This window comes from Salmo salar, chromosome ssa01 (assembly GCF_905237065.1).
Source record: "Salmo salar chromosome ssa01, Ssal_v3.1, whole genome shotgun sequence".
Taxonomy (NCBI): Eukaryota; Metazoa; Chordata; class Actinopteri; order Salmoniformes; family Salmonidae; genus Salmo; species Salmo salar.
Genome location: NC_059442.1, coordinates 129,563,440 through 129,851,797, shown reverse-complemented (window position 1 = coordinate 129,851,797; position 288,358 = coordinate 129,563,440). Strand labels below are relative to the sequence as shown.

The 288,358-nt window shown below is 43.2% G+C and overlaps 7 protein-coding genes and 1 long non-coding RNA gene across 30 annotated transcripts; 5 read left to right on the top strand and 3 right to left on the bottom strand.

The window, feature by feature from the left end:
- Positions 1-7,388: 7,388 nt before the first annotated feature.
- LOC123725109 (uncharacterized) lies at positions 7,389-8,867 on the bottom strand. The gene is made up of 2 exons (XR_006757493.1): positions 8,423-8,867; positions 7,389-8,083 (listed from the first exon to the last, which is right to left on the bottom strand). It is a non-coding gene; the product is annotated as an uncharacterized lncRNA (long non-coding RNA).
- Positions 7,823-30,170, top strand: rilpl1 (Rab interacting lysosomal protein-like 1). Of its 6 annotated transcripts, none has more exons than XM_014127440.2 (10): positions 7,823-8,110; positions 12,531-12,678; positions 18,378-18,496; positions 18,941-19,039; positions 23,303-23,446; positions 24,102-24,269; positions 25,313-25,363; positions 25,448-25,602; positions 25,784-25,891; positions 26,850-30,170. In XM_014127440.2, exons 1-10 carry the CDS (start codon positions 7,823-7,825, stop codon positions 26,980-26,982), a joined length of 1,413 nt encoding a protein of 470 aa, XP_013982915.1. In that variant the 3' UTR covers positions 26,983-30,170. The 6 variants fall into 6 exon arrangements, with proteins under 6 accessions (XP_013982915.1, XP_045544836.1, XP_045544842.1 ...); XM_045688880.1 differs by lacking the exon at positions 26,850-30,170 and adding an exon at positions 26,180-26,834; XM_045688886.1 differs by lacking the exons at positions 25,313-25,363; positions 26,850-30,170 and adding an exon at positions 26,180-26,834.
- A 26,354-nt stretch (positions 30,171-56,524) lies between these two features.
- kmt5aa (lysine methyltransferase 5Aa) lies at positions 56,525-72,506 on the bottom strand. 2 transcript variants are annotated; one of them, XM_014127423.2, is made up of 7 exons: positions 72,210-72,506; positions 71,405-71,555; positions 70,549-70,837; positions 62,809-62,896; positions 59,496-59,555; positions 57,696-57,886; positions 56,525-57,481 (listed from the first exon to the last, which is right to left on the bottom strand). In XM_014127423.2, the coding sequence occupies exons 1-7, from the start codon at positions 72,216-72,218 to the stop codon at positions 57,271-57,273; spliced, it is 999 nt and encodes a 332-aa protein (XP_013982898.1). In that variant the 5' UTR covers positions 72,219-72,506; the 3' UTR covers positions 56,525-57,270. The 2 variants fall into 2 exon arrangements, with proteins under 2 accessions (XP_013982898.1, XP_013982904.1); XM_014127429.2 differs by having other exon boundaries at positions 70,549-70,834.
- Positions 72,507-73,215: 709 nt separating this feature from the next.
- Positions 73,216-102,408, top strand: sbno1 (strawberry notch homolog 1 (Drosophila)). Of its 7 annotated transcripts, XM_014127391.1 has the most exons (34): positions 73,216-73,549; positions 74,672-74,761; positions 75,189-75,305; positions 75,875-75,952; positions 76,238-76,474; positions 76,700-76,826; positions 77,665-77,703; positions 78,035-78,135; positions 79,102-79,198; positions 80,108-80,268; positions 80,395-80,528; positions 80,641-80,731; positions 80,916-81,077; positions 81,278-81,413; positions 81,631-81,736; positions 82,071-82,224; positions 82,313-82,495; positions 82,708-82,805; positions 84,198-84,343; positions 86,846-87,046; positions 87,127-87,312; positions 87,513-87,682; positions 93,585-93,716; positions 94,252-94,387; positions 94,674-94,786; positions 94,910-94,981; positions 95,058-95,157; positions 98,154-98,228; positions 98,308-98,454; positions 98,590-98,684; positions 98,815-98,901; positions 99,684-99,898; positions 100,053-100,246; positions 100,473-102,408. In XM_014127391.1, exons 3-34 carry the CDS (start codon positions 75,189-75,191, stop codon positions 100,613-100,615), a joined length of 4,233 nt encoding a protein of 1,410 aa, XP_013982866.1. In that variant the 5' UTR covers positions 73,216-73,549; positions 74,672-74,761; the 3' UTR covers positions 100,616-102,408. The 7 variants fall into 7 exon arrangements, with proteins under 7 accessions (XP_013982866.1, XP_045544811.1, XP_013982875.1 ...); XM_045688855.1 differs by lacking the exon at positions 74,672-74,761 and having other exon boundaries at positions 80,395-80,519; XM_014127400.1 differs by lacking the exon at positions 74,672-74,761 and having other exon boundaries at positions 86,849-87,046.
- A 1,106-nt stretch (positions 102,409-103,514) lies between these two features.
- On the top strand, positions 103,515-105,697 carry LOC106562472 (cyclin-dependent kinase 2-associated protein 1). Its single transcript, XM_014127373.2, has 4 exons — positions 103,515-103,688; positions 104,282-104,397; positions 104,560-104,686; positions 104,835-105,697. The coding sequence occupies exons 1-4, from the start codon at positions 103,622-103,624 to the stop codon at positions 104,900-104,902; spliced, it is 378 nt and encodes a 125-aa protein (XP_013982848.1). The 5' UTR covers positions 103,515-103,621; the 3' UTR covers positions 104,903-105,697.
- Positions 105,698-108,838: 3,141 nt separating this feature from the next.
- Positions 108,839-144,840, top strand: LOC106562457 (M-phase phosphoprotein 9). Of its 2 annotated transcripts, none has more exons than XM_014127364.2 (23): positions 108,839-108,991; positions 109,696-109,988; positions 110,109-110,256; positions 111,561-111,650; positions 114,174-114,980; positions 115,273-115,345; positions 115,603-115,706; positions 115,882-116,001; positions 122,846-123,324; positions 125,425-125,574; positions 125,655-125,742; positions 125,843-126,058; positions 126,378-126,425; positions 126,546-126,610; positions 128,171-128,272; positions 128,465-128,773; positions 128,890-129,020; positions 129,571-129,894; positions 129,980-130,100; positions 130,292-130,365; positions 136,039-136,244; positions 140,520-140,588; positions 142,994-144,840. In XM_014127364.2, exons 2-23 carry the CDS (start codon positions 109,732-109,734, stop codon positions 143,093-143,095), a joined length of 4,083 nt encoding a protein of 1,360 aa, XP_013982839.2. In that variant the 5' UTR covers positions 108,839-108,991; positions 109,696-109,731; the 3' UTR covers positions 143,096-144,840. The 2 variants fall into 2 exon arrangements, with proteins under 2 accessions (XP_013982839.2, XP_013982831.2); XM_014127356.2 differs by having other exon boundaries at positions 128,890-129,065.
- Positions 144,841-148,873: 4,033 nt separating this feature from the next.
- On the top strand, positions 148,874-212,363 carry LOC106562412 (membrane-associated phosphatidylinositol transfer protein 2). Of its 8 annotated transcripts, XM_045688826.1 has the most exons (29): positions 148,874-149,433; positions 156,305-156,425; positions 174,716-174,928; positions 186,772-186,986; positions 189,262-189,380; positions 190,148-190,381; positions 197,527-197,874; positions 197,991-198,086; positions 198,188-198,298; positions 198,678-198,739; positions 199,238-199,297; positions 199,541-199,631; positions 199,752-199,905; positions 199,976-200,165; positions 200,278-200,397; positions 200,535-200,746; positions 201,039-201,217; positions 202,157-202,327; positions 202,742-202,888; positions 203,506-203,673; positions 203,821-204,072; positions 204,648-204,796; positions 205,009-205,125; positions 205,220-205,336; positions 205,539-205,687; positions 205,832-205,981; positions 206,177-206,360; positions 207,607-207,735; positions 207,964-212,363. In XM_045688826.1, exons 3-29 carry the CDS (start codon positions 174,851-174,853, stop codon positions 208,321-208,323), a joined length of 4,362 nt encoding a protein of 1,453 aa, XP_045544782.1. In that variant the 5' UTR covers positions 148,874-149,433; positions 156,305-156,425; positions 174,716-174,850; the 3' UTR covers positions 208,324-212,363. The 8 variants fall into 8 exon arrangements, with proteins under 8 accessions (XP_045544782.1, XP_045544783.1, XP_045544784.1 ...); XM_045688827.1 differs by lacking the exon at positions 199,238-199,297 and having other exon boundaries at positions 148,875-149,433; XM_045688828.1 differs by lacking the exon at positions 202,742-202,888 and having other exon boundaries at positions 148,875-149,433.
- Positions 212,364-221,805: 9,442 nt separating this feature from the next.
- On the bottom strand, positions 221,806-244,010 carry LOC106562392 (kinesin-like protein KIF2A). Of its 3 annotated transcripts, none has more exons than XM_014127259.2 (20): positions 243,808-244,010; positions 241,383-241,477; positions 240,197-240,325; positions 240,006-240,060; positions 239,167-239,298; positions 238,578-238,678; positions 234,237-234,332; positions 234,054-234,111; positions 233,716-233,878; positions 233,392-233,482; positions 233,172-233,235; positions 232,969-233,060; positions 232,611-232,753; positions 232,107-232,422; positions 229,541-229,608; positions 229,173-229,304; positions 227,387-227,531; positions 226,407-226,508; positions 224,381-224,516; positions 221,806-223,997 (listed from the first exon to the last, which is right to left on the bottom strand). In XM_014127259.2, the coding sequence occupies exons 1-20, from the start codon at positions 243,869-243,871 to the stop codon at positions 223,912-223,914; spliced, it is 2,268 nt and encodes a 755-aa protein (XP_013982734.1). In that variant the 5' UTR covers positions 243,872-244,010; the 3' UTR covers positions 221,806-223,911. The 3 variants fall into 3 exon arrangements, with proteins under 3 accessions (XP_013982734.1, XP_013982739.1, XP_013982747.1); XM_014127264.2 differs by having other exon boundaries at positions 229,203-229,304; XM_014127272.2 differs by lacking the exon at positions 229,173-229,304.
- Positions 244,011-288,358: the final 44,348 nt, after the last annotated feature.

Here is a 288,358-nt window from a genome sequence, read left to right as displayed (position 1 = left end):
AAAACCTAGGAAGAAACCTAGAGAGGAACCAGGCTATGCGGGGTGGCCAGTCCTCTTCTGGCTGTGCCGGGTGGAGATTATAACAGCACATGACCAAGATGTTCAAATGTTCATAAATGACCAGCATGGTCAAATAATAATCATCATAGTAGTTGTCGAGGGTGCAACAAGTCAGTAACACAAGAGTAAGTGTCAGTTGGCTTTTTCATAGCCGATCTTTGAGAGTATCTCTACCGCTCCTCCTGTCTCTAGAGAGTTGAAAACAGCAGGTCTGGGACAGGTAGCACGTCCGGTGAACAGGTCAGGGTTCCATAGCTGCAGGCAGAACAGTTGGAACTGGAGCAGCAGAACGGCCAGGTGAACTGGGGACAGCAAGGAGTCATCAAGCCAGGTAGTCCTGAGGCATGGTCCTAGGGCTCAGGTCCTCCGTGAGAGAGAAAGAAAGAAAAAGAGAAAGAGAGAATTAGAGAGAGCATATTTAAATTCACACAGGACACCGGAAAAGACAAGAGAAATACTCCAGATGTGACAGACTGACCCTAGCCCCCCGACACATAAACTACTGCAGCATACATACTGGAGGCTGAGACAGGAGGGGTCAGGAGACACTGTGGCCCCATCCGATGAAACCCCCGGATCATCGCTATCATCCAAAAGGCGAGGTCAGTACAGGTGCATCAAAGCTGGGACCAAGAGACTGAAAAACAGCTTCTATCTTAAGGCCATCAGACTGTTAAACAGCCATCACTAGCACATTAGAGGCTGCTGCCTATAGGCATAGACTAAGAATCACTGGCGACTTTAAGGAATGGAACACTAGTAACTTTAATAATGTTCACATATCTTGCATTACTCATCTCATGTGTATATACTGTTTTCTATACTATTCTACTGTATCTCATTCACCTAATAATGCTTACATATCTTGCATTACTCATCTCTTATGTATATACTGTTTTCTATACTATTCTACTGTATCTTAGCCTGTTCCGCTCTGACATCGCTCGTCCATATGTATATAGTCTTAATTCATTCCTACTTAGATTTGTGTGTATTGGGTATATGTTGTGTAATTTGTTAGATATTACTTGTTAGATTTACTGCACTGTCAGAGCTAGAAAAACAAGCATTACGCTACACCCGCAACAACAGCTGCTAATCACGTGTATGTGACCAATAGAATTTGATTTGATTTGCCCATTGAAGTTGGTGGCGATGCCGAACTGCAGTCAGGTCAAGACCCCGGTGAGGACGACGAGCATGCAGATGAGCTTTCCTGAGACGTTTCTGACAGTTTGTGCAAAAAAACTTTGGTTGTACAAACCCACAGTCTCATCAGTTGTCCAGGTGGCTGGTCTCTGATGATCCCGCAGGTGAAGAAGCCGGATGTGGAGGTCCTGGGCTGTGGTCTGTGGTTGTGATGCCGGTTGGACTTACTGTGAAGTTCTCTAAAACGATGTTGGAGGCGGCATATGGTAGAGAATTTAACATTAAATTCTCTGGCAACAACTCTGGTGGACATTCCTGCAGTCAGCATGCCAATTGCACACTCCCTCAAAACTTAAGACATCTGTAGCATTGTGTTGTGTGACAAAAATACACATTTTAGAGTGGCCTTTTATTGTCCCTTGGCATGTGCATGTGCCCAGGGACCATGAACGTCAGGACGCCCTCATTGATTTTATTAGTAATTCTCACTCGTATTTCATATTAAGGTCATGCCAAAATGTGTAGAATTGCAGGAATTTAGCTGTAAAACTGCAAATATTTTCTCTATGCCCCATGGCAAAATGAGTAGAAATGCATGACATTTTTTATAAAATTGCAACATTTTCTTTCCACCCCATGGCAAAATGTGTCGTAGAATTGCAAGAAATGTACTTTAAAAGTCTGTCCAGAAGGGGGCCACTCAATTGTTTTGCCACGAGGTGGGTGCTCCCCCCCCCAACCAAATCTCGCTTAGGACCCCCAAAAGGCTAAGGCCAGGCTCTAGCTGGAAGAACCACTTGTGGCCAAGTTCAGCTTCCTGGCTGAGGTCACCAGGTTTTTAGCTAAACTATCCAGTAAATTTCATGATGCTGTTGACCTTAACAAAGGCGCCAGGACCAGTAGAAGCAAAATAGCCCCATAACTTCAAAGATCCTTCACCATATTTTACAGTTGGGATTAGGTATTTTCTGCATTGTTCTTTGAAGGTCGAACACCGCTGGTGTGCGTGGCCAAATACCTTTATTTTCGTGCCATATGACCAGAGCACTGGTTCCAATCCTGTCACGTTCGTCTTCGTCAGAAGATATGTTGAAATCGCTGTCGGACAAAGTGGACCAATATGCTGCGGATTGCGTGCTCATCATCATTTATTTTAAATGTGACCACGAGGAAAAAACAATAAACAAAACTCATGACAGGAACAGTGTAGCAGGCTAAACAAAAGCAGTGCTAACATACAACTACCCACAAGTGACAAACGAAACACACACCTACTTATAGGACTCCCAATCAGAGGCAACTAGAAACACCTCCAATTGAGAGTCCAGCAACCAAATCTGCACATAGAAAACTTAACCTAGAACCTACTCATACTAAAACATACACCACAAAACCCCGGAACACATAAATAACACCAAAAAAAAACACAATACAAAACAAACATACCTCTGCCACGCCCTGACCAAATAATACAAATAATCCTCAATACTGGTCAGGACGTGACAAATCCAAGTGCCAATGCCGTTTAACAAACTCCAGGCAGTGCCATGATCAGATTACATGAAAATAGAGCTCTTTGGCCACACACTAATGGTGGGTTTAGCCTTCAAAAGAACAATGCATATGCAGGAAATACCTACTTCCTACTGTAAAATATGGTGATGGATCTTTGATGTTATGGGGCTATTTTGCTTCCACTGGTCCTGGGGCCCTTGTTAAGGTCAACAGCATATTGAACTTTACCAAGTACCAAGTACCAGGACAAAATTGGCCAAAAACCTGTTTGCCAGGAGGCTGAACCTTGGCCGAAAGTGAATCTTCCAGCAAGACAATAACCCCAAGCAAAGAACAAGAACTCTTTAAACTCCCAATTCAGCACTTTATTGACTACGTTTCGATCCATATAAATATATATATTAGATTCTGTAACTACTACATGTGCCCATCTCATTGATATCAAATTATTAGAGATACGCAAGTTGTTTTTGAAATAGGTCCCTGGTATTATATCTACAGCCATATGGGCAGGTATCCCAGCAGTTTCCAATATAATCTTTTTTACTGTTGCCTAGGTTTTAACTTGGACCCATTTGTATGTATATAATCCTTTATGAGTCATATGTCCCTCTGGGATTAATTATGATTGATTATGCACAAAGGTGAATTGAATTGTTTCCACACCCACCATGCGTCATCTGCGTAATGCTCATGCTAGGTGAAATGTGTATATTTTGGGAAAGTGAGCACTCCGTTTGTTTGTTTGACCTGACAAAGATCAGTTTCGGATCAAAACGTAGTCATTCAATAAAGCAGTGAATTGGGAGCTTAAAGAGTGTGCAGGCCTTCTTGTTCTTTACTAGTATTCTTTATTAGCTCAGCACCTATGTTTTTTTAAGGATGTGCGGGTGACCATAACCTTTTCTAATAGCCCCAAGCACACATCAAATCCACAAAGAAATGGTTAATTGAGCACAAAATCAATATTTTCAATGGCCATCTCAGTCTCCGGACTTGAACCCCATTGAAAACCTGTGGTCTGAATTGAAGAGGCCAGTCCATAAGTGCAGATGAAGGATATGAAGGATCTGGAAAGATTCTGTATGGAGGAATGGTCTAAGAACCCTCCCACTGTCACGTCCTGACCAGCAGATGGAGCTAGTGTTTTAGTTTTGGGGTCAGGACGTGGCATGTTTGTGTTGGTTAAATGTTGGGTGGATGATTGGGACTTCCAATTGAAGGCAGGTGTGTATAGTTGCCTTTGATTGGAAGTCCTATATAGGTGTGTGTGTTTGTCTTTGGGGTTGTGGGGAATTGTTCTGTGCTTAGCCGTGTGCCTAGTCAGACTGTTATTGCCGTGTTATTGGTTTCCTGTGGATGCCTTACTGGAGTCTATTAAAGTATGAGTATTCACAGTCTCGCTGCGCCTTGGTCCTCTTCTCTCCAGTACGACATTTTCAAGGATGAGTACAACTTATTTTATGACAGAATTCCCCAACAACAAAGGACCAAGCAGCGGAAGAAGGCTGGCGAGGTAAGGGAGACCGAGAGGCACCCCCAATATTTTTTTAGGGGGGGGCACAAGGGCTGTTTGACGGGTCGCCACCAGAGCTGCCCGCCAGTCAACAGTCGTCACCAGAGCTGCCCGCCAGTCAACAGTCGTCACCAGAGCTGCCCGCCAGTCAACAGTCGTCACCAGAGCTGCCCGCCAGTCAACAGTCGTCACCAGAGCTGCCCGCCAGTCAACAGTCGTCACCAGAGCTGCCCGCCAGTCAACAGTCGTCAGAGCTGCCCGCCAGTCAACAGTCGTCAGAGCTGCCCGCCAGTCAACAGTCGTCAGAGCTGCCCGCCAGTCAACAGTCGTCAGACTGCCCTGACCTGCCGGAGTGGCCAGACTGCCCTGACCTGCCGGAGTGGCCAGACTGCCCTGACCTGCCCAGCCCGTGGGGCCCTCCTGTCCCCCCGGCCCAGCCCGAGGGGCCCTCCTGTCCCCCCGGCCCAGCCCGAGGGGCCCTCCTGTCCCCCCCGGCCCAGCCCGAGGGGCCCTCCTGTCCCCCCGGCCCAGCACGAGTGGTCCGTCTGCCAGGGTCAGCCCAAGTGGCCCATCTGCCCGGCGCAGCTAGCAGCGCCACCGAAGTGGGCTACGCCGACGGTGGAGCAAGGTCCACGCCCTGCACCTGAGCCACCTCCAGAATAGGTGGGTTGGGGAGGGAGGGTGTAGCACAGTGCCGTCGGTGACGGCAGCCACCCTCCCTTCCCTCCCTTATTGTTTTAGGGTTATTGTTTATGGGTTTTGTGTTGGGGTTTTTTGTTGGTAGGTGCATTCCGGGGTCTGCACCTTGAGGGGGGGGTACTGTCACGTCCTGACCAGCAGATGGAGCTAGTGTTTTAGTTTTGGGGTCAGGACGTGGCATGTTTGTGTTGGTTAAATGTTGGGTGGATGATTGGGACTTCCAATTGAAGGCAGGTGTGTATAGTTGCCTTTGATTGGAAGTCCTATATAGGTCTGTGTGTTTGTCTTTGGGGTTGTGGGGAATTGTTCTGTGCTTAGCCGTGTGCCTAGTCAGACTGTTATTGCCGTGTTATTGTTTTCCTGTGGATGCCTTACTGGAGTCTATTAAAGTATGAGTATTCACAGTCTCGCTGCGCCTTGGTCCTCTTCTCTCCAGTACGACATTTTCAAGGATGAGTACAACTTATTTTATGACACCCACTGTGTTCTCCAATGTCCATAAAACATTTTAGAAAAAGGCTCAGTCGTTATCATCACAAGGCGAGCAGGGGCATCAATTGGGTACGACAGGGTAATATCCTTCGATTATGTAGTGCTTACTTTAGAATGTTGTAGTGTATTGTAGAATACTATAGTAAATACTACAGTATTATGCACAAATAAACACTAGTAAATACTACAGTAATGTATGCAAAAACACTACAGTTTTGTAACTATAGTAATGCTGAAGTATTTAATGTGCATATACTACATCCATTCTCATCCCCCATATCTTAATTTGTGCCACCCAGGAGTGAGAAACCTACATACCAAGTATAGACCATATTTGCTCCCCACAGGTTATAGAAAAAGCAGAAGCACTAAACTACCCATTCACACTCCAGTCCTACCTGCCTACAGGTTATGGGAAATTTGCTCTTTTAGTATTTGTCCAGTAGATTGTCAAATATTATTAAACAAAAACACTATAGTAAATAATACAGTAATATCTGCAAAAATTAACTACAGTAATTGCTATAGTATATACTACACTTTATATAGTATACTAGTCTTTCATATGGGCTGCAGGAAGAGAGGGGCATGCCACCAGACAGAACTTTAGGGCCTCAAACTTCTCCTCCGATGCAACAGTAACAGCGCCCATGTGCATATCTTATAGAGTATGATGAATTCTAGAAATGTTATCTAATCTGATTTTTTACAGTAAAAACCTACAGTATGTGGACACTTGGTATTCCAGTTTACAGAGCAAATAATATCTACACACTAAGTACATGTAGTACTGTACTTCAACAAGTGATATTGCCTCAAGTCATAGTGTTCAAGTATGCACTAATATCAAATGTAGTGGTGAGCTATATCTTCACAAACTGATTTATGACCAAATCAACTAAACTATCCCTAAATGGTAACATTAAAACTGGAAAAGCTCATTGCATTTATTCTATTTAATTTAAAAAAGTTTCACCTACCCAGGTCATTCTGTCTTTCCACTTACCTGAGTATGTTGTTTTTAGGTGTAAGGAAACTCAACCAGACCAGAGACTTTGTGCAACTAAGCTGGCTGCTTTGAGCTTCATGAGGAAAGTAACACTCTGTTCCAGTGTACAGCCATGTCATAACCCCTCCCATTGCACCTTGGTGTTTGTTTCCCTCTCTCCTCTTTTTTCTCATTCCCCTCCTCTCTAATTCCTCCTCCTCCTTCTCCCACATAACTCACACAATTAAAGAAAACAAGCGTTGTTAACCTACTTTTTTGTATGTTTGTCTGTCTGTATTTTATAGTTTTATCTGTGAATTAGGTCTTATAGCCTAATTGAATTGTATGTTTACATATAAAACCAATGTATGTATTTGATTGACTATTACAGATGTAGGATCTTAATTTGATCCAGTTTGCTACAGCAGGAAAATAATGTTGCAGCAACAGGAACTATAAATTGTTATGTAGATTTTAATTAATGGACATTTTTGTAGGGGTTGATAGATTTTTCGTACGGGAAAATCAAGTCTGACATTTTTAAGTGGAAATTACAAACTTCAGGAGCCTTTTTAAACCTCAAATATACTAAACGTTTTAAATGTCCTGTATTGCAGGAAATGTGTCCTGAAATGTGTCCTGCAACAGGGTGATCAAATTAAATTAAAATCCTACATCTGTATGGTTTTGGTTTAAAGATAGTGTTTATATTATATTGTACCCTTTTATTTGACAGTATACTGCAGTTCAGTGTAGGCTTCACACAGTCAATGTTATCCTTTGTATAATAAACACAATCCAGGCATTACACTGATCTGATTTCTAATATTGTGGTTTTAATTAGGATGCCTATGTGATGTCTAGTCCTTTTCCCCTCATTAATTCGGATCATAGACTGTTTAACTGTGGGCTCTTCAATTACCATAGACGTGCACTAAATCTGTCAGAACAATTCATATCACAACTGAATATCTTCTTTTCACACCACTCAGACTGAGAGTCATGTTTTTATTTATTTTTCAAATTCACCCTAGCGGCGACCTCAACCGATTGATATTCCTGACATGCGCATTACAAACTGCAATCTGACCACATAATCGGGAGAGAACGACAGCCCAGGCAGGACCGCAATAGGAAAGCGGGTGATTTTATCAAATTGATCAAAACTCGCTGACAAGATGTCCGACGCGAGTAGAAACCCCCAATCGATACGCATCTGTACTTATTGAAGTGGATACGATACACACAGAACCTGCAGAACAACCAAAAGTAAATACTTTTTCCGAGGGGAGGAAGTTTGTTGTGTCGAAGGAAATATAATAGCCCTGTAAAGCAGGGAGAGACTGCGGAAAACTGCCAGAGCGGGGGACAGTCAGAATACAAACCCACCCACCCAGTCAGCCATGGAAGAGTTTGGGTCAGCGTTGGAGAAGAATGTGGCCGATTTAACGGTTATGGACGTGTATGACATAGCCGCGGTGGTGGGCCAGGAGTTTGAGCGGATCATTGATCAGTATGGATGCGAAGCTCTGTCCAGGCTCATGCCAAAAGTGGTGCGGGTGCTGGAGATCCTGGAGGTGATGGTCAGCAGGAACAGCATCAGCCCGGAGACAGAGGAGTTGAGGCTGGAGCTGGACAAACTACGCCTGGACCGGATGGACCGGCTGGAGAAAGAGAAGAAACATAAGAAGGTCATAATTAGTTTATACATGATAAGATTAATAATATGCCAAGTTGTAACTTAACATAATTGATAACAGTAGGCCAAATAATGTATGGTGAAGATATGACAATAATGGTAACAAACATCGAAAAGTTTAAGAGAAGACAACTATTTGCCATGCCATCATGAAAAGAATGCAATGAGATTATTTTAACAATAACTTTGGAAAGTGTACTAGGCATTTAGAAAATCTAACTGATATGCCCAAATAAAATTGGACTCTGACATGAATGACACTTCATTGACTGAGGATAGGCTATATTGTTACAATTAGGCCTACCTCTTTTGTATCGCTGCTGTCTATACCCGTGCCATGTCGCAGGAAATCACTTAGGATGTTTTGGGGATAGAAATATGCTCTTACAAAATATATAGGGTCACAACACAAGTGTTCACTTGACTAGTGCATTACTGTGCATAGTAGGTCTATAACGTGTTTACATGAAGGCATATCTCTCTACCCTAATCATGTCCCTCTGCGACAGTCAGTGTAGGTGCACTAAAAATAAAAATGTCATTGCTGGTCTCATGACAGTGACATGGTGGGAGTTAAACTGGCCTGTCATTGGTTGACTGAGATGTGTCTCCTGACTCAAATAAAGTGTGTCACGACATAAATGTTACTTAGGCAAGAGAGCCATCTTTATTACGTCAAATCAAATTGTATTTGTCACATGCGCCGAATGCAACAGGTGTAGACCGTACAGTGAAATGCGTACTTACGAGCCCCTAACCAACTATGCAGTTAAAAAAAATACAGATAAGAATAAGAAATAAAAGTAACAAATACTTAAAGAGCAGCAGTAAAATAACAATAGCGAGACTATATACAGGGGGGTACCAGTACAGAGTCAATGTGCGAGGGCACCGGTTAGTTGAGGTAATATGTACATGTAGGTAGAGTTATGGCCCCTGGAAATGCTTAGGATGATATGTTTAACCTCTCTTGGCTAGCGTCCCACCCACGGTTCACACTATTCAACAGCCAGTGAAAAATCAGAGCGCCAAATTCAAAACCACAAAATGTCATAATTCAATGTTCTCAAACAAACAACTATTTTACACCATTTTAAAGATACACGTCTCCTTAATGTAACCACATTGTCCGATTTCAAAAAGACTTTACGGCGAAAGCATAAAGTTATATTATGTTAGGACAGTTCCAACACAAGAAAAACCACTCAGCCATTTTCCTAGCAAGGACAGGCGTCACAAAAACCAGAAAACCAGCTAAAATTATGCACTAACCTTTGACGATCTTCATCAGATTACACTCCAAGGGCATCAGATGACACTCCTAGGACATCACACAATACATGCATTTTTTGTTCGATCAAGTTGATATTTATATCCAAAAACAGCGTTTTACATTGGCGCGTGATGTTCAGAAAATATTTTGCCTCCAATACTGCCGGTGAATCAGCACTACAATTTACAAAAATACTCATCATAAACGTTGATAATATTAAACTGTTATTCAAAGAATTTTAGATAACCATCTCCTTTATGCAACCGCTGTGACAGATTTCAAAAAAGCTCCACGGGGAAAGCACACTTTGCAATAATCTGAGTACTGCGCTCAGAAAAAGACACTAGGCAATACAGATACACGCCATTTTGGAGTCATCTAAAATCATAAATAGCATTATAAATATTCACTTACCTTTGATGATCTTCAGAAGGCACTTCCAGGAATTCCAGGTCCACAATAAATGTTGTTTTGTTCAATAAAGTCCATAATTTATGTCCAAATAACTCCTTGTTGTTTTCGCGTTCAGTAAGCTACTCCAAGTGTAGGAAGCGAGGCCAAAATGTCACGACGAAAAGTCAAAAAAGTTATATTTACGTTCATTCAAACATGTCAAACGTTGTATAGCATCAATCTTTAGGGCCTTTTTAACTTAGAACTTCAATAATATTCCAACCAGACGATTCCAATGTCTTGAAAAACGTTTTGGAACACAGCTACCCCTCACGTGAACACGCGCCAATGAACTCATGTGCTTTCCTGAGTCAACAACTTCCAACTTCCTTTGTTGGCTCTCTGTTCACCATAGATGCCTCAAACAACTTTCTAAAGACTGTTGACATCTAGTGGAAGCCCTAGGAAGTGCAAAATGAACCCTAAGTCACTGTGTGTTAGATAGGCAATCACTTGAAAAAACTACAGCCTCAGATCCTCCACATCCTGGTTGGATTTATTCTCAGGTTTTTGCCTGCCATATGAGTTCTGTTATACTCACAGACATCATTCAAACAGTTTTAGAAACTTCAGAGTGTTTTCTATCCAAATCTACTAATAACATGCATATTCTAGCTCCTGGGCCCGAGTAGTAGGCCGTTTAATTTGGGTACGTTTTTCGTCCGGCCGTGAAAATACTGCCCCCTACCCAAGAGAGGTTTTAAACTTAAACTTCAAATAAATGCTTTGGAAATGTTCAGTAGAAAGTTAAGTAGGCCAGAGAAAGTACACCCCAAAAAAATGAGGGTTCCTTAAGCATTCTTTGGGAAGGGTGATAGTTCTATGTGGAACCATACTGACCCAAATAATCCTTTGAGCCCTTCAATGGTTCTTTGCGGTTCAAAAAAAGGGTTATTTCCTCTTTTATTGATAATTATAATGTAGTGGCTGTGGCTCATTAGAATATTTTGGGTCGTGCGTTGTTCACAGCTCTTTTTGTGCGCGAGAGTGTCATTCCAGTTTATCTAATCTGTTGTGTTACGCGATTGTAGCACATGGGGATGTGTGAAACTAACTAAGCGCTTCAGCACTCGGGGGTCCCCGTCTGTGAGCTTGCGTGGCCTGCGACTTTGCGGCTGAGCTGTTGTTGTGCCTAGACGTTTCCACTTCACAATAACAGCACTTACAGTTGACCAGGGCAGCTCTAGCAGGGCAGAAATTTGATGAACTGACTTGTTGGAAAGGTGGCACCCTATGACTGTGTCACGTTGAAAGTCACTGAGCTCTTCAGTAAGGCCATTCTATTGCCAATGTTTGTCTATGGAGATTGCACTGCTGCGTGTTCGATTTTATACACGTGTCAGCAACGCGTGTGATTGAAATAGCCGAATCCACTAATTTGAATGGGTGTCCACAAACCTCTGTATATATGGTGTATATGTGACCATGGCCAGTGACAGTATCTTGTGAAAGACTCACGTATGGCATTGTGTCAATTAAGAACGGTTGAAAAATAAGTCAGTAGTTCTCAATTCTATCCACAGGGACCGCCAGCCATTCCAGAGCTAGCACACCTGATTCAACTTGTTAATTAACACAATAATAACATCAAAGGCATTTTTACTATTTAACATGGCTATTAAACAAGAATGAAAAACCCTGGATGGTTCTACAAGGATCCTTCGAGATTTAAAAAGATTCTTTATAGAACCATTCTCCATAAAGGTTCTATAAAGAACCATTTATAAGGGTTCTATATAGCCCCAAAAAGGGTTGTAAACATAGCGGAACCCTATATTGGTGCTATAATAGAGGTTTTTTAATGGTTCTTTATAGGACCTTAGGAAAGGGTTCTTTATAGCACCATACAGATTCCATTTAGAACCTTATGAGCATAGTTCTTAATAGAACCTTCAAAGGTTCCATATAGCAGCAAAAAGGGTTCTGCTATGGTTATAAGCCAATTAACCCTTATTTGGAACTACATAGAACCATTTGTTTTTAGTGTGTAGGCTATGCAAACAACAGTAAAGCGGACAGTAAAGCCAGAGTATAATCTATGAGACCAACTATCTTTAAATGTCACGAGGATGAAGACATTCATTGACAGACAGGAGAAAGCCACTGTAAAAGTTCAGGTTGAAAACAAAACGGATGCCTTTTGTATAGCCTACCAATGCACATGTTGTAGGAAAAAAAGGTGCTATCTAGAACCTAAAGGGGTTCTTCGGCTGTCCCTATATAGGATAACCCTTTGAAGAACCCTTTTTGGTTCAGTGGAAAGGGTTCTACATGGAACCCAAATGGTTCTACCTGGAACCAAAAAGGGTTCTCCTATGGGGACAGCCGAAGAACCCTTTTGGAACCCTCTTTTCTAAGAGTGTGATTACTCAAACAAATCATGGCTCAGTGGTATGTCTGTGGCCACATCCTAATATTAGCCCAAATGGCTTCTTTTCCTTGTGTGCTTTCAAACCATTGACCAGAGAGGGCTGAATTGGTTAAAGCAATATGGCGGAAACGCCACACAGGTCAAGCAAGCTGGTGGAAACCCCACATTTTAAGGATGTGTTTGTGGCGGGGCTGTGAGCAAACATGAATGGAGAGGAGAGGAGTCTGTGTTTGGAGTGTGTGCGTGCAGACAAGATGTATGGAGTGTGTGTTTGTTAACTCTGTGTGTTTGTGTGTACCTCGTGCGTGTGCGTAGGAGCTGGAGCTGGTAGAGGATGTATGGAGAGGGGAGGCCCAGGACCTGTTGTCTCAGATCGCTCAGCTTCAGGAAGAGAACAAAACACTCCTTACTAACATGTCCATCAAAGACCCCATGAGTGAAGAGGACCTGCAGAGGCACGAAGGTACTAAACCCTGAATCCTAAACCCTTTACTCTACACCCTACCGTCTAAACCCATACACACACACACAATGACAATATTACTTAATTGCCTCTGAAAGAATGTTGGTTACACATACATATAGACTGTATACACTCTCTCTCTCTCTCGCTCTCTCTTTCTCTCTCTCTCTCTCTTTCTCTCTCTCTCTCTCTCTCTCTGTCGCTTGCTCGCACTCTCTCAACACACACACACACACACACACACACACACACACACACACACACACACACACACACACACACACACACACACACACACACACACACACACACACACACACACACACACACACAAAGGAGGCCTTCTCTGTGTTTGAGGCTGAGCCAGGCTCATCACTGCATGAGTGGCTCTGTCGTGATGTCACAGAGGGGCTACAGTCCCCCTGACACACAGACACACATGAGAATGAGCACAGAGACAGACCACCCTCAGTGTTTCGTACACCTGCTAGACTAGGGAAAGACATTTGACATTTTCTGACTGTTTAGGACTCACATGATTTTTCATTGAGTAATCGAGTACTCCAATAGAAAAAAAATGTCATGTTTAGAACAAAAGGCCTGCACTAGAAAACAAATATTTGCGCATTTATCTATATACCAACAGTGCGAAACAATGTCTCATTTATCATAGCCATTACCGATAACCAATCCTAAATGCTAAATTGCCCCATATACTTACAGTGCCTTCAGAAAGTATTCACACCCCTTGACATTTTGAACATTTTGTTGTTACAGCCTGAATTTAAAATGGATTAAATTGAGATTTTTTTACGTAACTGGCCTACATACAATACCCCATAATGTCAAAGTGGAATGATGTTTTTCCATTTTTTTAAACTAATGAATAAAATGTTTATTACAAATGAAAAGCTGAAATGTCTTGAGTCAATAAGTATTCAAACCCTTTGTTATGGAAAGCCTAAATAAATTCAGGAGTAAAAATGTGCCTCACATGTTACGTATGAAGTTGTATGGGCTCACTCTGTGTGCAATAATAGTGTTTAACATGATTTTTAAATGACTACCTCATCTCTGTACCCCACACATATAATTATCTGTAAGGTCTCTCAGTCGAGCAGTGAATATCAAACACAGATTCAACCACAAAGACCAGTGAGGTTTTCCAATGCCTCGCAATGAAGGGCCTATTGGTAGATGGGTCCCCCCAAAAAACAGACATCCCTTTGAGCATGGTATATTAATTACACTTTGGATGGTGTATCAATACACTCAGTCACTACAAAGTTACAGGCGTCCTTCCTAAATAATTTGCCGGAGAGGAAGGAAACCGCTCGGGGATTTCACCATGAGGCCAATGGTGACTTTAAAAAAGTTACATAGTTTAATAGCTGTGATAGGAGAAAACTGAGGATGGATCAACAATATTGTAGTTACTCCACAATACTTAGCTAATTGACAGAGTGAAAAGAAGGAAGCCTGTACAGAATAAATATATCCCAAAACATGCAGCCTGTTTGCAACAAGGCACTAAAGTAATACTGCAAAAATGTTGTCCTGCATACAAAGTGTTATGTTTGGGGCAAACACAACACATTACTGAGTACCACTCTCCATATTTTCAAGCACAGTGGTGGCTGCATCATGTTATGGGTATGCTTGTAATCGTTAAGGATTGGGGAGTTTTTCAGGATAAAAAAATAAACGGAATGGAGGCAAAAATGCACAGGCAAAAATTCACCTTTCAACAGAACAATAACCTAAAACACAAGGCCAAATCTACACTGAATTTGCTTACCAAGAAGACAGTGAATGTTCCTGAATGGCCGGATTACAGTTTTCACTTAAATATACTTGAAAATCTATGGCAAGATCTGAAAATAGATGTCTAGCAATGATCAAGAACCAGTTTAACAGAGCTTGAAGACATTTGAGAAGAATAATGGGTAAATGTTACACAATTCAGGTGTGGAAAGCTCTTAGAGACTTACCCAGAAAACATCACAGCTGTAATTTCTCACAAAGGTGCATCTACAAAGTATTGACTTGGGTGTGAATACTTATGTAAATTAGATATTTTGGTATTTCATTTTTGATAATATTGGCCAAGATTTCTAAAAACATGTTTTCACTTTGTCATTATGGCACATTGCGTGTAGATGGTTGAGAGAGAAAAATACAATTTGAGTTGCTGTAACAAAACAAAATGTGGAATAAGTCAATGGGTATGAATACTTTCTGAAGGCACTCAGTCAATAAAAAAAAGTACCATTTAAGATGAATTTATTGAACCCGTAATATCAACTGGTTTTATTAGCCTATATTGTGGAACACAGTGGCAGCGTAGCCCAGTGGTGATAGCGTTGGACTAGTAACCGAAAGGTTGCAAGATCGAATCCCCGAGCTGACAAGGTACAAATCTGTCGTTCTGCCCCTGAACAAGGCAGTTAACCCACTGTTCCTAGGCCGTCATTGAAAATAAGAATTTGTTCTTAACTGACTTGCCTAGTTAAATAAAGGTTAAAAAAATAAACAGTCTTTAAAAAAGTAGTAAACTCAGCAGTGGCACTTGCTTGTAGAAGCCTATGACTGTGCACTGTCAAAGCCTTGTTTTGTTAATTTAGCAGACAAGCCACTTATTTCCCAAGCCCTTATCACAGTCAAGACACACCTATTTTATAGTAAAAAAAACATGATGTAATATAACAGAATTAAATATAACAAAATATTTTTCTGAATGAAAAAAAAGTTGCCAGTGCAAATTGCTGATGATTCTGATGTTTTATTGACACATACACCGGATAGGTGCAGTGAAACGTGTTTTACAGGGTCAGCCATAGTGATGAGCATTTCGGGTCTGGAACAGTTATTCTCAAAGAGTGATCATTTGAAAGGGGGCTCAATTTGGTGCGTTGATAAAAAAAATTCAGGGTTACAAAACCAAATCGTACTTTTTTTTCTCTCGATATAGACGTTAGATTTAGTTTATTCTGCCTGTCCACATTGAACACTGCATGGTGATGAATTTAGGCCATGACATCTATTTGGTGAGTAGGCTTAATGATTTTGATAAAAATACGTTATTTTTCTTGATCATATTTTCAGAGTGGAACCTGTCTATGTTTAGGGGGGTTATAGCCTAGGGCCTAGGCTAACCAATTCTAAATGGCACTAGCAGTTTGCAAAGTAGCCTAAGCGGAAAATAGACAGGACGCAATTATTCCAAAACTGAAGCTCGTTGTTGGAACACATATTTCTCTACTTCAATCAAAAACTCAATTTTGAATTTGTAATAAAACTGTTGTCATTTGGCAAGGAATGTAGCTTGTGTATCCCATCAGTTACAGTACCTTCTGAAGGTGTTCACACCCCTTGGCTTTTTTCAAATTTTGTTGTGTTACAACTCTGTATTGTCAAAGTGGAAGGAAAAAAAATAATGAAAAATAAAACACTAATATACTGTATCTTGATTAGATAAGTATTCATCTCCCTGAGTCAATGCATGTTAGAATCACTTTTGTCAGCGATTATAGCTGTGAGTCTTTCTGGGTAAGCCTCGAAGTGCTTTCCACACCTGGATTGTGCAATATTTTCCCTTAATTCTTTTCAAAATTCTTCAAGCTCTGTCAAATTGGTTGTTGATCATTGCTAGACAACCATTTTTCGGTCTTTTCAAGCAGATTTAAGTCAAGACTGTAACCTGGCCACTTAAGAACATTCACTGTCTTCTTGGTAGGCAACTCCTGTGTAGATTTGGCATTGTGTTTTAGGTTGTTGTCTTGCTGAAAGGTTAATTCATCTCCCGGTGTCTGGTGGAAAGCAGACTGAACCAGGTTTTCCTCTAGGATTTTGCCTGTGTTTAGCTCCATTACGTTTCTTTTATTATCCTGAAAAACTCCCCAGTCCTTAACATGATGCAGCCACCACTATGCTTGAAAATATGGAGAGTGGTACTCAGTAATGTGTTGTATTGGATTTGCCCCAGACATAACACTTTGTATTCAGGACAAAAAGTTATTTGCTATGCCACATTTTTTGCAGTATTATTTTAGTGCCTTGTTGCAAACAGGAAGCATGTTTTTGGAATATTTTATTCTGTACAGGATTCCTTCTTTTCACTCTGTCAATTAGGTTAATATTGTGGAGTAACTACGATGTTGTTGATCCATCCTGTTCTCCTATCACAGCCATTAAACTCTGTAACTGTTTTAAAGTCAACAGTGGCCAAATGGTGAAATCCCTGAGTGGTTTCCTTCCTCTCTGGCAACTGAGTTAGGAAGGACACCTGCATCTTTGTAGTGACTTGGTGTATTGATACACCATCCAAATTGTAATTAATAACTTCACCATGCTCAAAAGGATGTTTTTCCCCCATCTACCAATGGGTTCAGTGACCAGTGACCAAACATCTTGATTTAATTCATTTTAAATTCAGGCTGTAACACCACAAAATGTGGAAAAAGTCAAGGAGTGTGAATACTTTCTGAAGGCCCTGTAGAGTTTTATTGGCATTTATTTGTGTAGGCCTCACGGGATTTTGTGTGCACTCTCAGCACGCGTGTGTAGAGAGAGCAGTTGGACACAATTGAGTGAGTAAGACACGGAGGGGATAGGGAATTTAGGGATGTTAGGAAGTCTGTGTGTAGCTGGTGTATAGGAGTCAGGCGCAGGACAGCAGATATGAGTAAATAACCAGATTTTACTCAACATTTAAATAAATGCAATACAAAAACAGAGCCCACAATAACGGACCTTCCTACATAGAAACAATCACTCACAAACAAACATGGGGGAACAGAGGGTTAAATAATGAACAGGTAATTGGGGGATTGAAACCAGGTGTGTAAGTCAAAGACAAAACAAATGGAAAATGAAAAGTGGATCGGCGATGGCTAGAAGGCCGGTGACGTCGACCGCCGAACGCCGCCCGAACAAGGAGAGGGACCGACTTCGGCGGAAGTCGTGACAAGGGAAAAGAACTGTGGGATGCTTGGCTTAGTTTCTTTTTCGTTTTCCCCTACAAATGCGCTAGTACAAATGGAACACTAGAGTCAAAGCAAATTAACGTTGTCTTCAAGACACATTTTTGGGAGGATACATTTCACTTGCCCGTTCGGGCATCCACAAAGCACATTCCACCAAATACTTTTACAGTATTTGAAAAAGTAGATATTTGGTTAAAGATCGAGTTTTGACGTTTGTTCGAGTACTTGAGTCGATTACTCGTCCCCATCCCTATGCTAGACACACACACACACACACAGACACACACTACATAATCACACATCACGCACACATAAGTCCCCACTAAGTCCCCTCTCCACCTGCTCAGTCCTGACTGAGGTTTTAAAGTTTGGCTTCCTCCATTGCTGATATTCAGGGCTGTGCGTCAGCCACAGGTACGCCGTTTCTGTGTCAGAGATATCAAGTACGTATGTGTGCCTGTTTGCTATTTTAAACCTAGCTAGTCGGGCTTACAGACAGGAACTCGGTTGCTGTGCTCATAATCACTTGATTTATTCTCTAGTGCAGTACAAATAATACTAGGTGTACAAATAATACACATACTCACACAGAGTATTCATGTTGTTCTAAGTTGGATCCTTTCTCCTGTGTCTTGGGTGCCAGGTATTTATATTGTTCATCCATACTGAGTTAACCCTCTCTGCTCTGCCATGTTTTCTCTGTTGCGTTGCCAGGTATGTCGGAGCGGGAGCGTCAGGTGATGAAGAAGCTGAAGGAGGTGGTGGACAAGCAGAGAGACGAGATCCGAGCCAAAGACCGCGAGCTCACGCTCAAGAACGAGGACGTTGAGGCAGTAAGGACAGCAGGATGGGTGCTTGCTTGGGGTAGAACATGTCCCTTTGCACAGATCTAAGATCAGCTAACCCTTCCCCAATCCCAACCTTAACCATTAGGTGGTAGAACACAAAACTGACCTTAGATCAGTGTCAAGGGGAGACTGGGTTAGGGGTCAGGGACTGCTTGTAGGCTATGGGGGAATCTGTTTATTTATGAAAGTGTATTGATTTGATGGATCAATGACCTGACCCTCTCTTTTTCTCTGTTTCCCTCTGTCACATCCCCCTGTACTTCTTCCCTCTCTGGGTCCCATGTTCCTATCTATTCCGCCTGTCTCCTAACTCTCTCTCCGACTGACTCTACCACCATCTCTTCTTGTTTCTACCCCCTCTTTACTTCCACCCATCCATCCATCTCCCTCCCTGCATCTCCCTTCCCCTCCATCCCTCAATATCTCTAGCTCCAGCAGCAGCAGTCTCGTCTGATGAAGATCAACCATGACCTGCGCCACAAGATCTCCGTGGTGGAAGCTCAGGGGAAAGCCCTCATCGAGCAGAAGGTTCGGCGCCTTAGGATGTGTAATACATATTTTATTACCCACAGTATTTGAAAAACAAAATAGTTCAGAAGTACTTCAACAATGTATACTGAACAAGAATATAAACGCAACATGCAACAATTTCAACAAGTTCATATAAGGAAATCAGTCAACTGAAATAACGTGCTCGCCCGCGTCAATGAGCGTCTGCGTAGCCAACCGCTAAAATATAACTATATTTTTGACGCTTGACGAGCTGCAAGTCCCGCCTCTCCCATCTCCTCATTGGTGTTTAGGAGCATATACCCACGTGGGTGATTGAAAGATGAACTGAGGGCCACACTCCAGTCCAGTTGGTAGTGGTAATGCACCTTAAAGTTGGTTGCCAACCGCCATATAAAGTCCGAAGAAGAAGAAGACTGAAGGTGGAGAGATTACTAGAAACTAACTTTTACCCTTTTATCTGTGGATTAATTGTCAGAGTAGAGGACCTTGTGCATTTCAGGTAAAATAACAACCCAATGTTTATATCCCAGGACAAATAAGCTAGCAACAGCAAGCTATCTAGCTAAATTGCCTTGAATGTTTCATGTGTTTTCGACCTGTCCCCAAATTAAAATAGTTGGTTCAGAGTTTGTTTTGATATTTCAATCTTTGTGTCCTGATGTGGATGAAGAAAATCCACATGCGAGCAATGGCGAGCAATTGTCCGGTCTAGTCAGCAGGTTAGGCCATAATCTATGGATTTCACATAACTGGGAAGGGGCGGAGCCATGGGTGGGCCTGGGAGAGCATAGGAGCCATCCCCAACCACTGGGGAGCCAGGCCCAGCCAATTAAAATGAGTTTTATCACACCAAAGGGCTTTATTACAGACAGAATACTCCTCAATTTCATCAGCTGTCCAGGTGGCTGGTCTCAGACGATCCCGTAGGTGAAGAAGGCGGAAGTGGAGGGCTGGCGTGGTTACACGTTGTCTGCGGTTGTGAGACCGGTTGGACGTACTGCCAAATTCTCTAAAATGACGTTGGAGGCGACTTATGGTAGAGAAATGAACATTCAGTTCTCTTGCAACAGCTCTGGTGGACATTCCTGCAGTCAGCATGCCAATTGCACGCTCTGTGCATTTTAGAGTGGCCTTTTATTGTCCCCAGCACAAGATGCACCTGTGTAATCAGCTTCTTGATATGTCACACCAGTCAGGTGGATGGATTATCTTGGCAAAGGAGAAATGCTCAGTAACAGGGATATAAACATATTTGTGCACAAAATTTGAGAGAAATAAGCTTTTTGTGCGTATGGAAAATGTCTGGTATCTTTTATTTCAGCTCATTTAACCTCTTGCATCTAGACGTTCCGCCAGCGGAACCCCTAGCCAACAGCCAATGGCATCGCATGGCGCGAAATACAAAACCAACTAAAATACCACAATTAAATTTTCTTAAACAATCAACTATTTTACACCATTTGAAAGATAAGACTCTCGTTAATCTAACCACATTGTCCGATTTCAAAAAGGCTTTACAGCGAAAGCAAAACATTAGATTATGTCAGGAGAGTACCCAGCCAAAAATAGTCACACAGCCATTTTCCAAGCAAGCATATATGTTACAAAAACCCAAACCACAGCTAAATGCAGCACTAACCTTTGATGATCTTCATCAGATGACACTCCTAGGACATTATGTTATACAATACATGCATGTTTTGTTCAATCAAGTTCATATTTATATCAAAAACCAGTTTTTTACATTAGCATGTGATGTTCAGAACTAGCATACCCACCGAAAACTTCCGGTGAATTTACTAAATTACTCATGATAAACGTTGACAAAATACATAACAATTATTTTAAGAATTATAGATACAGAACTCCTTTATGCAATCGCTATGTCCGATTTTAAAATAGCTTTTCGGCGAAAGCACATTTTGCAATATTCTGAGTACATAGCTCGGCCATCAAGGCTAGCTATTCAGACCCGCCAACGTCGGGGCAGCCTAAACTCAGAATTACTATTAGAAAAATTGGATTACCTTTGCTGTTCTTCGTCAGAATGCACTCCCAGGACTTCTACTTCAACAACAAATGTTGTTTTGGTTCCAAATAATCCATAGTTATATCGAAATACCTCTGTTTTGTTCGTGCGTTCAGGTCACTCCAAAGTGTAACGCGCGAGCGCATTTCGTGACAAAAATTATCAAAATATTCCATTACCGTATTTAGAAGCAAGTCAAACGCTGTTTAAAATCTATTTTTATGCTATTTTTCTCGTAAAATAGCGATAATATTCCAACCGGGCAACATTGTATTCATTCAAAGAGTGAAAGAAAGAAAATGGTGAGGTCTCGTGAATGCGCACTGTCCCCAGGCAGTCCACTTACAAACTCTGCTGCTGTACTTTGCCCAGAGACAGGAGACGCGTCATTCCGCTTTCTAAAGGCTTTAGAGAGCCAATGGAAGCCTTAGAAAGTGTCACGTAACAGCAAAGATGCTGTAATTTCGATAGAGATGCAACAGAAGGACTCCAAATATTCAGACACGCCATTTCCTGCCTGGAATCTTCTCAGGTTTTTGCCTGCCATATGAGTTCTGTTATACTCACAGACACCATTCAAACAGTTTTAGAAACTTTAGAGTGTTTTCTATCCAAATCTACTAATTATATGCATATTCTAGTTTCTGGGCGAGAGTAGTAACCAGATTAACCTCTCTAGGGTATGTGGGACGAAATCGTCCCACCTACTCAACAGCCAGTGGAATCCCGTGGCGCGATATTCAAATACCTTAGAAATGCTATTACTTCAATTTCTCAAACATATGACTATTTTACACCATTTTAAAGACAAGACTCTCGTTAATCTAACCACACTGTCCGATTTCAAAAAGGCTTTACAATGAAAGCAAAACATTAGATTATGTCAGCAGAGTACCCAGCCAGAAATAATCAGACACCCATTTTTCAAGCTAGCATATAATGTCACATAAACCCAAACCACAGCTAAATACAGCAGTAACCTTTGATGATCTTCATCAGATGACACTCCTAGGACATTATGTTATACAATACATGCATGTTTTGTTCAATCAAGTTCATATTTATATCAAAAACCAGCTTTTTACATTAGCATGTGACGTTCAGAACTAGCATACCCACCGCAAACTTCCGGTGAATTTACTAAATTACTCACGATAAACGTTCACAAAAAACATAACAGTTATTTTAAGAATTATAGATACAGAACTCCTTTATGCAATCGCTATGTCCGATTTTAAAATAGCTTTTCGGCAAAAGCACATTTTGCAATATTCTGAGTAGATAGCTCGCCATCACGGGCTAGCTATTTTGACACCCACCAAGTTTGGCACTCACCAAACTCAGATTTACTATAAGAAAAATTGGATTACCTTTGCTGTTCTTCGTCAGAATGCACTCCCAGGACTTCTACTTCAATAACAAATGTTGGTTTGGTTCAAAATAATCCATAGTTATGTTCAAATATCCTCTGTTTTGTTCGTGCGTTCAAGACACTATTCGAAGGGTAACGAAGGGTGACGCGCCCGGCGCGTATCGTGACAAAAAAAATCTAAATATTCCATTACCGTACTTCGAAGCATGTCAACTGCTGTTTAAAATCAATTTTTATGCGATTTTTCTCGTAAAAAAGCGATAATATTCCGAACGGGAAACCCTGTTTTCGTTCAAAGACTGAAAATCTAAAATGGACTCTTCACGTGCACGCGCGCACCCGTCTCATTGTTCTCAGATCGACCACTTACCAAATGCGCTACTGTTTTTCAGCCATGGGCTGCAAAGTCATCATTCAACGTTCTGCCGCCTTCTGAGAGTCTATGGGAGCCTCACAAAGTGTCACATTACAGCAGAGATCCTCAGTTTTCAATAAAGAGGGTGTAGAAGGCCAAGAAATGGTCAGAGAGGGCACTTCCTGTACAGAATCTTCTCAGGTTTTTGCCTGCCATATGAGTTCTGTTATACTCACAGACACCATTCAAACAGTTTTAGAAACTTTAGGGTGTTTTCTATCCAAATCAAACAATTATATGCATATTCTAGTTTCTGGGCAGTAGTAATAACCAGATTAAATCGGGTACGTTTTTTATCCGGCCGTGCAAATACTGCCCCCTACCCTAGAGAGGTTAAATCGTGTAAGTTTTTTTTATCCGTCCGTGAAAATACTGCCCCCTATCCACAGTTAACATGGAACCAACGCTTTATATATTGCGTTTATATTTTTGTTCAGTATATTATTATATTTGTATCTTAAGGTGGAACTGGAGGCGGGAGCTCAGGCTCGGGTACAGGAAATGGGAGCACTTCGGCAGGAAGTGACACGTTTAAGGGAGCGCCTGCAAGGAGACACGCCTCAGGGTCTAGAGGAGCCTCCTCCCCAGCCCCCCTCCCCCGCACAGGTAATAACAACACTTGCTCAGGTCAGCAGAACCAGCCAGGCACACTGGCAGCTACACAGTTAAGGCTAACCTGCACAGGTAACTACACAGTTATTACAGTTAGACTTGCCCCCAGCAGTTCTATGTGCTACATTATAACCCTGGCGGCCGATGGCAGATTATTATCTTTTCTTTCCACATCTATGAGAGAATCTTTGCAGCCTGAATCAGTTTATAGCAGTCTGACTGACAGCCTGTAGAGCCGGAGTCTCTGCCTCCTGGGAAAACATGACCTGGCTATCATATGAGGGGTGGGAGGTGGAGGGAAGTGTGGGGGGGGGGGGGGGCAGGACGGAAATAGCCCCCCTCTCTACCCCTCCACAGCCAGCTAGCCAGCCAACCAGCATGCAAGCCAGAGACATGTAGACAGAGACAGAAAGGCAGCCAGACAATTCAGGACAGCTAAAAGTGACCTGGCAATGACCTTTGTAGTCACATGCACACCAAACTGGTTTACTGGTAGCCAAATGAAAAACAGATTTTTCACAGACTTCATACAGAAAGTGGAACACATATCACCCACAGTACTCTGCAGCACCATTTATGTTATCACTTTTCTTTTACAATGACTAACCCTCGATAAAGGTACAATACAAAAAATATCTCCCTCTCACAGCCTGGTAGCCCCTGCTCCTCAGAGGTGGGGGCTCAGGGTGTGGGCTGGCCAGAACCAGACAGACACTACCACCCTGAGCTGATGTTGGGGGGGTACGATCCGGCCCAGCGCCTCCCGTCCCTGGATGACGATGATGAGGATGTAGAGGAAGAGGCAGTGTTGCTATGGGTAACACCATTGTGCTAGCTAGCTAGCCGTTCCCCAGAATGGTGTGTTTGCCGTGACCTCTAACCTTTGCACCACACACTGTCCCCTTAAACAGTGTTCTATTGACGCTGCTATCGCTAGAGCACAGAGTTGAGATGCTGCCTCATTCACCTGTACGCGTGTGGGATTGTGAAGTTTGATTGCATTTCAAGGGCTGTGTTTTTGATTCAGCCAACCTTGAGTCAGTGAACCCTTTTCTCGAACTTTACCACATGGGTGTGTGTTTGAGAGGAAGAGGAAGAGTGAGGTTTTGTGTACGCATACGGTATGTGTAGGAGTATGCGTACAGTCGGCGTGTGTGTCGGAGTGTGTTATAAACGTGCACAGTGTGTATGTGGGAGTGTGTGTGTGTGCTCCTGCCTGCAGTTCTACTACCCCAGTGTGAGCACCCTAACTGTTGATTTTGACGGCACAGAGCATGTGTGAGTTAAGTATCCCTGTGCCAACTATGTCAGACTGTGTGTGTGTGTGTGTGTGTGTGTGTGTGTGTGTGTGTGTGTGTGTGTGTGTGTGTGTGTGTGTGTGTGTGTGTGTGTGTGTGTGTGTGTGTGTGTGTGTGTGTGTGTGTGTGTGTGTGTGTGTGAGAACCAACTGTCCCTTCACCCACTGGGGCAGACCGTACCACTGCAGCTGTCACCTCTAAACATAGACTGCTCTGACACCCCTGTAACAGCACATGGACTAGTCCCTGCAACACACGTAATAGCAGAGTATGTCGTTTGCACCAACAGAACCTCGGATCACAAGCTCAGCCTGTAACGATTATAGCATGACTGTCCTTAGTGCCTCTTTTTTCACACGTCATTTGCTACAGAGTGGCTTAAGACTGTTTTCTGCATGACTGACCTCTGTTGGTTGCATGCAGTGAGCTAGTCTGAAGTATCTCAATTTGAGGTGCACTTCTGGCTGTAGGGAATGAAGGAAGGAAGGAGAGAAGGGTGCATTTCTTAAGTATTGGAACAGGGCCCAGTGTCTGACCTACAGTTCTCTTCCTGTGCCATTAGGAGGCGATGTGTGATGAGGACACACCTGCTCTGTTCCAACACTTTACCAAGGTATCCCTCCTTCCTGCCTGTCCTCTATTCCTTCCTTTCCTTTCTTCCTTCGTCCCATGGTGTAATGTGGCTGTACCTCACTAGGAGGCGCTATGTGATGAGGAGGGGGGAGGCCTGGACCAGAAGGATCCCAACAGGCCTCGGTTCACACTGCAGGAGCTGAGAGACGTTCTGCACGAGAGAAACGAGCTCAAGGCCAAAGTGTTCATGCTGCAGGAGGAGATCGCCTACTACAAAAGGCAGCCCTATTTATTTTCACCATACAAACAGAACATGTTTTTAAAAAAAAACATAATCAATCAGATGAGATTAACACAAGTTGTCAGGTTAAACTTAAGAAGTTAAAAGTTAACAATATTGGAGTCAACAATATTGACAATGATGATGGTGGAGGGATGACTGTTCTTCCTCTCTCTCCAGTGAAGAGGCAGAGGATGAGACCGGCCCCCCTACTCCTTCCCCTTCTCCCGAACAACTGAGGGCACGGCCCCGACCCAACGCACAGCCCGAGTCAGGAATCAAACGCCTGTACGTACCACACACCCACCGATACGCTGGATTCTGATCTACACCAAACTGGGTGTGGTTTAGAGTATCCACCAGCTGGCAACACACCAGTAACGTCTCTCACAGCGGAAGGAAATAAATCAAATGGGCTGTGTTTGATGTGGTCCCTCTCTTCCCTCTCCCTCTCTCTCTATCTCCGCTTGTCTTTCTGTGAATGTGTCTGTGTTTATGTGCGTGTGTGGGTGTATGTGTGTCTATACCTCTGTGTGTGTGTGTGCGTACCTCTGTGTGTGTACCTCTGTGTGACAGGATCTTCACAGCCATAATGCCGATGGTGGCAGCTGGGTTGATTTCAGATGACCCCACTTTACAGCCAATCAGACATCTCATATCCCTTGTACGACCCCCCGTCATTGGTTGGCCTCTGTGTCACTCACTGTCTTAGCTAACACCTTCTTCCCCCTGTATGTCGTATTGGTGGGGCCAGGAGTTATTCCTGACTTTGTGATCTGACCAGTAAAAACTCTGGGCCCTGGTTATCGCACCTGCATGGACCCTCTCATCCGCTGTAGATGTTTGTATTCTGATTGGCTGACTGTGGGGCTATCTAAATCACTGTCCAGTGGAAAGATGGTAGATCATTAGTATCAGCCAGTCAGAATAGGGTGTGTATTCACTTCCTGTCCCGTTTTTGATTCACTAACAGATTTTTTATAACTATTGCTTTTCCTCTGCTCCTGTTGCTTTGTGCATATAACTCTAACCATGATGCACTTTGTCTCATCTCAGAACTCCCTGTGTAGAAATGCATCTCAGTTCTCTGTATTTTAACAGTTATAACCACAGAACTCTAAAGTCATGAGAGACTAAAGAATATGTCTGGAGGACACAGGGCAACAATGACACTGGGTAGTGAAGTCCACTTTTTTGTCTCTCTTTTCTCTGTACTTTTCCATCCTCGCTTCCTCTCCTCTCTCAGGTTTAGCTTCTTCTCTCGCGACAAGAGGCGGAACTCCCAGCGGAATGCACAGTTTGAAGACAGCTTCAGCTCGTGGGCGGGAAAGGATGAGGTGTACACCGAACAGGCCCAGGAGGCTTTGCAGCACATATAGGGCACGTTCCTCTGACCAGGCGTTGTTGACGCCTGCCAGATCTTACAACGCATGGATAGGTATTTTAAGTATCAGCTAATCACATCACATGTTATAGCAATCTGTCAGGCGATGAAATAGTCAATGACATGGCATGCAACCATTAGTTGATGTGTGCAACGTCTTAGCAGGAGAACGTGACCGTAGTGGTTGGACAGCGCTTTATGATGAGGTCACTCAGAACCATCTCACTGTAATGCCACCATGTGAGCTGCAGCAGCACTTAAGGGACAGTTTGGAATTTACTGGGGTGGGGAGTTGGTCCAAAGTAGGGGAGGCTTGTCAAACGTATTTTTTTGCATTGGGGAGGGTTGTGTGATTATTTTATTGGGAACAGGGGATGGTAGTGTATTTCTTCCCTGGTTTACATTCCCCATTTTGCAGGTTTTACTATATAATGTATTCCATATAGTCACATTTCCTCATCTGCTTGCGTGCACCTCCCCTATCAAGGTGTTTTGGTACTTCCCTTATGTACTACACTTTTCTGCATGATTACTATACAGTCAACTCTTCCTGCCCTCTATACATAGTGACAATAGTGGTAGGTGGATCTGCAATAAGTTAACTAGCAATCATACCACATAGAAAATCATTCAAATCTGCACCTATTTTCAATATAAATCCACAAGAACATAAACGAATAGCTGATAGGCAGTAGAGAGCCTAAGGTGCATCATTGCGCAGGAAAGAACAGTCAAGACATGATACATGCGGCTCAAAAAGCTCTCCTATTCATCTTGTTTAGGCCAAACACATTTTATCTACTATAACTGATACCCCTCTTCACAGTTCTAAAAATAGTAAAACATTTAATAAAATAGTGATTCATTTAGTTAATATGAATCGATTATTTTAATGGATTGTTTTTTACTAACTGAACGATGAACGATGAAAGGTTGCAAGTTCGAATCCCCAAGCTGACAAGGTAAAAATCTGTCGTTCTGCCCCAGAACGGGCAGTTGACCCACTGTTCCTAGGCTGCCATTGAAAATAAGAATTTGTTCTTAACTGACTTGCCTAGTTAAATAAATGTAAAAAATAAAATAAAAATGTGCTTCGCCAGGTCGCAGTTGTAAATCATAACTTGTTCTCAACTGGCCTACCTGATTAAATAAAGGTGAAATAAAAATTGTACAGTGGTAGTTGGGGTTAAATTGTGGTGAATCGAATCATGGGAATCAAAATAATCATTTGAGAATCGCAAATAGTAAAAGGAAACAATTTAGCTGTAGCCTTCCTTTCGAATTGTGTCGATGCAAAACTCTTTGTTGATACTTTAAGTTGATTTGGACATTCAATTTATGGGACGTTGCAACTCAATAGATGCTAGTAGTCAGCCTGAATTACACACTTCTAATGGGAAGACTATAAAATCCGCGGTGCATGCTGAAACCGTCATATACAACGTTTCCCCCCCAAAACCTTCCAATTAAATGTTGACTGCAAAGTAGGCCTACCTGGCAGAATGATATCATGAAGATTGGTATCAATCGGGTGTATGTTTGTTTTGCATACTCTGCCATCACATGTGCAGTACAGAAACCTGACAGGAACACTTCTATCCTAACACAAATGTACTGTGAGTAAAATTTAGCTGGGACATGCTTTCAATGGTGTTCTCCAACACCTGAAACCAATATTTTGGATTAGGGGGGTACCCTGACTGGGACTCAAACCCTGGTCCCTGTGACTGGCATTCCAAAACCATTATACTGTCACAATCCTCGCTATATGAGCCATGATACGATTTGGGTTAAACCTATTGGCACGATGTGACCGGGTTTCACTTCCTTGGCCTGCTGTTTGCTACATTGGTGTCAAAATTGGGAATACAAAGAGGCTAAAATCTCTTGGTGAGGCCGCTAGGTCTTGTACAAAGTATTTTTTGTATTTATTAAAAGGGGTACAACTTTTATTTTATTTTTTATTATGAATATATTTTTATTCGCTGTCTTGCATCAAATAAATCCATTATTCAGTTAATTACATTTGTATGGCCTTGGGGACAATACATGATCCTACCAAGACTAGCCTACAACACCACAATGCAATGATTATAAGGTCTACAAAGGCACAGTACAGGACAGTCTGACTGTATTTTTACTTCTGATACCGATGCGCTGTCTGTTGCCGATCATCATCCTCCCAGCAGGCCAGCATTATGATCGGCTATTCCTCGAACCTAACGCTTCAATATAGGCTAAATATTTGTAATTTAAGTTTAAAAATATATTACCTTTTACATTTGGCATAACCACAACCAGTCAACAATGTTTTAATCTGATTAGTTTACTTCAAAAGTCTCCTGTAGGCTACCTGCGCATGTTCATCCACTCCACTAATTCCAGCATCCAAACTGCAACGGACATTCGATCTGTTACAAAACACCAAAACGTTTCATGACATTCGGAGATTGTCAAGCCAAGCGATCGACACTGAGTAGGAAGGGATGTATTTTCAGTTTGTCGAGATTTACATACTCTATTTGATTTTGGTGTTGAAAACGCAAACCATGATGAAACGCTCAAAGTCGGCAATCGGTATGCAGTTATTTGTTGCTTATTGGTTGTGTCTGGTGAATTGGCAAAGAAACGTGTTAGTCTAACATTTGTTGCATATATTTGATATAATTAGAAATATGGCATCAAAATGTTGAAAATCTGATTTCCCCCTAGCTGATCATTGTCTGCAGCCGGCTCTGATCGCAGTGTAATGAGTCAGGCAAGAAGAGTGAGCTTGTGAACCCTCAGCCTTCTGGCCCGTAGCCCTGCGTGGCATCGACTGTGCCACAAAACATGCTGAAGTGGTCAAGTCGATATCCATGTTTATAAACACAAGGTTGCTACAGCTATTGTTATTTATTGTGGTAATCATTCTTTTTGAGTACATTTTCGGGGGGGGCACATTTTGAACTGTCCCTAAAAGCATCGTAATGGTCAGCTTACTTCACAGTACAGCACATCAGCTCCAAGTCACAGAGTAATTCAATCATTCACCCAGCATCTAGAATAGTGTATCCTAACCTACTTTGTCAGTGAACTCCTTGCCTTGCCTTGGCGCTGTGGTTAGTGTGCAGTAGCGCTGCATGGGTAAAATCACTGCAGAAGCCAAGACAGATTATTCCCCCCCCCCCCCCCATATTACAACCTATGCGTTGTGATAATTGCGTTGTTTGATCTATAACCTTCGTTCATGTGCCTTGCGACTGTGATACAGTGCCTTGCGAAAGTATTCGGCCCCCTTGAACTTTTCGACCTTTTGCCACATTTCAGGCTTCAAACATAAAGATATAAAACTGTAATTTTTTGTGAAGAATCAACAACAAGTGGGACACAATCATGAAGTGGAACGAAATTTATTGGATATTTCAAACTTTTTTAACAAATAAAAAACTGAAAAATTGGGCGTGCTAAATTATTCAGCCCCCTTAAGTTAATACTTTGTAGCGCCACCTTTTGCTGCGATTACAGCTGTAAGTCGCTTGGGGTATGTCTCTATCAGTTTTGCACATCGAGAGACTGACATTTTTGCCCATTCCTCCTTGCAAAACAGCTCGAGCTCAGTGAGGTTGGATGGAGAGCGTTTGTGAACAGCAGTTTTCAGTTCTTTCCACAGATTCTCGATTGGATTCAGGTCTGGACTTTGACTTGGCCATTCTAACACCTGGATATGTTTATTTGTGAACCATTCCATTGTAGATTTTGCTTTATGTTTTGGATCATTGTCTTGTTGGAAGACAAATCTCCGTCCCAGTCTCAGGTCTTTTGCAGACTCCATCAGGTTTTCTTCCAGAATGGTCCTGTATTTGGCTCCATCCATCTTCCCATAAATTTTAACCATCTTCCCTGCCCCTGCTGAAGAAAAGCAGGGCCAAACCATGATGCTGCCACCCCCATGTTTGACAGTGGGGATGGTGTGTTCAGGGTGATGAGCTGTGTTGCTTTTACACCAAACATAACGTTTTGCATTGTTGCCAAAAAGTTCGATTTTGGTTTCATCTGACCAGAGCACCTTCTTCCACATGTTTGGTGTGTCTCCCAGGTGGCTAGTGGAAAACTTTAAACGACACTTTTTATGGATATCTTTAAGAAATGGCTTTCTTCTTGCCACTCTTACATAAAGGCCAGATTTGTGCAGTATACAACTGATTGTTGTCCTATGGACAGAGTCTCCCACCTCAGCTGTAGATCTCTGCAGTTCATCCAGAGTGATCATGGGCCTCTTGGCTGCATCTCTGATCAGTCTTCTCCTTGTATGAGCTGAAAGTTTAGAGGGACGGCCGGGTCTTCGTAGATTTGCAGTGGTCTGATACTCCTTCCATTTCAATATTATCGCTTGCACAGTGCTCCTTGGGATGTTTAAAGCTTGGGAAATCTTTTTGTATCCAAATCCGGCTTTAAACTTCTCCACAACAGTATCTCGGACCTGCCTGGTGTGTTCCTTGTTCTTCATGATGCTCTCTGCGCTTTAAACGGACCTCTGAGACTATCACAGAGCAGGTGCATTTATACGGAGACTTGATTACACACAGGTGGATTCTATTTATCATCATTAGTCATTTAGGTCAACATTGGATCATTCAGAGATCCTCACTGAACTTCTGGAGAGAGTTTGCTGCACTGAAAGTAAAGGGGCTGAATAATTTTGCACGGCCAATTTTGCAGTTTTTTATTTGTTAAAAAAGTTTGAAATATCCAATAAATTTCGTTCCACTTCATAATTGTGTCTCACTTGTTGTTGATTCTTCACAAAAAAATTACAGTTTTATATCTTTATGTTTGAAGCCTGAAATGTGGCAAAAGGTCGAAAAGTTCAAGGGGGCCGAATACTTTCGCAAGGCACTGTATATAGGCCTAAAGGCCGAGACAATAAGAAGACACATTGGCAGAATAAATTCAACCACACCTTTGTTTCATCACAAAACCGGAGAGCAACCTCTGTCCGGTGAAGTCCACAAAGCACATTGCACATAACAAACCGTTACATGACCTACAGCATGGTCAAGCAAGTTAATGTTTTCCGACAGTTTCGGACCACTAAACAACTATTGATTTAGAACCACGGAGAGTTACCGCAAGTCGCAAAGAAAACAGGAGCTGCCTCCACTATTCCAGCAACATTACTGTGCCTGCTGCAGTATAGTGTGATTTTATGACATTGCTGCTTCTAAGTGACAGGACAGAGAGAGTTGAGGGTGAAGAGGATTCCGTTTGACTTCTGAAAAAAAGAAAACCTCCCTAAAGCCTTTATTTATCAAAAAGTGAAACCCAGGAGAATTGACAGATGCACAGAGCGGTTCCCTTTGTGTTAGAACTGACAGAGACACAGTAGGTGTAAGAGAGAGACATAGTCAGGCTTGGTAGGCTTGTGGAAAGTACATAAAGTATGGTTGACAGGTGAGAGGAGAGCGAGATGGAGGAACCACGTGAGAAACAACAGAAAGAGAGTCACGAGTCACAGGTTTTAGAGAGGGAGGAGGAGAGTTATGTCCAGTAAAGAAACCGAATACGGACCCAAATGTAGCAGACGCTGATTAATCTTCATACTCCCTTGACCTTGAGCTAGACCAGTCATGTCCTCAGAGGCAGCTAGGGGGCGCTTTGGCTAGGCCCCTCACCAGCACTGGCTAAAAGGTGTGTGAACATGCAGTATGTGGTTGCTTTTTTTATTTAACAGATTGGCATTGTACATAAAATAATACGTGTTACTGGGTGTTGAGTTGGGATTTTTTTAATTGCACATCTGGAACATCCTGCCTATTCCTTGACTGCATGATCAAACTAGATGGTTGGTAACTCTATTCTCAATACAACTATTTTGCTTCCCCAACAACATGCTCTGCCAAATACATACGGTTGTTAGAAATTTGGGAAGCCTTTTTAGAATAAAATGCCCAAGTTAGAGGTTTTATATTTTTTTTAATGGTGAATTAAGCACATAAAGTTATGGTTTTACAATGTCTTATGGAAAGAGTATTTTTGTTTTGAATTAATTTAACCAGATGCTACTTGCTGCTGCTTTTTGGTTTTCCGGCATTTTATGGTGCCTTCAGGACTAGCCAAGTGGTGTACATATGAAGCAAAAGTAAACTGTGTTTGATATATAAAATTTGAATGGGCGCCATGTTGGAACCAAATGTGACAAGACAAGACAAACAACACTCAATTTAGATGCAAATTACAATGTTGTTGTGGAATATTTGGTTCAAACATGGAGAATAGTTTGCCGAACTCTGTGCTATGGCTGCAAGATGGTTTGTGAGAAGCAAAATGGTCAGTGTGGACGAGGGAGCTTTTGGATCCTGAGGAGTAGTTCTGACTCCGGCAATCAGACATGATGCTTCAGCCTGACTATGAGAACATTGATACTATTCTTATGACTGAAGAACTGTTAAATAATTTATTTTAGAATGCAAGAGACAAAATGAAGGTGCAAAAATAGGGCAATGCTTATTGTGACAAAAAGGATTAATAGTCAAGAGAAATTATATCTTGTCTGCTGGTGGCAACATCTACAACATAATTTACACATAAAGGGAAATAAATAATACAGTATTGTTATCTGAACATGGGCAGATGTGTCATCATATACCAACTTCATGGACCCCCTTCACACCTGGTGGTAGATTTCTATTGTAAGGACTTCAGATATGATGAATGTCTCATTGTTTTGATACAGCTTGTTGCCTTTTATTCAAATATGCCCTGTCAATAAACATTGTGATCCCCAGAATGTTTCATGTCAACTTTCTTCAGAAACGCACAGTCTCAAAACACTCTTTCTAAAAAAATAATTCAAAAACCTTTATTCATTGCATCAATGCTAACCAGTATTTTACAAAATGTGCAGTACCAGTGTCAGGGATTTCGTCGTCGTCATACAATATGGCAAAATCATCGTCGGAAAAGGAGGACCAATATGCAGCAGGACTGGTTTTGTTCATTTTGAACATTTATTAACTCAAAATGATTACCAAAAACAACAAAACAAACTCACGATATACTGACAGTCTTCTCAGGCTCATACATGCTAGACAAAGAACAATCTCCCACAAATGACAAACACAAACACACCCTAATATATGGGACTCTCAATCAAAGGCAAAGAGAAAACACCTGCCTTCAATTGAGAGTCCCAACCCCAATTAATCAACCATAGAAACACACTCACTAGACTCCACATAGAAATACATAAACCAAAAACCCGGAAATACTAAATCAAACGCCCTTTTTCCAAAACACCACCCCGAACCACATAAAACAAATACCCTCTGCCACGTCCTGACCAAACTACAATGACAATTAACCCTTATACTGGCCAGGACGTGACAGTACCCCCCCCTAAAGGTGCTAACCCCGGAAGCACCTCAAGAAAAACAAAAACCCCAAACAACAAAAATCCCCCTAAACTAAAGGGAGGGAAGGGAGGGTGGCTGCCTTGTGCTACACCCCCCCTCCCCAACCCACCTATGCAGGTGGTGGTTCAGGCTCCGGCCTATTGTCCTCCAGAGTGCCGACCCCGATCAGCCTCGGACCGTAGGCAGACTCCCCTTGCTCTGGATCCTGGGCAGACCTCCTCCTCTCCACCCTGTATACACTCATTAATTGAACCGTTAATCATTTTAAATTCTGGATTGTCAGGCTTACTGACGGGCGGCTCTGGCGACTCCTGACTGACGGGCGGCTCTGGCGACTCCTGACTGACGGGCGGCTCTGGCGACTCCTGACTGACGGGCGGCTCTGGCGACTCCTGACTGACGGGCGGCTCCTGACTGACGGGCGGCTCTGGCGACGTCGGACTGGGATGACGCACTTGAAGCCTGGTGCGTGGTGCTGGATGTACCAGACTGGGAACACGCACCTCCAGGCTAGTGCGGGGAGCGGGAACAGGACGAGTCGGACTGGGCTGACTCACTTCCGGGTCCGCACGAGAGACAGGAACTGGAAACACCGGGCTATGGAGGCGCACAGGCGGTCTTGATCTTACCTCCTGCACAACCCGTCCTGGCTGGATGGAACTAGTAACCCTGTACGAGCGGGGTGCTCGTAAAGGGCGGACTGGGCTGTGCAGGGGCCTGATGGTTGCCGTGCGTAGAGCGGGAGTTGGGTAGCCTGGTCCTAGGAGGCGTACCGGCGACCAGATGCGCTGCGCAGGCATCCTCCTACCAGGCTGGATGCCCACTCTAGCACGGCACCTGCGAGGGGCTGGAATAATGCGCACCGGACTGTGCGTGCGTATGGGTGAGATGTTTCGCTGAAGAGCGCACTATGGCGCCCTCCACCTCATACGCTCCTCCATATAACCACGGGTAGCTGGCTTCTGGCTCTTCCTTGGCCTAGCCAAACTACCCGTGTGCCCCCACCCAAAAAATGATTGGGGGTGCCTCTCGTGCTTCAACGCCAGTCGTGTTCCTCGGAAACGTTCCCGGTCCTTACCAGCCATTCTCCATGGGCCCTCTCCGGCCATAACTTGCTCCCATGTCCATCTCTCCCATTTGTCCAATTCAAAATCCCTCTGCTCCTTCCTCTGCTGCTTGGTCCTGGTTTGGTGGGAGATTCTGTCAGGGATTTCGTCGTCGTCAGACGATATGGCGAAATCATCGTCGGAAAAGGAGGACCAATATGCAGCAGGACTGGTTTTGTTCATTTTGAACATTTATTAACTCAAAATGATTACCAAAAACAACAACACAAACTCACGATATACTGACAGTCTTCTCACGCTCATACATGCTAGACAAAGAACAATCTCCCACAAATGACAAACACACCCTAATATATGGGACTCTCAATCAAAGGCAAAGAGAAAACACCTGCCTTCAATTGAGAATCCCAACCCCAATTAATCAACCATAGAAACACACTCACTAGACTCCACATAGAAATACATAAACCATAAACCAAAAACCCGGAAATACTAAATCAAACGCCCTTTTTCCAAAACACCACCCCGAACCACATAAAACAAATACCCTCTGCCACGTCCTGACCAAACTACAATGACAATTAACCCTTATACTGGCCAGGACGTGACAACCAGTTAAAAGTTTGGACACACTCATTCAAGGGTTTTTCTTTATTTTAATATTTACTACATTGTAGAATAATAGTGAAGACATCACAACTATGAAATAACACATGGAATCTTGTAGTAACCAAAAAAGTGTTAAACAAATCTAAATATATTTAAAATGTGAGATTCTTTAAAGTAGCCACACTTTGCCTTAATGACAGCTTTGAACAGTCTTGGAAATCTCTCAACCAGCTTCATGAGGTAGTCACCTGGAAAGCATTTAAATGAACAGGTGTGCCTTGTTAAAAGTTAATTTGTGGAATTTATTTCCTTCTTAATGCGTTTGAGCCAATCAGTTGTGTTGTGACAAGGTAGGGGTGGTATACAGCAGATAGCCCTATTTGGTAAAATACCAAGTCCATATTATGGAAAGAACAGCTCAAATAAGCAAAGAGAAACGACAGTCCATCATTACTTTAAGACATGAAGGGCAGTCAATCCGGAAAATGTAAAGAACTTTGAATGTTTCTTCAAGTGCAGTTGCAAAAATCATCAAGCGCTATGATGGCCATCAGCGAAGTGGAGGTGTTGTTTCCTACCTTCACCACCTGGAGGCGACCCGTCAGGAAGTCCAGGACCCAGTTGCACAGGTCGAGGTTGAGACCCAGGGCCCCAAACTTAATGATGAGCTTGAGGGTACTATGGTGTTGAATGCTGAGCTATAGTCAATGAACAGCATTCTTACATAAGTATTCTTGTCCAGATGGGATAGGGCAGTCTGCAGTGCGATGGCGATTGCATCATCTGTGGATCTATTGGGGCGGTAAGCAAGTTGAAGTGGGTCTAGGGTGGCATGTAAGGAAGAGGTGATATGATCCTTGACCAGCCTCTCAAAGCACTTCATGATGACAGAAGTGAGTGCTATGGGGTGATAGTCATTTAGTTCAGTTACCTTTGCTTTCTTGGGTACAGGAACAATGGTGGAAGCAATTGGGGACAGCAGACTGGGATAGGGAGAGATTTAATATGTCCGTAAACACTCCAGTCAGCTGGTCTGCGCATGCTCTGAGGATGTGGCTAGGGATGCTGTCTGGGCTGGCAGCCTTGCGAGAGTTAACACGCTTTAATGTCTTACTCACGTTGGCCATGGAGGAGAGCCCACAGTCCTTGGTAGCGGGTTGTGTCGGTGGCCCTGTGTTATCCTCAAAGTGGACGAAGAAGGTATTTAGCTTGTCCGGAAGCAAGATGTGGGGGTCCATGACGTGACTGGCTTTCCCTTTGTAGTCCGTGATTGTCTGTAGACCCTGCCACATACGTCTCCTGTCTGAGCCGTTGAATTGCTACTCCACTTTGTCTCTGTACTGACGTTTTGCCTGTTTGATTGCCTTACGGAGGGAATAACTACACTGTTTGTATTCGGTCATATTCCCAGTCAACTTGCCATGGTTAAATACAGTGATTATTCTCAGAGGCTACCCGGAACATATCCCAGTTCGCGTGATCAATACAATCTTGAAGCATGGATTCCGATTGGTCAGACCAGCGTTGAACAGGTCTTAGCACGGGTACTTCCTTTTTTCAGGTCTCTCCAGATATGCTCGATCGGGTTCAAGTCTGGGCTCTGGCTGGGCCACTCAAGGACATTCAGAGACTTGTCCTGAAGCCACTCCTGCGTTGTCTTGGCTGCGTGCTTATGGTTGTTGCCTGTTGGAAGGTGAACCTTCGCCCCAGTCTGAGGTCCTGAGCGCTCTGGAGCACGTTTTCATCAAGGATCTCTCGGGACTTTGCTCCATTCAACTTTGCCTCGATCCTGACCAGTCTCCCAGTCCCTGCTGCTGAAAAACATCCCCCACAGCATGATGCTGACACCACCATGCTTCACCGTAAGGAGGGTGCCAGGTTTCCTCCAGATGTGACAATTGGTATTCAGACTAAAGAGGTCAATCTTGGTTTCATCAGACCAGAGAGTCCTTTAGGTTCCTTTTGGAAAACTCCAAGTGGGCTGTCATGTGCCTTTTACCGAGGAGTGTCTTCCGTCTGGCCACTCTACCACAAAGGCCTGATTGGTGGAGTGCTGCAGAGATGGTTGTCTTTCCGGAAGGTTCTCCCATCTCCACAGAGGAACTCTGGAGCGCTGTCAGAGTGACAATCGGGTTCTTGGTCACCTCCCTGAGCAAGGCCCTTCTCCCCCGATTGCCCTGTTTGGCCAGGTAGCAAGCTCTCAATTTCAAGTCTCATAGCAAAGGGTCTGAATACTTATGTAAATAAGGTATTTCTGTTTTTTATTTTTAATACAATTTCAAAAAAAATCTCACTTTGTCAGTATTGGGTATTGTGTTTAGATTGATCAGGAAAAATGTTTTTAATCCATTTTAGAAAAAGGCTGTAACGTAACAAAATGTGGAAAAAGTCAAGGGGTCTGCATACTTTCTCAATGCACTGTATGTGGAGGCAGTGAAAATAGCAGAAGGAGTGAGTAGAGAGGAGATGGTAGTGGATGCCATGCAGAAGGATCCTGACCCATTAATAGTGAAAAAGGTGGACTTTGTTGCGTTTATAGCACAAGTGATAAATTGCACTAGTCAAACTAATAAAAAATCGAACAGATGATCAGGTCTATATAATTATCAAACATACATTAGTCATGGCAAGGAAACACAGACTTTAAGTATTACAATTCTCCTTAAGTAATACAATTGTAGGCAGAAGTTGATACAAAGTACAGGATATGATAGCTCTCCCCAGGTTCTGCAACGTGTCTAAGACATCCTGTCACTCATATAGCCTCCCCAGTCCTCCTTGCGTGACTTTCCTTGGCAACAACATTTCAATAAATGTAACCTCCCCCTGACAGCAGCAACCATCTTGTCAGCAATTAAAAGCTCAGAAGTGGGTTTAACTGAAACTTGAGCTTTCATCACAAGTATAGGGTATAAGGTTAACGATTCTAAGCATCTTCTGACAGTAGGCTGTTTTCATCAGGCCTGCGGCAACCTTGTGTTCTAAGAAAACCAGTCGTATTCTCAGAACCTCAGGTAGCCACGGTGGGGCCCGGACAGGAAGTGTATGAGCGTAGGCGTTTTCGCCTTCTGATAGTGTCTGAACACTCAAAACAGGTGTTAACACACACACAGAGGTCTCCTAAAGAGGAGACCTTACAGTTTATCATAACCCAATTTATTAACCCTTTAAAAGGTATGAGGCATTGGTTTAACCCCTTCAACATCATTGTGGATCTCCAGGACTTTACAGCCAACATTTTACAGGGAGTACTGAATGAAGAGTATTATTTACCTCAAATCTGAAATCCACAACAGAAGCTAGCCAGAGGTTAGCCAGAGGTTGGCCAGTTCACTGGCTAACGTTGGAGTTAAGCTAGCCATGGTTGGCGGTCATCAGCTATCCCTTAGCTAGAAAAGCTATCGCCAGTTTTGTACAGCGCGATTCAGACCAGAGCATACCGGACCTATTTTCTATCCATATCCCCAGATTTCTACCGCAGGCTCTGGACATTTACACCTGGATTTTGCAGCTAGCTAGCTGCTACCCGAGTGACTATTGGCTAACGTCGGTCCCGGCGCTAACATCAATTATTCCGGAGCTAGCCAGCTGAAGAGTTCCATCAGCCTCTCCTGGGCTACAATCACCTATCCGGACCCGTTTTACTGCCGATGTGGAGCCCCATCGGGCCTTCACGACTGGACTACCAATGTTATCTGCCCGAGGGAGATGTCCAACTGGCCCCTCCGTCGCGACGTAACCTGAACACCCATCTGCGGCCCGCTAATCGTTAGCTGTCTTATCGGCTTCTATCTGAATAGGTCTATCGGACAATTTTCTTGGGCCACTATAACTATAACTATTTTGCCAATTGGACTGGTCCCCCCTACCACACGGAACCCCACTAATCTACAGACAGAAACGCACAAGGTGGCTAAAAACAGACCTCCCTCCATCTTCTGCCAGCTTGCTACCTATGGCCCAGCTTAGCTGTCTGAATCCCACGGGACCCTTATGATCACTCGGCTAAGCATGCCTCTCCTTAATGTCAATATGCCTTGTCCATTGCTGTTCTGGTTAGTTTTTATTGGCTTATTTCACTGTAGAGCCTCTAGCCCTGCTCATTATACCTTATCCAAACTTTCAGTTCCACCACCCACACATGCTATGGCATCTTCTGGTTTCAATGATGTTTCTAGAGACAATATCTCTCTCATCATCACTCAATGCCTAGGTTTACCTCCACTGTATTCACATCCTACCATACCTTTGTCTGTACGTTATACCGTGAAGCTATTTTATCGCCCTCAGAAACCTGCTCCTTTTACTCTCTATTCTGGGCGTCATAGACGACCAATTCTCATAGCTTTTAGCCGTACCCTTATCCTACCCCTCCTCTGTTCCTCTGGTGATGTAGAGGTGAATCCAGGCCCTGCAGTGCCGAGCTCCACTCCTATTCCCCAGGCGCTCTCTTTTGATGACTTCTGTAACCGTAATAGCCTTGGTTTCATGCATGTTAACATTAGAAGCCTTCTCCCTAAGTTTGTTTTATTCACTGCTTTAGCACACTCTGCCAACCCGGATGTCCTAGCCGTGCATGAATCCTGGCTTAGGAAGTCCACCAAAAGCTCTGAAATCTTCATCCCTAACTACAACATTTTCAGACAAGATAGAATGGCCAAAGGGGGCGGTGTTGCAATCTACTGCAGAGATAGCCTGCAGAGTTCTGTCCTACTATCCAGGTCTGTACCCAAACAATTTGAACTTCTACTTTTAAAAATCCATCTCTCTAAAAACAAGTCTCTCACCGTTGCCGCCTGCTATAGACCACCCTCTGCCCCCAGCTGTGCACTGGACACCATATGTGAACTGATTGCCCCCATCTATCTTCAGAGCTCGTGCTGCTAGGTGACCTAAACTGGGACATGCTTACCACCCCAGCCATCCTACAATCTAAGCTTGATGCCCTCAATCTCACACAAATTATCAATGAACCTACCAGGTACCACCCTAAAGCCTTAAACACGGGCACCCTCATAGATATCATCCTAACCAACTTGCCCTCTAAATACACCTCTGCTGTTTTCAACCAAGATCTCAGCGATCACTGCCTCATTGCCTGCATCCGTAATGGGTCACCGGTCAAACGACCTCCTCTCATCACTGTCAAACTCTCCCTGAAACATTTCAGCCAGCAAGCCTTTCTAATCGACCTGGCCTGTGTATCCTGGAAGAATATTGACCTCATCCCGTCAGTAGAGGATGCCTGGTTATTTTTTTTAAATGCCTTCTCACCATCTTAAATAAGCATGCCCCATTCAAGAAATTTACAACCAGGAACAGATATAGCCCTTGGTTCTCTCCAGACCTGACTGCCCTTAACCAACACAAAAACATCCTGTGGCGTTCTGCATTAGCATCGAACAGCCCCTGTGATATGCAACTTTTCAGGGAAGTTAGAAACCAATATACACAGGCAGTTAGAAAAGCCAACGCTAGCTTTTTCAAGCAGAAATTTGCTTCCTGCAACACAAACTCAAAAAAGTTCTGGGACACTGTAAAGTCCATGGAGAATAAGAACACCTCCTCCCAGCTACCCACTGCACTGAGGATAGGAAACTCTGTCACCTCCGATAAATCCACTATAATTGAGAATTTCAATAAGCATTTTTCTATGGCTGGCCATGCTTTCCACCTGGCTACCCCTACCGCGGTCAACAGCACTGCACCCCCCACAGCTACTTGCCCAAGCCTTCCCCATTTCTCCTTCTCCCAAATCCAGTCAGCTGATGTTCTGAAAGAGCTGCAAAATCTGGAAAGCAGCTGCTGTCATCCCCCTCTTCAAAGGAGGGGACACTCTTGACCCAAACTGCTACAGACCTATATCTATCCTACCCTACCTTTCTAAGGTCTTCGAAAGCCAAGTCAACAAACAGATTACCGACCATTTCGAATCCCACCGCACCTTCTCCGCTATGCAATCTGGTTTCAGAGCTGGTCATGGGTGCACCTCAGCCACGCTCAAGGTCCTAAACGATATCGTAATCGCCATCGATAAGAAACAATACTGTGCTGCCATATTCATTGACCTGGCCAAGGCTTTCGACTCTGTCAATCACCACATCCTCATCGGCAGACTCAATAGCCTTGGTTTCTCAAATGATTGTCTCGCCTGGTTCACCAACTACTTCTCTGATAGAGTTCAATGTGTCAAATCGGATGGCCTGTTGTCCGGGCCTCTGGTAGTCTCTATGGGGGTGCCACAGGGTTCAATTCTTGGGCCTACTCTTTTCTCTGTATACATCAATGATGTCGCTCTTGCTGCTGGTGAGTCTCTGATCCACCTCTACACAGACGACACCATTCTGTATACTTCTGGACCTTCTTTGGACACTGTGTTAACAACCCTCCAGACGAGCTTCAATGCCATACAACTCTCCTTCCGTGGCCTCCAACTGCTCTTAAATACTAGTAAAACTAAATGCATGCTCTTCAACCGATCGCTGCCCGTACCTGCCTGCTCGTCCAGCATCACTACTCTGGACGGTTCTGACTTAGAATATGTGGACAACTACAAATACTTAGGTGTCTGGTTAGACTGTAAGCTCTCCTTCCAGACTCACATCAAACATCTCCAATCCAAAGTTAAATCTAGAATTGGCTTCCTATTTCGCAACAAAGCATCCTTCACTCATGCTGCCAAACATACCCTCGTAAAACTGACCATCCTACCGATCCTCGACTTTGGCGATGTCATTTACAAAATAGCCTCCAATACCCTACTCAATAAACTGGATGCAGTCTATCACAGTGCCATCCGTTTTGTCACCAAAGCCCCATATACTACCCACCACTGCGACCTGTACGCTCTCGTTGGCTGGTCCTCGATTCATACTCGTCGCCAAACCCACTGGCTCCAGGTCATTTACAAGACCCTGCTAGGTAAAGTCCCCCTTTATCTCAGCTCACTGGTCACCATAGCAGCACCCACTGTAGCACGCGCTCCAGCAGGTATATCTCTCTGGTCACCCCCAAAGCCAATTCCTCCTTTGGCCGTCTCTCCTTCCAGTTCTCTGCTGCCAATGACTGGAACGAACTACAATAATCTCTGAAACTGGAAACACTTATCTCCCTCACTAGCTTTAAGCACCAGCTGTCAGAGCAGCTCACAGATCACTGCACCTGTACATAGCCCATCTATAATTTAGCCCAAACAACTACCCCTGCACCCCATTATTTCTATTTCTACTTTGCACTTTCTTCCACTACAAATCTACCATTCCAGTGTTTTACTTGCTATATTGTATTTACTTTGCCACCATGGTCATTTTTTGCCTTTACCTCCCTTATTGCACCTCATTTGCTCGCATTGTATATAGACTTATTTTTCTACTCTATTATTGACTGTATGTTTGTTTTACTCCATATGTAACTCTGTGTTGCTGTATGTGTCGAACTGCTTTGCTTTATCTTGGCCAGGTCGCAATTGTAAATGAGAACTTGTTCTCAACTTGCCTATCTGGTTAAATAAAGGTAAAATACATAAATAAAATTAAATTAAAAGAGGTTCCACCTCCCAGGTTCCCGAACCCATGGAGAGGATAGTACATTTGTTGTTTTTGTTTGAAATTCAAGGTAGTAGTGTGAAGTTGGTTAGTGTTCTTGTTTTTGGTAATTAGTATGAATTTGTTCATCCAAAACATAATTTGTTTTTCTGGGTATTTTTTACTACCCGTATAGTAGGTGATGGCAATACATACATACTCTCCATTACTCTTTTTTTTGTATCGGTATTAGCACAGTATACATGATCCCAAATCTAGCTCCAAGACAGCGGCAATTTGGAAAAACTAAAAAGTAGATTGTTCTGATTTACTGGCACATTAAACCATGTTGCGTGCCGTAGTTTAAAGAACTCTGTTGGTAGTGCTAAAAACAATGACGTGATATCATAATTCTTCTATCTTACAGTAATGCACCTTCACCATTATTATTATTGTTTTTTCATTTTTTTAAACCGGTGTGCGTGTGCTTGGTTATGTAATCCGATAAATATTGTGGCATACAGCAGGTCAGACACCAGAGGAGACTCGTCGAGGCCTGGTGACAGACGGAGTCTACATCACGAGGCGATGGCTCCCTCTGCTGGACGTGCCCGGTCTCGACGGGCTCTCCGGCCAGGACTAATTGGGGCTGATTGTGGTTTGTGAGTAATCAAGGGGCTGATTGCTCACGAACTGGACGAGTCCCATAAAGTTGCCAGAAGGGCAGCACACTGGGAAAGGACTGGGGGAAGAGAGGTTACTCCTGTTAAGTTGTGCTCAGTCCCAGGGATAACGGAGGGAGCTCGGTTTTGTTCCCCACAGGATACAGCAAGACCCGGAGGCCAGAAGACGGTATCCCGGAGGAGACCTATTCTTTTCTTTTTGTTTGTTATTTAAATTAACATCCTTGAAACCGAGCTAATCCAACTCTGTCCGTGTCTGATCTGTGTAAACGTCTTGACCAAACCCCCTGGTCTGCCACAATATGTATTTTGAATTTAGAATCCAACTTCTGTATAATCCAAACTATGGCTAAAGCCCACTTTGCTCTGTCGGGGAAACGAAATATTTGTATATTTCTCCAGTGCCCTTAACAAAATAACTAGATTTTTGTTGATATTCCCTCCCCTTTAACAATTTGTATCTGCTGATGTGTACCTTTTCCAGGTTTAGCCATAGCCCACACTATTTAATTTATTTTGAACCTTTATTTAACTAGGCAAGTCAGTTATGAACAAATTCTTATTTTCAATGGCAGCCTAGGAACAGTGGGTCAACTGCCTTGTTCAGGGGTAGAATGACAGATTTTGACCTTGTCAGCTTGGGGATTCAACCTTTCAGTTACTAGTCCAATGCTCTAACCACTAGGCTACCTGCCGCCCCATAGTACAACAAGGGACTTTTATCAGGGCCCCATGGAAGTCCAAAGTAATAGATAGCGAACTGACCATCACAGTGTCTTTGACCTGACATGATATAAAGAGGTATGGGATTTATTTCATACTCCTGTCCAGAGGCTGTCAACCTGCCTGTCTGAGTCACCACTTTGTGGTACATAATGAAGAGAAGCAAGATGACAAAGCAGTCGTCAAAGAAGCCTAGCAGGCCGAACAGGGCCTTAAGCATGAAGTCCAGCGGAGAGGCCAGGTAGACCAGACACAAATATGGTTACAGGACATCCAGAAGTTGGCATCTCATGGAGAACATCTCCCTGAAGGCGTGGCACAGCAGCGTGGGGACGTCCAGCAGTCGATCCACGAGAGATCTGGGCTGGCCTGAGAACCACCGGTTGTAGTTGTTGAGATCCTGCAAGATGAGTATCGGCTCAGCCTGCCTATCCTGGACCTGCTGCAGTGAGGCGTGGTCTTGGAAGAGCAGGAAAAGCAATGAGTTTCCTGCTCTGACTGAATCTGAGGGCCGCATTATATACTGAATCAAGTGCTCTCAGGGTAGTGGTTGAGGCCTGCATATATATAACATCACAAAAATTTAAAACCGCCAGTAATGTACATCGTACCAGCTCCTTCCTGGCCTCCAGAGAAAAACAAGCCTTATGCCGGTAATAAAAACCTATTCTCAGCTTGAGCTTCTTTATCAAGCTCTCCACATGCACAGTGAAACTCAGCTTGTCATCAACCCACACACCCAAATATTTGTACACTTTGACTTGCTCTATAGTATGTCCAGCCAATATAGCAATGACATGATTAGTAACATGCCTGGCATTTGAAAAGATCATGCATTTTGTTTTACCTGAATTCAGAACCAGCTTTAAATCATACAGATTCTATTGTATGATGTTAAATGCTCTTTGGGTATTTTCAAAAGCTAAAGATAAACTACTACCACTTGAATAAAGAACAGTAACATCTGCATAAAAATGAACATCCGCTATTTCAATATGATCCCCAATGTTGTTGATATACAAATTGAACAACAGTGGGCCCAAAATAGAACCTTGCGGAACACCTGAGCACAACTCTTTGGACTCAGATTTACAACAACCCGCCATTACACATTGTGTACGATTTGATAGGTAATTTATAAACCAATCTAGAGCATAACCAGAAAATTCCACAACATTTTAACTTTTGCACTAACACAGCATGGTTCCCGGTGTCAAATGCCTTCGACAAATCAATAAAGACAGACATACAAAGTAACTTCTTGTCAAGAGCACAGTGGATGTCATTTAAAACCTTCAATGTTGCTAAAACAATGCTGGGGCCAGACCTAAAACCTGATTGCATTCCATTTAAGATGTTGTTTTCTTGGAGGTAGGCCTTCAGCTCCCTACTAACTAAGGACTCCAGTACCTAAGACAGTACAGACAATTTTGATATGGGTCGATAGTTGTCAAGTAGTAGTCCACATCCCTACGTTGGTTTTCATCTATTACACCCATTCGTATTCTGTACTACATATCCATTGGTATTATGATAGTGTGGGTGAGATAGAGAGATTGTAAATCAAAGAACCCGTCCACAGTCATGCAAAAATGGGCTGCAGAATCCTGGATGGGGGTTGTCCGAGTAGAATCCCTTTAGGTGCCCGTTATCCCAGTCCCCGCATAACCCGCGGTAGACAAAAATAAGCACCAGTTTACTGAATGTAAGTCTTCCCGCTTCAGTTTAATAACATTGCACCTAATAGAGATTTATTTAATATCAGTTGAATTAAATATTTTGTGTGTAATATTATTTAAATCTTGTGTTGAAACTGTGCAGGTTAGAAGACAGCAGCTTCCCCCCTGATCCATTTCTGGGTTGATAAGTAAAGCAGAATAATGAACAACATTACATTTCATAATGGTGGGAGCAAATTTGTCAGACAAATATAACCATTTCCATGCCAGTGGTGGTGTAACAAACCACTAAAATAACAGCCTTGTAGTACATAGGCTACAACAATGCCTTCAATTCTCTCTTCATACAGGCTACTAGTAAAACAAATTATAGAAGAGGTATACATATTCATGTAACAAAAACCAATAGACTAGTTACCATAGGAGCTACAAATAGTTAGGGCGAATTGGGCAGGCTAGTGCTGAGCTAGTTAGCGGTTAGCATTCGACAGTCAAATACAAACGTCATATAATATAACTTGTTAAAATACATATAATAATTGGCATGTCTCATATGTACACATGAAAATACAAATAATGTGAGCCTTAATTTGTGCAATAAAACCATTAGGAGCTAAAAACATGTATGATAAAAATAGAAATCATTCCAGACACCATTTTGTCTCACAGGCTTAAATGCAAAGCAAGCCAGAAGCTAGCCTGGATTTACAGTACCACAGTTTGAGTCATAATACCCATAAAACCTAGCGGTCAAACAGGGAAATGGTCCCAATAGTTTTTCCACCATTCATTTTTCCCATAGGGGATTTTAGGAACACTTAAAATAAGGGCTGTGTTTCGTTTAGGCTTACCCTGGCGTGATGTTTTGATAACCGTGTAAATCTCTCTTGGACAAGGTGACTTTTATCAATATAATTTGCCTGTATTTACCCCCCAAAAATGAAATGCTAATTAGCTGCTAATGTGGCTATCATAAATAACTACAAATGCCATGATGATCTGGACGAGACTCGAGGCAACTGTAAGAATCTCTGGATTAACTATCTAATGTTAGCTAAACATAGTAATTAATAAATTGGCAAAATTTCTTTAAATGGACAATTCTGTGAACTGCCTTTTGCAAGTTTTAAATTGACACAATACCTGTTAGGTGTCAGCTAGAGATGACGTGCAGGAGCTTGCAGGGATTTGTAGTTTTGGTCTACTTCGATGCTAATTAACATTTTCGAATCTGAGAGTGAGTGGAGCCAAATATATTGATAAAAGTCACTTTGTCCGAGAGAGATTTACATGGTTATCAAAACCTCACTCCAGGGTAAGCCTACATGAAAGACAGGACTTATTTTAAGTGTTTCTAATATCCCCTATGGGAAAAACGATTGGAACAATTTCCCTGTTTGACCGCTAGGTTTCATGGGTATTATGACACCACCATTGTGGGGCTCTATTCAGTACGTTTTTAGATCTGTTATATACTCTGAGAACTTCTGCAATACTGAATGATTATGCGAAATACAAGTAAGACATAGCGCATCTTATCAATTATCTAACCAAACTTTACCTCTGATTATGTCAGAGCACTAGATCTGTTTTTTTCCTGGAGTCAGGTAGTGTATGTGCTTAACACAAAGACTTTCAAAGGCTCTGAAACAGATATGGCGTTTTTTTTCTTCTTTGAGTTTTATTGGCAGACTACAATTAATAAGATGTATTTGCGCCACCTACTCTACGGGGTACTTTGCGGGACTAAAATGAGAAGAAAGAAGGGGCGTTGTCAGGGAACGCCCCATTGACACTTGCCAAATTCAGACCCTTTTTGCCAGGCAAGCAGAAGGGTGCAGTGGAGAATTTGGTGTGATGGCAAAGACCAATCTAGTCAACCCTTTTTTTAATCACTTGCTCCACCTGTGATCCTTTTAGATTCCAGAGATGGAGTCCAGTGATGTCAGAAGGACCATTGGGGGTCCATTAAGTCTCATCTTCTTTCTCTGTACTTTTCTCCTGTCATCCCTCTCTCTCGTCAAATCAACAACAACAATATTAGAATTTAACAGTAAATATTGGACTCAAAAAAGTTTAAAACAGATAAATACATTTCAAATGTTATATTATCAGCTATGTACAGTGTTATAGCAATTTTCTAATTCTTTGTGGGTCTGTGTGATCTGTGGGAAATATGCATCTATAATGTGGTCATACATTTGGCAGGAGATTAGGAAGTGCAGCTCAGATTCCACCTCATTTTGTGGGCAGTGGGCACATATCCTGTCTTCTCTCGAGAGCCAGGTCTGCTTATGGCGGCCTCTCTCTATAGCAAGGTTACGCTCACTGAGTCTGTACATTGTCAAGGATTTTCTTAATTTTGGGTAAGTCACAGTGGTCAGGTATTCTGCCACTGTCTACTCTCTGTTTAGGGACAGATGGCATTCCAATTTTCTATATTTATTGGTTGATTATTTGTAGTGTGTCAAATAGTTTTCTTTTGCTTTCGCATAATTTGGTTTGGTCTAATTGTGTTGCTGTCCTGGGTGGTGTCTGTTTGTGTTAGTTAACAGAGCCCCTGAACCAGCATCTCTCTGTATGTGAGGGCTGTATGGTGGAATGTGTAGGCATCGCTTACTTTTAGGTTGTCGACGCAGGCCTCCTAATTGTCCCTAGAATTTCTAAGCAAACAGCTGGAAGCAGGGCTTTCTCCTATAGAGCTCAATTTTTATGGAATGGTCTGCCTACCCATGTGAGAGACGCAGACTCGGTCTCAACCTTTAAGTCTTTATTGAAGACTCATCTTTTCAGTAGGTCCTATGACTGAGTGTAGTCTGCCCCAGGAGTGTGAAGGTGAACGGAAAGGCACTGGAGCAACGAACCGCCCTTGCTGTCTCTGCCTGGCCGGTTCCCCTCTCTCCACTGGGATTCTCTGCCTCTAACCCTATTACAGGGGCTGAGTCACTGGCTTACGGGTGCTCTTCCATGCCGTCCCTAGGAGGGGTGTGTCACTTGAGTGGGTTGAGTCACTGATGTGTTCTGACATTTGATTTGGGTTGTGCCGTGGCGGAGATCTTTGTGGGCTATACTCGGCCTTGTCTCAGGATGGTAAGTTGGTGGTTGAAGATATCCCTCTAGTGGTGTGGGGGCTGTGCTTTGGCAAAGTGGGTGGGGTTATATCCTGCCTGTTTGGCCCTGTCCGGGGGTATCATCAGATGGAGCCACAGTGTCTCCTGACCCTTCCTGTCTCAGCCTCCAGTATTTATGCTGCAGTAGTTTATGTGTTGGGGGGCTAGGGTCAGTCTGTTATATCTGGAGTATTTCTCCTGTCTTATCCGGTGTCCTGTGTGAATTTAAGTATGCTCTCTCTAATTCTCTCTTTCTTTCTTTCTCTCTCTCGGAGGACCTGAGCCCTAGGACCATGCCTCAGGACTACCTGGCATGATGACTCCTTGTTGTCCCCAATTCACCTGGCCGTGCTGCTGCTCCAGTTTCAACTGTTCTGCCTGCGGCTATGGAACCCTGACCTGTTCACTGTGATTACTATTATTTGACCATGCTGGTCATTTATGAACATTTAAACATCGTGGCCATGTTATGTTATAATCTCCACCCAGCACAGCTAGAAGAGGACTGGCCATCCCTCATAGCCTGGTTCGTCTCTAGGTTTCTTCCTAGGTTTTGGCCTTTCTAGGGAGTTTTTCCTAGCCACCGTGCTTCTACACCTGCATTGCTTGCTGTTTGGGGTTTTAGGCTGGGTTTCTGTACAGCACTTTGATATATCAGCTGGTGTAAGAAGGGCTATATAAATACATTTGATTTTATTTGATTGTAGAATTTAACAGCTTTTTTCTGGACTTTGATAACTAGTGGGTATAGTCTTAAGTCTGCTCTGCATGCATTGTTTGGGGTTTTGCGTTGTACACTAAGTATTATTTTGCAGAATTCTGCATGCAGAGTCTCAATTGGGTGTTTTTCCCATTTTGTGTATTCTTGTTTGGTGAGTGGAACCCATACCTCACAACCATAGAGGGCAATGGGTTCTATAACCGATTGAAGTACTTTTAGCCAGATCCCATTTGGGATGTTGAGCTTTATGTTCCTTTTGATGGCATAGAAGGCCCTTCTTGCCATGTCTCTTAGATCGTTCACAGCCTTGTGGGAGTTACCTGTGGTGTTGATGTTTAGGCCGAGGTAGGTATAGTTATTTGTGTGCTTTAGGGCAACGGTGTCTAGATATCATTTTATTTGGTGTCCTGGCTACTGGACATTTTTTGGAACACCATTATTTTTTGTCTTACTGAGATTCACTGTCAGGGCCCAAGTCTGACAGAATCTGTGTAGAAGAGTGCTAGGTGCTGCTGTTGGTCCTCCTTGGTTGGGGACAGAAGCACCAGATCATCTGCAAACAGTAGACATTTGATTTCCGAGTCCAGTAGGGTGAGGTCAGGTGATGCAGACTGTTCTAGTGCCCTCGCCAAGTCATTTATAAATATATTGAAGAGGGTGGGGCTCAAGCTGCATCTCTCTCTCTCATTGGAATTTGTGGTCTGTATGTTTTCATTTAGCATACCATCAACACCACAGGCATTTTTGGGTTGGAGGGTTTGTATTTTGTCCTGTAGTTCATTGAACGTAATTGGAGAATCTAGTGGGTTCTGGTAATCGTCAATAGCTGATTCTAATATTTGTAGTTAATCATGTATGTGTTTTAGCTGTTTGTTCTTTGTTATAGAGCCGAAAAGATTTGAGAAGTGGTTTATCCATACATCTTCATTTTGAATAGGTACAGTTGAAGTCGGAAGTTTACATACACCTTAGACAAATACATTTGAACTGTTTTTCACAATTCCTGACATTTAATCCTAGTAAAAATTCCCTGTGTTAGGTCAGTTAGGATCACCACTTTATTTTAAGAATGTGAAATGTCAGAATAATAGTAGAGAGAATGACTTATTTCAGCTTTTATTTCTTTCATCACATTTCCAATGGGTCAGAAGTTTACATACGCTCAATTAGTGTTTGGTAGCATTGCCTTTAAATTGTTAAACTTGGGTCAAACATTTCAGATATCCTTCCACAAGCTTCCCACAATAACTTGGGTGAATTTTGGCCCATTCCTCCTGACAGAGCTGGTGTAACTGAGTCAGGTTTGTAGGCCTCCTTGCTCGCACACGCTTTTCAGTTCTGCCCACAAATGATCTATAGGATTGAGGTCAGGGCTTTGTGATGGCCACTCCAATACCTTGACTTTGTTGTCCTTAAGCCATTTTGCCACAAGTTTGGAAGTATGCTTGGGGTCATTGTCCATTTGGAAGACCCATTTGTGACAAAGCTTTAACTTCCTGTCTGATGTCTTGAGATGTTGCTTCAATATTTCCACATAATTTTCCTGCCTCATGGTGCCATCTATTTTGTGAAGCGCACCAGTCCCTCCTCCAGCAAAGCACCCCCACAACATGATGCTGCCACCCCCGTGCTTCCCGGTTGGGATGGTGTTCTTCGGCTTGCAAGCCTCCCTCTTTTTCCTCACAACATAACGATGGTCATTATGGCCAAATAGTTATATTTTTGTTTCATCAGACCAGAGGACATTTCTCCAAAAAGTACAATCTTTGTCTCCATGTGCAGTTGCAAACCGTAGTCTGGCTTTTTTGGGGCGGTTTTGGAGCAGTGGCTTCTTCCTTGCTGAGCGGCCTTTCAGGTTATGTCGATATAGGACTCGTTTTACTGTAGATACTTTTATACCTGTTTCCTCCAGCATCTTCACAAGGTCGTTTGCTGTTGTTCTGGGATTGATTTGCACTTTTCGCACCAAAGTACGTTCATCTCTAGGAGACAGAACGCGTCTCCTTCCTGAGCGGTATGACGGCTGCGTGATCCCATGGTGTTTATACTTGCACACTGTTGTTTTAACAGATGAACATGGTACCTTCAGGCGTTTGGAAATTGCTCCCAGGGATGAACCAGACTGTTTTTTGTTATTTCTCCTTTATTTAACCAGGTAGGCCAGTTGAGAACAAGTTCTCATTTACAACTGCGACCTGGCCAAGATAAAGCAAAGCAGTGCAACACAAACAACAACACAGAGTTACACATGGAATAAACAAACGTACAGTCAATAACACAATAGAAAAGTCTATATACAGTGTGTGCAAATTAAGTAAGATTACGGAGGTAAGGCAATAAATAGGCCGTAGTGGCGAAATAATTACAATTTAGCAAATGAACACTGGAGTGATAGATGTGCAGAAGATGAATGTGCAAGTAGAGATACTGGGGTGAAAAGGAGAAAAATCTTTAAAATAACAATATGGGGATGAGGTAGTTGGATGGGCTATTTACAGATGGGCTATGTACAGGTGCAATGATCTGTAAGCTGCTCTGGTAGCTGATGCTTAAAGACTTGTGGAGGTCTACAATTTTTTTCTGAGGTCTTAGCTGATTTCTTTTGATTTTCCCATGATGTCAAGCAAAGAGGCACTGAGTTTGAAGGTAGGCCTTGAAATACATCCACAGGTACACCTCCAATTGACTCAAATTATGTCAATTAGCCTATCAGAAGCTTCTAAAGCCATGACATCATTTTCTGGAATTTTCCAAGCTGTTTAAAGGCACAGTCAACTTAGTGTATGTAAACTTCTGACCCACTGGAATTGTGATACAGTGAATTATAAGTGAAATCATCTGTCTGTAAACAATTGTTGGAAAAATGACTTGTATCATGCACAAAGTAGATGTCCTAACCGACTAGCCAAAACTATAGTTTGTTAACAAGAAATGTGTGGAGTGGTTAAAAAACGAGTTTTAATGACTCTTACCTAAGTGTATGTAAACTTCCAACTTCAACTGTAGCTATTTGTGTTGTTGTTTGTTTTCGTGTGTTCTAATTTTCCCAGAAGTGGTTAGATTCTATGGATTCTTCAATTACATTGAGCTGATTTCTGACGTGCTGTTCTTTTTTCTTATTGTATTTCTGTATTGTTCCACCATAGTGAACACTAAAGTTTTCTGGGTCTCTGTGTTTTTGGTTGGATATGTTTCTCAATTTCTTTCTTAGGGTTTTGCATTCTTTATCAAACCATGTCATTGTTGTTCATTTGTTTAGGTTGCCTGCTTGACATTTCTAGGATTTGGCAGGGAAGTTGAAAGGTCAAATATAAAGCTTACACCTTCGCTATTGCAGTGAAATGTTTTGTCCAGGAAGTTGTCTAAAAGGGATTGGATTTGTTGTTGGTATGTTTCTAAACTACTTTCCTATAGCATTTCTATAGCATTTCTTAATATTATGCAGTTGTTCAGCTTTGATTCCTCATGATTGAGTATTGCTCTGTTCAAGTAGGCTGTGATTTTGCTGTGATCTAATAGGGGTGTCAGTGGGCTGACTGTGAACACTCTGAGAGACTCTGAGTTGAGGTTTGTGATAATGTAATCTACAGTACTACTGCCAAGGGATGAGCTGTAGGTGTATCTACAGTAGGAGTCCCCTCGAAGCCTTGCAAGAGATGTGACCCATTTTTGTTGGTTGTTTTGTCGTAGTTGTGCCTAAGGGGGCATATTTGGAAGGGAATGTGTTCACCTCCAGGTAGATGTTTTCCCCCTGTGAGCTGAGAATGTCGGGTTCTTGTCCAGTTCTGGCGCTCTCTCACAGCTCAAGGACCTCTCTCTGTATAGCGCTCCTCCCTCTCTCCTCCTTCTCTCTCCCACCCAATTCCTGGTTCATGGTTTCAGGAAGGTTGATGGGTTTGCGGAAGAGTCTGTCCTTCTCACTGAACTGCAGCTAGCCCTAGTCACTCTGTCCCTCACCAGGCGCAGCCGGCGAATGTCTCCGTATTTGGAGAACACTTAATTCAGCTTGTCCTCCGTTGTTTGAGGGTTCAAGCAGGCCATGAACAGAGCAGGTCCCACACCAAGGCTTTGTTGGGTTTGTAGCGGGAGACCAAGACCCTCCAGACGGCCTGGTCATGCGACTCTACGTCGGTGCCATCGATGCTGCCCACCTTGCGAGGGTGACGGTCGTAGACTTTTGCCACTGGACTCAGAAACAGTGTCAGTAAAAAAAATAATTAAGAAAACAGCTCATAAATAAAGTTCACAGAATGTAATCATGTATCTGACAATTTATATTTGTTAGAGATACATATTATTTTGAGGTGGGCCATGGTCATTACTCACGAGTCATTGCTGCAAGCAAAAATGATGGATGTACTAACAAGATACTTGTCTCTCCGTCCTAACATTGGGAGTCATCCACAAAGCGTCACGCTGAAAGTGGCGATTTTAGGATGTAAATCTTGGTGGGGCAAACTGAATTTTTTGGGGTTGTTATGCCAAAAAACAACACTAAACAATACATTAATTGCACTATAACGGTGACAAACGGTGCCCACAAACTGTTAGGGCCTACATAAAACTGTCCCAACAGCAGTCCCAACATCTTACCACTGCTACACCTGGCTATCAGCGGAGCCTTGTCTGGCAGCGAAACAGTTCATTCAGCCTCATTTACTGCCTTTTAAAAATACATAGCTGATATGGCTGACTTGCTTAAACAAATGTGTTTTCTACTGACAATTGAGATGTACAAACTATGGTATAAGGGGACGACGAGCGGACAAGAGGCGATCCGTAATTTCTATTAAGACATTCATGAGAAAGCTAGGACGGATGTAGCACTTACAATATTCAATGATTACGTTTCTCTAAAACAGGCTATAGGCTACATGTGCACCATCAAGTCAGAACAGTAGGCTAAATTATGAGGGGAAAAGGGACCAAATTATTAGGGTGAGGCACATGGGCTACTAACAGCTTACTACACAACATACACTTAGTATTGCTTTCTTAGCTACAGTATACATATCTCCCTGGCATATTACATAATTTATGCCGCAGCATACAATATATTTTTGGAGTCATCTTGTTGTGCTGTGCTCACTTGAACAGGAAGGTGGTGCGGCGGTCCTTTGTGGGCTAATATTGTCATCAAACTTTGTCATCAAGGTCTGGAATTCTCTGGATTTATGGTGCTTTCAATACAACTGGGAACAAGTTCCTGATTTACTATTCCGAGTTGGATGACCGTTCAAAAGTATTTTCCCAGTCAGAGCTATGTTTTCCAGAGTTTCCAGTTGTCTTGAACTCACTAGAGTCAGATTCACCCGTTCCGAGTTTCCAGTTGTTTTGAGCGTGGCAGAAGTCATGCTGGATTGACAGCATGGCCAATGTTGAATGTTTACCCTTTTAAGCTTGGAAAAGAGACCCTTCAACTCAGACATGGGACCACACACCCACTCCACTGAATAAGTAGGCTAGTGATTGCTTTGCAATGCACTGATTCCTTCCAAACAACTCATTGTTGAATTTGCGAATTCCAACTTGTGTAATGTTTATGTCCAATGGCCGATGAGCACCGATACGTTTTATCTATAATTTATCTTCATATGACAAGGATTAAAAAGGATTTGCCAGTAGATTGTTGACTTGATTCATGATGACGACTGCTAGCTAAGATTTTGAAAGTACGATGTCATGATCAGTCTAATTAAAGCTACTGTTGATAGAACGTGATTTGACGTTGTCTTATCCGTGGCCAATGACCTTTCTTGGATGGGCACTTTTAATGTAACTATGTTTTTAGTGATGAAAAACAGCCTGCGTGGGAAATGTTTAATTTAGAACGTTCCGTTTGGAAATGCGTCTCACTAAGCCAACCTCATGCAATCAACATATTAAATATTAGAGGGGATCTGATGCCCTCTGAACAGTAGTTATACAAATCATCAATCCATTATCCTCAAATTCAGCTTTGTGATCAGCAAGGTGTTTTAAATGCAAAGAGAAGAGTCCGAAGTCATGACAAAAGCAAGCCGGGGTATAATTTGCATAAAACCTGTTTATTCAATGATGCCTCCACCCCAGCATACATATTTAAATACTTCCTCATGGAGCATTTGTTTGTGGACATTGACAGCTTTGTGTGTTAGAGGTACAGATTTGTTCAAGTTCATAAAACAACTCTACATAACATAGCATAAAGTTGACATTTCAAATAAAGTGTGAGTTTCAATGGTTGGAATCCTATTCCAGTTTTTGGAACCTTTTAAAGACGGCTCGTAAGTTTGCATCTAATAGTTCTGCTTTCTGCATCAACCAGAAAGGGTTCTGGTACCATAAATATAATTATTGCTTAGCAACTAACTACCATACAACCAATTAAGAAAAACTTTGTATAAAAATGCAGAACACTGAACTACAACCTGCATGCCGTGGAAGCACTGGTCTACCGGTAATACAAAATATACAAAAAGAAATGTGCTGGAAAAAACTAGCATGTTTCCTATAGACTGATAAATATATTAAAAGTATTGATGTCGCCAGACATTTAGAAGGTGTACCTCAATCTAAATGTGTGTTTAAGTCACTGTAACCTAACCCACCCTCCTCAAAAACTCCCTCCCCACTAAGTACACAAACTACCCCCTCCCTTTCAGAAAAAAAAAAAAAAATGATGTGATGACACATTCTGTTGCTAAGGCAATTTTTACATTTAAAAAACGATCTATTAAGAAACCAAGGTGTTGTTAGCGCTTTCCCTTTTCTTTGAGCTGGATCATGTCTCCATCAATGTTTGAGCCAGGGGTGGGCTGCGATGGAAGCTTTGCTGCGGTCGCCATAGTCGTAGAGCAGCTCCTCGCCCTCATCGACGTCTCGCGATGCCACCAGGATGAGGTGAGGCATCCCGTTGATGTCATGGAGTTTGGTTTGACAGTTGCCGTTCTTACTGTGGTTGATCAGACGGCCCATGCGCCCCGTTTCTTTCGTGGCGTCCACACTAGAGGAAGAAGCAGTTGAGAAAAAAAAAAAAAAAGGAAAAAAACCCCCACTGATATTAGGTTAATCTAACAGTTTTATGGTTGAAAAGTTATTACATCATGAAACTTAAACAAATACTGCATTAGTGAGCAGCCAACAGTGAGAACGCTGAAATAGTTTTGCGGCTATACCAGAGATGCCACACACGTAAAAGAGATAGTGGTTTGACATACCAGTATGTTTTGCAGAGATACTGAAAGTAGTACATGTAGCAGCCGGTAGCAGGGTTAAGAGCGTACTCGGCCTCCCTCGTTTTGGCGTCAGTGATCTGCAGCAGGTCGCCATGGTACTCCACTACATACTGGCCCTTATCGAAACACTGGGTGGCAAACACTCCTCGACCCTTCCCCTCTATATGCTGCACCTGTACCATTTGGGGAATAAATATACAGCGCGTTCAGAAAGTATTCATACCCCTTAACTTTCCATATTTTGTTACGTTAGACGTATTCTAAAATGGATTTAATTGTTCCCCCCCTCAATCTACACACAATAGCCCATAATGACGAAGCAAAAACAGGTTTTTAAATTTACATAGGTATTCATACCCTTTACTCAGTACTTTGTTGAAGCACCTTCGGCAGCAATTACAGCCTAGAGTCTTCTTGGGTATGACGCTACAAGCTTGGCACACCTGTATTTGGGGAGTTTCTCCCATTCTTCTCTGCAGATCCTCTGTCAGGTTGGATGGGGAGTGTCACCGCACAGCTATTTTCAGGTCTCACCAGAGATGTTTTGATCGGGTTCAAGTCTAAGCTCTGGCTGGGCAACTCAAGGACAGTGAGACCACTCCTGCATTGTCTTTGCTGTGTGCTTAGGGTCGTTGTCTTGCTGGAAGGTGAACCGTTGCCCCAGTCTGAGGTCCTGAGCGCCCTGGAGCAGGTTTTAATCAAGGATCTCTTTGTACTTTGTTCCGTTGATCTTTCCCTCAATCCTGACTAGTCTCCTAGTTCCTGCCACTGAAAAACCTCCCCACAGCATGATGCTGCCACCACGCTTCACCGTAGGGATGGTGCCAGCTTTCCTCCAGACGTGACGTTTGGCATTCAGGCCAAAAAGCTCAATCTTGGTTTCGTCAGACCAGAGAATCTTGTTTCTCATGGTCTGTGAGTTCTTTATGTGCCTTTTGGCAAACTCCAAGAGGGCTGTCATGTGCCTTTTACTAAGGAGTGGCTTCCATCTGGCCACTCTACTATAAAGGCCTGATTGGTGGAGTGCTGCAGAGATGGTTGTCCTTCTGGAAGGTTCTCCCATCTCCACAGAGGAACTCTTGAGCTCTGTCAGAGTGCCCATCAAGTTCTTGATCACCTCCCTGACCAAGGCCCTTCTCCCCCGATTGCAGACATTTTCTGGTACCCTTCCCCAGATCTGTGCCGACACAATCTTGTCTCGGAGCTCTATGGACAATTCCTTCGACCTCATGGCTTGGCTTTTGCTCTGACATGCACTGTCAACTGTGGGACCTTAGAGACAGGTTTGTGCCTTTCCTAATCATGTCCAATCAATTGAATTTACCACAGGTGGACTGTGGTAAATCAAGTTGTAGAAACAACAAGGATGATCAATGGAAACAGGATGCACTCGAGCTCAATTTAGAGTCTCATAGCAAAGGGTCTGAATACTTTTTAATACATCTGCAATTTATTTAATACAAAAACACTTTTCGCTTTGTCATTATGTGGCATTGTGTGTAGATTGAGGCAAAACAATGATTTAATCAATTTTAGAATAAGGCTGTAACATAAACATTCGGAAAAGATGAAGGGGTCTGAATACTTTCCAAATGCACTGTATTTTCACTCATGGAATACAATATAGTCTATTGAAATAATAAAATGAACTTAGAACTTAATTTTCCTCTGAAAATTGTGCGAGATGCATTTCATGATATGTCAGTATGAACATAGCAACAAGGTTTTCAAATACACGGCCTTCCAGTCAGATTGGCTAAGCGCTGTGATCAATGTGTGTACCTCCATTCCTTCCTCGATCCCATTTATGATCAGATCATCGATGTGTTTCTTTTGTTCACACTGTAAGAGAATCCAAGCATAGAGGACATGTAATAAGAAATAAAAAATTTGGCTCCACATATTTGAAGGAACACAAGTCCTTATTCACAGTTGCTAATGGCATTATAGCTAATCTCACATGTTATGAACCCTTGTCCTTTCTAAATAAAAAGTTACACTGCAAAGTTACTAGTGCTTGGAGGTTGGTTCAGTTTCGGACATATATAAAAAATAAATTAAAAAAATCACAGTTTGATTTCCGTTCGATAATATTTTTGAAAACCTTAAATGCATTATGAAATGACATTAAAACAATTTGTGTTTTCTTAAATGGAAATTCCAAAGCCAAAAATAATGAACACTGTCAGGTCCACATTGGGTAAACAGTTATTTCCCCTTTTTCTATTGATATGAAATAATACAATATTTCAGTCATGTATATGACTTAGTATTTATTTGATGACCATAATTTTTCATTCCTTAAAGTCATCTAATCTAATCTCTGCTCAGGCAATAGCAGTCAGCCAGACTGTATTGGGGCAATTCCACCAATTTTTCACTTAAAATGTATGGCCAAACTTAAACCATTGATTTAAAAAGTTTAACAAAATCATACAACTATGCACAAGGACTACTTTTAACAATTTACACTGAACATTTTACAAAAACACATTTACTAGAAGAACTGTGCAGATGCAAAGTTTGGTAAGAGAATTTAGGTCATCTCTCCCTCAGTTTAAAACAATTAAATATCTGCTCCAAATTAAGATTCAAAGATGTCTACAGAAATAATGGGGTGTCAGCTATGACATGACGCCGCAACTTTGAAATACATATATTTTGGTTATTTAACTGCATTAAGTGAAGTGGATTTACACCCGGTAACATAATTTCATCATAGGTCCCTGATCTGTACTACACAGAAATGCATAATCACCAAACACCAATTTTGGTTGGTCCAGACCAAATCTGAACCAATCATAGACGTCCATGTTTCACAAGTTTGGACAACAAAGTACAACATAGTAGAGCTAAGTACAGTTCAGTCAATTAGAGTATAGTTCAGTACAGTATAATGTACTCAACTCGTGTGCACTGTACTCTACTTTTCTGAACACTGAACTACTTTACTGTACTAGAGCTGGGCCATATGAACAAAAATCCATAAATTGAAGAAAAATAAATGTACAATGATAAATCGATAACTTCCGATAAAAAAAAATTCCCGGGGAGGTGCTAGAGCTGGGGGATATGGACAAAAAGTCAGTGATAAATGTAACTATTTTGCTCAATAACAACAAAACTACTTTACATTAGTGGCAGGGCTCTAGACAATTATTTCCAGTACCAAGTAAGACAGATGGTAGCCTATGATAAATGCATTATGAAATGACATTAAAATTATGAGCTTTTTAATGGGAAATTCCAAAGCCCAAAACAATGAACACTTGTCAGGTCCACATTGGGTAAACAGTTATTTCCCCTTTTTCTATTGATATGAAATAATAAAATATGGACATGCCTTATGTTGATTCCTGCTATGGAAGTGTCTGCCTGTCGGCTGCTGACTCAGTCCCTCTCCCCACTGCACTCGGAGGAGGGAGCGATGCGTTCTGAGAAGCACCGTTGCTTAAAATACTATTTTGGCGAAAAGACAGTTTTCAAAGCAACTACTGTTCTAGTTACACAGAGTCACAGCTTTCTGTGAGTGTATATAATGTATTTCTCACCACTTAATATGGAGTTCATGGCACCACTTTACAACTGGAGTAGGCTATGTAGTATGGTTTTGAAGTGCCTGCGGAGCCAAGTGGAGCGTGCCATTTTCACTTAATAGGTTTACATCTAGTGGCCTAGCACTGGACCGTTTTTGTAGGACGTTAGATTACATTACATTTACTGGCTATCTATCAACAATATCATATTCAGAGTTAGCAATCAAGCTAAGTGTTTTGAGTTCCTACTTCCTCAAGTGGTAAATAATATAGCTTAAATGCCAATATGCACAATATATATATCACACACAGCAAATGCATGATTGTATTTTGATGTGTAACCTATCCAAATACAATGAGATTTATTTTGGGCTCTGAAGAGAATTTGTGCATATTGGCATTTAAGCTAAAAGTCTTTTCGCCGCAATAGTATTTTAAGCAACGGTGCTTCTCAGAACACGTCGCTCCCTCCTCCGAGTGCAGTGGGGAGAGGGATTGAGTCAGCAGCCGACAGGCAGACACTTCCATAGCAGGAATCAACATAAGGCATAGGCCATTAATGTTGACCAAATTATGGTTTTAGAACAAATCTACAGGAACGTTGTGTAGCAAAATCACTAACGTAAGCAAAATGCTTCGGTAAGAGGAAGGCAATGTCAGTGTCTGTCATTTATGGTTTATCGTCCCAGCTCTATATTAGAACTTGTCAGAAATGTCCATATCAACTAGCCCATGTCAGCTAATGTTTTTATTATTTTAAAAAAATAATGTTTTTTAGCCTATAGATATTGTTGTAATTTGTCACTCAAATATCACATTAATAGACAGACATGGAAAAAAGTACAGAATTGCAGGAAATAAGCTTTAAAAAACTGTGAATAGTTTGTTATGAACAGTGCTTGAGCCCATAGAAATATACATGGCGCGTGCATGGGATAATGCAGGAAGCAGGCCCCCCCGAATGAAAAGGTTTGGGAACCCCTGCTCTACAGTACTGGCCAAACTTGTGAAACAGACCTCTATGATTGGTTCAGATTTGGTCCAGCCTTATTGCAAACAAAAAACGTTCAGCAATTTTGGCACAGTCACTCACTACCCAAACCAGACGCAACTGGTTTCAAGTGGCGCCATCTAGTGCAGGGTCCCCCCCCCCCAGGTGCACATTTTGGCTTTTGCCCTAGCACAGCTGAATCAAACAATCAAAGCTTGATGAGTTGGTTATTTGAACCAGCTTGTGTAGCGCTAGGGCAAAAACCAAAACGTGCACCCAGGGGGGGTCCCAGGACCGAGTTTGGGAAACCCTGATCTACTGGATGAACTGGGAATCAGACAGGGGATATGAACTGGGAATCAGACAGGGGATATACACTGGGTAAACCGAACATTAGGAACACCTTCCTAATATTGAGTTGCACCCATTCCACACATGGCCCTCATTTCACACTAGATCTGTTTCTCTCAATAATCTGCACAGTACACCACTAAATCTTTGATATATAACAGCATGGAAGTGGTCAATGCTTTAATATTACAAGGTAATAAATGCACTTTGCTCTCACCTTCAACTCTGCTTTGCTTTTCCTGGAGCTTCTCCTTATGGGATAGTAGTCTGTTACTTTGCGGTTTTGGGAATTCCTGCTCTCTGCTCTGTTAAGGAAATGTATGAACAAGCATTAACAAACAACTTTTTACATATATGGGCACATATGAGCCATGTTCTTATTAAAGTGAAAAACAAGTACAAAGTGTCCAACAGAAACAGACATTGCAGCCCTTTGTGGTACACACACACACACGTGTGTGTGCGCGCGCTTGTTTGATGCTTTAAGCACACAAATGACTTGAGAGGGATCCAGAAAACAAGACCGCTTAACAAGGAGGAGAAAAATAAAAAATAATGTTCCTGACCCTCTTCCTCCCCGCTGCTGCTGGCCTTGGCAGAGTTGGCTGTTACGCTCCTGAAGTTGCCGGTAGGTAATAGGCTACACCAGGGGTTCGGCAACCTTTTCCATTTGGAGTGCCAATTTATCTTACTATTTCTACCAATCTGCGTGCCAGTTATGATTTTCATATGGACATTTGTGGAACAAAGTCATATTTCAAAATCAAAATTCTAAAAGTAACTTGTATTGCCATCTATGTAAAAACAACCTACATAAAGCCAACAAATAAAAACCACTGCAGCCTGTAGGTAGAAAATAACATGATCAAAATAAATATCCTATAAATCGCATTGGCAAAACACGGCCTGTCTGCAAGGAACTTTAAAAACATTGTATTAACTAAACTCAGCAACAACAAAAAAATGTTAAAAAGCCCTTTTTCAGGACCCTGTCTTTCAAAGAGATTTGGATTTTTACGAATTAACGTCACAGATCTTCATTGTAAAGGGTTTAAACACTGTTTCCCCATGCTTGTTCAATGAACCATAAACAATCAATCAATGAACATGCACCTGTGGAACGGTCGTTAAGACACTAACAGCTTACAGACTGTAGGCGTTTAAGGTCACAGTTATGAAAACTTAGGACACTAAAGAGGCCTTTCTACTGACTCTGAAAAAAACAAAAGATGCCCAGGGTCCCTGTTCATCTGTGTAACCGTGCCTTAGGCATGCTGCAAGGAGGCATGAGGACTGCAGATGTGGCCAGGGTAATAAATTGCAATGTCCGTACTGTGAGACACCCAAGACAGAGCTACAGGGAGACAGGACGGAGAGCTGTTCGTCCTCGCAGTGGTAGACCACGTGTAACAACACCTGCACAGGATCAGTACATCTGAACATCACACCTGTGGGACAGGTACAGGATGGCAACAACAACTGCACGAGTTATACCAGGAACGCACAATCCCTACACCAGTGCTCAGACTGTCCGCAATAGGCTGAGAGAGGCTGGACTGAAGGCTTGTAGGCCTGTGTAAGGCAGGTCCTCACCAGACATCACCGGCAACAACGTCGCCTAATGGCACAAACCCGCCGTCGCTGGACCAGACAGGACTGGCAACAAGTGCTCTTCACTGACGAGACGTGGTTTTGTATCACCAGGGGTGATGGTCGGATTCACGTTTATCGTCAAAGGAATGAGCGTTACACCGAGGCCTGTACTCTGGAACGGGATCGATTTGTTGGTGGAGGGTCCGTCATGGTCTGGGGCGGAGTGTCACAGCATCATCGGACTGAGCTTGTTGTCATTGCATGCAATCTCAACGCTGTGCTTTACAGGGAAGACATCCTCCTCCCTCGTGTGGTATGCTTGCTGCAGGCTCATCCTGACATGACAATGCCACCAGCCATAGTGCTAGTTCTGTGCATGATTTCCTGCAAGACAGGAATGTCAGTGTTCTGTCATGGCCAGCGAAGAGCCCGGATCTCAATCCCATTGAGCACATCTGGGACCTGTTGGATCGGAGGGTGAGGGCTAGGGCCATTCCCCCCAGAAATGTCCGGGAACTTGCAGGTGAAAATAAAGAAAAGCCGCACACTCTAAGAGCTCAGATGCAAAAATTTAATCACCAACGTTTCGACAGCAAAGCTGTCTTCATCAGGGTATCATCAAACACTGCGAGATGAGTCATTTCTATAGTGTCAAGAGACACACAGGTGTTTGTAATCATGGCCAAGTATGGCCTAATATCATTGGTTAACTGCCCAGCCAAACTGAGCAATCGGGAGAGAAGGGTCTTGGTTAGGGAGTTGACCAAGAACCCGATGGTCACTCTGACAGAGCTCCAGAGTTCCTCTGTGGAGATGGGAGAACCTTCCAGAAGGATAACAATCTACAATCTCTGCAGCACTCCACCAATCAGGCCTTTATGGTAGAGTGGCCAGACGGAAGCCACTCCTCAGTAAAAATGCACATGACAGCCCGCTTGGAGTTTGCCAAAAGGCACCTAAACACTCTCAGACTATGAGAAACAACATTCTCTGGTCTGATGAAACCAAGATTGAACTCTTTGGCCAGAATGCGAAGCGTCACGTATGGAGGAAACCTGACACCATCCCTACAGTGAAGCATGGTGGTGGCAGAATCATGCTGTGGAGATGTTTTTCAAAGATGAACGGAGCAAAGTTCAGAGAGATCCTTGATGGAAGCCTGCTCTAGAGCGCTCAGGACCTCAGACTGGTGCGAAGATCCACCTTCCAACAGGACAACGACCCTAAGCACACAGCCAAGACAACGCAGGAGTGGCTTCGGGACAAGTCTCTGAATGTCCTTTAGATGGCCCAGCCAGGGCCCGGACTTGAACCAGATCGAACATCTTTGGAGAGACCTGAAAATAGCTGTACAGCAACCCTCCCCATCCAACCTGACAGAGCTTGAGAGGATCTGCAGAGAGGAATGAGAGAAACTCCCAAAATACAGATGTGGCAAGGTTGTAGCGTCATACCCAAGAAGACTCTAGGCTGTAATCGCTGACAAAGGTGCTTTAACAAAGTACTGAGTAAAGGGTCAACATACTTATGTAAAAATATATATTTTTTAAATAAATTAGCATAAATTTTCATTATGGGGTATTGTGTGTAGATTGAGGGGGAAGAAAAACAATTTTAAAACATTTTAGAATAAGGCTGTAACCTAACAAAATGTGACTGCTTTACAAAAAATAAATAAATCTTAGGTTGTTGGTCGACCAAACAGGGTCAGCTCTAATAAATAAAAATAAAAAAACACACACACACAAATCTTGACAAACCATTTCTGTATGGAACTAGCTTTGTGCACAGGGGCATTGTCATGCTGAAACAGGAAAGGGCCTTCCACAAACTGTTGCCACAAAGTTGGAAGCACAGACTCGCCTAGAATGTCATTGCATGCTGTAGTGTTTAGATTTCCCTTCGCTGGAACTAAGGTGCCTAGCCCGACCATGAAAAACAGATGATTTTTATGCACTACGCCCTTCAGCACTCGACGGTCCTGCTCTGTGAGCTTGTGTGCCCTACCACTTTGTGACTGAGCAGTTGTTGCTCCTAGACATTTCCACTTCACAATAGTACAACAGTTGACCGAGGCAGCTCTAACGGGGCAAAGATTTGACCAACTGACTTCTTGGAAAGGTGGCATCCTATGACAGTGCCACGTTGAAAGTCACTGAGCTCTTCAGTAAAGCATTCTACTACCAAGGTTTTTCTATGGAGATTGCATGGCGGTGTGCTCAATTTTACACACCTGTCAGCAACGGGTGTGGCTGAAAGAGCCGAATCCACTAATCTGAAGGAGTGTCCACATACTTGTGTGTGTGTGTGTGTGAGAGATTCCTAAAACCAAATCAAAACTGTGTAGAACTGATAATGGACCTACATTCATACAGTTTTTTGACTATCCAGCTCGCTAATAAATTACAAATGAAAGCTAGACAGCCAGGGAGCATAGAATTTATTTCTTTTTTTAAACGATGGATAGAGGACAATGTTTTTGCACATTTTGACAGTGAGGAAATATAATACATCTTCCGAGCAGCCCTCCGGGCCTCGTTGAAGACCGACTGTGGCCCCTGGGGCAAAATGCGTTTGTCACCCGTTTTAGACAGTAAGGCCTCTAGTCCATCGGTATCTGAATGCTACCCTGTTTCTCCTTCAGCAAATCTCCAACTGTTGCCAACAGTGCCATGTATTCATGGAAGCCAAGGGAAGCCAGGCTTCCCCCCCAAAAAAGATTAAATAAAATATTTTGTGTTTCATATTTTCCTTCAATTCACAAGAGGCTGAATGCCTCTCACCAGAAAGCATCCGAGCGAGCGAAACAGCACCGCTCTGTCTGTTTAGGCCATCTGATGCTTTCTGGTCAAAAAGAGTATGACATTGTTGCCGCCCGTAGCGTTGAATGCAAAGGAAGCCAGCGAGCATGACATCCCTTCATAAAAAAATATTTAAAAGTATATAATAATAGCCAATCAGAGATGAGCTAAACTGAGCAAGCAAACAAAAAAGAAGAAAAAAAACGACATAAAAAGTAGTATCAAGTGGAGCCACTTTGGATTTGGCGTCACTCCTATCAAATCACATTGAGAGCATACGTCACTTACAGAAACAACTTGCATTAATGCATCTCGTTGTGTTGTTGTCCTCCGGTGGCTAACTAGCAAAAATTGTCCCTTTCCTAAATTAGCCGTGGATGGAGATAGCGATTTGGACTTGTGGCTCTACTTGATTCTCCATACTGGCCAATGATAATAATGGCGATTCTGATCCAACCATTAACTCATATCTTGTTCCCCTGGCTAGGGCTGTTGCGGTGACCGTATTACTGCCACACCAGAGGCCATGAAGGCAGTCAAATCCCAAATAACTGTTTAGTCACAGGCTTCTCCAAGCTTGAATGGCCATTAACAGCCTACCAAACTTGCTAACTGCCTGGTACTCAGCACTCCATTGTCTTGCTAATCACTCTGACAATGCAAATGTATTTGAAAATATAATCAAACACTTCATGAGGGCCCATGAGCTCATGTTGCGCAACATTTCTATATACTATGCAATTGCGGGAGAAAACAGAGTGATTGTCTTTTTGTTAGTGGCAAGGATCCCATCAGCTTTATAAGGTAGGCCTACTATATTTATTTCACAACTTCACTAATATTAAGCAGCAGGAGTATAGCCTACCTGGCTGGTATGAAAATAAAACACGGGGAAAAGCGTCCTCCATTCGCTATTTAAGTGCATAGATTACATGTATTCTTTCCCACTGCCCTTGTTTCGATACAGGTGCATGATAATGGTCCATTTTAAATCAAACAAATGTCACACATATTATTTAGACAAGATTAAATCAAGAATTGTCTGATGGGTAACAATATTAGCCTATCACTTGTGAATGACATATTATCACTTGTGAATCATGCCCAGCATAAGAAACAATGCCTTTTTTGAATCATAGAAACACACATTAGGTAGCCTAGCCCATAGGCCTATATGTTTTAATAAGGTTTGTATCACAACTAAAGTGGACAAATAACTTCTTAAAATGAAGTACATTAATCCGCTTTACAAGGGGTGCCAACTGGCATATATAACTGGCATATATAAGCAGTGCATTAGTTTCAAGTTTGGGGAAGATAATATTCACCATAAAAATGCACCTTTATAATAAAATAATTATATGGATAATTGTATTTGCGGTAACTTTTGATAATGGTGTGTCCCGCTAACGGAACATTCGCGCTTATAGCCTACTACCATGGGCACATTGCTGGGCTTATAATGGAAGAAAGAGCCTAATAGTTTCTCAACATTTTAAGGTAAACGTACTGATCTGTTGCGACAGCCACATTGCATTAAAAAAAAGTGTTTTTGATGCTAGTGGTTGTATTAATGTGGGATCTATAGCATCCCACAACTGTCCCAGACTATGTTTGGAATATTTATTTCTCACACAGAATAGGTCGACTTTTGTACTATGGGGGATAGTAGATTGACATAGGCTAGTGCTTTTGCTGTTCGTTAAGCCTACTCATTTTGTTGGCTGACAAAAAAGTAAAATGTGGACAGTTCTTCCAATATCTTCAATATGCACCTCGGAATTGGATAAGGACGCACATAGTTGCGTCCTCGACGTGTCTGACTTGTAGCCTGTGAGAAAGACCCGATCACGTGACGGAGAGCCATGTGAGTAAGAGGCGCTTCGGATTGCGCTGCACACTCAAGGAGAAGGGCACAACGCAGCACTCCGGGCCGCAAAAGGCATGGATTTTTTTAGGGTGCATTATGGCCACAAAAGGGGTATGCCACCGTGAAATTCATTATCAACTGCTTGTCAAATTGTGAATGAGAGACTGATGGTGTGTACAGCCTCCGCAAAAAAAAAAGCAGAGCTCAAGCCTTTCAAGAGACTTTTTTCAAATCATCATTAGAGTCTCATCATGCAGCCTTACAATGTATTAAACATCAAAACATATAGCCCAACTTCTGTAAAAACAACTGAATTTACATTAATAACTCAAAACTAACCATATATGAGTAACTATTTATTTGTTAACTGCTCACATAATAGCCGCATGTGCGCACTCCCTCAAATCGTTTGGAGAAAATATTTAATTCAGCTTTGTTTAATTCATATTATAAAATAATGCCATGGAATTTTATGCAAATCTTGTCTGCTAAATGAACTAGTGTAGCCCACAGCCATTTGGCATAGCCAGGTGAGGGCAACTCAAGAGTATGCTATTATTTTCTTCTGAAATAAACAAATAATACATTTTTTTCATATCATGCTTCTTCGGACCTGTCTAAAGTAAATAATGTTTATTGTGATGTGTAGGACATATTACATGGATTTATTAGACGTTTAAATTGGCTTGTAGACTATGTGTGGAAGCCAGAAGATGCTAATGTTGTGTTTATGTTAATTAACTGTCAACTACCGTGAGACCGACAGTTATTTGCTTGACAATCACCGGCTGATGAAATTTTGTGACCGCCACAGCCCTACCCCTGGCCTGAGAGGATAGAAGTTCAATATGTAGCTAGATGTAGAAGGCTAATGTTAACTAGCTAACGTTGCCCATGAAAGGAAGTTAGGCTAGCGAGCAAGCATTTTAGCCAGGTTACCTACGACAACAAAAAATGTAATTGTGTAATGTATGACAGAGTGATAGACCGTTTCGTCAACATGAAAGAGGATGGCATTGGAGTGAGTCAAAATGTTTTTTTCTACTTGCACGAACGTGCACGCACACAGAAATCAGAAGCACGGACAGCCACATCATAAAATTTTACGTTGATTAGACTAAATTGTTTTTGCTATCTTTTAGTTGTCACTGTATTGGACTAAGCATAGGTGAATTGATGTTGAAATGGTGCTGGAATAGTGGAGGCGGCTCCGGTTTTCTTTGCGACTTGCGGTAACTCTCCTTGGTTCTAAGTCAATAGCTGTTTAGTGGTCCGAAAATGTCGGAAACATTAACTTGCTTGACCATGTAACTGTTTGTTACATGCAATATGCTTTGTGGACTTCAGACAGAGGTTGCTCTCTGGTTTTGTGATGAAACAAAAGGGGAAAGAAATTGGCGTCATATGAAGCTGTATCGCTTACTCTGTAATGAGTAGTATTTTGATTGAAATAACAATTCTCACAAAAAGCCAACACTCCCTCAAGTTCAGTTCACTCCTAATATGTGCACATGGGAGACGCAAACTCTGCAGTTCACCAATCCCAATTATAATACACCCTTTTTACATAATTATTCACATGCTCCAGTTTAGTGCATGCATTTGACAGTCCCAAGCTATTGTGACAAGTGTTTTTTAGCTATGAAAATACCCGACAAAATGTGATTTTGTGTGACATCCAGAGAGAGCTTACATTCTTAGTGCTGACTTCTTCCCTTTGGCCTTGCGTCGGATGTCCCTCCTCTGGTTAGCGAGGTGAGCAGCGGTGTTGTTGGCGAGTAGGGTGTGGGTGATGTTACTGGGGGCAGGAGGGGAGGAGACATCAGCTGGGGAACGGAGGCAGGAGACTGGGGAGAAGTGGAGAAGCTGCTGGGAGGACTGGTGCTGGTTCTCATCTGTCCTGCAGGGCCACTGGCTGTGGCTCTCTTCCATGTCTGCCAGCTTCAGGACGCATGTCGCCTCAGAGTTCAGTCTCCTGGCTGCTGGGTGGGGCAAGCAAAGAGGAAGTCAGATGAGGATATAACAGCGTTCATGTCAATGGCTTCATCTCGTTCAGATTGCTTTTGTACATTTCATGTAAAATGGGCTATCAAAAACGTAGGAAACAAGAAGAAGTAACTTTAGACTATTGAGATGCCACAGACTAAACCAACAGCTCCTCCTTAGATGTGATGTGAATATATTATTTTTGAATGAGTAGAAGTGATGGACCATGATGAAGCCAACCTCATCATGCAGCCATGTTTTAGGTTTCAAGTAAAACACACATTTTACTCAGTATTCACTAAGCCATATAATGTCTATACACATTGATCTAGGCCAGGTATGGGCAACTGGCGGCATGCAATGACTAATCATGGTCAAGTTACCACCTACAGGGCCCCATTGATTTTGTTAGTCACTCTCACTCAGATATCATATTAAAAACTGCAAACATTTCTCTCCACCCGATGGCAAAATGTGTAGACTTGCAGGAAAGAGGAGCCAAATAGAAAGAACAGGACATGCACTGTAGTAGTTCAATGAATAGGCTACTGTACACTACATACCATCCCCTTGCCTTGGTGTTTCATTCTGTATAGAGCAGCATCCAGCGTACTTTCCCTCCTGAATGAGTTTGATGGTCATCTCATCATGGACAGGTGATTTGGACTTGCTGTGGCCCAGGAGAGTGATGGAGTGGCTGTTTAGTACCATGTCCTGTCAAAGGAAGAGGTGGAAACCATCAATCATTTGTTGTTGCTGTGTGTGTGGAGACGTCAACAATGTAAATAACATAACGTTGAAATTCATTTTCCACAAGGAAATGTCGAGGACATTCGACCATAACAACTGTTGAGTAATGTCTGGCAGTCACCTGACCTGATCTTATGAAAAAGAGGAGACCTGTGTCAATACACTAGCAGTGACGCCAGCCAGCAACATAATTTGGCTAACTATGACAAAACACACCTGCACAACATACGGGCCTCCTAGTTGTTAGCTCAATCGCTTCACTCATCACATTATTTGTGACAAACATGTTGTTTTCGATAACATGCAAACGTGGCTGTATATTTGAGTTACAAATGCCTCGCCCACTAAAAGCGACTAACTTTTTATTTCGACCGTTCGCTTATTCAGCCGATAGGAGTAGCTAGCTGGAGTAGAGAGAATAACGTATAGTTAGCTAGCTAGCTAACCATGCTAGCTAACATCATGCAACAATGTTGGACATTGATCAAATAACGTTAAACAAATACCTAACTAGCATAGAAATAACAGTATACTCCCATCTATTGTCCTAAATGAATGTAACCTATTTTTTGTAAAATAACAAAGTACACATTTGACGAATTGTTACAGCCAACTTACCCCGTTCATTTCTGGATTTTTTTTTTTTTTTTGTATTTATGCGAAAAGGGCTTCGGGTCCACTCTTCTGTTGCAGTAAAACAATATCCAGAAGCCGTGTCTCCACGTATGTCCCCAGCGTCATACAACAGTCATCCCACCTCTCCTCTGCCTTCGTACACTCTCCTCCGTCTCCACAAAGGTCACTTTTGTATGTTTTCCTTTCAAATTCTTCAGCCCAGGCAGTTTCCACAGTTCCTCCCCTCCGCCATGTTTTAATGTAACTCATTCAAGGGAGAGAGCCATGTAACATTTAAAGGGACGGTAGTTCTAAGGGAGAGCCAGCAGGCGGCGCTGTCTAACATTGTTTTGGGGAGTTAATCAACATGAATCATTATCATCATCCTCATTAAAGAATTACCTTGTGAAAATTAGTATTTTACAGAATCTAAGTAAACAACACATTGAAAAACTCTATCTCTGTACTTTGGTATTGGTGTGTCATGTTTTGTTTGTGGCTGTTTTATATTTTGTCAAACTTTTCATACTGCCTTTTTATCAAGACCTCATGATTTAGCAAAAATGTATGTCTTCCTCATAGTTTCTCTGTATTCTTCTTACAATATTTTTGACACTGCACGGTATAACATTGAATAGTTGTGTAAAATGTTATATATTTTATGTTTATTATTGATGCTATTAAGAGCATGGAGTAATGCAGCCGGAGAGGTCACCATCTGAGTGGTCCTTCTCAAGGTTTCTACTTTCCAGGGAGATTTTCCTTGCCTCTGTGCTGCTGCTTGCTTTTTGGGTCTCTATGATCTAGACTGGGTTACTATTGATTGATTGATTTATGCAATATATAAACATGCAGCACAAAGGATTAGACCTTAACGCCGTCATAATTTGAAATCATGACACACAGACCTCCAATAACGTAGCAAATGTTTTACCTTGACCTTACCAAAATGGGGGTTCCCAATGACATATTTTGCATAATAAGGAAACGTCGACTGGACGTCACTTCCTTCAAAGACTTCACGCGGTCACGTGACGAGGGTTTAGCACTCTGTTTCTGGAATCTGTAAGGTTTAAAATTATGCTTGAAATGCCAACATTCTTTTCTTTATCGATTGCTGATCGCCAACGGACGCCCTGCGACCACTTGGATATCATTTTTTATCGACGGAGTGGTAGGAATTCGCGCCTGAAAATTCCAGCTCTCGGGCTAAACGTCACGTGACCAATACGCGACTCTGGTCCTTTGGTAAAGATGGCGAAAGGTGGTTAGAAAACAGCGGAGCGAAGAGGGTAACAGCCCCTGTAATCGCCGCGATAAACTGAACACCCGTTGACTGCCAAGTGAGTGTTGTTGCCTGGCACAAATATTTGTAAATGGTTGGTGATTTCCCCAGGATCACGGTGAAGTGTTTATAGTGAGGCTGTGACATGTTGTTTTCGTGAAATTGTATTTTATTGTCCTCTTCCCATTGCAACTAACGCGGCAACGTTTAACGTTAGCTGTTAGCTAACGGCGTGACAGAGCATAACACCAACACGGCTTAGTACGCTATTAGCTAACTAGCTAGATAACTTAAAGCTAACTACAGTATCGTTAGCTAAATACCTTTTGTAACATTAACTATTACTGTCGATATAATTACCTTACTATGGGTAATAATGCTAGTTAGCTAATGTGTTATTTGGGCTGTCTTTTAGTACATTATTTTCCTAGTGCAGTCAAATTCATAACGGGCAGTAGGGGTTAGTTGCAGTAACGTTATAATGTAGTAGCTAATGGCATAGCTACATAGTTAAGTTATCCAGTAAGCTAACTAGCTTAAATGCCAAGGTGAATGGGACTTGTTTACGCCACTGTCGCGTGCATAGAAAGGTTGTTTTTTAACACAAATAACAGTTGAATATCGATGTTCATTGATTCCATAGTTAATAACTTGATTTATCAAATCAGTGGACAGCTCAGGTGGTCAGGTGAGTTTCAAGTAGCTAACGTTAGCTAGCTAATATACTGCAGTGCTATTGACTTTAGAGGGTGTGTGGTTTCCTAGCTATGTATGTGTACAAGCCACACGAATCTTTTAAATGTCTTAGCCTGATCTAACTAGCAAGCATCTATAAAACATGTTAGATTTGACATTAGCTAGCTACTGTTAAATAGTCTTGCGAACGACGTCACTCCAGGAAATTGAGACTACGGAGTAGGGAGCAAGTCAAGTGCAAACACGTGCCAGGGTCCGGGTCACATTGTAACCAGACAAGTTCTCAATATCACACAGCTGGATGTACACCTTGTATTGTGTGTAACTGCTGAATATTCTTGCAGTCTACCTTGACCGATTTGTTTTAAGAGTTGGGACCCACTGTCGAACATTTCTAAACATCCTTGACGCTTCCTGGCCGGTGCCACATGCCAGTCAACATTCTGTTGCCGTCATCTGCTCATTTTTTTTGAATTACTAACAGCAGCAGCAGCAACCAACATCATACTTTATTAGTGCACAGCTGAGTGAAGATATCTGGTCTGATGGTTGGATGAACTGTTAGATTACCAAGGTAAACAGTCACTCAGTGGTCACATGTCTGCCACATGGTGCTGTGCATTAGAAGGTTCTAATGTATGTTTGAAAAATATCTGTTGCTACTTATTTTACATGAAAGCAGTTGATTCAAAACTCATAACAATTTTTTTTTCTTTTCATAGTGTACTTTTTTATTATCTTTGAGCTCTTATGCTTGTATTTGTTGGTGTGAAATTGTGTGCTCTATCACAGGGTGTGTTAGACAGCTTACTGTGAAATAAAAGCTGTCAGACAGCCCACTGTCTGTACGACATAACAGACCAAGTAGTGTTGAAAAATACAGTTAACTACAGACAAACAATTTTGGTTAGATCACTAACAGTGGATTGTGACGTGTTGCCAACAATTGTCTGTTTTCCTATTCGGCTCCTGCTGATGTCACTTACCAATTTGTTTTGCAGATGATGGATCCTGGACAGGATTTGCTCTTGGCAGCCCTGAGCGAGAGCGGAATCTGCCCTAACGACCTGTTTGACTTTGACCCTCAGGATGCTGCTCTTCCCTCTCCCACCCCACAGGTAAGTGAAACACAGGGAGGCATCTTCCCAATAGTCCAATGTGGCTTCGAGCACTTCTGCATCATTTGAATTTAATGAATGGAAAAGCATTTAACTAATATAGTTATCTCAGTAGTTTAGTGACCTCCCAGTATCTCAGTAGTGGCATTCTCTCCTCTGATCTGCATAAATACATAACTAAAGGACAGCCTGGGCAGGGCTCTACAGTGCGACCGTTTTACTTGTGTATGTGCCTAAATAGTTTGCTGTGCCACCTGGAATTTTAAGTTAGGAGCACCTAGGAAAAAAATCGCCCAGATCATTTTTGCAATGATTACCTCACTGTACCGCAGCCCCTGAGTGCCATGGAGAATACACTGAGTGCTGATTCATGTCTGTCACACTTGCACCATTACTACAAAGAAAATGGCCTGTAATCTCAAATATATTTCTTGGTGCACCTTCATTTTTCAACTTAGGCACACACATGCTCCTTGTGCAAATTTTTTTTTTTTAAAGTCAGCCTCGGTGCTGCTGCTTCAGATGTGTAGTGTTCTCTGGTGCTGATGTGAGTTTTGTTTCTCCTCCAGTCCATCTCCATCAGTGCCCTGGGTGTTGGCTCAGGGATGGAGGCAATGGCTCCACCCACACCTGCAGTCTCAATCAGGGTAGGAACTCTGTTCAACAAAATATGGGTTACAGTGTGCTTTTACCAAGAAACCTAGTCAATCAACCGTTTGAAAATGTTTTCTCCTGTTTGTCTCCACTTAAAAAGGACACAGAATATTTGTGCTACGTCTACACATTTCGTAAAAAACATATGCTTTGTGTTAAACTACTTTACCCAGTTGTATAATGAATGAATGGAATATCTAGCGTGTTGTACTGCAGTATAATTTCTGTGTGGTAACATCTCAACCTCTCCTCCCTGTCCCTCCTCACTGGTCCACCAGCACAAGCCTCAGCCCTCAACCACCACATTTGTCTTAAATCAACTGAATCAGTTGCCATCACTGGGAACAATTGTTGTGACCAAGCCCTCAACTGGAGGCACGGCCAGACACACCATCACAGTCACTAAGGTGGTCCATACAGCTCCGTCAGCCCTGCGGGGATCATCTTCCACACTTACCTACTCCACTGCTCTCCCCTCCCCTGTCTCCACAGTGGTTCCTTCCAACAGAGAGCAGGTCAGTGGAGGAAACACTTTTACCCTGGGAATGGCATTGGGAACAAAACTGCAGCTGAAAATATGAAATAAACAAGTGTGTGTGCACGCTCTGATTTTAGTAGGTGTCACGAGGGCTAAGATGCCTTTCAGTTCCTATGCTGCCATCTGCAAAATAGCAACAAAAGAGGGGAAACTTGAGTTAGAGCCTTCCTTGTAATAACATGTATATTTCCTTCTGTGTCAGATTCAGCTGAAGGACCTGTTGAGGACCGGCAGCACCATGAAGAGCAGTAGTCTGGTGGAACTCATGAGGCTCAAGCCACCGCCAGACATCGCCCAGCCGGTCGCCACGGCAACAGCCACAGGCACCAGTGAGTCACGGTACTCATGGAACCCTGGCTGGGTTCCAATGACTCCAAAATGGTTTCTTTTCTTTTCCCACTCGTCTTTTGGTGTCTGCGAGAACATGAACACTTGATGTCACTACCATTTGTCTCTCACCTATTCTGTACCATTTTCTAAGATCAGAAGTGACCCTGTGGATGGAAACACTGCTCATATTTACAGGTGCAGATCTTGGATTAGAGGCCAGAGCCATATATATGGAGAGTTAGGCCAGGTTTTAGAACAGTCGCCATGTTAGCGCCCATATGGAACTTTATTCTTGAAATGTTGGCGACGTAACAATACGAGAGACGCTCCGACATTTCACTGTGAAATGACCGGCTTTAAACAAAGCAAAACGGAGCAGCGAATTTCATCAGTTTTTACTGATTAGCATTCGGGATAATGTGTGTCTAAGTCTTTACTGTATATTGGTGTCAGCTAACTGCATATCTGCTTTCACTGGACATTTTCATAGGTTTTAAAACTATATCAGATGCGAACAGCACTACTCATAAGCATTCATTTTATTACTCAGCAATGGCCATGGAGGGAGAAGTGGCACTCTCGGAACGTTCTACCGCATTGGCCGAAGACATTTTCAGGCCATGTTATTTTGAGCCCCAGGGTGCAATCCATTCACGCCTTTCCTATCCGTATCAGTTTTTGTCAAATTGTTGCTCTTTAAGTTTGGAAAGCGCTGATCAGGATATAACCCATTTCAAAACCCTTCCCTGTACAGATGATTAACTTCACTCACAGGATCATTAATGTGTACCAAACATGTCCATGCTCAATCAGTGTTCAATGCTTTCATCCTCGCAGATATTATACTGGTCTCGACAAAGATGATCCACAAACCAGGTATGGACAGGATCAAGATCAGGTATCATCTGATTCTAGTGTTATCGTGTAACAGCGTCGAAGAGGGTTGTTATAAACGGGTCCAGTTTTCACACCTTCAAAGCACTTTCAACCACTTGATTTCAGTTGTATGTGGTTGGTTTAGACTTCTATAGTGTATGTGAAACTGAAAGCAAGCGAAACTGAAAGCAAGAAGTGACCTTGCGCAAGGGCAGTTCAAGTGAATCATGCCTACGTGTCTGAAAGTCTTTGTTTCCAATGGACGTGGTCAGTAGACGTGTCTGTACTTCCACTAATGATTTCTGTATTCTTTCTGTACCTCTTCTCACAGCGGAACTGAACAACGGGATAAAGAAGGAGGTGTCAAGTAAAGATGTCGCTCGGTTCTGGGTGAACGACGACATGAAAGTGCGGAGCTTCTCACCTACACTAGTGAGTGGTGTCGTCCAATCGCTGACTCTTAACCAAAAAGGCGAAAGCCGTGGCAGTCCTAGTAAAACCCGTTCCCCCTGTTCAATGACAGACACTCTAGTAGTCTCAAGAAGTTTTCACACACACAGTTCTGAGCATTAGTTTGAATCAGAGTTCAATTATTTGTTAAATTTTAAAAAAAAAAATAAAAAATTGTTCGAGTTGGTTTCACATTGCCAAATGTCTAACAAGCTAAAATGCCTCAACAAAACCATGTGTTCATACTAGTCATTTGTTTGTTGGAGATAAATGCTCACGTTAAATCCGTTTATGATTGTCAATAAGTCTAACTTGCGCGTCCCCAAACGTCATTACTTTCGCTTTGGTCTTCCAACAACATGTGGGAGGAAACAATGCAATAGCCGCTATAACTGCGATATGAATAGGCTATCTTCAGTAGCCTATATGCCGGTATAAACCCCCGTCTCCCCCAGACGCGCTCATAAATTCCCTGCTACTGACAGAATGTTTCAGAGATATCAAGTTATGGTATTGCGTGCGTTTCATCAAATGCTCGCAGTCAAACAACCAATAATAGTTCTCTGGTTCTTTTCCTGTGTTTGGTCCGGACTGCGTTCTCACCTGCAGAGAACTGTACCATGGTACTAATGGAATTGGACCAAGACCACCCTTTTTGAGTGAACCACTGTGCTCTGTTTAGTTTGCTCACGACTGCGGGTATTGTTAATACCAGTCCAAACTAAGGTGGAAAAAGCAACGGAGTTTGGGGGGGGTGAGTAAAAAAGCTCCAAACCAATTTGGTGTGGAAGCCCCCTTATCGATAAACGGCAACAACACAATGATTCCCTAATAATTACTATTTTCTTTAGGATTCAACAGAGCCTTCTGAGAATTTAATTCAATAGCCTGCTGAGTTTCTGAAATGCTTCAGACAGCTTAGTAACGAGTGATTATGTCTTTGTGTAGAAACTCCCAGGAATGAAGGAGGAGGAGGAGGCTGAGGAAGAGGAGGATGAAGAGTTGGGTCATGCTGAGACATACGCTGAGTACATGCCCATGAAATGTAAGCTTAACTATTTAGTTTCCTTTCACGTTTACTGAAGCAGTTAAGCCTTGTTTGAAGGGACTCAAACCAAATTTTTGGGGGGGCATATCCGTTTTTGAATCTGATATTTTTCCTGTAGCCTGAACAGCCAAAAATTGTATGGAATCCGATATTTCAAGCCACCTTCGTAGGTGGTTTAAAATCGGAGACAAATCTGATTCCTGTCCATGGAACTTGTCTGAATGGTGAAATTTGATTTGCCCTCACGTGATTTTTAGTCTGTTATTTGGCATATCTTGTAGTTTGGTAGCTACTCTGAATGTTTGACAAGTATACGTGGTGGCTAATTAACTTAATTGTTTACCAGAAAATTAGTGAATGTGCTAAGGAACTAAACGGCTAGCTAGCTTAGGTGACTGTTGTGGCTAGCCAAAAATAATCTTGTTTATCCTTTGAGGCTGTAAGTGTTCTTACGCTATGATTTCAAAGATTCAGCGCAAATCGGAGACTTCCATCGTTGTCACCTTAGCTTGCTATACAACAACTTCTGATGGATTGAGGGAGCATGAGCACCACCAATCAGCCTACGCCTCTGCACACAGACCCGCCATTACCATGGCAACTAGCATAGCCAGGTCAAAAAACATTACTACAGTCTGAGCAAGCACACATCCGATTTGGTCACTTGCTGTTTGGACAGTCAGTATTCCAAAATGGATTTTAAAAACAAACCTGATTTTGAGCTTTGAATCCTGAAGTGTGGGTGAGGCTTAATATTTATCATACTCAAATAATATTGACTGATGAAAGATGGGTGGAGCCCATGCAGAGATGCACACTGAGTGTTTGCTTTGAGGGAGCAGAAGGCTTAATGGAAAACAAAGATTTGATTGGTCAGTTGGCTGATTTGTTGATTGATGGTTCCAGTGCGGATTGGGCTGCGTCACCCAGACCCAGTGGTGGAGACCAGCTCCCTGTCCAGTGTGAAGCCTCCAAACGTTTGGTACAGAATGTCCATACCAGAGGAGACTGTCGACCGCGGCTGGCTGTCTGCCCTGCAGCTGGAGGCCATCACATACGCTGCCCAGGTAAAGAGCCTACACATTTACGCCACTGCTCACTTGGCCAGATAAAGACCCTACTACAGCTTAGCACTGCTTTATGTACTAGTGTAGATGAGCATTCACAAACCGAAATGTTTCTTGTCTCCATAGCAACATGAGACATTCCTCCCTAACGGCGACCGAGCGTCCTATCTGATAGGAGACGGGGCCGGAGTGGGCAAGGGCCGGACCATCGCTGGGATCATCTACGAGAACTACCTCCTCGGCAGAAAGAGGTCACTCTGGTAAAACTATAACTAGGGTTACCTGATACATCCCATCAATGAAACAAGACACACGTATTACACATACCTATTCACACACACTAATTTCATGAACGCTATTCCATCTTCACAGGTTCAGTGTTTCTAATGACCTGAAGTATGATGCGGAGAGGGATCTGAAAGACATAGGAGCCAAGAACATTCAGGTCCATTCACTAAACAAGGTAAGAGGTTGCCCGCTGGGTGCAGATGTACTTCTCCACGCTTTTTTTTGTCCATGGTAATAAATTGAAGAGGATCCTTCACACTGGATATGCTTTTCATACCTGCCTTCCAAAAGGACGTGTTCACATGCATGTAAAGGTGTTGTCGCGTCACTCAAAACCCATCCTATTTTGTCTGTCCCAGTTTAAGTATGGTAAGATCTCGTCCAAACACAATGGCAGTGTGAAGAAGGGGGTGATCTTCGCTACGTACTCCTCTCTGATCGGAGAGAGCCAGTCTGGAGGGAAGTACAAGACCCGCTTCAAACAGCTGCTCCACTGGTGTGGAGAGGACTTTGACGGAGTCGTATCCTTTCACTGACCAACAGATGACTACTGTAAAAACAAATCATAAAAAACATAATTGCCCTTAACACAACTTGTCCAAATGTATACTGAGTATGTAATCTGTAACTGCCCTTAAAGTAGGAGTTGTAGTAACTGGTAGATGGAAATGTCAGTAGTTTAGTGACGATAACACCTTTCCTTAACCCAAGCCCCTTTTAGATTGTGTATGACGAGTGTCACAAAGCCAAAAATGTCTGTCCCATCGGGTCATCCAAACCCACCAAGACGGGACTGGCGGTCCTGGAGCTGCAGAACAAACTGCCCAAGGCACGGGTGGTGTACGCTAGCGCCACTGGTAAGATACTAACCACCTAGAGAGGAGGCGGCTGGCGTTTTCATGCTTCAAATGATGAGCAGAGTCATTATTCTAGCTGAACCATCTGTGTAGCTCCTATATGTGCTATATAGAGAAGATGGTGGGAAATATAGTACAAGATATGATAACCTAAATGTACAGAAGTGTTCTCCATCTGTGTGTGGTCTTTTATCATTATTTGATAAAACATTTTCAGGTGCGTCTGAGCCCCGTAACATGGCCTACATGAACCGTCTGGGAATCTGGGGAGAGGGGACACCTTTCAGAGAGTTCAGCAACTTTATCCAGGCTGTGGAACGCAGGTGAGGGAGACACACTAGTAACTCGTCATAGTGGTGCAGAGTATTTGTGGTTTAAAAACGGCCACAGAATGGAGGCAGCAAGGGATCTTGAAGTTATGACTCTTGGCAGATGGAATCTGTAGAGGCAGAATGTCTTCAACCCTTAAACTGATACAAAACATGAATATGCAGATCAATCTGTGTTTTGTAGAAAAACTTCTCCTGCTGAAGTCTTGTTATACCTCCCCTTGTCTATGTCTATCGATATGGTGTCTAGCGTATCACAAATGACTTTCCTTGAAGAAATATCTATTCCAAATAAACCTTTTCCTCCCTTGCATTCCATTTTCCTCAGAGGTGTTGGTGCCATGGAGATAGTTGCCATGGATATGAAGCTGAGGGGGATGTACATTGCCAGGCAGCTGAGCTTCACAGGCGTCACGTTCAAGATTGAGGAGGTTCCCTTGACAACCCACTACATCAAGATGTACAACAAGTCTGTACGCCTGGTAAGGAGCCTTGACCTAATCCTAACCTTAACCATTTTCCCTGGGGTCTTTTCAGAAACAGAAACTCTGTTTTAACCCTGTCTTTCAGTGGGTGGCTGCGCGGGAGAAGTTCCAGGCGGCTGCTAACCTGATGGAGGCAGAGCAGCGGATGAAGAAGTCCATGTGGGGTCAGTTCTGGTCGGCCCACCAGAGGTTCTTCAAGTACCTCTGCATCGCCTCCAAGGTCCGCAGGGTGGTGCAGCTTGCCAGGGAGGAGGTCAAAAACGGAAAGGTGGGTGGGATGTTTCAGAAGATAAAAAGACGGGATTGTGTCTTTACAGGATTTTTTTTTTTACATCAGATTTCAGAAGTTTAGGAATACTGCCACATGCATATTGGTTTTAGTGTATTGTGGTTTGTTTGAGAGGAGGTGACTGGTGTTCTCCCGTATGTTTTCCTGTGAACCCAGACTGTGTGACTAGAGGCCTGTGTCTCTCTCTGTAGTGTGTCGTGATTGGTCTTCAGTCGACAGGAGAGGCCAGAACACTGGAGGCCCTGGAGGAAGGAGGAGGAGAGCTGAACGACTTTGTTTCCACCGCAAAGTAAGTTTTCACCCAGGCAGGGAGTCCGCTGGTCCTTAACGTCTTAAATTAATTCATTTGATTTAAACTCTTTTAGAAGTATTTTTCTGCGCAAGGAGAGGACTGCAGTGTTTCCGTTAAAGAATCATTAAATAATACTGGAGGCATGCTTTCAAGATGATAGTAAGCTATCCAAATGTGTGCTTGTGTGTGCCATTATACATTCCCTGAACATGTTAGATGTAATAGCTAACTTCTTTCATGTCTTACTTTGCACTGGAAAAGGTCAGTCTAGAGCCCTCCAACTTAGCTACCTTTTTGAAGTATAGCTGTTTGATACCTGATTCACTGAATGAAGGAATATTATTTCTTTTTTACTTTTTGGTTGTAAGCTAACGTAATAATCTTATCGCGTAATACCGCCAAGAGAGCTACAGGCTGTGTACCTACTTTTGTTCCAAATCCACTCCAACACACCAGATTCTACAAATCAACTGCTCATGACCTTGTTAAGCTGACTCGGTGTGTTTGAGCAGTGCTGGATCAAAAGCCTGCACACCCAGTGGCCTAGCCCTCCAGATGGAGACTTAACCCCGTTTTACACAGTAAAATTGGGGTATGTTTGACTTCAAGGCATTATTCCCCCCCCAAGTGGTATCATTATAGCTGGAATTGATAGCTGGTTGTATGATTTCCTAGCAGCAACATTAAGTCACCAGCAGTCGATAATTATACAAATGTCTATTCTGAAAACGCTTACCTGTAACTGTTTGCTCAACTGCGGTGCTGAAATTCATAGTTTTAAATAAACTTTTATCGAATACAACCACAGACCTTTTCCTTATTTGTGATGCTCACTCAGCACGAATGCGCTTGTGTCAATTGAATCTCAGATTACATAGTACGCCGCTACGTCTCCAGTTGAGCAACACAAATGAGGGAGAAGTCGGTTGTATTCAATAAAATGTCATCACCCCACGGAAGGAGCGCAGTTGTACAGGACAAAGAGCTACATGAAAGCGTTTTTGGAATTGACATTTTTGCAAGTATCGACTGGCGCCTCAATGTTGCAAGCAAATTGCGCGACTAGTAATCAATACTCAACTCTGACTAATATATGAGAACGGCGTTGACCGCTCCTCAGCTAGTTTCTGGTGTGGAATATTATTGTGTGTGGTGCGTGCTGACTTCAACATTTTATTAAATTGCAGTCCAAGTTAAACTTCATGGAGCCTGCAGATGCCCTGTATGAAGAGAACATATTGAGAAACAACTTGGAATCTATTAGGACATTATATTTAACATGGATTGTGATACTTTTGTCTTATTGGGGCTAGTATTGTACAGCTGTAATGCTAGCTAGCTGTATGCTAGTACTATCTTTAACAAGCTGTTTGCCTTCTCCCCTCCCAGAGGTGTTCTGCAGTCCTTGATAGAGAAGCACTTCCCTGCTCCAGACAGACAAAAGCTGTTCAGTCTGCTGGGCATCGACCTGTCGGCCAAGAAGACGCCATCGCCCAGCGAGGCCGCCGCAGAGCAAAAGGGCAAGAAGAGGAAAGGTACTTGAGGTTCAGGCAGTAGGGTTGTAAATGATTCACCGATACTCATTGGTCCTGGTTTCAAATGTTTAAGAAATGAGTGCATTGGTCCGCGGGACCGGAAATCGATTCAAACGTTACGAATCGCAGGTTCACAAAATTTGTACCATGCCTTCAGAAAGTATTCATACCCCTTGACTTAATCCACATTTTGTTACAGCCTGAATTCAAAATGCCTTCTTACCCATCTATTCACAATAGGCCATAATGACTAAGTGAAAACATGTTTTTAGAATTTTTTGCAGATGTATTAAATACCGAAATAACTAATTTAGGTAAGTATACACACCCCCTTGAGTCAATACTTTGTAGAAGCACCTTTGGCAGTTATTACAGCTGTGTGTCTTTCTGGGTAAGTTTAAGAGCTTTCCTCACCTGGTTTGTACAGCATTTGCCCATTTTTATTACTTTCAAAATTCTTCAAGCTCTGTCAAATTGGTTGTTGATCATAGCTAGACAATCATTTTCAGGTCTTGCTGTAGATTTAAGTATCTCGGCCGCTCAGGAACTTTTAGGTTATTGTCCTGCTGAAAGGTGAAATCATCGCCCAGTGTCTGGTGGAAAGCAGACTGAACCAGGTTTTCCTCTATGATTTTTGCCTGTGTTTAGCTCCATTTTGTAAAAAAAAAATGTATCCTGGAAAAGCTCCCCAGTCACTAATGATTACAAGCATACCCATAACATGATTCAGCCACCACTGAATCTGTTTGAATTCACTGCTCGACTGAGGGACCTTAAAGATAATTGTATGTGTGGGGTACAGAGAAGGTCATTCAAAAATCCTGTTCAACACTATTAATGCAGACACTGAGTCCATGTGACTTGTGAAGCACATTTTTACTCCTGAACTTATTTAGGCTTGCCATAATAAAGGGGTTGAATACTTATTGACTCAAGACATTTCAGCTTTACATTTTTTTATGAGTAAACGATTCTAAAAACGTGATTCCGCTTTGACGTTATGGGGTTTTCTGTGTAGGCCAGTGACGACAAAATCTAAATGTAAACTAATTTAAATTCCGTCTAACAAAACTAAATGTGGAAATAGTCGAGGGGTGTGAATACTTTCTGAAGGCACTGGAATTAGGTCGACAGTCATTGATCAACAAGTCATTTTGCATGCCGAACAACCCCAGTAGCCTTGTCAAACTGCGCAGTTGTGCGCTGTCCAACGAGAGGTAGGCGTATTCCTGAGCTGGCACATCTGCGTGTCACCTTCAGCATTCAAATGTTTGTAAAATGGCTTGCGCAATATAAGGCTTTGGTTGTCACTCAACTAATAATGTAATTTGCTAGGTTATTTTTATGAAATGCGCTGTTGAAAAATGCGTTTTACCGGAGTAAAAGTAGCCTAGTCAACTCATCTGGCTATAGGTAGGTTACATGCTGATCAGGGCTTACATTAGACTTAATTTCAATTGTTCCAAGTTCATCAACAATAGTTTTGGAAGTTTTGTTTGAAACAATCATTGTATATGGTCATTTTTAGATATACAGGGTATAGTTGATAATGTCATGACGAGGACAGCAATCACTTTTGCTGCCCGCATTGCATGGTTGACACGGGAGAAGAGAAGCTCATTTGGAGTGTTTTCAGTACAAAAGTGTGTGTGGGGTGGTAGATGCCCAGTTTCCCTTATGGCTCAGCTCAGATGCCAACATACATCATTTACACTCAGAAGTCAGCTCAGACGAATCAATCCAGCTCAGAGGCACAGCTCATGAGCTCCATCAGCAGCAGATTTTAATTTCATGTTTTTATGTAATAAATGTTAGTGTATAGCACCGTATTGCATCAGTTTCCTTCCTCTAATCAAACTAAATGTATTGTAGGCCGTCTATCTAGATGCGTATCGAATCGTCTTGAAAAGGGAAGATGCCCATCCCTAGCAGGTGATGGATCTGATGGGACAGCGAAGAGTTTGCTCTTAGTTTTTGTTCAGTTGGTTACTTCAGCAACAACATCTCTACTTGCCTATCCGGTGTTCTTTTTACATTCTTTCTTTTGTATTTTTTTTTAACCCTTTCTCCCCCATTTCGTGATATCCAATTGGTAGTTAGTCTTGTCCCATACGGACTCGGGAGAGGCAAAGGTCGAGAGCCATGCATCCACCAAAACTTGACCCGGCCAAGCCGCACTGCTTTTTGACACACTGCTCGCTTAACCCGGAAGCTAACCACACCAATGTGTCGGAGGAAACACAGTACAGCTGGCGACCGAAGTCAGTGTGCATGTGCCCGGCTGTCACAAGGACTGAACCCGGATCTGTAGTGACGCCTCTAGCACTGCGATGCAGTGCCTTCGACCGCTGCGCAACTCGGGAGGCCTGCCTATATTTTTGTGTGAACCTGTGACTCATCCTAGGTGTTTTATGTAATATTCCGGCTTACTGTTCCACATATGAGACGTGAATCTTTAAAAAGGCCTTATTGTGGGAGACTAAGTGTTTTGGCTGTTTACAGCAGGTGCTGAGATAAAGAAACCTGAGAAGCGGAAGAGAAAGTCTGGTGGTCTGTCGGGGAGTAGCTCTGACGACAGCGAATCGGAGGAGTCTGATAAGGATGATGCGGAGAGTGACGACAGCTTCAAGTCGGTCAGCTCTGGAGAAGATGATGATGACTTCAACCCCTTCAAGGATGATTCCAGTGAGGATGAGGAGGATGGTGAGCGAGGGAGATTGATAATGATATTTAAGACGTTTGATTACTACCGAAAATTGTCTTATACTTTCTTCCTCTTTTAGACCCCTGGCTGTCTGGAAAGAGGAAAGAGGTGAAGAAAGGCAAGGAGAAGATGAATAAAAAGAAGAAAAAGAAGAAGAGCATTGACCCAGACTCTATCCACAGTGCCTTGTTAGCCTCTGGTCTGGGCTCCATCAGGCCTGCTTTCACCACCCCCATAGTCAAGACCTCCAGCACACCTGCCATAGGTGAGTTAGTAGCAACAACGCACCTGCCATAGGTGAGTGTCGTGTCGAACTGCTGTGCAAATCCCCTTTTGCCATCTATGTATTTTCTAAAGCATGAGTTAGGGTTGTATAACCAGTCAAGATTAGCTTATATATATATATATATTTATTTATTTATTTATTTATTTACCTTCTCTCCCTCCCTCTAATCCCTCCATCAGCCAAGGTAGAGGCAGATGACAGCTGTATGACCAGTCAGGATGCTGTGGAAGATGCTCAGCAGATGAAGAGAGATCTGTTGGACCAGCTGGAAAAGCTGGCTCAGGATCTACCCCCCAACACTCTGGATGAACTCATAGACGAGCTGGGAGGACCGGACAATGTGGCTGAGGTAACGGGTTAACCTTTTAGATGTGATGGCAAAATGTAGATTTCCGCCTAAATAGACATACCCAAAAGTAACTGCTATTCGTGTGTAATTACATGATTCTGACATGAAAAACTTGGTATATATGGAAGGAAGACATCTGGGAGATTATTAGGAAATGATCAGAAGATGGGAGTTACATAGTTCACAAGATCAAGCACACACAAAATAACTTATTTCATAATTCATTGAAACGTTTTAAGTGAATTATTGATGACTAGAGCTGGATACATATCAGATGGCTTCCGCAACATGTGAACAATGGCAGGAAAAACAAATGGGATCGATAAACCTAACTAGAAATGGACAGTTGTTTTATTAAGTCAGGTGTGGTCATGGGACATTTCCAAGTGTCCCTAAACCTCTCCAAAGTGGCATATGTCTGTAAATTATATCATTCCAGTGCTATTACATATTTGCAATCCTTAATTTGTTCAGTATAAACACAATTTCTACCGTATGAACCTCATTCAAACGTGGTGGTGTTTTGAGGTATCCAGGGTACATTCAAGTGTCCTTTCAACCTCTCCAAAGTGTCAATGTGGTAACTGCACTGTTATTGCACACTGGATGTGCCTAAATGTTATTGTTCACTATAAAAAAATGTCATTTCAACAACACCAACTCCTCTAAAACATTGGTCGTGTCAGGGGGAATATTATGCGTTTTTTTTTATTTATTTTTTACCTCAAGTGCCTGAACGTTTAGCCTAGGCACATCCAATGTATTGGTCTCACATACAAATGAACTGTTTACAAAAACAATATAAAAAAAACAGATGCACAATACCAGTCAAAAGTACTCATTCAAGGGTTTTTCTTTATTTGTCCTATTTTCTACATTGTAGAATAATAGTGAAGACATCAAAAATATGAAATCACACACATGTAATTATGTGTTAAACAAATCAAAATATATTTCAGTTTCTTCAAAGTAGCCAGCCTTTGCCTTCATGACAGCTTTGCACACTCTTGTGGTAAAAAAAACGTCTTAACCCACTTCGTGGTCTTGTAGGCTACTACCAGGTCCTCTATCAGATAGGTCGACACCCCCCATGCTGGCATTGTAGTCCTTCACAGGAATAGGGATATTTGTCCTCACCTGTGCCCCATTGGCAATTTTCACCCTCCTTGAGACATGGTCGTTATTGAATGCCTTATGCTGTGTGGGGAGCATGGTTACTTCCCTAGTGTCCTTCCATTTCACAAAAAGCAGTTTGTTAGTCTTGATTCAACGTATGGTCCCTCTCTCCGATGTCTTTGTCATGTTGTTTACCTTGGGAAATCGATTCTGTTAGGGGCTTGTGGCAGCATTCATCCTATTTCCTTTTAAGAGGTCTATGAAAAGTGGATGTAGAACCATCAGACAGGGTGATTGACGTGGCAGTGGGGAGTGAAGACCTTGACCGGCGGGGGGTGCTTGCTGGGCACGGGGGGCTCCCAAACGTCGTCATCCAGATCCTCTGCATCCTCCACTCTGTGGTGAATACAATAATGGGATGTATTGTTGTAAGACACACAGAATTACAGTTGACTAAATTTACAAAACGACTACGTTAAACTAAAACGCCAAGTGACTCACATAGGTGTGAAGCACACACACACACACACACGATGCAAGCAGTAACATTTTGAAGACCAAGGCAGAGGTGATAACCACAAATGGCCATGAGTTAAGTGGCCTCTCAAGTTACAAGGATTAAAGTTAGAACAGTGAACTAATATGAAAAATATATCATCCCAAAGTAGTCTAACGTTAAAATGTCTTGTTACATAGGCCTATGTAAACTAAATCCAAAGCTATAAAAAGTCTTAAAGTGGATCCAGTATGCTAAAGAGATGAAATCTGTTTACAATGTAGCGTGCTCGGTGCGTCTGGTCTCTGAGCCAGGTAACAATAGTTTGCATTGCGTGTAAAAGGTTCTAGGCCTTGCTTTGTCCCACCCAGGTCAACGGCATATCCCTGGAAAGTTTATCATTGGCTACAAGACTGTCAAGGTGCCATAATAGCCAATCCCCTGTAATGGATGCCTACAGCGCGTAAGCAGGCGACGTCATATTTTTGATGCGCAAAGATAGTCACTCGATCAAATCAAATTTATTTATATAGCCCTTCGTACATCAGCTGATATCTCAAAGTGCTGTACAGAAACCCAGCCTAAAACCCCAAACAGCAAGCAATGCATGTGAAAGAAGCACGGTGGCTAGGAAAAACTCCCTAGAAAGGCCAAAAACCTAGGAAGAAACCTAGAGAGGAACCAGGCTATGAAGGGTGGCCAGTCCTCTTCTGGCTGTGCCGGGGGGATATTATAACAGAACATGGTCAAGATGTTAAAATGTTCATAAATAATTATAATAATCATAGTAGTTGTCGAGGGTGCAACAAGCACGTCCGGTGAACAGGTCAGGGTTCCATAGCCGCAGGCAGAACAGTTGAAACTGGAGCAGCAGCATGGCCAGGTGGACTGGGGACAGCAAGGAGTCATCATGCCAGGTAGTCCTGAGGCATGGTCCTAGGGCTCAGGTCCTCTGAGAGAAAGAATGAGAATTAGAGAGAGCATATTTAAATTCACACAGGACACCGGATAAGACAAGAGAAATACTCCAGATGTAACAGACTGACCCTAGCCCCCCGACACATAAACTACTGCAGCATAAATACTGGAGGCTGAGACAGGAGGGATCAGAAGACACTGTGGCCCCATCCGATGATACCCCCGGACAGGGCCAAACAGGCAGGATATAACCCCACCCACTTTGCCAAAGCACAGCCCCCACACCACTAGAGGGATATCTCCAACCACCAACTTACCGTCCTAAGACAAGGCCGAGTATAGCCCACAACGATCTCCGCCATGGCACAACCCAAGGGGGGGGCGCCAACCCAGACAGGAAGACCACGTCAGTGACTCAACCCACTCAAGTGACGCACCCCTCCCATGGACGGCATAGAAGAACACCAGTAAGCCAGTGACTCAGCCCCTGTAAAAGGGTTAGAGGCAGAGAATCCCAGTGGAAAGAGGGGAACCGGCAAGGCAGAGACAGCAAGGGCGGTTCGTTGCTCCAGCCTTTCCGTTCACCTTCACACTCCTGGGCCAGACTATACTTAATCATAGGACCTACTGAAGAGATATGTCTTCAGTAAAGACTTAAAGGTTGAGACTGAGTCTGCGTCTCTCACATTGGTAGGCAGACCATTCCATAAAAATGGAGCTCTATAGGAGAAAGCCCTACCTCCAGCCGTTTGCTTAGAAATTCTAGGGACAATTAGGAGGCCTGCGTCTTGTGACCGTAGCGTACGTGTAGGTATGTACGGCAGGACCAAATCGGAAAGATAGGTAGGAGCAAGCCCATGTAATGCTTTGTAGGTTAGCAGTAAAACCTTGAAATCAGCCCTTGCCTTAACAGGAAGCCAGTGTACGGAGGTTAGCACTGGAGTAATATGATCACATTTTTTGGTTCTAGTCAGGATTCTAGCAGCCGTATTTAGCACTAACTGAAGTTTATTTAGTGCTTTATCCGGGTAGCCGGAAAGGAGAGCATTGCAGTAGTCCAGCCTAGAAGTAACAAAAGCATGGATTAATTTTTCTGCGTCATTTTTGGACAGAAAGTTTCTGATTTTTGCAATGTTACGTAGATGGGAAAAAGCTGTCCTTGAAACAGTCTTGATATGTTCTTCAAAAGAGAGATCAGGGTCCAGAGTAACGCCGAGGTCCTTCACAGTTTTATTTGAGACGACTGTACAACCATCCAGATTAATTGTCAGATTCAACAGAAGATCTCTTTGTTTCTTGGGACCTAGAACAAGCATCTCTGTTTTGTCTGAGTTTAAAAGTAGAAAGTTTGCAGCCATCCACTTTATGTCTGAAACACAGGCTTCTAGCGAGGGCAGTTTTGGGGCTTCACCATGTTTCAGCTCAAAAGACGAAAAAGTCTTTTTTTTATTATTATTATTTTTTTAATTGAAATTTGCTATCATAAATGTTAGCAACACCTCCGCCTTTGCCGGATGCACGGGGGGTATGGTCACTAGTGTAACCAGGGGGTGAGGCCTCATTTAACACAGTAAATTCATCAGGCTTAAGCCATGTTTCAGTCAGGCCAATCACATCAAGATTATGATCAGTGATTAGTTCATTGACTATAACTGCCTTGGAAGTGAGGGATCTAACATTAAGTAACCCAATTTTGAGATGTGAGGTATCACAATCTCTTTCAATAATGGCAGGAATGGAGGAGGTCTTTATACTAGTGAGATTGCTAAAGCGAGCACCGCCATCTTTAATTTTGCCCAACCTAGATCGAGACACAGACACGGTCTCAATGGGGAAAGCTGAGCTGACTATGCTAGTGGCAGACTCCACTAAGCTGGCAGGCTGGCTATTTCATTGTGGAGGTAGAGGAGTTAGAGCCCTGTCTATGTTCGTAGATAGGATGAGATCACCCCTCCAGCTAGGATGGAGTCCGTCACTCCTCAACAGGCCAGGCTTGGTCCTGTTTGTGGGTGAGTCCCAGAAAGAGGGCCAATTATCTACAAATTCTATCTTTTGGGAGGGGCAGAACACAGTTTTCATCCAGCGATTGAGTTGTGAGACTCTGCTGTAGAGCTCATCACTCCCCCTAACTGGGAGGGGGCCAGAGACAATTACTCGATGCCGACACATCTTTCTCGCTGATTTACACGCTGAAGCTATGTTGCGCTTGGTGACCTCTGACTGTTCCATCCTAACATCATTGGTGCCGACATGGATAACAATATCTCTATACTCTCTACACTCGCCAGTTTTAGCTTTAGCCAGCACCATCTTTAGATTAGCCTTAACGTCGGTAGCCCTGCCCCGTGGTGAACAGTGTATGATCGCTGGATGATTCGTTTTAAGTCTAATACTGCGGGTAATGGAGTCGCCAATGACTAGGGTTTTCAATTTGTCAGAGCTAATGGTGGGAGCCTTCGGCGTCTCAGACCCCACAACGGGAGGAGCAGAGACCAGAGAAGTTTCGGCCTCCGACTCGCTTAATGGGGAGAACCGGTTTAAAGTTTCTGTCGGCAGAATAAGCGACACCGGTTGAGCATTCCTACAGCGTTTCCCACCAAAAGCCATGAGAAAAGTGGTCCGGCTGCGGGGACCGTGCGAGGGGGTTTATACTAACGTTACTATCTGTACTTACTGGTGGCACAGACGCTGTTTCATCCTTTCCTACACTGAAATTACCCTTGCCTAACGATTGCGTCTGAAGCTGGGCTTGCAGCACAGCTATCCTTGCCGTAAGGCGATCGTTCTCCTGTATATTATAAGTACAAAGACTGCAATTAGAAGGCATCATGTTAATGTTACTTAGCTTCGGCTGTTTGAAGTCCTGACGAACCATGTCCAGATAAAACCTCCGGGGTGAAAAAGTTGAATGAAAAAAACGTGATGTAGTCAGGTAGCAAAGTAAGATCGGCAACAAAACGCACAGCAGCACGTAAACAAGTCTGCAAGTTGTTGCCATTAAGTTCTACATCATCAGATGACATTGGCAATAGGCTAGTAAGGATTAATTTGATACCCCCCATGTAGCTATAGCTCCAACACAGACCAAATGGAAGCTTACCTTGTAAGATGTTTGGTGTAAATGTTGTGTAAAATAGAAATGTTGACGCTTGGGGCTGGTGATGAATAACAGTAGGTCACAGGCAGGCAAATAATATATCCTCAAGATCTGAGTCCCAGCATTTGGTGTGTCAGCGTGTTCCGTGTTTATTTTGTTTATGCTTCACAACGCTAACCGGAATGTAGGTAGCAACATTTGGACCTTTTTCAATGTCTTTACGTCTCTTTTTATCCTTTTTGTTTTGTTCACACATTTTCTCTGCTGTATTCCAGATGACGGGCCGTAAAGGTCGGGTGGTCAGTAACGACGACGGCAGCATCTCTTACGAGTCCCGCTCTGAATTGGATGTTCCTGTGGAGATCCTCAACCTCACAGAGAAACAGAGGTTCATGGACGGAGAGAAAGTAAGGGAGGACTGGGAGATAAATAGGAGAAACAAATGTTTTATTGTCACACACCGTGTAGGTGCAGTGAAATGTGGTGTTTTACAGGGTCAGCAATAGTAGTATGGTGCCCCTGTAGCAAATTAGGGTTATTTTCCTTGCTCAAGGGCACATTGGCAGATTTTATTTTTTTAACCTTGTCTGCTCTGGGGTTTTTTTAACCATTGACCTTTCAATTACTGGTGAACAATCTGTCTGTGCCCTTGGGCAAGGCACTTAACCCTAATTTACTCCAGGGATGCTGTACTACTATGAGAGGTAGAGCCCCGAGCCAACTGCTCTATATGCTAGGCTACCTGAGAGAAGGACATGGGAGGAGGGAAAAGTAATACACCATGATTCTGTCTTAGGCGAGGGGTACAAGCACAATGACTTGAGAAATGTAGGTTGTGGCGCGGTCTCCTTCTTTGAGTCACAAATTATAGCATCAGTTGAATATATTGGTCACAAACCATAGCACAGAACTATTCCTAACCTTGTTCTCCTCCCTCTCCAGAACATAGCCATCATCTCGGAGGCAGCTAGCTCCGGTATCTCCCTGCAGGCTGACCGGCGGGTGAAGAACCAGAGGAGGAGGGTCCACATGACCCTGGAGCTGCCCTGGAGCGCAGACAGAGCCATACAGCAGTTTGGTGAGAAATTTCTCTCTGGCTGTGGTTTCATTACTCCCATACAATCTCACGCACTGAGACTTTTGTAAAAAATGCTATAGAAATCAAATCTGTCTTCACTCTAGTCTTGTGGGATTTACTTGTCTCTCAATAATGTGGCTCATTGTACTTAATTTACCTGGCATATCTCTGGGGGTTTCCACTCTGTTACAATGGGAATAGTAGGTATGAGGTATTTTAGAATAATGAAATGTGTGTTCTGCGTAATGCTACCATTGTCTGACATCTCGTTCCATCTCTCTCTCAGGGAGGACCCACAGGTCTAACCAGGTGACGGCTCCAGAGTACGTGTTCCTCATCTCTGAGCTGGCTGGGGAACAGAGGTTTGCCTCCATTGTGGCCAAGAGACTGGAGAGCCTGGTAAGAACCTGTCCTGTCAGTGGTTCAATTGAGCTGACCAGTTGAAAATATGGATATTATCCCCCATGTTTGAGTTCTTGAAGTTTGGCTGCTGATGCTACATGTGATCTGTGTATTCCACAGGGTGCCCTCACGCATGGAGACAGAAGAGCAACAGAGACAAGAGATCTCAGCAGGTTCAACTTCGACAACAAAGTAAGTAGATACACCACATAGGAACACGCTGTGTGTGTGTGGGGTTCAGTTTCTAACTTTCTGCTCCACTCCACAGTATGGCAGAAATGCACTGGAGATCGTGATGAAGTCTATTGTCAACCTGGACTCTCCGTTAGTGAATCCTCCTTCGGACTTCGAAGGGGATTTCTACAAAGGTGTGTCTGGACAGATCTTGTAATACAGTCATAGGATTTATGTCCGGGCAATTCCTTGGTAACAGAATGATGCTAAGACTCAGATGTTAACTTTAAAATGTATACCAAACAAAACCCAATAATTGCCATGTTAAACAAGGCAACAGTAACAATGCTGTCCCCCACTAATGATCCAGCCTTGGGGCAATCAGAATAATTTTGTAATTAAAGGCTCTCTATGGCAAGACGCATCATTCACCCAAGTTTTAGTCAAAATCAGGCCAGTGTTGTCCGAGATTGCGTGGGTTAGCTAGACTCATATCCCTGAGCATGTGTGCCAAATTTCATCACTCTGAGTCACAGATCAGGAGACATAAACATGTGCCCGTTATAGTGCCACTCTGGTCGATATGAATGTTCTTGCATATGTAGTCTTGACAGTGTTTGCAACATGTTTACCAAGTTTTGTTACAATACGAATATCCTTGACTGTTTTATATGCATTTATTTGCCAGAACACGCCCACGTGAATGTTTATTGGACAATAGCTACCTAGTCTGGAAAATATTGCTTTGAGACGAGCAATGGACATTAGACCAGTGTAAATCTGGCCTTTGGTCTGATAAGTCCAAATTTGAGATTTTTGGTTCTAGCCGCCATGTCTTTGTGAGACCCAGAGAAGGTGAACGGATGATCTCCGCATGTGTGTTTCCAACCGTGAAGCATGGAGGAGGTATGATGCTGTGGAGGTGCTATGCTGGTGACACAGATTTATTTAGAATTCAAGGCACACTTAACCAGTATGGCTACCGCAGCGATATGCCCTCCCTTCTGGTTTGCGCTTCCATATTCCATGTGTTATTTCAAAGTTTTGATGTCTTTATTATTCTACAGTGTAGAAAATAGTAAAGATAAGGAGAAACCCTTGAATGAGTAGGTGTGTCCAAACTTTTGACTGGTACTGTAATTTGGCCGTGATGGCGGGTGGGGATACATGTGCATTTGATAGATTGGTGCAGGGCGCAGTGATCAAAGTTGATACATTTGTATAATTTCATCACCTGGTATAACCAATCGCATAGGCCAGTCTGAGTATGCTTTGCAAGTTTGCTGTCACGCAGCCTGAGTGACCGAGAAGAAAAATGGAGCACAGGTTCGCGACAGACATGCAAGCATGTCTGTAGAAGAAATATGACCCATATTACCGCACCTACCTTTTTTGTTCTTCCTATGTGATTTCGCCTGCATTTTATATCGCGGGCAGTTTTTAACTAATCCCAGGTCATGAATTATTGGTTTGATATACAATTCAGTCATGTTGGCTAGCTAGCAAGCAACCAGCTAACTTGACAATATGTCTAGGCAAATTTGATTTGCACAGGAATAAAGGAAAAGGGTCTGCAAGTCATGAGATGTATTCCAAAGGTAGGATTAGTGTAGGCCTAATGTAAGCCTAAACTATACTGACCAAAAAATATAAATGCACCATGTAAAGTGTTTTTTCATTAACTGAATTAAAAGATCCCAATTTTGTTTAGTGAAGATTTTTCCTTTGCAAAAATAATCCATCCAAGAAGCTGATTAAACAGTATAGTCATTACACAGGTGTACCTGTGTTGGACAATAAAAAGCCACTCTAAAATGTGCGGTTTTGACACACAACGCAATGCTACAGAGGTCTCCAGTTTTGAGAGAACGTACAATTGGCAGGAATGTCCACCGGAGCTGTTGCCAGATAATTTATTGCTAATTTCTCTACCATCAGCCGCTTCCAACGTTGTTTTAGAGAAATTGGCAGTGCGTCCAACCGGCCTCACAACTGTAGACCACGTGTAACCACACCAGCCCAGGAGCTCCACATCTGGCTTCTTCACCTGCTGGATTTTCTGAGACCAGCCACCCAGACAGATGATGAAACTGTCAGTTTGCACAACTGAAATAATTTATGCAAAAACTGTCAAACCAAATCAGGGAAGCTCATCTGCGTGCTCGTCTGACTGCAGTTTGGCGTCGTAACCGACTTCAGAGGGAAAATGCTCACCTTCTCCAGTTTGTGCTCTTTAAGGATGAGTCCCGGTTTCAACTATTCCAGTCAGATGGCAGACAGCATGTACTGCGTCGTATGGGCGAGTGGTTTGCTGACGTCAACGTTGTGAACTGAGAGGTCCACTGCCACCATGGGGCAAGGCATAAGCTACAGATAATGAACACAATTGCATTTTATTGATGGCAATTTGAATGCACGGAGATACCATGACGAGATCCTGAGGCCCATTGTCGTGCCGTTGCAATCACCATGTTGCCACATAATGCACGGCCCCATATCGTAAAGGATCTGAACACAATTCCTGGAAGCTGGAAATGTCCCAGTTCTTCCATGGCCTGCATACTCACCAAATATGTCACCCGTTGAGCATGTTTTGGATGCTCTGGATCAATGTCTACGACTGCATGTTCCAGTTCCCACCAATATCCAGCAACTTGGCACAGCTATTGAAGTGGGACATTCCATAGGACACAATCAACACCCTAATCAACTATGTGAAGGAAATGTCGTGTTGCATGAGGCAAATGGTCACACCAGGTACTGACTGATTTTTCTGATCCACGCCACTACTTTTATGTATCTGTGAGCAACAGATGCATATCTGTGTCCGGGGGATCGCGATACTACTCGGTATCGTGATACTTGGCCTGGTATCATATCAATAGTAAAATGTTGGCATCGTAACAACACTACTTAAAGTACATTTCTTTTTGTAAGTTTTTCAGTGGAAATTGTTGAAGGTAAGTCCTTGATGCTGAGTCTCGGCATCATTCTGTTATTGTGGAATTGCCCATCCATATTTTGAGCCAGGGGAAATTGCATCCTCCTGCTTGATACTGGGGATTCTTTCATAGTGTCTATTATTCACACTTGAATGATTCAGCCCAAAAACTGAGTTAACCTATCTGGTGCGTGGCTGTGGTCTTACTTTCATCTGACGTGATCTTGTCTTCATCCTGTTCTCTGGCAGAGATCCGTCATGGGTTGATTGGAGTGGGTCTGATCAATGTGGAGGACCAATCAGGGATTCTGTCTCTGGACAAAGGTGAGACTGGCTCGAACTTTAAGGAAGTCTAAGAGTGTACGGTTCTTGCTGTACATAACACTTCCTCTCTCCTTCCCAGACTACAACAACATAGGGAAGTTCCTGAACCGTATCCTAGGGATGGCAGTGCAGGAGCAGAACGCTCTGTTCCAGTACTTCTCTGACACTCTGGCAGCTGTCATACAGAACGCCAAGAAGAACGGACGCTACGACATGGGCATCCTGGGTAAGACTGGAGAGGAACTTTTTTTTCTTCTGTTAAATCAGATTAATGACAACTACTGGGAATGAGGGACTATACTGGGAATGAAACCTGCAGTATTATACAACTGATTAGAACGGGGTTTATCTTGTCTTGTAGACCTGGGTTCTGGGGATGAGAAGGTAAAGAAGATGGAAGCCAAGAAGTTCCTGACCCCAGGCTACTCCACCTCAGGACATGTGGAGCTCTACACGGTACGACTGATTGTTGTTTTTCCCACTAGGCGACAACAGAAACTGGTTTAACCTGGAATTCTTATCTTACATCTCCAATGGACTGGTAGCCATTTTCCATGTTGTAAATACTGTCTCTGTTGTCTGTCAGGTGAGTGTGGAGAGAGGCATGTCCTGGGAGGATGCCACCCACGCCTGGGCCGAGCAGAGTGGACCAGACGATGGCTTCTATGTACAGGTACCAAAAGACCAACAAGATGTTTTCCTGTCTTCTCAACTGAGTTTGGCAAACTCTACATCGGGGATCATCAACTAGATTCAGCCACGGGAAGATTTCTCTTTTTATTAAACTGCTGGTCAGGTGGCCGGAACATAATTCGAAACTTGTAGGGCTTCCTGAGTGTCGCAGCAGTCTAAGGCACTGCATCGCAGTGTTGCGGCATCACCACAGCCTGGGGTCCGATCCCACACAACCGGCCGTGACCGGGAGTCCCATAGGGCGGTGCACAATTGTCCCAGCGTCGTCTGTCCGGTTTAGGCGAGGGTTTGGCCGGGGGGGGGCTTTACTTGGCTCATTGTGCTCTAGCGACTCCTTGTGGCGTGCCGAGCGCCTGCAGGCTGACATCGGTAGTCAGATGAACTGTGTTTACTCCAGCACATTGGTGCAGCTGGCTTTTGTGTTAAGTGAGCCGGTGTTAAGAAGCGCAGCTTGGCAGGTCATGTTTCGGAGGACGCATGACTTGACCTTCACCTTTAGCGAGCATGTTGGGGAGTTGCAGCAATGAGACAAGATTGTAATCACGAAATTGGAGAGAAAAAAGGGGGTAAGAATTATAAAAAATAAATACAAATTGTAGACTGCGAATTGGACGCAAGAACTCCAAACGTATAATATTTGACTAAAACAATCATTTCAAACCTTGCTTACGTTTGTATATCTTTTGTGCCATAAAATGTATCTAAGAACATTGTAAAACAAAAAAACTTGTTGTAACACTGCTGTATTTTGCTGATTCCTAGATAAGGAACAACAAGAAGACGGCCATCTTGGTGCAGGAGGTGAACAGCAAGAAGAGGCTGTTCCTGGTCTATAGACCTAACACGGGAAAACAGCTTAAACTGGAAGCCTACGCTGACATCAAGAAGAAGTGTAAAAAGGTGTTGTCAGATGATGCCAAACAGCACTGGATCGACCAGTACAAGTCTTCAGCTGAGATCTGCGCTCATGCTTACTGGTAGGTGCTGTTTCTCCTATGACTGAAGTTGTAGTGGTGGGTTTGGCGGAGTCATCAAGTTCACTATCCGGTCTTAAGCTTTACTAGTATAGTTGTATGAACTAGTCAGGAAAAGGTGAAGCGTGTGTTTATAAACCCTGTCTCTTCCCTCTAGGCGTGGTAACTGTAAGAAGGCGTCAGTGGGTCTGCAGTGTGAGGTGGGTCTGCGCTGCAGGACGTACTATGTGCTGTGTGGCTCTGTGCTCAGCGTGTGGACCAAGGTGGAGGGGGTCCTGGCCTCTGTCAGCGGAACCAATGTCAAGATGCAAATCGTCCGCCTCAGGACAGAGGACGGGCAGAGGATCGTGGGTAAGTTGATGCTGGAAGTCTTTGAAGAGTTTTGGGCAAAATATTTTCTTTTACTCTTTTGAAAATGTTCCCTTTAATGTATTTTACCGGAGGAGCAAAGTAGAAGCTGCTCCCTCTCCTCCCCAACAAGTGACATTTTAAATAAACAGTTGTTAAAATGAGGTTGGACTACGTGGACGCTAGCAAATGTGGTTATTTCCTATTTCTTTCCGTCTCTTGTTTCCAGGCCTGATCATTCCAGCGAACTGCGTCTCTCCTCTGACCAACATCCTGTCGTCATCTGACCAGTCACAGCAACTGGCTGTTCAGCAGCAGCAGAAGTGGCAGCAGCTGCACCCTCAGAGCCTCAGCCATGTACACAACACATAGCATGGGTTCATCACCCAGTCTGACCTGATGGGCTCCGACCCCATCTCTGCCTCTAAGCCCTGGGTTCTTGACCCGACCTGATGGGATACGACCATATTTCTATCTGGATCTCCACCTCCGCACTGTGGCACGACAGCAGCAGCACCACCCCCACCCTTCTCCCTAGCTCCTTCTTCGTTCCTCCTGAGGAACCTGAGGTGCTGCGAGCGCTGAGTTGTGGTTCTCCCTGTAGCTTAACCGCGGTGGCAGTGTTAAGATTTCAGGGTTTATGTCCAAAGAAGAGACTGTCTCGCTCGAGGAGTTGGCTTGACTACTATTATTCCTCTGAGATTCAGAGCTGAAGATTTAGAAGAGGCTGTGGTGATAAAGGGGGGAGAGGACGCATGTCAGTGGAGAAGAGAGGCATAATTATAACGCCTGACTGTTTTTCTGTTTTCTTTCCTCCCCCTCTAAGCTCTGTGTAAACGTGCCCTGTGCTTTCTGTCGGTGACTTGTTCCTACCACTGCCTTCTGTACTGAAAGCTGGGGTGGGCGTCATCTAGGTTTTTGTTTTCTACTGGTGACAGGTCAGTGCTCAGGGGTTCGTTAAGCTTTAGTGACCCTTTTTTTGGTTTTTCAAGCAAACTGATATTTTCTAATCTGTTTACCTGAGATGCATGACTACACACACAAACCAACTGCTTTCTTGCCTCATTTTAGTAATTACTCTCATGACTCAAGTCTCAGGCATGACAACTACTCTCATCGTCGCTGAATCATAAAATGCCACCCTATTCCCTAGATAGCGCACTACCTGTACGTTGTGCACCATATAGCTAATAGGGTGTAATTTCATTGACTAACAAAAGTGTATCAAACATGGGTGTATCCCGTAAACCTGCAGTTGTTTTTACAACTTGACTATTAAGAACTGTGACCGTGCATGGTATAAAATACCTGTTTTATTTTCCTACATTAATTCCTCTGCATTCAAAAGATTTTCGGGAACGGGTTGTTTTAATATGTGGCATCAGATTCAACATCTTGTACTATCAAACTCTACGGCAAACTACAGCAGATAACAATCCTGGAGTGGTATTATACAACTGTACTTGGAAGGTCATAGATCTTGTTTGTCGATACAAGCTGTTTAATACTGCTACAGTAAAAGTTAGTATTCAACAAAGTTTGCTGAATTCCAAACCGACCACTTGCTTCTACCTCCTGTATGTGCTGGTGTGGATTGGATAGGTGTATCCAATGTGGTAACGATAGCACCTTGGAGGGTGAGGTGGATCTCATTAGCATATTCACTCATATCTATCTGATCCTTTAGATATCCATGAAGTACCTAGGGGTCAGCAGCATTGGGTTTTTGGGGTTGGGCACTTGTTCCCTCACTGATTCTGAACAGGAACCTAACCTCCATTCTCCCCCAGTCAGCAACATTACTGCTTGGCCTCTAGTAATTTTACATCTGATTTCAGTTTTCCATCACTTGAGACATGATGCACAGGGGGGGCTGAAGACTTTCTAAAAGCTTTTCTTGGTTTAGAGTGCTGTAAGAAGTTATGATGGTCAGCCTGTTGAGTTTAGGATACTCCTTTTGGTATACCAATGTGTATATTGTCATATCTGGAAATAAGACGTTTTTTGCTTAAATAGTCGTTTGTTAAACACTTGGACAGTGTTTCATCCTTGCACGAGTTGCACTTCGGACTGATTTGTACAAATAATCTGTATTAAATGATTTAACTGAGTGCAAGATTTCTACCTCTTGCATATGACCAATAAATCCAAGGAGAAAGTTTGAATCCAGTTTCACTTTTTATTTTTTATTCCTGATATTTGTATATACTTATTGTTCAACGTTTTATTATGTGCTGTATGTACTCTGTAGTCATAACAGGATTTAGACCTATTAATGAAAGAAGCATATTATAAATGCCTAAGACATGTTTGTTAAAGCATCATCACTCTGTGCCAATGATGTCCCCCCACTACTTTTCTTTTTTGTATTTAGAGCTCAGGCCATCACTTGGGGGTCTGTACTTTCCCACAACTTCCTATGGATAATGATGCTGAACGTTATGATTGGGGCATAGAACGTGGCCGCTGCCGGTCCACCAATGGTCAAGCGACTGACCGTGTCATCTCGAATTGGAGAGGAGTTACATCGTATCAGCACGGGCCAAATAACAGCTTGGTCAAAAGGACCAGAGGAAGTGCAGAAGAGGGGCTTCCAGTGCACATGCCTTGTAGTGGAGATTTCTGCTGTTAATAATTAGAGCAGAGGGACATTCTGGGAGGGGAGAGTGTGAACAATGGATGCATTCCCCAGACAAAGAGGGGTTGTCTTAAATGTAGTTTGTTTTCTGTTTCATATCCTCTTCCGTTCTGCTGTGGTGGTCTACTACCAATAAGTGTTGCCGAGCAAAAGCAATACTGTTGCATGAGTCACCATCCGAGGAACCGTTTAACTGGCTGGGTCTATATAGGCTAGTCTTTACACACACTAGTATCACATGTTGTAGGAGCTTTTATAGGCAAATTATATTGTTTTAAACTTTTGACTATTTGGTATTTCGGAGTAATGGAATTGAGACGAATTAATAAATGTTCAAGAAGTTCATGAAATAGTTGCATGGTCCATTACGCTTGAAATTCGACTAAAATTAAAGTTCCACGTGGTCCAGAGATATGGCAACAAAGTTCCTCATGTGTGCTGTGGAGCAGTAGGATTTACCGTGTATTTCAATAAAAGGAGGAAGGGGGGGAAAAAATCTGAATTATTACTTAATGTAATTTTAAATATAAAATGTAGGAATATTTTAAAATGTACTGAAATCTGTTTGAAGCATTTTAGGTCAGATTATCCCGAATTGACTATTGTGGTGATAGAATATGTGCATTGTGGGTGTCAATATAAAGTGACGGCCATATTTGCCGGGTGCCGTTGCTGTAAACAAAAAGTGAGAGACAGACGCTTCACCGAATTTCGGGTCAAATTTATTTCTTTAATTTACTATGTCTCTGGGAATGTCTTACAAACCCAATGTCCACCAGCACATTCCAGGAACTTCCGGGAACCAGGGTAAGGGAAAAATATCGGTAAAAATCCAACCATCCAACCGTTAAATCGAGTGTTAAAATCGGGGTTTCGGAGAATACCTGCAGAAAGACTGTAGTTTTTGTCCAGTTATATATATAGGGTCAGATCCTGAGAGCTAGGCTAATTCATATCCGCCATTATTACTAATGTAAAAAAAGCCCCATCCTCATATGCATCGGCTAAACAAGGGCAGAGGTGTGAAATTCCTTATGTTTCGAAAAAATAATCCCCGTTCTGTGTCCTATTCTGTCCTGGAGGGTATCGTTACATTGTGACAAAAATGTATCACTTTGGCTTCTTAAGTCAGCCCTTTTCCGCTTCCTCCATGATATTCTCTCGCGGAGCTGTTGATTGATCTGCTAGGGTATTCTTTTATGACCCTTCGAGGACATCTAGTGTTTGACAACGCTTATTGCATTGAGAAGAACATGCCCACAACAACTGTGGGCATTGTTGGCGACGTGAACATGCAATATGTAAAATTTGTATTAACTTATTTTCCTCCTGTTTTATACTATCTGTTAACTGTAATATCATATTTGACCCTAGATGTGTTTGTATTTGTCTCCCAACAGTTGGAAACATCAAAGGAAACATCCAGTCTCCGTCTGCAGCCAACTTGGCCACTTTGCAGTCCTACAGGCCGCTGGTGAATGACGTTTACGCACCGCCCTCCTTGGGCTTCTCACAGGTACAGGAATTCACAGACTGAAAGAACGACAGACAGACACCAACATTGCGTCTGCTACTTCTACAATGCAGGAAATAAAGTTGCCATGTTATTAGAAATGAATTGTTACATCATATGTATCTCCTTTGGTAAAGTGTCTCTCTCCTATCCATGTGTGTGCAGGGATCCAGTGGCAGCCAGGTGCCCCAGAGTAAGTATTCAGAGCTGCTGGCCATCATCGAGGAGCTGGGGAAGGAGATCCGGCCCACCTACGCCGGCAGCAAGAGCGCAATGGAGAGACTAAAACGAGGTAATGTGGAAACCTCTGTACTAATACAATACTTCTATTGTGTGTTGAAACAAACTGCATATTCTAGACTATACAATAGTCCTCTTCCTAACTTGGTTAGAGAGTTATCAGTCAGACTGTTCATTTTGGTGTGTCCTCTTCCCCAAAGGTATCATCCATGCCAGGGGACTGGTGCGGGAGTGCTTGGCAGAGACTGAGAGAAATGCCAGGTCCTAGCTACAGAAATATTACCCTCTCCTGCAGAAGAACCAACACCCAACACTCTCACTCACCATGTAAAAGACTGCTGCATGGCACATCCTCTAAAAATAGGAATACAAATAAAAAACAAGGGATGGTTAAAAAGGTCAAGAAAATGCTTCTGAAAGGTTAAGATTTGAGAAAGGGAGGGAGAGGGGACACCAGAATAGAAATCAGAATGAGAAGGATTTGGTTTTTCTTCATGCCCCATTTTGGGGTCACAGTTTCCTGTCTTCATATTTATAACAAACAGTGATTTTTGCATGCAAATGTACAGGTCAACCATGGCCTTTATTTAATTGTAGACATTGCATGGCTTGTACAGGGTTAGACTAGGAGATTAACTCTTTTTGATAGACTTTGGTCTGAATTCCAGATCCTTTTAACACATGGGTGAGCAAGTGAAGGACATAAAAGTGCCAAATACGTTGGTTTATTCATGTTGAGTTTCTTTTTTGATATTAATGATAAATGCTCTTACTTATGTAGGAGTTAAGAACATGCCGTAAACTCACTCCACAGCTAGCTGGAATTGTCGCCGATGGAGCCATCCAAGGTGTACCTTTTTGTATGGCTCAATAATCGGTTTGCACGTTTACAAGGAGGGCGGTCACGTGCGTTGAGAAGCAGAAGGATCACTGGTTCTAGCCCAGTATGGGGCAGTCGGACAGTGGAGGAAGCTAAACTGTTAGCAGCACACTGACCTCTGTTACACTTGCATCTTTGTATGTATTTATTACTCAGTGTAATAAAATGTATTTTCAATACAAATGTCATTGTTTTGAAATGAATGTGAAAAACTGTTAAAATAATCCAAGTGGTCTCATAATCCATATTTTTCTCCTGAGAGGTAAGGTTCTATGTCCCCAGTTGAATAGATTAGAAGGTCAATATTGAGATAGTACACTGACTGTGTACTAATGTTAAAGCTTGTCTTGTTTGAAAAGAGGGAATATGATGGAGATATCTGGGCAATAGTAGCACAGCAGACCCACTGATTTCATCTTATCTACAGTGATTCATTCCTTGAACGTTGCGTAATCCCTACAGCAAGACTAAAACAAGCACTATTTGAAGTGGTGACGAACAAATACATGATGTAGTCTAGGATAATGGGTCCGAGAGACATTTTAGTATTTACCATAAATACGGGATTTAACTAGGTAAGACAGATTCAGTAGCTATCAATGTTGCAATCGCAGACTGGGTTGGGGAGTAACTGATATTTTATTTTTTTACTAACTAATCAGTTACGTTACCAGCAAAAATATTGTAATCACATGAGATACTTTTGAAAAACTAGATGATTACTTATTGGATTACTTTTCAATTCAGAAATGTTTGTGGGAAAAAAAATACATTGACACCTTTCTGTTTTCTCAATGACATTCAATTTATCATTGAAAAAAGGCAAAGTTTAAGTTTGTTTCATCTAAGCAATTTTATGACCACAAGTCAGAGACCACTATGATGACACACCAAATGCGTTTGATGGAACCTTTTTGTCTTCTAATGCCTCTTTAAAAATATTTTTTTCTTGTGTTATATATCATATTGTACAACAGCTGATGAAACTAACACCGTAAAAGTGTGAAAATTGATCAGTGTTATTTCCTGATAATACAGGGAAATACAATCTACACAGGACCTTGTAATCAGCCGGTTTGCATGGGCGGGAGTTTCAGCTTTCCATGGTGACCTCACCATGTTGCTTAATTGACAAATAACAAAGAGAGTTACAAACCTAAACCAATAACAACTTGTTTTCTGTTTTTCCCTCCCTACTCAGACCACTCTCAGACAGTCTCAACAAAATTGTTGCTTGAGATTTTTTTTTTGCTTATCAAGTTATTTTTGTCCATTTTAATGAAAATCTATTACAGTTATGTACTTAATTGTTACCCAGAAATTTATATAAAAATAGCTGCAATGGGCCTTTTGGCATGTGCAGACCAGCTGGCTGGGGTGTTTACGGACATACTCAATCTCTCGCTATCCCAGTCTGCTGTCCCCACTTGCTTTAAGATGTCTACCATTGGTCCTGTACCCAAGCAAGCTAAGGTATCGGAACTAAATGACTATCGCCCCGTAGCACTCACCTCTGTCATCATAAAGTGCTTTGAGAGGGTAGTCAAGGACCATATTACCTCCACCTTGCCTAACACCAAATACCCAATACAATTTGCATACCTTACCAACAGATCCACGGATGACACAATCGCTGTTGCACTGCACACCGCCCTATCACACCTGGACAAGAGGAATACCTATGTGAGAATGCTTGCTCCCTGTGCAACTGGGTCCTAGATTTCCTGAAGGCCAAACCCAGGTGGTGAGAGTAGGAAACAACACATCCATCACACTGACCCTCAACAAGGGGGTGACCCAGGGGTGTATGATCAGCCCTCTCCTGTGCTCCTTGTTCACCCATGAATGCGTGGCTACGCACGACACCATCTCGATTTTCAAGTTTGCTGATGACAGCCTGTTTACCAACAATGATAAGACAGCCTACTGGGAGGAGGTTATAACCCTGGCGTACTGGTGCCAGGAAAATAACCTCTCACTCAACCTAAAAAAACGCAAAGGAGTTGATCGTGGACAACATGGGACAGAAGAGGGAGCACACCCCCATCCACATCAACAGGCACAGTGGAGAAGGTCAAAAGCTTAAAGTTCCTTGGCGTACATATCACTGATGACCTGAAATGGTCCCACCACACAGACAGTGTGGTGAAGAAGGCACAACAGCACCACTTCAACCTCGGGTGGCTGAAGAAATTTGGCAAGGCCCCGAACCACTGTCTGTTCACTCTGCTACCATCTAGCAGACAGAGACCGTACAGGTGCATCAGAGCTGGGACAGAGAGACAGAAACAGTTTCTAATCTCCAGGCATTCAGAGTGTTGAACAGCCATCACTAGCTGGCTACTTGCCAGTTCCTCTGCCCTGTAACATCTTGGAACAATGTCAAAGTAACTAGTGGAGATGTGAAACAGTTGTTTATACTTTGGCTAAAACCTATCTTTATATTCGTTTATTTAGCTATACAAGCAAGTTAAAACCGCACACCTCTGAGAGCAATCTATCTAGACCAACTGACAGCTAATTATGCAAGCTAGCTAAATCAAGGGGAGGGGAAACAACAGTACATAAACAGCCTATGCGGTGACGTTCAATGACTTACATATAGGGCATTATTCTGAACGTGCGGCGTACGTGTCATGTAAAAATCTTCCCAGCGTAAAATAGTTCCCAATCGTTATGATTGTGACGCCATGTTGGAGATTTTCCTCACGACAAGAAAATGTTCCAATAATTGCACGGGCTTCTCTTTATGTGGATGTCTCTCTCTCTCACACCCTCCCTGCTGTGTATGTATATACTGTATTCTCGAAATAGCTAATATAGCTACTACTGTAAATACTATTTTCTTTCCAAATGATATACTGTATGTACACACCACGTATTTATATTCGGACATATGCTCACTCATATCTTCATTGGATTGTTAAATGGACTCGTTATCTCATTTGTAGATTATTTGTGTATTCGTATTGTGTTTATGTGATATTCTACTGCACTGTTGGATCTAGTAACATACCGATTTCACTAGTTTGGATAATCCAAAAATCACGTTACGGATTAACATTTGGAGTAACTGTAACTGTAACGGATCACATTTAGAAAGTAACCTACCCAAACCTGATTGCAGATAACAATTTAGCAATCGCATATTTGTTAGGTTGTAACAACAATTTTGTCTCCCGCGTGTTAAATTGAATTGCTCTACCCCTGCAGCGAATGAATCATTTCCTACAAGTTCTACCAATCATGTACAGTGCACTGTGCATCACAGCAAATCATAAGGGCTGAATGAGAGAGACAGCCAATCAGATAAGTCGTTTTCGATTTCATTCGGCCAATTAGACATTGCGTAATGTTTTGACGTTGAACGTTATGCTGCAGCACCGCTAGCTAGCTAGCGTTAGCTGCAGTAGACTAGTTAGCTGGCTAGTATTGTTGAAGGTAAAATATGGGTGAAGTTACGTTACAAGTTAACTGGTAAGTTAAAGCGAGCTTTATTAAAAATCTTATTAATCTACTTTACATATTAACTATGAATCGAGTGTGTGCTTATTGAGCCTGACGAAGGCGCTAGTTTCAATCATTTTCAATCGTAAACGTTGATGCTTGCAAACCTGTCAGTTAGCATGGTTAACCAACGATAACTAGCTAGCCAGCAGGATACAGCCAGCGAACAACTGGGCAGTTAATCAATAGCTAGATTAATACTGTACTAGCAAGCAGAAGGAGACTAGCTACGATATCCAGGTAGTTATATTTAGCTTGTAATGTAGCTAGATACGTCTGCTTGACGATCTCATATGTTTACTGCTGGTTAATGCCCCTGTCAGATATATCTTGCAAGGCTTCTACTCTAATCTTATCCAGTAAGTGTATGCAAGTTACTATTTGAATGAAACTGCCCCAGTTAAAAGTGAAAGTTTGATTACGGTCACCATCACCAAAGGGCCTAGCCACCTGCTTTTATTTCATCTCACACCACAGTCCTGGTCAATGTCTGTACTCTGGAGTTTAAAGGGACTGTTCACCCTGAAAAATGTGTTTGTCATACGTAACTTCAGACCTTTCCCCTCGATCTCCTGCAAGTATTAACCCCACCCCACCCCAATCAGCCTGTAGATTAAGGGAGAGCTGTCTCCCTCATTCCACTCATTGATTGTCCCCCTCTATCTCCTTTGTAGGTATCAGACTCTCCCCCAGGTTGCGGGCCCATAAGCATGTCCACAGATGACAGTATCTCTGAAGATGTGTCCAGCCTGGGGGCCCTGAGCCACTGCCATGCCGGGGAAGGGGGCAAGGAAAGCGAGTCCTCAGAGGGCACCTCAGCAGCCTCTGGCCTGGGGCTGGGACTTGGACTTGGGTTGGGGCTGTCCGGGACGGAGGAACTCAATGCCAACTCCAAGACTGCAGGGGAAACTGTAGATGGGAGAGCTGAAGACATCACACCAGCATGCAGCCTCCCCCATAAGATCAGGTGTGTGGAGACTGTGGACTCTGACTGGAGGTGGCAGTGTAGTAGGAGGTTTTGAAATAAGTGCGCTAGATTGAGTATTCCAACCTAGTCCCTTTTCCTGACTCCTACTGTGTTCCCCAGGAGCCTGTGTCTGAGTACGGAGGAGGCCTTTGGGCCTGGCAAGAGTCTCCCCTTCATCAACCCCTCCTCCCTGGAGACCCTCAGAGCCCTGGTCCAAGAGATCCAGAGTAGTGGAGAGACTGACCCGGAGATGTGGAAGGACTGCGAGGTAGGAAAGTGTCTGTGCTCTTTTGTAACTGCAAGGGTAGGATGGACAACAGACAAACCGATATATAGGATACCATGTATTTAGTGTGGAAGGACTGCCAAGTAGTAATGCAGCCACTGATAGAGAAATGTCTGTGGCAGTTAGTATGTCAGCGACATGTGATTGTGTGTGTTCTCTAAACTTCTCCTTGCAAAGGGTGATACTGGGATTAGCTGGTGTGGTCATTATTCTCCTGCAGCACGTTGGGCAGCCGGCAGTCTCATCCCTCCTCTGTCGCTTCTGCTGTCCCTGTGGATCCTAGCTGACAGCACACACACACTTGGTCCCTAGACTGCACACGTCACACAACTGCAGCTGATCTCTTCAGACAGGACATGATTTGTGGGGAATAGACAACTGTGATGCTGGCAGCAGTGCCACCTCATCTCACACAGAAGAAAACACACCGGAGAGAGAGTACTGTATTCCCCAGCTTTAAATACTGTGATCTAGAGCTGGGCGATATGGGCAAAAATCCATATTGTGATAAATTGCCTGAACTGATCTGATAACAATAAATCGAACGATAAGTTTATAACATTAATGTGCCCCACTTTGTTTAGTTTTATTACCCTGTAAACTACTACTTCTAGTTTGATTGTTGTAGCCATCAATTGTCCCATGAACAATCACCAATATTAACAAACTTATTTCAAACTTCACATTTCACTTATATAGGCTACTGTCGTAATGAACAAGGTCAGCAAATTGCCTGCGTCCCAGCTCTACAGGGATCTTTCCCAATTGTCTTAATGAGCTCCTGCCCTCTCCTCTCATACATCTTTCCTGATCTGAAAACACAGGCTCGATTACTTTTGAGATGCAACCCATACCCAAGTCTGTCATTGTGCCCAGAAAAGATTAACATTTAACCAATGTTTGAAAATGTGCAAATAACCGAGTCTCTAAAAGGGAATCGGTGAGTATCTTATGGACTGTAATATCAGGTGTATACCCCCTCCCCTGCCACCTCACCTCCCTGGGTGCATGGCATAGTACAACTAATTCACTTTTCTCACATCATCACTGGAGCACAGCTGCTTCCGGATGCACCCCCCCCCCCCACACGCACACAGACCCCTTCTGCGAGCCTAACTCACAGCTGTCACACTTCTTCCCTCCAATCAGAACATTTGACTATTTGCCATATTCATATTCACACTGGAAATGTGCCCATAACTTTAAGAGGAAATCTTTTCCGATGCTTTCTGGATGGTACTGTACAGACCTAATGTTGAAGATGTGTACGTGCCTTTGTTCAACAGGGTCGATGGCTGCATCTGTTCCAGCTAGTAGAGAAACAGTACCAAGAGCAGATCCTGGCTCAGCAAGAACAGTACCAGTGCCAAATACAGGTTTGTACTACTATTTGAGTGTGTGTGATTTTCACAGAAGATGGCACCGACAGGTATGGCAGCTCTACTTCTAGCTCCTAAGAAACTTTGCAGTATTTTGTTTTTTTGTGTGTTATTTCTTACATTATTAGCACAGATTTTTGTTGTTGTTATTACATACAGCCCGGAAATAACTTTTGTATATCAGAGCGGTGGTAACTCGCCAACATTACGACCAGGAATACGACTTTCTCGAATTGGGTCCTTTGTTCGTACCCCCCAGGGCAATTTAACTTATTCCAGAGGCTGCTCCAAAACACCGCCGGCGGAGAAGAGGTATTCGGAGTGGACTTCTAATCCAACTCAGGAGGTGTGCACACCATCCACCACTTCTGAGTATATTACTTGCTAATGTTCAGTCTCTGGACAATAAAGTAGATGAGCTCAGGGCAAGGATCTCCTTCCAGAGAGACATCAGGCATTGTAACATACTCTGGCTGTCTCGGAATATACTGTCCCCATCCATGCAGCCAGCTGGGTTCTCAGTACATCGCGCAGACGGGAATAAAGAACTCTCTGGGAAGAAGAAAGGCGGGGGTGTATGTTTCACGATTAACTGCTCATGGTGTGATTGTGATAACATACAGAAACTCAAGTCCTTTTGTTCAGCTGACCTAGAATACCTCACAATCAAATGCCGACTGTATTATCTCCAAAGAGAATTCTCTTCAGTTATAGTCACAGCCGAGTATATTCCCCCTCAAGCTGATACCATGACGACCCTCAGAATTACACTGGACTTTATGCAAACTGGAAACCACAAATTTGAGGAAAGTGCAACCATAGTTTTACCAACACATGGACTGTAGTACTCGCTCTGGAAAAACATTGGACCACTGCTACTCAACTTTTCGAAATGCTTACAAGACCCTCCCCCGCAAAACGTCAGTACAGAAACAAAGGAGTCACAATTCAACGGCTCAGACACGAGACATATGTGGCAGGGTCTACAGACAATCACGGACTACAAAGGGAAAACCAGCCATGTTGCGGACACTGACGTCTTGCTTCCAGACAAGCTAAACACCTTCGCCCGCTTTGAGTATAACACAGTGCCACCAACGCAGCCCGCTACCAAGGACTGTGGGCATTCCTTCTCTGTGGCCGACGTGAGTAAGACATTTAAGCGTGTTAACCCTCGCAAGGCTGCTGGCCCAGATGGCATCCCTAGGCGCGTCCTTCGAGCATGCGCAGAACAGCTGGCTGGAGTGTTTACGGACATACTCAATCTCTTGCTATCCCAGTCTGCTGTCCCCACTTGCTTCAAGATGTCCACCATTGGTCCTGTACCCAAGAAGGCAAAGGTGACTGAACTAAATGACTATCACCCCGTAGCACTCACTTCTGTCATCATGAAGTGCTTTGAGAGGCTAGTTAAGGATAATTTAACCTCTACCTTACCTGACATCCTAGACGACTTTAATTTGCTTACCGCCCCAATAGATCCACAGACGATGCAATCGCCATCGCACTGCACACTGCCCTATCCCATCTGGACAAGAGGAATACCAGTGTAAAAATGCTGTTCATTGACTATAGCTGAGCATTCAACACCATAGTACCCTCCAAGATCATCATTAAGCTTGCAGCCCTGGGTCTGAACCCCACCCTGTGCAACTGGGTCCTGGACTTCCTGACGGGCCACAGACAGTGTGGCCAGTCAGGAGGCTGAAGAAATTTGTCTTGGCCCCTAAAACCCTCCATTTTTACAGATGCACAATTGAGAGCATCCTGTCGGGCTGTATCACCGCCTGGAACGGCAACTGCACCGCCCGCAACCGCAGGGCTCTTCAGAGGGTGGTGCGGTCTCTCCAACGCATCACCGGAGGCAAACTACCTGCCCTCCAGCACACGATGACACAGGAAGGCCAAAAATATCATCAAGGACATCAACCACCCGAGCCACGACCTGTTTACCCGGCTATCATCAAGAAGGCGAGGTCAATACAGATGCATCAAAGCTGGGACCGAGAAACTGAAAAACAGCTTCTATCTCATGGCCATCAGACTGTTAAATAACCATCACTAGCCGGCTTCCACCCGGTTACGCAACACTGCGACTTGGAGGCTGCTGCCCTGTATATATAGACTTGGAATCGCTGGCCACTTTAATAATGGAACACTTGTCACTTCAATGTTTACCTACTGCTTTACTCATCTTCTATTTATATACTGTATTCTATTCTACTGTATTTTAGTCAATGCCACTCCGACATTGCTCAATCTAATATTTATGTATTTCTGAATTCCATTCGTTTACTTTTAGATTGTTGTGAATTGTTAGATACTACTGCACTGTTGGAGCTAGGAACACAAGCATTTCGCTACACCTGCAATAACATCCGCTAAATATGTGTATGTGACCAATAGAATTTGATTTGACTATTGCCAAATACAGCTCTGAACTTTACGTGGCCTGTTCTACAATCCATGAAGAAGCATGTTCTGATGCCTGTTTACACTGTGGTTATTTTCCTCCTCCAGCTGATTCAGGATGAGATCAAAGCCTTGGTTCAGCTCCAGAACCGCCAGACCAGCACACAGACCCACAACAATTACCCATATACCCCTACTGCTACCACCAACACACAGACACATCACGATTACCTGTCTACTGTCACACAGACACACCCAGACTACTCCTCTTCTCCTGCTGTTGCCACCATCCACCCCTCACCCTCCACGGACCTTCCCAATGGGAACTTGCCTCTCTCTGCTCCCCCCACCTCCCTCTCTGTCCCCCAACCCGTTCTGAGCTCCACCTTCCCTCTACCCACATCCCCTCGGCCAGGGCCGGTCACCCCAAGAGAGAGGTGGGCTGAGGGAGCAGGGACGGTGCTGAGCAGTGGGTATGGGACCCTGTCGGCCTGGGGGTCAGGGCTCGAGGGGACAAAGACTCCGGGGGGAGTAGAAGATAGAGGCCGGGGGAAAGAGGAGCCTGGTTGGTCCCTTCACCTCCAGGACTACACAGAGACCATTCTGATTGGCCAGGAGAGTCAGCAGAGGAGTGCCTCGGCCAATGAGGTGGCTCCTAGAGACAATCCTAGTTCACCTGAGCAGCAGAGAACCTCCAGCCAACCGCTGACCTCCTGGGCTCAAAGACAGAGACGCAGCAAACCCAAGAAGAGCACGGCGGGGCAGGCCCAACCTCCCCTGGCTTCCCCCCAACCCCTCCAGGCCCCATTCCTGGGCCAGAGTGGCCCTCAGACCTCTTCCTCCCAGGAGCAGCAGCCCAGCCCCAGGCAGAGCCCTAGAGACAGCCCCCTGGAGAACACTGACCTCCAGGACCAGGTACACCGAACTCCATCCGACGCACCCGGTTCCGTTTGAGTTTATAGTAGCTGGATAAAATGATGTAAAACTATTTGGATTACTAGGGTCAGTATAATGCGCTGGCATTTTGTTATATCACCTTGTGTTTTGTCTGTGTGTCACTGTGTCTGCCCTGCTTTATATGCGTCACAGTCAGTTGAAACAGGATTCCTTGTGGGGAAGCATTTTGAAAAGGAAAGAGTAAAAGACTGGAGTTAGCTTTGGGTCTCATTCTCTCTCCTATGTTCATCTCGCTTCTCTCTGTTTTCAGCATGGGTCGGCTGCTACCTTCACCAACTCCTTCCCTCTGAGGAGAAGTGACAGCCTCATGTCTGAGGCCTCAGGTAACCACACACACACACACACACACACACACACACACACACACACAGAGGCCTCTTTGTATCCGCTCTAAACATTGGCCTACATGCTGCGCGGTCTTGTCACCTTGTTGAATAACACTGTTGCCTTTGCTTGAGCAGCAGTTCTGAAATGCCGTCAAAGCAATAATGCTAAGTGCTTGTACTAACGTAGTTATAAAGCAGTATAGTATTAAGGTTGTTTATAATGTAGTGATATGTGTCTGCTTCTTGCCCTTCAGGTCTGACGTACTGGCGCCTGGATGAGAGTGAGCTCTACCGCCCCCTACCTGACAGCTTCGACAGTGGAGCCTACCTCCTGCTGCAGGAGGCCTCTATCAGTCTGGTAGGTGAAGGACAAAAGGACAAGTGTTTGTTTTCATTGTGCTGAAAAAAGTTAGTCTCTTCTGCATTAGGGAAATCCCACACATTTTCAGACCTCAATCCCAAGTAAATAAAAACAAATGACACCACCTCCCACCATTGTATTAGTTTGTTGTGCGTCTCTCTGTCTCTCGCAGACCTCTCCAGAGGACCAGAAGTTGTCTCTCAGAGAGATCTACCACAGCAAGCAGAGAACTACTGAGTCTAAACACACCGACTGGGACCGCTCTCTCACCTGCAGCCCCACGTCACCACAGGTATAACACACACACACACACACACACACACACACACACACACACACACACACACACACACACACACACACACACACACACACACACACACACACACTAAGGTTGGGCGGTATCCAGATGTTCATATAGTTTCTGTACCATACCAGGGTATACTGTATTACCGGAAGTTTACACAAGGGGTGCTATAAAAAAAAGAATTGAGCTATCTTCTTGGTTACAGCAGAGACATTCAAGCCCCTCATGGATCAAGATCCGTGTTGCCTAAATGGTTTTGTGCTTCCAATTAAAAAAGGAAAAAAATGTATGTGTGGGTGTGTATCTCACAGGAGGTTGGTGGCACCTTAATTGGGGAGAATGGGCTTGTGGTAATGGCTGGAGCGGAATCAGTGGAATGGTATAAAATACATCAAACACATGGTTTCCAGGTGTTTGCCATTCCATTTGCTCCATTCCGGCCATTATTATTATGAGCCATTCTCCACTGATAGATAGATATATCTATCTAACACACACACACAAAATTATGTGGACACCCCGTTTAAATCAGCAACACCCGTTGCTGACAGGTATAAGATCAAATACACTGCCATGCAATCTCCATAGACAAATGTTGGCAGTAGAATGGCCTCTCTGAACAGAAATATAAACGAAACATGAAACAATTTCTAAGATTTTGCTTAGTTACAGTTCATATAAGGAAATCAGTCAATTTAAATAAGTTCATTAGGCCCTATTCTATGGATTTTACATGACTGGGCAGGGGCGTAGCCATGGGTGGTCGTAGACTCACCCACTTGGGAGCCAGACCCACGCAATAGAGATGAAGGCCCAGCCATTGAGAATTAGTTTTTCCCCACAAAAGGGCTTTATTACAGACAGAAATACTCCTCAGCACCCCTCCCCTCAGACGAGCCCTCAGGTGAAGAAGCCGGATGTGAGCTGGCGTGGTTACACGTATGGCCGGTTGGACATACTGCCAAATTCTTTAAAACAGTGTTTTTATGGTACATCAATGAACATTGAATTCTCTGGCAACAGCTGTGGTGGACATTCCTGCAGTCATCATGAATAATTGCATGCTCCCTCAAAACTTGAGACATCTGTGACAAAACTGCACATTTTAGTGGCCTTTTATTGTCCCCAGCACAAGGTGCACCTGTGTAATGATCGTGCTGTTTAATCAGCTTCTTGGTATGCCACACCTGTCAGGTGTGACATACATGTTGTGTTTATATTTTTGGTGTGTGTGTGTGGATACACATACATTTATATACATACCGTTGAAGTCGGAAGTTTACTGACACCTTAGCCAAATACATTTAAACTCAGCTTTTTACAATTCCTGACATTTAATCCAAGTAAAAATTCCCTGTCTTAGGTCAGTTAGGATCACCACTTTATTTTAAGAATGTGAAATGTCAGAATAATAGTAGAGAGAATGATTTATTTCAGCTTTTATTTCTTTCATCACATTCCCAGTGGGTCAGAAGTTTACATACACTCAATTAGTATTTGGTAGCATTGCCTTTAAATTGTTTAACATGGGTCAAACGTTTCGGGTAGCCTTCCACAAGCTTCCCACAATAAGTTGGGTGAATTTTGGCCCATTCCTCCTGACAGAGCTGGCGTAACTGAGTCAGGTTTGTAAGCCTCCTTGCTCGCGCACGCTTTTTCAGTTTTTCAAATTTTCTATGGGATTGAGGTCAAGGCTTTGTAATGGCCACTCCAATACCTTGACTTTGTTGTCCTTAAGCCATTTTGCCACAACTTTGGAAGTATGCTTGGGGTCATTGTCCATTTGGAAGACCCATTTGCAACCAAGCTTTAACTTCCTGACTGATGTCTTCAGATGTTGCTTCAATATATCCACATAATTCTTACTTCCTCACGATGCCATCTATTTTGTGAAGTGCACCAGTCCCTCCTGCAGCAAAGCACCCCCACAACATGATGCTGCCACCTCCGTGCTTCACGGTTGGGATGGTGTTCTTCGGCTTGCAAGCCTCCCCCTTTTTCCTCCAAACATAACGATGGTCATTATGTCCAAACAGTTCTATTTTTGTTTTATCAGACCAGAGGACATTTCTCCAAAAAGTACGATCTTTATCCCCATGTGCAGTTGCAAACTGCTGAGTGGCCTTTCAGGTTATGTCGATATAGGACACGTTTTATTATGGATATAGATCATTTTGTACCTGTTTCCTCCAGCATCTTCACAAGGACCTTAGTTGTTGTTCTGGGATTGATTTGCACTTTTCGCACCAAAGTACGTTCATCTCTAGGAGACAGAAAGCGTCTCCTTCCTGAGCGGTTTGATGGCTGCCTGGTCCCATGGTGTTTATACTTGCGTACTATTGTTTGTACAGATGAACATGGTACCTTCAGGCGTTTGGAAATTGCTCCCAAGGATAAACCAGACTTGTGGAGGACTACAATTGTTTTTCTGAGGTCTTGGCTGATTTCTTTTGATTTTGTCATGATGTCAAGCAAAGAGGCACTGAGTTTGAAGGTGGGCCTTGAAATACATCCACAGGTACACCTCCAATTGACTCAAATGATGTCAATTAGCCTATCAGAAGCTTCTAAAGCCATGACATTATTTTCTGGAATTTTCCAAGCTGTTTAAAGGCACAGTCAACTTAGTATATGTAAACTTCTGACCCACTGGAATTGTGATTAAGTGAAATAATCTGTCTGTAAACAATTGTTGGAAAACTTACTTGTCATGCACACAGTAGATGTCCTAATCGACTTGCCAAAACTATAGTTTGTTAACAAGAAATTTGTGGAGTGGTTGAAAAACGAGTTCTAAAGGTTTATGTTTGTCTCCTTATGATCAGGTAACTATATCCAATGCAAAAAACATCTACATTTTAAATGGTATTAATTTTATATATGGCTGCACATTTTGGGGAATTTTCAGAGGTGGGAACTTTCCGTGGGAATATATGGGAATTAACGGAAATATATGCAAATTCAAATTAATACCATTTAAATGTAGGTGTTTTTTGCATTGGATATATTTACCTTATCATATGGAGACAGAAACATAAACCTTTTACCTTATCATAAGTAGACATAGTTGCAAATGATTACGTCCTTCCAATAGAAATAAAAAAATAATTATTTATTTACCAATTTAACACTAATTAAATGAGTTGACTCTTCACATGGGATGGTTTCACTGAACAGCAAAAAGGGAATATTGAATGATCCCCAATGATCCATCGCATCTCCCAAAAACTTTTTCAACATGCATCTGTTAAATGACAGTCTAGAAACTAAAGCTTTGGTTGTCTTCCTCAGGCTTCCATGTCTTCTCCCTGGACCTCCTCAATGTCCACCTCTTGAACATCAGACTCTGAGACCTCATCTTCACTGTCACTTTCCAACCTTGTTGAGGATGGCTCGTTGTCAGGCTCAAAAAGCCTCAAATTTGCCCGGGGTGGCTACCAATTTTTCAACCCTTGTATTGGTCACCCTGTTGTGTGCTTTGGTGTGTGTGTGTTCCCAAACAAGGATCAGTTGCGCTCTGAGGCGGCTGATGTTGGTGGGATTTGGAGGATGATGGAGGCAACATTGGAAAGAGCCTCAGATCCACAAAGTTCTTTCCACCAGGTGGCTGATGAGATATGTTGGCACGACTGCCATCTCCATCCTAAAGCCCTTGCTTGGAAGTGTACTTCGCCAGACTGCCAAGAACCTTGCCCTCATCCAGGCCAAAGTGGTGAGACATGATAGTGATGACACCATAGGCCTTGTTGATCTCTGCACCAGACAGGATGCTCTTGCCAGCATACTTGGGGTCCAACATGTACGCTGCGGTGTGTATGTGTTTCAGGCAGAAGTCTTCAGAACTGCAGTTTCCTCTGCTTGAAGAAATGATGAAGTGGGCAGGGCAGTACAGATTTCTTCTCTTACTTATGTAAGCAGTCTGAACATCAGACAGGATGGCATTGTCTCCCTCAATCCGTGCAATGGCTACTGCTATAGGTTTTGGGCTGCTTACCACTCTCTCCCTAAATACATCATCCAGGAGGATCCACTTGATGGGGTTGTCCATATCGGCAGACTGTGATATGGCCATTTCTTGGAGAGACTCCTTCCCCTCCCCAACGGGTCTTGCTGGGCAGCTACAATGTGGTGTTCTTATTCTTCTCACTTTGCTTGATCAGGTAGATGCTGCTATAACTTGATGACCCTTCACATACGTAACCATTTCCTTGTCTCTCTTGTAGAGTGTATCCATTGTTTTCAGTGCCATGAAGTCCTTGAGGACCTCCACTTCAGACCAAGCAGCCTTCATGTCTGTCACCAGTGCAAATACCTTCTGTGGTCCAAGGTCATTGATGACTGCCTTCAGCTCATCTGCAATGTAGAGACTGGTGTGTCTGTTGTCCCTTGTGTCTGTGCTCTTGTAGAATACTGGTTGAGGGGTGGAGATGTAGTTAATTATTCCTTGCACATGAACATTCAACCACCCATCAGAGATGATTGCAATACAGTCTGCTTTCTCTATGATTTGCGTGACCTTCACTAGAACTCTGTTGAACTCTGGTTGGAGGGGTGTATGCTGGGTGAAGAACATTCAGAAATCTCTTCTAATACACATTGCCTGTGGGCATCAGAGGTGAACCAGTTGCATACACAGCTCGAGCAAGACATTCATCAGCATTTCTCTGGCTACGTTCCTCCATTGAGTCAAAAAAACTTCTGATTCCAGGAGGACCATGAGCTGTTGCTATCGATAAGGTGTCTGATGCATCATTTTTACCTCAAATAGAATTAGAGGGACTTTTGTCAGAGGTTGCTTGTTGTGAGCTCTGAGGGAACTTTATGGACTTGGCCAGATGATTCTGCGTCTTTGTTGCATTCTTCACACATGATTTGGCACAGTATTTGCAAATGTACACAGCTTTTCCTTCTACATTAGCTGCAGTTAAATGACTCCACACATCAGATAGTGCCCGTGGCATTTTCCTGTAAAGATTATAAAAAAATTCGTAAAAAAAAACATACAATTCCATGTACAGATAAATAGTTAAGCAGTTAGATTAAACATCTCCTTTGTGAGATAAATGGTTTAAAGTGAAACCATTTATGGACACAGGTGAATTAACACTCCTCAGCTTGCTTGAGCCTGTTAACTAAAACCCACATGGTAGCAAAAACGAACTAGCAGAAATTGTTAACAAGTTAGAAATGATTTAAACACACTTTGCTGTAGGCCACTATTTACTAGTTAACAAAAAAACATGTATGTCATATAACATATATTCACCTCACCCAGTATTGTAATCAAAACTAACCAGAAAGCATGTAGTCCTTGGCTCAGACAGTGTAGTAGTGTGGGCTCAATAGCATTTAATTTAGTGTGCAAGATCTTGAGAATCAGCTGTGCATGTGATGGAAGAATGCACTGTGCATGTAGAGGGTTGCAATTCCATTGAATTGGGGATAGTTTAACCAAAATATGCCACAAGACCTAGAATTGCCTTATGTGTATCCCTCAAAAAAGGTTCACTGTTATAAGCTAACTTTTTTAAATGAATTTAAGCAAAATTCCAGGACTTCCCATGGACAATTTCCGGAAAAATTCTACATTTCACAGTGGGTGCGAGACACTGTGGCTTGTAGGCCTCCAGGTCTCACACCCACTGTGAAATTTGGTGGAGGATCGGTGATGATCTGGGGGTGCTTCAGCAAGGCTGGAATCGGGCAGATTTGTCTTTGTGCAGGACGCATGAATCAAGCCACGTACAAGGTTGTCCTGGAAGAACACTTGTTTTCTTCTGCTCTGACAATGTTCCCCAACTCTGAGGATTATTTTTTCCAGCAGGACAATGCTCCATGCCACACAGCCAGGTCAATCAAGGTGTGGATGGAGGACCACCAGATCAAGACCCTGTCATGGCCAGCCCAATCTCCAGACCTGAACCCCATTGAAAACCTTTGGAATGTGATCAAGAGGAAGATGGATGGTCACAAGCAAAGCCGAGCTGATTGGATTTTAAGCAAAGCCGAGCTGCTTAATGGATGGCCATCAAACAAAGCCGAGCTGCTTGAATTTCTGCGCCAGGAGTGGCATAAAGACACCCAACATCAATGTGAAAGACTGGTGGAGAGCATGCCAAGACGCATGAAAGCTGTGATATTAAAATCAGGGTTATTCCACCAAATATTGATTTCTGAACTCTTCCTAAGTTAAAACATTAGTATTGTGTTGTTTAAAAATGGATATGAACTTATTTTATTTGCATTATTCGAGGTCTGCATCTTTTTTGTTATTTTGACCAGTTGTCATTTTCTGCAAAGAAATGCTCTAAATGACAATATTTTTATTTGGAATTTGGGAGAAATGTTGTGAGTAGTTTATAGAATAAAACAAAAATGTTCATTTTTACCCAAACACATACCTATAAATAGTAAAACCAGAGAAACTGATCATTTTGCAATGGTCACTTACATTTTTTCCAGAGTTGTATAATTGTTTTTTTGTTTCACAAAACAATTTAGTTAACAGGGCTCTTGATCCAGGAGTAGATTTGAATGTCTCTTCTGTACCCAAGAAGCTTGATCTTGACATCTAGCAAGTTAGCAAACCAAATTCATAGCTGGAGCCCTGAGCTGGATATCATTTATTTGACATATCTTACTTTTCTTATAGTTATACTTAACTTGCGGTTATAAGCAGTGGCGTAGCACGCGCCCTGGCAGCCCCAACGAGGCGGGGGTGTCCCCAACCCACAGTATTGAAAATCATACTATCGGTATTTCAAAATACCCCGGTATACAATATCGCCTAACACACAGACACCTACTCTAACCCTTCTCTTTGTTCTAGGTGTTAACTCTAGGTCCCACTATTCAGCTCCGTCAATCAGATCGAACCTCCGGCTTCACCTCGCCCTCCCACTTCAGCAGCCCCTCCTACCCCACCCAGCCGCAGCTCTACCCCCACGTTGACACCCCCGTCAGCCCAGACAGCATGGCCGAGGGCAGTGCCAACCCCGGGGACACAGACTGCGCCTCCAACGCCTCCAGCCTCTCCGCCGTCGCACCTACCCTAGCCAGAGGGGCCTCTGCTCGGATAAAACCGGCCCCGTCGCCCCCCTCTACCTCCAAGCCCTTGATGCTCCCCAGCAGCCAGCAACGCAAGGCCTTAGTCACTCAGGCCAGCGAGGAGGAGGGGAGTCACACACACACCAGCACCCTGAAGCAACTGGCTGTGTCTGGGAGGCAGACGCACTCACACACACTCTCCCGGAGCAGCCCTCGTATGGAGAAAGCGGCGTCACTGGAAGACCCTGTGATTGTCTCTCTGTGAGTGGCCAGAGGGCTGGTTATGTTTTTATATATTGGGTCACACAGGGGTGTCATGCAGTCCACAAATCTGAGGGGCACAAAGTCCCTGAGGATAGCTGGGAGGTCGACAAGTTGCATTTTTCATACACTTGAAACAATTTTTGTTCTGCAATCTAAAGCCATAATTATACTTAATTCTTCGTAAGAAAAAATGTTTATTTTTCTGCATATCTAAGCATACTTCTTGAACTGTGTGTATCCTGACTGGTGGTTATTTGTTATGACTAAAATCTGGGTAAAAGATTGAAAGGAATGTGAGTCTTATTCAGTACATTTAGTAATTGCTCACTTTTCTAAAGTCTACCAACCTTTCCAGCAGGCATGCTAGCTAAGATAGTTAGACAAGCTAGCTACTCTAACTTGATTGCCTGAAATGGCCTCTTGGCAGCTAGTGATGAGATTGGGAACCTATCTGGGCTAGTTAACCTCTCTGGGAAATGTGGGATGCTAGCGTCCGTCGTTAATCCAGCCACATTGTCCGATTTCAAAAAGGCTTTACGGCGAAAGCATAGCATTAGATTATGTTAGGACAGCGCAGAGACAAGAAAAACCACACAGCCATTTTCCAAGCAAGGAGAGGCTTCACAAAAACCAGAAATACAGCTCAAATGAATCACTAACTTTTGATCTTCATCAGATGGCACTCATAGGACTTCATGTTACACAATACATGTATGTTTTGCTCGATAAAGTTCATATTTATATCCAAAAACCCCATTTTACATTGGCGTGTAATGTTCAGAAATGTTTTGCCTCCCAAAACTTCCGGTGAATGAGCACATCAATTTACAGAAATACTCATCATAAAGGTTGATAAAATATTAAACTGTTATTCAAAGAATTATAGATACACTTCTCCTTAATGCAACCGCTGTGTCAGATTTCAAAATAACTTTACAGCGAAAGCACACTTTGCAATAATCTGATTACAGCGCTCAGAGTAGAAACCAAACCCGCCATTTTGTGGAGTCAACAAAACTCAGAAATAACATTATAAATATTCACTTACCTTTGATCTTCGTCGGAATGCACTCCCAGGAATCCCAGTTCCCCAATAAATGTTCATTTGTTTCGATAAAGTCCATATATATGTCCAAATACCTCATTTTTGTTTGCGCGTTTGTTAGAGTACTCCAAATGCACTGTGCTCGCGCAGTTAAGTTCAGACAGAAAGTCGAAAAAGTTATATTACAGACGATGTATAGAATGTCAAACGATGTATAGAATCAATCTTTAGGATGTTTTTATCATTAATATTCCAACTGGACGATTCCTTTGTCTTCAAAAAAGAAAAGGAACACAGCTAACTCTCACGGGAGCGCTCGCCACTGAGCTCATGTCATTTTCTCACTCATCTACTTCCAGGAGCTCTTATTCTCTCCCCATTCACAGTAGAAGCATGAAACAACGTTCTAAAGACTGTTGACATCTAGTGGAAGCCTTAGGAAGTGCAAAATGAACTCTAAGTCACTGTATACTGGATAGGGAATCACTTGAAAAACTACAAACCTCAGATTTCCACACTTCCTGGTTGGATTTCTCTCAGGTTTTTGCCTGCCATATGAGTTCTGTTACACTCTCAGACATCATTCAAACAGTTTTAGAAACTTCAGAGTGTTTCCTATCCAAATCTACTAATGATATGCATATCCTACCTTCTGGGCCCGAGTAGCAGGCAGTTTAATTTGGGCACGTCATTCATCTGAATTTCCGAATACTGCCCCTGTCACTGAAAAGTTAAAGCCAACTTCATAAAAGTGCTATATATTACAGTATTACTGTAAACCATTGTAGACCACTGTAGTATTACAGAGAATCAACAAATTAAACCCTTTTTTTCCCTCCCTTTTTTTCTGGGCAAATCAGAGGGGGCACGTGCGCCCTATGGGCATGACGCCTCTGGGGCCACACTAATATTATTTAGGGCATATATCAGAGGAACTAGTAGTAGAATAACTAAGTTAATTGATACATACTGAGTACTACTAATCTCCTTTCTCCTCCAATTCACATCTTCCTCCTCTTTTCCCTTCTTTCTATTCTCCCCTCTTTCTCCAGGCTGAGAGAGAAGCTGAGGGAGAAACATTCTCGTCATGTAGCTGATCTGAAGGCTTACTACGAGGCAGAGATCAAAGTCCTCCGGGACAAACTGGACCTGAGAGACTTGCCTCACGACCTGGAGCAGAGCAACCACACACTCAGACAGAGGTAGTGGTGGAGAGTGTGGGTGGGTGTGTTTGGGGGAAGGCTGGTGTGTGTGATCTAAGTTGTGGTTGTTGTATTACCAGGTGTGCTCAGCTAGAGCGAGCTCTGTCTGAAGCCAGCAGCCGTATCCAGGAGCTGGAGAACAAGAACACCATCCTGGAGAAACAACTGGTAGGAAACTGTTATACCCTTAGGGGGTGTGTGTGTGTGTGTGTGTGTGTGTGTGTGTGTGTGTGTGTGTGTGTGTGACAAGCTCTGCTGCCTTTTCCAGGCTGACTGGCCAGAGCGCTACGATACAGCCTGCTCCACGGCAACGTCCCTGCAGCAGCGATTGGACGAAAGCAGGCAGTCAGGCAGGGAGAAGGATTCCTCGGCCGGCCGCCTAAGGACCCGGGTCCGACAGCTAGAGGAGGCCTTGGAGAACGCCTGCAGAGAAACACAAGAGAAGGAGGCCAGGAGGGAGAGGGAGTACAAGATGCTGCAGGACGTGAGTTCTGACATTATACCAGACTAGCTAAGTAAACCAACTGAAATCTCTGGTCTCTGACCTGGGAAAGACTACTTTCTAGGTGTTGTAGTTTGGGAGATGTCCTGCAGAACATCTGGAGAACTGTACCTCTACGTCTCTTATTTGAGCAGCTCTTTCAGTACCCGCTGATGTGTGCAAGGGACCTTGTAATAAGCTATTTGGCTGTAGCTCAAAGGTTTAATAGACACACTCGTGTGTGTGTGTGTGTGTGTGTGTGTGTGTGTGTGTGTGTGTGTGGTCATGATGACTCAGGGGTTGTGTGTTTTTGTCTCCCTAGCTTCTGGGAGAGTATGACTCTCTGAAGAAAGACCACGAGGGGGTTAAGGTAACGGAACTATTCTATTAGTATAATCTATTCTCCTTTTCGGTGTTATTCCACCTCAAGAATAACAGGTGACAAGTTGTACTGGTACTAATATTCTAACCTTTTGTTCTCTATCAACAGGACAAACTGGTGTCTACAGAGAACAAGCTGTTTGATGCCAACGAGCAGGTTTCTGAACTAAAAAGGTAACATCGAGCATCTAAGACCTGAAAACCAACATCTACAAGATAGATATTCTAGATAAATCATGACCAGACCTGGGTTAAAAAATAGCCCTATTTGAGTATTTTCAAATAACGTGGTCGAAAGTCTAGTTCTATTTGAAGGTATTTTCAAATACAAGCGTCTGTGTATTTGAGTATTTTCAAATGGATGCCAATACTTTCCAAGTGTATTTCCAAATACATTCCAATATTCAACTACTTGTATTTTCAAAGAGAAAATATCAAAATATTTACTTCGAAATGTCTTTGTCATGATCAGACCTGGGTTCAAAAACGATTTGGGGTATTTCAATTACTTTCAGAGTTAATGTAATTTGTCCATATCGGACATCAGTTGTTGAGTGTTTTTGACACCTCCAGTGTTACCAGAGTGACCACATTTTTTGGGGGGCGATTTATATTTAGAATTGTCACACAAGACAAAAAAAACAACATCCACAAACGGGACAGACACAACAAACAAGGTCAACACCACACAAGGAGCTCCGGCCCATGATAAATAAAAGAAAGGAAAATACAATTGAATGTACAGATTTGGTCAAGCCTCCAACCCATCTCCCACCAACAGCCCGTTGCCATCCTCTCAAACAGCAAAGACGGTCAAAAGGAGAAGCGGGAGGAGAAGAAAGGCCGTATCCACAATACGCATCATAGTAGAAAATGTGTCGTAAGTGCTGAGAATAGAGACTTCACTCCTACTCTCATGGGTCAAAATAAAAGCTATGCATGAAGCCTCTTTAGTCTTAAGTTCCAGTTCCACCTAGTCGACAGATATTTAGGAGAGCTCGTGAGCTGTCTTAACCTGTTAAGTTACCGGCAAGGGTTTTGACAATAGAGAAATGCAGTGAGTCAGTGGTTCCCATGCCACAAGCAATTGCTTTGGAGTTGTTAAAGTGTGTTGATATTTCTATACGATCAATCCATAAATAATCTAGACCAGCATGCAATAGTATCTCTTGCGCTTTTCAAAATTATTTCACATGTAGCCTATTTTATGCCCAAATACTTAGAACCACATGGCTAATAAATAAACATGTTTTTCTTTTGATTATTGAATTAGCTACAGTGCCTTCAGAAAGTATTCGTACCCCTTGACTTAATTCCACATTTTGTTGTTTCAGCCTGAGATCTAAAAGGATTTCATATATTTTTTTTGCACAGCCATCTACAGACAATAGCCCTGTGTGACCGTTTTAAAATGATCCTAAAACCTCTGAGCTGGAAGTTTTTGTTGTCGTCTTAAAACAGGTTTTAACATGATTCCTAGGACCATTTCTCTGATGTTTTGTGGATACGGGCTAAGAGTGACAGATTGAAGAATCCCTTTTGACTGAGAGAAGAGTTATTCTCTTCTCTTGGTGTGACTATCTATTTTGGCAAGCAAAGAATAGATGTATCGTGTGCCAGCTTTTCTTTCTTTGTCAGTGTGTTTTGTCCCAGCACCGGTGGAGATACTGTATTTGACATGTGTCTATCACCCACACACTCTTCCCTGTATCTCTCTGTGGCCCTCCTCCTCAGGGTGATCTGTAAGCTGGAGAGCCAGGTGAATCAGCTAGAGCATGAGAACCAGGCCAGGAGTCGCCAGGCTGTCCACAACCACACACAGCCTTCTGGAGCTGGGTAAGGTCTCCTCTCCTCCACGTATGCATACATGTTGTGCTTCCATTAGGTCCCAAAGCAGGTCTGACTCTAGCTGGTATAATTTTTTTAACCCTCTCCTGTCTCTGTCTGACTCTAGCTGTTGTTACTGTTGTTAACCCTCTCCTGTCTGTCTGTCTGACTCTAGCTGTTGTTACTGTTGTCCCTCTCCAGTCTGTACCACCATCCAGACCTGTTGCTTTCGCCCAGCAAACACCCTTGGCAACCAGAATCCACCTATAGAATTTCTCCTTGCCCTCAAACCGACCAATCACACAGCACCAGGAAGTCTCCCTGTCCTCAAACTGACCAATCGCAGAGTTACAGGATGTCCCCTTGCCCTCAAACCGACCAATCACACAGCACCAGGAAGTCTCCCTGTCCTCAAACTGACCAATCGCAGGGTTACAGGATGTCTCCATGCCCTCAAACTGACCAATCAGGCAGCTCGGGCCACTTTACAGACCACACTGGCAGCAGGAGGTATGGTTGCCGTGTTAATTTTGGAATATCTCCTTTTAATCCCCTTTCCCCTTGATTTAACCCTGATTTAAAAATCGGACCAGTTTAACTCACCTGTGTCCTGTTTTGTCCTGTAGGTGTTTGTCCCCTCCAGAGCGTGAGCAGGACCGGGGTGAGGTCGTGAGGGAGGCTCGGGGGCCTCTGACCCCACTGATGAGGGCCCTGATAGAGCTGGATGAGACCAGAACCACTGAGGACCGGGCCCCCTGTAAGACCAGCCACAGTACCACTGACTCACTCTCACTGGCCTCCAGTAAGACACACTCCTCATCCCACAGTAGGCCCTCCGCTCACTCACTAACTCATTCTCTTCACTCCGTCCTCAGCACGGTGCTAGAACAGTGTAGCATAGCTCAGTCATTTGCTCCAGTCACAAAGTTGGAGGTTGTATTTTCCCCTCAGCCTTTTGGATATGTGTTTTTTAGTTAATCTGAAACCAGCATTTTAAGATTTTCTGTCTCGTGAAAATTGAGTGATTTTTTTTTTTTGCAAACTAACATGATCTTGTCAGTTCTAAGAAAGTTCTCTAAAGTCTACTCTGGTCTTTTGACCGTACCGGTCTTTCAATGAGGTTCACTCTGAATGCATGTGTATCTGTCAATACGTTTACTCATGTTAGTCTGTTTTTGAGCTATATACTTTAACTTATGAGATGATGCTGTGCTGTGGTGGTGTTTGTTGAGATGCAAGACAGATTTCCCCGAAAGGGACACGATTATCATTAACTAGTTGTCTCTATGTATCTGTCTGTGTTGCAGGGCTGGGCAGCCGGAGGCCCACTGTTGGCTTCGTAGAGAGAAACCACAGAGAGCCACCAACACAGGACAGGGGCAAAGCTATGGAGGACAGGGGCGGGACTGGTCATGAGAGTGGTGCGGCCGGATCTGAAAGAGGCATGGTCTGTCTGAATGGAGGCAGGGATGGACCTCCCCAGGGTGTGGCTTCTCCTGGAAGGGCTGCGTCTGGGACATTCAGGGGAGTGTGTCTGCTGAGAGCCCAGAGAAGTCTGTCTCCAGAAGGCCACAGGTCCTCCTCTCTGCCACCCCGCGCCCAGAGGGCCACCTTCCCCCCTACCACACCCAGTGCGTCATGTCATTTTCACTGCTATTTCCTTGTGTAGTTCATTGTGTAGGGTTATTGAACTCATCTACGGTTCTGTTGTTCTAGCTAAGAGAGAGACCCTGATGACGCCTCAGTCGGCTAAATCCAGCCCCAAACGCTGCCCTACAGAGAACTACTCCACTGCCTTTGGCAACCCACCACCACGACAACAGCGGCTACACAACAGGTACGGGTTAAGTACCCCTGGACGACAGGACCGGTCCTTAGCCGAATCTGTGCACCCTTGATTTGTTTTCATCCTGTTCATTACAGGTGTGTCTTCTCCAGCTATTGTGTCTTATTATTCCTGGCGCATTTTCCCTACCGTGTTTGATATGTTTTAGCCTCGGAGTTCAGGTTTGTGATTGTCCGTTTCAGGTTTGATGTGGCATCGGACCAGAGACGCCACTCCTTCCACAACTCCAGCCCCAGGAAGAGACTGTTTTCAGAAGGTAACAGTAACAACATTGTTTACACCACTGACACCTGGTTAGTGTGTTCAGTGGAATACGGTGACTTGCGAAAGTATTCACCCCCTCTTGGCATTTTTCCTATTTTGTTGCTTTACAACCTGGAATTAAAATAGATTTTTTGGGGGGAATTTGTATCATTTGATTTACACAACATGCCTACCACTTTGAAGATGCAAAATTATATTTTTTGTGAAACAAACAAGAAATAACTTGAGCGTGCATAACTATTCACCCCCCAAAGGCAATACTTTGTAGAGCCACCTTTTGCAGCAATTACTGCTGCAAGTCTCTTGGGGTACGTCTCTATAAGCTTGGCACATCATTTTTTCTATATATATATATATATATGTGTGTGTGTGTGTATATGTGTAATAATGACAATTACAACAATACCGAATTAACACTTATTTCAACTTAATATAATACATAAATAATAATCAATTTAGTCTCAAATAAATAATGAAACATGCTGAATTTGGTTAAAATAATGCAAAAACACAGTGTTGGAGAAGAAAGTAAAAGTGCAATATGTGCCATTTAAAAAAAGCTAACGTTTAAGTTCCTTGCTCAGAACATGAGAACATATGGTGGTTCCTTTTAACATGAGTCTTCAATATTCCCAGGTAAGTTTTAGGTTGTAGTTATTATAGGAATTATAGGACTATTTCTCTCTCTTCCATTTGTGTTTCATATACCTTTGACTATTGGATCTTCTTATAGGCACTTTAGTATTGCCAGCCTAATCTCAGGAGTTGATAGGCTTGAAGTCATAAACAGCGCTGTGCGTCCCAGCATTGCTAAGAGCTGCTGTTTGAATGAATGCTTATGAGCCTGTTGCTGCCTACCACCGCTCAGTCAGACTGCTCTATCAAATCATAGACTTAATTATAATATAATAAACACACAGAAATACGAGCCTTAGGTCATTAACATGGTCAAATCCGGAAATTATCATTTCGAAAACAAAACGTTTATTCTTTCAGTGAAATACGGGACCGTTCCGTATTTTATCAAACGGGTGGCATCCATAAGTCTAAATATTGCTGTTACATTGCACAACCTTCAATGTTATGTCATAATTATGTAAAATTCTGGCAAATTAATTATGGTCTTTGTTAGGAAGAAATGGTCTTCACACAGTTCGCAACGAGCCAGGCGGCCCAAACTGCTGCATATAATCTGACTCTGCTTGCATAGAACGCAAGAGAAGTGACACAATTTCCCTAGTTAAAATTGCCTGCTGACATGAATTTCTTTTAACTAAATATGCAGGTTTAAAAATATATACTTGTGTATTGATTTTAAGAAAGGAATTGATGTTTATGGTTAGGTACATTGGTGCAACGACAGTGCTTTTTTTCGCGAATGCGCTTGTTAAATAATCACCCGTTTGGTAAAGTAGGCTGTGATTTGATGATAAATTAACAGGCACCGCATTTAATTATTTGCAATGCAGGACAAGCTAGTTAACTTGTTATGGATAGGGGGCACTATTTTCACGGCCGGATAAAAAACGTACCCGATTTAATCTGGTTATTACTCCTGCCCAGAAACTAGAATATGCATATAATTAGTAGCTTTGGATAGAAAACACTCCAAAGTTTCTAAAACTGTTTGAATGGTGTCTGTGAGTATAACAGAACTCAAATGGCAGGCCAAAACCTGAGAAGATTCTGTACAGGAAGTACCCTGTCTGACCATTTCTTGGCCTTCTTTGTCATCTCTATCCAAAACAAAGGATCTCTGCTGTAACGTGACATTTTCTAAGGCTCCCATAGGCTCTCAGAAGGCGCCAGAACGTTGAATGATGACTTTGCAGCCCATGGCTGAAAAACGGTATCGCATTTGGATAGTGGTCGATCTGAGAACAATGAGACGGGCGTGCACGTGAAGAGTGCATTTTAGATTATCAGTCTTTGAACGAAAACAACGACTCCCGGTCGGAATATTATCGCTATTTTACGAGAAAAATCGCATAAAAATTTATTTTTAAACAGCGTTTGACATGCTTCGAAGTACGGTAATGGAATATTTTGAATTTTTTTGTCACGATACGCGTCTGCCTTCGTTACCCTTCGGATAGTGTCTTGAACGCACGAACAAAACGCTGCTATTTGGATATAACTATGGATTATTTGGAACCAAACCAACATTTGTTGTTGAAGTAGAAGTCCTGGGAGTGCATTCTGACGAAGAATAGCAAAGGTAATCCAATTTTTCTTATAGTAAATCTGAGTTTCGTGAGTACCAAATTTGGTGGGTGTCAAAATAGCTAGCCCGTGATGGCGAGCTATCTACTCAGAATATTGCAAAATGTGCTTTCACCGAAAAGCTATTTTAAAATCGGACACCGCGATTGCATAAAAGAGTTCTGTATCTATAATTCTTTAAATAATTGTTATGTTTTTTGAACGTTTATCGTGAGTAATTTAGTAAATTCACCAGAAGTGTTCGGTGGGAATGCTAGTTCTGAACGTCACATGCTAATGTAAAAAGCTGTTTTTTTTATATAAATATGAACTTAATTGAACAAAACATGCATGTATTGTATAACATAATGTCCTAGGAGTGTCATCTGATGATCATCAAAGGTTAGTGCTGCATTTAGCTGTGGTTTTGGTTTTTGTGACATTATATGCTAGCTTGAAAAATGGGTGTCTGATTATTTCTGGCTGGGTACTCTCCTGACATAATCTAATGTTTTGCTTTCGTTGTAAAGCCTTTTTGAAATCGGACAGTGTGGTTAGATAAAGGAGAGTCTTTAAAATGCTGTAAAATAGTCATATGTTTGAAAAATTGAAGTTTTCGGATTTTCGAGGAGTTTGTATTTCGCGCCACGCCCAATCATTGGATATTGGAGCGGTGTTCCGCTAGCAGAACGTCTAGATGTGAGAGGTTAAACTAGTAATATCATCAACCATGTGCAGTTAACTAGTGATTATGTAAAGATTGATTGTTTTTTATAAGGTAAGTTTAATGCTAGCTCGCAACTTACCTTGGCTCCTTGCTGCACTGGCGTAACAGGTGGTCAGCCTGCCATGCAGTCTCCTCGTGGAGTGCAATGTAATCGGCCATAATCGGCATCCAAAAATGCCAATTACCGATTGTTATGAAAACTTGAAATCGGCCCTAATTAATCGGTCAACCTCTAATTTAAATGTTTCCCCTTAAACCACTCAAATGTTGCTTTAGCAGTATGCTTAGGCTCATTGTCCTGCTGGAAGGTGAACCTCCATCCCAGTCTCAAATCTCTGGAAGACTGAAACAGGTTTCCCTCAAGAATTTCCCTGTATTTAGCGCCATCCATCATTTCTTCAATTTTGACCAGTTTCCAGTCCCTGCCGATGGAAAAACATCCTCACAGCATGATGCTGCCACCACCATGCTTCACTTTGGGGATGGTTTTCTCGGGGTGATGAGAGGTGTTGGGTTTGCACCAGACATAGCGTTTTCCTTGATGGCCAAAAAGCTCAATTCTAGTCTCATCTGACCAAAGTAGCTTCTTCCATATGTTTGGGGAGTCTCCCACATGCCTTTTAGCGAACACCAAATGTGTTTGCTTATTTTTATCTTTAACCTGTTGAGGACAGACGTTCCGCTAGCGGAACCCCTAGCCAATGGCATTGCACGGCGCGAAATACAAAACCAACTAAAATACCACAATTCAATTTTCTCAAACAATCAACTATTTTACACCATTTTAAAGATAAGACTTTCGTTAATCTAACCACATTGTCCGATTTCAAAAAGGTTTTACAGCGAAAGCAACACATTAGATTATGTTAGGAGAGTACATAGACACAAATAATCACACAGCCATTTTCCAAGCAAGCATATATGTCACATAAACCCAAACCACAGCTAAATGCAGCACTAACCTTTGATCTTCATCAGATGACACTCCTAGGACATTATGTTATACAATACATGCATGTTTTGTTCAATCAAGTTCATATTTATATCAAAAACCAGCTTTTTACATTAGCATGTGATGTTCAGAACTAGCATACCCACCAAAAACTTCCGGTGAATTTACTAAATTACTCATGATAAACGTTGACAAAATACATAACAATTATTTTAAGAATTATAGATACAGAACTCCTTTACGCAATCGCGGTGTCAGATTTTAAAATAGCTTTTCAGCGAAAGCACATTTTGCAATATTCTGAGTACATAGCTCGGCCATCACGGCTAGCTATTTTGACACCCACCAAGTTTGGGGCTCACTAAACTCAGAATTACTATTAGAAAAATTGGATTACCTTTGCTGTTCTTCGTCAGAATGCACTCCCAGGACTTCTACTTCAACAACAAATGTTGTTTTGGTTCCAAATAATCCATAGTTATATTCAAATAGCTCCGTTTTGTTCGTGCGCTCAGGTCACTATCCGAAGGGTGACGCGCGAGCCCATTTCGTGAAAAAAAATAATATATATATTCCATTACCGTACTTAGAAGCATGTCAAACGCTGTTTAAAATCAATTTTTATGCTATTTTTCTCGTAAAATAGCGATAATATTCCAACCGGGCAACGTTGTATTCATTCAAAGGCTGAAAGAAAATAATGGAGTAGTCTCGTGAACGCGCATCTCAGTCTCACTGTCCCCAGGCTGACCACTTACAAATTCGGCTGCTGTTCTTTGCCCAGAGACAGCAGACACCCCATTCCACTTTCTGGCGGCTTTAGAGAGCCAATGGAAGCCTTAGAAAATGTCACGTTACAGCACAGATGCTGTATTTTTAATAGAGATGCAACAGAAGGACAACAAATTGTCAGACACTGCACTTCCTGTATGGAATCTTCTCAGGTTTTGGCCTGCCATATGAGTTCTGTTATACTCACAGACACCATTCAAACAGTTTTAGAAACTTTAGAGTGTTTTCTATCCAAATCTACTAATTATATGCATATTCTAGTTTCTGGGCAGGAGTAATAACCAGATTAAATCGGGTACGTTTTTTATCCGGCCGTGAAAATACTCCTTGCCTGGTCTGTGAGTTTTGGTGGGCGGCCCTCTCTTGGCAGGTTTGTTGTGGTGCCATATTCTTTCCATTTTTTAAATAATGGATTTAATGGTGCTCCGTGGGATGTTCAAAGTTTCAGATATTTTTTTATAACCCAACATTGATCTGTACTTCTCCACAACTTTGTCCCTGACCTGTTTGGAGAGCTCCTTGGTCTTCATAGTTCCGCTTGCTTGGTGGTGCCTCTTGCTTAGTGGTGTTGCAGACTCTGGGGCCTTTCAGAACAGGCGTTTCTCTGCTGAGATCATGTGACAGATCATGTGACACTTAGATTGCACATAGGTGGACTTAATTAGTTAAATAATGTGACTTCTGAAGGTAATTGGTTGCACCAGATCTTATTTAAGGGCTTCATAGCAAAGGGGGTGAATACATATGCACGCACCATTTTTAAGATTTTTTTTTGTTGTCATTTTTTGAAACAAGTTATTTTTTTGAATTTCACTTCACTAATTTGGACTATTTTGTGTATGTCCATTTACATGAAATCCAAATAAAAATACATTTAAATTAGAGGTTGTAATGCAACAAAATAGGAAAAATGCCAAGGGAGTGAATACTTTTGCAAGGCACTGTAGTTCCCTGACACTACTACCCTCTTTCTCTCTCTCTCTCTCCTCCAGCCACCCAGCGGTCATCTGGTGGTTCAGTTGAGTCATCGGGCAGTGTTGAGCCCCAGGAGGGGGTGTGTGGGCTGGGCTGGGAGGAGCAGGGGGCTGGGGGGTCAGGCTCAGACCTCCAGGACCCCGGGACAGACCTACAGACCAGTCTCCACTCCCTGGCCGACGCTGAGAGGCTGTTTGACGAGCTCACTATGGAGAAACAACAGGTGAGACAGACTGTTACAAGGCTCTTGTTATTAATCTCGACCCTCACAATTAGAGGTCGACCGATTATGATTTTTCAACACCGATCACGATTATTGGAGGACCAAAAAAGCCGATACCGATTAATCTTCCTATTTATTTTTTTTATTTTTTTTTATTTCTTCTTCTTCGTCTTCATCTTCTTCTTCTTCTTCTTAATTTATTTGTAATAATGACAATTACAACAATACTGAATGAACACTTATTTTAACTTAATATAATACATCAATAAAATCAATTTAGCCTCAAATAAATAATGAAACATGTTCAATTTGATTTAAATAATGCAAAAACAAAGTGTTGGAGAAGAAAGTAAAAGTGCAATATGTGCCATGTAAGAAAGCTAACGTTCAAGTTCCTTGCTCAGAACATGAGAACATATGAAAGCTGGTGGTTCCTTTTAACATGAGTCTTCAATATTCCCAGGTAAGATGTTTTAGGTTGTAGTTATTATAGGAATTATAGGACTATTTCTCTCTATACGATTTGTATTTCATATACCTTTGACTATTGGATCTTCTTATAGGCACTTTAGTATTGCCAGTGTAACAGTATAGCTTCCGTCCCTCTCCTCGCTCCTACCTGGGCTTGAACTAGGAACACATCGACAACAGCCACCCTCGAAGCAGCGTTACCCATGTAGAGGAAGGGAAAAAACGACTCCAAGTCTCAGAGCGAGTGACGTTTGAAACGCTATTAGCGCGCACCCAGCTAACTAGCTAGCCATTTCACATGGGTTACACCAGCCTAATCTTGGGAGTTGATAGGCTTGAAGTCATAAACAGCGCAATGCATTGCGAAGGGCTGCTTTGAATGCTATTTTGAATGAATGCTTACGAGCCTGCTGCTGCCTACCATCGCTCAGTCAGACTGCTCGATCAAATCATAGACTTAATTATAACATAATAACACACAGAAACATGAGCCTTAGGTCATTAATATGGTCGAATCCGGAAACTATCATCTCGAAAACAAAACGTTATTCCTGTTACATTGCACACCCTTCAGTGTTATGTCATAATTACGTAAAAAATTGACAAATTACCCAAAGTGTTGCATATACCCTGACTGCGTGCAATGAACGCAAAATGACACAATTTCACCTGGTTAATATTGCCTGCTAACCTGGATTTCATTTAGCTAAATATGCAGGTTTAAAAAATATATACTTCTGTGTATTGATTTTAAGAAAGGCATTGATGTTTATGGTTAGGTACAGTCGTGCAACGATTGTGCTTTTTTCGCAAATGCGCTTTTCTTAAATCATCCCCCGTTTGGCGAAGTCGGCTGTCTTTGTTAGGAAGAAATAGTATTCACACAGTTCGCAACGAGCCAGGCGGCCCAAACTGCTGCATATACTGACTCTGTTTGCAAGAGAAGTGACACATTTTCCCTAGTTAAAAGAAATTCATGTTAGCAGGCAATATTAACTAAATATGCAGGTTGGCTCAGTTGGTAGAGCATGGTGTTTGCAACGCCAGGGTTGTGGGTTCGATTCCCACGGGGGACCAGTATGGGGGGGGAAAAGTATGAAATGTATGCATTCACTACTGTAAGTCGCTCTGGATAAGAGCGTCTGCTAAATGACTAAAATGTAAAATGTAAAAATATATACTTGTGTATTGATTTTAAGAAAGGCATTGATGTTTATGGTTGGAGCAACGTGTACCTAAGCGATTATATGCAACGCAGGACAGGCTAGATAAACTAGTAATATCATCAACCATGTGTAGTTAACTAGTGATTATGATTGATTGTTTTTTATAAGATAAGTTTAATGCTAGCAAGCAACTTACCTTAGCTTCTTACTGCATTCGAGTAACCTCGTGGAGTGCAATGTAAAGCAGGTGGTTAGAGCGTTGGACTAGTTAACCGTAAGGTTGCAAGATTGAATCCCTGAGCTGACAAGGTAAAAATCTGTCTTTCTGCCCCTGAACAAGGCAGTTAATTCACCGTTCCTAGGCCGTCATTGAAAATGAGAATGTGCTCTTAACCGACTTACCTAGTTAAATAAAGGTCTAACAAAACAAAAAAATCTGCCAAATCGGCGTCCAAAAATAACGATTTCCGATTGTTATGAAAACTTGAAATCGGCCCTAATTAATCCGCCATTCCGATTAATCAGTCGACCTCTACTCACAATAGACTATGACCGGGACATGCCGCTCACTAGCGATGTACAATATCAACAAGACCAAGCACAAAATGCCTTTTACCCATAAACCCCTAGCCCTACCCAGAGACATCTGTAAAGATTGCATGACCATAAGCAATGTAATGGAATTGGTCTACCAGAGCACCCTGTGGGTGTAGCGAAATGATTGTGTTCCTAGCTCCAACAGTGCAATTATATCTAACAATTCACACAAATCTAAAAGTACAACTATGGAATTAAGAAATATATAATATTAGGACAATCAATGTCGGAGTCCAGAGTATAAATATAGTGCATTCGGAAAGTATTCAGACCCCTTGACGACTTCCACATTTTGTTATGTTACAGCCTTATTGTAAAATGTATTAAATAGTTTTTTCCCCTCATCGATATACACACAACACCTCATAAAGACAAAGCAACAACAGGTTTTTAGAAATGGTTGCGAGTTTATATAAATAAATAAAAAATGATTGCACATTTAAATAAGTATTCAGACCCTTTACTCAGTACTTTGTTGGAACACCTTTGGCAGCGATTAGAGCCTTCTTGGAATGAGTAGGTGTGTCCAAACTTTTGACTGGTACTGTGTGTGTGTGTGTGTGTGTGTGTGTGTGTGTGTGTGTGTGTGTGTGTGTGTGTGTGTGTGTGTGTGTGTGTGTGTGTGTGTGTGATGGGATGTATCAAGAGTTTGTGGATAGAATATTTAGTATATCTGTAGGATAGAATAGTATATATACAGCAATAGTTGAATAGGATTGCTTTGCCTAGAATACGGTATGTACAAATTAAATGAGTAGGAGGCTGGCTAGTGATGGCTATTTAACAGTCTGATGGCCTTGAGATTGAAAAACAGCTTGGTCTCAGCTTTGATGCACCTGTACTGACCTCGCCTTTTGGATGATAGCAGGGTGAACAGGCCGTGGCTCGGGTGGTTGATGTCCTGGATGATATTTTGGTCTTTCCTGTGACATCGGGTGCTGTAGATATCCTGGAGGGCAGGCAGTGTACCCTTTGTGATGTGTTGTGCAGACCGCACACCCTCTGGAGAGCCCTGCGGTTGCGTGCGGTGCAGTTGCCGTACCACCAGGCGGTGATACAGGGTGCATCTGTAAAAGTTTGTGAGGGTCTTAGGGGCCAAGCCAAATTTATTCAGCCTCCTGTTGTGGGTGGACCATTTCAGATTGTCTGTGATGTGTACACCGAGGAACTTGAAGCTTTTCACCTTCTCCACTTCTCCACAAGCTCCCCGTTGATGTGGATGAGGGTATGCTCCCTCTGCTGTCTCCTGAAGTCCACGATCAGCTCCTGGGTTTTGTTGAGCTTGAGTGCAAGGTTATTTTCCTGGCACCACTCCGCCTGGGCCCTCACCTCCTCCCTGTAGGCTGTCTCGTCATTGTTGGTGATCAGGCCTACCACTGTTGTGACGTCTGCAAACTTGATGATTGAGTTGGAGGCATGCGTGCGTGGCGACGAGGTCATGGGTGAACAGGGAGTACAGGAGGGGGCTGAGCACGCACCCTTGTGGGGCCCCTGTGTTGAGAATCAGCATAGTGGAGGTGTTGTTTCCTACCTTCACCACCTGGGGGTGGCCCATCAGGAAGTCCAGGACCCTGTTGCACCTGGTGTTGAAGGCTGAGCTGTAGTCGATGATGTAGTTCTATTTTATTGATGGCATATATCTATCAATGACAGAGGCAGTCCTTTGACATCACACCTCACTAATCTCTATTGGATCTGTTCTACAGTATTACCTGGCTTTATGATTTTACAGCCACTACTCTCTCAATGATGTCTATTTATAGCTGGGTTCATATATCCCCCCTTCTTTCCTGTCCTACTCTGTCCTTTCCAGCCCTGTCCTGCCTCTCCTGCTCTGTTATGACTGAGGGGTGCTAATTCCTTTCTCCGGCCCTTTACCCTTCAGCAGCCTTAAGTATACTCCCGCCTCTGCCTAGGGCAACACACACCGCAGCATGGCCTGCCTGCTTGGTTCATCTGATTTAATCTGAGTGCTGTGAAATTGTTGGTCAGTTTATATATTTATTTATGTAATTAATTCATTTGGGTGTGTTTTGTGCAGATTGAGTCAGCGTTGAGCCGGATGCCTGGATCTGGTGGGAGGGTGAGCCTGCAGACCAGGTTAGATGAGGTAAGGTCACAGTCACACGCACCAAACCATGCAAGACCTCATTACATATTAGTGAGGCGTGATTGGGTCTAAATTAGGGCACTGCTGTGAAACATTTGGCCGATATCCGATATGCCCCAAAAAAAAACGATACAGATATTTAAACATTTTGCGGCCTTTTAAGCATTCTAGTACAGTTAAATAGTTGAAACACTGACAAAAAAGTTATTTTGTTGGCATTTTTCATATGTCCCCATTACCAGTAAAACATAATCAACCTATTTATTTTACTTACTTGCTGTGCTGTTTTGTTGTTCATTTGTTCAGTCTCAACCAGGATTTCATCATACATGTCAAGCAGTGAAGTTTCAGCTGTGTCTGTCCGTGGCCTCTTCTGTCGTGGGTCCTCTTCCTCGGTGCGCACTGTCACTGTGTCCGTTTCCATCTTGTTCAGCTGTGTCTGTAACATTTCACGTAAACCCTGTTTCTTGTCTGCATCGAAGTAGCGGTCCTTGTACCTAGCATCGAGCATGGTGGCGACACAGTAAAGAAGCTCAGAGAATGCCACCGACTAGCTTGTTGACAGCCTCTAGTAGAGTACTTTTCCAACTTAACTGCCGACACAGACCGTAGGGTTTTGTTGAGCAGGCGTTTCAATGCCATGACGGAGGGTATCACGTCTGCTGCAGACACAGTTGATGAGCTTATTTCTCCAATCAGTTGTTAGAATGGCGCTAGGAGTGTGTTCATGTTTCCTAGATGTTCTCAAATGCCATTGAAATGGCAGCAGCGGTATGAGAACCAGCACATTCTTGACCATGCAATACGGCTTTCCTCACTACGAAATCCTCGTCGACCCACCGTTCTGTCAGACTCAGCATGCTCATGGGGCTGACATCGCTGCTCCAAATGTCAGTCGTGAAGCTAATAGCAGTAGCTCATCAATGTGCGTTTCAACAATACTGTGTAACTCCGGTAGGGCAACATCTGAAAAATAGCGCCTACTTGGTAGTGTATACCGGGGCTCAAGGTGCTCGGCGAAAGCCAACATCATCCATGACAGAGAACGGTTGATTGTCAAGGGCAATGAATTCCATTATCTTGCCGTTAATGGATTTCGCCTTTTGAGTTGTCTCGCTGAAATTTTCTTACACTTTCAAATGACTGCTCGACTTGAACTTGTTTAGTTGTTGGAAGTGCGCGCTTAGTATTTTTCTGCTTTTGTTCTGTGTAGCGCTGTATTTTTCGTGGCGTAATCTACCTACAGTTGAAGTCGGAAGTTTACATACACTTAGGTTGGAGTCATTAAAACTCGTTTTTCAACCGCTCCACAAATTTCTTGTTAACAAACTATAGTTTTGGCAAGTTGGTTAGGACATCTACTTTGTGCATGACACAAGTAATTTTTCCAACAATTGTTTACAGACACTAAGTTGACTGTGCCTTTAAACAGCTTGGAAAATTCCAGAAAATGATGTCATGGCTTTAGAAGCTTCTGATAGGCTAATTGACATAATTTGAGTCAATTGGAGGTGTACCTGTGGATGTATTTCAAGGCCTACCTTCAAACTCAGTGCCTCTTTGCTTGACATCATGGGAAAATCAGAAGAAATCAGCCAAGACCTCCGAAAAAAAATTGTAGACCTCCACAAGTCTGGTTCATCCTTGGGAGCAATTTCCAAATGCCTGAAGGTACCACGTTCATCTGTACAAACAATAGTACGCAAGTATAGACACCGTGGGACCAGGCAGCCGTCATACCGCTCAGGAAGGAGACGTGTTCTGTCTCCTAGAGATTAACGTACTTTGGTGCGAAAAGTGCAAATCAATCCCGGAACAACAGCAAAGGACCTTGTGAAGATGCTGGAGGAAACCGGTACAAAATGATCTATATCCACAGTAAAACGAGTCCTATATCGACATAACCTGAAAAGCAGCTCAGCATGGAAGAAGCCACTGCTCCAAAACCGCCATAAAAAAAGCCAGACTACAGTTTGCAACGGCACATGGGGACAAAGATCGTACTTTTTGGAGTAATGTCCTCTGGTCTGATAAAACAAAAATAGAACTGAGTTTAAATGTATTTGGCTAAGGTAAACTTCTGACTTCAACTGTATGTTATATAGGTACGCACGTCAGCTTTGACATCGGTTTTGCACATTGGCGTTAAACTAGACATCAAGCCGATGCCGATGTTGGCATTTTTGGCTAATATCGGCCGATTCCGGTATGCTTACTGGTAGATTGTGCATCCCTAGACTAAATAATCATTTTGTTGTCATGAACGTGTTTGTTTGATGAAATGGACTCGTGTGAGGTAATTAAATAGTATAGATGGGATATTACTTTAAAACAAAGATCTTTGTGTACAGTATGTGTGAATGTTTATGCTATTCCAGCTAAATTACTGTTCCCCTACTCCCCAGGTGGCCTTAGAGAAACGTCTAGAGAGCGTAAACCGTGACCTGGGTTCCATCCGCATGACCCTGAAGAGGTTCCACGTTCTACGCTCCTCTGCCAACATATAGCAATGTTTTTATTAGATGACGTCATAGGTAGGGTCTAGGGCTTTTCCTGGTCAGAATGCATGGTCAGGAAAAACTCCTGTTCCTAGTTATAGATGAATAAATATCACCGTTTTCTGTGATGTAGTTGGATAAAGAACCCTGATTGTTCTCTCTTAACTCGCAGGTTGGCATTTATTGAGATGACTCATGTACTCGAGCAGCTCTGCAGTGGTCACACCTAGCTGGCACAGCCACAATGTCATAAAATATGATTTAAAACCTTAACCATACTGCTAACCCTAATGCCTAATGTTAAAGGGACATTTCAACATTTTTCAACTTCGTATTCATCATCTGCACTACCCCAACATCAACATATGTGAAATGTATGCGTTTCAATGTTTTGTAGTAAAAAATATAGAGGAAGAAAAGTGTTTCCGATGACATCGGTGTGCATCGTGGGATTTTAACCAATTGTGAGTAGGCTTTGCCTACCAATTGTCTACTAATTGGTTGATGATGTCATTGGAAACACGTTTCTTCCTCTAGCTTTTTTAATACAAAACATAGAAATGTGCCATTTTCACATATGTTGATGTTGGGGTGGTGCTGGAGATGATGATTATGAAATTGAATTTTTTTTAAATGTTCTTTTTAAATTAAGACCAAAAAGCTAATTTTTGTTTTTATACAGCCAATTTTGACTTTGCAGCTGGCCCATCTAGCGGAAACCGTTCAGTTCTGCCTCCGGGGCAAAACTCATGACAATAAAGGTCAACCTGCTCTTAACTCTGTATCACAGATCACTTGTACATGACCCACAGTCTTTTTTACACATATAACTCTGGGATATTTTTCTATATGTTTGGAAGAGCTCACAATTTTGCGGAGTATATTTTTAGAAATGCACAGATTTGTAAAGTCGTTTACTTTTTTAGACGTTATAAAAAGAGATAATATATGCTTTACTTGCTATATTCAGGTAAATTATGTCAAATTATTTGTTTTGTTTTTTTGTTTTGTTTTTCAACTTTTATTAGATTTTTTATCAGCCATCTATGAATCAATATAAATATGAATGGCAGAACATCCTAATATCCAGCAGAGTCATTTACCCATCTGGAATGTACCACTGCCATCTCAGTCTAGGTCTACATTTTTATGCATCGTTTTGATATGTTTTTATTCCTCGTACACTGCATAAAATTGTATTTATTACATTTAATTGTTGTGTTCATTACAATGTTTATTCCTGGTGCATTAAAAATATAATAATCTTGATAGCCTACAACGTTCAATAAAAATAAAAAAAAGTTTGCCCGAGCCATTGTTTTTCCCAGTTCCATCATTACTTGAAAATCTTTTACAAAAACCTTGTATTTTAGCAAATTTGAAGTTGCTTGCCTTTTTCCATTTTTATATATTTTATCTCCTTTGAACATTATTTTGTGTTAATTCTGTTGTGAAGGGAAGGATTCCATCAGTACCTAACCCCCCTCTCTTCCAGGTATACTATGGACCTCCTGCAAAAATTGAAACCAGCACACATTTGAAATATTACACACAAGTACACTGCTCCACAAATGGACATTGCTTGAAGCAATGTCTTATTGTAATGCATGGAATTTATACAGTATTTGCACTGTTTCAGTTTTTTTGGCCATGTAGTGTTTTTTTGCAGTTGGCAATGAATGACTTGACATGAACTTCACTGGAACTAAAATGTACTGTTGTTCTTTCAATAAATAATGCTTACATTATTACAACACCTGGGTCTCTGTGGGTTATCAAGACTATATACAGTGCATTCAGAAAGTATTCAGACCCCTTGACTTTTTCCACATTTTGTTACATTGCAGCCTTATTCTAAAATGGATTAAATACTTTTCTTCTCCCCTAATCAATCTACACACATTAACCCATAATGACAAAATAAAAACAGGTTCGTAGCTCTCTGGAGCAGGTTTTCATCAAGGATCTCTGTACTTTGCTCCGATCATCTTTCCCTCGATCCTGACTAGTCTCCCAGTCCCTGCTGCTGTAAAACATCCCCATAGCATGATGCTGCCACCATGCTTCACCGTAGGGATGGTGCCAGGTTTCCTCCAGACGTGTGTGAGGGAAAGATAATGTATTTACCTAATTTATTTGATATTAATGGTTAACAATTCATATTTAACTACCAGTAAGACATTTCTGTCCTACTAATGTCTGTGTTTTTATGGTCTCCGCTATAGATCCCTGCAGCTAATCTTGGCGTATTGGCACCAGAGATGGCATGAGCTGACAAATGAGTTAGACTGCATTACATAGACAATAATGTGTTTTACTAGGGATAGCTTAGGAGTAGAACAATCCCTCATTGTCTCAAAATCATCTTTGCATCTGGAAACTAAACCAGGATGGGGTTATGACAACCCTATGCAGATACAGTGGCAGTTCTAGACCATTTCAACTGGGGGGGGCCAAGCTGGGGCCAGTTGTACTGTTAGAGGGGCCAGTTACATTAGACGTTATTGTCATATCGTTTTCTTCACTGCATTGCAGGCATTAGCAGGCAAAAGACCATGTTCCGCGTTGCCACTGTCTAATAACGGATGTAAAAAAAGAACGATCGCAAAGACTTTATGTAAAAATTATTTCATACTCCACATTTAGGGGGGCCACAAGGGGGTCCAAAATTGTTGTCACAGGGGCACTGCCCCCCCCCGAACCACTAGTGTGCAGTTAACGACCGGATTAACCTAGAGTGGCTTTTGATGCCCCAATTTTTAGTGTCAGCTATATATAGTACTTTGTATTTGTGTAAAGATTGGGTTACTCGGTCCAACACCCAAGGGTGTGGGGTCGACCAGCCTCATTATTGCAATAATTAATCGATATTGAATAAAGATGATTGTTTGAAGAAATGACAGTCTCTCACTTGATTAGAATATTCCACGACACGAGACGCTTGGCATTCAGGCCAAAGAGTTCAATCTTGGTTTCATCAGACCAGAGACTCTTGTCTGGGCCACCTTCGGCACTATTACTTATGGCTAGGATGGGGGATTGCGCTCAGGCCAATTCCGGTGTGAGTTATCTGGCCCAAATGTATTACTTGAGGATCTGGCAGATGATTGAACGGGCTGCTTTATATAATTAACATTATTTTTACATATTTTCTCATTGTTTCTGTGATCAAAAAATACAATTAACATTTAAATTACATTCTTTAAGAGTCCTGTTTAAGTAGTATTTTAATTTTAGTATTTTGATACTTTGTGCAAGGCAATTGATAAGCATTAAAAACTGAATAGAGCCTCCCGAGTGGCGCAGCGGTCTAAGGAAGGATTTCATCAGTACCTAACCTCCAGATGCTGGTTCGAGACCCAGGCTGGCCGCGACCGGGAGACCCATGAGGCGACGCACATGGGTTAGTGGAGGGAGAGACCCATGGGCGTTGTCCGAGTTAGTGGAGGGTTTGGCCCGGCCGGGATGTACTTGTCCCATCGCGACTCCTGTGGCAGGCCAGGCGCATGCAAGCTGACACGGTCACCAGGTGTACGGTGTTTCCTCCGACACAAATATTTTTTTTGTGGATGGGTATAATTTGTATGTGTAATAGTAATATTTAAAATGACTAAAGCTGGTAATTTTGTATACATTTATAAAAATTTGCACCGAGCCGCTTCTGGGGGGATTCTGGTAAAAATCCGGCAAAGTCGGTGGAATTCCGGTAGACGGAAACGGCCCGATGTACTTGGGCTGATTCTGGGCAGTCATTCATTTTGATTCCGGGTCGAGTCTGACACCCGATTCCAGGCCGATTCAATCAGTTCCAGCTCCCCGGAAGAGGGCTGCTTCTGGGCCGATTCCTCATTGCTAGCTGGGTGGCCACTGCCATAAAGGCCTGACTGATGGAGTGCTGCAGAGATGGTTGTCCTTCTGGAAGGTTCTCCCATCTCCGCAGAGGAACTCTGGAGCTCTGTCAGAGTGACCATCGGGTTCTTGGTCACCTCCCTGACCAAGGCCCTTCTCCCCCGATTGCTCAGTTTGGCTGGGCGGCCAGCTCTAGGAAGAGTCTTGGTGGTTCCAAACTTCTTCCCTTGAAGAATGATGAAGGCCACTGTGTTCTTGGGGACCTTCAATGCTGCAGATATTTTTTGGTACCCTTCCCTAGATCTGTGCCTCGACACAATCCTGTCTCAGGAACTCTACGAGCAATTCCTGCGACCTCATGGCTTGGTATTTTCTCTGACATGCACTGTCAACTATGGGACCTTATATAGACAGGTGTGTGCCTTTCCAAATGATGTCCAATCAATTGAATTTACCACAGATGGACTCCAATCAAGTTGTAGAAACATCTCAAGGATGATCAATGGAGGCTGTTATAGCAGAAAAGGGGGACCAACTCCATATTAATGCCCATAATTTTGTAATGAGATGTTCGACGAGCAAGTGTCCACATACTTTTGGTCATGTAGTGTATAATGTTATCAATTTTAGAATACGGCTGTAATGTAACAAAATGTGGAAAAGGGGAAGGGGTCTGAATACTTTCCAAATGCACTGTATATGCATATCTACCTCAATTACCTCGTACCCCTGCACATCGACTAGGTACTGGTACCCCGTGTATATAGCCAAATTATCGTTACTCATTTTGTATGTATTCCTAGTCTTAGTCTTTAATTTTTATATTATTTATAATTTTTTCTCTCTCTGCATTGTTGGGAAGGGCCGTAAGTAGTTAGTCTAGATGACTGATAGGTGGTGCTGTGTTGTAGCCACCAAGCCTCCCTCACAGGTGGAAGCTATATAAATGTTTTTTTAATAGTGTCTACATTCCTTTCTGCTACGTTTACTCTATTACAGACACCTTTATGCATACTTTTCAATTATATTATGTGAGCTAAACATACAAATATAAAAATATTAAAAACATTTCCCCTAAAGTATAGTTTTTTTTAGAAATTATTAATGTTGCTGTCCCCACTACAACAACAACAATTGTTGCAATTTTGTCCTTGAAACATTTCATTGAAATACTGTAGAATTCCATTAATTCCTATGGCGGACTGATCCTACTGGGGAGTGCCAATATGTCCTACCGGTGGCCTTAAAGCCTCTCAATTACCAATACATAGGAAGAGGAAGATAGAGGCCTAACTCAACGGAAAATCTGTCTCCCTCCAGCAGGTGTTTATTTTTTGGCGCCCACCAAGCAAGGAGTTTTTGTATGGAGGTCAATGAGTCTAATTTGGTCAAAAAAAATAAAAAATGATTGGCTTATTTAGAAGTTTCGTAATGTTTAAGTTGTTAAGAGTGTACTGATATAAGTAGGAAAAGTGACATCCCGGCAACTTTGATAAAAACACTTTATACCGGAGTTTTCTCGAAATGGCTATGCATAGCCTATTCATAGCATGAGGCTAGTAGCATAGCATCGCACCCTATTGAACACAGGCGCCTGACGTCAACAACCTTCCATCTAATTTTTAAATAATGAGATGCATCCACCAAAGAAAGGATAGGGGGGAGCTAGACATCCCACTGTGTCGCTTTGTGGACAACGACTCCCATTGTTAGGGCGGAGAGACATGTATTTTGTCAGTATATCCATCATCTTTGATTATACACATAATTGCACACTGTACGTAGTAGAGGCACAGTCCAGGTCTGCGATTACAGTATATAGCCACTGTGGGGCGCTTTCTGTCTAGCCTACTACAGGACAGATATGAAGTCAGTGGCATATGATGTGGATGGGCAAGGAACATGACCTGTAGCCTACGACCACAACTGGTCATTTGTTACGTACATTTCCAGAAGGAGAATGTTTCGAGTCCGATGTGTTAGCTGTCATTGAAAAGCAGAGAGAGACAGAATGAACATTCGCTGTCAGCTTTATTCTCAAAGGGGAAACAGCAGGTGCACATCCAAATAAGTGGAATGTCATGAAAGCATCGCGATGTCCGTTGAAGAATGTAGTTTGGTAATCTGTCTTTAATCGCGGCATTAAGACTAGAATGGCCGGACAAATAGGCAATGTCAACCCGAACATGATGCAGATAGGTCTTGGGGATAGATAATTGTGTTCCTCTTTTCGGTGCGAGTCGTGATCAGGCAAGACAGTGAACCGACAGGACACTCGATGAATTGACAGCACTGCCCGCTATTGGAGGAAAAGACATGGATAGATGCAGAATTATTTGCACATTTGCTGGGGTAGCCTTTCATTTGATGTAGGTGTCATTGGTTATAGTAAAGCCATTTCTTAGCCAATAGGCCGTGTTGCGTGTATTTTGACAAATTCCAGGAAATCCAACAGCGGGTTGGGAGAATTGCAGTAACGAATTTTTATCATATTGCAGGTGAGTGTTCTTATAATCTTGATTTGGTGTTTGGTTGCGTACAGCCGCTCGATCAGTAAGGCATAGCATGGTGAGGATGAAAAATGGCCAGGTAGCGACAGATGTTGCTAGGAAACCGGTTTACATTTTACCTTCACTGGCTGGGTGCTGACATTTGACTTGAAACAATAGCAAAAAGTGTAGGAGGCGCGTCCATTAGGCTACTTAAAAGTACATTGAATTGAATACTCAAATTATATAATTGCTCCTGTCTACAGAATTCATTAAATTACTACACCAGAGAGCATGATTTTAAACTTTGAAATAATAATTCGATATTAAACTGATTATGGCAGTAGGCCGGTTATGACATTAGTCATGTAAGCACTTCACTCTGTTTATCATAATCTTCACTCTGTAAGGTCATAATCGAAGTAAGCGTACGACGATTTTCTGAGCAATCTTTCCCCTTAATCAGAGTTATAGGGTCATGGCTAGCAGGGATCCAGCTTTTGTCAGAATTGACATTTCGTAGCAGGTTTAGGATAATTTACACAGCAGGTTAGGAGACTTAGGTTAAAGTTAAGTTTTAATGTCATATGCACAAGTAGGCCTACATTGAAATGTGTTTCTTGCAAGCTCTAAACCTAACAATGCAGTAATCAATATCAATGTAGTACTAAAAATAACATAAGGTAGAACAATAACAAACAATAAATAAGAACATGAGAAGTAAGTAAGCATACTATATACAGGGTCAGTTTCAATACCATATTTACAATGTGCAAGGGATACACAGCCATGCAATCTCCATAGACAAGCATTGGCAGTATAATGGCCTTACTGAAGAGCTCAGTGACTTTCAACGTGGCACCGTCATAGGATGCCACCTTTTCAACAAGTCAGTTTGTCAAATGTCTGCCCTGCTAGAGCTGCCCATGTCAACTGTTATTGTGAAGTGGAAACGTCTAGAAGCAACAACAGCTCAACTGCGAAGTGGAGGCCACACAAACTCACAGAACGGGACCGCCGAGTGCTGAAGCGCGTAGCGTTCGTCTGTCCACTCACAACCGAGTTCCAAACTGCCTCTGGAAGCAACGTCAGCATAATAACTGTTCGTCGGGAGCTTCATGAAATGGGTTTCCATGGTCGAGTAGCCGCAGACAAACCTAAGATCACCATGCGCAATGCCAAGCGTCGGCTGGACTGGTGTAAAGCTTGCCGCCATTGGACTCTGGAGTGATGAATCACACTTCACCATCTGGAAGTCTGATGGACGAATCTGGGTTTGGCAGATGCCAGGAGAACGCTACCTCCCCCAATACATAGTGCCAACTGTAAAGGTTGGTGGAGGAGGAATAATAGTCTGGGGCTGTTTTTCATGGTTCAGGCTAGGCCCCTTAGTTCCAGTGAAGGGAAATCTTAACGCTATGGCATACAATGACATTCTAGACGATTTTGTGCTTCCAACGTTTTGGGGGGAAGGCCCTTTCCTATTTCAGCATGACAATACCCCCGTGCACAAAGCGAACATACAGAAATGGTTTGTCGAGATCGGTGTGGAAGAACTTGACTGGCCTAAACAGAGCCCTGACCTCAACCCCATCAAACACCTTTGGGATGAATTGGAACACTGACTGCGAGCCAGGCCTAATCGCCCAACATCAGTGGCCGACCTCACTAATGCTCTTGTGGCTGAATGGAAGCAAGTCCCCGCAGCAATGTTCCAACATCTAGTGGAAAGCCTACCCAGAAGAGTGGAGGCTGTTACAGCAGCAAAGGGGGGGACCAACCCCATATTAATGCCCATCATTTTGGAATGAGATGTTTGACGAGCAAGTGTCCACATACTTTTGGTAATGTAGTGTATGTGAGTGTGTGTGCATATGTGTAGCGTCAGTATAAATGTGTGTATATGTTGTGTGTGTGAGTAAATTAAGTGTATTGGAGTGTCTGTGTGTGTGAGTGTGTAGAGTCCTGTGATTGTGCATAGAGACTGCAAAAATAAAATACAAGGGTCGACTCGGATAGTCCGTGTAGCCATTTTGTTAGCTATTTAGCAGTCATGGTTTGGGGATAGAAGCTGTTCAGGAGCCTGTTGGTGTCAGACTTGATGCACCGGTACCACTTGCCGTGCGGAAACAGAGAACATTCTATGGCTGGGTGGCTGGAGTCTTTAACGGGTTTAGGTGTCTTCCTTCCACACTGCCTGATAGGAACAGGGTTAGAGTTAGCTATAATGAAGAAAAAAATATATGAACACTGAATGTACAAAACATTAGGAGCACCTGCTCTTTCCATGACAAAGACTGACCACGTGAAAGCTATGATCCCTTATTAATGTCACCTGTTAAATCCACTTCAATCAGTGTAGATGAAGGGGAGGAGACAGGTTAAAGAAGGATTTTTAAGCCTTGAGACAGTTGAGACATGGATTGTGTATGCCATTCAGAGGGGGAATGAGCAAGACAAAAGATTTAAGTGCCTTTTTGGTAGTAAGGTAGTAGGTGCCAGGCGCACCGGTTTGAGTGTGTCAAGAACTGCAACGCTGCTGGGTTTTTCACGCTCACAGTTTCCCGTGTCTGTCAAGAATGGTCTACCATCCAAAGGACATCCAGCCAACTTGACACAACTTTGTAAAGCATTGGAGTCTCAAAGGGCCAGCATCCCTGTGGAACGCTTTCGACACCTAGAGTCCATGCCCTGACGAATTGAGGCTGTTCTGGGGGCAAAAGGGGATGTAAGTCAATATTAGGAAGGTGTTCCTAATGTTTTGTACACTCAGTGTATATCAACAGAGATGGGTGGTATTTCTCTCACATGTATTTGAAATACAGTGAACTCCAAAAGTGTTGGGACAGTGACACATTTTTTGTTGTTTTGGCTCTGTACTCCAACACTGGATGTAAAATTATACAATAACTATGAGGTTAAAGTGCAGAATGTCAGCTTTAATTTGATGGTGTTTTCACCCATGTCGGGTTTACATGCTTTGCAAGAAGAACAATTTCCCTAATAATCTTTTTTACATGGACGCATATCAAATCAATTTACGTGATGGGACTCTGATAAATGCAGAAAATCGCCAATCAAAATAAATCCTCTACCATGTTAGTTTTGTGAAGCATATTTGATTCTGAGTTCGGACATATACAGTTTGTATGTGAAAACTAAAAATGGGAGCCACTGCGGCCCCTGATGATGAGTTCAGATTTTTGCCCGTCCCTGGCCTAGCTGATTGTTGAGGGGAGGAATGTCAGTGAAACATCTAAAATAGTCCTGGGCCTATCGCAATATTCCAAAATACAATCGCGGGAACAACACAAAGGAGAAAAGACAAAGAAAAAACTCTAATCTGTCTTTAGTTATCAAAACTCTCAACTCAACAGTAGGCTAGTCCTATAGCCTATCTTATTGGCACTAGCGGAGATTATCGCCCATATCCCTGTCTTTATCATTGGGTAAGTCAGTGACAGTGTCCTGAGAGAGCCCGCTTCCCGCAACTATCCAGACTAACTTGCTGCAGCCTGGTAGAATCGACGACCCTGTGAGGGCCCTAGGGGACCCCATCCCAAAAACGGTGACCACGCCGTTTGGGGTGGAAGAGCTGCCAGCCACTTGTGCACGCTCTCTGTTTAACAGTTGTTGCATTTTTCTTGGAGAAGTGGTATGACTTACACCTTGATCTCACCGACAGTATTAATGCGCAAAATGTCACGCAGTGTCATCTGGATATGGGCGCAACAAAAGTTCAGCATTCACCTTCTGCTACCATTTCTATCAAGTCATCAGTTTTCTGTCAAGTCATCAGCATTCAGTTTGACGCATACTTTCGATAAATCCAACATATGCACCACACAGAACGCACTGCAACTGCCTCTGCAACGCAGTGCTGGAAGGCAAACGCAGCGCTCCATTTGAAGTGAATGGACTTCTGGTGTACCAAAATGCAATGACGCTGTCGCTGTGATCAAGGCGTAAGCTGATTGTTCCTTCCTACTCTGTTTTCAATGGTCCAATGCTCTTTGCATTATTTTTTGGGGGGACAGAGAGAAGGTTAATCGTTGTTAAGGTCCTTTAGCCGTTTTTCTCGGGCTGCCAAGGCCCAGATAGTGATATAGTTTATCTTTCACTGTTATGTCATCTCTAAAGGGGGGGAGTCTCCTTCTCAGTGCGTACTCCCTTAGTTTCGGGAACTCAGAGGGTTGCTGATGTTGGGACCACCCTGGCTTTGAAGAGCATGTTTTGCATAATGCGAGTTGGCCGTATCCCCACATCTGAGATATTGAAAGCAAATAATTGAAAGAGAATTTGCATAAACTTGGCTCTCTGATATTATGAGTGATATATCTGGTTCCCCTGCTCGCAAGAGCGTGAGGAATATATATCTGGTTCCCCTGCTCGCAAGAGCGTGAGGAAGTGAACCATGCTTGAGAATAACCAGAGGGCGGGAGAGTGGCTCATTTTAAGGAAGGTGAGGGTCTCCCCTAATTTGCCACTCTACCTGTCTGTCTCCGACAGACGCTTTTGATGGCTAATTCCGAGAGTAGGCGATCCTTAGCGAATCCCCCGCATATGATATATCTGACTCATAATATCAGAGAACAGAGGTTAGGCAATTAACCTTAAGATTTCCATTGGCGAAGCAGTTTCTACATATCTTCATACTAAAGCAACTTTGATAACACTCACGGTCAGCTATAACAAGGTATTCTGTTAGAGGCTAACTGTATGTGCATGCCTGTGCAGTAATAGTTTTCTTAGCAGGGCAGCTTAATTGCTTTATCCTCAGTCTCTGTAGAATAAACAGTGCATTTCTCCAAAAAAGGCATGACAATGTATTATTTCTCTTTTGGTGTGGTCACTGCTTTCAATGAGGAACTGAATGTACACCATAGAGATAGTTAGAGGATGCAACATTGTATCTGTCCCATTATGGTGTTTGCTTGGGCAGCGCCCAATTACTTCTATGAGTTGGTAAACAAACTGAAAGGGTGCATACTGCCACCTGGAGTGTGTTGTTTGAACGGGTATAAAGCCAAGGTTGATGATTTACTGCCACCTGCAGTTATGGAAGGTTTGCTCAAGAGTATAATTCATTAACTGATCCCTCCTGATGACCTAGATGGAATTATGTGATCCTTCCTTAACTCATATGAAGTCCCATCCAGTTGACTACTTCAAAATGTTGAAAATCATCAACGGCGCTGCCCATTCTGAAGCAGGCTTTTGGGCACTAAAGTCCTCTATCTATCTCTATGATATACACACATCACAGCAGGACCAGATACAGAAAAAGAACACTTTGGAATAGTGTTCTTTTTCTGTCTCTCACCATATGACCAAAGACATCACTACATCACTGAGGGACACACTGAGCTTTTTCTGCAGAGACAGTTGCATTGACAAGCAAGACTCAGCCCGTACTCTTCACAGACCGGTGCAGCATAACCAATCAGAGCTGCAGTAGGCCTATATGCAAGTAGAACATTGCCATATATGGATCTAAGCTGTTTACTTTCAACTGGACTGTGCTTACAGCAGTGGTCATGAGTAGATGTGATTGTTTTGAGATCAAAGAAAGAGCTGCATGTAGCCACTTGTGCACATTTTGTTCATATCCTTTGTTAGTTGGTGAGTTATTCGCCCAGTTATAGATCATTTGTAGTCAGCAATGGGGGAGTGATTGCTTCCTACAAGAGCACAAAACGTGTACATTTCTAGACATCTTTGAAAAGCTAGTCAGGTAAAGAGTATATATTTTTTTTGTCTTAAAGGGGCAGTGTTGTATTTTGAAACATGCTTGAATAAGTTAAGTAGCCAATAGGCAGAGAGGGTAGTATAATTTGTCTGACTATCTGTAATAATGGTATGGGAATAATAATGCATTTTATTTTGTAAAGTTTCTTGCATCAAACGACACAAACATGTTTAGTCACCTTGTCTGAAGGAAATGTGGATAAACAGGTTAATTAATGCATGTTTATTTTCAAAAGTCTGATGGAATGTAGGCCTACATTATGATCAAATGGCCACAGTAGCCTACTTGGCCACTGTTAAAACTGTAACTTAAAGTGGGTACAGCCTCAGTGTTCACAGTGAACATCGATGGAAGTTGCACAGAATTTGCGCTCAGCAGACCTGAAATTTACTCAGTGCCCCCAAACATTTGAGGGAACATTGATCAGGGGCCTGGTTCCTCTGGGAGTTTAATGGGGCACTCCGCAGTTGAGTCAATAATAGTCAATGCGCCCCCCCCCCCCCCCCCCTGTAAAGATGGGGCAGGAGAAATCTAACCACTCTCAAAATCACAGACAGAGCTATGGGTACAAGGGCTGACCATCCATGATATCAAAATGATAGGCATTTGTAAGTTATATTCTTCAAGAATCAGTGGGTACACATCATGAATCTATCAATCGAAAAATGAATGTAGCAACTGCAGATTTCCCCTTTAAGGTAATTACTCTATAGACAGTGGGGAGCAGCCGTCCCATAGGAGAACACTGCCTGTTTCAGCCCTGAGGGGTGTGTGTTAATTTGTATCTTGGGCTCAAGGGAACCTGGCGCCTCGCCGCTCCAGTCCCCTCTACACCCCGCTTCACCTAACACACCTAATTACAATTAACCCAGGCCTATTTCAATACATAGAAATGACTTCCTGCTCTATGAAATGGCCCTTATTCCTTCCTCTCTCAGACAGAATGACTGGCATTATGTATGAGGAGTCTGGATGAACAGGGAGCTCTGCTGTGTGTGATAATCAAGGCAGAATAATTAGGTTTGTATTATGAATACTGTTAGGAAGCAGCCAGCGCAGAAACAATGAGTCATACTATTGATTGCCGCCTTTCTTCTCCCCCTCCCTCTTGCCATCCCCTCTTTCGATAAGGCTGTGGACTCCATCAGCAGCAGCAGCAGGAGCTCCACTGCTGCAACAAGACCAGAGGGAGAGAGAGAGAAGCTGTCACAGGATGCCATGTCATCCCCACCAAGAGGCTATTTATAGCAGGGTAAACACAGGGATTCCAGACCATTGAACATGGCTTCCCAGCCAATGAATGACTATTCCATTCAGCTTGTCTGGTTCTAAGTCACACTCATTAGTTTGTGTTATTACAGAGCTGTGGCAGCCGCTCTCTACTGGAGCCATCAAAATCTAGATTTTTTTATGGGCAAGATTTTTTTTATTGCATAGTCAACCAAAAGTATTTTTATTGTATAGTCGAGCCATCAATGAAACAATGGCAGCACAAGTTACAGAGACACGAGTGGGGTGTGTTTGTGGGAGGGTGGATGTGTGTGTGTGAATGTCTTATGATATGATGCAGGGCTGCCCTTTCGTAACTAGGTTTCATATAACGGTGTACTTACTCAATAGTCATTGGTTCCCTATTTACAGTACCCCATGAGTGTTTGTATGTGAGTAACATACATTTGTGGCTTAACACTGTGAAAATACACCCTTTCCTCTTAGTCAAAGCACATCATTGTCCTACCAAGTGCCACAAAGATACCTATTTGCTAATCAGACCCTCTGTATTTCTCTCTCCATATATCCCCCCACACACACACACAAATGTCTTTCTTTTAGGCTCTCATTTCCTGAAGCAAAATGGGTTAGAATGGGGGGAAAAGTACATGACAGAAGCTTTAATAGTTTTGTCATCAGGAGAGACTATGTAAAAAAAACAAAAAAACATTCTACTCTGGCAACTGCTATTCCTGGGAACTATTTTGGAGAAGATAAAATAAATGGTGTTATTACTGAAATACGCCTGTCTTTTACGTCACAACCAGCTTACTGGCTTACCACATTGCTTATCTCCATAATGCCTCGTTTTCAGTAAGATGGCATTGGCAACATCCTGAAACTGTTTTACCACCGCATGCGCCACCAAAATTGACGTCCTTTTTTATGTCTAGGGGAAACTTCACGTCAGCGTTTTTTAAAAAGGTATTATTTATTTATTATGAATCCCCATTAGCTGCTACCACATGTCTACAACACTAAATCCATGTGTACGTGTGTGTATGTTATCATGTAGTCATGACTCTATGTAGTACTGTGCACCTCCCATAGTCTGTTCTGGACTTGGGGACTGTGAAGAGACCTCTGGTGGCATGTCTTGTGGGGTATGCATGGGCGTCTGAGCTGTGTGCTAGTCGTTTAAACAGACAGCTCAGTGCTTTCAACATGTCAATACTTCTCACAAATACAAGTATGGATGAAGTCAATCTCTCCTCTACTTTGAGCCAGGAGAGATTGACATGCATATTATTAATATCTGCTCTCTGTGTATATCCAAGGGTCAGCCGTGCTGTCCTGTTCTGAGCCAATTTTCCTCAGTCCCACTTTGTGGCACCTGACCACAGGACTAAACAGTAGTCCAGGTGTGACAAAACTAGGGCCTGTAGGACCTGCCTTGTTGATGGTGCTGTTATGAAGGTAGAGCAGCGCTTTATAATGGACAGACTTCTCCCCCATCTTAGCTACTGTTGTATCAACATGTTTTGACCATGACAGTTTACAATCCAGAGTTACTCCAAGCAATTTAGTCACCTCAACTTGCTCAATTTCCACATTATTTATTACAAGATTTAGTTGAGGTCCCAAATACAATGCTTTTAGTTTTTGAAATATTTAGGACTAACTTATTCCTTGCCACCCATTCTGAAACTAACTGCAGCTCTTTGTTAAGTGTTGCAGTCATTTCAGTTGCTGTAGTAGCTGACGTGTATAGTGTTGAGTCATCCACATACATAGACACACATAGGCTTTACTGAAAGCCAGTGGCATGTCGTTAGTAAAGATTGAAAAATGTAAGGGTCCAAGAGCTGCTCTGGGGAATTCCTGATTCCACCTGGATTATGTTGGAGAGGCTTCCATTGAAGAACACCCTCTGTGTTCTGTTAGACAGGTGACTCTTTATCCACAATGTAGCAGGGGGTGTAAAGCCATAACGCATACGTTTTTCCAACAGCAGACTATGATTGATAATGCCGCACTGAAGTCTAACAAAACAGCTCCCTTTTTATCATAAATTTCTCAAAGCCAATCATCAGTGATTTGTGTAAGTGCTGTGCTTGTTGAATGTCCTTCCCTATAAGCATGCTGAAAGTCTGTTGTTAATTTGTTTACTGTAAAATAGCATTGTATCTCGTCAAACACAATTTTTTCCAAAAGTTAACTAATGGTTGGTAACAGGCTGATTGGTCGGCTATTTGAGCCAGTAAAGGGGATTTTACTATTCTTAGGTAGTGGAATGACTTTTGCTTCCCTCCAGGCCTGAGAGCACACACTTTCTATTAGGCTTAAATTTAAGATATGGCAAACAGGAGTGGCAATATCATCCGCTATTATCCTCAGTAACTTTCCATCCAAGTTGTCAGACCCCGGTGGCTTGTCATCGTTGATAGACAACAAAACATTTTTCACCTCTTCCACACTCACTTTACGGAATTCAAAATTACAATTCTTGTTCAGAATTTGGTCAGATATACTTGGATGTGTAGTGTCAGTGTTTGTTGATGGCATGTCATGCCTACATTTTCTAATCTTACCAATTAAAAAATCATTCAAGTATTTGGTAATATCCTCCGGGTTTGTAATGAATGAGCCATCTGATTCAATGAATGATGGAGCTGAGTTTGCCTTTTTTCCCAACATTTAATTGAAGGTGCTCCAAAGCATTTTACTGTCATTCTTTGTCATTTATCTTTGTTTCATAGTGTAGTTTCTTCTTCTTTTTGTTCGGTTTAGTCACATGATTTCTCAATGTACAGTGTGTTTGCCAGTCGGTTGTGCAGCCAGATTTATTTGCCATTCCCTTTGCCTCATCCCTCTCAACCCTACAATTTTTCAATTTCGCATCAATCCACAGGGATTTAAGTTTTTACAGTCATGTTCTTAATGGGTGCATGCTTATTAGTAACTGAGATGAGCAATTTCGTAAATGTGTCAAGTGCAACATCTATTTGCTCCTCATTACACACCATGGACCAACAAATATTCTTTACATCAACAACATAGGAATCATTACAAAACTTATTGTATGACCACTACTATTATATATATATATATATATATATATATATATATATGTATGTATGTGTGTGTATGCGTGTGTGTGTGTATGCGTGTGTGTGTGTGTATATACTGCTCAAAAAAATTAAGGGAACACTAAAATAACACATCCTAGATCTGAATGAATGAAATAATCTTATTAAATACTTTTTTCTTTACATAGTTGAATGTGCTGACAACAAAATCACACAAAAATAATCAATGGAAATCCAATTTATCAACCCATGGAGGTCTGGATTTGGAGTGACACTCAAAATTAAAGTGGAAAACCACACTACAGGCTGATCCAACTTTGATATAATGTCCTTAAAACAAGTCAAAATGAGGCTCAGTAGTGTGTGTGGCCTCCACGTGCCTGTATGACCTCCCTACAACGCCTGGGCATGCTCCTGATGAGGTGGCGGATGGTCTCCTGAGGGATCTCCTCCCAGACCTGGACTAAAGCATCTGCCAACTCCTGGACAGTCTGTGGTGCAACGTGGCGTTGGTGGATGGAGCGAGACATGATGTCCCAGATGTGCTCAATTGGATTCAGGTCTGGGGAACGGGCGGGCCAGTCCATAGCATCAATGCCTTCCTCTTGCAGGAACTGCTGACACACTACAGCCACATGAGGTCTAGCATTGTTTGCATTAGGAGGAACCCAGGGCCAACCGCACCAGCATCACAAGGGGTCTGAGGATCTCATCTCGGTACCTAATGGCAGTCAGGCTACCTCTGGCGAGCACATGGAGGGCTGTGCGGCCCCCCAAAGAAATGCCACCCCACACCATGACTGACCCACCGCCAAACCGGTCATGCTGGAGGATGTTGCAGGCAGCAGAACGTTCTCCACGGCATCTCCAGACTCTCACGTCTGCCACATGTGCTCATTGTGAACCTGCTTCATCTGTGAAGAGCACAGGGCGCCAGTGGCGAATTTGCCAATCTTGGTGTTCTCTGGCAAATGCCAAACGTCCTGCACGGTGTTGGGCTGTCGGCACAACCCCCACCTGTGGACGTCGGGCCCTCATACCACCCTCATGGAGTCTGTTTCTGACCGTTTGAGCAGACACATGCACATTTGTGGCCTGCTGGAGGTCATTTTGCAGGGCTCTGGCAGTGCTTCTCCTGCTCCTCCTTGCACAAAGGCGGAGGTAGCGGTCCTGCTGCTGGGTTGTTGCCCTCCTACGGCCTCCTCCACGTCTCCTGATGTACTGGCCTGTCTCCTGGTAGCGCCTCCATGCTCTGGACACTACGCTGACAGACACAGCAAACCTTCTTGCCACAGCTCGCATTGATGTGCCATCCTGGATGAGCTGCACTACCTGAGCCACTTGTGTGGGTTGTAGACTCCGTCTCATGCTACCACTAGAGTGAAAGCACCGCCAGCATTCAAAAGTGACCAAAACATCAGCCAGGAAGCATAAGAACTGAGAAGTGATCACTACCTGCCGAACCACTCCTTTTATTGGGCGTGTCTTGCTAATTGCCTATAATTTCCACCTGTTGTCTATTCCATTTGCACAACAGCATGTGAAATTTATTGTCAATCAGTGTTGCTTCCTAAGTGGACAGTTTGATTTCACAGAAGTGTGATTGACTTGGAGTTACATTGTTGTTTAAGTGTTCCCTTTATTTTTTTGAGCCGTGTATGTTAGGCCCAGTCTTTGGAACTTAGGTTTTCCTAGATATGGCTACTATATTCACTACATTTACTGGATACTGCTTTCAAGCACATTTCTGCAGCATTAGTAAAGATGTGATGAATACATGTTGATGATTTCATTCCTGTGCTGTTTGTAACTACCCTGGTAGGTTGACTGATAAGCTTTTTCTTGAGTTGGCAGCTTATGAAAGCCAGTCAATATTTAGATCACCCAGAAAATATACCTCTCTGTTGATATCACATATACATTATCAAGCATTTCACACATGTTATCGAGATACTGACTATTAGCACTTGGTGGCTATAGCAGCTTCCCACAAGAATGGGCTTTAGGTGAGGCAGATGAACCTGTAGCCATATGACTTCAATAGTATTTAACATGAGATCATCTCTAATCTTTACAGGAATGTGGTACTGAATATAAACTGCAACACCTCCACCCTGGCATTTCTGTATTTTCTGTAAATGTTATAACCTTGTATTGGTACCACTGTATCATCAAAGGTATTCTCTACATTATTTTCAGAGATAGTCAGATAATGGATGTCATCTGTTACTAGAAAGTAATTAATTTCATGAACCTTGTTTCTTAAGCTACATATGTTAACATAGGCTATTTTTAGCACTTTTCTGGGATGCTTGCTTGTTTTCATTGCTTTACTGGGAAGATTAGCAGAAGTAGATATTCTCATGTTATTTATGTTAGTGCAGGGTGGGCTGCACACAGTGGACTTCCTACTAGGGCACCCCACCTAAGTGCTAACAGCATAAATGTGGTTCATAGACACATGATTGCTGCATACATAGCTGTAGCATCAGCAGAGGCATTCGGGGCAGTCAGAGGGACATAAATTAGGTTACTTACATTGTGTCTACCAATGGCCCTGGTATAATGTAAATTTGCTAAAGCATTATGATGACTCGGCAACACAATGGTAGGGATTAACTAAGCTGGGCTTGGGTCATTGATAAGTCATTGTCTCAATGCAGCCTTATAAGGCTGTGAAATGATCCAGGAACCCAAATGATTTGGGTGGATCCCATCCTCCTTATAAAAAGTGTTTTGTTTCCAAAAGGTATCGTAATTGTCAACAAAAGTTACACCCATTGAGCGTTTCTGTAGTCAGGAGCATGATGTTTCTGTGTGTCAATCATTTTTTATTTCATTTTTTTACCCCTTTTTCTCCCCAATTTCGTGGTATCCAATTGGTAGTTACAGTCTTGTCTCATCGTTGCAACTCCTGTACGGACACAGGAGAGGTGAAGGTTGAGAGCCGTGTGTCCTACAAAACACAACCCAACCAAGCCGCACTGCTTCTTGACACAATGCCTACTTAACCCAGAAGTCAGCCGCACCAATGTGTCGGAGGAAACACCGTACACCTGGCGACCATGTCAGCGTGCACTGTGCCCGGCCCGCCACAGGAGTCGCTAGTGCGTGATGGGACAAGGACATCCCTGCCGGCCAAACCCTCCCCTAACCCAGACGACGCTGGGCCAATTGTGCTCCGCCCCATGGGTCTCCTGTTGCGGCCGGCTGCAACAGAGCCTGGACTCGAACCCAGAATCTCTAGTGGCACAGCTAGCACTGCCATGCAGTGCCTTAGACCACTGCGCCACTCAGGAGGCCCTGTATGTCAATCATGCAGCCATTTTGGAGTACTGAATGATGTGTCTGTGATAATACAATGCTGTTACTGGCTTACATATCATTGTGAGGGTATGACTAAGGAACCCTTTGTGTTTTTCTGATGTTTGCCTGGCCTCCATTTTGCAGGTTATGGGAGTGTAACATTAACTGTAGGTCGCATCTAAAGCCCTCGTTCTCATTACCTACCTGTGTGTGTTGCCTAACTTCTGTTGAGCACTCACTCTAATTACCAATCTCTTCACTTTGTTCAAACCCAGCCAGGCGTGTCACACCCTCATCAAACATTCACGCACACACGCACTGCATGCACACACACATTTTATGTACTTCTATCCTCATGGGCACCTAAAATTAATTTCCATTCAAAATCTTATTTTCCCTAACACTAACCCTTACCATAACATTAACCACTAATCCTAAACCTAACCACTAACCCCTTACCTTAATTGTAACCCTAACCCCTAAGCTTAAAATAGCCTTTGTCCTCATGGGGATGTGTGAAATGTCCCCAGGTGGGCGAATTTTCCTTCTTTTACTACCCTTGTGGGGACTTTGGTGGATTTTAGGTCCCCACAAGAGCCAACCCCCCCTCCCCCTGCACGCACGTCCACACACACGCACACACACACACATATGTTTTACTATCCTTGTGGGGACCAACACATTTATTCCCAATCAAAATCCTATTTCCCCTAGGCCAACCCTTAACCTTAATTCTAAACCTAATCTCTAAGCCTAAAATAGCCTCCTGGTCCTAACAAGGATAGTGAAACCAAACCACACGCACACCTGCACACATATGTACAGCCTCCTATCGTACACTCTTCTACCGGATACCCAGTTGAAGCGTCCGTCCGTTAGTTAAAAGTTAGTCCAGGGTATCATCTTCCCCTGTCCTCTCCCTTTGTGTGTGTGTGACGATGTGTGTGTGTGTGTGTGTGTGGGTGTGAAGATGTGTAGGCTTATGTGTGGCGGTATTTGTAGCTGTGTGTGTGAAGATGTGTAGGCCTATGTGTGGTGGTGTGTGTGTGTGTGACCGCGCACAGGCTACACTCTCCCCCTGTCTGTTGTTATTAATGGTCGCTTTAATAGGATACGGGCCGATGGTCTTAGTAGAAGCTTCATCAGCCACGCACACACACACACACACACACACACATCCACACATACGCTACGGCCAGGCCAGGTTGTATATTACCCAGACTCAGAGCATTGGACCCTGGCCAGACAGTAATGCTAATAGAGTGTGTGTGTGTGTGTGTTGCTCTCCCTCCCTGTGGTTGATTCATCTCTCTCTGCCTTCATCTCGCTCTATTTTTCTATCACTCTTTCTCTCTCCATTTCTTTTTCTCACATATACACACTCTCTCCACCCTCTTTCTCTCTCCTCTACCACTTCTCTTTCTCTCTTTCTCTCATGACAACTTGGTTACCAGAGAACCAGTATGGCATCTAAGACGGTGTGAGGGGGTTGCTCAGTACAGTTCAGCTAGCATGAATACACCACGTACTTTCTTTCTCCACTTTCTACCATACAAACACAACAGTAATTTACCTCGGATGTTTCTAGTGTTTGTGCTTATTAAAGTTCCTTAAATGGCCGTGGGTTTAAAAACTGTCAGAAACACACAGCAGTTCCGAAATTCAGAAGAAAGTGAGAGGTCTCTGAATGCCCTTATATGATAGACAGGAGAAACTGGCTAACGTCAGGACTGTAAGCCATGTACTAGTTCTCTTTGGTGGCTTGACACAACACCTAGTCTAACTCTGTTAAAAGGTTGAATGTTTACAAGTCTGTCTGGTGGGGCTACATACAGACTAAGTCATTTGGTCCAGAATTGATTGCATCATTTTCTTGTCTTCATTTTGGGATTATAGAATATACACTGCTCAAAAAAATAAAGGGAACACTTAAACAACACAATGTAACTCCAAGTCAATCACACTTCTGTGAAATCAAACTGTCCACTTAGGAAGCAACACTGATTGACAATAAATTTCACGTGCTGTTGTGCAAATGGAATAGACAACAGGTGGAAATTATAGGCAAAGACACCCCCAATAAAGGAGTGGTTCTGCAGGTGGGGACCACAGACCACTTCTCAGTTCCTATGCTTCCTGGCTGATGTTTTGGTCACTTTTGAATGCTGGCGGTGCTTTCACTCTAGTGGTAGCATGAGACGGAGTCTACAACCCACACAAGTGGCTCAGGTAGTGCAGCTCATCCAGGATGGCACATCAATGCGAGCTGTGGCAAGAAGGTTTGCTGTGTCTGTCAGCGTAGTGTCCAGAGCATGGAGGCGCTACCAGGAGACAGGCCAGTACATCAGGAGACGTGGAGGAGGCCGTAGGAGGGCAACAACCCAGCAGCAGGACCGCTACCTCCGCCTTTGTGCAAGGAGGAGCAGGAGAAGCACTGCCAGAGCCCTGCAAAATGACCTCCAGCAGGCCACAAATGTGCATGTGTCTGCTCAAACGGTCAGAAACAGACTCCATGAGGGTGGTATGAGGGCCCGACGTCCACAGGTGGGGGTTGTGCCGACAGCCCAACACCGTGCAGGACGTTTGGCATTTGCCAGAGAACACCAAGATTGGCAAATTCGCCACTGTGCTCTTCACAGATGAAAGCAGGTTCACACTGAGCACGTGACAGAGTCTGGAGACGCCGTGGAGAACGTTCTGCTGCCTGCAACATCCTCCAGCATGACCGGTTTGGCGGTGGGTCAGTCATGGTGTGGGGTGGCATTTCTTTGGGGGGCCGCACAGCCCTCCATGTGCTCGCCAGAGGTAGCCTGACTGCCATTAGGTACCGAGATGAGATCCTCAGACCCCTTGTGAGACCATATGCTGGTGCGTTTGGCCCTGGGTTCCTCCTAATGCAAGACAATGCTAGACCTCATGTGGCTGGAGTGTGTCATCAGTTCCTGCAAGAGGAAGGCATTGATGCTATGGACTGGCCCGCCCGTTCCCCAGACCTGAATCCAATTGAGCACATCTGGGACATCATGTCTTGCTCCATCCACCAACGCCACGTTGCACCACAGACTGTCCAGGAGTTGGAGGATGCTTTAGTCCAGATCTGGGAGGAGATCCCTCAGGAGACCATCCGCCACCTCATCAGGAGCATGCCCAGGCGTTGTAGGGAGGTCATACAGGCACGTGGAGGCCACACGCACTACTGAGCCTCATTTTGACTTGTTTTAAGGACATTACATCAAAGTTGGATCAGCCTGTAGTGTGGTTTTCCACTTTAATTTTGAGTGTGACTCCAAATCCAGACCTCCATGGGTTGATAAATTGGATTTCCATTGATTATTTTTGTGTGATTTTGTTGTCAGCACATTCAACTATGTAAAGAAAAAAGTATTTAATAAGATTATTTCATTCATTCAGATCTAGGATGTGTTGTTTAAGTGTTCCCTTTATTTTTTTGAGCAGTATATATATACAACACAGACAGAGATCTTGTGGCAGTCTCTTCACACCCCCACACTATGGGTTTTAGGCTAGGTTTCTGTATAGCGCTTTCTGACATCAGTTGATATAAAAAGGGCTTTATAAATACATTTGATTGATTGACTCTCTCCCACCAGCTCCAAATATTTGCATTTAGTTTCCATAAACGATTTCAGAAGCAAAGGCGTGACGAGCCAGAGGGGAGTTCAATAGAGAGAAGGGTGTTGATGAAATCACCAATCTTTGATGATGAAAGCATATTTCCCAGTAAAGGTGATAGACCAGACTAGAGTGGCAGCCTGGCGGGAGATGAGAAAGTCCATGATCATGGCTGATATGTTTGACTGGCCATCAATGTGCCTACTGACACAGTCTGTTCTACTACAACACTATCACAACACACTTTGTGTGTGTGTGTGTGTTTCTGTGTGTTTGTGTTTGCACAATACCTACCACTTCCCCCATAGCCACCAAGAAATAGAAGCTTTTCCAATCCCGCTCCAGCAGCGGAGGTGATATGAAATAAACTGCGTCAGGGTGGGAAATCGAATGCCTTAGTTTTCACTAAATTCTCTCTCTCTCCCCACCAGAGACCCAAATGGAGCGTTTTTAATAGCTCTGAGCAATAGCAGGCAGGGAGAGAGAGGGGGATGATGGGAGGCAAACGGATGGTTGGATGAACAGTGAGCGTCTGACGATTATCTCAGCTCCCCTCCTTCCAGAGAGCGAGTGATTTATTGCCTCATTCAAATAAACGGTGGAGAGGAAGGGAGAGAGTGGAGGAGAGAGCGCGGAGGAGAGAGATCAGACGCATCAGAGCATGTCGCGTCACAACTGAACCCCCTCCTCCTCCTGAGCTAAAAATAGACTGCCTTCACTCATCGTCTATTCCAACCCCTCCTCACACATACAGTTACACACACTCACACACACACACCGCACGCCAGGGGCACGTTCCTTCTCATTCACCTCCCTGTGTCTCCCCACCCCACCCCCTCTGATATAGTGACGTTGGGCTTGTATGATGATGACATCAGAGCTATGTGGGTCCAGGCTCATTACTCAGGCAAGGCAGAGAGGAAAAGGTAGAATTCCTAGAGGAAAGAGGTGGAGTTGTATGCCGAATTGGGATCCATTTCTTGGTTGTCTGTGCGTGAGAAGGAAATGGTAAATTAAGGTGTTCTATTTTATTCTAGTTGGACTGTTTTTATTTGGACTCCTCTCTCTACTAAACAGAGAAGGAAGGAAGCTCTCTATACTATATGTCTATAGCCTCAACATAGGTGTTGCAAAACTGAGAAAGAGGAAGGTGTCTTTAGCATCTGGGCAGAGCTCATACCAGATTTTGTCAAAAGAGAATGAGATCATGTAGATGTGAAATGTGTCAGAACTACTCTTTGTGCCTTTTTAGGTTTCTGTGTTTTGAAACTAACTGTGTACAAGAGAACCGCAGCTCACTGTCTACTAGTTCACTTGTCAACTGTCTTCTTCCTGGCATGTTTTCAACGGCGGCAGCTGACTAAGGTGCCTGAGTAAGTAGATTACATTGTAGTTATTGGTATGTGTCTACTATCTGTTTACTCAGACATAATGGTTGTATCATTATCCACAGATTCCTTTATTGAGAACATTTAAACCTTTGCCTTGTCAACAAGCGGATGGTGGTGACATTGCATTGGGAGAGTAGTGCAGAGTGATACATAGGTATGTCACAAGGTGACAAAGACAGGCCTAGAACATCACAGCCTCTGTGATCTGGACCAGAGCTCTGGATATTACAGTAGACTGTCCAAGCTGGCTGGCTGATTGGGTTAACCAGCCTTTGCCGATGGCTGGATAGACTGTGGTTGTGTGTGCTGGGTGGAGACCTGTCAGCAAGGGGGGAGAGAGAGACTGTGAGAGAGAGAGACTGTGAGAGACTGTGACTACGGTTGGCTGCTGCTATGAATGCGAAATCACTTCTCCAATCTCTAATGTCCTCCTTCCTTTCTAGCCAGGTTGCCAGATCTGGTTGTGATTTACCCCACTCATCCATCAGGCCCTCCTTGACATGTCATGTCAGGCAAGTAACAGATGGACGCATTCAAACTTGATAGATTGACACGTGTGAATTCTAGCATTTATAATAATCTATACGCATTTGAAGCATTATATTAAACAATTATACAATAAATGTTATTTGATTTAACCTTTATTTAACTAGGCAAGTCAGTTAAGAACAAATTCTTATTTTCAATGACGGCCTACTAAGGCCTATGAGCATTTACAATATCTAGGGTAAGATGGGTAATGTGAAAAGTAATGCACGGTTCAGAGATTTGGTAGTCAAAGTGAAAGACACGTGGTGATTCAACGCAGGCTCATTCAAATTATGCAATACAACACCAGGCCAGGGAGGCAGAATATTCCAGGTATGTGGTTTATGACACACAGCATGTGTGAAGTCATTTTCCTCTGGATCCACTGATCACTGGACCACTGATCCACTTAGGCTACAGTATGTTTGCATGCCTTTACCCTATTCAAAACTGACCTCGGTTTTTTGAGATGCTGGACAGTGTACCTCTGTTTTTGAGGAATTCATACTCTGTGTTGTGTGAGTATGAAAAGGAAAGGACTTGAATCTGTTTAGATCAGCTAATGCCTAGTCCTATGAATACCATTACCAAGTGACAAGAGATAGCAGGAGACATATGGAGAGCAGGCGAGAGGTAGACATGCACAAGGGAAGAGAAGATGAATGAGGAAGAGCGATGTTGATCGGAGAGAGAGAGAGAGAGAGAGAGAGAGAGGATCGATTGTGAGAGGAAAAGAGAGATGGGAGAGACAGGAAGAAGTGTAAGTGTGCGCGAGAGTTTGAGGAATGAAGGAGTGCAGTCGCACTGAATAACCAGTGGGCCATCCCTCAGACTCGATGCATCATAACAACACTGACCAATCACATCACAGCCTCATGCATCTCCATGGTAACTGGGCTTCCTAGCTCCAGAGGAGGTGGAGACGGGGAGGAAATAAAAAATAAATAGAAAAGTGTGGAAGGGGAAAAGAGGAAGAGAGAGAGGGAGCGAATCGATGTCTTCTGTTTTTTTCCCCCTCTGATGTCTGGTTTCACACCAAGCGCTCCTGTCCTGCTGCGTTAGCCACATCACAGCTGACGAGACCACAGACCAACACAACAACAGCAGAGACAATAACAATAACAACAACGTAGGTTAACCAGACTAAGGCCAGTCGGGGATGGTGATACTGTAGGGACGTCAGTGTGTCAGGCTGTTTGGCTGATGAGGCTGAGTGCGGGAGATGAGATGGCCCTTCAGTCACTGTTGATTGGATCTGTTGGTTATGACAAGCTGTCGAGCTGTCTTCCTGCTTCTTCTAAAAGGTAAAACGTATTGTTTTGAGACCGCTCTTCTGTATCCGTATTAGACCTGTTTTTGTTTTGGTGTGTGTCAATGTCTGTGTGTGTTCTTGTATGTCAGATGCAGACTGAGGAAAGGACTGGAGGAGACGATGCCACTCTAGACTGTTGATACATGCAGCCCTGGAGTATAGCTGGTTTAGGGGGAAACAAGTGGAGTGTGTCGCGTACTAGTCGTAGTGCGTTGCCATACACCGTATTATCACATTCATTCTTCATGCTAGAACCTCGACTTGTGAGACTGTAGGTGGAGGCTGGACGTCTGCTTTAGGTTAGCTACTGTACGTTTTAGCTGAGCCTGATTTGTGTTGAGCCTGAATGTGTGTACTGTGTGCTGCCGGAGTTGTGTTGTTGTTGTTGGTGATCCTGCCACTGAAGCCTGTATTGATCACATGCTGTTAAACATTGATAAAAGTCTGGTATGTCTATCTGGCTGGCTGGCTTCAGGGGCAGCAGCGATGCGTTTCAGTGGAATGGAGGCTTGTGATGTGGTGGGAGCCATCACTGATCTCTACTGTACTGTATACCCTCCTTCTGTTTTTTTAAATTATTATTAGGGGTTCACACAAGTTTACATTTTTTTGGCTTGCTACAGGCTGTCATCCATGCTAGATCAAACAATACACAAAGTTAGGCTGGATTCCCTTTTCAAAAATGTTTTTTTTAAGGCAATTTGCAATGGGTTTTCAATGGGCATAATGGAAACAGTAATAGATTTTTTTGTCAAATATCCTGAAATTCTCAACAAAACCTGGGTGGAATAGCAAATATAAACACGTAGACTATAGAATGGAGGAATGAATAGTTACTTTTGATAAAGTTATAATGCTTTAAAACATGTAAATATACAGAATGGATAAAAAAATTGTACGGGAGTTGCAGTGATGAGACAAGACTGTAATTACCAATTGGATACCACAAAATTGGGGAGAAAACTGGCAGCTTCATTAAACAGTACCCGCAAAATACCAGTCTCAACAGTGAAGAGGAGGACTCCAGGATGGTGGCCTTCCAGGTAGAGTTCCTCTGTCCATTGTCTGTGTTCTTTTGCCCATGTTAATATTTTATTTTTATTGGCCAGTCTGAGATATGGCTTTTTCTTTGCAACTCTGTTTAGAAGGCCAGCATCCCAGAGTCGCCTCTTCACTGTTGACATTGAGACTGGTGTTTTGCGGGTACTATTTAATGAAGCTGACAGTTGAGGACTTGTGAGGCGTCTGTTTCTCAAACTAGACACTCTAATGTACTTGTCCTTTTGCTCAGTTGTGCACCGGGGCCTCCCACTCCTCTTTCTATTCTGGTTAGAGCCACTTTGTTCTGTGACGGGAGTAGTACACAGCGTTGTACGAGATTTTCAGTTTCTTGGCAATTTCTCGCATGGAATATGCAAACAAGAACAGAACAAAACAAGAATAGACTGACGAGTTTCAGAAGAAAGGTCTTTGTTTCTGGCCATTTTAAGCCTGTAATCGAACCCACAAATGCTGATGCTCCCAATATTCAACTAGTCTAAAGAATGCCAGTTTTATTGCTTCTTTAATCAGAACAGCAGTTTTCAGCTGTGATAAAATAAGTGCAAAAAGGTTTTCTAATGATCAATTATCAATTAGCCTTTTAAAATGATAAACTTGGATTAGCTAACACAACGTGCCATTGGAACTCAGGAGTGATGGTTGCTGATAATGGGCCTCTGTACACCTATGTAATATTCCATAAAAAATCTGCTGTTTCCATCTACAATAGTCATTTACAACATTAGCAATGTCAACACTGTATTTCTGATCAATTTGATATTCATTTCATGGACGAAAAATGTGCTTTTCTTTCAAAAACAAGGACATTTCTAAGTGACCCCAAACTTTTGAACAGTAGTGTATATACTGTATAAACTCAGCAAAAAAAGAAACGTCCTCTCACTGTCAACTGCATTTATTTTCAGCAAACTTAACATGTGTAAATATTTGTATGAACATAAGATTCAACAACTGAGACATAAACTGAACAAGTTCCACAGACATGTGACAAATGGAATAATGTGTCCCTGAACTAAGTGGGGGTCAAAATCAAAAGTAACAGTCAGTATCTGGTGTGGCCACCAGCTGCATTAAGTACTGCAGTGCATCTCCTCCTCATGGACTGCACCAGATTTGCCAGTTCTTGCTGTGAGATGTTACCCCACTCTTCCACCAAGGCACCTGCAAGTTCCCAGACATTACTGGGGGGAATGGCCCTAGCCCTCACCCTCTGATCCAACAGGTCCCAGACGTGGTCAATGGGATTGAGATCCAGGCTCTTCGCTGGCCATGGCAGAACACTGATGTCTTCCCTATAACGCACAGCGTTGAGATGGCCTGCAATGACAACAAGCTCAGTCCGATGATGCTGTGACACACCACCCCAGACCATGACGGACCCTCCACCTCCAAATCGATCCCGTTCCAGAGTACAGGCCTCGGTGTAACGCTCATTCCTTCGACGATAAACGCAAATCCGACCATCACCCCTGGTGAGACAAAACCACGACTCGTCAGCGAAGAGCACTTTTTGCCAGTCTTGTCTGGTCCAGCGATGGTGGGTTTGTGCCCATAGGTGACGTTGTTGCCGGTGATGTCTGGTGAGGACCTGTTGTTTATGGTTCATTGAACAAGCATGGGAAACAGTGTTTAAACCCTTTACAATGAAGATCTGTGAAGTTATTTGGGTCCTGAAAAAGGGGCGTTTCTTTTTTTACACACACACTCAAGGTATATACAGTATATAGTTTATTATGGTAGTATGATTCTGCGACCGACAGTACTGCCATCCTAGCAAGGTTCCACAGGACAGAATAATAGACCCATAGCCTTGTAAAATGGTGTTTTGACATCACAAGAGTCATTCTAATATATAATATTAAACACATTGACTAAGTAAAATAGGTATGAGATGTCCAGTACATTGAGCTGATATGGTTTGCCCCAGTGTGAAAACCAAACTCCCAGTGAGTCCCCTAGGATAAGGTTTTAGTTTTCAGACTGGGCAGCACTGCTACAATCTCAGCTGGACCCAGCAGTGGACATCCCCCAAAGTAATCACCATTCTGGAGCTCAGCCACCTCAGACCCCATAGGGAGAGGATATGACAGACGGACGCTGAGGAGAAAAGCATTAGGCTACCTCACCAGCTGACAATAAAATCCCTCCTGCATTGGTTGGCATGAAGGATGGAATGGAATTGGCCCGGAACAGACCCCAAAACAATATATACACACACACACACACACACACACACACACACACACACACACACACACACACACACACACACCCACACAGAGACATACACATCGGCACACACACACGCAGGGACACACGCGAGTGCGCAAACACACACACACACACACTGGCTGTGGTATAAGATGTATGGGAAGTGGCCTGCTCACTGCCAAGGCAGACCCTAGCAGTTTTTAATGTGTTTGTGTCCAGCCTAAGTGCTCCAGCATATTACTGAAGACTGAATACAATACATCACAGCTTGGCTTGTCCTGTCTCTGGTCCAGCAAAACAATACCTATAGTGCAAATACAATACCCTACCGCAGTGCAAATACAATACATTCAGTATTTTCAGTGCTCTCATATAGAGGAGATGGTGAAACTTAAAAGAGACACTTGGTTATAATATGACTAATACTTTTCTGCTGTGGTCAGATTTCGTGTGTGTGTGTGTGCGCTACATGTTTTTATCAAATTAAACCTCCGTTAGAACAGCAGCTCACATTAATGTGGTTAACTATAATGGGAATCATTTGAAGCCAATGACGTTAGTGCGGAATGGTTTCAAGCCAATGACATGTAGCAATCTTGGGGAGGGGGAATCCTGTTAAGCCAATGACGTAGATTGTTGCATTATTTGGGCAGCAATAACTTTAAGCCATTGACATACTGTATCACATTGTTAGTGTCCAGTATGCTCTAACCCTGTTAATCTCTCTCTCTCTCTCTCTCTCTCTCTCTCTCTCTCTCTCTCTCTCTGTGTTTGTCTCTCTCTCTCTCTGTCTGCCTCTGCGTCCCCTCTGGCTTCCCTGTGACACTCCACTAGCCTCTGTCTCTATCAATCTATTAATCTGTCGGGCTGGAGTGATTATGCCACCTCTCTCTCTCTCTCCCTCCCTCCCACACATGCTCTCCCCCTCGAGCAGCCTTCCAACCCCTCTCTCCCATCTCTACTTTCCACACTCAACCCCCCCCCCCTCTCTTTCTCACTCTACCCTTTTCCCCTCTCTCCCTCCCTCTTATTCCCTCCCTCCATTCTCTCTCTCCTATTAGACAGAGTTGTGTAACGAAGTGTGGTGCTGTGTGTTTAATCTGCCTTACACTAAGCCACCTCAGTCATGTGACTCCCTTAACTCGTCCCTCTGTGTGTGTTGCCATGCTGCTTGTCTCTTGGGAGGCTTGAGCAGACCTCTACTGAAGGAAACGTTGTTTATATTTTGTTTTGTCATTACTTGGACATTAATTGGATGTTGATGCTTGATGCCTGGGACTTGCCGATTGTGGAATTACATTGTTAGCAAACTGCTTTTACTGCACCTCTACAGTGAATAGGGACATTGACTTTTGGGAATAACTTTTGGCATTTAGTTTGGACGTTACTGGGAAGTGGCTGAAACATTGGATATACTTGGATATAATGTGGACTTATAAAAATATTAATATTTGATTACTAGGTAAATGTTTTGATATATCTGGTTCATGGCTGAATGGTGACTGAGGACATATAACACACACACACACACACACACACACACACACACACACACACACACACACACACACACACGGAGAGGAAGTGTTGTCTTGATTGGATTGAGGATTTATATGTGATTATGTCTTTCAGTGTCAAGTATTCTCTTCTTACCCTTGCGCGTGTGTGTGTGTGTTTGTGTGTGTGTCATAACACAGACATCTTCTGAGACTACTGATAGTTCTCACCACATAGACTTGACCAAATCAAGTATTACAATGTTTCCTCTCACCCAGTGTAACTCTTTTCCCTCCTACAGGTCTGAACCATGATGCTTTCCATCGTGGCTGTTTGATGCTGCTGCTGCTTGGGTAGAGCGGCTCGTTGAGACGACTCTCCGCCCCCCCCTCCAAGCCCCCTCCAAGCCCCCTGTTACCCCCACCCACCAGCCACCATGTTGATCAAGGAGTACCGGATCCCCATGCCCATGAGCGTGGAGGAGTACCGCATCGCCCAGCTCTACATGATCCAGGTGGGTGGTTACTGGCTAGCATAGAAAATACAACACACAGATTACATATACAGTTGAAGTCGGAAGTTTACATACACCTTAGCCAAATACATTTACACTTCGTTTTTCACAATTCCTGACATTAAATCCTAGTAAATATTATCTTTCTTAGGTCAGTTAGGATCACCACTTTATTTTAAGAATGTGAAATAATAGTAGAGAGTGATTTATTTTAGCTTTTATTTCTTTCATCATATTCCCAATGGGTCAGAAGTTTACATACACTCAATTAGTATGTGGTAGCATTGCCTTTAAATTGTTTAACTTGGGCCAAATGTTTCGGGTAGCCTTCCACAAGCTTCCCACAATAAGTTGGGTAAATTTTGGCCCATTCCTCCTGACATAGCTGGTGTAACTGAGTCAGGTTTGTAGGCCTCCTTGCTCGCACACGCTTTTTCAGTTCTGCCAACAAATTTACTATGGGTTTGAGGTCAGGGCGTTGTGATGGCCACTCCAATACCTTGACTTTGTTGTCCTTAAGCCATTTTGCCACAACTTTGGAAGTATACTTGGGGTCATTGTCCATTTGGAAGACCCATTTGCGACCAAGCTTTAACTTCCTGACTGATGTCTTGAGATGTTGCTTCAATATATCCACATAATTTTCCTTGCTCATGACGCCATCTATTTTGTGAAGTGCACCAGTCCCTCCTGCAGCAAAGCACCCCCACAACATGATGCTGCCACCCCCGTGCTTCACTTTTTTTTCGGAGGTCTTGGCTGATTTCTTTTGATTTTCCCATGATGTCAAGGAAAGAGGCACTGAGTTTGAAGGTAGGCCTTGAAATACATCCACAAGTACACCTCCAATTGACTCAAATTATGTCAATTAGCCTATCAGAAGCTTCTAAAGCCATGATGTAATTTTCTGGAATTGTCCAAGCTGTTTAAAGGCACAGTCAACTTAGTGTATGTAAACTTCTGACCCACTGGAATTGTGATACAGTAAATTATAAGTGCAATAATCTGTCTGTAAACAATTGTTGGAAAAATAATTTGTCATGCACAAAGTAGATGTCCTAACCGACTTGCCAAAACTATAGTTTGTTAACAAGAAATGTGTGGAGTGGTTGAAAAACAAGTTCTAATGACTCCAACCTAAGTGTATGTAAACTTCCGACTTCAACTGTATCATGTAGCATAGCATTGCATGGCTAACATGCATCAGTCAGGATACAATACCTAGCATAGCATGGCTAACATACTGCATGCAGAATACAACATATAGCACATCACGTAGCATTTACGGAATATAACATCGTCCTAAAACAGTGGTCTAGGTCAGAGAGTCATCAGATTGTTGCTGTGACCCTGAAGCCCTACTGACCCTAGATCAGGTGTTAGGTGGTGAGGTGAGCTGTGTGTGCTGGTGTGTTCTTGCTTGCGCATGTTTGTATGTGTAACATGCTGTCTGTTTGTGTTTATGGTTTAGGTCACCAGTTTAATGTGAGCTTTCTAAGGCCAGCTGGCTCACCATATGCTTGTCTCCAATGTTTGCGCACTGTCTCTCTTCTCTCTCTAGAGGAGGAAAATATTAGCACGTTGGTTTCGGGGATACGAACCCACGGTACAGTAGCTACTTTCGAAGAGCAGATCTTTCCTAGGACAGTGGCAGCCAACCAGTGATGTGACTTCAGGCCATTATCCTAGAGGATTATGGGTGATTAGGTCACCTGGTGACCCCTGACGGAATACAGTCTGCTAGACCAACACTTGATGAAGCTCCATGTGCTGCCTGGTTTAATGTTAATGTAAACATTGTAAACCTTACCCACAAACATATCTCTCCTCTGGGGCAGCGTCACAGCTGAGCGGTTGGTAACCATGGTAACCAGTGACATCAGCAGCAGCGTGGCAGTGGCTGCCGTCATTTGTTTGCAATGAGAATAAAAGACAGAGAGAGGGAAGGTGATTGGGGGAAGCAGATAGAGAAAGGGGGGACGGAAGGGAAACGGAAAGAGGGAGACTTACAGAGGAACGGGCAGAGACTGATGGAAAGAGACAAAAAGAGAAAGAGAGAGGCAGAGAAAGGCATTGAAATGGAGAAAGAAAAGTCAAAATTATGCAGCCAGTGTTTCCATGGCAATGTTACACTGCTGATTTTGCAGTGGTGGAAAAAGTACCCAATTGTCATACTTGAGTAAATGTAAAGATACCTTAATAGAAAATGACTTAAGTGAAAGTCACCCAATAAAATCCTACTTGAGAAAAAGTAAAAAAGATTTGGTTTTAAATAGACTTATTTACCAAAAGTAAATGTAATTGCTCAAATATACTTAAGTATCAAAAGTAAAAGTGTAAATAATTTCAAATTCCTTATATTAAGCAAACCAGACGGCACCATTTTCTTGTTTTTTAAATTTACGGATAGCCAAGGGATGCTCCAACACTCAGACATCATTTAGAAACTAAGCATGTCTTTAGTGAGTCAGCCAGAACAGAGGCAGTAGGGATGACCAGAGATGTTCTCTTGATAAATGTGTGAATTAGAATGTTTTCCTGTCCTGCTAAGCATTCAAAATGTAACGAGTACTTTTGGTTGTCAGGGAAAATGTATGGAGTAAAAAGTACATACTTTTCTTTAGGAATGTAGTAAAGTAAATAATATAAATAGTAAAGATACTCCAAAAAACTACTTAAGTAGTACTTTCAAGTACGTATCTCCTCGGTTGGTGTGTGTGTGTGTGTGTGTGTGGTTGTGTTGTGTATGTATGTGTGTGTGCCAAATTAGAGACTAAACACAGGGAGAAAAGAGGACAACAGACAGTAGGATGGAGAGCCACCTCATGTTGGTCCTATTCAGTATGTCCATGTGAAGACTGGAGAGCTGCAATGTGGACTGTGCTTCATATGCTGTATATAATTGGTACTTATTGATACATTACTGTCACTTATTGGTCACATACTAGGCCGACACACACCTGCTATCCTTGGGCTGAAGTAATAATTTGTCTGCCCGGAAGAGACTGACTCTGCAGTGTAGACCTTGAGGACCTGTTTCATGCTAACTTTGTGTGTGCGTTTGTGTCTCTTTTTGCTAACCTTGCGGTATCATATAAAATATTCAGCGGTAACTGGGGCCCAGCAGAAATCAGACCTCAGCAAAGCCAAGACATTACTATTCCTGTGGTACTCTCGGTCTCTGCTGCCCTCTCAGCTTCCAGCCCAGCACAGCATGCCACCATTACTTACTCACACTCATTTCTCTCCATATTTCTCTCTATCTTTCCCGGGCTGACCCTCCCTGTCCCTCCATGCAGGTCTTCAGGCTCAGATACTGTAACCAAGGAACTCTCTTTTGGCTCCCAGGACATTTTCCTTTTTCTTTTTGATGCTTTTAAAAAATATATTTTAATTATTTTTAAACTTTTTATCTATTTGTCCTTGGTGTCTGGGCTTTACTGTTCCTCTCAGCACAAAACTTTCAATCTTCAGGCAGATTCCTGGAAACACTCTTTTCACACATTTCTGTCCATTACATTGTTTTTCTCACGTTCAACCCTTCTCTGTCCTTCACTCTTGCCAGCACCATGTCATAGACGGAAGTACTTTGGGCACCTCACCTCCTTTTCTCCCTCTGCACTGCTGTCAATGTCAAACCACTGGACAAGTGAAAGCAGATTCCTAGTAGGCTTCCTAACATGGAGCTTTTTCCCCACCTATGTCACGTTTTGAAAGAGGAGATGAGGAAAGGAACAGACCTGGGTTCAAATACATGCATATTTAATGAATTGTTATTTAAATACAAATGTTCTGTTCATTTGAGTATTTTTTTAACATTTTACATTTTAGTTATTTAGAAGACACTCCCCACTGGGCACACCACGTCATTTCAACGTGGACATTTTGTTAATATTTGGTTGAGACGTTGATCAATGAGATTTCAACCTTTACTCACCCACTCAAAAAGACAGAAGTTTGTTGAATTCCTAATGGGTTATCGCTATGCTTTCAACCATCTAAAACTACAACCAAATTCCAATGGGACTACAATGTCAAATATTTATGCAACAACTTAATGTGTGATCACTGTGCTTCATCTAACAGCAAAACCAAATTAATCGGATTGCAGTTGAGATTACATGCATTCAAAGTACAGTGATCAATGCTGTTCAAGAGTGTGCACACATTTTTATGGCAATTGTGAAGATCTCCACAGACCTTCGACCTTTGCATGCTATTTTGAACATGCACACTTTTCTATGATTACTTAAAAAGGCCTTTATAGTTACATCGGGCTAACATCAAAATGTGGCCATGGATGTGTTGTATTTGTTTATTAACGATCCCAATTAGATGCTGCCAAGGCAGCAGTTACTCATCCCTGGGTTCCAAACACATAAAACAAAAGATAAAACAGTATATCATATAATATTGTTACACCACTACATATCTACAATACAAAATGAATGATACCACTATACAACAATATTACAATGTACGTGTATGTAGATTGCGTGTGCTAGCGACAGTCTGCGTATGTGTGTGTGTGTATGTGTGTGTGTGTGTCTCTTCACAGTCCCCTCTGTTCCATAAGGTGTATTTTTATCTGTTTTTTTTCTAATCTGATTCTACTGCTTGCATTAGTTACCTGATGTGGAATATAGTTCCATGTAGTTATGGCTCTATGTAGTACTGTGTGCCTCCCATAGTCTGTTCTGGACTTGGGGATTGTGAAGAGACCTCTGGCCGCATGTCTTGTGGGGTATGCATGGGGTGTCCGTGCTGTGTGCGAGTAGTTTAAACAGACAGCTCGGTGCATTCAGCTTGTCAACACTTCTTACAAAAACAAGTAGTGATGAAGTCAATCGCTTCTCCACTTTGAGCCATGAGAGATTGACATGCATATCATTAATGTTAGCTCTCCGTCTACATTTAAGGGCCAGCTGTGCTGCCCTTTTCTGAGCCAATTGTAATTTTCTCTTTGTAGCCCCTGACCACACGACTGAACAGTAGTCCAGGTTTGACAAAACTAGGGCCCGTAGGACCAGACTTGTTGATAGTGCTGTTGAGAAGGCAGAGCAGCGTTTTATTATGGACAGACTTCTCCCCATCTTAGCTACTCTTATATCGACATGTTTTGACCATGACAGTTTACAATCTAGGGTTACTCTAAACGGTTTACTAAGGGTTGGTAACAGGCTGATTGGTCGGCTATTTGAGCCAGTAAAGGGGGCTTTACTATTCTTAGGTAGCGGAATGACATTTTCTTCCCTCCAGGCCTGAGAGCACACACTTTCTAGTTGGCTTAAATTTAAGATATGGCAAATAGGAGTGGCAAAATCATCTGCTATTATTCTCAGTAATTTTCCAGCCAAGTTGTCAGACCCTGGTGGCTTGTCATTGTTGATCGACAACAATAATTATTTCACCTCTTCCACACTCACTTTACAGAATTCAAAATTACAATGCTTGTCTTTCATTATTTGATAAGTTATACTTGGATGTGCAGTGTCAGCGTTTGTTGCTGGCATGTCATGCCTAAGTTCTTGCCAATTAAAAAAATCATTAGAGTAATTGGCAATATCAGTGGCTTTTGTGATCATGAGCCATCTGAGTCAGTGAATGATGGTGCTGAGTTTGCCTTTTTGCACAAAATGCAATTTAAGGTGCTCTAGAGCTTTTTTATTGCAATTCTTCATATAATTTATCTATGTTTCATAGTATAGTTTGTTCTTTTTATTCAGTTTAGTCACATGATTTTTCAATTTGCAGTACATTTGCCAATCGGTTGTGCAGCTAGACTTATTTGCCATTCCTTTTGCCTCATCCCTCTCAATCATACAATTTTTCAATTTCTCGTCAATCCACTGGGATTTAACATTTTTACAGTCATTTTCATAATTGGTGCATGCTTATTAGTAACTGGAATAAGCAATTTCATAAGTGTGTCAAGTGCAGCATCTGGTTGCTCCTCATTACACACCACAGAACAACAAATATTATTTACATCAACAACATAGGAATCATTACAAAAGTTATTGTATGACCTCTTATACACCATATCAGACCCAGCCTTTGGAACTTTTGTTTTCCTAGATATATTATGATCACTGCATCCGATGGATTGGGACACTGCTTTCAAGCTCATTTCTGCAGCATTAGTGAAGATGTGACCAATACGTGTTGATGATTTCATTCCTGTGCTGTTTGTAACTACCCTGGTAGATTGACTGATAAGTGGGCAGCTTGATGAAAGCCAGTCAATATTTAAATCACCCAGAAAATATACCTTTGTTGATATCACATATACATTATCAAGCATTTCAGACATGTTATTGAGACACTGACTGTTAGCACTTGGTGGCTATAGCAGCTTCCCACAAGAATGGGCTTTAGGTGAGGCAGATGAACCTGTAGCCATATTACTTCAAAGGTATTTAACATGAGATCCTCTCTAATCTTTACAGGAATGTGGTTCTGAATATGAACAGCAACACCTCCACCACTGGCATTTCTGTATTTTCTGTAAATGTTCTAACCTTGTATTGCTACCATTGTATCATCTAAGGTATTATCTAAGTGAGTTTCAGAGATAGTCAGAATAAAAATGTCATCTGTTTATAACTAGCAAGTTATTCATTTCATGAACCTTGTTTCTTGAGCTACATATTTTACTGTGGGCTATTTTTAGCACTTTTCTGGGATGCTTGCTTGATTTCATTGATTTACTGGGAAGCTTAGCAGAAGTAGACATGCTCATGTTATTTATGTTAGTGCAGGGTGAGCTGCACACAGTGGACTTCCTACTAGGGCACACCACCTCAGTGCTAACAGCATAACGCTGGTCTGTAGGCATGTGATTACTGCATACAATAGCGGTAAGATCAGCAGAGGCATTCAGGGTAGAGGGACATAAATTAGGTTACTTACATTGTGTCTTCCAACGCCCCTGAGATAATGTACGTTTTCTGAAGCATTATGACAACTCAGTGACACAATGGTAGGGATTAACTGAGCTGGGCTTGGGTCATTGATAAGTCATTGTCTCAATGCAGCCTTATAATGCTGTGAAATGATCCAGGAACCTAAATTATTCGGGTGGATCCCATCCTCCTTATAAAAAGTGTTTTGTTTCCAAAAGGTATTGGAATTGTCAACAAATGTTACACCCATTGAACTGCAATAATCACTTAGCCAGTTGTGAAGAGAGAGAGTCCTGCTAAAAGCGTTCAATGCCACGATTCAGAGAGGGCACAGGGCCAGATATGATGGGTCTTTTATTAGTGTCTAGCAGGGAATCAATCAATCAGCTCTTTAAAATCCAGTTTCAACTGTTCAGAGCTGCCTTCATAATGTCATTAAAACCCACATGGACTACAATAGAATCGATTTCCCCTGGCGTAGTACATTCAGGAGCAAGTTAGTAATGTCATTTACTCAAGCCCCGGGATAGGACATTGTTTTTGCACCAGGAACAGTCACATGTCTTAATATGGAGCTGCCCAAAATCACGGGTGGCGAGAAATGTTACTAATTTTAAAGTTCAATAAATAGTGTTACATTAGTTTGTAAGAGCCTTAACTTTAGGCTATTTATTGTATCACAAAAGTATTATTGAATTGTGTTTGGTTGACAACGAAACCAAATAACATTTTAAAGGATGTCTAATTCTTAGATAGTTTCATCTGACCCACTGGCTTAATCCTATTCTTTCATTTTTATTTTTGGTTTAGTTGGAGACGTGAAACCAACATAGAATTTGTAACTTGTTGACCTGTTAATAAGCTATTTACTGTATTGCTAAAGTGATATTGAATTGTGTTTGGTTGTCAATGCAACCAAATATTAACATATAAAGTGCTTTTAAAGATTGATTTGATTCGATTTTGGATTGAGATGGAGATGTGAATCCAAAATATCAATGATTAATTTGTGTAGAGAATTAGTGTAGAGAATCAGTGTACCATCTAAACTGCTGTGAAATATCTTTTTCATAACCAAAAATATTGTATTTTCAGCTGTTTGAAGCTGTTGTACAAAACCGAAAGTAAAAGATGCAAAAACGAAATTTAAGAACGGGAAGAAATAATGCACATGGAACAGCTCTACCACTTCCCTCTACTTGCTTTCAATGAGAATTACAGATCTATAACTGACATTTCTATGTGAATTTGGTCGGGTTGGCCAAAAAGTTACATATTGCAGCTTTAAATGCACTTTAAATAAAGATTGATTTGATTTAGTACTATTCTTTAACTTAGATTTTTGGTTGAGATGGCGACATGAATGGGAGACCAAAAGAATAGCTGTAGATAGATCAACTCTCCAGTAGGAGGTGCTGCACAGCCTATAGTTTTTTTCTGATAGTGGATATAACATTGAAGATCTAACGTTGTTTCTATGTTGAAAATGGATTACAATGATGACATTATCCTGTGGTTGAAATTTCACCCTCAAAAACAATACTTTAAAAAAAAATCCATTGTATCCAATCCAATGTATTTTCCAGGTAGTTTCCACGTCACAATACAACGACATATTAAGTTGAAACCACATTGATTCAACCAGTTTGTTCCCAGTGGGTCTCATCCAAAGCTACTTACATTTAGTGCACATAATGTGGACAAATCAGCAACTTTGATTTGAAGTATTTGAAAGTATTTCCAAATAACTCCCTATAAAAAGCTGAAACTATTTTCAAAAAATACTTATTTCCAAATACATTATTTCAAATACCCACAGCAACAAACTAGCCTTGCATGTCACCCTCTCTCGACCTTACATGAATGGTTCGCTATCCGTGCAGCGAACCATTCATGTAATCTTGACAGATCAGGGTGGTATGTGAGGCTAGGACCAGACCTGGGTATTTAAATATTTGTATTTGAAACTACACTTGTCTGTGTATTTGAGTATTTTCCAATACATGCCAAGACTTTCCAAGTCTATTTCCAAATACATTTCAATATTCAACTAGTTGTATTTTTTATTTTAAAAGTTTTTATTTTTTTTATTTGGCATTTTTTATGATTATACAGATTGTAGTGGCTTCCTTTCCTCTTTACCATAGCCACTGCCCTAGCCTGAAAGCGGGGTTGTTTCGTACGCATACAGTCCACACTCAAGGTTTCCAAATGGCCAAACATTCAATGAGATCCAGGGATATGGTGCAACCAAAAGGTTTATTCTTCTTTGATCTAACAAAAATATTATTCTCCAATCAACTTAAAGCAGTGGAAAATACATAATATGACCTGTTTGTATGTCTGTATGGTCAAAAAACTATACTGCTCCCGCATCTAGCAAGGACTCCTCCTCCTGGAGCTCTGTATGTTCTGTCTTTTATACAAATATGTCCAAATCGGCTATAACACAGATAAGGTAGGTAGAGGGCAGAACACACACGGATCCCCTACCAAATCAAACCCAACCCCCCCATGCTCTAACAGAGCCCCACCCCAAAACCAGACTTAAAGCAGACATGATATACAATGAGTAATATAATCCAATACTAAAAGAAATACAAAGGTATAAGACAAAAAGTTTTGAAAAAGTCAACTTGTTGTATTTTAAAATAAAAAATATTCTTACTTTGAAATGTCTTTGAAAGTAATTGAAATACCCTAAATAGTATTTGAATTTCTATAGAGGAAATCACTTTACACCATTGAGATGAACCTTACTTAGACACTCTCTTACTTCCTTTCTTTCTCTAACTGACGCCTTCTGTTCTGCCCTCAAGGCAACCATCCTCAGCCACAGATATCTCCCTCTCTCTCTCTATATATATATATATATATCTGTCCCCCTCTCTCTCCCTTTCAGCTGTGGAGGAACACGATTGATGATTGGCAGCTCAACCATGGACACTGTGCATGCATGTGTGTGTGTGTGTGTGTGTGTGTGTGTGTGTGTGTGTGTGTGTGTGTGTGTGTCAGGGCTGGCGTGATGTGACCTGTCAGCGCTGTAATGAAGTGCTGGTCTGCTCCCGCAGTGTGAGCAGACATAGCCACGTGCCTGTGTGTGTGCGTGCGTGCCTGATCCAGCATTAGATATCTCCCTTGGGGCTGTCTCAAAACTAATGTCACATTTCCTTATTAGAGTCTTTGCACCAAAGCAATGTTTCCAGACCCTGGTCTTCCAGTACCCTCAACAGTACACATTTTTGGTGTAGCCCTGGACAAACGTACCACATTCAACTCATTGAGGACTTGATGATTAGTTGATTAGTTGTGCTTGTCCAGGGTTACAATAAAATGTGTACTGTTGGGGGTACTTGAGGACCAGGGTTGGGAACCACTGCTACATAGTACACTAACTGAGTCCCTAACCAGACACTCTCTGAGCTTCCACTCATATTATGGAGAGTTTCCACTCATATTAAGCAGCTAATACTCCATTCCCTGTGGTAGCGGCCTTCAGAGGGGTGGGGAGGGTAATGTAAGACCCTCAGTTCTGCTCCTATATTAGATTACATACTAAATGACTGCAATTTCCGAGCTGTTCCAACGCCTCTTATGACCTTCACTCCTCACCGCTCCCTAAAACCCCATCTCATATCTACAGAAGGCGAGAGAGGGTTGCGTCCCAAATGGCATCCTATGCCCTATATCGAGCACTACTTCTGACCAGGGCGCATAGAGCTCCATTTAGGAAACAGCCATAGTGAGGCCTAGAGGCTAAGTTGGAATAATGGGAATTCTGCTGGTGTGATGGGTGACCTAGCTTCTGTTGGATTAACCAGACCCTATGAGATCAATCTGCTACAGTTTCCCAGGTTGACTGCCCTATTATGCCCTGTTAGGTCTGATGCTTCTTCAGACCTGGCTCTGGCCCAAATGGCACCCTATTCCCTATTTAGTGCACTACTTTTGACTAGGGTCCATCAAAAGTAGTGCACTATAGGGAATAGGGTGCCATTTCAGACACAAACTTGTGGCCCCAGAGACAGTATCTAAGTCAGAGTGGTGCGTTATTGTGTACCTCCCCACATGAGTAGAATAATACACTGGCTAACTTACAGGGTCTGCCATCTGTCTCCTAGTCTACCAGTGCCAGGGTAGACAGTACACTCTTAGAAAAAAGGGTGCTATCTAGAACCTAAAATGGTTCTTCAGCTGTCCCCATAGGAGGACCCTTTGAAGAACCCTTTTTGGTTCCATGTAGGACCATTTTCCACAGAGGGTGTAGGAGTGCCTTAGGAATTGAGAGGAGCAATCTCTTCACACACATAAGCAGACAGATGCATGCACACACACACACACACACACACACACACACACACACACACACACACACACACACACACACACACACACACACACTGGTAGCAGCTGAGACATGTACCAGTGCTAGCCGGGAGGGGAAGAGAAAGTTGCATGATAGTCAATATGCAGCGTATTGATTACTGCAGCAACTGACTAGAACTCCCTCCCTCATTCATTCTGTCTCTGTCTCTCTTTCTCTCTCCTCTCTCTCCTCTCCATCTGACTCTATTTATCTCTCTGTCTCTGTCTTTCTCTCTCTTACTCGCTTTCTCTATCGCTCTCTCCTCTTCCTCCTCTATGAGGAAAGATGAAAGCTAATACACCACCAGACTGCCAGGAGAGAGAGCAGGAGGGAGGAAGGAAAAAGGGACTGGAGAAAGGAGGAGTGACAGGGAGAGGTTTTATTTGGGGGAGGGGAATATTTTGACGTGGCAGCCATTTTTCTCCTAACTCACCACTTTGGTCATCATTATGATTAAAATATATTCAGCTTTGAGCCGAGGATGAAGTGTGTGTGTGTGCATGTGTGTATGCATGTGTGTATGCATGTGTGTACGCTGCAACCAGTTCCACTGAAAAGCACTCCTCTTGCAGAAGAAGAGCCGAGAGGAGAGTTGTGGTGAGGGCAGTGGGGTGGAGATCCTAGAGAACAAGCCGTATGAGGATGGTCCAGGCGGGTCGGGACAGTACACACACAAGGTGTACCACATCGGGAAACACATCCCCTCATGGTTCTGCTCCATCCTGCCTCAGGCTGCTCTACGCGTGGAAGAGGAGTCCTGGAACGCCTACCCATACACACGCACACGGTGAGAGACAACACACACATACAGATGTAGGATCTTAATTTGAGCCAGTTTGCTACAGCAAGAAAATAATCCTGCAACAACAGGAAATGTGAATTATTCTGTTGATTATAACTGATGGGCATTTTTGTAAGGGGTTGATACAGAATCCTGTTTCGACCTCAAATACACTACAAGTTTTACATTTCCTGCATTGAAGGAAAGTTCTCCTGCAACAGGGTGATCAAATTAAGATCATACACCTGTATGTAGTATGTACACACACCTTACCCATACACACGCACACGATGAGAGGGAACACACACATGTATAGTATGCACACACACCCTACAGTCTTTGGAACCAAAAAGGGTTCTTCAAAGGGTTCTCGTATGTACACATGTACAGTATGTACAGTGGCAAGAAAAAGTATGTGAACCCTTCGGAATTACCTGGATTTCTGCATAAATTGGTCATCAAATTCAATCTGATCTTCATCTAAGTCACAACAATAGACGAAGATGGTGTGCTTATTAAACTAATAACACACAAATTATTGTATTTTTGTTGTCTACATTGAATACATCATATAAACATTCACCGTGTAGGTTGGAAAAAGTATGTGAACCCCTAGGCTAATGACTTCTCCAAAAGCTAATTGGAGTCAGGAGTCGGCTAACCTGGAGTCCAATCAATGAGACGAGATTGGAGATGTTGGTTAGAGCTGCCTTGCCCTATAAAAAACACTAACAAAATTTGAGTTTGCTATTCACAAGAAGCATGCCTCGAACAAAATAAATCTCAGAACACTGAATTGTTGACTTGCATAAAGCTGGAAAGGGTTACAAAAGTATTTCTGAAAGCCTTGATGTTCATCAGTCCACGGTAAGACAAATTGTCTATAAATGGAGAAAGTTCAGCACTTGTTGCTACTCTCTCTAGGAGTGGCCATCCTGCAAAGATGACTGCAAGAGCACAGCGCAGAATGCTCAATGAGGTTAAGAAGAATCCTAGAGTGTCAGCTAAAGACTTACAGAAATCTCTGGAACATGCTAACGTCTCTGTTGACGAGTCTACGATACGTAAAACACTAAACAAGAATGGTGTTCATAAGAGGACACCACGGAAGAAGCCACTGCTGTCTAAAAGAAACATTGTTGCACGTCTGAAGTTTGCAAAAGAGCACCTGGATGTTCTACAGCGCTACTGGCAAAATATTCTGTGGACAGATGAAACTACAGTTGAGTTGTTTGGAAGGAACACACAACACTATGTGTGGAGAAAGGCATAGCACACCAACATCAAAACCTCATCCCAACTGTAAAGTATGGTGGAGGGAGCATCATAGTTTGGGGCTGCTTTGCTGCCTCAGGGCCTGGACAGCTTGTATCATCGACGGAAAAATGAATTCCCATGTTTATCAAGACATTTTGCAGGAGAATGTTAGGCTATCTGTCCTCCAATTGAAGCTCAACAAAAGTTGGGTGATGCAACAGGACAAAGACCCAAAACACAGAAGTAAATCAACAACAGAATGGCTTCAACAGAAGAAAATACACCTTCTGGAGTGGCCCAGTCATAGTCCTGACCTCAACCCAATTGAGATGCTGTGGCATGACCTCAAGAGAGCAGCTCACACCAGACATCCCAAGAATATTGCTGAACTGAAACAGTATTGTAAAGAGGAATGGTCCAAAATTCCTCCTGACCGTTGTGCTGGTCTGATCCGCAACTACAGAAAACGTTTGGTTGAGGTTATTGCTGCCAAAGGACCAGTTATTAAATCCAGGGGTTCACATACTTTTTCCACCCTGCACTGTGAATGTTTACACGGTGTGTTCAATAAAGACATGAAAACCTATAATTGTTTGTGTGTTATTAGTTTAAACATACTGTGTTTTGTTGTGACCTAGATGAAGATCAAATTTTATGACCAATTTATGCAGAAATCCAGGTATATCCAAAGGGTTCACATACTTTTTCTTGCCACTATATGTACACACACTTACATCATTACACACATAAATGTGTGTCCCTGAGGCCCGGAGTTGTGCATCTCTACCCTAGACCCCCTACCTTACACGCCTACACAAAGACAAGATGTAAAAGAGACATTCTCCTAAAGCCTCCTTCCCTCTTTCCACATCATGCATCCCACTCTCTCTCTCTCTCTCTCTCTCTCTCTCTCTCTCTCTCTCTCTCTCTCTCTCTCTCTCTCTCTCTCTCTCTCTCTCTCTCTCTCTCTCTCTCTCTCTCTCTCTCTCTCTCTCTCTCTCTCTCTCTCTCTCTCTCTCTCCAGGTATACCTGTCCATTCGTAGAGAAGTTCTCCATAGACATTGAGACGTATTATAAACCTGACACAGGGACCCAAGAGTGCTTCAATCTGTCATCAGCAGAAAAAAGAACAAGGACTATAGGTATAGTATACACACACACACAAACAAGCCTACATGCCTTCTCAAGCCTACTGTTCTCAGTCTGTCTGTCTGGTCTTCATGGATTTCAGAGAGCAGTCAGCAATTCGCTGTTTCACACACACTGTGGTCTTTAAGATGCAGACAGCGTGTGTTCCGCCTTATGCTGCTGCTAGTGTGTGTGAGTGTGAGCTGCTGGCTGGCTTAATACTGCAGCACCACTCCCACAGTGCAGTGTGTGATAGGTGTGTTGTCTGGCCCAGACTGACTCTGCGGGGGATGATTACATAACCACACACACACACACACACATACACACACACACACACACACACACACACACACACACACACACACACACACACACACACACACACACACACACGTACACAAAGTAACGTGTATGGGGATAGTAGATCAGTGTTTATTGTTGCTCTTTGTGTGCTGCAGCACATCTCTCTGACACAGACGCTCAAGCACGCAAGCGCACACAACACAGACACACACACACACACACACACACACACACACACACACACGTAGCAACACACTCAGGTCGTAGAGCAGAGCAGTGGAGACCTCTAGTGGCTTCTAGCCAGCAGTACTGTTGTTCCTCCTTTTCTCAGTTCTATTCTGGTTCCCTCTGCCCTCATTCACTCCAAAATTAGACATAGTCAAGGAATGTCAATAAGTAATCATCTCATCATTTACTACATGGCTCATTTTGGTCTGTGTACATTTTGGTCTGTGTGTTTGTGTTCTTCCTCCAGACCCCATTGACATTGTGAAGGACTACATTGCACCCCATGAGTACCTGGTTGAGGAGGACCCTAAGCTGTACTTATCAGAGAAAACCAAGCGAGGACCACTGACTGACGACTGGATCGAGCTCATCAACCAGAACCCGACCCAGAACACGGTCATGTGTGCCTACAAGCTCTGCAAGGTGGAGTTCAGATACTGGGGCATGCAGTCCAAGATAGAACGCTTCATTCACGATGTTGGTAGGTACTTGTGTGTGTGTGTGTGTGTGTGTGTGTGTGCGCACATAGGCGCCTGAGCAATGGCACAAACAGAGCAGCTGTACCGCTACTTTCAAAATAGGGGTGTAAACGTACTTTTTTGCCAGAAAGTTATCACAATCCATTCGGGTAATTTGTCATTTTCAATAATTAGTGATGTTTTGAGATAGTCTGTATTAAAATAAATGTGTCAATTTCTATATAATATAATAATGAACAGATTGCATTAAGCACCCCCTCCCCTGTCGCCTCAAGGTGAATGGTTTTGACCACTCAAAAGTTTTGTTTTGCTCCTGCACGCCACTGTGTTGGTTCAGTGCAGTTAGAAAGCACTAGTTGTTTTGCTCCTGCACGCCACTGTGTTGTAAAAAGTCTGCCTGTAGAAAGCACTAGTTGTTGCTCTGCACGCAGGGTCAGTGCAGTTAGAAAGCACTAGTTGTTTTGCTCCTGCACGCCACTGTGTTGGTTCTGTGCAGTTAGAAAACACTAGTTGCACCACTGGTGTTTAAAAATGATAGACACCTGCAAAATAACATTGTTTATCTATTTTGCAGTGGTATAAAGTACTTAAGTAAAAATACTACTTTAGTCGTTTTTGGGGGTATCTGTACTTTACTTTACTATTTATATTTTTGACTACTTTTACTTCATTACATTCCGTTACAATATTTTCAATTTTTTACTCCATACATTTTCCTTCACACCCAAAAGTACTCGTTACATTTTCAATTCTTAGCAGGACAGGAAATTAGTCAAATTCACGCTCTTATCAACAGAACATCCCTGGTCATCCCTATTGCTTCTGATCTGATGGACTCACTAAACACATGCTTTGTTTGTAAATGATGTATCAGTGTTGGAGTGTGCCCCTGGCATTCCTTTATATATATATATATATATATATATATATATATATATATGCAGGTTGTGCTGGCCTTGGTGGGCTAGCTCAAATTGCGTTTCCACTGCCTCCAGAAATTAGATATGTCATGTTGCTAGGTGGCCAATATTTTACTGCACCTGGTTTCGCTAATGTTGCTTGATAGATTGCTAGCAAAATTATTTAATTCACCCTTACCATGGTGCAACTAACATTACCCCATACTCTGCCAGTTCCAGCCAGACTCAGTGCCATGTATTTAGCTTGCTAACGTTAGCTAGCTAGCTTAAATACTACCTTGCTTGCCATGGAATTGGCTATTAGTTGGCTAGCTAATCAAGCAAACCAGACGACAGGTTTGATATTATGTAGCTAGCTAGCTTTCAATATGACCTGGCCAGCTAAAATGACTGCTAGCTCATGTTAGCTAGCTTGTTTCAACACTGATTTGCTAGCTAATGTTAGGTAGATAACAGTCAGCCCTCGAATGCTTTCATGAAAGTTTATTGTGTAGTGCAAACATTTATGATGGATCCAGCTATGGTGGAAAACTGCATGGCCGGTAGCTCACGGGCTGTCAATGAGTAGCTCACAAGTATACTGAGAAATAATCAGTAGGCCTATATTACATCATTTAATCTGTGACATATTTTTTCTCCCCAAGCTGTTTACAGGCATTTAACATCATTTTTGTTATCTATTTTCCAAACATCAATCGGTTAAATCACATTGTTAAAATGTTTTCATTCAGTCCATTATTTGTGACAAAAAGAAAAGGAAAACTTAATGTGCAATTTAACAATGTTTTTACTTAACCTAACAAGTACAACATTCTAATTATTATTGGCAATATTATTCCTCCCATTTTCCTCATTGTCATGTTATCCCGGCCACATTCTTAACAGTTTGGCCTGTTAATCGATCACTGTGGCTGGGATTGTCAGGGAAGGCGGTGGGATGTTTATGAGTCACTGCATTGGTCAAGTTTCAGACCTGGAGAGAAGTGTGGGTGGGGAAGGAAGGGAGAGAAAATAAGAGAAAATATGAGAAAAAGACAGAGAGTAGGAATGAGAATGAGAGAAAGATGGTGCGGACCGAGAGGGCTGCCTCGCTTCTAGTTCTTAGGAAACTTTGCAGTATTTAGTTTTTTTATGTATTTGTCAACAAAACAAAGGAGATGATCTCGGACTTCAGGAAACAGCAGAGGGAGCACCCCCCCTATCCACATCGACAAGACCGCAATGGAGAAGGTGGAACGTTTCAAGTTCCGCGGTGTACACATCACTGATAAACTGAAATGGTCCACCCACATAGACAGTGTGGTGAAGAAGGTGCAACAACGCCTCTTCAACCTCACGAGGCTGAAGAAATTTGGCTTGTCACCTAAAACCCTCACAAACTTTTACAGATGCACAATTGAGAGCATCCTGTCGGGATGTATCACCGGTTGGTACGGCAACTGCACTGGCCACAACCACAGGGTAGTGCGGTCTACCCAACGCATCACCGGGGGCAAACTACCTGCCCTCCAAGACACCCAGATCACCCAATGTCACAGGAAGGCCAAAAAGATCATCAAGGACGACAACCACCTGAGCCACTGCCTGTTTACCCCGCTATCATCCAAAAGGCGAGTTCAGGACAGGTGCATCAAAGCTGGGACCGAGAGACTGAAAAACAGCTTCTCTCTCAAGGCCATCCGACTGTTAAATAGCCATCACTAGCACAGAGAGGCTGCTGCCTTTATACACAGACGTGAAATCACTGGCCACTTTAATAAATGGAACACTAGTCACTTTAATAATGTAACTTTAATAATGTTTACATATCATGCATTACTTATCTCATATGTATATACTGTATTCTACTGTACAGTATCTTAGTCTATGCCGCTCTGACATTGCTCATCCGTATATTTATATATTCTTAATTCTATTCCTTTACTTAGATTTGTGTGTGTTGGGTATATGTTGTGAAATTGTTAGATATTACTTGTTAGATATAACTGCACTGTCGGAGCTAGAAGTACAAGCATTTCGCTACACCTGCAAGAACATCTGCTAAACACATGTATGTGACCAATAAAATTTGATTTGATTTAGTGAATGAGAGAGTGAGTGACAGTTGGAGGGAGAGGTATAGAGAACCATGGTGGTAATAAAGGAAGAATGATGAAAAGAAAAACAGAGAAGGAGTGAGAGAGAAGATAAGAAAGGCAGCAGGATTAATTTCCTGCCAGTGTTCTTCTGTCAGCTCATCAGTCTGCATCATGACAGTGATTTACTACTGCTTAAGGAGTCAGCATGCTTCAGTTCGACGTTCTGCTGGCGACTAGCCACACCAGCCAAACCCGGCTAGCCGAACCGAAGGAGTGTGCTTGCATTCTCCTTTAAAAGCCCTTCGCTTGAAAAATGCAAAAAAATATTTAAATAGTACTATTTGTCCAATTTATAAATGCGTAGCCAGTATTTCCTCCAAAATAGTCAGAATTGATCTAAGATAACTCAAGAAATCTGTCATTATATATACACTACTGTTCAAAAGTTTGGGGTCATTTTTAAATGGCCTTGTTTTTGAAAGAAAAGCCAATTTTTATTTTTTTTGTCCATTTTTAAAATATCATCAAATTGATCAGAGTAGACATTGTTAATGTTGTAAATGACTATTGTAGCTGGAAACAGCAAATTTTTTAAATGGAATATCTACGTAGGCGTACAGAGGCCCATTATCAGCAACCATCACTCCTGTGTTCCAATGGCACGTTGTTAGCTAATCCAAGTTTATCATTTTAAAAGGCTAATTGATCATTAGAAAACCCTTTTGTAATTATGTTAGCACAGCTGAAAACTGTTCTGATTAAAGAAGCAATAAAACTGGCCATCTTTAGACTAGTTGAGTATCTGCAGCATCAGCATTTGTGAGTTTGATTACAGGCCATAAACAAAGACCTTTCTTCTGAAACACGTCAGTCTATTCTTGTTCTGAGAATGAAGGCTATTCCATGCGAGAACTTGCCAAGAAACTGAAGATCTCGTACAACACTGTGTACTACTCCCTTCACAGAATAGAGCAAACTGGCTCTAACCAGAATAGAAAGAGGAGTGGGAGGGCCCGGTGCACAACTGAGCAAGAGGACAAGTACATTAGAGTGTCTAGTTTGAGAAACAGACGCCTCACAAGTCCTCAACTGGCTGCTTCATTAAATAGTACCCACAAAACACCAGTCTCAACGTCAACAGTGAAGAGGCAACTCAGGAATGCTGGCCTTCTAGACAGAGTTGCAAAGAAAAAGCCATATCTCAGACTGGCCAATAAAAAGAAAAGATTAAGATGGGCAAAAGAACACTGCCTAGAAGGCCAGCATCCCGGAGTCTCCTCTTCACTGTTGACGTTGAGACTGGTGTTTTGTGGGTCAATTTGATGTTATTTTAATGGACAAGACATTTGCTGTCTTTCAAAAACAAGGACATTTCTAAGTGACCCCCAAACTTTTGAACAGTAGTGTATATATATATATATATATATATATATAAATGAAATCACATTTACATAAGTATTCAGACCTTTTACTCAGTACTTTGTTGAAGCACCTTTGGCAGCGATTACAGCCTTGAGTCTTGGGTATGACGCTACAAGCTTGGCACACCTGCATTTGTGGAGTTTCTCCCATTTATCTCTGCAGATCCTCTCAAACTCTGTCAGGTTGGATGGGTAGCGTTGCCGCACAGCCATTTTCAGGTCTCTCCAGAGATGTTCGATTGGGTTTGTCAAAAAGCCAGTCCTGCGTTGTCTTGGCTGTGTGCTTAGGGTTGTTGTCCTGTTGGAAGGTGAACCTTTACCCCAGTCTGAGGTCCTGATCACTCTGGAGCAGGATTTTATCATGGACCTCTCTGTACTTTGCTCCGTTCATCTTTCCCTCGATCCTGACTAGTCTACCAGTCCCTGCCTCTGAAAAACATCCCAACAGCATGATGCTGCCACCACCATGTTTCACCGTAGGGATGGTGCCAGGTTTCCTCCAGATGTGACGCTTGGCATTCAGGCCAAAGTGTTCAATCTTAGTTTCATCAGACCAGAGAATCTTGTTTCTCATGATCTGAGAGTCCTTTAGGTGCCTTTTGGCAAACTCCAAGCGGGCTGTCATGTGCCTTTTACTGAGGAGTGACTTCCGTCTGGCCACTCTACGATAAAGGCCTGATTGGTGGAGTGCTGCAGAGATGGTTGTCCTTCTGGAAGGTTCTGTCATCTCCACAGAGGAACTCTGGAGCTCTGTCAAAGTGACCATCGGGTTCTTCGTCACCTGCCTGAACAAGGCCCTTCTCCCCCGATAACCCATCCGTAACCGCCCGACTATATGTGATAAAATGAAAATCTGAGGCCAGCACCAACCCTAACCCGCAAATATAGAAAATGTGCTGTACAGTTACGTTTTTTTCCCTCTTCAACGTTTATTGAACAATTATGTTTTTCTTCCACATTTATTCAAATCAAATCAAATTGTATTTGTCACATGCATCGAATACAACAGGTGTGGAATGGTCCGTGAAATGCTTACTTACGAGCCCTTTCTCAACAAGTTAAAAAGTAAATGGTAACACGAAGTAACAATATCAAAACTATATATTAGGAGTACCGGTACTGAGTAATTGTGCAGGGGTACGAGGTAGTTGAGGAAATTGAGGTAAAATGTACATGTAGGTAGGGGTAAAAGGGACTAGGCAATCATGATCGATAATAAGCAGAGTAACAGCAGCGTATGTGAAGAGTGTTAAAGTGTGTCCGTGTGTGTGTGTGGTGTCAATATGCATGTGTTTTGTGTGTGTCAGTGTATGTAGTGTTTGTGTGTGTTGGAGTGTCAGTGTACTATGTGTGAGGTTGTGGGTAGAGTCCAGTGAGTGTGTGTGTATAGAGCTGGTGCTAGAGAGTCAGTGCAAATAAAAGGGGGTATTAGCAAATATTCAGGGTAGCCATTTGATTAACTGTTCAGCAGTCTTATGACTTGGGGGTAGAAGCTGTTCAGGAGCCTTTTGGTCCCAGACTTGGCGCTCCGGTACCACTTGCCGTGTGGCAGCAGAGAGAACAGTCTATGACTTGGGTGGCTGGAGTCTTTGACAATTTTTAGGGCCTTCCGCTGACACCGCCTGGTATAGAGGTCCTGGATGGCAGGGAGATCGGCCCCAGTGATGTACTGGGCCGTACGCATTACGGTCTGTAGCCAAGCAGTTGTGAGAAAAAACAGTCAAGATGCTCTCAATGGTGCAGCTGTATAACTTTTTGAGAATCTTTTCAGATCTTTTCAGCCTCTTGAGGTGTTTTTGTGCCATCTTCACTACTGTCTTGGTGTGCTTGGGCCATGATGGGTCCCTAGTGATGTGGACACCGAGGAACTTGAAGCTCTCTACCCGCTCCACTACAGCCCCGTCAATGTGAATGGGGACGTGCTCGTCCCTCCGTTTCCTGCAGTCCACGATCAGCTCCTTATCTCATTTGAATATTTAGGCCTATTGAACAGGAGCCTCATGTTTTTCTGAAACAACACATTTCAAACAATAGTTAAAGTCAAACAATAAATCACACCTTCCGCATGCTTTTATGAAAAGGCCTATGCACTAATGACCGATTTAAAAAAAAAAAAAAAAATAATGAAATTAAAAAACTCAATGTAGCCTATAAATATGAATTGCACAGTAATTATTATAGATTTTTTGGTATGCATTTTTTTTCTCTTTATTCACCACCCACCCGCTGTTCATCCACATAATATTTAATGAACCTAAACCTGCCCGCTCCACAGATATAACCGCAGGAACTGCAGGTTATGAGTCAACCCGCGCATCACTAACACACACTGACCTACTGCTGTTTGTTCATATACACTCTCTTAATTTATACACACAGCTCATTTAATCCTCTTGTGTTACGGCTGAGTTGAATGTTGAATCACCTGCTAGGTGTGTGTGTGTGTGTGTGTGTGTGTGTGTGTGTGTGCGTGCGTGTTGTACCTGTGTTCCTAGTATGTGTGTGTTGTGTGTGTGCGACTGCTCTGTGTTATTGCTGCTGTGTGGTGCTTGTTCAGTACATTATGACTGACAGGTGCATTAGTTTATTTTTAATGAATGTATGCACGATTGATGGGTATTGAGAGAAAGGAAAATAATTATATTGATTGGAATTGAGAGCGAGATCGCTGTGATAATGTTATTAATCTCCTGCTCTTCCCTCCCCTCCTCCTCCTCCTCCTCCCCAGGCCTGCGTAAGGTGATGGTGCGTGCCCACCGGCAGGCGTGGTGCTGGCAAGATGAGTGGTACGGTCTGACCATAGAGGACATCAGACAGCTGGAGCTAGAGACCCAGCTAGCCCTGGCCAGGACGATGGCCCAGTACAGTCTCAGTGACACCGAGGAGGGGGCGGAAGTCACCAACGGGACCCCTGCCACCCCCGGCCAGGACCAGGAGGGAGTGAAGGCCCTGGGGGAGGGGGGAGAGGTGGAGGGAGGACGGACAGGGCTGGGAGATGCGTTACAGACGCGTGGAGAGCTCACCAAGCAGTGGTCGACTTCGTCCAAGTCGTCTAATAGATCCTCGAAGAGAGGAGGTGAGTGGAGCGATGCATCGCTCTGTTCAATAATTACCAAGTCCCCAAGTTTCAAATCAACCCAGAGCATGAGAGAATAGTGCCCTCACTCTATTTCCTATTTCCTGTCCACACAGGAAGCCCCGTCCACCAGAACATCTCAGAGTGGCGGATGCAGAGTATCGCTCGTGACTCCGAGGACAGCACGGACGACGAGTTCTTTGACGCTCACGGTTGGCTATGACATTTTATTACAGACTGCTATTACCGTTACTACATCAGCTGTTACTGGGGTTCCATGACTGTTATTACATGTTATTACAACATTCCTCAGAGGACTTCTCTGGGGATGAGGAGATGCTGTTACATGTCAAGGAGATGACCAAGTGGAGTTCCAACGACCTAATGGACAAGATGGAGACTACAGAGATGGACGAGGGCCAGGGTAGGACAACACACACACACACCTCGTTAAGGCATATGTATATGTAGTAATGTATGCGTGTAAGTCTGTAATGTCTATGTTCATGTTTTTAAGTGTATGTCAATTGTAAAGTATTTTTGTCTATAATATCTTTTTTGTTATGTGTCGGACCCCAGGAAGATTAGCTGTCGCTTCTGGCGTTCGGCTAATGGGGATCCCAGTCAAATCTAAATCAAACATACACTGTGCACACACACAAGCTCCGTTCGTCATTAAGATGTCAGATCTTCATGTCCAATATCGTCCTTCAGGAAGTTAATTTGTTTAATGAAAAATAATTGTGTGTGTATGTGTGTATGTGTGTATGTGTGTGTGTGTTTGTGTGTGTGTGTGTTTACAGAGAGCCTGTATCAGTCGGGTGAAGAGTATGCCGCGACCAGTAGTGACGAGAGACTCCTTGAGGTATGCTTCCAATGTAACACCTCCTCATCTAGACCCCAGGAAGAGTAGTTGCTGCTTCTGCAAAAGCTAATGGGGATCCAAATCAACAAATAGCGGTATGAAGAATGTATGAGAGTAGCCTAGTAAACAACATTGAGTTCTCACTGAGGATTACTAACTATAGCTTCATCATTTCTTAACAACATTTCTTAACAATATATTAAACAGCAATGTTTGCAGTCAAACCGGTACTGTAACAGTTGGCTTTATTGATGTTGTGTGTCAGTTTGAGAATGCTTTGATCCCATCTGGTCCTAATGACAGCCAGAGGGGGAGGGAGAACATAGCAGAGTAAAGTCTATCGGGGATAGTAGATCACACGTAAATACCATATCGGTGTTTGTTGTTGCTCTTTGTGTGCAGCAGCACGTCTCTCTGACACACACACACACACACACACACACACACACACACACACACACAGGCAGCATCTCAGTGTGTTATTCTCTATGTGTCCAGCGTCACGTCTCTAGTAAACGGAGACGTCGCTCCACTGTCAGGTCCCGCAGACGACCAGCTGTAAGTCTGACCCCCTATCCCCAGCCCCACAGTGCACTGTGGTTCAGAGGTGATGTTGTAGCCTTTAGTAGGGTGTTGTGTTACTGTAGGCTGTGAAAAGATGTTGTTTCAGTTCTGATAGAACTCCAATTGGAATTGTCTCTTTTTCTATTCTACTTCATTTCCATGATTTCACCCCTTCACAGTCACTGTGTATTGGTAACTAGTCAACGTCCGCCCACTCTCCTCCTCTTTCTCCCGTAGGATGGGTCGTCTCAGCAGTGTCTGGCGCCCTCAAAGATCCACGTTCTCCTCCTGGTGCTTCACGGGGGTAACATCCTAGACACTGGAGCAGGTATACAATATCCCAACACAAACTGTTACAGTAAACACTTACAGTCATCTCACTTTGTTTGTTCTTGGAAAGACAATGTCACAATATATTGTATGGCTATTTACTCATAATTACTCCCAGGTGAGCCAAATAGTAAGCAGGCGGACGTTAACACTCTGACCGGAGCGTTTGAGACAGTGATGAGGGTCCATTACCCAGCAGCCCTAGGACGCATCGCCATCCGCATGGTCCCTTGCCCCGCGATTTGTGCCGACGCCTTTTCCCTGGTGTCCAAGTGAGTACACACACATGCGCACGCACACATACACACACACATACTCTAACCCTCTATCTCTCCTGACCAGTCTCAGTCCTTATAGTTATGATGAGGGCTGCCTCTCCAACAGTCAGGACCACATCCCTCTAGCTGCACTGCCTCTATTGGCCACCTCCGCTCCCCAGTACCAGGATGCCGTGGCTACCGTCATCCAACGAGCCAATCAGGTGTATGGGGACTTCTTAAGGTCCTTGGAAGGGACATCCTTCTCCGGACAGGTCAGTGCAGAGGACAGGAGTCAAAGTTTCGAGGTCACGGATGTTTCTGACAGCTATTGCGGATTATTTTCTACATGTTGAACTTAAAGGCGTGCGTTCTCTCTTCCTGTAGGTGTGTGTGATCGGGGACTGTGTAGGTGGTATCCTAGGGTTTGATGCTCTGTGCAGCAGTAACGTCACTGTCTCAGAGAGCCAGAACAGCAGCAGACGAGGCAGCACTGTCAGCGCACAGGTACCTTCCTCTAGTCCTTTACATTGCACCCGAATTCCCTCCTTTATCTGTGCTGTAAATCGGACTGCTACTAACTATCTGTGCCCCCCTCCCCCCCTGTCTCTCTCCTGCCCCCGCCTTGCCCTCCATCTCTCCAGGACACAGACCTCCTCTCCCCAGGCATCATAATAAACAGTGTCTCGCCGTCCTCTCCGTCTCTGGAGGGCAGTCGCCATCTTAGTCGCAGTAACATCGACATCCCTCGCAGCTCAGGGCCTGACGACCCCAAGACAATGCTGCCACGCAAACGCAGCGACTCCTCCACCTACGAACTAGACACCATCAAACAGCACCAGGCCTTCCTGTCCAGGTCAGAGACAGACAGACAGACAGACAGACAGACAGACAGACAGACAGACAGACAGACAGACAGACAGACAGACAGACAGACAGACAGACAGACAGACAGACAGACAGACAGACAGACAGACAGAGTATATGACCGTCACACACAGTATAATGACCGTCATTTTTATCAAATGTTCACTTTGCCCATGTAACTTTTTTAATGTTTACACCTGTTGGCTGACTCTTCCCCCTCTTTTGTCACCTCCTTTCTCTCTCTCCATCTCTACTCCCTCCCTCTCCCTCGGTTTCTCCAGTCTCCACAGCAGTGTGTTGAGAACAGACCCGGGTTCAAGGCGTTCCAGCAGCAGTACCATGCTAGAGGGAGGGGGGGCACTAGGGAGGCTGGACTTCGAGGTGGCGGACTTCTTCCTCTTTGGTTCTCCTCTGGGGCTGGTGCTGGCGCTGAGGAAGACTGTTGTGCCGTCTATAGATGGTGAGGAACACCTTCATCAGAGGTTGATATCAGTAGCCAGTAGACTATACTAGACTATACTGTAGACTATAGGCTATATTCCGACTGCACCCAACAGTCTTTGCCATGCATGGAGTTGGCCTTTTAAGGAGTTGGTCTTTTAAGGAGTTGGTCTTTTAAGGAGTTGGCCTTTTAAGGAGTTGGCCTTTTAAGGAGTTGGCCTTTTAAGGAGTTGGCCTTTTAAGGAGTTGGCCTTTTAAGGAGTTGGCCTTTTAAGGAGTTGGCTAAAGCAGAAATAGACTATAAGCAAAGTTGCCACTTTTCAGAATTGTATTTACTGTATGTGTACAGAAAGTCTCACATTTAGTGAGAAGCTGTAAACTAAGTTACTTGGCATCTGTGCGGTGACAGTGTCTTTTCCTGCAGCTGTGGGGGTCAGGCTCTGCCAGGATATCCCTTAGTGAGTTAACATCATAGTTCAGAGGTTAGAAGTCATGTTTTAGATCTCTGTCGCCAGAAGTCCATTGGCTGTGACATTCAAGGGATGACATTCAAGACACATGTTCCCAAAGTAAACTAAGAACTAAGATGATGAGACAGGAGATAAATAGGAGGTTTAAAAAAAAGAGCTGAGAGGCAGCAGAGGAAACAGAGGGTTGTGACATGGAGTCTTCAGGGGTTCCATGGAGTTCTAGAGAGTTCCAGAGACGTGTTCGTCAGCAGTTGTCTGTGTCACTTCTGGACCCTTGAGACCAGAGGCTTTGATGGAAGTTGTTCATAGTATCCTCCATAGTTTGGTCCAATGGGTTTCAATATGTGAGCTTTGGAAGGAACTCCGATTAGCTGTTCCTGTATGTAAATAACCGTGTTCTCTTTTCCTCTCTTGTCCTCTTTCTCTGTCTCTCTGTCTCTCTCTCTCTCTGTCTCTCTCTCTCTCTCTGTCTCTCTCTCTCTCTCCAGTCTCAGCGTTGCGTCCAGCTTGTCAGCAGGTGTATAACCTATTTCATCCAGCGGACCCCTCTGCCTCCCGCCTGGAGCCCCTCCTAGAGAAGAGGTTTCACCAGCTGCCCCCCTTCTGTGTCCCCCGTTACCAACGCTTCCCTCTGGGGGACGGGCACTCGGCTCTGCTGGGTGAGGCTAGATACACATGCACGCCCACAAACTATTCCTTTATGTCTCCGGGATATCTCTCCTCCACAAGGAAGCACTCAATTCGCTGTGTGCTTTGTCCACATGTCCATATGCTCTCATAGTGCGATACCTGTGTGCAGGTATTATCAGGTATAATGTACTATGGGTTACGTCTGTCCGTCTTAGCAGTTACAACGTGCTGTTCTGTTGTATGTCACTTAGTCCATGTCTGTTCTGTAGTTACGTCCGTTTATTTCTGCCTCTCTGTCTCCCCCTGTGTCTCTCCTGCCTCCTCCCTTCCTATCTCTCTCCCCCACATGTTCCTCCCCCCTCTCCACATCTCTCCGTCTTCACCCTCCCCACCTCTCCCCCCCCTTCCCATCTCTCTCCCCCCCTGTTCTCCCCCCCCCCCAGTGGAGACGATGCAGAGTAACTCCCAGCTCCTGTTGGAGTCAGTACCCCTGTCAGTACCCCTGCGTTACCAGGAGGGGGGCGTCAGTGAGACCTCCATCCCCGTCCCTGTACTCAACTGGCCCCAACAGGCCTCACAGCTCAACGACAGTGTGTGCCCTTTCTCTGTCTCTGTCTGTCTGTCTGTCTGCTGCCCTGTCCGGTCTCTGTCTGTCTGCCCTGTCCGCTCTCTGTCTGTCTGTCTGCTGCCCTGCCCTTTCTCTGTCTCTGTCTGTCTGTCTGTCTGCTGCCCTGTCCGGTCTCTGTCTGTCTGCCCTGTCCGCTCTCTGTCTGTCTGTCTGCTGCCCTGCCCTTTCTCTGTCTGTCTGTCTGCTGCCCTTTCTCTGTCTCTGTCTGTCTGCTGCCCTTTCTCTGTCTCTGTCTGTCTGCTGCCTTGTCCGCTCTCTGTCTGTCTGCTGCCCTGTCCGCTCTCTGTTTGTCTGTCTGTCTCACTTTCTCTGTCTCTGTCTGTCTGTCTGCTGCCTTGTCCGCTCTCTGTCTGTCTCACTTTCTCTGTCTCTGCTGGCCTGTCCACTCTCTGTTTGTCTGTCTGTCTCACTGTCTCTCTCTCTGCATTTCATTTGTATTTGTAAAAAAGTTTTATACAAATACAATTAAATTGATTGATTGTTTGATCAATCCACTTTTCTCTCCCTCCTCCCTCTCTCTCTCTCTCTCTCTCTCTGTCACACACACATTTTCTCTCCCGTGTCTCCCTCCCTCCATAGCTGACGTGCTCCACTCCCACTGTGGTGTGTTTGTGGACAGCCAGTACCCGTCCTCCCCACTGACCGGACCCCCCCACCCCAGGGGCCTCCGTAGGTCCAGCGAGGCCAGCATCGCCAGCCAGGTGTCAGGCATGGCTGACTCATACACCGCCTCTAACATCGCCAACAGTCAGTACTGGACTTTATACTGTTTGATTTATCTGTCTTTTTTTGCATTTAACAGCAGTGTCTGTGGCTCAGGGAGATGACAACATAAATTCTCTGACATTTTTCACACACTGTTTTGTCGTTCTTCAACCCTTGATTCCTCCGTAGCCACTAAATGCCAAAGCAGCCCGTCTAAGAAGCTGGGTCTCCTTTCCCAGCTAGCGCTTCCTAAACTCCCCTCGAGAAGCCCCTCTCCGCGGGCCAGGAAGAAGATCCGACCCCTCCTCTCTCTCGGACGCACCGACTCAGACCAGGGTGACAATGACGTCACCGCCTCTGATGTCTCAGACTTGCCATCTGACATCACCGATATGAACTCTGACTCCTCGTCGCCAGACACGCTGATGGACGTAGAGCAAGGTAGTCTGGGTACTGTGGTTTGAATCCTGTGTGCCCCCCCCCCCCCAGGACTACTCCCATCTGTGTGCCTTGTCGTTGGTCTCCTTCAAGCTACAGCTGAACCACTGCAGTACTACAGCTTCTCTCCCTTCTCTTCTCCTCTACAGCTTGTACCCTATATGTACTGCAGTGCTTCCCAAACAGGAGTTATGCCAATGTCCTCAATCAGGGACCCAGTCTTTAGCCGGGATTGAAAAGAGGGACCACCATTTGGGAATCACTGATCTTGTGTATATTACCCTCTCCCTCCTCAAATCAAAACTGTCCCTCTGCTCCAGTTCAATCTGCCTCTGAAACCCCATTCTACTCCAGTGTGGACCTGTGACTTTCCGTCTGTACTATAGAGCCTCTCTCCTGGACTGTACATCTCTGGATGAGCACACTTCCCTCTACTGTGGAACCCCTTTTTGTCTGGAACTGTCATTGACCAGAAATACACATCGACGTCTTTCACAACCCTGTCGTCTTTTCCCTACTGTGATTGTGTCAGACTTCTCTCTCTCTTTCTGTCTCTCTCTCTCGCTCCCTCTCTTCAGTTGCTTCTCGGTGGTGGGGCAGTAAGCGGATGGACTTTGCCCTGTACTGTCCTGATGCCCTCACAGCCTTCCCCACTGTAGCCCTGCCTCACCTCTTCCATGCGTCGTACTGGGAGTCCACTGACGTCGTCTCCTTCCTACTCAGACAGGTATGACTGCTTATGAATGCCATGTGAATGCTTATGAATGTTCATAGACCTCTTCCACACATCATATTGGAAGTACACTCACAATGCCTCCTTCCTACTCAGAGAGGTAAGACCATATGAATATTAGTAGCCGAATATAAAGGCATAGCGTCCTATCGGGCTGGTGAATGCTATATGAATGCCCATGTAATCACTACTGTCTGTTCCTCCAGGTGATGAGGCATGAGAACTCGAGTATTCTGGAGCTGGACGGTAAAGAGGTGACCGAGTTCAAGCCCTCTAAACCCAGAGAGAAGTGGATCCGCAAGAGGACCCACGTCAAGATCAGGGTGAGGACAGACCACTTCCTAACCACCTTTTTAGGCTTTCTGTCGGCAAGTTGCAGAAGTACTGACCGCGGTAAACGTCTGTGTGTGTCTGTAGAACGTGACGGCCAACCACCGCGTCAACGATGCTGTGTTCTCTGAGGACGGAACGCAGCTGGTGATGGGACGCTTCATGTATGGCCCTCTGGACATGGTCACCCTCACTGGAGAGAAGGTAAAGCCGTACTCATTGACGCCAACTTGTCTTGTGGAACAGACTTCAGTTCTGCAACTGAGAGATACTTGCATGCAACTCAATATTTGAGCATAATGTATTGTTTGTCAATGGAACACATGGGCAAGTCAGTAATTAACTTATGTAATATACCGACGTGTTCTGATACTGTTATCTGTAACCTCCTCTTGTTGTCCCCCAGATTGACATCCACATCATGACCCAGCCCCCCTCAGGAGAGTGGGTGTACTTTGACACCGAGCTGACCAATAGCAGCGGACGTATCTCTTATGTCATTCCAGAGAGCAAAAGGCTGGGCATTGGAGTTTATCCTGTCAAACTGGTCGTCAGGTAGGTTATGGGTTGAAACCCTTCTAAATATCTGATTTGATTGTTTTCGGGGTGTTTTTGAGTATGAGAACAAGTGTTGAATTATGTGTTCCCCTTTGCCACACATTCTCCCTCCCCTCCCCCCGTTTCTCCTCCCTCTCTCAGGGGTGACCATACATTTGCGGACAGCTACCTGACGGTGTTGCCGCGGGGAACGGACTTTGTAGTGTTCAGTATCGACGGCTCGTTTGCTGCCAGCGTGTCCATCATGGGCAGCGACCCCAAGGTCAGGGCTGGAGCTGTGGACGTGGTCAGGTAGGAACATGATGGGTCTTATTCTATCTTGATTTGTATTTGATGTACTGTTATGTTCCTGACCAGGAGTCACACTAGCTAATGTGCCATACAAGTTGTGAATCAGCAAATGAATAGCTTAATAGGTAGATAATACACCAGACTCTTTGGGGTGTCACCTGTTCACCCACAGCCTGTTCTAACTCTTCCCTTCAGACACTGGCAGGACCTGGGCTATCTGATAGTGTATGTGACGGGTCGTCCAGACATGCAGAAGCAGCGTGTGGTGGCCTGGCTGTCTCAACATAACTTCCCTCATGGAATAGTGTCCTTCTGTGATGGCCTGGTCCACGACCCCCTCAGACACAAGGCCAATTTCCTCAAGGCCCTCATCTGTGAGGTAAGAGGGGGGTAGAGATGAGGGTGTAGGGGTTAGGGTATGGCTTGGGTTGTGGTAGGGTAAGTGTGTAGTTCGGGGTGGGTTGGGGTAAGGGGACTTAGGGTTTTTAAGTTAGGTTTCCACTGTCAAAATACACTACATTGCTCGTTGAACATCTCATTCTAAAATCATGGGCATTAAAATTGAGTTGTACCCCTCTTTTCTGCTATAACAGCCTCCACTGTTCTGGGAAGGTTTTCCACTAGATGTTGGAACATTTCTGCGGAACTTGCTTCCATTCAGCCAGAAGAGCATTAGTGAGGTCGGGCACTGATGTTGGGCACTTAGGCCTGGCTTGCAGTCAGCGTTCCAAATTCATCCCAAGGGTGTTTCGATGGGGTTGAAGTCAGGGCTCTGTGCAGGCCAGTCAAGTTCTTCCACACCGATCTCGACAAACCATTTCTGGATGGACCTCGCTTCGTGCATGGGGGCATTCCCAAACTGTTGCCACAAAGTTGGAAGCACAGAATCGTCTAGAATGTCATTGTATGCTGTAGCGTTAAGATTTCCCTTCACTGGAACTAAGGAGCCTGAACCATGAAAAACAGCCCCAGACCATTATTCCTCCTCCACCAAACTTTACAGTTGGCACTATGCATTGGGGCAGGTAGCGTTCTCCTGGCATCCGCCAAACCCAGATTCGTCTGTCGGACTTCCAGATGTTGAAGTGTGATTCATCACTCCAGAGAACGCATTTCCACTGCTCCAGAGTCTAATGGTGGCGAGCTTTACACCACTCCAACCGAAGCTTGGCATTGCGCATGGTGATCTTAGGCTTGTGTGCGGCTGCTTAGCCATGGAACCCCATTTCATGAAGCTCCCGGCGAACACTTCTTGTGCTGACGTTGCTTCCAGAGGCAGTTCAGATCTCGGTAATGAGTGTTGCAACCGAGGACAGACTATTTGTACGCGCTACGCATTTGTACAAGTTGTGACCTACCACTTCGCGGCCGAGCCATTGTTGCTCCTGGACGTTTCCACTTCACAATAACAGCACTGACAGTTGACCGGTGCAGCAGGGCAGAAATTTGACAAACTGACATGTTGGAAAGGTGCCATCCTATGACGGTGCCACGTTGAGTCACTGAGGGGTGTCCGCATACTTTTGTGTGTGTGTGTGTGTGTATATGTGTATATATATATATATATGTGTGTGTGTAACAACAATAATGTTTCTAACAGTCCATTCCTCTGTGTGTGTGTGCAGGCCCATATGAAGATATTTGCAGCGTACGGCTCTACTAAGGATATCACAGTGTACTCCTCCTTAGGCCTGCCCCCGTCACACATCTACATAGTGGGAAGGCCCACCAAGAAGATGTCCAGCCAGTGTCAGGTACCAAACTAGCTGGTAGAAAGTGCACTGTCGCCAACAAAAAGTTATCAATTAAAGTGTTGAAATGCTTAACTTCCAACTTGAACTCGTAAATAGATAGAATGTGCAAATGTGTTCCTATAGATGGATAGTTTAGTAGATGAGGGGATGAGCTGATGTCGTCTCCATTCCTACTCCCTCTCTTTTTCCTCTTTCTCCCTCTCTCGATCTCTCCCTCCTCTTTGTCAGTTCATCCCAGACGGCTATGCGTCCCATCTGTCCCAGCTGGAGTACAGTCAGAGGTCTCGTCCTGCCAAGACCGCCAGCGCCCGTATTGTTCTCCGTAAGGGAAGCTTCGGACTGGGCGCCGCCGGGGGGGACTACCTCCGCAAGCGCAACCACATCCTGCGCTCCATCAACTCAACCGGGGGGGCGGGCTCTAGCTCCCCTGGCCAACCAGGGCGCACGGAACGCACGCTGAGCCAATGCGAGGTGGAGAGGGAGAGAGCAGGAGCGGGGACCCAGAGGAGTATGAGTATAGCAGCTGGGTGTTGGGGCCGCACCGGAAGCACCAAGGAGGGGTCAGGAGGATTACTCAGCCCAAAATAGGACTCACCAGACTGGGCTACAGGGGGGAGGGGCCCTGCCTGGCTCTACCTGGAGCACTATGATCTTTGGACTGGCCCTGAGAGAAAGAAGGAAGAAGTATGTTTAAGAGAGAGTTAGAGAAAGGAAAGGATGGGATGAAAGAAGGATAAGGTTTACTGAGGGGCGGAAAGTGAGAGGGAGGAGGTGAAAGGAGAGGGAGGGAAAAGGGCAAAGAGGGTGAACAAGAGGAAGAAGCAGGGTCTCTTGGGAAATAGATATGAAAGGAATAGAGAGAAGAAAAGATTGGATGAGTGAAAAGTAAAGCCAGAAAGATGGGAGGTGCTCTGACTTTGCTGTAAAGAATCAAATGACATTTCTACTGTAGCATTAGAGTCTCACAGTCAAGACTTTTATATAACCTACCTTGGCCACTAAAAGAAAATAACTGGAAAATAAAACAAATTCAAACTAAAAACAAACGATCGTAAGCCTTAATCGTCACCCCCTGAGGGCCTGGAGTGCCTACCCTTGTCGGAGTAATGGTTGAATGTACTCTCTCTACCTAGAGGACAATGGGAATTCACACACATACAAACACCCCAGCTCAGGCCAGGACATTGGAGCCACAAAAATAAGACTCAAATGGTGATCTGGAGGTCAGGGGGGTCAGTCTGTAGCCATGGCAACAAGTCAACAACTTCATCTGTTTTTATCCCTCTATCCGCTGAGATACACCTCTTTCCTTCCTTCCCTCTAACACCGCTGTGTCTGGCAATAAGAAACGAGTCCCCTCACACTGCCAAGAGAAGCACCACTACCCTATAGAAAGAGAGAGGGAAGAGGAGAAGCAAGAGGAAGAGGGGTGGAAGGAAAGAGGGTGGATACAGAGAGAGATGCAAGACAAAAGGGAGGGGAAAGGTTATGGATGAGATGTACAATTTCCTCTAGTCTATTCCTGGGCCATTTCTCTACTTTTATCAGTGTGGTACTACACAGTGATTTCTACCGTTGACCTTAGCTCGGCTCCAGTCCTTTTCACTCCGTAACAGAGTAGCTACTGTACTGTACCACGTCTTTCAGTATGGCCTGTGGGCCATCCCAGGCCTTAAACCCCAATGACACATTTATAAAGTCAGACTGAAGGATCCCAGGACTGAGCTAGACAAGGCTTGTCATAGCAGTAGACATTAGTGACACTTTTTAAACGCTGAACAAACAGAACACAGCAGCAATCCCTTTACCAGACCATCTGCTTGCAATACCTCTGAGCCACCAGTAGGGGAGCAGTGTCTTTCGCTGTTTTCCAAAAGCATGATGCTGTTGGTATTCATTCAGTTCATCCTGCTGCGCCTCTTAGCTATCAACCTTTGTCATTACACACCATTCAGTGACACTCCAGTGGACTTCCCTATGATGCTCAGAGCTCTTTCCTCCTTGAGGGATGTGATGAATGCTATTCATTGGACATTGCTACATTTCAGCCTGGATACTGAAAGTGATCTAGGCTTTTCACAGTGATTTAAGCTTTTCAGCGAACCCTCACTATTCAAAGGATTTTCAGGATTTCTAACAAACAGACGAGAACAGGCGATGAGGTCACAGGAAGAAGGGTTGTAACGTTCTGAGAGCAGACAGGATGGCCAGACCTCATCAGAGGCAGGAAGACATGCTTTGATTCCATTTTATTTCAGAGTTCCCCTATCCTGTTTTTTTTTTTAAAGCTGGTTTTTACCTAATAATAACCACCCTCTGATACCAAGTTGTTTCCAATTGTGATTCATTATCTGAAGTACCAGAGAATATACAATGTTATTACTTAGCAAATACCAGCTGGTATCGGACTATAAAATAAAGGGTTACTAATGCTTTCACTAAAGCTATGGCAACCTGTACAGAGAATTTTAGATGAACACCTAAATCTCATACTACCTGTTATCTAATACCTGGCACCTACTGTATGGTTAGGTATTATCATTGTCTTCAATTATATCCCCATTACTAATCACCCAAAGCCAACAATCTCTCTCTCTAGTGGCTGTAGTATCTCAACCTGTTCAACCTCGTTGTTGTTTTTTGCACTAGTTTATGTTGGAGAATCGTGTTACCGTCTAATGTCGCTACATATTGTTACCTTTTTGTAGTGCATGACATAAAAACGATTCATTATTGCAGGGTATATGTGCTGCAGTAGTACGCACACTCGTGTACATTTATTCAATGTCAGGATTACTGAATAATGTAAAATAACGTGCCAAAAAACGAAACAGTTGTTGGTTGTGGGAAGCTAATGTACCAGGCTGTATCCCACCGTTTCTTTGTATTGTGAGAAGAGTCGGGGCTTGCATTGGCAGCATGATGGCGTGGCTTTAGCTGAAAAGGCATGTGTTCTATACTGTATTTTAACAATGTCAATCAGATTACATCTGATTTGTAGATCTTTTTGAATCCAATATATTGTCCACATCTAAGGGGACATAATGGCTAGCTGTATAGGATGTGGTTATGGTTGTACTTTTACTTATAACTTGAGAGCTTGGAAGCTCTAGCATATTGTTTTGATTCTAGGGACATGCTACTATTGCCAACTTGTATTTATTGCAACCTGTTATGACACCACTCAAGCGCAGTAGCATAAGTGATGATTGTTAGTTAAAGCAATAGTTCACTTCAAAATCTACTTTTTTTTTTTTGTCAGACATTGATCAGACCTATTAAAAAAAAGGTTGTAACTTCAAGTCTCTGTCCCACACCATAGGTTGTGTAGATCCAACTACATAAGGTCACTTTTGAGGTTTGACCAAGTCGTACAAACTTTGATCTTTCGGTGAACTACGACTTTAATCAAGGATGTAGACTAGAGCTGTAGGTGACTGGCTGGAAGGCACTAGGGGAGGTTTTGGATACTGCCATACTGTTTCCCCTCTGGCCTGTGGTCTGGTGATGATGAGCTGATCATCCTCCTGCTACAGGCTTGGAAAGCCCAGACTGTACATGATCCATGGATATGTCTGTCTGTCTGTCAGTGTAGATACTGTAAAAATTATACTGTATATGTAGGAATATAATGGTTGAGAAGTATTTATTTCCGTAACATGAGTTTAATTTCTATTATGGATCTTTCAGGTGAACAATATTTGAATATGTAGCGTTTTGTTTATGATGAGGACCAACAGTCAGTGGAAGGTGTGTATTTTCTTTGCCAATATTATTGTTTCAGTCGCAGAGTAGCATAACCACAAGGCACAGACAGAGACAATCTATCTAACATGCACGAGTATAGACAACATTAACAACATCCACTATCCCACCCCTTCACACTTCTGCTGTCCCTTTACAAAGGTTAACTGTTAAAGGTTCAATTATTTTATAGTGAAAACAAAACTATTTTTCAAACCGGAGCATTTTACAAAGCCTTGACAAAATACTGTATTGCTTCCTATCTTCTGTGAAGGCAGATTTTTCCCCCCTTCAGAATGAAGAAATGTTTGATTGTGAATATGTCAAGTGAATTCCATCTATTTTACCTGTAATATGTGGTGTTCAAAATAATTCAGACTGGGTTAGCCATCAATATTGTATACAGTAGTTATATATCAATTATGTTAACCACTAACCCTTATAGTATGTCTTGAAATTGAAATGTATTTGAGAATATTAGAATTATTGCCACTTTAGTAGCAGTCTTGCATGTACTGTACTATTAGATGCCAGTTTTACACAGAACATGTTTTCTACTTTATGGGGCCACGTGTGTGTGACTGAAGAGTTATTATAGTTCAATGCCTTGTAGATATGTAAAGGATAAATAATCAACAATGGGCTATGCTTTCTATGGAAAATATTAAAGATGTTTCCAGAGAACGCATAGAGCACCGAGTTGATTATCCTTTTTATACCATGGCTATAATTGCAACACATTTGGCACTAAGAATGTGTTCATTTGTTTACTAGATAGCTACAACAGTTGCCTTGGTAAACAAACAGACTTGCTAGTTTAGCTAACCAAACCCTAGACCAATCCATCAGTCCTAGCTTGCTATTATGAAAATGTAATTAAACAATGCCAATAATGTTTTCAATTCGACTTTTGCTTTCAAAAGCAGCTCAAACATAGAGCATGTAAGAATGAACTATAGCCATTGAATTCTACCGTGCAGATATGCCCTGTGTTATAGGGAAATAATGCACGCTCTAGAATGCCCTTCAAGCCAATCAGAAACAAGTATTCAACAACGCCATTGATAAGTCCCAGTCGGTATTAAATAGTATTACATTCTTGTTGTCTGCTTGTTTAAGTCAATTACAAAACTACATTTGAGAAAAGTACAACATGCCTATAGATTGCTTTTCAACATCGCCTGCTCCCGAGCCTTCTCTACTTAGAAATACGTAAAATTGTAAGGCTTCCCTCATGCGCCTTTTCATGACGGTGCTAGGAGGCGATGACTGAGTGCTAGCTAGCTACCGACCGGAACATTAAGCTAGCCAAGACCAACAACATAAACAAACGGAAAACATTTAGTATAGTCCGTTTGTAACTCCACTCACTACTTATAGCTGTATAGTCCGTTTGTTTGTGTTGTTGGTCTTGGCTAGCTTAATGTTCCAGTCGGTATCTAACTAGCTAGCACACTACTCGTGTGGCTGTTAGCGCTGTTATGAAAAGGGGCATGAGGGAAGCCCTACAATATTACACTTTTCTAAGTAGTGAAAATACATGGGAGCATTCAATGTTGAAAAGTAATCTTTAGGCATGCTGTACTTTTCTTAAATGTAGTTTTGTAATTGACTAAAACAAGCAGACAAAGACATAATTGTGTTTGAAAAAGGTCAAGTTTTTGCTGTGAGCCAATGGCGTTACCAAAGTGATGGTTGGATTGTTTTCCCCTAGGCGGACGGCGACGTTCTATCTAATACCGACTAGGAGTATAAACAGGTATAACGAGAACTATATAACAATGTGTTCAGTCGGTTCTATGCTAACGTTCCATTCCTTGTCATGACAACCATTTTTTATGTTTGAAATGGCATGGATGTGGCAACGAGTGTAATGCACAAACAGACTACATTTCAGGCTGACAATGTGTACCCACGGTGTAATTAACACTGTACCTGCTTATGTAGCTGCCATGTAAATACATAGATTTCTGAACATTTTGTTAATATACTGTAAAGTGGGACCAATATATTTAGCTACATACAGTATACATAAAATGTATGTCATTTACTCAAGCATTAGTAATATAAAATGTACACAAGCTTTACTTGATTATTTCCATGAACATATTGGGAATGTTTTGTATTAGTACAATGCAGTTATGATTATCATAGCACTGTAAATATACATATACAGCGCATTTGGGAAGTACTTTTTCCACATTTTGTTACGTTACAGCCTTGTTCTAAAAAGGATCTAAAATCAATCTACACACAATAGAAATTGTTGCAAATGTATTAAAAATAAACTGAAATATAAAATGTACAAAAGTATTCAGACCCTTTACTCAGTACTTTGTTGAAACACCTTTCAGAGCGATAACAGCTCGAGTCTTCATTGGGTATGAAGCTTTGCACACCTGTATTTGCGGAGTTTCTCCCATTCTTCGCTGGAGATCCTCTTAAGCTCTGTCAGGTTGGATGGGGAGCGTCACTGCACAGCTATTTTCAGGTCTCTCCAGAGATGTTTGATCGGGTTCAAGTCTGGGCTCTGGCTGGGCCACTGAAGGACATCAGAGACTTGTCCCGAAGCCACTCCTGCGTTGACTTGGCTGTGTGGTTAGGGTCGTTGTCTGAGGTCCTGAGCGCTCTGGAGTAGGTTTTAATCAAAGATCTCTCTGTACTTTGCTCCGTTCATCTTTCCCTCGATCCTGACTAGTTTCCCAGTCCCTGCCGCTGAAAAACATCCCCACAGCATCGGGTTCTTGGTCACCTCCCTGACCAAGGCCCTTCTCCCCCGATTGCTCAGTTTGCTTGGGCAGCCAGCTCTAGGAAGAGTCTTGGTGCTTCCAAAATTCTTCCATTTAAGAATGATGGAGGCCACTGTGTTCTTGGGGACTTTCAATGCTGCAGAAACTGTTTGGTACCCTTCCCCTCGACCCAATCCTGTCTCGGACAATTCGTTTGACCTCATGCCATAGTTTTTGCTCTGACATGCACTTTCAATTGTGGGACCTTATATAAACAGGTGTGTGCCTTTCAAAATAATGTCCAATCAATTGAATTTACCACAGTTGGACTCCAAGTTGTAGAAATATCTCAAGGGTGATCAATGGAAACAGGATGCACCTGAGCTCAATTTCAAGTCTCATAGCAAAGGTATTTCTGTTTGTTATTTTTCATAAATTTGCTAAAAATTCTAAAAACCTGTTTTCGCTTTCTGATTATGGGGTATTCTGTGTAGATTGAGGATTTTTTTTTATTTAATCAATTTTTGGCTGTAACGTAACAAAATGTGAAAGAAGTCAAGGGGTCTGAATACTTTCCAAATGCACTGTGTGTGTGTGTGTGTGTATGTATGTGTATATACATATATATATATATATATATATATATATATATATATATATATATATATATATATATATATATATATATATATATATATATATATATATATATATATATATGGTAACATATATTGTTCGAGGTGGCAATAATTTAAGTACATTTTGAGTATATGCAGTTTATTTGACATAAGTGCATAATCATAGAATGAATATTTGAATTTGAAGGCATGTACATAAATTAAATAGTGTTCTGTACCTCTTACAATCTCACCCATTTCCCTTTGTAGTTTGTAGCAGGTCTGGATTTCAAATAGGCATTATTAAAGAAGTCTGTAGGAAGTATACTTATGTAATTGATGTGGCACCCTTATTCAAAACACCACCAACATCAGAATTGCTTCTTTGGGTGGTTTTGATACCAAGTTTAGTTTTCAAAACAAAGAGTGGGTACAATGTTTAGATATGTATGAACAGTTCCTTTTGACTTTTTCAAAATGTTATTGTGTTACAAAGTGGTATTAAAATTGATTTAAATGTCATTTTTCTGTCAACGATCTACACAAAATACTCTAATGTCAAAGTGAGAGAGAAATTCAAACTTGTAAAAAAGAAAAACAGTAATATATCTCAATTAGATAAGTATTCAACCCCGAGTCAATACATGTTTGAATCACCTTTGGCAGTGATTACAGTCATGCTGGTTAAGTCTCTAAGAGATTTACACACCTGGATTGTGCAACATTTTCCTTTATTCTTTAAGCACTGTCAAATTGGTTGTTGATCGTTGCTCGACCACCATTTTCAGGTCTTGCCATAAGATTTAAGTCCAACTGTAACTCAGCCGCTCAGGAACATTCACTGTCTTCTTGGTAAGCAACTCGAGTGTAGATTTGGCCTTGTGTTTTAGGTTATTGTCTTACTGAAAGGTGAATTCATTTCCCCGTGTCTGTTGGAAAGCAGACTGAACCAGGTTTTCCTCTAGGATTTTGCCGGTGCTTAGCTCCATTCCATACATTTTTTTAATCCTGAAAAACTTCCCAGTCCTTAATGATTACAAGCATAACCATAACATGATGCAGTCCCCACTATGCTTGAAAATATGGAGAGTGGTACTCCATATGTGTTGTATTGGATTTTCCCTAAACATAACACTTTGTATTCAGGACAAAAAGTGAATTGCTTTGCTACATTTTTTGCTTTATTACTTTAGTGCTTTGTTGCAAACAGGATGCATGTTTTGGATTATTCTGTACAGGCTTCTTTCTTTTCACTCTGTCAATTAGGTAAGTATTGTAGAGTAGCTACAATGTTGTTGATTCATCCTCAGTTGTCTCTTATCATAGCCGTTAAACTCTAACTTTTTCAAAGTCACCATTGGCCCCCTGAGCGGTTTCCTTTCTCTCCGGCAACTGAGTTAGGAAGGACACCTGTATCTTTGTAGTGACTGGGTGTATTGATACACCATCCAAAGTATTGTTAATAACTTTACCATGCTCAATGTCGGTTTATTTTTCTCCCATCTTCCAATAGGTGCCTTTCTTTGAGAGACATTGGAAAACCTCCCTGGTCTTTGTGGTTGAACCTGTGTTTGAAATTCACTGCTTGACTTTACAGATAATTGAATGTGTGAGGTACAGAGATGAGGTAGTCATTCAACAATCATGTTAAAGACTATTATTGCACACAGGGTGACTTGTTAAGCAAATGTTTACTCCTGAACTTATTTAGGTTTGCCATAGCAAAGGTTTTGAATACTTATTGACTCAAGACATTTCAGCTTTCAATTTTTTATGAATTTGTAAAAGATTTGAATAACATCATTCCACTTTCACATCATGGGGTATTGTGTGCAGGCCAGTGCCAAAACATCTCAATTTAATCAATTTTAAATTCAGGTTGTAACACAACAAAATGTGGAAAAAGTCAAAGGGTGTGAATACTTTCTGAAGGCACTGTAGTTCCTTCACTATTCAATCTCTCTCTCTCTTTCTGGTTCATAGGTCATTTTACCCTTCCTGGGTGAGAGCTCAATGTATTATTGTCTGTACTGTGGAATAAATACAATTGGACAATAACATATCTGCACTTGTACTTTGTGTTTTCAATACATTTTAAATTACATAGCAATAGTAGATTATATGATGAAATTGGGTGAAATTGAATGGGATTATTGTCACGTCCTGACCAGTAAAAGGGGTCATTTGTCATTGTAGCATGGTCAGGGCGTGGCAGGGGGGTGTTGTTTTTGTGTGTTTTGGGGTTGGTTTGTTTCATGGGGATTTGTTCTAGTTTTCATTTTCTATGTTCCCATTCTATGTGTGGCCGAGTATGGTTTCCAATCAGAGGCAGGTGTCTTTCGTTGTCTCTGAGTGGAAGCCATACTTAGGCAGCCTGTTTTTAACTTTGGGTTTGTGGGCGGTTGTTTTCCGTATAGTCTGTGCACCTTACGGAACTGTTTTGTCGTATTGTTTATTTTTGGTTAAGTGTTCACGTTAAATAAAGAAGATGAGCACTTTACACTCTGCGCCTTGATCCAATCCTTCCGACAGTTGTGACAGAACCACCCACCACAGAAGGACCAAGCAGCGTGGTAAAAGGCAGCAGAGGTATCTGGAGTCCTGGACCTGGGAGGAAATCCTGGACGGGAAAGGACCCTGGAGGCAACCTGGAGAGTATCGCCGCCCGCCGGAGGAGATGGAGGCAGCGTGGGAGGAACGGCTGGAACGTCAGGAGGAGGCTGAGAGGCAGCCCCCCAAAAAATGTTGGGGGGGGGCATACGGGTAGTTTGGCTAAGTCAGGGGGAGCCCTGACCTAACTTCCCGGGCGTACAGGAGAGAGCCGTGGAGCCAATCATGGAGTCACGCACGGAGCTTGACGCAAGATTCCGGAAGGAGGTACTGGCGGAGAGGGCACGACTGAGCAGGCGTGCAGAGGGGCGAGCGATGCATTACGGGGTGATGCGCACTCTCGCCCATCCGCATACACAGTCCGGAGCGATCCGTAAGGGCTCCGCAGCGTTGCCGGGCTAGAGTTGCCTGCTCAGCGCATCTGGCCGCCAGTGCGTCTCCTCGGCCCATTTTATCCTGCGCCTGCTCTACGCACGGCAGCCCTCATTCCCCAGCACAGCCCAGTTCTCCCTGTGCCAGCGCTCCGCCCGTACCGGGCTACAGTGACCATCCAGCCAGGACGGGTTGTGCGGGCCGTGCGCTCCAGACCTCCAGTGCATCTCCAAGACCCTGTGTACGTCCTGTTCCTCCTGTTCCTGCTCCCCGCACTCGCCCTGAGGTGCGTGTTACTAGTCTGGCGCCTCCTATGCCAGTCCCACGCATCAGACCTCCAGTGTGCCTCCACAGCCCAGTACGTCCTGTTCCTGCTCCCTGCACTCGCCCTGAGGTGTGTGTTACTAGTCTGGCGCCACCTATGCCAGTCCCACGCATCAGACCTCCAGTGCGCATCCCCAGTCCAGAGCCTCCGGCGACGCTCCCCAGTCCGGAGCCTCCGGCGACACTCCCCAGTCCGGAGCCTCCGGCGACACTCCCCAGTCCGGAGCCTCCAGCAAAACTGGAAACACTTATCTCCCTCACTAGCTTTAAGCACCAGCTGTCAGAGCAGCTCACAGATCACTTCACCTGTACATAGCCCATCTATAATTTAGCCCAAACAACTACCCCTTCCCCTACTGTATTTATTTATTTTGCTCCTTTGCACCCCATTATTTATATTTCTACTTTGCACTTTCTTCCACTACAAATCTACCATTCCAGTGTTTTACTTGCTATATTGTATTTACTTTGCCACCATGGCCTTTTTTGCCTTTACCTCCCTTATTGCACCTCATTTGCTCGCATTGTATATAGACTTGTTTTTCTACCGTATTATTGACTGTATGTTTGTTTTACTCCATGTGTAACTCTGTGTTGTATGTGTCGAACTGCTTTGCTTTTTCTTGGCCAGGTCGCAATTGTAAATGAGAACTTGTTCTGAACTTGCCTACCTGGTTAAATAAAGGTGAAATAAATAAATATGCTTACGAAATATCGTCGAGTCAAGTTGTCCTTCGTCATCATAGGGGTTATGGATAGGGGCAAACTGCTGGGGAATCATCTCGCATATCTTCTGGGTCATACTGTAGGATCAATTCCCTTGGACGGAGGCCCCCCTCCGGCTCCGGTCTGAAATAGCCCCGCCTCTCATCTGCAGCATCCTTTTTGGCTTTGTCTTTTAAGTTTTTTCCAGCACACTTTTATTCGATTTGGGTCCCTCATCTCTTTAATCTGTGTCGATCCATTACATTTGTCGCATAAAATGGCCCAGGTGTCTTCCTTCTTTTTGACAGTGGTGTTGTTTGTCTTTTTATCCTCCAGTACGTTACTAAATTCCTCCTCAGCTCCGACAATTGTTTTTTTTCATAAGCGGAGAAATTTGACTTCTTTGACGTGCCATGATCAGGTGGCTAGCGGACAAATAATACATGTCTAAATAACTAAGTAATGCCCATAATACATAATATTGTATGTGAACTATCTTAGTTTATAAACTAGCTAGCTACAGTAGCTAACATTAGCTAACAAATTAGTTTTCTGTCTAGTATAGTACTGGCAAATAACGGATTTGATTTCAAATCAGCCAACCCATGAGAACCTTTCACGATGGAGTTGCAGTAGTTCTAACATGAACTTTCATTGTTATTATTTTATCAAGGAACAGCAACTTTGTGGCCTCATTTGCCAAGTAGGCTAGCTACTTTGTTTCAACTCACGAAATACCTCATATATTGGTAAAGTCACTAATAGTTTTAAACCGTTAATCATAGATTTACTGATCCAGATTTAAAATTAAGTGGTGCAACACATCTCTGGTTAATTATAAACCTAGATTTACAAAACCTAGATTAGCTCTAATCCTAGATTAATTTAAACCATGTTGGTGCAACCCACCCATGGTTATAACCATGTCATAATATGTCGTAACAGCTAACAACTTGGCATACACTGTCATGAGACAAACGCGGGGAAAAAAAGAAACGTTCTCTCACTGACAACTGCGTTTATTTTCAGCAAACTTAACGTGTAAATATTTGTATGAACATAAGATTCAACAACTGAGACATAAACTGAACAAGTTCCTCAGACATGTGACTAAAATCAATGGAATAATGTGTCCCTGAATAAAGGGGGGGTCAAAATCAAAAGTAACAGTCAGTATCTGGTGTGGCCACCAGCTGCATTAAGTACTGCAGTGCATCTCCTCCTCATGGACTGCACCAGATTTGCCAGTTCTTGCTGTAGATGTTACCCCACTCTTCCACCAAGGCACCTGCAAGTTCCTGGACATTTCTGGGGGGAATGGCCCTAGCCCTCACCCTCCGATCCAACAGGTCCCAGACATGCTCAATGGGATTGAGACCCGGGCTCTTCGCTGGCCATGGCAGAACACTGACATTCCTGTCTTGCAGGAAATCACGCACAGAACGAGCAGTATGGCTGGTGGCATTGTCATGCTGGAGGGTCATGTCAGGATGAGCCTGCAGGAAGGGTACCACATGAGGGAGAGGATGTCTTTCCTGTAACGCACAGCGTTGAGATTGCCTGCAATGACAACAAGCTCAGTCCGATGATGCTGTGACACACCACCCCAGACCATGACGGACCCTCCACCTCCAAATCGATCCCGTTCCAGAGTACAGGCCTCGGTGTAACGCTCATTCCTTCGACGATAAACGCGAATCTGACCATCACCCCTGGTGAGACAAAACCGCGACTCGTCAGTGAAGAGCACTTTTTGCCAGTCCTGTCTGCTCCAGCGACGGTGGTGCCCATAGGCAACGTTGTTGCCGGTGATGTCTGGTGAGGACCTGCCTTACACAGGCCTACAAGCCCTCAGTCCAGCCTCTCTCAGCCTATTGCGGACAGTCTGAGCACTGATGGAGGGATTGTGCGTTCCTGGTGTAACTCGGGCAGTTGTTGTTGCCATCCTGTACCTGTCCCGCAGATGTGATGTTCGGATGTACCGATCCTGTGCAGGTGTTGTTACACGTGGTCTGCCACTGCGAGGACGATCAGCTGTCTGTCCTGTCTCCCTGTAGCGCTGTCTTAGGCGTCTCACAGTACGGACATTGCAATTTATTGCCCTGGCCACATTTGCAGTCCTCATGCCTTCTTGCAGCATGCCTAAGGCACGTTCATGCAGATGAGCAGGGACCCTGGGCATCTTTCTTTTGGTGTTTAAACCCTTTACAATGAAGATCTGTGAAGTTATTTGGATTTTTACGAATTATCTTTGAAAGACAGGGTCCTGAAAAAGTGCCGTTTCCTTTTTTGCTGAGTTTATATTGTAAACTCAGCAAAAAAAGAAACGTCCCTTTGTTCAGGGACACATTATTACATTTCTGTTAGTCACATGTCTGTGGAACTTGTTCAGTTTGTCTCAGTTGTTGAATCTTGTTATGTTGATACAAATATTTACACATATTAAGTTTGCTGAAACTAAACGCAGTTGACAGTGAGGACGTTTCTTTTTTTGCTAGTTTATGTATGGGGGACAGATGAAGGGGTAGTAATTCAGAAATCATGTCAACCCGTATTATTTTACAGAGTGAGACCATATAACTTATGTGGGTTATTTTACTTCTGAACTAATTTAGGCTTGCCTAAACAAAGAGGGTGAATACTTATGCAACAACTATATTTTAGTTATTTAATTCGTATTAATTTGTAAAACTGTTTTAAAAAAATGTCACTTTGACATTATGGAGTATTGTGTAGATCAATGACCAAAAAAAATACAATTAAATCTATTTCAATCCCACTTTGTAAAGCACCAAAATGTGAAAAAAAAGTTCCAAGGTGTAGACATTCTATAGGCACTGTATATGTTAAAATAAAGTTAGCCTACCACCCCAAAAAATACACACAATTGTTGTGACTGGAGATTGTGGTCTGTAAGGATGTCAACATCTGAATAATTCTTGTCAGAACACATACAGCAGAAGGTCCAGTCAGTCAGGTGGTTCTTTATTCTTTAAGCCAGGCAGTTACATCTGATGCACACATCAATTATCATAAGGTACCGTAGTCAAGTTCTAGTTACACCGCAGCAGCTAGGTCCAAACTCAGTCCTTTTCATCATTATACATCTGTACCTCCATATTCCCCTTGATAAAGGACTTTAAAATGGGATGGTGGGGAGAAAAGATAAACTTATTACAAGATTCATAGTACGAGAGTATTTCTTCACTTAATAGCACATTGATTGCCTTGTAAACAGAACGGACAGACAACTGCGACTGGGCTTGTTAAGAGGCAGGTTGGTACATATAAATATTTATCCTAGCAAGTAACACATACAGCAGTTTTATACAAGCTAGTCATTAGAAGCATTTGTAAGACAGTGTTTCCCCAATATTCTTAGGGGAGGCACAATGTCCCTCAAAAACAACATCAGAAGGTTGAAGCCACTGAACATTTCAACCCGTCTTTTTAGATGTGAAGGGTTGCACGCCTTGCCTAAGAAATGGTTGGGAAAACACTGTTGGAGAAGGTCCTAAAGAGTAGTGCATTTATATACAGTAGACACACGAGGGTACAGTAGGTTTATGTAAGGGCTAATCAACAAGGGGCTATGCGCTCTATGGAAAAATAACGCGCTAGCGGAGTGGAACTGACCTTCCACGGAGTTGCATTATTTTCCAGAGAACGCTTGGAGCCCGAGTTTATTATCCCTTTCATACAATGGTTATAATTTAACACATTTGCCGCTAGAAATGTGTTAATTTGCTTTTAGAAATTTGTTCAACATCCACTGAAGTAGCTAGCAAGTTTACTAGATAGCTACAGTAGTTGCCTTGGTAACCAAACAAACAGACTTGCTAGTTTAGCTAACCAAACCCTAGACCAAACCATCAGTCCTAGCTTGCTATTATGGAAATGTAATTCAACAATGCCAATAATGTTTTCAATTCGACTTTTGCTTTCAAAAGCAGCTCAAACATCGAGCACGTAAGAATGAACTATAGCCATTGAATTCTACCGTGCTGATATGCCCTGTGTTATAGGGAAATAATGCACGCTCTAGAATGCCCTTCAAGCCAAACAGAAACGAGTATTCAACAACTCCAATAAAGTACAATCACAGCTGGTTTGTGCATGCATGCATCTGGTTGGTTCCCAGTCCAACACATTATCACTTCCTCAACCTATATAGGCTACATGATCAGAACAGGTGGTCAGAAATGTATTTCCTACTAAATCAGTGTTTGTTGCTCTTGGTCCTGGAGAGTTGAATACAGTTTGTGCAGGCTTTTGCCCCAACCTAGCACTAACACATCTAATTCAGCTGATCACGGTCTTGTTGATTTGTTGAGTCAGGTGTGTTAGTGCTGTGCTGGAAAGAAAGCCTGCACACACTAAAACTCTCCAGGAGCATGATTGAATACGGTACTAAATAAATACGTTGTTTTGATTCTTAAAATTGTCTGGAGGTAAAATCGATCATATCTTACAGTTTGTCTTATAAAAAGGTGCGTAAAAGAAATCCTTCCCCCTTTTCTTTGTTTAAATGAAAATCGGTCAATAGTTGTTTCACCACATAGATACATTACCCATGTACATACATGGAAAGAAGAGAGAATCTGCCCTCGGTTTAACAGATGGATAAATGGATGGATGGATAGATGGATGAAGATATTTACAAGCAGCAATGAGAGCCTGTACATAGAGAATAGGGCAACACCTCATGATCCTTCAATCATAAAATACATCATAGCATGGATCTTATTTAGGTCTAAACAAATGTCTAAATAATTTGCTTGTACAACAGTTGTTTCCAGATGTTTTGTGCTGTGACCCCTATTTCTTTTAATGCCTTTTAAATGTCAATATGCCTCTCTGGACAAATGAAACAATGCTTTAGGCCACAACCCACATTTAGATATCCACAACCCAGTACCGGAATGGGCCCCGACCATCTTTTAGGGACCATGGCTAAGGACATCAGTTATGTCATGCTTATGACAGTCTCAAGTTGCCTTAATGTCAGAGGATTCCAGTTAAGTGTTGAGATTAGTGACGTGTGTACGTACATGTGTGTGTTTGAATGTGTGTGTCTAAAGAGCGCGAGGCCTCTTGGGGTTGATCTGTTTGCTCGCCTGCTCCTCTTCCTGGAGCGTAGAACGGAAACCCTTCACTTTGTCTGAGAGGAAGGGAGCGGGAAGAAAGAGAGACGGGAGAAAAGGAGGGAAGAGGGAGGGAAGAGGGAGGGGAGGAAAGGAGGGAGGAGAGAGGGGAAAGGAGGGGAGGAAAGGAGGGGAGGGGAGGAAAGGAGGGAGGAGAGAGGGGAGGAGAGGAGGGGGGAGGAGAGGAGGGGGAGAGAGAGGAGGAGGAGGGGGGAGAGGGGGAGGGGAGGAAAGGAGGGAGGATGGAAAGGAAGAGAAGGTAGAGGCTTAGATATAATCAGTAACATATGCTATGAAATGTCATCTTGTTTCTTACTTCCAATTAACATGACATGAATCACAATTCATTTAATGATTGCTTAGTTCCGATCTAGAATCGGTTATTAGAATCCCACATTACCTCTGAGCTCAATGAGGATGTCTATCTTCTGATCCAGGATCTGTTCTAGCTGCGTGGCGTAGGAGTCTACGTCGTAGTCCACTTCCTCTGTCATCTCCAACAGAACCTTCTCATCCTCCAGCCAGCGGATAGACTCCTGCACCGGACACAGACGGGAACACACACAGAGAATGAAACACACCGGACACAGACGGGAACACACACAAGAGAATGAAACGCCTACTCTGAACTAATTTCTAAACTCAGCAAAACAAGAAACATCCCTTTTTCAGGACCTTGTCTTTCAAAGATAATTCATGAAAATCCAAACGACTTCACAGATCTTCATTGTAAAGGGTTTAAACACTGTTTCCCATGCTTGTTCAATGAACCATAAACAATTAATGAACATGCACCTGTGGAACGGTCGTTAAGACACTAACAGCTTACAGATGTTAGGCAATTAAGGTCACAGTTATGAAAACTTAGGACACTAAAGAGGCCTTTCTACTGACTCTGAAAAACACCAAAAGAAAGATGACCAGGGTCCCTGCTCATCTGCGTGAACGTGCCTTAGGCATGCTGCAAGGAGGCATGAGGACTGCAGATGTGGCCAGGGCAATAAATGTCAATGTCCGTACTGTGAGACGCCTAAGACAGTGCTACAGAGAGACAGGACAGACAGCTGATCGTCCTCGCAGATGAGTAGTGTGATGTTTGGTACATCCGAACATCACACCTGCGGGACAGGTACAGGATGGCAACAACAACTGCCCGAGTTACACCAGGAACGGCACAATCCCTCCATCAGTGCTCAGACTGTCCGCAATAGGCTGAGAGAGGCTGGACTGAAGCCTTGTTGGCCTGTTGTAAGGGAGGTCCTCACCAGACATCACCGGCAACAACGTCGCCTATCGGTACAAACCCACTGTCGCTGGACCAGACAGGACTGGCAAAAAGTGCTCTTCACTGACGAGTCGCGTTTTTTCTCACCAGGGGTGATGTTCGGATTCGCGTTTATCGTCAAAGGAATGATCGTTACACCGAGGCCTGTACTCTGGAGCGTGATCGATTTGGAGGTGGAGGGTCACAGCATCATCGGACTGAGCTTGTCGTCATTGCAGGCAATCTCAACGCTGTGCGTTACAGGGAAGACATCCTCCTCCCTCATGTGGTACCCTTCCTGCAGGCTCATCCTGACATGACCCTCCAGCATGACAATGCCACCAGCCATACTGCTCGTTCTGTGCGTGATTTCCTGCAAGACAGGAATGCCAGTGTTCTGCCATGGCCAGCGAAGAGCCCGGATCTCAATCCCATTGAGCACGTCTGGGACCTGTTGGATCGGAGGGTGAGGGCTAGGGCCATTCCCCCCAGAAATGTCCGGGAACTTGCAGGTGCCTTGGTGGAAGAGTGGGGTAACATCTCACAGCAAGAACTGGCAAATCTGGTGCAGTCCATGAGGAGGAGATGCACTGCAGTACTTAATGCAGCTGGTGGCCACACCAGATACTGACTGTTACTTTTGATTTTGACCCCCCCTTTGTTCAGGGACACATTATCCAATTTCTGTTAGTCACATGTCTGTGGAACTTGTTCAGTTTATGTCTCAGTTGTTGAATCTTGTTATGTTTGCTGAAAATAAACGCAGTTGACAGTGAGAGGATGATTCTTTTTTTGCTGAATTTATTAAGAAGCGAAGTGTAAAGAAGTATCGTTCTTGTTTGGAACAATCTGTTGACTGCATTTGACCTAACAAAACAGCATGAAAACTTATAGTGAATCTAACAGCAAGGAGAAGGAACTGTGCTGATCGAGTGACATGTTGCAAGGCTTGTTGTGTGTGGGAAACAGCCACAAGAGCAGACAGGAGACAACAGACGGAATAAACTTTAAAAACGAACATTACGTGGCTGAATGGCGTTTCAAAATTTTGCATGCAATATGGATCCCTTGCGATATGGATTTTGCACATGTTAAAAGTGCAATTTCGATGGCAATTTGAATCATTGTGCAGCCCTACTCTGAACTATATGTGTGTGTGTACCTGAAACACAGCTCGGTGGTCTTCCAGCACCTGTTCCTCCATCTCCACCAGCTGAGACACAGCCTCATGAAAGGTAAAGAGCTGGGGGGACACCTCCTCTTCCTGGAGAGGAGGAGGGGAGAGAGAGAGAGAGACGCCAACGGAGGGAGGGGAGAGAGAGAGGGGGGGGGTGAGAGAGAAGGATAAAAAGAAAGAGAAGAAATAGAGATGAGAGAACATTTTTTATACTGTACTATCAACTCATTCTAATACTCTGAAGAACCACACACTTTTTATTTGACAGTAAATCAGTGTATAAGCCAGTATATACAGTGCCCTCCACTAATATACCCTTGGTAAATATGAGCAAAACGGACTATGAAAAAAATTCTCCAGCTGTGATGCTTGGAGTTTTTTTGGGCCACTTAAACCATCCTCCTCACTGTGCGTGGGGTCAATATAGACACACGTCCTCTTCCAGGCAGATTGTTAACATCTCCAGCTGCATTAAACATCTTAATTATTGCCCTAATAGTGGAAATGGGCAGTTTCAACTGTTAAGCTATTTTCTTATAGCCATTTCCTGATTTGTGCAGCTAAACAACCTTTTGTCGCACATCATTACTGTATTCTCGGTTCTTTCCCATAGTGATGGATGACTATGGGAACTTGGCCTGTGTGTCACCTCATATTTATACCCCAGTGAAACAAGTCATGGCTTACCACTTAAGTGTTCCTAATCACTCAGGTGAACTTAAAAACGTAACATTTTACTCATAAGAATTTCTAAGGGGTGTTTATAATTGTGGCACATATGATGCGGAGAAAAATATTTAAAGGTTAGATTTTTATGAAAATTTTGAATGAAAGACCAAGAGGATAAACAGCAAAGACATTTTTTTCACAGGCCGTTTTGCTCATATTTGCCAAGGGTGCCAATATTAGTGGAGGGCACTGTACAGGGGTAACTGGACAGTAGGTGTGTGTGTGTGTTTTCTTACGTTTTGTTCACAGAGCAGTTTGAGGTCATCCCTCTGAGGGGAGCTGCCGACCCCCCACTGAGCCTCCAGGACCTCCAGCTGGGTGACGCTGTGTCCTCCCCGCCCCTCCATCATCACCCCTGGGTCCACCGTCAGCTCCTTCACCCTGTCGATGCACACAAACACCACACACAGACACACACACAGGCACGCAAGAACACACATGTACGCACACACATTAGTAGTTTTCCCTGACCACATGATCTGACCTTTTTGATTGGTTAAAACAGTCAATGAACCAATGGGAACGAATGGAGACATTCTTAGGCAGGAGTGTGAAGGACAAGCTGGGAAAGAAAAACATGAAAAACAAAAAAAAATACTTCTGAAATGAATGTATGAAAGAGTGAAACATATAAGCATGCCACAATTCAGCAATGACAAACTGAAACTGAAGGTTAAAGGTCATGAACAGTCAAAATCATGTTTTTCATGAAATGCATGATATTTTAATAAAATCAGATCAAAGTGTGAAACAGGACTGTTGCTTCTACATTGATAAAGTTTGATCATAAAGTTACTGGTCCCCTCCCATGTGTCAAACACTTGGATTCAGGAGGCGGGATTAATAAGGGTTTAGGGTGACATCACCCTAACTCTCATTTTAATACACCAATGGTAACATGATATTCTCTTATCTAATTTAAATAAGTACCGCCTTGTAACCAACATCGGAGAAGGCGTATTTTAAGAGGGGTGTGATTTATATAGCTAGATAGCTACTCAACTGGTGTCAAAATCTGTAGGTTGTCAGCAAACATAATTAAAAGTTTACCCTATTCATCTATGGCAAAGGTACTTATATATAGGTCTGGTATTAGCTAGTTACTGGCTAGCTAGGTATTCAGCCAGCATGGAACAAAAGGGGGGGTCGTTCAAAACTCTGGCTCAGTTGTCAATTTAACACATCCGTCAGTGCTGCTGTGAACCATATCACAAGATACATGCCAAAAAGGAGATGTATAAAAATCATTGATGCAATGATTAAATCATTGATGCAAATTCAATGTCGTTTGAGCAGCTTTGTGTATCACCAAGTTTTCTTGAGATGATTTTACTGCTAAACTGCTCACTGCATCCAAGTTGCTTGACAGAGGTGTTTCAAAGAGCTGTCAGTCAAGGCGAGCTCATGAATATTAGCTCCCCGTCCACTTAGCCTGTCTTTTCAAACTTCCTGGTAATTAGCCATGAGAAAAAAAGAAAATGTTCTACAATTTGAAGCATTTCTATTCACAAAAAAATATTATGGGTGATATTTTAGTCACTCAAAAGGCTATTTTACATGGGAATCAGAATGACTGTTCGGGACCTTTAAATAAATTATATCAGTGCAGGTTAAATAAATTATATAAATGAAAAAACGGAAACAAGTTGAAAAACATGAGGCCGTGCAGGTTTGTAGCCATCCCTTACTTTTATGGTAACCAGACATTAGCAACACTTAAGTCAATGGAAAGAGGTACTTAGGAGTAAAAAATAAAGGAATAAAGGAGTAGGTAAAAGTTACCCCTAACACCTGGTCCAGGATCAGAGCGATATTTTCTTTATGGCCTGACTGGCTTTATAGTTATTATAAGGTTACAGTTCATCTGATCCTAGATCTGCGGTTAGGAGTAACCTCTCACTGGAGTCGAATGAGAGGCAGAACAGAGGATGGGTTTGTATGTGAGCTAGTGGAGATCACAAACATAGGAACAAAGAAGATGAAGTAAGTACGGTAGGTAAGAGATTAGTAGAGAGGAGAGACCTGGTGGGAGAGGTGGGAAAGTCATCGTACTCGTAGGTATTAGTGGGGGAGAGCTCAGCACGACTCCCCCCTCCACCACCCTGCTGCTGGGAGAAGGGGATGTCTGATGGGCTGATCCCAAACTCCTTCACTCTGGGGAGGGGGAGAGAGACACACACAAAGCGACGGAGAAGATCCAGTCAGGATAAGGTCTGATCATACATTAGAGGGTAAATGATTTGTCTCGTATCAAGAAGGGGGAGTGAGACGAGATAGAGGGGGAAGGTCATTCTGCAATGACAACTTGAATTAAACTTCTCCCTTATCAACCAACAGTCTTAGTAATTAGTCGTTGGTGAGATGTAGACAGTTAGTTAGCGTGGTCTCACCTGTTGGCGTATCTCAGAGTGTTTAGAGTGTTTTCACAGGAAGCCATTCCAGGAGATATAGTGGCAATCTGTGGGGGGAAATAACAGTTACTACATTGTTAGAAAATCATCATAATCGTTGGTGCTTAATAAATACACATCGAACCAGGCAGTTGTGAAGACCAGGAAGTGTTGAAGGGACAATCTGCTGTAGCTACATCCATATATATAGTTATGAATAATATAACTTCACGAGTTTAGTACCCCAGCAGAACCCAAAATATAAGCTTGTTTTACTCTAAACAAAGTAAATGTAAACAAACACTGTGTCACGTCCTGACCATAGTAAGATGTTATTTTCTATGGTAGAGTTGGTCAGGGCGTGACAGGGGGTGTTTTGTGTTTTTTTCCCCCTATGTTTTCTATATCTATGTTTAGTTCTAGTTTTCTATTTCTATGTTGTTGTTTTTTGGGATGATCTCCAATTAGAGGCAGCTGGTCCTCGTTGTCTCGAATTGGAGATCATATTTAAGTAGGGTTTTTTTCCACCTGTGTTTGTGGGTAGTTGTATTCTGTTTAGTCTATGTTCCTGACAGAACTGTGAGCTGATCGTTTTCGCTTTTGTTATTTTCTTTAGTGTAAAAAGTCATTATGAGCACTCAACACGCTGCGCTTTGGTCCCCTCTCTACGACAGACGTTACAGAACTACCCACCACAAAAGGACCAAGCAGCGTGGAAAGGAATGGACCTGGGAATAAATTCTGGACGGAAAAGGACCCTGGAGTCAGCCTGGGGAGTATCGCCGTCCGCAAGAGGAGATAGAGGCAGCAAAAGCGGAGCGGCGTTATTATGAGGCGCTGTACCAACCACGAGGCAAGTGCGAGAGACAGCCCCAAAAAAAACATTTTTGGGGGGCACACGGGGAGATTGGCAGAGTCAGGTTGGAGACTTGAGCCAACTCCCCGTGCTTACCGTGGGGGGCGAGTGATCGAGCAAGCACCATGTTATGCGGGGATGCGCACTGTGTCGCCAGTGCGCAGCTACAGCCCGGTGCGCTCGGTGCAAGCTTCCCACAGTTGCTGTGCTAGAGTTGGCATTCAGCCAGGAAGGAGTGTGCCTGCTCAGCGTTCCTGGTCTCTGGTGCGTCTCTTCGGCCCAGGTTATCCTGCGCCAGCTCTACGCACGGTACCCCCAGTTCGCCAACACAAACCTGTGCGACCTGTTACAACGCCCTGCGCTTGCCGGGCTACGGGGGTTATCCAGCCAGGACAGGTTGTGCCAGCCATAAGCTCCAGACCTCCAGTACGCCTCCACGGCCCAGTATACCCTGTGCTTGCTCTGCGCACCCGGCCTCCAGCGACGTTCCCTAGTCCAGAACTCCCAGCGATGTTCCCTAGTCCGGTGAGACCTATTCCAGCTCCACGGAAGAAGCCTCCAGTGATGTTCTATGGTCCGAAGCCTGTAGAGATGATCCATGGCAAGAAGTCTGCAGTGATGATCCATGGACCGGCGCCTGTAGAGATGATCCATGGCCCGGAGCCTCCAGTGATGATCCATGGCACAAAGCCTCCAGTGACGATCCATGGCGCGGAACCTGTAGTGATGATCCATGGCACGGAGCCTCCAGCGACGCTCCCCAGTCCGAAGCCTCCAGCGACGCTCCCCAGCCCGGAGCCTCCAGCGACGCTCCCCAGCCCGGAGCCTCCAGCGACGCTCCCCAGCCCGGAGTCTTCAGCGACGGCCTGCAGCCCAGAGTCTTCAGCGATGATCTACAGTCCGGTTCCTTCGACGATTCACGGTCCGGTAGTACTAAAGCAGAGGGATCAGCGGGTGGAGCGGGGGTTACGCCCCGAACTGGAGCCGCCTCCTATGCTGGAGGATAAGCTTATGTGGACTGCACTAGAGCCGCCATAAATAGTAATTACCCACCCTACCCTCCCTTTTTTGTTTTTGTTTAGTAGTAGCATTCGGAGTCTGCACCTTTGGGTCCGTCCTGACCATAGTAAGATGTTATTTTCTATGGTAGAGTTGGTCAGGGCGTGACAGGGGGTGTTTTGTGTTTTTTTTCTATGTTTTCTATATCTATGTTTAGTTCTAGTTTTCTATTTCTATGTTGTTGTTTTTTGGGATGATCTCCAATTAGAGGCAGCTGGTCCTCGTTGTCTCTAATTGGAGATCATATTTAAGTAGGGTTTTTTTCCACCTGTGTTTGTGGGTAGTTGTATTCTGTTTAGTCTATGTTCCTGACAGAACTGTGAGCTGATCGTTTTCGCTTTTGTTATTTTCTTTAGTGTTCTGTGTTTAAAAAAAAAGTAATTATGAGCACTCAACACGATGCGCTTTGGTCCCCTCTCTACAACAGACGTTACACACTGTATAACCTCAAAACATGGTTAAAACTATAATTTTGATATCATGGATGGTCAGTCCTTGCATCCATAGAGCCGTCTATTCATTTTAGAGTGGTTACATTTCTCCAGCCCCATCCCTCAGCTTTTTAGCGAAACGGGGCGGGGAAAACGTTTTGTTATTGTTTCAACTGCTGATCGTCACTTTAAAGGAGATGTATGTACAGTATTATCTCACCATGCAGGTCCTGGAATTCTCCCCGATGAAGGAGTCTCTGAGAACCTGGGTCAGCTTGCTGGCTCTGAACGGGGTGTGGGGCTTGTTCCGACCCAGGGCTCTGATACACTCCTTGAGCGCCAGCAGGCTCTTGTTGATCTCGGCCCCCTCCAGGCGAGTCTGGCGGTCTGCGCTGGACGTGTCGGCCCCCCTCTCGTTCCCCGCCAGGTCGATCAGCGAGAACTTGCCGTGCATCTTCCCTCGCCGCCTCAGAATGATCTGGAACACAGCGTGGCTACGGGACGAGTGGGCGTTGGCCGAGGTCTGACCTGACGTCCTGGGAGAGAGGGAGAGTGGAAGAGGAGAAGGTGCGAGAGATGATAGAGAGGGGGAGGGAGGGAGAGTAAGCAGCAGGAAATGACTGGCAGGAATAACATCCATATCAGATCTTTAAAATAAGTTAACACCAGTCAATTAAACCATCCCACTCCAGCCCTCCCTCCTACTCGCCCTCTGTGGTTTTACCTGCAGCTGTTTCCAACCTCTATGAGTTTGAGGACGTCTTCAGTACATTTGACGTCCCTCTCCTGCAGCCCCACCACCTGCACCTGCTGCTTCCCATCCTCCAGCACCCTCAGCTTGGCTTTCCGGTTCAGCAGGTCAAACACCTAGAGAACCACACCACAACCACGCGGCCAGGTTAACATAACCACAAACGTCCTTCAGCCCACGCCGTTTGGCTTTACGGTTCAGCAGGTCAAACACGTACAGAACCACAACCACAAACACGGTCATATAAACACAGTCGACACAGCCACCCTCCAGGCTTTACGGTTCAATATAGGGGGTTTGAAGATGCATGTATTGTGGCGACTCCACTTGCCTTCCCACTGTAGATCTCAAAGAAGGTGGCGTAGACATTGAGGTCCAACTTCTTGTAGTTTGGCTTCTTCAGCATGAGAAACACGTCTCTCGCTGCAAAGAGAGAAAGGGCTTCACTGAAGAGACACAGCTTCACGCAAATACGCAGAAAGAGCACGTTTTGAACTAAGAGAGAGAGAGAGAGACATGGTGTAGTGTTCGTACCAGCCAGTGCGTAGATCCCTTTAGAGCAGTCCTGGTTCTTCCCAGAGAAGTCTCCTCCCATAGTCTGAAAGGGAACGGGATGAGCTTATCTCCCAAACGAAGGCAATGTGCCCAAAAAAAAGAAAGCCTAGCTAGCGCTTGCTAGCATACAGCATTATCAAGTTAGCGTTCAAGTGTTAGCCGACACGCGCGGGAAGTGATCATCATCGGTGCCACTCACATGCGTTTTCCCACTTCCTGTCTGTCCGTAGGCGAAGCAGGTGGCCATTCCCCTCTCAAAGATGGTCTCCACCAGTGGTCGGGCGGTGAACCTGGGGACAGGGGACGGTTGGGGACGGTTGACTTGAAAAGATAGTTCACCCAAATCACAGTAAAGATACTCTAAATTACAATATAAAACTTTGATCTCACACTTTCAAATAAACCGTGTTATGTCAATGGGAGTTTTGACACACAGACACATATCGTGATCATTTTTGTTCTTGAAAAACGTAACTCCGGACCAGACGCTATTACCTCTTGGGAGTTGAGAAGGGAAACTTACCGGTAGACCATGTCATTGTCGGCGCTGTCGTCAAAGGCGTAATCGAAGCGGAAGGTCTGGTTCTCCAGGTACCTGGTCAGGTCCACCTTCTGCTTGGGCTCATGGACCATCACCACGTCCTTACTGGGGATGGTGATCACATCCAGGTCCTTCATAGTCAACTCTGGAGGGGGGGGGGGAGAGTTCTGAATAACCCACTGCAACATTTTGAAACATAAATCATGTTTCCATGAGAATGTGTGAGGAATGCGATGCTTATGCTGCTGCTAAACCTCTGCATGTAAAAGACCATGTAACCGAAATTTGGTGTGCCTGCGATCGATTTATGAAATTTGTACCTTTTTTATTGAGGGGCCGTGCTCGTACACACACACATATCCTGTGCTCCTCATCGATCTGAAAGTTGAAACAATGTCATACAAGACGGGATTTAGTTAGTGGCCAATGAAGACGTGTCACCACTCTATGAAAATAGACCTGCGCCTAACCAGTTTAGCAGACAGATATAGATATAAACATACCAGATCAGCGGTGGTTAGAGGCCTGTAGTCCAGACTGGCTCTGAAGTCTCTGATCATACACATGATCTCATAGTTAGGCACAGTTACATCTACCTCCTGGGAGAGAACGACACAGTCAACAGTGTGTGTGTGTGTGTGTGTGTGTGTGTGTGTGTGTGTGTGTGTGTGTGTGTGTGTGTGTGTGTGTGTGTGTGTGTGTGTGTGTGTGTGTGTGTGTGTGTGTGTGTTAATGATGCGTGGGTTACCGCAGTCCCCGCGGATATATTGTGTGGAGGAAGGGCGTGTTGAATAAAGAAAAAACAATGCATAAAAAAAATCCATAAATGGTGCAATTTATACCTATAAGCTACATTGAGGATTTTCTTTCATTATTTTAAGCTATCTGGTATTAGTGAGTAAGCCTAAGCTTTAGGGCCTAACTGTACATGCGCCAAATAGCCTACACTCCAAAAACCAAATGCTTTTGGGAACACACAGAAAAAGTTAACGTCAACTACAGAGGAGAAAGGACACTCTAGGAAAAAAGCTACGAAATGAAGAGTTGAAAATAAAGAGAAGGGAGGGCCAGAAAAGTAATGTTTGGGAAAGATTTGGTGAAGTGGTAAAAGAGGATGATAGCAGTGATGATTGTGAGGCGCCATAGTCACAAGACAGGGACTTCAAATGGGCCTATGGCACGTCAAGGGAACTTAGCCTACTGTTCAGATGGGTTAAATGGAAAGTGAAATCTGGACACTGACTGTAGATCTATAACCTCTCACATAGCCTTAATATTAACTCCTTCAGAATCAAGCATTTCTTGCAGTAAAATGATACACCAAATGTAGGCCACATTATGACCCGGGAACAGGAGATGATTTATTTCTGATTTATTTACGTGATTTATTTCTTTCAGCATCTTGAGAGAATGCAAATGTGCAGTTAGATACCGTCTGTACATTTACATTTACGTCATTTAGCAGACGCTCTTATCCAGAGCGACTTACAAATTGTCTGTAGAGGTGCTATCTTTATCAGCATAATAAAAGCTGATAGTATTTCAACCACATAAAATATGCATCCAAGCCGAACTGAAATCTTATCAGAAACATGATGTCATTTGGAAATTACCGTTTTTTTATTTTAATTTTTTTAGCATTTTATCCCGGTCACTAAACGTCTTTGCTCCACGAAAAAGCCGAAATGACAGAGAAAATGTTACCGATGTCAACTAAATTGAAGCATTCATTCCATCGATGTATGATATTATTCTGGTGAGCAAGGGTTTATTTTTGTCTTCTAGGGCAACATATAAGGACAGAAGAGAATCTGCATGTTTCTAATTATAGACAAGTTAACTAACAAATAGCCTACCAAAATGTCGGAAATTATAAGCAGAAACATACACAATATTTATAAAACCCCTTCAAATGAGTGGATTCGGCTATTTCAGCCACACCTGTTACTGACAGGTGTATAAAATCGAGCACACAGTCATGCAATCTCCATAGACAAACATTGGCAGTAGAATGGCCTTCCTGAAAAGCTCAGAGACTTTCAAAGTGGCACCGTCATAGGATGACAGCTATCTAACAAGTCAGTTTGTCAAATTTCTGCCATGCTAGAGCTGCCCTGGTCAACTGTGAGTGCTGTTACTGTGAAGTGGAAATGTCCAGGAGCAACAACGACTGAGCCGCAAATTGGTAGGCCACACAAGCTCACAGAACGGGACCGACAAGTGCTGAAGCGCGTAAAAATTGTCTGTCCTCGGTTTCAACACTCATTACCGAGTTCCAAACTGCCTCTGGAAGCAACATCAGCACAAGAACTGTTCGTCCCGAGGTTCATGAAATGGTTTCCATGGCCGCACACAAGCCTAAGATCACCATCCGCAATGCCAATGCCAAGCATCAGCTGGATGGTGTAAAGCTTGCCACCACTGGACTCTGGAGCAGTGGAAACGTGTTCTCTGGAGTGATGAATCACGCTTCACCATCTGGCAGTCCGACGGATGGATCTTGGTTTGTCGGATGGCAGGAGAACGCTACCTGCCCCAATGCATAGCGCCAACTGTAAAGTTTGGTGGAGGAGGAATAATGGTCTGGGGCTGTTTTTCATGGTTCGGGCTAGGCCCCTTAGTTCCAGTGAAGGGAAATCTTAACGCTATAGCATACAATGACGTTCTAGACGTTTCTGTGCTTCCAACTTTGTGGCAACAGTTTGGGGAAGGCCCTTTCCTCAGCCCCCGTGCACAAAGCGAGGTCCATACAGAAATGGTTTGTTGGTGTGGAAGAACTTCACTGGCCTGCACAGAACCCTGACATCAACAACCTATGGGATGAATTGGAATGCCGACTGCAAGCCAGGCCTAATCGCCCAACATCAGTGCCCGAACTCAGTAATGCTCTTGTGGCTGAATGGAAGTAAGTTCCAGCAGCAATGTTCCAATATCTAGTGGAAAGCCTTCCAAGAAGAGTGGAGGCTGTCATAGCAGCAAAGGGGGTCCAACTCCATATGAATGCCCATGATTCTGGAATGAGATGTTCGACGAGCAATGTCCACATACTTTTGGTCATGTAGTGTACCTACAGTGGCTTGCGAAAGTATTCACCCCCCTTGGCATTTTTCCTATTTTGTTGCCTTACAACCTGGAATTAAAATTGATTTTGGGGGGGGTTGTATCATTTGATTTACACAACATGCCTACCACTTTGAAGATGCAAAATATTTTTTATTGTGAAACAAACAAGAAATAACACAAAAAAACAGAAAACTTGAGCGTGCATAACTATTCACCCCACCAAAGTCAATACTTTGTAGAGCCACCTTTTGCAGCAATTACTGCTGTAAGTCTCTTGGGGTACGTCTCTATAAGCTTGGCACATCTAGCCACTGGGATTTTTGGCCATTATTCTAGGCAAAACTGCTCCAGCTCCTTCAAGTTGGATGGGTTCCACTGGTGTACAGCAATCTTTAAGTCATACCACAGATTCTCAATTGGATTGAGGTCTGGGCTTTGACTAGGCCATTCAAATGTTTCCCCTTAAACCACTCGAGTGTTGCTTTAGCAGTATGCTTAGGGTCATTGTCCTGCTGGAAGGTAAACCTCCATCACCAGTCTCAAATCTCTGGAAGACTGAAACAGGTTTCCCTCAAGACTTTTCCTGTATTTAGCGCCATCCATCGGTCCTTCAATTCTGACCAGTTTCCCAGTCCCTGCCAATGAAAAACATCCCCACAGCATGATGCTGCCACCGCCATGCTTCACTGTGGTGATGGTGTTTTCAGGGTGATGAGAGGTGTTGGGTTTGCGCTAGACATTGCGTTTCCTTGATGGTCAAAAAGCTCAATTTTAATCTCATCTGACCAGAGTACCTTCTTCCATGTGTTTGGGGAGTCTCCCTCATGCCTTTTGGAGAACACCAAACGTGTTTGCTTATTTTTCTCTTTAGGCAATGGCTTTTTTCTGGCCACTCTTCCGTAAAGCCCAGCTCTGTGGAGTGTATGGCTTAAAGTGGTCATATGGACAGATACTCCAATCTCCGCTGTGGAGCTATGCAGCTCCTTCAGGGTTATCTTTGGTCTCTTTGTTGCCTCTCTGATTAATACCCTCCTTGCCTGGTCCGTGAGTTTTGGTGGGAGGCCCTCTCTTGGCAGGTTTGTTGTGGTGCCATATTCTTAACATTTTTTAATAATGGATTTAATGGTGCTCCGTGGAATGTTCAAAGTTTCAGATATTTTTTTATAACCCAACATTGATCTGTACTTCTCCATAACTTTGTCCCTGACCTGTTTGGAGAGCTCCTTGGTCTTCATGGTGTCGCTTGCTTGGTGGTGCCCCTTGCTTGGTGGTGTTGCAGACTCTAGGGCCTTTCAGAACAGGCGTATATATACTGAGATCATGTGACAGATCATATGACACTTAGATTGCACACAGGTGGACTTTATTTAACTAATTATGTGACTTCTGAAGGTAATTGGTTGCACCAGATCTTATTTAGGGGCTTCATACCAAAGGGGGTGAATACATATGCATGCACCAATTTTTAAATTTCACTTCACCAATTTGGACCATTTTTTGTATGTCCATTACATGAAATAAAAATAAAAATCCATTTAATTTACAGGTTGTAATGCAACAAAATAGGAAAAATGCCAAGGGGGGATGAATACTTTTGCAAGGCACTGTAAATCAGGCAAAAGAAAATGTTTCGCCCCATGTCAAAAGATTGTTCCACCGTCTCTGCTAGCCTACAGGCATTTTCTATATTAGCGGGTTAGGGTTGGGTGCAGGCATCAGATTTATAATTTATCCCATATTCAGTAGTCGGGCGGTTGTGGGTGAGCAAACTGTGACCCTACCTGTGCCTTCTTCTCTCTCAGCTCCTGTTGTTGCAGCCGCCTTCTCTCTCGTTTCTCCTGCAGTTTCTCCACCTCCTTCACACAGTTGGATTTCCGCCGCGCTGAACCCGTACAGGGTAGGAAAACACAATTATCAAAATCTAGCATAAATGTACAATAGTGGTCCATTTTCATTTCTACTGTCCCTTTTCAATATACTTCAAAGCAAACACACAAGGATAAAACCATGAGCGCTAAGCAACACATTCAATAAGCTCATAATAACCCCCCCCCCCGGAATAGAGAGCAGCTCAGCTCAGTGAAAGAGCTATTCTCTGGCTGCCTCTCTATTCTCTCAGCAGTACAGCTGGACTAATAGGCCTATCTGTGTCTGTCTGCCTGGGAACATTAGATCACTGGTCATGTGTCCCATCATCATAACCCACCAGACTCAACATCACATCTCATCACAGCAGAAAGCTCCAATCGGAGATTTACAACAAACAGCAACAAAAACGTCTAGTTGTTAACATGGCAAATGTATTTAACAATAACCAGGACTATTTAGCGATACAAAGCTGCAGTGTGTGTGTGTGTGTGTGTGTATTACCGTTCTGCTGCTGTTGTAGTGTCATCTGCTGTGTCTGTAGGGCTGTGAGTGGTGCAGGTGGGGGTGGTTCTGGTTGGCTCTGCTGGTGCTGTATCTGACTGGGTCTGGCCCGCGTAGTCCCCACCGCTGCAGCTGGAGACACAACATACAGGACATTTTCGTCATGCACGTACATTTTCTTTAGTACATTTACATTTACTACATGACATTTTGTCTTCGGGCATCTCATCTTCTTACTGATGGCTTTTTAAATTCAGAATAGTAGTAATGACAGTCTTATACCTGTCATCCTCAGGTGATTGTCAGTAAATGATCTTGACATTAATATGCTATCTCTCCCCAGACCCTCTCTCTACTTTCTATCTGTGTATTTATCTATTTTAGACTGTTGCTACAGATCTCTCTCTCTCTCTACAGATACCACGGTCTCGCTCTTCCTCTCTCGTCTCTCTTTATCTCTCTATTGATCTCTCTGTCTCTGTCTCTCTCCCTCCAGATATCACAGTGCCTGAGGGGTATTTTCACCACGTATTCACAGATGGCACACCTGTTGCTTCTATTGAAACAGAAATAGAGATCTATTACTCTCATGGTACAGTGGGTCAGTAGGACGTTATGTGGCAGCCTGGTTAAACCCAAAATGGCACCCTATTCCCTATATAGTGCACTGCTGTTGACCAGAGCCCTATGGGCCCTGTTGAAACGCAGTGCACCATAAAGGGAATAGGGTGCCATTTGGGACACCGACGTAGTCTCGCGTTGACAGACTTCTAAAGTCTCGTCTTTGCTCAGGAACGTGAGGAGGCTCGCCGATCAAAGTTCTGTTGAAGCCGTCTTGCCTCTGTTTTCTCTTGCTGGGGTTTCAGTCTTGGGGGGTGCTATTGTCCGTCGGTTCTACAAGAGACAAAATAATACCATATGAATGTAAAGACGCAAACGGGACACATGAAAATAGCTAACACTTTCCCATGATTAAAGTATACTGTACAGACGTATGGCTTTTGGCCACAGCACAGTAAGAGAGAATGACCTTGGGTGGCTTGATTTGTTTGGCAGCAGAGGCAATAGAGGTGGCAGGAGGGGGGGTCTCAGGACTCTGTACTGCCTCCTCTTCAGGGGCCACATCTGGGTTCAGAGCAAATATGCTCTCCAGGTCAATCTGCATGGGAAGAAGGTGCAACATACATGTTAAAACTCTGTTCCAGCCTCTCCAACCTAATGTGTGTATGTATATACACACTGAGTGTACAAAACATTAGGAACACCTTCCTAATATTGAGTTTACATCCCCCTTTGCCCTCAGAACAGCCTCAATTTGTCGGGGCATGGACTCTACAAGGTGTCGAAAGTGTTCCACAGAGATGCTGGCCCATGTTGACTCCAATGCTTCCCACAGTTGTGTCAAGTTGGATGGGTGCCCTTTGGGTGGTGGACCATTCTTGATACACACGGGGAACTGTTGAATGTGAAAAACTCAGCAGTGTTGCAGTTCTTCCCACACTCAAACCAATGCGCCTGGCACCTACTACCATACCCTGTTCAAAGGTGTGCCATTCACCCTCTGAATGGCACACATACACAATCCATGTCTCATGGCTTAAAAATACTTATTTGACCGGTCTCTTCCCTTTAATCTACACTGATTGAAGTGGATTTAAGAAGTCACATCAATAAGGGATCATAGCTTTCACCTTGATTCACCTGGTCAGTCTATGTCATGGAAAGTGCAGGTGTTCCTAATGTTTTGTCCACTCAGTGTATATCAGAGGGGTTGGGTGAGAAAAAAAAACAGAAGACAAATAATAATAAAGTCATCTCTTAACTCAGGAAAAGACAAGAATGTCAAACATGTGCAGTGAGATTGATTAACAATTTACCAGTGACATTTAAGAAGTGAAATAGGCTACCATGTTAAAACGTGTAATCCTGAAGGGGGGCACACACGCACGCACAAACACACACACACACACACACACACACACACACACACACACACACAAACTACTTAAAGGCATCCGTAGTAAAGCCGATTTGCTTTGTGTCCTAAAACTTTCAACGCCCCATCTGGTACAAGCTGATAGGGGGTCAAACATGACCGATTAACACACACACACCGATTAATACACACACACACACCGATTAAACACACACACACACACACACACACACACACACACACACACACACACACACACACACACACACACACACACTACCTCTTTCCCTTTCGTATCTCCATTCTCTATCCATTCCACCGTGACACTCTCGTTGTCTTCATTCAGTGATGTGACCATTGCCTGGTGGATTCGACCTGCAGGAAACATGTTATAAACATATACCAGCTTCAGTGTAGACTCCTACAGGTTAGAGAACCATGACATGATGGATTTGTGACCACATGACATGATGGATTTGTCCTGGCTGCCATAGATGGGAGAAAACAGTTGTAGACTCATACAGTCATACACTCCGGCTATTGAAATTCAGCCAATGACCACGACACACTAGATCACACTGACCAAAGAGGATGGCGATGAGACCAGCCAAAATTGGCCAGTACGGGCAGAGGCCTTCAGTAACAGATGTGTCAATAACCCTGGACCTGATTGGTTGACATTTAAAAAAGCTGCACATGCATGTCAACATTTGACTGCTTCAAGGCATTTTGATATGTTACTGTACATGCAAAATGGTTTGTTTCCATAATGTTTCTACATGTGTCATTCTAAATAGCTATAGCTCTTCTGTTATGGATGAGCCCAAACTACTACAAGCATTAAAAAATACAGTCACACAGTTGTTTGAGCAGATCATTTAATTAAATCAAACAAGACAGGTTCATTGCTGCAGAATCACTAAGCGTGTGTCTTTTGCTAGTCCTTCCCTGGAGGTAGAGCAGACGAGAATGAAATAAATAGCAACCGAACACTATTCACTTTAGACTAGCAAGGACTACTACGTAAAGAAGTAGCTAGTAGGCTATTGTCAGTCAGTGGCTAGCCGACTAAAACTCAACAATTTACGATGGGGTTGAGCGGCGACTAGTGTGGGAGAACTGGCCTTCCGACGTCACATAAAATAGAAGTTTTTATCAAAAACGATGGATTTCAGCACCCAAAGAATAGCCCGCAATTACACATGACAGGAAATAGGGGAAAACTGATAATGGATTAACAACATTGTAGTTACTCAACAATACTAACCTAATTGACAGAGTGAAAAGAAGGAAACCTGAACAGAATACAAATATTCCAAAACATGCATCCTGTTTGCAACAAAGCACCAAAGTAATACTGCAGGAAATGTGGCAAATCAATACACTTTTTGTCCTGAATACAAAGTGCTATATTTTGGCCAAATCCAATACAACACATTACTGAGTACCACTCTCCATATTTTCAAACATAGTGGTGGCTGCATCATGTTATGGGTAAGCTTGTAATTGTTAAGGACTGGAGTTTTCTCAGGATAAAAAAGAAACACAATGGAGCTAAGCACAGGGAAAATCCTAGAGGAAAACCTGGTTCAGTCTGCTTTCCACCAGACACTGGGAGATCTTTCAGCAGGACAATATCCTAAAACACAAGGCCAAATCTACACTGGAGTTGCTTCCCATGAAGACAGTGAATGTTCCTGAGTGGCAGAGTTACAGTCTTCACTTAAATCAGTTTAAAAATCTATGAACTGAAAATGGTTGTCTAGCAATGATCAACAACCAATTAGACAGAGCTTGAAGAATTTTGAAAAGAATCATGGGCAAATGTTGCACAATCCAGGTGTGGATTTACCCAGAAAGACTCACAGCTGTAATTGTGATTCTAACATATATTGATTGACTCAGGGGGTTGAATACTTATCTAATCAAGATATATTAGTGTTTAATTGTTTTCATATTTTTTCACAAATGTTGGAATTTTTATTCCATTTTGACATTACAGATTATTCTGTTTAGATTGTTGGAAGAAAAAAAATCTTAACTAAATCAATTTTAATCCCACTTTGTAATGCTTCAAAATGTGGAAAAATGAAGGAGTATGAATACTTTCTGAAGGCACTGTAGTACGTGTAACATAATGTAACTCAAGAGCTATGATCAAGGGCTAGGCTTAAAGGAGAATCGCCATATTCAACGTCTCCTGTAAACCCAGATTCTGGTTCAGAGCTGAACGGTCTTCTGTGACTATTCCCATTAAGACAGTTCGCTAAACGATATATACGGCTGAATCCTATATCATTACCAGGCAGCCAGCACGGCCTATAACCGCACAGGTGGATGCATCCTTGCCAATATAAATCATTAATCCCTGTTAGCCTGCCGGCTAGCTTCACCCAGTAATTGAGTAAAGGCTACAACTAGCTGGCTATAGCTCCGTCATTCAAGGTAATAATAACCGATTTCATTGACTGCCGCTATGTCAGACAGGGACTATGACAGTAGGATGAGAATGGGTCTAGTACCGTGCACAGATCTCTAAGCCATTGCTAGGCTAGGTATCCAACTCAGCACCCTGCCTGACTGGCTAGGCGCTGCCTTGAACCAACAAAGATGATGTAGCTAACGCGACAGCGCCTCAATGAAAAAAAAGCATCTTTATCTAGCTAGCTAGCGGACGAGGAGAGAGAGATATCTCTCTGTCTTACCATCACTCCGTTTGATTTCCACGTAAATGCCGATGAGGATCTTTCCGAAGACAGCGACGGCCATCCCTCATGTGTGTAGTATGTGTGTGTATGGCTGTAGTATGGGGTGTGTATTTGTTTAATTTTAAGGGGGACCAAGTCGCGCCGCAGAAAAGAGAAACCGGGAGGAGGTCAGGAGGATAGAGGGAAGCAGTGCGCATGCGCAAAGACTACCTCGCTCCATCAGAGTGGAGACGCATCCAAGAAGCGAGTTGGATTTTATTTTTGCTTAGTCTTCTAGCTAGCTACAATTTCTATATTTATTCGATTTTCTGTTGATGTGCATTTGGGTGAAAAAGCAGAACGCTTAAATGTGTTCATTGCAAAATAAGAGGCTTATCGGGACTAATTCCATAAATGCGTTTAATTCACGATTTATAAGCAATGATTGAGTAATTAATAGTCGATAAGTATAACATGTTTTATTATAAATGTTTATAATTCGAAAAATTATTATATGCATTCATAAATATGATAATAATTCATACATTTTAAGTAAATAAAAAAATGGTCAACACATGGTTAAATGCTCTGTTTTGATTTAAATGTTAAAGGCCCAATGCAGCCGTTTAAAAAAAAATCTATATCAAATAATTTCTTGGTAATAATTAAGTACCTTACTGTAATAGATTTCCATTAAAATTGGCAAAAATAGCTTTTTAGCAAAAAACGATTTCTAAGCAAGAATTTTGCTAAGACTGTCTGGGAGTAGTCTGAGTTGGGAGGGGAAAACTGAAAACTAGCTGTTATTGGCAGAGAGGTTTAGAACTCTCTTTGTATTGGTCTATTAACCAATTTACCGCCTGGTGATGTCACCATAGAAAGCCGAAACTCCTGCCCATGCAAACCTGCTGATTAGAAAATTGTATTTTTAACCATCAAGATTGTAGATTGTATTTTCAACCAGCAACTATCAGGAAAGGGCATTGATAAAACATGTTCACACTTTTACAGTGTTAGTTTCATCAGCTGTTGTACAGTATGAAATAAAACACAGGAAACATAATTGTTACTGCACTGGGCCTTTAATCTCCTCCTCTTGTGTTCACCTGCACTTTATTGTTCTGAAAACCAAATCCAGAAGACCCACTAAGCACGGACCGACACAACGTCTATTTTTGGTGCAGTCCGGACCGGCCTTGATTTCAACATCCATGGATGTTGATTCTTGGTCCAGACCGGAACCAATCATAGACATCTATGTTTCACAAGTTTGGACAGCACAGTACAGGCTAGCCGGCTGCGCAGGCTAGTCATCACAGTACAGTAGAGCACAGCAGAGTACATTACATTACAGTCCAGTAAAGAAAATACAAATAGAGTATAGTACAGCACAATGTAGTAGAGCACAGTTGAGTACAGTAAAGAAAAGTATAGTTCAGTACAGTATAATGTACTCTACTGAACTAAACTGTACTGTACTCTACTGAATTAAACTATACTGTACTGAATTAAACTCTGCTGTAGTCTACTGTACTCTACTGAATTAAACTTGACTAATGTACTCTACTATACTCTACTCTAGTGAATAAAACTCTACTGTCCTGTAATGTACTTTACTGTGCTCCACTGTACTGAACTGTGCCGTACTGTGCTGTTCAAACTTGTGAAACATTTCTGTAACCGTTACTGAGAACATTATTGTAGTTGAAGTGGTCTGTTGGTTTATTCTGTAAATTGGACTACTTTGAACATCATCGCTGCCAGTTTTGAAGCTTTTGAAAAAGCTAACATAAGTGTATGTGAGATAACAGCAATAATAAATATTATATTTTGCAATCTGTACTTGGCCTCTCTGTCCTATATTAAATGGATAAAAAAAATAGTGTGACATAATGCTTACATGTATGTGCAGTTGAAATTTGGCCATAGAATCAATTACCAAAACAAGACGTATTTTCAACATCTGTAAATTATGTCTTTTCAGCTTTCATTCAGAACCTACAATTAATCTAACTTCAATGTCTGAAAAATATGTATTCTAGATCCATATTGTGTGCCTCTCAATAGCTGCCTGGGAGGAACAGTGTGTCTGCATCTCAATCAGTGATGCAGTCATCATTGCACACATGGTCTCAGAATGCACCATTGTTTCTCCGTATGAGGGGCTACAAAGAATCACATTGTAGCGTAAGCAAAAAAACTACCACAACTATGTCATTAAGTAGCCTGGTCAGCCGCTATAGTGGGCGCAATGAATCTCCACTATCATCTGGGCACGCTGCTAATACATTCGACCGGTCTGTACATAAAACATCCTTCCTTCAGGCTGCAAAGGCATCGGTGTCCTCCATATCTAGCTTTAATGGCGTGCCGCCGAAAAACAACAGGGGAAATATGCGTACTGTTTTAATAAAACAATTTCCACCGACATTCTCGGATTTTCAGACAACTTCCGGATGTTGCACACCGCGTCCAGCCAATCAGGTTACAGCAGCTGGTTGTTTACCCCTGGCTAAACATGGGGCGCAACATCAGGAAGTGGCATTAGGAAATAGCATTAGCCACTCTAACATGGTAGTGGAAAATTGTTTTACAGTATGCATATTTCCCCCGTTTTTTTCAGACGGCACGCCATGAAGCTAGTTAAGGAGGAAACTGATGCCTTTGCAGCCTGAATGGAGGATGTTTTATTACGAACCGGTCGTTCGGGGAACATGAGTATGTTACCGGCAGGGCAATTTAAGCCCTGACCATAGTGGAGATCCATAGCGGCCACTAGCGGCTGCGCAGGCTAGTCAACATTTTCGTAAAAACAGCCATTTTTTTCTAGATCAAGTTGTTTTCCACAGAAAGTTAAACTCTTTTCACATTGACTGTTGGAATGGATAATTACCTCTACTTATTTTCATCAAGTTAAGATCAACAAAAGAGAAAGTTGAATGGGGCCACTATAAAGTATGTGCAGGGTTTTGTGAGCGGTGTAGTCGGATCATGTCATTCCCACGTTGGACCACACCACAGCAGCAGAGGGCCATCTAGGAGCCATCTCTCTCCTGGGCCATGTTGAAATACTTTACAAATGCATCCTATTCTCACATTTCACTGTATCTGATTGGGAGATTCCGCCCAGAAAGTGAGAACAGAGGGATGCATTTTGAAAGTGTATAAACAAGTCCATTACTTGTATTTCACATGTTATATTTCACGTTTCACTTTTTGTTCCTGAAGAAAACTATAGTTTGGTGAGTTGCTGGATAGTTTTGTGCTGTTGTAAATCTAATACCACTCATTAATATAGGTCAAACAGTCACTCTGGGGATGATGATGGTGCATTTACAGTGACTCCTGGTGGCATGTAGTCTAGCGGTTAGAGTGTTGGGACAGTAACTGAATGGGTCTGGTTCAAATACCTGAGCCAACAAGATGAAACATCTGTCTACAGTATGTACGCTTGAGCAAGGCACTTAACCCTAATTTGCTCCTGACCCTGTAAAACAACACATTTATCTGGTGTATATGACAATATTATATATATATATATATGTATATATATATAAGACATCTGTTAGGGAAGCTAGCAGCAGTAACACAGTCCCTCCTATAACCAGCCCTGAGCGGCAGCTGTCACTTCTACACGGACAGAACTACCAACTACTTTCCAAAAGATGAATTAAGCTGCCTCCCTCTCTCTGTCTCTCACTCTTCCCCTCTCTCTCTCTCTCTCTCTCTCTCTCTCGCTTAAATACACACACACACACCCTGCCTCTCTCTCTCCCTCTGCCCATCAGTCCAGAGGGCCCATCCATTCCCCAAGGTGTCGGCCAACGATGTCTGGCCTATCTGTTTCCCCAGCAACCACGTCCCTCGCTGTCAGCAGTGAGGGACTACTTTCTGTCTGTTTGCTTTGGATCCCATAGGATTAATGAGGACACAGTACAGCTTAATGGTGTTTGATGATTGTTCTTTGTGTGTTTATAGGAGGGAAGTGTGTGTGTGTGTGTGTGTGTGTGTGTGTGTGTGTGTGTGTGTGTGTGTGTGTGTGTGTGTGTGTGTGTGTGTGTGTGTGTGTGTGTGTGGGGAGAAAGAGTGTGGGTGTACAATATCATAAATGGACATGAATTTCCTTATGATCAAAGGAAGTACTTAACAAATACACCATTGGCACCAAGTCATATTCATTACATTATCATCACTGTTCCCCAAGCTGATTCGTCAAGTTGGACTGTAAGCCCATCTGTAAGCTGTAAGCCCATCAGCCCACAGCAACCTGCCATGCATAGGTAATTTGGAGATCATTCACATTATTTTACATACCAATATTTCATGTACTGCAGGGAGGGATCGCTGGTAGTCTCTATTTTGCAGTCATGGATCATTCGTGATGCAAGCAGACAGTACATATGGAGATCCCTTGAAGGGGGTCTGAGAAGGATTTGGGGATATGCTCAATTCCCCCTCAACCAGCCTCCTCTCTACTCTCCACTCGAATAGCACAAGCCTCACTCTCAGGCTGTAATAGCCTCGCTTTTTTAATGTTTTAATTTTACCTTTATTTAACTAGGCAAGTCAGTTAAGAACAAATTCTTATTTTCAATGACAGCCTAGGAACAGTGGGTTAACTGCCTTGCTCTCAGGCTCCATCCAGGCCTGCAGTCATGTCTTAGTCTAAGTCAGGTCCCAAGTGGCTCTGTTTGTAGAGCATGGTGCTTCTGACAGCAATGTTGTGGGTTTGATTCCCATGGGGGACCAGTACAAAAAATGTATGCATTTACTATTGTAAATTGCTCTGAATAAGAGCATCTGCTAAATTATGTAAATGTATGGTCAATAACTCTGGCATGTATATGAAATGTACACAAGTGACAATAGCCATTTCCACTGTGCAGCCAGGACTGAGTGCGTACTCTCTCTCACAAGTGTCAGCAATGCTTTCTCTCCCAGAATGCCCATCTAAATTAAGGCATATCAGGTCTGCATAGCACTAATGATACCTCATTGTTAGTTTCCTTAGAGCCTGCTTTTCAACCTGGTTGCTACTGTAGAGAGGCCTGCTATACATACCATTCCACTGTCTGGACATACAACTAACTGGCACCAAGATGACCCGAGAATGGCTTCCTCATTCTCTCTGTGTGTGTGCTGTGACATGGCAGACATCCCAGTGCTAATTACCATTGTCATGACTGTAGATCTGAGCTGGACAGAATAGTCAGGAGGGAGGAGCATTCCGACCAGTGTTCTGTTTTTTCTTAGTGGACAGTGGGAGCCATAGAAATAGAATAACTAGAATGTATGTACGTACACACCACAGAACCTTGATTACAATGGGAATGTCAATTTTGGTAATTGTAGTTATATGTGGGGAGCAGAGGCAGGGGAACAGATTCTGTGTCTAATGGTTTCTGGCAGAGATGGGCCCTTAGTCCTGTTCACTGGAGCTGCAACATCCCCCCCAGGGATACACTGGCTGTTATTGCTATCTCTCCTCTATTTTATAGCACTCTATCCCTCCTCTCCTCCCTTTGTTATACATGTCATTAAAGACATTTTTTTATGCATGTCGTTATCTCATGTACTCTTAAATCTAGGCTACATATCCTCTATATCCCCACATATTCTATACGCATCGTTCTTTTTAATAGGAAATGTCTTTTCAACCAAACAATTTATACTGTGTAGAGTCAAATTTTCAGGATAGATTTACATTTACGTCATTTAGCAGACGCTCTTATCCAGAGCGACTTACAAATTGGTGCATTCACCTTATGATATCCAGTGGAACAACCACTTTACAATAGTACATCTATATCTTTTTTGGGGGGGGGGGTTAGAAGGATTACTTTATCCTATCCCAGGTATTCCTTAAAGAGGTGGGGTTTCGGTTTAGATGGTCGATAATGGTTAGTAATCTGAGGTTCTAAATTGGTATTTATACAGTACCAGTTAAAAGTTTGGACACACCTACTAATTCCAGGGTTTTTCTTTATTTTTGATATTTTCTACAATGTAGAATAGTAGTGAAGATATCAGAACTATGAAATAACACATATGGAATCATGTAGTAACCAAAAAAGTGTAAAATGAATCCAAATATATTTAATATTTGAGATTCTTCAAAGTAGCCACCCTTTGCCTTGATGACAGCTTTGCACACTCTTGGCATTCTCTCAATCAGCTTCATGAGGTAGTCACCTGGGATGCATTTCAATTAACAGGTGTGCCTTGTTAAAAGTTAATTTGCGGAATTTCTTTGCTTAAAGTGTTTGAACCAATCACTTGTGTTGTGACAAGGTAGGGGTGGTATACAGAAGATAGCCCTATTTGGTAAAAGACCAAGTCCATATTATGGCAAGAACAGCACAAATAAGAAAAGAGAAATGACAGTCCATCATTACTTTAAGACATGTAGGTCAGTCAATCCAGAAAATGTCAACAACTTTGAAAGTTTCTTCAAGTGCAGTCGCAAAAAGCATCAAGCACTATGATGAAACTGGCTCTCATGAGGACCTCCACAAGAAAGGAAGACCCAGAGTTACCTCTGCTGCAAAGGATAAGTTCATTAGAGTTAACTGCACCTCAGAAATTGCAGCCAAATAAATGTTTCACAGAGTTCAAGTAACAGACACATCTCAACATCAACCATTCAGAGGAGACTGTGCGAATCAGGCCTTCATGGTCAAATTGCTGCAAAGAAACCACTACTTAAGGACACCAATAATAAGAAGAGACTTGCTTGGGCCAAGAAACACAAGCAATAGACATTAGACCGGTGGAAATCTGCCTTTTGGTCTGATGTTCCAACCGCTGTGTCTTTGTGAGACGCAGAGTAGGTGAACGGATGATCTTTCAACAGGACAATGACCCAAAACACACCTTCAGACTGTGTAAGGGATATTTGACTAAGGAGAGTGATGGAGTGCTGCATCAGATGATGCCTCCAAAATCACCCGACCTCAACCCAATTAAAATGGTTTGAGATGAGTTGGTCGCAGAGTGAAGGAAAAGCACCCAACAAGTGCTCAGCATATGTGGGAAACATTTTGAGACTGTTGGAAAAGCATTCCTCATGAAGCTGGATGAGCGAATGCCAAGAGAGAATCTGAAACATTACATATATTTTGATTTATTTAACAATTATTTGGTTACTACATGATTCTATATGTGTTATTTCATAGTTTTGATGACTTCACTATTATTCTACAATGTAGAAAATAGTAAAAATAAAGAAAAACCCTTGAATGAGTAGGTGTGCCCAAACTTTTGACTTGTACTGTATGTTTTCAGTATTCATGTCTTGCCTTGGGCAAAGTTTAGGGTAAGGGTTTTTGCTAGGGTTAGTTGTTGTGTTGGGGTGTTGGCATGAAGCTAGGGCTAGGGTTTTGGCAAGGGTTAGGGTTGAGCTGGGGTGTGGACATGAAGCTAAGTTTAGGGTTAGGAGTCTATTAAAACGCTCCCCAAGGCATAAAGAGGATGGGAAAAGGAGGAATAAGAGTGAAACGTGAGAGGGAGGCGGAGAGAGGAGGAGGGGAAGAGAAAAGGAGGAGGCGGATGAAAGGGGAAACGGGTGAGGAGACCTCTCGGGACAGGGTGCATGACTTTGAAGTGCATTCTAGGATAGCTTCTCCCACCACTATGATGTTTTCTCATTATGTTTTCATAGGCTGTCCTTCCTGAGGCCTGTGTGAAATCTAAAAGTCCAGGAGAATCCAATCTAAAGGGGATACTATAGGAGAGTGGCAGAAATAGACTTTTCTTGTCTACAGTATTTTTCAGATTGGAGCTATCATTATCAAATCCACTCTTTAATATGGTTTGATATTGTCATTATACTGATACTCTTGACTAAGTTTACTAGTCATTAAGGACAATAACATATTGCCTATTCAATCCATGAATGACCTTATAGCCTGAGATTTATGTATGCTTCTTCTCCCTGTCCATCCAAACATATGTCTATAAATTGGGTTTGACAGACGACACTTCCCTATTTCTTGAATTATTTTCACGCTCGTCATGATTTCGTCATGTTAATGGCAATAAAGACATATTTTAAGTCAAACTCTTTATAATGATAATAAGCAGATGATCCTTGGCTTCCTAACGACCGTGTGAGGCCTAGTTGTGTCAGTCCGAGGGATTGTTTACGGTTGTGAAGACGAGAAGACGCTCGTTACATTTTCCTCAGATTTATGGCAAATGCAATTCTAACTCTTTATAATGACAATAAGCAGATGCTCCTTTGCCTCATAATGACTGTATGAGGCCTAGTCGTGTCAGCCAGAGAGGCTGTCTATGGTTATGGTGCTCTCCTTATTTTGAACATAGTCAGTAGAGAAATGAGCATCATTCAAGTTAGCTCGGGATCGGCATGCCTGACGTGAACTACATTTTAGATGATCTCCTAGAGCTCTATAATGATCCAATACATGACCTCAAAACAGAAGCTACTGTATCTAAACTAGCTCTCAAGACAGGAGTGGAACAGAAATCCAATACAGCCAGACAGACCCCGGCGCCAGGATGAAGTGACGAAGGGGGCTGTTGAAATCGGTGAGGGAGTACAATTCTGGGGGGGGGTCTTACATTGGAATTATATTGAATTATGCTTATATCACATTATACCACAATAAACATAACGGTCAAATGTCGAGATTCTGAGACCACTGATTGAGTGCTTTTGAAGTGACAGGTTGGCATGAAATCTGTAGCCTGTCTCTGATATGTTGTATCAGCAGAATGGACAGTGGCCTACACACTAAAGCAAGGCCGTTTTGGTAATGAATATAGGCTACGAGATAAATAAGCTGTTTGTAATAGGTGAATTGCCTTATGTCAATGAATCTGTACAAACAGCTGTCTTACCAAAATAATGCAAACTAAATGCTGAAAGTAGTAGCGTAGTTATTCATGCATGGGAAAAAAAATACTGAATCGCAATATGACTTAGAATACTAACACAACTGTGAATGCGAACAAATTAATGTGAACAGAACAAAACAGCGCTACCAGGTAGGCCACGTAAACAAAATATCAGATCGATAAATGCATGACACAATCTACACTGAACAAAAATATGAACACAACATGTGACAATTTCAAAGATCTTACTGAGTTACAGTTCATATGAGGAAATCAGTCAATTTAAATTAATTCATTAGGCATTAATCTATGGCTTTCACATGACTGGGAATACAGATATGCATCTGTTGGTCACAGATACCAAAAAAAAAAGGTAGGGGCGTGGATCAGAAAACCAGTCAGTATCTGGTGTGACCACCATTTGCCTCATGCAGCGCGACACATCTCCTTCTCGTAGAATTGATCAGGCTGTTGATTGTGGAATGTTGTCCCACTCCTCTTCAATGGCTGTGCGAAGTTCCTGGATATTGGCGGGATCTGGAACACACTGTTGTACACATCGATCCAGAGCATCCCAAACATGCTCAACGGGTGACATGTCTGGTGAGTATGCAGGCCATGGAAAGACTAGGACATTTTGAGCTTCCAGGAATTGTGTACAGATCCTTGAGAAATTGGGCCGTGCATTTTAAATTTTACCTTTATTTAACTAGGCAAGTCAGTTAAGAACAAATTCTTATTTTCAATGACGGCCTAGGAACAGTGGGTTAACTGCCTTGTTCAGGGGCAGAACGACAGATTTTTACCTTGTCAGCTCAGGGATTCAAGCGGATACTAGTCCAATGCTCTAACCACTAACCCTAACCCTAACCCTAACCCTGCCTAGTGGTTAGTAGTAACGGCGGATGAATGGCACGACAATGGGCCTCAGGATCTCGTCATGGTATCTCTGCATTCAAATTGCCATTGATAAAATGCAGTTGTGTTCGTTGTCCGTAGATTATGCCTGTCCATACCATAACCCCACCGCCACCATATGAGGCACTCTGTTCACAACGTTGACATCAGCAAACTGCTTGCCCACAGTTGAAACCGGGATTCATCCGTGAAGAGCACACGTCTCCAGCGTGACAGTGGCCATCGAAGGTGAGCATTTGCCCACTGAAGTCGGTTACAATGTCGAACTGCAGTCAGGTCAAGACTCTGGTGAGGATGACGAGTATGCAGATGAGCTTCCCTGAGACGGTTTCTGACAGTTTGTGCAGAAATTCTTTGGTTGTTCAAACCCACAGTTTCATCAGCTGTCCGGGCGGCTGTTCTCAGACGATCCAGCAGGTGAAGAAGCTGGATGTGGAGGTCCTGGCCTCGCGTGGTTACACGTGGTCTGGGGTTGTGAGGCCGGTTGGACGTACTGACAAATTCTCTAAAACAACGTTGGAGGCAGCTTTTGGTAGAGAAATGAACATTTAATTCTACGGCAACAGCTCTGATGGACATTCCTGCAGTCAGCATGCCAATTGCAAGCTCCCTCAAAACTTGAGACATCTGTGGCATTGTGTTGTGTGACAAAACTGCACATTTTAGAGTGGCCTTTTATTGTCCCCAGCATAAGGTGTAATGATCATGCTGTTTAATCAGTTTCTTGATATTCCACCTGTTAGGTGGATGGATTATCTTGGCAAAGGAGAAAGGGTCACTAACACGGATGTAAACAAATGTGTGCACAACATTTGAGAGGGATAAGCTTTTTTACGCATGGACCATTTCTGGGATATTTCATCTGTCCTCGGTTGCAACACTCGCTTCCAGAGGCATTTTGGAACTCAGTAGTAACGTCAGCACAATAATTGTTTGTCAGGAGCTTCATGAAATGGGTTAACATGGCTGACCAGCCACACACAAGCCTAAGATCACCATGTGCAATGCCAAGCTTCGGCTGGAGTGGTGTAAAGCTCGCAGCCATTGGACTCTGGACCAGTGGAAATGCATTCTCTGGAGTGATGAATCACACTTCACCATCTGGCAGTCCGACGGATGAATCTGGGTTTACCGGATGCCAGGAGAATGCTACCTGGCCCAATGCATAATGTCAACTGTAAAGTTTGGTGGAGGAGAAATAATGGTCTGGGGATGTTTTTCATGGTTTGGGCTAGGCCCATTAGTTCTAGTGAAAGGAAATATTAACGCAACAGCATACAATGACATTCTAGATGATTCTGAGCTTCCAACTTTGTGGCAACAGTTTGGGGATGGCCCTTTCCCGTTTCTACATGACATGCACAAAGCGATGTTTCTATGATGAAACATACCGATATGTAGCAATACATAATTTGGGTTTGTGCATTGGAATTACATTCGGATATTATTCAGACCCCTTGACTTTTTTCACATTTTGTTACGTTACAGCCTTATTCTAAAATTGATTAAATTGTTAAACATTTACATAAGTATTCAGACCCTTTACTCAGTACTTTGTTGAAGCACCTTTGGCAGCGATTACAGCCTCGAGTCTTCTTGGGTATGACGCTACAAGCTTGTCACACCTGTATTTGAGGAGTTTCTCCCATTCTTCTCTGCAGATCCTCTCAAGCTCTGTCAGGTTGGATGGGGAGCGTCGCTGCACAGCTATTTTCAGGTCTCTCCAGAGATGTTCGATCGGGTTCAAGTCCAGGCTCTGGCTGGGCCATCTCAAGGACATTCAGAGACTTGTCCCGAAGCCACTGCTGCATTGTCTTGCCTGTGGGCTTAGGGTCGTTGTCTTATTGGAAGGTGAATTTTCGCCCCAGTCTGAGATCCTGAGCGCTCTGGAGCAGGTTTTCATCAAGGGTCTCTGTAATTTGTAACATTCATCTTTCCCTCGATGCTGACTAGTCTCCCAGTCCCTGCCGCTGAAAAACATCCCCACAGCGTTATGCTGCCACCACCATGCTTAACCATAGGGATGGTGCCAGGTTTTCTCCAGATGTGACGCTTAGCATTCTGGCCAAAGAGTTCAATCTTGGTTTCAAGAGTAAGGCTGTGGAAACAGGATGCACCTGAGCTCAATTTCAAGTCTCCTAGCAAAGGGTCTGCATACTTACAGTACCAGTCAAAAGTTAGGACACAACTACTCATTCAAGGGTTCTACATTGTAGAATAATAGTGAAGACATCAAAGCTATGAAATAACACATGGAATCATCTAGTAACCAAAAAAGTGTAAAATGAATCCAAATATATTTCTGATTTTAGATTCTTCAAAGTAGCCACACTTTGCCTTGATGACAGATTTGCACACTCTTGGCATTCTCTCAACCAGCTTCACCTGGAATGCCATTTCCAACAGTCTTGAAGGAGTTCCCACATATGCTGAGCACTTGTTGGCTGCTTTTCCTTCACTCTGCGACCAACTCATCCCAAACCATCTCAATTGGGTTGAGGTCGGGTGATTGTGGAGGCCAGGTCATCTGATGCAGAACTCCATCACTCTCCTTGTTCAAATAGCCCTTACACAGCCTAGAGGTGTGTTGGGTCATTGTCCTGTTGAAAAACAAATGATAGTCCCACTAAGCGCAAACCAGATGGGATGGCGTATTGTGGTAGCAATGCTGGTTAAAAGACACAGCGGTTGGAACCAAAAATCTCAAATTTGGACTCATCAGACCAAAGGACAGATTTCCACTGGTCTAATGTCCATTGCTTGTGTTTCTTAGCCCAAGCAAGTCTCTTCTTCTTATTGGCATCCTTTAGTAGTGGTTTCTTTGCAGCAATTTGACCATGAAGGCCTGATTCGCAGAGTCTCCTCTGAATGGTTGATGTTAAGATGTGTCTGTTACTTGAACTCTGTGAAACATTTATTTGGACTGCAATATCTGAGGTGCAGTTAACTCTAATGAACTTATCCTCTGCAGCAGAGGTAATTCTGGGTCTTCCTGTCCTGTGGCGGTCCTCATGAGAGCCAGTTTCATCATAGAGCTGATGCATTTTGCAACTGCACTTGAAGAAACTTTCAAAGTTGTTGACATTTTCCGTATTGACTGACCTTCATGTCTTAAAGTAAAGATGGACTGTCATTTCTCTTTGCTTATTTGTGCTGTTCTTGCCATAATATGGACTTGGTCTTTTACCAAATAGGGCTATCTTCTGTTTACCACCCCTACATTGTCACAACACAACTGATTGGTTCAAAAGGATTAAGAAGGAAAGAAATTCCACAAATTAACTTTTAACAAGGCACAGCATTTCAAATCAAATTGAAATGCATTCCAGGTGACTACCTCATAAAGTGGGTTGAGAGAATGCCAAGAGTGTGCAAAGCTGTCATCATGGCAAAGGGTGGCTACTTTGAAGAATCTCAAATATAACATATATTTAGATTTGTTTAACACTTTTCTGGTGACTACATGATTCTATATCTGTTAATTCATAGTTTTGATGTCTTCATTATTATTTTACACTGCAGAAAATAGTAAAAATAAAGAAAAACCCTGGAATGAGTAGGTGTCCACACTTTTGACTGATACTGTATGGAAAGAAGGTATTTCTGTTTTTTTCTTTTTAATACATTTTCAAAAATGTCTTAAAACCTGTTTTTGCTTTGTCATTATGGGGTAATGTGTGTAGATTGATGAAGAAACACATTTATTTAATACATTTTAGAAAAAGTCTGTAACGTAACAAAATGTGGAAAAAGTCAAGGGTTCTGAATACTTTCCGAATGCGCTATATATTGAATTCTGCTTATATCACGCTATACTCAGCTTGAGTGAAAGCCTTGTCTGCATTCACATTGGACCCAACACAGAACTTTTGACATGAGAAACAAAATGCTGCATCTACAATAACCGAGTATTCCAGCCACTCTCTTTCTATGAACTAGTTGCTATTAAAATAACGTTTTTGGACATGAAACCTGGTAGGATTCTAGGCTAACCTGGGCTGGCTCCTCTGTTCCAAGATCGTCAGGAACAGTCAGAGGTGGAGGGGGCTGTGGAGCCATTATCCTGGTGGAAGAGTGGATAGGCTCTGCATGCGGAGCTAGCTGGAACTCGACAGCATCATCAAATCAAATCAAAGCAAAGTTTCTTTGTCACGTGCGCCGAATACAACAGGTGTAGACCTTACAGTGAAATGCTTACTTACAGGCTCTAACCAATAGTGCGAAAAAAGGTATGTGTGTGTGTGTGTGTGTGCGCATGTGTGTGTGTAGGTAAGTAAAGAAATAAAACAACAGTAAAAAGACATTTGAAAATAAGAGTAGCAAGGCTATATACAGACACCGGTTAGTCAGGCTTATTGAGGTAGTATGTACATGTAGGTATGGTTAAAGTGACTATGCATATATGATGAACAGAGAGTAGCAGTAGCGCAAAAAGAGGGGTTGGCGGGTGGTGGGACACAATGCACATAGCCCGGTTAGCCAATGTGCGGAAGCACTGGTTGGTCGGGCCAATTGGGGTAGTATGTACATGAATGTATAGTTAAAGTGACTATGCATATAAGATAAACAGAGAGTAGCAGCAGCGTAAAAGAGGGGTTGGGGGGGGGGCACACAATGCAAATAGTCCGTGTAACCATTTGGTTACCTGTTCAGGAGTCTTACGGCTTGGGGGTAAAAACTGTTGAGAAGCCTTTTTGTCCTAGACTTGGCACTCCAGTACCACTTGCCATGTGGTAGTAGAGAGAACAGTCTATGACTGGGGTGGCTGGGGTCTTTGACAATTTTTAGGGCCTTCCTCTGACACCGCCTGGTGTAGAGGTCCTGGATGGCAGGCAGCTTTGCCCCAGTCATGTACTGGGCCATAGGCACTACCCTCTGAAGTGCCTTGCGGTCGGAGACCAAGCAATTGCCATACCAGGCAATGATGAAACCAGTCAGGATGCTCACGATGTTGCAGCTGTAGAACCTTTTGAGGATCTCAGGACCCATGCCAAATCTTTTTAGTTTCCTGAGGGGGGAATAGGCTTTGTCATGCCCTCTTCACGACTCTCTTGGTGTGTTTGGACCATTCTAGTTTGTTGTTGATGTGGACACCAAGGAATTTGAAGCTCTCAACCTGCTCCACTACAGCCCCGTCGATGAGACTGGGGACGTGCTCGGTGCTCCTTTTCCTATAGTCCACAATCATCTCCTTAGTCTTGGTTACATTGAGGGATAGGTTGTTATTCTGGCACCACCCGGCCAGGTCTCTGACCTCCTCCCTATAGGCTGTCTTATTGTTGTCGGTGATCAGGCCTACCACTGTTGTGTCGTCTGCAAACATAATGATGGTGTTGGAGTCATGCCTGGCCATGCAGTCGTGGGTGAACAGGGAGTACAGGAGGGGACTGAGCATGCACCCCTGGGGAGCTCCAGTGTTGAGGATCAGCGTGGCAGATGTGTTGCTACCTACCTTTACCACCTGGGGGCGGCCCGTCAGGAAGTCCAGGATCCAGTTGCAGAGGGAGGTGTTTAGTCCCAGGTTCCTTAGCTTAGTGATGAGCTTTGAGGGTACTATGGTGTTGAACGCTGAGCTGTAGTCAATGAATAGCATTCTCACATAGGTGTTCCTTTTGTCCAGGTGGGAAAGGGCAGTGTGGAGTGCAATAGAGATTGCATCATCTGTGGATCTGTTTGGGCGGTATGCAAATTGGAGTGGGTCTAGGGTTTCCTTTCAAAGCACTTCATGGCTACGGACGTGAGTGCTACAGGTCTGTAGTTATTTAGGCAGGTTGCCTTTGTGTTCTTGGGCACAGGGACTATGGTGGTCTGCTTGAAACATGTTGGTAGTACAGACTCAATCAGGGACATGTTGAAAATGTCGCTGCTGGGCTTGGCGGTGGCCTCTGTGGTTTGATGCTTCTGCTGGTCATTGCTCTCCTTCTCCTTTGGCTTTGTTTGGGTACTTTGGCGAAGCCAATTTCTGATATCCATCATGGCATGGGCAGATTAGCTGGTTTGACCTAGCTAAGTAGGCTAAGGCTAATAACGATAACGCTTTTTACAGCTAGGTAAGAAGCTAACTAAACTCTGTAGTGGTGGGGCATAAGGAAGAGTTGAGTGAAACAGCTTCAATGATAAACTTGTAAATCGAAAACAAATATTATAGGCGGAGGCGTATCGCGTTATTCACTTAGTCTACTACTGATGAGAAGCGTTTTTTCCCACTTTTTATGGGAACCCAAAGGAGTGAGAGAGAGAAAGCCACTGGGGTGATTACCATAGCCCCCCTACACACACCGTGGAGCGCTGTGTCCATTGTGTTGACAGCGCAGCGGAGATACAGATTTTGCGCCAACCTGTCACTCAAACATTTTAACTTATTTCTTATTTGTATATAGGGACATACAACTAACAGGGCACAAGTTTTAACTTAGGGGGCAAAGCCCCCTTTATCCCCCTCTTGGAGTTGGGCGCGCAGCCAGACCTTCCACATATCCCCTATCAGCTACATAGATTATAAATAGTGGAGTCTCCATCTCTCTCTCTCATTCTCTCTCGCCCTCTCTCTCTCTCACTATCTCTCTCTGCCACAAAAGTGACTTCTATCAATGGAAAATGTATATCTTGTCAGTTGATGTTCCTTGTGTTTTTCGATGTGTTTCCATAGATGTTTTCTGAGGCAACATACAGTGCCTTGCAAAAGTACTCATCCCCCTTGGCCTTTTTCCAGTTTTGTTGCATTACAACCTGTAATTTAAATTTATTTTTATTTGGATTTAATGTAATGGACATACAGAAAATAATCCAAATTTGTGAAGTGAAATGAAAAAAATGACTTGTTTTAAAAAATAAGAAAAAATAGAAAACGCAAAAGTGGTGCGTGCATATGTATTCACCCCCTTTGCTATGAAGCCCCTAAATAAGATCTGGTGCAACCAATTACCTTCAGAAGTTACATAATTTGTTAAATAAAGTTTACCTGTGAGCAATCTAAGTGTCACATGATCTCACATGAAAGGCCCCAGAGTCTGCAACACCACTAAGCAAAGGGCACCACCAAGCAAGTGGCACCATGAAGACCAAGGAGCTCTCCAAACAGGTCAGGGACAAAGTTGTGGAGAAGCACAGATCAGGGTTGGGTTATAAAAAAAAATCAGAATCTTTGAACATCCCACGGAGCACCATTAAATCCATTATTCAAAAATGGAAAGAATATGGCACCACAACAAACAAACCTGCCAAGAGAGGGCCACCCACCAAAACTCACGGACCAGGCAAGGAGGGCATTAATCAGAGAGGAAACAAAGAGACCAAAGATAACCCTGAAGGAGCTGCAAAGCTCCACAGCGGAGATTGGAGTATCTGTCCATAGGACCACTTTAAGCCATACACTCCACAGAGCTGGGCTTTATGGAAGAGTGGCCAGAAAAAAAGCCATTGCTTAAAGAAAAAAATAAGCAAACACATTTGGTGTTTGCCAAAAGGCATGAGAGAGACTCCCCAAACATATGGAAGAAGGTAATCTGGTCAGATGAGACTAAAATTGAGCTTTTTGGCCATCAAAGAAACGTTATGTATGGTGCAAACCAACACCTCACATCACCCCGAGAACACCATCCCCATCCCCAGTGAAGCATGGTGGTGGCAGCATCATGCTGTGGGGATGTTTTTCATCAGCAGGGACTGGGAAACCGGTCAGAATTGAAGGACCAATGGATGGCGCTAAATACAGGGAAATTCTTGAGGGAAACCTGTTTCAGTCTTCCAGAGATTTGAGACTGGGACGGAGGTTCACCTTCCAGCAAGACAATGAGCCTAAGCATACTGCTAAAGCATCACTCAAGTGGTTTAAGGGGAAACATTTAAATGTCTTGGAATGGCCTAGTCAAATCCCAAACCTCAATCCAATTGAGAATCTGTAGTGTGACTTAAAGATTGCTGTACACAAGCGGAACCCATCCAACTTGAAGGAGCTGGAGCAGTTTTGCCTTGAAGAATGTGCCAAGCTTATAGAGACATACCCCAAGAGACTTGCAGCTGTAATTGCTGCAAAAGGTGGCTCTACAAAGTATTGACTTTGGGGGGGGTGAATAGTTATGCACGCTCAAGATTTCTGTTTTTTGTGTTATTTCTTGTTTGTTTCACAATGAAAAAATATTTTGCATCTTCAAAGTGGTAGGCATGTTGTGTAAATCAAATGATACAAACCCCCTAAAAATATTTTTTAATTCCAGGTTGTAAGGCAACAAAATAGGAAAAATGCCAAACACTTCCGCAAACATCCTTTATCTTTCATCCAGTGTGCTCCTGTGTTCATCATGCTCGGTCTGCCAAGCTGCTTCTTGTCATTTATTTCAGTATGGCCGCTTCATGGTTTCATGATAATTATCTGAACTCTTCAAGATCTGTCACACACCGTCAACATGAGGGTAGCAATTCATTTTCTCCTCTGACGACGCGTGAGCCGTCCCCTGAACCCAGATTACATTTCTTTGTCAATTTTATTTGAAAATGTATATTTCACCAAAGGGGGTGCCATTCAGATTGTCACGTGGGGCCGCGCTCAGAATCCATCTGATTCTCTGTCAGTGGAGCACAGAGCAGTCACAATAGAAATCAATGGTGTGATGGGGACAACCTGCTGTGGATGACAGGGAAAAGAGGAGGAGGAATTAAATTATGTGTGCCAGTAGTGTGAATGCTATTATTATTAGATATGCTTTGTAATTCAGAGATATTGCCACATGAATCAACATTTAATAGATACAGGAACATTTATTAAGGTAATTATAAAACATTCATTCTATACCACCACAAACAGCTTATGAAAGTATAACTGGGATGAATAAATTATATTGTGTCCAGGTTTCAGATTTGACCTTTTGACATCGCTGGTCTAGTGGTCTAGGGACTGTTAAACTGAAGGATACTTCTCTCATGTGAAACACTACTTCCCTCTCTTTCTTGCGACGCAGTAGGCCTACATAACAAATGGGCCAAGGTACACTGTGCTGTAGCAAATGGTCTCCTCAGATGAGCAAGCTCACATTCTCACATCTTACAGTGGGAGAACATTTCTTGATCTCTCCTGGATCCTCTGAGAACATGCGTCGACAAAGCTGCTGGGGAGAAGACTGTTTTCTTGATGAAATATGCATGGTGTATTCAGCGTAAAAAAATATGTCACCACCATCTTACTCCAAACAGCATTCGCATGATCTGCCTTTATGAAAAATGTATGTGTTGTTGTGTTAGGAAACTTCAGCACAGCAAACGTCAGACCGATTAAGAAGAAATCAAAGCGCAGATCGTCACCGAGGAATAATTAATTCTCTTTTCAAGTGCAGTTGGTCGCCATAAACCTACACAGCACTGGGAGAAGCGTCGCTACTGGAGTGTGGAAGAGTCTGTGCTTGCATAAACAACGTCGCACACGTCCCACAGCTCTGTGCTGTATAAGAATCAGGACTCAAACAAAGTTACACTCCTAAGACAAGTCATGATAAAAAAAACACACTGAACTACAAACTATTGCACCGGGTATGAAAATACATGAATAAAATAAGGATATGGGGAAAAGAGAGACAACAGCATATCCAAAATGAGGTCTATGGGAGGTTAGCAGTTACGCAACAGAGTTGTAGAGACCAATGTGTTGATGAAGAAAATGAAACGCCTGCACTTCATGTTAAAAGATGATCTTCGAAGTATGACCAGACACAGAGAGCCTTTAACCCCTGTCCTGTCTGTCTCTTTCTTTGAGGTATGTGGATTTATTTATGGCTGATGGGCTTCTCAGGGCCTTGTCCTCTGAGTCAGAAAAGAGTCACCCATGAATCACCTATACCCAGATTAAAGATGGCTGCCTACTGTAATTAATAACCAACCAGCTCCTCTCCTCTCAGCAAGACCAGGAAGGGCACTCAACCATAGGGTGCTACTGGCTTCCTGCAGTTGCATTGCATGACCTATAGAGGATGCTCCTAACCACACTGACTGAACAACACTGATGCACTCATTCCCCCCATGCACACACTCACGCACACATACAGACATGCACATAGCTCCTCAAAGGTTTTCTACACTAGAGAGGGGCCTTTATGCCAACTGAAAAAGTGCTGACCACAGATGTATATGCATCACCATATGGTGAGAAAACAGTTGAAGTTAATTGTGCACCAAGTGATCAGGGTTTTCAATCTGCTGCCAATGGCTTGTCAGTTGGCACTGAAATGTTCAATTCCAGTAACGCTAGACTAGATATGGTTGCACAACAGAAAACCCTCCTTTCCTCAGGTAGGCTATAGACAAGCTATTTTAACAGATTTTCAGTGTCTCTCTGTCTCTCTCTCTCCCTTATTCCCTCCCTCCTGCCCTCTCTGCCTACCCCATCTGTCTAACTCTTGCCCAGTCCGCTGTGAATATGCACAGATATTAAATGAGATCCATTTATCTCCTGTCATACAGCCGTCCCCCCATTCATCTCCTCAGCAGAGGAAAGAGAACGGAATACCAATCTACTCTGACCACCCTTATTCTATGAATCCACCCATCTCTTCCCAACTGTAGAATCCAGAGAATCCAGAGAAATAGAATTCTAATTATGCACTGTTTGTTTGGAAATTCAGGGAATCTCTCCCATATGTAATACCAGCATGTTTCAAGCAGACCACCTTAGTCTCTGTGCCCAAGAACACCAAGGTAACCTGCCCAAATGACTACTGACCAGTAGCACTCACGTCTGTAGCCATGAAGTGCTTTGAAAGGCTGGTCATGGCTCACATCGACACCATCATCCCAGAAACCCTAGACCCACTCCAATTTGCATACCTCCCCAACAGATCCACAGATGATGCAATCTCTATTGCACTCAACACTGCCCTTTCCCACCTGGTCAAAATAAACACCTATGTGAGAATGCTATTCATTGACTACAGCTCAGTGTTCAACAACATAGTGCCCTCAAAGCTCATCACTAAGCTAAGGACCCTGGGACTAAACACCTCCCTCTGCAACTGGATCCTGGACTTCCTGACGGGCTGACCCCAGGTGGTAAGGGTAGGCAACATCACCTCCGCCACGCTGACCCTTAACATAGGGGCCCCACAGGGGTGTGTGCTCAATCCCCTCCTGTACTCCCTGTTCACTAATGACTGCATGGCCAGGCACGACTCCAACACCATCATCAAGTTTGCCGATGACACAACAGTGCCTGATCACCAACAACAACAAGACAGCCTATAGGGAGGAGGTCAGAGACCTGGCCGTGTGGTGCCAGGACAACAACCTCTCCCTCAATGTAATCAAGACAAAGGAGATGATTGTGGACTACAGGAAAAGGAGGACTGAGCACGCCCCCATTCTCATCGACGGGGCTGCAGTGGAGCAGGTTGAGAGCTTCAAGTTCCTTGGTGTCCACATCACCAACAAACTATCATGGTCCAATCACACTAAGACAGTCGTGAAGAGGGCACGACAAAGCCTATTCCCCCTCAGGAGACTGAAAAGATTTGGCATGGGTCCTCAGATCCTCAAAAGGTTCTACAGCTGCACTGCCTGGTATGGCAACTGCTCGGCCTCCAACCGCAAGCCACTACAGAGTGTAGTGTGTACGGCCCAGTACATCACTGGGGCCAAGCTTCCTGCCATCCAGGACCTCTATACCAGGCGGTGTCAGAGGAAGGCCCTGAAAATTGTCAAAGACTCCAGCCACCCTAGTCATAGACTGTTCTCTTTGCTACCGCATGGCAAGTGGTACCGGAGCGCAAAGTCTTCTCAACAGCTTCTACCCCCAAGCCATAATGCTCCTGAACAGCTAATCAAAGGGCTACCCAGACCCCTCTTTTACGCTGCTGCTACTCTCTGTTATTATCTATGCATTGTCACTTTAACTCTACCTACATGTACATATTACCTCAATTACCTCAACTAACCGGTGCCCCCGCACATTGACGCTGTACTGATACCCCCTGTATATAGCCTCGCTATTGTTATTTTACTGCTGCTGTTTAATTATTTGTTACTTTTTATTTTAAAATTTTTACTTAACACTTTTTTTTCTTAAAACTTCTTAAAGCATTGTTGGTTAAGGGCTTGTAAGTAAGCATTTCACTGTAAGGCGACCTGTTGTATTTGGCGCTTGTGACAAATAAAATTTGATTTGATTTTACATGTAGGGTAAATTCGGAAAAGAGTGAGACATCATATTAACTGGGACAGCTTAATCCTGACTCGTTTATTTCTTGTTCAGACAAGAGAAAATCAAAACTATGGTTACAAAGCTCTTGCAGAGAAACCACAAAATCACAACAATTCATTGGTGTAACATCATAGAGGGAGGCAGAGCAAGCTTCAGACAGGAAGCTCACCTCGCAAAGCTTATAAGGTTATAAAACTGTCAAAAATAATGCTGATGTAAATGTGCATACTATGTGCTGGTGCATCAAAATAAATCAAAAAACGTTTCCAATATTATGTTGAAATGTTGAAATTCAGTCATTTTTTGTTGTCGTCTCGCTTTACCAACCATAGCTAGCTAAAGTAGGACGGCATGGAGTAGCTATAGTGGGACAGTCCTATAGGATTTTCCAATGGAGGAAAGACATCCTGTACTTAGGGTATACAGGTCTCTGGTTCTTGTGATCATTATGTATTGTAGTACTGTTATTAGTACTGTTATTAGTACTGTTATTTGAGTGAATTCAGAAAAAGTGGGACACTTTTTGCATTTCCATCTTCTGTAACCTCTTCAGACATCTATCCAACATTTTAGCCCGGCAGGCGATATATTTCTGAAATCCTCAGATGTTTCCTAATCCCACAACTTTGAATTGAATTGTCACTGGGTACAATTAGGACTGTAATAATGGTGTCCCTGTTTATCTAATCTGCTGTCCCAGTCTACCAAATTCAAACTGAAAATATGCTTTTGACTCAGTGTACAGAAACGGATGTGTCATGCCTCCTATGAATATGATCAATTTTGGATTCTTATTTTGGATTAGGAAACATATTTAAGGTTTTCAGAAATGTATCATGTGTTGGGCTAATATGTTGGATAGATGTTGAAAGAGGTTACAGAAGACGAAAATGCAAAAAAAGTGTCCCACTTATTCCGAATTCACCATCCATGGTTGATAAGATGGCAGAAGACTGACACAGCGAAAAGAGCCCAGGGCAGTGTGCTAGTAGGAATTAACATGTGTGTTTCACCCTGACAGCATTACCCAATATGGATATTACAGATAGGGAGGAGAGATGGATTTTACTCTACTGAGGATCTCGATTGAGAAAATACAAGGAACATCCCCTTCGTGTGGTGCAGCAGCCATTTTCCAACTCCTATCTGATGGAACAAATGTCTTTGAACCAGACAGACTCCACAGTTGGCATGAAAGTTTCCCCTTCTAAATGATTTATAATTTTAAGTGGAAGGAAGAGACCTGTTAAAGTTAAGTTTACAGGACACAGAGAATGTTCTGGCTTTTATTCTAAATGACAGCTTGGCGAGGGAAGGGTTGTGAGAGGATAGCTTTAAGATATTGCTAACTGCCAGTGTTTTTAAATGATTCAACGTTTTTTTTTTTTTATACAGAAAGGCTACCAGAGGTAGCTACCATTTAGAGTTTTCTGGTGTTTCACTAGGTAAACAAAAGCAACAGTATGTTACCAGGTATATTGTAGACGTTCATATAAATCCTGTTGGAGAAATTGCCACAATATGCTACTTCATGCAGAAACCGATGATCTTAGAGAAAATCAATGTGCTATTGTCTTCCATGTGTACTGTATGTGTTGCCACAGCATAACCTCCTCTTAATCTTCAGTCTCCCGGGGGATCCACTCTGTAGGTGAAAAGGTGTCTGACGTGCTGTTCACTCTGTGTTCATCTATTCTGGTCACGTTCGGGCCCAGGCTCAGCTCAGCTAACCCCCCGAAATGTAATCGCTGGCTGGGGCAGGCAGCGCGGTTGTCATGGAAACCCAGCACCCATCCGCCATCTTTGATTTGGATTGAAGCCAAGGTTGTGATTAGCTTCCTCTCCTCTCTTTTCTCCTGTCTTTCCCCCATATTTTTGGCAATGCGGCTGCTCTAAGTGGTGAAGTGGTGCTAAATGAGGACAAAGAGGGGTCCGGTCCTGAAATAGGCTGAGATGCACCAAACAACACACCTCAATTACAAAAACAGCATCAATAGTGTACACACACACAACATACTGGCCATGGCTACAGTATGAACTGTGGTGTGTCTAGATGTCTATTACCAGCCAGGGCCTAAAACACACGATCAATACCATCCCAGGGACTCATAATGACCCAATTACCGTCTAGAGGTTTGTCAATGCCACCTCTCTGAGGACGCTGTGTGTGTGTGTGTGTGTGTGTGTGTGTGTGTGTGTGTGTGTGTGTGTGTGTGTGTGTGTGTGTGTGTGTGTGTGTGTGTGTGTGTGTGTGTGTGTGTGTGTGTGTGTGTGTGTGTGTGTGTGTGTGTGTGTGTGTGTGTGTGTGTGTGTGCGTGCGTGTGTGTGTGTGTGTTCACTGCCACGTCTCTGAGGAAGACTGAGAAATGCCACACAGACACGTACAGCCAGCACAGGAGTAACCCCATACATTTTTAACACTGAGTGTGTGCGTGTGTTCACCTTCTCTCATTCCCCACCCACACAGTGACATTTGAGAGGAAATGGCGGACTGGCAGAATCGTACGTACACAATCCTGTTCATGTTGGTGTGTCCTTATGGTTCACACTCGATGCTGATGTTAGGAAGTCCTATAGCGATATTTACGTGGGCTTCTCGAGGTGCTTCTAATTTTGAGGGACGGACGATCTACAGATTACTCTCTGCATATTGTCAAAGGCAATAATAATCAGAGGAGTAATGTAAATCCCACACAGACCCAGGTTACAACACCTGTGCATTATAGGAGACGAACATCCAGTACACCTACAAAGGCAGTGACAGGACCAAAATGGAGACTTATCATTTAGTCAATACTACATCTGTTCTTCTGGGATTGTTCTATTCTCATGATGGATTTCATCAATACATTTTGTTCCTCTCGACCGGCGGATATTCATATGAAGAAGAGTTATAGACCGGGGCGGTGGGTGGGGGGGGGCACTCTACTCAGACCCTCTAGTTCTGCAGTCCTGCTGGTTTCTGTCTCTCCCTGGTACTTACTCCCAAAAGGTTTTGCTTGTCAGCAATCAAGTTTTCAAGATCTGTAACTTTCAAAATACAGAAATCATCCCCCTTTGATGCATTTTGCAATATATAAAAAAACGGGATTGCTGACAAGAAAAACCTTTTGGGACTAATGAAACAATTACCAAAACATAGTTTTTGGGTGGAGTTTTCCTTTAATTGGCTGGCCCAGCTGGTAGAAGTCAGTTATGGCTGTGAAGAAATGGACTCTTACAGAACACATCCATCAACACCCAGAGATTTTGTTAGAGGGACGGAGGGAGTGAGTGGGAGAGAGAACGAGAGAGATTTTGAAAAAGCAATCCAATCTCTTTTATTAGTCACAATGCTACAGCTCTCTCGCTCGCTCTCTCTCTCTTTCCCACCCTCCCACCTTCCCTCTCTATGTGGTACAGGGTAAGAGTTGCCTAGGCAGGCAGATTTAATAAGCAGGCAGTAAGAGGGTCGTTTTAGGGCCCTTAGTATTTAAACTGAACAAAAATATAAATGCAACATGTAACAATTTCAATGATTTTACTGAGCTACAGTTCATATAAGGAAATCAGTCAATTGAAATAAATTCATTAGGCCCTAATCTATGGATTTCACATGACTGGCAGGGGCGCAGCAATGGGTCTGCCTGGGAGGGCATAGGCCCACCCACTTGGGAGCCAGGCCCACACACTGAGAAACCAGGCCCAGCTAAACATAATTATTTTTTCCCCACAAAAGGGCTTTATTACAGACAGAAATACTCCTCAGTTTCATCAGCTGCCCAGGTGGCTGGTCTCAGACGATCCCGCAGGTGAAGAAGCTGGATGTGGAGGTCCTGGTCTGGCATGGTTACACGTGGTCTGCGACTTATGGTAGAGAAATTAACATTAAATTATCTGGCAACAACTCTGGTGGACATTCCTGCATTCAGCATGCCAATTGCACACTCCCTCAAAACTTGAGACATCTATGGCATTGTGTTGTGTAACAAAACTGCACATTTTAGAGATGGCCTTTTATTGTCCCCAGCACAAGGTGCACCTGTGTAATGATCATGCCGTTTAATCAGCTACTTGATATGCCACAACTGTCAGGTGGATGGATCACTAACAGGGATGTAAAGAAATTTGTGCACAAAATTTGAAAGAACATTTCTGGGATCTTTTATTTCAGCTCATGAAACATGGAACCAGCACTTTACATGTTGTGTTTATATTTTTGTTCAGTAGAGTATTTTTAAGGCTAAGACAGCCGCTACTCTTCCTGTGGTTCAAACAGGAATAAAACTATTACATCAAAATAAAACAGCAGCCTACATCATAGATAAAACAATACACCATACAAGACATTATTACATTATTATTTACATTTACAATACTACAATATTACAATGTGTGTGTGTGTGTATAGAGTGTGTGTGTTACAGTGTGTGTGCGTGTCTCTTCACAGTCCGCGTTGTGCCTTGAGGTGTTGCTTTACCTGTTTTTGAAATCTGATTTTACTGCTCGCTTGAGTTACTTGATGTGGAAGCGAGTTTCATGTAGTCATGGCTCTATGTAGCACTGTGTGTTTCCCAGAGTATGTTCTGGACTGTGGACATGACACCACCAACGTGTGGCTCAGTAGAGCATGGTGTTTGCAACGCCAGGGTTGTGGGTTTGATTCCCACGGGAGACCAGTATGGAAAAACAAAAGAATGTATGAAATGTATGCATTCACTACTGTAAGTTGCTCTGGATAAGAGCGTCTGCTAAATGACTGAAATATAAATGTAATGTCTAGTGGGGTATGTATGGGTGTCTGACCTGTATATTAGCTGCTTGAACAGACAGTTCGGTGCTTTCAACCCATTTAATCCCTCTCACAAAGACAAGTAGTGACGCAGTCAATCTCTTCGCTACTTTGAGCCAGGAGAGATGGACTTAAGGGCCAGCTGTGCTGCTCTGTTCTGGGCCAACTGTAATTTGCCTATGTCCTTCTTTATGGCACTTGACCATATAACTGGGCAGTAGTCCAGGTGTAATAAAACCTGGAGGACTTTGTGTGTCAAGAAAGCAGAGCAGCGCTTTATCACGGACAGACCTCTCTCCGTTTTAGCTACCGTTGCATCAATAAGTTTTGGCCATTTCAGTTTACAATCCAGGGTTACACCAAGCAGTTTAGTCTCCTCAACTTCCTCAATTGCCACAATATTCATTTCAAGTTTTAGATGAGATTCAGGGTTTAGCGAATGATTTGTCCCAAATACAATGCTTACAGTTTTTTTATATATATATTTAGGACTAGCTTTTTTCTAGCCACCCATTCTAAAACTGACTGCAGCTCTTTGTTAAGGGTTGCAGTGATTTCACTTGCTGTGGTAGCTGACGTGTATAATGTTGAGTCATCAGAGTACATAGACACTCTGGCTTTACTCAAGGTTTGCCGATGGGTCATTGTGTCAGTCTTGTGAGTTCATTGGCATGCAAAGTGTGTGTGTGTGTGTGTGTGTGTGTGTGTGTGTGTGTGTGTGTGTGTGTGTGTGTGTGTGTGTGTGTGTGTGTGTGTGTGTGTGTGTGTGTGTGTGGTTGTTGGCTGGTGACTAGGTCAGATGCAGCCTATAAATGCCTCTGCTAAATAAGTGTAATTATTTCTGTCTGCAGGTGACTCATGCATGTTTTATTCCCCATCTGGACCTGCACAGTACACAACGATCTTAAACGATCACTCTCTCTCTCTTTATACTGTATAACTTCTCACTCGCTCTCGTTTTCACTCTCTTTTCCCTCTGTCACTACTTCTCTCCCTCTCTCGCTCTCTCAAATCTGTCCCTCTCTCTCCACCCTTCATCCTTGTGTGTGTGTGCGTGTGCATGAAGCACGAGCCAATGTTTGTGTGTACAAGAAGGCGAGAAACCGATATTTGGGTCGTTCTTGAATTGTGGTGGCATTTGGGCATGGCCTTTTGAAAAAAAAATGAACTTCATTTTTGTAGATAAAAACAATAATAAATGTATCTGGGTACATCTTCCCATTCCAAATCAACTAATATGGTGGCTTAATGACTTTAAACATTTTTTACCAATATGATAACATTTTGCCACCAGTAGGACTACTAACACCAATAATGGTAAGACCAATGAGACATTTTAGGTAAATTAGGATTTTTCTGAAATGGAGGCCACAAATGCTAAGGTCATCATCCTTTAAAATAATTTACTAAAGTGATATAATTCATTATTTTGCTCACAGTGTTATTTCCCTTCATTTAAATTGCGTGACACCAATTGACACTTTGGATTGTGACATACAAAAGTATCAATAGAATCCTAAAATGCATAAAAAAGGTGGGATTACCTAATCATTTCCTTCAATATACACACCTCCCACAAGGACAGTTTTCCACTGGAGAGAATGCTCAAGGTCCTTTTTTTAAATGTAACTTTTTTTTTATTTCACCTTTATTTAACCAGGTAGGCCAGTTGAGAACAAGTTCTCATTTACAACTGCGACCTGGCCAAGAGAAAGCAAAGCAGTGTGACAAAAACAACAACACAGAGTTACACATAAACAAACGTACAGTCAATAACACAAAAGAAAAGAAAAATAGAAAAATCTATGTAGTGTGTGCAAATTTTATATCTTTGTAATGAAGGATTTTCAAGGCGGTAACACCAATTATATAAAACTGAGGGACATACATTATACTAGCAAAAAATAGGTATTTTAATATCCTTCTTTGTTTTTATTGATCCATACAATATATTAAATATATTTGTTCACTTTCTAGCATTCAAATAATCCCCAAAACATGTCACTACAACTCTACACATCACTACTGGGACAAGCCAATTTGCATACCCTACGTACTTTAAACCATGCATAAACATAAAGTGTTGCAGTATAAATTATTTGCATTATGTTTAATCATTGATAAACAGTTCAATATAAAGAAAAAACATATATGATGTGTAGCTATTTGTCATTTTAAAGTGTTTTTCATGGTTGCAAAGGCAAGGGACGCGCTCAAGAACGACCCATTCATATTCAAGCTGTGAGAACATACATGTACAAGAGATCATTAGCCAGAGTGAACCTCATACAGTAGCTACATGCGTGTGTGGCTCATTCCTGTTGTCTGGTATGCAGGAGACATTAACATATGCATGATATGTACATGACGGATGCCTGAACCCTACAGTGCCTTGCCTGGCGCTGAATTAGTATACATTATGTGTCACACCCCTCATTGACTTCACAAATTGGATTCTGTGGGATGGCGTTGTCGAGCTGTGGCCGCTGTACACACACACACACACACACACACACACACACACACACACACACACACACACACACACACACACACACACACACACACACACACACACACACACACACACACATTCCTCTGTCTCGCAGAAGCCATTTTCAGCTGAGATAAAAGCAATCTTTGGTAAATGTGTGTATAGTATATTATAATGACTTGGCTGGAGGTGGCTCAGTGACTTTGAATAGCGGAGGAGAGGAAGCGAGGAAAGAAAGGGAGGAGAGGATAAAGGAGAGGAGAGAGAAGAGAGCAGAGAGCTTGTTTTGCAGAATGAAAAGTAAAAGCTGAGACATTAAGCCTTAGGTTTGTGTGAGTGAGTGAGTGAGTGAGTGAGTGAGTGAGTGAGTGAGTGAGTGAGTGAGTGAATGAGTGAGACAGAGATAAAGAAAGAGAGAGAAAAGAGAGAGAGACAGAGACAGCCACAAAGAGAAAATCAGGGATTGATCTATTCTAAAGGACACGGTAAAGAGGTCACGAGGATTAGAGTGAATTTACACCAGTCAGTGTGACAGTGGCTTTGTATACCTCTGTGTGCACAGTGTCACTGTGTGTGTATATCACGGTGCTGAATATATCACTGTGTGCTACTCCAGCTCACTCAGAATGAGCCATACATATTACTGTAATAAATAAAGGCTATTTATATGTTAGAATAAGAGAGGAGGAGAAAGAAGAGGGAGAACAGGAGAGAGAAATCAGGAATTGTGACTTCTGGTCTCCATAGCAACTGAATAGTAGGTATGGCCTAACGTGCTCCCTGAAGCGATGTGTGAATGAGTACATGCATGTGATAGTCTGTGTGTGTGTGTGTGTGTGTGTGTGTGTGTGTGTGTGTGTGTGTGTGTGTGTGTGTGTGTGTGTGTGTGTGTGAATTAAATTAATGAATTAATAATGTTTTTTAAATTTGTGTCAAATCACCAATTGGCAATCCATCCCTTATGGGATTAATTGACACATAATAGACATGATAATTCTTATTCCGGTGTTCTCCGCAGTGCGCATCGCATGAAGAGTGAAAAAATGTAAGGTAAAAATCTATACATAATACTAAATAAGGTGATCCAAACAATACTTATATCCCTAGAGCAGTAAAATAATATACATACACACACACACACACACACACACACACACACACACACACACACACACACTGTACATACATAAACATATACAGATAAATAAATACAGAAAAAAGAAACAGAAGGCATTTGAACCCAGTCTGGCACAAAGAGAAAATTAATGTGGGAGACAAGCCTATACACAATCTACAGTTGAAGTCGGAAGTTTACATACACCTTAGCCAAATACATTTAAACTCAGTTTTCACAATTCCTGACATTTAATCCTAGTAAAAATTCTCTGTCTTAGGTCAGTTAGGATCAACACTTTATTATAAGAATGTGAAATGTGAAAATAATAGTAGAGAATGATTTATTTCAGCTTTTATTTCTTTCATCACATTCACAGTGGGTCAGAAGTTTACATACCCTCAATTAGTATTTGGTAGCATTGCCTTTAAATTGTTTAACTTGGGTCAAACATTTAGGGTAGCCTTCCACAAGCTTCCTACAATAAGTTGGGTGAATTTTGGCCCATTCCTCCTGACAGAGCTGGTGTAACTGAGTCAGGTTTGTAGGTCTCCTTGCTCGCACACACTTTTTCAGTTCTAACCACAAATGTTCTATAGGTTTGAGGTCAGGGCTTTGTGATGGCCACTCCAATACCTTGACTTTGTTGTCCTTAAGCCATATTGCCAAAACTTTGGAAGTATGCTTGGGGTCAATGTCCATTTGGAAGACCCATTTGCGACCAAGCTTTAACTTCCTGACTGATGTCTTGAGATGTTGCTTCAATATCTTGCAAGCCTCCCCCTTTTTCCTCCTGTTTGGTCATTATGGCCAAACAGTTACATTTTTGTTTCATCAGACCAGAGGACATTTCTCCAAAAAGTACGATCTTTGTCCCCATGTGCAGTTGCAAACCGTAGTCTGGCTTTTTTATGGCGGTTTTGGAGCAGTGGCTTCTTCCTTGCTGAGTGGCCTTTCAGGTTATGTTGATATAGGACTCGTTTTACTGTGGAAATAGATACTTTTGTACTGGTTTACTCCAGCATCTTCACAAGATCCTTTGCTGTTGTTCTGGGATTGATTTGCACTTTTTGCACCAAAGTACATAATCTCTAGGAGACAGAACGCGTCTCCTTCCTGAGTGGTATGACAGCTGCGTGGTCTCATGGTGTTTATACTTGTGTACTATTGTTTGTACAGATGAACGTGGTACCTTCAGGCATTTGGAAATTGCTCCCAAGGATGAACCAGACTTGTGGAGGTATACCATTTTTTTCCTGAGGTCTTGGCTGATTTCTTTTGATTTTCCCATGATGTCAAGCAAAGAGGCACTGAGTTTGAAGGTAGGCCTTGAAATACATCCACAGGTACACCTCCAATTGACTCAAATGAGCTTCAGATAAAGTAGATAAAGGAGATAAACTAGATTCAGCCGCGGGACGATTTTTGTTGGAGTGGATGGTTGGGGACCGGAACATACATCATTTTAATAATTTGGAAGCTGCAAATTGACTACAACTAAGCCCAAAAATAGATTATATTTGAAAATAAGTTGTTTCATACCTTGATTACATTGAGACACGGTCACATATATTTTGTATTCATGGGAATACTTGGTGAAAAGATTTCCCAAATGAAATTCATTTTTGGCTGAATTCCTGGTGATTTTTGTATTTTTTTTCCGGTGATTTGTGTCTTTTTGACCCAAAAACTTTTTTGGGGGGGGAAATAAATCACTCGCGTGCCTGTTCAGGTTAGTGGGTCAGGTGGGGGCTTGGATACGAACCCTGTTTAGGATTGTACGGACTCCGATTTGGATAAGGGTTAGGTCAGGTGTCCAGTAGGGTCTCTATTTCTTCTCTATAATACCCCCTCTCTCTCTTGCTCCACCCCTTCTTTTTCACATCCCCTTTCTCTAACACGGAAACCAAACTGGCTGTGCGCGTGCGCCATCGTGCACACATTTATTTTGTCCCCCCACACCAAACGCGATCCCGACACGCAGGTTAAAATATCAAAACAAACTCTGAACCAATTACATTAATTTGGGGACAGGTCGAAAAGCATTAAACCTTTTATGGCAATTTAGCTAGCTAGCTTGCACTTGCTAGCTAATTTGTCCTATTTAGCTAGCTTGCTGTTGCTAGCTAATTTGTCCTGGGATATAAACATTGAGTTGTTATTTTACCTGAAATGCACAAGGTCCTCTATTCCGAAAATTAATCCACACATAAAACGGTCAACCGAATCATTTCTAGTCATCTCTCCTCCTTCTAGGCCTTTTCTTCTCTTGACTTTATATTGCGATTGGCAACTTTCACAAATAGGTGCATTATCGCCACCGACCTCGTTTGTCTTTCAGTCACCCACGTGTGTATAACCAATGAGGAGATGGCACATGGGTACCTGCTTCTATAAACCAATGAGGAGATGGGAGAGGCAGGACTTGCAGCGCGATCTGCGTCAGAAATAGAACTGATTTATATTTTAGCCCTTGCAGACGCTCGTTGGCACGCGCGAGCAGTGTGGGTGCAATAATTGAATAACATAGATTTCTAAATGTATTTTGCAGCGCACGCGACGCGAGCGGTGTAGTCAGCCTGTAACACTCCTCTCTCTTTCTCCTTCCTTTCCTTCACCTCCCTCTTCTCTTCTCTCTCCTCTGTGTGTTTTCCAGTTCTGACATTCAGGTTGCTAGACCCTGGTGGGCCCCTCCCTGCAGGCCCTAACGTGTTTGTATGTGTGTGTGTCAAATCAAATCAAATTGTATTAGTCACATGTGCCGAATACAACAGGTGTAGACCTTACAGTGAAATGCTTACTTACGAGCCCCTAACCGAAAGTGCAGTTTCCAAAAATACGGATAAGAATAAGAGAAAAGTAACAAGTCATTAAAGGGGAGCAGTAAAAAATAACAATATATTCAGGGGGGTGCCAGTACAGAGTCAATGTGCGGGGGCACCGGTTAGTTGAGGTAGTATGTACATGTAGGTAGAGTTAATTAAAGTGACTATGCATAGATGACAACAGAGAGTGGCAGTGGTGTGGAGAGGGGAGGGGAGGGGGGGCAATGTGAATAGTCTGGGTAGCCATTTGACTAGATGTTCAGGAGTCTCATGGCTTGGGGGTAGAAGCTGTTTAGAAGCCTCTTGGACCTAGACTTGGTGCTCCGGTACCACTTGCCGTGTGGTAGCAGAGAGAACAGTCTATGACTAGGGTGGCTGGGGTCTTTGACAATTTTCAGGACCTTCCTCTGACACCGCCTAGTGTAGAGGTCCTGAATGGCAGGAAACTTGGCCCCAGGGATTGACTGACACCAAGGAACTTGAAGCTCTCAACCTACTCCACTGCAGTCCCGTTGATGAGAATGGGGGCGTGCTCGGTCCTCCTTTTCCTGTAGTCCACAATCATCTCCTTTGTCTTGATCACGTTGAGGGAGAAGTTGTTGTCCTGGCACCACACGGCCAGGTCTCTGACCTCCTCCCTATAGGCTGTCTCGTTGTTGTCGGTGATCAGGCCTACCACTGTTGTGTCATCGGCAAATTGAATGATGGTGTTGGAGTTGTGCCTGGCCGTGCAGTCATGAGTGAACAGGGAGTACAGGAGGGGGCAGAGCACGCACCCCTGAGGGGCCCCTGTGTTGAGGATCAGCGTGGCGGATGTGTTGTTACCTACCCTTACCACCTGGGGGCGGCCCGTCAGGAAGTCCAGGATCCAGTTGCAGAGGGAGGTGTTTAGTCCCAGGGTCCTTAGCTTAGTGATGAGCTTTGAGGGCACTATGGTGTTGAACGCTGAGCTGTAGTCAATGAATAGCATTCTCACATAGGTGTTACTTCTATCCAGGTGGGAAAAGGCAATGTTGAGTGCAATAGAGGCTGCATCATCTGTGGATCTGTTGGGGAGGTATGCAAATTGGTGTGGGTCTAGGGTTTCTGGGATGATGGTGTTGATGTGAGCCATGACCAGCCTTTCAAAGCACTTCATGGCTACAGACATGAGTGCTATAGGTCAGTAGTCATTTAGGCAGGTTACCTTAGTGTTCTTGGGCACAGGCACTATGGTGGTCTGCTTCAAACATGTTGGTATTACAGACTCGGACAGGGAGAGGTTGAAAATGTCAGTGCAGACACTTGCTAGTTGGTCAGCGCATGCTCGCAGGACACGTCCTTGTAATCCGTCTGGCCCTGCGGCCTTGTGAATGTTGACCTGTCTAAAGGTCTTACTCACATTGGCTGCGAAGAGCGTGATCACACATTCTTCCGGTATAGCTGGTGCTCTCATGCATGTTTTCATATTTGTCTCGAAGCGAGCATAGAAGTAGTTTAGCTCGTCCAGTAGGCTTGTATCACTGGGCAGCTCTCGGCTGTGCTTCCCTTTGTAGTCTGTAATGGTTTGCAGGCCCTGCCACATCTGAGAGCGTCAGAGTCGGTGTAGTACGACTCAATCTCAGTCCTGTATTGACGCTTTGCCTGTTTGATGGAGGGCATAGGGGGATTTCTTATAAGCTTCTGGGTTAAGATTCCCGCTCCTTGAAAGCGGCAGCTCTAGCCTTTAGCTCAGTGCGGATGCTGCCAGTAATCCATGGTTTCTGGTTGGGGTATGTACGTACGGTCACTGTGGGGATGACGTCTGTGTGTGTATGTGTGTGTGTGTGTATATTGTTACCAGATCTGCTGGAGATGGAGAGGGGATTAAGGTCTGGATTCACAAGTGATTCAAAGTAATAATGTGGAGAAAGAAGACGGCCCATCAGAGAAAGGACAGGGGAGGGGGAGAGAGAGAGAGAGAGAGAGAGAGAGAGAGAGAGAGAGAGGGAGAAAATACTGTGTATTTACTACTGAAGAATTGTTCCTCCACGTCTTCCAAACATTTGCTGTTTTAACTAAAGACCAAACCACATCCATTAGACATTATTACTTCCATGTTTCTAATCAGCTCATTCTGTCAGGATAGTTTAGTGGTGGTCTAATCTGGTCCAGAGACATTCATTATCTCTCCTTAAGATACAATCAAATGTTAATGGCTCCCCTCTGGTGAAACGCCTCGGCTTTAACTAAGGCTTTAAAATGAACTTATCAATGTATTAATGTCTTCCCCTCCATCTGTCATAAATCTTACAGGGGATGTGTTTTACCGAGCGGTCAGGCCGAACGGAGAGGAGAGGTGGTCTTACAGTGATAATCGTGGAGGTGAGGTGCCTATAGGCTCGTTAGGTTACATCATAAATGGGGATCATTAATCATGGGACTGGAGAGACGTGTAAAAGAGCGCACTGCAACCCGACTCTGAAGGTATTAATTAGTAATTCATTATAAACCCTCCACCATAAATAAGAATAAAAGTAGGGGATTCAGCAGGCTTTCACTATAATACACTGGGGAGGAGAGAGTGATGGAGCAGAAAGGGAGGGAGAGAGTGGAAGAGGGAGAGTGGAAGAGGGAGGGAGGGAGGGAGGGAGGGAGGGAGAGAGGAAGAGAGTGGAGAGGGAAAGAGTGGAAGAGAGAGGGAGAGAGAGAGAGGGAGAAAGAGGGAGAAAGAGCGAGAGAAAAGAGCACATTGTAGGAAAAATAAATGACAGTTTGTTAAATGGATTGCAACTTTTGTTTTGTAGTAGTGAAATGTTTTCTAGTAGAAGCACACTCACAGAGTACAGTCAGTTTGAAAATCCTTTGTGTCTTTGTGCTAATCAAATATAGACAAAGGCTGTATCTCTAATAGGCTACTAACCTGCATAGGTCTCCACCATATTGCTTTCACCTATCACGTTCTCTAAAATCAGTGATTATAAAGGAGAAATAAGGTAAGCTGATGATATTTTCACTCCTAGGGAGGCAGTAGCCAAAGGTAGCCTACACCACAATCACCACCACACCCATCAACAATCTGGGAGGCCCTCTTTGTTGCTAGGTAACAGCAGAGGAGAGTTTCCTGCCTCACCCCCATCGAGGACTCTGATTGGACTGCAATTAGTGTTCCGCTAGGGTGTGCTGATTGGAATCCATTTTGGTTCAAGACACTTGTACCATAATCAAAGAAAATTCACATTCATTAAACAAAAAATTGTATATTCCATTTAAAAGAAAAATTGAAAACATTTAAAGAAAAAAAGTTGACTGTCATTACTTTACAGTCCTAGTTAAAGAAAAGAGCATTTAAAAGCTATGCATTTAAATAAAACTTTTTTTTTTTTAAACATATTTTACTTTTGAAGACAAAACTCTTCAAAAATAAAATAATTGCTATTTTTGTCATGGTGACATTTATGAACATTTTATTGACAGCTCTTGTTCCAGATAGTGACATTTTAGATTCCCTTTATAGCTGTGAAACGTAAGGTTACTGACTTGACAGGCCAAGGACCCCAAAATGAACATGACGGTGACACCATCCCTCCGAGCCCATCAAAGAAAGTGATGAGTGAAAAAAGACAAGAAAAGGAGAGGGTTGTGAATAAAAAAGAAAAGAAAAAGAGAGTGATGGGTCTTTCATCTTTAGGAAGAAAGCTGATAGGCTACAGATGGATGTTTAGAATGTGGCAGCTTGTAACACCGGCCGTGTTACAAGTTGATCTGTGGAAAGGTTCAAGACGGAAAGATTGACCCGTTTTTAAAATCCTTGAAGAAAAATGTTTTGCTTGAAGCTTTTTTGCTTGAAACATGTTTTTTCTATTTTAAAACTTTCCCCCCTGCTTTCAAGTCATATTCAATCAACCAAGCTGCTAAAGACATTTCTTCATGTTAGACATCTGTCTTTCTCCATCTTTAGGAAGAGATTTGAGGTCTGATGTTAAGCCTTTTGAGGAGCTTGGGGAGATGACATTTCAGATTGCAGGTTGATGGGTGAGTTACATGTGTACTTGAGATACATAACTTGAGCTACATCCAAAATGGCACCCTATTCCCTTTAAAGAACACTGTGTGTGTGTGTGTCTGAGCTAGTGTGTTAATTCATTGCTATCCCACCAACCCAGGGGAGCCGCAAGGATTAAGTAGGCCTATCTCCCAAGGACACCCTTTCAGGTGTGTCACTCTCCCTATTCCCCTCTGCCTCCTTTAATCCTGTCTCAACACCCCCATGCAAACCTCTTCAAAACACACAATTCAGCTTCTTTTCTGTACAACCCTTTGAATTTACCATCAGATGTCCTCCATTTCCCCCAGCCCTGTATGTGGTGTCAGCTACCTAAGAGCTACCTAAGCTATGCTGCGTTTTAAAATGCTCTCTCTTCTCTATCTGCTGGGGGAGGTTCTGCCGCAGGATGGATCTATTGTAATATCATATAAGTACCACAGAGGCTATAAAGGACATGGAGGGTTGGTCTGTAAAATGGCACTGAAGCTGGACTCTGTATGTGAAGCTCTCAACCACAACAATGAGCCTTTCTGTTGTGCAGCAACCAAATGGAAGGTGGATGAGACGGTTTACTCCAAATACATAAAACAGTGTGTGGTAGTGATGAAAGATGCCACAAAACTTTGATTCAATGCCATAATCATGATCAATTTTCATCTGTCAAGAGATGTCTCAGATACTGGGGCATATCCGCACCAACTGGTTAATGGACTACTGAATGTTTTTTTCTCTTTTGCTTTGTTTGTTCTTTTTCATGTTATGTCTATCTCTGATAAGCTAAAGCTACTCAGGAAAGGGCAAAAAATTGCCCATATTACTATACATTGAGTGTACAAAACAATAAAAACACCAGCTCTTTCCATGACATAGACTGACCAGACGAATCCAGGTAAAAGCTATGATCCCTTATTGATGACACTTGTTAAATCCACTTCAGTCAGTGTAGAGGGGAGGAGACAGGTTAAGTATTTTTAAGTCTTGAGACAATTGAGACATGGATTGTGTATGTATGCCATTCAGAGGTTGAATGGGCAAGACAAAAGATTTAAGTGCCTTTGAACGCGGTATGGTAGAAGGTGCCAGGCACACCAGTTTGTGTGAAGAACTTGACACAACTGCAGTGGCGTGTATTCATGGAAGCCAAGGGAAGCCAGGCTTCCCCAAAATATTTACCAAGAAAAAAATGAAATGGGCTTCCATGGCCGAGCAGACACACACAAGACTAAGATCACCATGTGCAATACCAAGCAGCTGAATCAACTTTAGGAGATGGTCCTGGCGCTTGCTGGACTTTCTTTGGCGCCCTGAAGCCTTCTTCACAACAATTGAACCGCTCTCCTTGAAGTTCTTGATGATCAGATAAATGGTTGATTTAGGTAAAATCATACTGGCAGCAATATCCTTGCCTGTGAAGCCCTTTTTGTGCAAAGCAATGATGACGGCACGTGTTTCCTTGCAGGTAACCATGATTGACAGAGGAAGAACAATGATTCCAAGCACCATTTGAAGCTTCCAGTCTGTTATTCGAACTCAATCAGCATGACAGAGTGATCTACAGCCTTGTCCTTGTCAATACTCACACCTTTGTTAACCTCTCGGGGCTAGGTGGGACGCTAGCGTGCCACCCGTGGTGCACTCCATAAACAGCAGGTGCATTTCAAGAGCGGCAAATTTGAATCCAAATAAATGTCAAAATTCAAATTTTTCAAAAATACAACTATTTTACACCATTTGAAAGATAAACATCTCCTTAATCTAACCACGTTTTACGATTTCAAAAAGGTTTTACGGCGAAAGCATACATTTAGAGTATGTTAGGACAGTACATTTACAAGAGTTGTGTGTAATGTTTTGTCAAGTCAAAGACAGGGTCACCAAAACCATAAAACCAGCTAAAATGATGCACTAACCTTTTACAATCTCCATCAGATGACACTCCTAGGACATTATGTTAGACAATGCATGCATTTTTAGTTCTATCAAGTTCATATTTATATCCAAAAACAGCGTTTTACTATGGCATTGATGTTGAGGAAATCGTTTCCCTCCAATAACCGGCAGTCAAGTCAGCGTCACAAATTAAATAATTCAAATTAGAAAACATTGGTAAAATATTATATTGTCATTTAAAGAATTATAGATTTACATCTCTTGAACGCAATCAACTTGCCAGATTTAAAAATAACCTTACTGGGAAATCACACTTTGCAATAATCTGAGCACTGCGCCCAGAAAAATACGCGTTGCGATACAGACTAGACGTCATGTTGGGGAGATCTAAAATCGGAAATACTATGTAAATAATCCATTACCTTTGATTCTCTTCATCAGATGTCACTTCCAGGTATCACAGGTCCATAACGAATGTAGTTTTGTTCAAAAAAGCTCATCATTTATGTCCAAAAATCTCCGTCTTGTTAGCACATGATGTAAGCCAGCCGGACTTCTCGTCATGAACGAGGGGAAAAAATATATTTCCGTTCGTTCAAACATGTCAAACGTTGTATAGCATAAATCATTAGGGCCTTTTTAACCAGAACATGAATAATATTCAAGGTGGACGAATGCATACTCTTTTATAACGTATTGGAACGAGGGTACCCAACATGAACTCGCGCCAGGTGTCTAATGGGACATCATCGTTCCATGGCTCTTGTTCGGTCAGATCTCCCTCCAGAAGACTCAAAACACTTTGTAAAGGCTGGTGACATCTAGTGGAAGCAATAGGAAGTGCCAAAATATTCCTAAACCCCTGTGTTTTTCAATGGGATAGGTTTAAAGTCAATACAACACATCAGGTATCCACTTCCTGTCAGAAAATGTCTCAGGGTTTTGCCTGCCAAATGAGTTCTGTTATACTCACAGACACCATTCAAACAGTTTTAGAAACTTTAGAGTGTTTTCTATCCATATATAATAAGTATATGCATATTCTAGTTACTGGGTAGGATTAGTAACCAGATTAAATCGGGTACATTTTTTTTATCCAGACGTGCAAATGCTGCCCCCTAGCCCTAACAGGTTAACGAGAGAATCACTGACATGATGTCAGCTGGTCCTTTTGTGGCAGGGCTGAAATGCAGTGGAAATGTTTTTTGGGGGATTCAGTTCATTTCCATGGCAAAGAGGGACATTGCAATTAATTGCAATTCATCTGATCACTCTTCATAACATTCTGGAGTACATGCAAATTGCCATCATACAAACTGAGGCAGCAGACTTTGTGAAAATGTATATTTGTGTCATTCTCAAAACTTTTGGCCACAACTGTACACCTGCCTCATCTAAGCCTATTATTTTAAGGTGTTGCTATAGACCACCAAGTGCTAACAAGTCAGTATCTAGATAATGTGTGTGAAATGCTTAATAGTGTGTGATGTTAACAGAAAGGTCTGTTTTCTGGGTGACCTGAACATTGACTGCTTAGCAACTGTCCTCTCAAGATGAAGCTTCTAACTGTGACTAATGGCTGTAATATGACCCAGATTATCTCTCAACCAACTAATCAACCAAGTGCATACCAATAGTGTTGGATCTGTGCCATCAACTTGTATTGATCATATCTTCACTAATGCTGCAGAGCTTTTCTCCGAAACAGTATCAATTCCCATTGGCTGTAGTGACCATAACATCGTGGCAATATCAAGGAAAGCCAAAGTGCCGAAGGTTGGGTCCAAAGTAATTTATAAGAGATCATACAAAATGTTCTCAGGACTTTTTGTATAAGGTGTAAAAAATGTATGTTGGTGTGATGTGTATTCATGCCAATTGTTGACAAGCATGCACCAGTTAACTGTGAGAACTGTTCGAGCCCTCTGGATTGATGATGAGTTTAAACATTTTATGGTTCAAGCAAATTATGCAAAACAGGAGCGCGATGAGCCAAGTAAAGCCCCCCCGGCCAAACCATCCCCTAACCCAGACGATGCGGGGCCAATTGTGCGCCGCCCTATGGGACTCCCGGTCCCGGCCGGTTGTGACACAGCCTGGGATCAAACCCGGGTCTGTACTGACGCCTCAGGCACTGCGATGTAGTGCTTTAGACCGCTGTGCCTCTCAGGAGGCCAGAAACTGGCTACTCTATACTTAATTAACTGATATCGCTGGCAAGGTAACTGCTGTTTGACTTAACAATTTTGTTTATATATATTCCCAGTGCTGAGTTAGTAGTGTAACTGACATGTAACTTTGCTAATGCATTACATGTTTCATCCCCTCTCGACTGAAGTTCTGTCTGAAGTGAATAAACTAGCTAGCTAGCTAGTAGCTACCACAGCCAGTTCTGCTCTAGCCTCTAGCTATCTGTCAGGTAGCAGAATCTAACAGCTCTTGTGTGTATGAAAATGTTTTGTAGCCTTTGTCTTGTCCCGTTTCAACAGAAGTAAATTAACTATGCTCATCATGTCTTAGCAGGATCAGATGGTGACAGGTGTCCCAGCAAGGTCAGACAGCCAGTGAAGGCCAGTCTATGGAGCTCAGGTGAATTTTGCAGTATATTATAACATCCAGTGAATGGATAAAGTTCCAATCTTGAGTTGATGGGTAGGCTAGGGTCTGGGATCTGAGAATAATGATAATTTCAATTATTGAACCATTAATTCTATTCTTAGATAATATAATGTAAAAACGTACACCAAAGTAATTATTTGTCATGCCTCATCTGAGCAGGAGCAGATGGTAACAGGGGTCTCATCAGGGTCAGGCAGCCAGGGAAGACCACTCTGTGACGGCGCTGAGGTGAACTTTTGCAGATGCAACACTTTATTCTCTCTGTGCAGCGAACACTGAACAAGCCAGAAGCTTCAAAGAATGAAACTATTTCAAGACAGTCTAACAAACCTCTAAAGTTGATTTCAAAACTGTATTAAGGGTTGATAGAGGCTTTCCCCGATGACACAAAACATGTAAAACAAAGGGGCAGGGCTGGATGATCCAGCAATATTGTGTGCAAGTAAAAAGAGCTCTAAAGTACTATTAGGCAGTGTTGTAGTACTCGAGACCGGTCACTCTCGAGATCAAATTGAGTGTCTCGTCTTGTCTCGGTGTCGGATACATTTGTACTCGGTCTTTACTCGGTCTCGGACAGTAATGACTCATCATTTCTTCCTGAAACCAGCAGAGTAAAAAACTCATAATTATCAGCTTCCATTCAGTCAGCGCATAAAATCGCTTCGCCAGGCCAAATATATACACTCCTTTCTTGAAACATTAATATTGTAATGACCTGGCTAGATCATAAAGGAACAATTGTCCAGACAGAGGTTTGAGTTTACGAATTGACGGTTTATTAACCCAACTCCACACAGGCTACTGTTTGGCCGTAGCCCACGTCAAATAAATGAAAGATACCCTATAAAACAACCGTGAAACTGTGACCTTGTCTTGCGGAGACCAGATGTAAGAGAGAGAACAATGGCTAAACATTGTCTTAACTTGCAATGCTCCACCCCCCCACACTCCACTCCACCAACCACCAGGAAGCCCAGCATCAGAACATTCCAAGCATTCCCGTGATTGGCAGATAGCAGGTTGATTGGCATGTTGGACCCCCCGAACACTGGGTACTGTTAAGTACAACACAACCAACTAATAGCATAACACATAACACACAGCCCCCCCCCCACAAAGGGAACAAACATAGTCTCTGAAGCGACCCGGAGGTCTCCTTTGCCTGCGTGGCCGTGATGGTCGCGGAGTGACCAGATATGAAACAGGGCGCTCAGTCCGTGGCAGAGGGCTGCCCCTCTGGGGCCCAGGGGATAAAGTCAGGGATATGGGGGACAAGGACGCGAGAACGGGGAATACAGTCCGTGGCTCCGGGGAACCACACGGTGACACAGGGAGGGAGACAGGGGGAGTGGGCTGTCTGGAGCCTTGTCTGCGGCGCCCGGGGGTGGGTGCCTGGAGAATGTCATTGCTAAAGGGGGGAATTATGGGGGTCCCTGGGGTTTGGGGAGAAGAGGCCCCTCTGTATGGGGTTAACCTGTCCCGGTGCAGTGCCACTTTTCTTCCCCTGGGAGAAAGCTGCACCCAGTAAACAACCTCCCCTACCCTCTCCAGGACGCTGCAAGGCCCCACCCAGTATCTGTCCAACTTGGGGCATCTGCCTTTCTTTCTTAGGGGGCTGTAGACCCAGACCAGCTCCCCAGCCACAAAGTGCCTTCCCCGGGTGTGCACGTCATAGTTCATCTTCTGCCTCACACCTGCATTCACCAGCTGCTCTCTGGCGAAGGTGTGGGCTGTCTCCAGGTGGTCCTGGAGTCTCCGGGCATACTCCAGCTCTGTGGGAACAGGAGGGCTATCTATCCAGGGGACGACAAAACGCCATCTCCGCAAGGGTGCGGATCTCTCTCCCCAGCATGAGGAGGGCAGGCATGCAGGAGGTGGAGTCTTGGACAGCGGAGCGGCATGCCATGAGGACCATAGGCAGGTGCTTGTCACAGTCACGCTGGTGTTTGGCAGAGACGATGGCCAGCTACGGTCCAAGCATTTTGTTAAAGCGCTCCACAAGGTCATCACTTTGAGGATGGAGAGGAGTAGTGCGGGTATTGTGCATACCCAGCCTCTCACACATTGTGGCGAACACACGGGACTCAAAGTTTCTGCCTCGGTTGCTGTGGATGGACTCCACAGCTCCAAACCTGCTGAACATCCCCACTGTCAGGGCTTTGACAATGGTCCATGCCTCCGTGTCAGGCAGAGCATAGGCCTCGGGCTATTTTGTGAAATAGTCCATAGCCGTGAGCACCAAGCAGTTTCCACTGTCTGTGGTGGGGAACGGCCCAACTACATCCACTCCCCCCTCTCCATGGGAGCCCCAACTGGGAACTGTTGGAGCTGAGCATGAGAGCGGCCTGAAGGGCCCTTTCTCACTGTGCAGTTGTCACAGCGGCGGGAAAAGTCCTCCACATCCCTCGTGCTGCCCCCAGTAAAAGCTCTGACGGAGGCAGCGGAGTGTTTTTGTGACCCCAAAGTGTCCAGTCCCACCTCCCATGAGTGCTCTGGAGCACAACCTCCCAAAGTGCTTTTGGGACCACGACCTGCCACCTCTCCTCTCCCATAGCTGACTCCTTCCATGCCCGCTGTAGCATGCCATCAGGCAGCCGCAGTCTCTCAAACTATGACCCCAACCCTTTGGTCGCGAGTGAGAGCGCTGCCACCTCTTCCCACGGTGGCCTCAACTGCGCCTCTACCCACTGTAGCACTGGCTGTAGGTCTGTGTCCCATCCCTGCTGCTTCCCCCATTCAGCCACGTCGACAGTCTGCAGCTCACAGCAGACAGGCCGGCTCGCCCGACACACTGTGGAACAGACCCCCTCCTCTGCACACAGCTCTCTCTCCCGGCCCTCTCTCCGCTCACAGTGGTGGCACCCGTTTGCAGCACAGGTCCGACGGGACATG

Coding starts and splice junctions, on each gene's coding strand:
- rilpl1 (XM_045688880.1), top strand. CDS start 7,823: ATGGAAGAGTTTGGGTCAGCGTTGGAGAAGAATGTGGCCGATTTAACG. Junction 8,111..12,530: donor AAGAGAAGAAACATAAGAAG/GTCATAATTAGT, acceptor GCGTGTGCGTAG/GAGCTGGAGCTGGTAGAGGA. Junction 23,447..24,101: donor AGCCCCCCTCCCCCGCACAG/GTAATAACAACA, acceptor TCCCTCTCACAG/CCTGGTAGCCCCTGCTCCTC.
- kmt5aa (XM_014127423.2), bottom strand. Junction 59,556..62,808: donor AAAGCAAAGCAGAGTTGAAG/GTGAGAGCAAAG, acceptor ATTCTCTTACAG/TGTGAACAAAAGAAACACAT. Junction 57,482..57,695: donor TATCTCTGCAAAACATACTG/GTATGTCAAACC, acceptor TTCTTCCTCTAG/TGTGGACGCCACGAAAGAAA.
- sbno1 (XM_014127385.1), top strand. CDS start 75,189: ATGATGGATCCTGGACAGGATTTGCTCTTGGCAGCCCTGAGCGAGAGC. Junction 94,787..94,909: donor CCAAGAGACTGGAGAGCCTG/GTAAGAACCTGT, acceptor TGTATTCCACAG/GGTGCCCTCACGCATGGAGA. Junction 99,899..100,052: donor ATCTGCGCTCATGCTTACTG/GTAGGTGCTGTT, acceptor TCTTCCCTCTAG/GCGTGGTAACTGTAAGAAGG.
- LOC106562472 (XM_014127373.2), top strand. CDS start 103,622: ATGTCTCTGGGAATGTCTTACAAACCCAATGTCCACCAGCACATTCCA. Junction 103,689..104,281: donor AGGAACTTCCGGGAACCAGG/GTAAGGGAAAAA, acceptor GTCTCCCAACAG/TTGGAAACATCAAAGGAAAC. Junction 104,687..104,834: donor AATGGAGAGACTAAAACGAG/GTAATGTGGAAA, acceptor TCTTCCCCAAAG/GTATCATCCATGCCAGGGGA.
- LOC106562457 (XM_014127356.2), top strand. CDS start 109,732: ATGTCCACAGATGACAGTATCTCTGAAGATGTGTCCAGCCTGGGGGCC. Junction 123,325..125,424: donor GACCCTGTGATTGTCTCTCT/GTGAGTGGCCAG, acceptor CTCTTTCTCCAG/GCTGAGAGAGAAGCTGAGGG. Junction 126,059..126,377: donor AGTACAAGATGCTGCAGGAC/GTGAGTTCTGAC, acceptor TTGTCTCCCTAG/CTTCTGGGAGAGTATGACTC.
- LOC106562412 (XM_045688826.1), top strand. CDS start 174,851: ATGTTGATCAAGGAGTACCGGATCCCCATGCCCATGAGCGTGGAGGAG. Junction 186,987..189,261: donor TACCCATACACACGCACACG/GTGAGAGACAAC, acceptor CTCTCTCTCCAG/GTATACCTGTCCATTCGTAG. Junction 202,328..202,741: donor CGGGCACTCGGCTCTGCTGG/GTGAGGCTAGAT, acceptor CCCCCCCCCCAG/TGGAGACGATGCAGAGTAAC.
- LOC106562392 (XM_014127259.2), bottom strand. CDS start 243,871: ATGGCCGTCGCTGTCTTCGGAAAGATCCTCATCGGCATTTACGTGGAA. Junction 238,679..239,166: donor ACTACAACAGCAGCAGAACG/GTAATACACACA, acceptor GTACGGGTTCAG/CGCGGCGGAAATCCAACTGT. Junction 224,517..226,406: donor ACCACCGAGCTGTGTTTCAG/GTACACACACAC, acceptor TGTCCGGTGCAG/GAGTCTATCCGCTGGCTGGA.